The sequence below is a fragment of the Miniopterus schreibersii genome (assembly GCF_964146895.1).
Source record: "Miniopterus schreibersii genome assembly, chromosome: 13".
Taxonomy (NCBI): domain Eukaryota; kingdom Metazoa; phylum Chordata; class Mammalia; order Chiroptera; family Miniopteridae; genus Miniopterus; species Miniopterus schreibersii.
The window spans coordinates 28,863,650-29,152,007 of record NC_138113.1 but is presented as its reverse complement, the minus strand read 5'-3'; the positions used below and the strand labels follow the sequence as shown (position 1 = coordinate 29,152,007).

At 41.3% G+C, this 288,358-nt stretch overlaps 2 protein-coding genes across 8 annotated transcripts; one reads left to right on the top strand and one right to left on the bottom strand.

The window, feature by feature from the left end:
• The first annotated feature begins 46,266 nt into the window (after positions 1 to 46,266).
• RTN4 (reticulon 4) lies at positions 46,267 to 102,616 on the top strand. Of its 5 annotated transcripts, none has more exons than XM_081156752.1 (9): positions 46,267 to 47,091; positions 57,140 to 57,196; positions 57,856 to 60,252; positions 89,135 to 89,342; positions 92,767 to 92,905; positions 100,355 to 100,424; positions 100,937 to 100,983; positions 101,183 to 101,241; positions 101,625 to 102,616. In XM_081156752.1, exons 1-9 carry the CDS (start codon positions 46,542 to 46,544, stop codon positions 101,665 to 101,667), a joined length of 3,570 nt encoding a protein of 1,189 aa, XP_081012878.1. In that variant the 5' UTR covers positions 46,267 to 46,541; the 3' UTR covers positions 101,668 to 102,616. The 5 variants fall into 5 exon arrangements, with proteins under 5 accessions (XP_081012878.1, XP_081012881.1, XP_081012880.1 ...); XM_081156753.1 differs by lacking the exon at positions 46,267 to 47,091 and adding an exon at positions 47,781 to 47,982; XM_081156754.1 differs by lacking the exon at positions 57,856 to 60,252 and having other exon boundaries at positions 46,452 to 47,091.
• A 131-nt stretch (positions 102,617 to 102,747) lies between these two features.
• Positions 102,748 to 281,815, bottom strand: EML6 (EMAP like 6; the record flags this gene model as incomplete). Of its 3 annotated transcripts, none has more annotated exons than XM_081156748.1 (41): positions 102,748 to 104,652; positions 106,308 to 106,408; positions 106,822 to 106,975; positions 107,896 to 107,999; positions 109,595 to 109,757; positions 110,168 to 110,340; positions 111,868 to 112,056; positions 112,610 to 112,724; positions 113,366 to 113,523; positions 114,256 to 114,464; positions 117,069 to 117,242; positions 118,226 to 118,324; positions 120,190 to 120,319; positions 123,080 to 123,158; positions 140,778 to 140,919; positions 141,014 to 141,215; positions 148,810 to 148,986; positions 153,420 to 153,508; positions 160,178 to 160,309; positions 160,477 to 160,629; positions 163,328 to 163,469; positions 167,558 to 167,685; positions 167,928 to 168,039; positions 171,009 to 171,211; positions 172,479 to 172,579; positions 179,762 to 179,855; positions 187,033 to 187,138; positions 187,593 to 187,779; positions 188,774 to 188,892; positions 192,111 to 192,217; positions 193,378 to 193,545; positions 198,529 to 198,741; positions 200,875 to 201,131; positions 203,412 to 203,549; positions 206,113 to 206,314; positions 215,504 to 215,639; positions 217,166 to 217,351; positions 221,450 to 221,518; positions 223,910 to 224,008; positions 226,555 to 226,714; positions 281,604 to 281,815. In XM_081156748.1, the coding sequence occupies 41 exons, from the start codon at positions 281,798 to 281,800 to the stop codon at positions 104,628 to 104,630; spliced, it is 5,892 nt and encodes a 1,963-aa protein (XP_081012874.1). In that variant the 3' UTR covers positions 102,748 to 104,627. The 3 variants fall into 3 exon arrangements, with proteins under 3 accessions (XP_081012874.1, XP_081012875.1, XP_081012876.1); XM_081156749.1 differs by having other exon boundaries at positions 140,793 to 140,919; positions 281,604 to 281,800; XM_081156750.1 differs by having other exon boundaries at positions 104,341 to 104,652; positions 106,334 to 106,408; positions 140,793 to 140,919; positions 281,604 to 281,800.
• Between the last annotated feature and the right edge of the window lie 6,543 nt (positions 281,816 to 288,358).

Sequence of the window (288,358 nt, the reverse complement as noted above, 5' to 3'; positions counted from 1 at the left end):
GTCCCGATCCTTTGATGGATGCTCTATGATTATAATTATTTATTCCCGGAGCTCTATGTTTAACAGACTGGTAATGAAATAGAACAGGTGCTAGATAGGTAGATATTAACTAAAAGTTTGATTAACTGAAAAAAAGAGAGAAAACAGTGACAGTCTTAGGCTGACATCTCTTGAGACCCTAATAGTTTGAACTTGACAGTATTTCTGAGTGGCAGTTTCCCTAGCAAGGCAATTCTTGGTGGTCAGTTTAGATTTCCCCTACTATCATGCTCATGGCTCCTAGACCTTCCTCTATTAAAACACTTATCACATAATTACCAGTTTAATAACAGGTGATTAAAGAATCCAGACTGTCAACTCTAGAAGAGCAGGGATTGGGATGGTCTCCTTCACTGCTCTGTTCCTAGTCCCACCCACAGTATCTGCCAGAGAAGATGAACAGTAAGTGTGTGGTGAATGAATGAAAAACTGTCTTAGGACACGGAGCTATTGTGTGGGATTTGCAGCTGGTTCTGGGGTCTTGCACTTATTCTGTTGGGGAAAGTGTTGTTCGATGCACTTTTCTACTGGGACTGTTTGGTTGGGAATTTTCCCAGCTGTCCCTGTGGCCTCCTGGGTTCCCTTGTTGGTTGAATCACCCCCGAGTGGAGACCCTGGGGACCCCTGCAGTTGGGCGCAATGTCTGGAGCAGGCGGCCTGCAGCTGTGTGGGTGTGACCTGGAGGCCAAGCTTGTCTTAATCTCTGTGTCAGGCTGCTGACAATAAACAAGCTTTCCTCCAGCAGCTGTTGACAGTCGCCTCCCACACAGCCCACCCGAGCCTTGCCCCGAGATGGCATGACTCCCTCCCAGTTGCTCTAATAATAACAACACTGTATTCTTAGCCAGAGCTTGAAGGCCTTACTCACATAGGCATTTTTCAATTGCTTTAGAATGGGAGTCAGAGGAGCATAGAAACACAGAAAACTCATTGGACATTTACTTAACCATCTCCAAGTTAATTTATTCAGGTTCAAGTTCTCTAATTTCTCCTGCTTGTCTTCTGGCTAATGGGCAGTGGAAAGGGGACAAGCAGAGGGAATGGACAGTGAGAGGCCTGGGTGTGAGGTCCAGGCTTGAGGGAGGCCCGTGAGGAGGCCTGGGCAGAAGGCTCGCCAGGCAGGCCCAGAGCCTGGACTCTAGTTTCTCTAGGCCTGCCAAGGCTCCAGCGCAGTTTTTTCCTGCGTGTGCACAGGCCGCTGAACCAGGGTATGGGGAGAGAAGTCAGCCTGCTGGGAGCGGCAGCCTCAGAAAGCTGAAATAAGAAGCACAGGAAGGGTTGCCTTCCTTCTAAGAACCTTCTGTTTCCTTCTGCCTGGGCCTCTGCCCTGCAGAGGTGTGGGTGTGCAGCTCCGCCATCCCAGGAGCTGCGAGCCCAGGCCCCCAGAGCAGGTATGGGAACGTCCGTCACCCGCCTCTGCCAGTCGAGGCCGCACGCAGCCCACACCCAGGCTGGGTTTGCATTGCGTGCACTGCACTTTTTCCCAGCTCGAGGGAAGCAAACGGAGAGGCACTTTTAGGAACCTGTCCACATCCTCCCACATCCGAGGCTGCTGAGCAGCTGGGAGAAGGTGACTGACCACTCAATGGCCCGATTCCTACACCCCTGTGTAACTTTGGGTTGGCCACACTACCCAGCTCATTTTCTCAGCAGCCTTGCCACATGAGGAGGCGAGGCAGCTGTTGAAACCACATGCTCTGGATCTTAGCGGGGCCCCACCTGCCTAGGAGCAAGGCTGCCTGGCAGACCCAAGGGAAGTATTTACCTCTCACCCGAGGCCCCCTTCCCCCCAGCACTGCCATAATTTTCATTATGTAAGATTTCAAGTTGACCTGGCCACTCTGCCCAGAGAATACAGGATTACACTATACCTAGGGATGCCTGAGGTTCTATGAAGAACAGTGCTCCATAAATCCAAGGCATTATTATATCTACTTCTACTTTAAGGCTTTTATACTCATATCTAGTAAGGCTTTCCCTTGGCTGAGGGGTGAAGCCACCAGCTATCACACTGAGCTCTCTTCTTAAATAGACTCAAAGCTTTGCTCACAGCTTTTCAGATAGATTCTTTGAAGACTGCGGCCTGCCTGCTGCTCCAAGAAATTCATCATATCTATCACAGCCTGTTGATTACATTACTGCTATGCATGGAGACACAGACAATGGCCCCCAGCGTAGAAACAAAACTAAAACTTTATGTTGAATAATCGCATAAAACTTTATTGTAATTCACTAGGAATGTATTTTGATGAGGAAGGAAACAACATTTCAAAAAGTAGGTCAGGGTGCTTTTAGGGAACCAAAAAAAACCAACACAACCACCCACAAGGATCTCTGCAGGTGTAATAATGAGGCGGCCCATCGGCCCCCTGCCTCCAGCCCCCTTCCCTTGTGTTTCTCTTCCATGCTGCTTCCTGTGACAGTTCAGGAAGGGGCCCCAGGCAGCTCTCCTGTGAGCCCTGCCCTGTGACATCTCCTCTCTGCCTTCTCCCCACACACACCAGCCTCACAGCACCTCAGCTTCTAACTTTAGCCTCTGTTTTGCATTTTGTGTGGCATACAAGGAAATATCGTGCAGAATTTAGACAGGAAAGAAGTCAGCCTGTTTTTGTCCTGATAAATCGACAGGGACTCATACCTGATGGCTAAAGGCTGATAGCCAGCAGAACAGGGAACAGCAGAACGGCTGCGCCTCATCTGTGTTAGACAGCAGTCTCTTCAGAAGACCATGAGCTACAACCTTTCTGTCTTTTTCCCTTTTGTATGACTTTAGAAACCCCTGAGCTTACCTCCTAGCTTTGGAGAGGTCCAAATTGACACAGGAAATGGATGTATTTGGGGAGCAGGGAAGAATATATCACATAAGAATACCAATTCAATTCAATAATCTGTTAAGACTAGGAGCTGGAAAGATCTGCTTTGTCAAATAGGCAGAGGACCATATCCTACATCCTGCCGTGTGGGCTATCTCCTTGGGTGTCTTAAAGGGTGAGCAAAACGTTGGTAGCAGACTAGATCAGTGCTTCTCAAAGTGTGGTGGCATCAGCAGCATCTGGGAGCTCGTTAGGAACTCAGAATCTTGGGCCCCAGACTCCGGTCCTAATGAATCCCAGTCTCTGGGGAGTGGGACCCAGGAGTCTGTCTTTTAACATGTTCTCTAGGTAACTCTTATTTATGCTAAGGTTTAAAAACTACTGAGCTAGATGATCACACAAGGTCTCAACAGTCCCACTAATAGTTGCTTAGTTCCTATAGCTTCTTCTATGTCTTCTCAGGTAGGGTTGCTACAAACTTCATTAGAGAAAAAAACAAACCAACCTTTGTTATGAAATATAACACAGAGAAAAGTGCAGAGATGAAATATATGAAGGGAACCCTGTAAAACTAAACAAATTATAATGGAAAACACCTGTGTCATTTCCACTCAGGTCAAGTACTAGAGCCTTGCCAGCACCCTAGAGCCCCTTTCCAATGGAATTCCAACCCCCTTCACCACCCCGAGGCTAGCCACTCTCCTGACTTCTGTGGTAATTGCTTTCCTTCCTTTATATTAGCATCTAAAGCTGCATCCCTAAAGAGCACAGGGCAGTCTTGCCTGTTTTTGACCTTCAGCTAAATGGAATCACAAAATACACACTCCTTGGTGTCTAATTTCTTTTGCTCAACATTTTGTCTGTGAGATTTCATTAAGTTTTCAGCACAGCAATTCTTGCCCTTTGTATAGCTGCCATGCCCTCTCATTGTTTGGATCCACACCTAAGAGAAGCACAGATTTACAGCAAATTAAAATTAATTTGGTTAATGAGAAGCTCGTGGTACTCCTTGAACCAACTGATTCCCCAGGACGTTGCGGAATGAATGAGGACTGGGAATTACTGCTCTGGGGCTCCATCTGTGTCTTCTCTATGCCAGGAAAGGTACCAAGGAGATGGTCAGGAGACTCTTCAGGAGGTGGTGCCTTGCTAACAGAAATGCTCAGAGCTGTGAGCTCTCAAGGGCCTCAAAATCCAACATTCAACCAATGTTAGTATTGGATCAGGTACGGGATGGCCCAGAGCTATTTCAAGGCAACATGTGTCTGTCTTCATGTTAGTTTCATTCAGGTCTTCTGATCCATCACACAAGCACCAACTGTGCAGGAGGTACATGCTAGAAACTATAGAAGAGATGGGACATCTGAAGCACGGTCACGGTCAGTCTTTCCCAGGAGACTTTTGCTCCTTACAGAGGTTAAGAGCATGGTCTGTTGAGTCAGACCAACATGGGTTCTGGTCCTGGCTCTGCTACTTGACCTTAAGGTTATATCCACTTAAAACATGGAGATTACAAGACATCATGGGGCTATTTTGATTTAAGAAATGCTTGAAAAGTGTTTAGCACAGCATCTGGCTAATAATGCCAGCTAATGGTGAATGATTCCAAAGTGCCAGGTTCTGCAATCCTATATGACTAGTTCTATTGTTACCCTCAATTTCAGATGAGGAAACTGAGGCACAGAGAGGTTAAGAAACTTGCCCAGAATTCCATGGCTACCACGCGCTGGAGGCAATCTAACACTGCAGTCTTTGCTCTCAACCACTCCGTTTGGCTCAGTAACTGTTAGCTATTTTTGTCACTTTAATGCCTGGGTTGTGGTATTCTTGACGTGTTTCTTTCATCATCTGTTTCAAACCTCTTGCATGGCCTCTAGCATAGCTGGGGTTTAATCAGCTGCCTGCCCCGGATCAGCCTGATGAAATAAATGAGACTGGCTTTGGAACTGGAGAATAATGCCATCTTCTTGTTATATGATCCTCGTTTTTGGTTGTCCCTCACAACAGAAGCTGGTGACAACAGTGGCAGCCATGTTAGATACATGCCAGAGGGTCTTAGCTGTCGCTTTATAAAGCACTAGTTTGCCCCGAAGCCTCATGCCTCAGTAAATTAGGACTCTGCAGCCATGAGCAGTTAAAATGGTTTCAAAGTTGGAAACTGTTCCTGAAAGGAACTCGCAGTAATTTGGTAGTGGCATATTATGACTCTAACTTTCAACGAGATATGAAAATTGACAGTTTCCCCTGCCTACTTGTGGTGAGAGCAGAAGCAATGTACAGAGAGGAATGAGCTTGAGAAAATGTTTTTCTTCTATTGACGACAAAGGGTTAGTGCCCTGGAGTAGAACGTGGAGAGGCTATTGGGGACACTGTGCTTTCCTGGGCAGTAGCATTGGCAGCTTGAGAGAGGGGGTGGACCTCCTCCCTTTTGCCCCCCAACTTTGTGATAAGGGTATTATATCTTTATTCTCACATTTCTGTAGGTTTTTCACAGTATGATTGTCAGAGTCGTGGCCTCCCAAAGATATCCACATCCCAAGCCCTGGAACCTGTTTATGCAGATGGAACCCACAAGGGTTCTAAGAGAAGAGGGAGGCGGGGGAGTCGGTTTCAGAGAGAGAGGCTGTGAGGAAGACTCAGTCAGCCATTGCTGACTTTGAAGATGAAGGGAGAGGACCAGGAGTTAAGAAACGCATGTGCCTCTAGAAGTTGGAAAAGGCAGGGAAATGGATTGTCTGCACTTCCAGAAAGAAACGCAGGCCTGCTGACACCTTGATTTTAGCCCAGCGAGATCCGTGCCAGACTTTTTTTTTTTTTAAGCAATTAAAAAAAATTTATATCTTTATTGATTTCAGAGAGGTGAAGGGAGAGGGAGAAACATCAATGATGAGAGACCGCCATTGATGGGCTGCCTCCTGCATGTCCCCTATTGGGGAACGAGCCCACAACCCGGGCATGTGCCCTGACTGGAATCGAACCGCAGTCTCCTGGATCATAGGTCGATGCTCCACCACTGAGCTAAGCTGGCCAGGCCATGTCAGACTTTTGACCTACAGAGCTATAAGATAAATTATGTTGTTCACAGTCGCTTAAGTTTGTGGTAATGTGTTACAGAAGCCACAGACAACTAATAACACCTAGTTTAACCTGTATGGCAAGAATATAATTTGGAAAATCAAACAGATTGAGGGGAGAATTTTAATTTTTTTCTCCAAGCCCTGGCTTCTATATTTCAAGTTCATGAGACTTGTAAGCCCAGACGTAGGTGTTGGTGTGGCATGAATGGTGCTAACAGTGAGGTATCTCTGTTTCTTAAGTCATCTTTAATGCTGCCTGTCAGTTGATGTAACCTCTGGTATCCCCTGTTCAACAGGAGGTGAACGGGGACCACTTCTGTTCATGCTGTTGACACCCCTGAGCCTCTGCAGCCAGAGAAGCTTCCAAGGAAAGCCTAATAAGACCACTTTTCCAGGGCAGCTTGAGTGGGTATGCTAACGTCCCATGGTTCTCTTGCGTTATCTTAATCAATCCTGGCATCAAATCCTGGCCTGGACCATGGAGCCTGCTTGCCCCCTCCCAGCTCCAGCCCCTGCTTGGAGAGGTGAGTTTGCTCCCCATGCTGAGTCACCTCTGAGACTGCAGAGTGGAGCTGCGGGATGGAGGCAGAACAGGCTGGTATCGTCATTTGCAAAGGATGCACCAAGTCCCAGAATGAAGAAGTGACATCACAAACTATTCTAAGTACAGGCAGATAATTCCAAATCCCTGATTGCAAAAAATAAATCTAGCTATATATTTTTATAAATTTATATTTAGCATTTTAAAAGGAAAATGACAAAACTTTCAGCAAGTACAAAGAAAATCAAGTTTTAAATAAAATAAGGTTTCCCAAAGCAAGTTTGTGCGGCCATTTCAGGGGCCCATAGGCCGAGCATAGCAGAGTTAGTTTCATAGCCTGCCTTAGTTGCTCAGGGCCCAGGGTCAGAAGTAGGTGATTTTCTGTTTTTGGCCAGGGAACAGTGACTAAGAACATTCCCAGGAGCAGAGAAGATTCTATATTTGACACCAGACTGTTAGACTAGAGGATCCTTGGGCTGCTCATCCTAGACTCTTCAGCTGTGTTTCCCAATCACTTTGTGACTGGAGGTCACATCTCCTGCACCTTCCTACAAGGGTACTAAGTGCTCCTGCAGCTCTCAGATAGGGTGCAGGGCAGTGTGAGTGATGAAACCAGGCTGATGAACCCGTTTACCTATGTTGGGGCCCATGGATCCTACAGGTTGGGGTGAGAGGCCACCTGCAGAAGGAAGATCTCTGCCCCACTGCAACAAGGGCCACTGCAGCTTGTCTCCTCTGAGCAGCTGCCACCAAGACCCAGTCTCCTCTTCCTGCTGTAGACAGACTGGCAGGCGCTTCCCAGGAGAGGGCTGAGCAGGCAGGGGTGCGAATGAGCAGAAAGGTAGCCACGGCCTTGCCTGAGATCCTAGTCTGTGGTCTGTATCAATGAGGATTGAGTTCAGTTCTGCACTGGCCTGAGTGTGCCCCAGACTGTAGGAGCCACAGTACTAGAACCCTGAGGAATCCACATCCCCAGGTAAGCAAGGCTCCCACCGACAAAGAAGAGAAGAGAGTACCTTTCCCCATCCCAGGGTGCCTCAGCCCAGGCCACTTCCCTTCCTCCCAGAAGAAGGGAAGGAACTCTCTTGGTGGGAGCCTTTTCATTTATCTAGGGACAGCACAGGACAGTCATGTGGCTGCCTTCCTCCTTCTCATGCCAGTCCCAGTCCTTCCGCTGGGCCCCGGAATCACAGTGCGGCCAGACCTGGCTTCTATGCACCATCTGCTGAACTCCTGGCTGTCCACCTTGTTTTGGTCACAATTTTTCATTCTGCAGTTAGTTCTCAAAAAACTAATTTCCCCATTTTTATAAGTGCCAGACTCTTGCCAATTCCCCTTTTTGCTTTTAACTATTTCATTGGTCTGCAAACTCCAATTGAAATCGAACAAGGAATCCAGAGTAGTGAGCAGCTCTGATGAATTCTCTGGCAGAGCAGAACTTTGACTCTAGTGTTAGATGAGAGTGAGGGATTACCTGTTGTAATTACCCTCACCATTTCTACCACCATTCACTCAGTTACAGAAGTTCAGGCCTATGCCTGAACCTCCAGGGTTTATCCATTTGGAAATGTTTTTATAAGACAGCAAAGCTGGGCCCAGAGCCAACGGCAGTGTGGATGCAGGGAACTGCAGGGTCAGGTTCTGAAAGAGCTTCTGAGGGCTGCTGCAGACCCAGCTGGGACAGCCTGGCTCTGAGTTCACTGGAGGGGCCGTGCCTGGGGAGATGCTACCCTATAAAAAGCTCAGAGGTTAATTTGGGGCTTCCCCTTCCTTCCCCTGGCCATTCTTAGATTTAGAACCACACTGGTGTGGACAATGCAGCTTTTCTAAAACCAGTAGTGTTGAAGTGGTTGGGGGCCTGGACTCCTAACCCCTCAGTCTGGGCTCAAATCCTGCTTAATCATCACATGACTTTAGGCTCTATGATTCCCCCCCCCCCCCGGCCCTCCCCCCCCACTGGATTCCTCATCTCCAAACGGAGGATTTTACTGTCTACCTTCCAGGATAGCTATGGGGTGTAAGTGAGGCAACTATGCCAAGCATTTAGCAAATAATGTGTTCAGTCAGTAGTGCTTTATTGTAGTATTTTTTGTCATCACCACCATCATCGTCATCACAGCCCAGCACTGTAAGCTGGTACAGCCCTAAGGCACCACAGGGAGCCTCTCCAAGCTGCCTCCCAGCGCTTTCCAAGGCAGAGGCGCACTCCCTCTTGCTTTCAGTAGCTCTTAATTGGAAGGTACTGTCCGAGTTCACTTCCTGCTGTGATCACTGGAGCAGGGTCCCAGGAGGCCCACTGCGATCAGCTGATTCTGATTCTGGTAGTTAAGGCAGTTGTGAGTTGTTCATGCCCACAAAGGCAGACTTCAGCATGCTGAGTCACACTGCAGGGTCCGCCTGCCCAGCCAGCCACCAACACAGACGGCATGCAGGGGATTTCAGTGACTGTCTCTGTTTAATGTGTCTGGATGAAGGAAGTGTTGGATGGGTGTTAACATTTATTATTAAACAGTTGATCACCCACCTGGCCCCTACAACTGGGCTTTGATTTTGTTGAGCCCCACCCAAATTGCCTGGTGGGGACTCTCCCTTGTTTCAAAGGGCCCCAGACACCCTTCTTAGTGGGTCCTTGGGGACAGTCTCTGACACCCAGCGGACAGTGGGAAGTGGCTGTGAAGGGAAAACCGCTGGTGTGGTTCTGGGTGGGGAACAATTCTCCCTTCCCTTCCCCTCTCCCACTCTGCATACACATTCAAGGTGGGGTTGTGGGAACAAGAATAGAAAGCACTTATTTCTGCCTGAGGTTGAGTGAGGCGGCACAAAAGGAAGTGACTTGCAATGGGACTATGCCATGAGATCTGTTTTCCACAGTTGCTATGGATATTTAGTTGTTTCTGTTAATACCACTGTCTATTTGGGCCCAGGATATGAGGACGCTTCTAAAAAATGCTGCGTCATTGCCCCTGTACTTACTCCCTGTTTTAAAATCTTGAAAAAGTGAGGTTAAAGTGAAGTGGTCTCACTAGTGGCCTTTTTCATGCCAGTATTCCAATGTTCCTTCTGAAATCATTAGAAAATAAAAAGCAACTTTGCAACTATCAAAGTTCCCGAGGTTAGCAGGCAAGTGAGTAAAAAGAGATATTTAAAAAAAATAATCTGTAGTTTTCCTGAGTTGAGGTTAGCTTTTGATTTTATTTCCTGAGTGAACACATTTCTCATTTATTTAAATAATGAGTCAAATAATAAAAAAGGATCCAAATGGACATACTCATTTCTTCAGAAAGACTGACATTGGTCTGCATTATTGTTAAGTAATCAGGAAATGCTGTTTGGGAACATTTGTTTTCCTCACTAGCAAGAATTTTCTAAGCCTTTATTGGCTCTGATATGTCACAAGGTATTCCTGATTGTTCTGCTTCTTTTAATGATGTCACCTTGGGTATATATCTATCCTGACAGAAGAAAGGTGAGGAGAGATTCTGAGGAGTGATCTAGCCTAGCCCCCTGCTTCACTCGTTGCCACAACTGTACTTTCTATTGATGAGCCAGACCATGTGAAACTGAGATGCCAAAAGTTTTTGATAATTTGTTCCACTATTTAACATCCTTAAAAAAAAAATCTTTATTGATTTCAGAGAGAGGAAGGGAAAGGGAGAGAGAGAGATAGAAACATCAATAATGAGAGAGTCATTGATCAGCTGCCTCCTGCAGGCCCCCAACTGGGGATCAAGCCCGCAGCCCAGGCATGTGCCCTGACCAGGAATCGAACCCCGATCGCCTGGATCCTAGGTCGACGCTCAACCACTGAGCCACACCCGGCTGGGCTAACATTCCTTCTTTACCAAAGTTTTCCGTTACTGCTTATGAGTGTAAGCCAAATATCTCACTCTTTAGTGAAAGGCAAATAGTTGTTCCCCAGGGACTAAGTAATTTCCCGAAGCAGGCCCAAGAGTTTATGTGGGTCCTCTTGCTGTCTCCTCTTTCCTTGACTGATTCTCATTTTCAAACACTTAGAGGTACTTACTTGCTTTCTACCTGGAGATCCTGTGCAGTGCAGAGCCCCCAGGCCATCCAGTGCTCTGAGCACAGTACCCCTAATATAGTACCCACATAACACCCTCTTGCTCCAGAGCATACCAGCAAAATATCCATCCTGCTCGAGCTCTTCCGTTTCTAGAAGGTGTTTCAGCAGGATGGTTGATGAACGGTAAGGAAACATTTGTAATAAATAATTTCAGAGGGCAGAAGTTCTAGGAACACTTTTAACAAAGCTGAGTTATCCCTTTTCTGTGCGAGGCCCACCTAGGCCCGTGACATTGCACCAGTTGGTCCTTCTATAGCGTGGAAGAAATGTGAGGAATTTCTTCTGTAAGCACAGTTAATACCAGAAGTGATCAGTGGAGTAGAAGCTGTGTTTGAGTCACCCTGAGAAATTTATTCTCAGTGTTGACATTTCCCTAGCTTTGCACCTATTATAGAAGGGCTCAAGCTGCTCTGGGACTTTTCCCATGCAGTCATCCATTCATTGGACTTTGCATTATGGCTTGTGATTTGGGATGTTTACTGCATTTTTAAAAGGACTTTAGCACCCTTTTTGTATATAACCTTTTTTAAAATTTTGAGATTTCAGAAGTGTATAGTTTATCAATCTTTTTTATTTTTATTTTTAATCTTCACCCAAGGATATTTTTTCCATTGCTTTTCAGAGAGAGTGGAAGGGAGAAAGGGAGAGAGAGAGAGAGAAAAACATCAATTGGTTGCCTCCCCCCCTGCCACCAACTGAGCTGGGGATCAAGCCTGCTACCGAGGTATGTGCCCTTGGCTGGAATCGAACCCAGGAACCTTTGGTCTGAGGACTGACGCTCTAACTACTGAGCCAAACCAGCTAGGGCAATTTATCAATCTTTTTTTTTTTTTTTTTTAAATATATCTTTATTGATTTCAGAGAGAGGAAAGGGGAGGGAGAGAGATAGAAACATCAATGATGAGTCATTGATCGGCTGCCTCCTGCACGGCCCCAACTGGGGATCGAGCCCGAAAACCCGGGCATGTGCCCCGACTGGGAATTGAACCCCTATCACCTGTATCCTAGGTGGAAACTCAACCGCTGAGCCATGCCCAGCTGCAAAATATTTTAAAAATTGTGACTGAAACATATCACGAAGTGGGTATATTTAAAAATAATAGTTCGCTTAAAACAACTTCACTTCTCATAATTGAGAAATGGTACTTGGAGTGGTAGCCAGCTGCACCTGCTGTCACTAGAAAATGCTATGGACTTGAAAAGGCTTCTGGCCTTGACCTTCTCTGAGCTGCTTTCCTAGAAGAGTGTTTAGCACAGAGCCCCTGAACTTATTCTCTCATATAACTGTTGAAAATTTCTGTAGATCCTCCATTCTTGCTGTTTTCTGGGATATTAGTCATAGAAGTTGGTCCATTATTTATTTCTTTTGGGAGTCAGAGTCATAAGAGAGGAGAAGTCAGTAAGGGTAAACACAGGACTAGTGTTTTTTATTTCCAAATCTAGCATGGCCAGCTTTTATTAGTACCCCTTCCCCAATTTCTTCACAGAGGCCATCTGGCTGACTCTTCCCCTCAAAATACGGTAAAAACAAACAAAAACAATACCCCTCCCCCCCTCCGGCTATCAAGGGACTCTTGCCCTTAATAAATCCCCGGTTCTCAATATCACACACACACACACACACACACACACACACGCACACACACACACACACTCTCCCTGGAGATGTCTAGGTATGTGACTGAATGTAACACGGTAGGAAAAGCGGGATCGGCAGTTGGAGCCGGCGTCTGCGGCGGGGAGGGCGCGAGGCTGCCCAGGGCCCGTCCGCACTTGCCCCCGTGGCCTCTGCTTCTGTAACTGCTGCTGGCCGGGGGTGAGAAGCCGCGTCTGTCCCAGGAGCGCCGTGGCCATTCCCGGGGTTCAGGACACGAGCGCCCTTCGTCCGCCCGGAGCCCGGCTGACCTCTGTGCTCAGGCCCGTGCGCGACGTCGCCATAAAGACCCGCTTTGTTGGAGCCGGAGCTGCCGGGGCTGGCGGCCCCCGCGAAGCCTCCAGCTGCGCCCGGGGGGCCTGTGGGCTCCCTCCCCCCAGGGGACGGGGGCTGGGGGCCCAGGGCGGCCGTGGCTCGCTCTTTCTTTCCACAAATGTGTGAGGCCCCGGGTGAGGGTTTGGGGGGTGCAAAGATGAATGCAACTCAAGGAGCTTACAGCGCGGTGCAAGAGCCGAGACAGGCTCAGGTGCTTGCAACACAGAAAGAGAGAACCGCGCGGGAGGCGCGGGAGCCGGGAGCGCTCTTCCTGGGGGGGGGGGGGCGCGCAGGCGCAGGAGCGCTGCTGAGCTCAGACGGATCAGGCAGGATTTGAACACAGGAGAAGAGGCGAGCTGTTTAGAAAAATATTACTTGGAAATAAGGCAGTCGGAGAAAGACAAATACCATATGATTTCACTTATGTGGAATCTAAAGAACAATATAAAGGGACAAACAAAACAGAGACAGACTCACAGAGACAGAGAACAGACTGGCCGTTGCCAGAGAGGAGGGGGTTGGAGCGCTGGGTAAAAAGAAGTGAAGGGACTGAAAAGTAGGGACTGGTAGTTACAGAATGGTCGCAGGAATGTAAAGCAGAGCAGGGGAAATATAGTCAATAACATTGTAATGACTATGTAGAGTGCCAGGTGGGGACTGGAAGTATCAGGGGGAGCACTTTGTAAAGTATATAACTGCACACCTGAAACTAATACAAAATAATATTGAACGTAAACTATAATTGAAAAACAAAATAAAATAAAGTGTTAGTTTGGATCCCTAGCTTATACACCAAACTAAATTCCAAATTCCAACAGTTTACCATTAAAAAAATATATACAACTCCCCAAATAGTAGAAAAATAATTGAATGTTTATGTAATCTTGAAATGGGGAAGTTGTTTTTTTTTTCAAGTGTAAGAGAAAAGAAATAAAATGTAAAAGAAAAGACTGCTTTTGACGAGCTATAAGAAACATCCCACACAAAATAAAAGAGTGAGGGAAACTGGGGAAATACTTGTTACTTATAATAGCAGATAAAAGGTTAATATCAATATAGAGAGCTCACATACAATAACTCAGAAAAAGAAATATCCTAATAGAAAAGTGGACAAAAAGCAATGAGCAACTCACATAAAAAGAAATATAAGTGGCTTATGAAAAAATCCCATATGGTAATAATCAAAGACATGTCAGTAAAACAACAAGGTCAGTAAAAAACCTAGTAATCAGAGCAAAGTCTGATTTTCTTTTTTGATGCTTAATCCCCAATGTCTAGGAAGGAAAATAGGGACGAATGGACAGCTCTTTCATTCAGAGCTGCCTTTTAGAACTTACTGTTTCTTTAAATATTTTATAAACTTGGTTTAAAAATATACTTCAATAACTTCTTGGGTTACTAAAGAGGCTTAAATTTATTTTTAGTTAAGTAACACTGTGAAGTTTTGTTTCACAAATCTCTTGGACTCCCCACCCCTCAATTCCAGGACAAAAGAGAAGCGGCAGATCTTTCCATCAGACTCTGGCCTAGAGCAGGGACCAGCCGCCTGCAGCCTTGGCTCAGGCCTGTCTACCACCAGAGTTTTGCAAGGCCTGCCAGCTAAGAGCAAACTTTACGTTTTTAAGTGATTAAAAAAAAATCAAAGGAAGAATAAAATTTCATGGCATGTGAGAAATATATAGCATTTAAGTCTTAGTGTCCATAAAGAACGTTTTATTGGAATATGGCACACCCTTTGTTCATGTCTAGACTGTGGCTGTCTCTGTGCTTCAACAGCGGGGTTGAGCCCTTTCAAAGGTAGGGGAGGGAACTGTGTTCCTTGACCCTCTTAGTGTCCCTGGCTAGGTCTGGAAATTAAACGGGCAAAGACAGGCTAACGGCAGAAAAACACATTTTATTGAATTTTTACACGTGCCACAGAGCCTTCACAAGAGAATGAAGACCTGAAGCGTCCAGAGCAGGAAGCTTTTATAACCTTTAGGCAAAGAAACAATACATTTATGAAGAATTGACAAGACAGAGAGGTTTGGGCTAGCAGCAGTAAATGGTGACGAAGTACCAGGGCAGATAAGGGTTAGTTTAATAAGGTTTGTTTTATACAGCATTCCTGGCCCTAAATTTCCTGCCAGAAAAGAATAATATCTGCTTTCCTCCTGGTACAGGGAGGGCACCTTTCACATGGGAGGGTTATGGTCTCTTTCAGGAAAGATGGACAAGTGGGGGAAAGTCCAAGTGATCTTCCTCCTTTTGGTACTTTTAAAAATTCTTTCAGCTGAAGATAGTTAATATGCCAGGTGCTGTATTTTGGGGTAGCATGTCCTGAACCCCTTTACAATAGGGACCGCATGACCCACAAAGCCCCAAACACTTACTGTCTGGCCCTTTATAGCAAAAGTTTGCTGACCTCTGGCCTGGAATAATAGATATGATGTCTTCAAGGAATTTCAGTTCTACAAATACAAATTCAAATCTTTTTCATTTGACATTTTGATCCTTTCTTCCCTTTTCCCCTAAATTGTCATCTGTTCCAAAGAAAGCACTAAAAAATGTGGCATGAGTTGGACTGGAGGTTATGAAATAAGAATACCTCATCTTTAAGGAAGTTGTGTTAACAATTTTGAAATATCTACTTGTTAACTTTATAATTTGAAATAAGACAAGAGACTTTTCTTATGTCTTTAGAATTCAGATATTACATCTAAAACTGAAATGCCAGCAGGAAAGACAATAAGCTTTTTATCTATTTATGTTCTTTTAATGTTATATTTGATTCAGAAGTATCAAAATATATGCTGTATCCTATAGTGAGTGATAATTTTGTGAAATTTGAATATGCTGATGACATATAAATTTTTAGACACTTAGACCTTATTAAAGGAAAAATTCAGTTTAGGAATAAAAATTGGAGCAGAAGTACGATTAATTTACATGCTTATTATTACTCACACACAGTAATCCTTCTAGTTCCAGTTGTTGATATGCTCCAGGATATACACAGAGTTGGTTCATACGGGAAGATGATGACAGGACTGGGTTTATCTTCCTCACAACTGCATAGCTAGTGCTTACACACCTAGCACACTGCCTGGCTCAGACTGTTGATGGAAATACATGTTTAATGAACGAATGTGGCTTGTTCATTGTTCTGAGGATATCAAAATTTTAAATTCCATTTCTTTTTGTATACTAAATTACTTTGGATTCAATGAAAGCTAGGTATACTGTTTTTCAATATATCAGTATTTTATTAATAATAACTTCCATTTTCACAGAAGCTCATTAATATTATACCACTAAACTGAGAAGCTACCATGAGAATTCTCTCTGATATTATTACAATTGATAATATTATTTTGCTGTTCTGAACAAATTATAACAACATTGATTTTCAAAAAGTACATGTTATTTCTGATTGAAAAAATAATACTTATTCACAAATAAGTATTCATGGGCTATAGAAATAGATATGAAAGTCAATTATGATTTCACCCCCGGAGATAACCTCTATTAACAGCTTCGGCTTTCTTCAGATTCTTTTCTATGTATATGTCAAAGTGTATAACAGTTATTCTTTTACTAAATATGAGTATATTACACATACTGTTTTGAAATTTGTTTTTGTTTTCTCAAAAACATGTTTCCATGTTAATACTTAAAGATCTACTTAATTGCTTTTTGTGACTGAATACCTTCCATTACATGAATCCACCATCATTTATGCACAGCCACTTTCCTGTTGGCAAACATTTGGATTACAATTAGTATTATTTTTAAAGTGCTTTAAGTGTCATGTCATCTTAATAACAAACAGCTGCTTAAAAAAAAGTCCTGAGAGTACTATCGAGACACACACACACACACACACACACACACACACACACACACACAGAGAAAGCAGAGTAAGCCAGGTGAGTATATTTTTGTTTAAGCAATGCTAGACGTTGGTGCATCCTGGGATTTTCTGGCCAGAGGCCCGTGGACAACTTGGCATAGCTGATGTAATGACAGTGCAATTATATGTCAGTGATTCAAGTATGTAAAATTGCAAACAAAAGCCTTTGTTTTAATGGCATAACCACTTTAGAGACTGATCGTATGAGAGCTCTGTAGGGTTTTCAGGTTTAGAGAGGGACCTGGAAGCTTTGTTGGGATCTAAATTACCACCAAAGAAACAGTTCCCTGGGCTGCTGCCTCCCTTTTACTGTCTTTGTTCTGAACCCTTCAGTGGTGGTAGCCCTGAAGTCTTCGAGCGTCTCAAACCTGAAGAAAGAGTTGTATTGCAAATGGCGGAATGGATCAAGATTTGATCATTTAGATGGGATTCCAGACAGGACCAGTGCTAGGATTTACTGGATTCGGGACATGTCTTGGAACTCTGCCAATTTGATTAGAAAGGGAGCTGGAGGGTTCCTTTGGGAATGCCACCCCTAATAGCTCCCTGTGCTCAACTAGGAGATTAGACAAATGTGGTTGGCAATGACCCAGTGCAAAGTAAGACCTTAACTCCCCAGTTGGGCCAGTCCCAGCCAGGCTTCTGCCAATCTATCCCTTTCCAGACAAGTATAAAAAGCAGGAAGTGTGCTTGGTGCTTGGGGACCTTATGAATGCCATTAGCGTTGTTGAGTTTGGATTCCTTTATTGGAAATGTTCTAATGTGTGAGTGTTGCATCATTTAGAGCTGCATAGTAGTGGGATGAATGTTGCAGATGAAACTTTTAGAATTGTTTAAAAAAATACATCAGTGTGGTTTTGTTCTCCAAGAAAATACCAAATGGTGATTACACTGGTGCTGCTGGGGTCCCTGAGGTCCCGGAGGCTTCCACAGTGGTTCTGAGGATTGGGGTGGAAGCAGGGGAGCTTCCCAGGCAAGGCTGAGGACAAACACTGGATCCCTGTCATCAAGCTGGGCCACCTGGTCAAAGATGTGAATATCAAGCCCTTGGAGGAGATCTATCTCTTCTCTCTGCCCATCAAGGAATCTGAGATCATAGATTTTTATTTTTTCTTGGAGTCCTCCTTCAACGATGAGATTCTGGAGATTATGCCTGTGCAAACTCAGGCCATCACTGGCCAGTAGACTGGGTTGGAGGCAGTTGTCACCATTGAATATTACAATGGACATGTCGATCTGGGTGTTAAGCGCTTCAAGAAGATAACCACTGCCATGTGTGGGACCATTATCCTGGCCAAGCTCTCCATCATCCCCACGCAGTGAGGCAGCTGGGGGAACAAGACCCACAAGCCTCCCACTGTCCCTTGTATTAGTACGGACTTACAATCCTAGTGTTTAAATTGTAAATGAATCTACATAAACAGTAGCTATCAAACTATTATAAATTATTGCTGATGATATTTCTTGACACATTACCATCTGGCTTTTGTCTATTTCTAACCTAAAGTTCTCACACTTTATTTTATTATTTTATTGTATTTTTATTATTATTTTTTAACCCTCACCCAAGGATATTTTTTCCATTGCTTTTCAGAGAGAGTGGAAGGGGGAGAGAGAGAGAGAAACACTCATGTGAAAGAGACACATTGACTGGTTGCCTCCTGCATGAGCCCCAACTGGGTCCAGGGATCGAGCCTGCAACTGGATATGTGCCTTTGGTCAGAATCAAACCCGGGACCCTTCAGTTCGCAGGCTGATGCGCTAACCACTGAGCCAAACCGGCCAGGGCCTCACATTTTATTTTAACAAGAGCTACTAAAATTTATCTTTTCACACACAGAAATCTGTTTTTAACAAGAGCCTTGAATTAGTATTGTCAGGTAGGTTCGAGAAATACTGCTTGAAGACATATCCCTGCTACATTTCCTTGCAAGATCTCTGTAGAGCAGTGTTTTCAAAACCTTATTTAAAGGTGATTTCCACTAAGAAACATAGTTTACCTTTAAAACCAGGACATAACAATATTTATGTGTGCAGTAACAGAAAAAAAATGTTCACAAAACTATTTTTTCCCCCTCTATTCTATTTCACCTTTAAATAAGGATAGTCAGGGGCTCATTAAATTGATTTCAAGACCCACAGCTTGAAAACACTGTCCTGTGGGTTTAAATCCAAGGAGTTTTTTTAAAGCTTATTTTTTCACAATCTAGCTCTTATTTGTGTTTTGCAAGTACTTCCATGGAAACTGCTTAATGATCATGGCTACTTAGTTGCCTAAACCTTCTTTTGGCCTCTTGTCTACTTGGTGAACTTTTTTCTTTCTCCAAGTCTTTGCCCAGATATCACTTCCTTTGTGTTATTTCCACTAAGTACTGGAGCCACCATGAGGAGCTTTGGCTTAGAAGTTCCCTTTGCAATTTGCACACACCCAAATTAATACCTAGCATCTACCGCTCAAACCTGAAATGATCTGTTGACAATGCTTGTCACTCTAATGATATCACACTCCTTGAGTGTAAGGAACCCTTTCTCACCAATTTTTTATATTCCAGGACCTAGAAAGATGACTGTCACAGAATAGAAGCTTGCTAAATGCTAACCCACGTGCCATATATGAAGGAAGGGTACCCCACTGTCATGCATGAAGGTGTGGTGGAAGGGGAGTTAGTGCAGTACCCAGAGCTCAGGACACGAGAGGCAATGGGAAAGTAGCTTATAGCCCAGTTGAGAAAAAGGCTGAAAAGCAATGCTGGAAAACTGGGACTTTATCTTCCAACTAAAAAAAAGGTTTTGTTCCTAAATGGGATTATTTGACCAGAGAAAGGAGATAGTTAGAGCTTCATTATAGAAAGCCAGCTCTGACAGCGTGGTGCAGGAGGCTGAAAAGGGACTGGGAGCTTAGACCTGAAGCTGTAGGTTTAGTGCTAACGAGGGGTGGGGTCTGGGGCCTATATTATGTAAGACCTGGTGACTGGTAGGATGCCAGGGATGAGAGAGAGTGAAGAATTGAATATGACTTGGAACCTCAGCCAAGGGATTAAAGTGAATATCAACAGTGATAAGTCAGTTGATATGGTGTGATAAATAAGGCACTTTACCTCTGTGTTCTTTCCTCTAATGACCTATAACTTAAGTCTAATCATGAGAAAAACATCAGATAAATCCCAATTGAGAGACATTTCTGCAAAATAACTGGCCAGTACTCCTCAAAACCGTCAAGGTCATCAAAAACAAGGAATGGCTAAGAAACTGTAATAGCCAAGAGGAGTCTAAGGAAACACGATTAAATGCAATGTGGTATCCTGGATTGTATCCTAGAACAACAACAACAACAAAAGGACATTAAAAGTCTAAGTAAAGTATTGACTTCAGTTAATAGCATGTCAACACGGCTTGTTAATTGTAACAAATGTACCTCACTGACCTAATAAAACTGACTTGGAGGTGGGTGATGCTGTGATTAACGTCATGATGTTGTATGAATGTTACATGCTATACGGATGGTGGAAGCTGATGATGTAGAAATTCTGAGAGGACTTGTATAGAGTAGGAGGTCATCCTCAGACCATTGCTATTTCATTGGTATTCAAAATCTGAAGCTTCTTCTATGAATTTGTTTTTGCTACATATCTCTTACTTCCACTTCTGGATACTAATACTCAGCGTCTATCTCAAGTCTGTTTATTCTTTGCCTGCCCTAACTCCGAGGCACCTTGGCTAACACCTTCGTTCCCTGTGCCTGGAACAGTTTCTCATCAGGTTATCTCCTAGTTGGCTCTTCCTTGTCATTCAGCTCAAATGTTCCCTCCCCAGAAAGGCTCCTTTGACTGCTACCCAAGTAGCCCCTCCCCAGCCACTCTGCATTGCATAGTCTGTTGTGTTTTCTTTGAAGCTTTTACCACTATCTAATATTTACTTGTTTGTTTACTGGTCTGTGGCAGATCTCCCCACTGGAATCCAAGTCCCACCCTGAAGGCAGATCCTCATCTGCTTTATCACTGAGTCGCTCAGGAAATATTTGCTGCATGAATTCACTTAAAACACTGCCTTACCTCAGGTTGCCATAACAAAATACCATAAACTGAATGGCTTAAGCAACAGATCTTTATTTTTCACAGTTCTGAAGTCTGGGAGGTCCAAGATCAAGGTGCTGGCTGATTGGGTTCCTGGTGAAATCTCTCTTCCGAGCTTGCAGATGGCTTTCTTCTTGCTGTGTCCTCACAAGGCAGAGCGAGAGAGAGAAAGATTGTAGCTCCATCCATTATGGCTCCATCCCCTTGGCCACCCAGATACATTCATGTAGAATATTAATGATTGCAGGAAAATTGACTCTTTTATGGAAGTATTTTTATGTCCCTCTTATATTCCCTTTATAAAAAAAAGAATAAAAGTAAGACATTTTAAAAAACATAATTCTTTCCTCAACCCCTTTTGTCCTTAGACAAAGCAAACCATACAGACAACAGAGCATACCTGAATGCAATGCATCTTTTCCTTGGCAGATCTTAAAGGGGAGTTAATTGATGGGCCTTCAGACTGCCTCTCTCTGCTGGAATCAGGGGAGGGAAGAATTGGCCACATGCACCCTATTACCCTTTTCTCTTACCCATTTTTCTTTTCCTCCTTCCCTCCTTTGTCTTTGATTCTTCTAAGTCTCCTGGTCTGGTGGAGGTTGGGGTGTATGTGGAGAGCTGGGGCGCACTTGCATACCCCAGATCTTAGGGAGATGTAAGACATGCCTTGAGGCTTGCTCTGGGAGAAACGTCACTCTAAGATGACCTGGGGATCACTTAGGGGTTATGGGAGCCAGGACCTCCCTCAACCACAATAAGCGCATTTCTGGCATAAGACAAGAATGAAGAACACTCTCTTGGGGCCCAGGGAGGTTACTGCTGTATATACATGAACACACACACACGGTTATTTCTGTCAGTTATTCAGACTCAGTAAGCAACACTGAATTAATAAGTGACAAAGTAAATTTTTTTAGTCATTAACTGTAGTTAGTGACTAAAAGTCAAACAAAAATGTTTTACCCTTTGGGAAAAGGTCTGAAGAGAAAAGAAAATGACAAGAGCAGAAAACTTCAATAAGGTTATACAAAGGGACAGAACTGGATTCTTGGAAAGAATGAAACTACCCTCATGTGTGAATTTTCCTAGGGCCTCTGCTAGCTGTAGGGAGGCCTCTGCTTTTCCCATGGGAGCCCCCAGGGCATCTGCATGTGCAAGTGGTCGATTCTGCCTGACTTAGGGGAAACCATTAAATGACAAAACTCTAAGGAGGGAGGCTTTACCAACTACCACAGTTTGGGGTAGCCTTTGGTCCAGGGAAAGCAGGAAACAAGTGAAGCTCAGATGCATTCATTCCACACATTTTTACTGAGCAGTATTCTGTGCCAGGTACTATTCTAGGAGCTGGAGATAAAAATCTCTTCCTTCATGAACTTACATTCTAATGGGAAGAGAAAGATGAAAAATATGTAATCAAACAACAAGGAAGTGTTATTAGGAAGTAGAACAAAGTAAAGGGTGGGGAGTGACTAAGGGCCAGAGGTTTGGTGGTTGTGGTAGTTATGCAGAAATTCAGGGGAAAAGCGTTTTAGGCAGAAGAATAGCAAGTACAAAGGCTCTGATGCTCTAAGAAGCATCGTGCATGTGCGTGTGTATAGAGAGGGGCCAGGGTGCTGATGGCCCATGAACGGAGGAAGAGTGGAAGGAAATGAGGTCAGAGATGTGAGCATGGCCAGGTCACATGCGGCTCTATTGGTCACGAGGAGGAGTTTGAATTGCAATGGGAAGCCATGAAGATTTTATTTATTTTTATTTTTTAAAATATATCTTTAGCCCAGCTGGGCGTGGCTCAGCGGTTGAGCGTCGACCTAGGATCCAGGCGATCGGGGTTCGATTCCCGGTCAGGGCACATGCCCGGGTTGCGGGCTGCAGCCGATCAATGACTCTCTCATCATTGATGTTTCTATCTCTCTCTCCCTTCCTCTCTCTGAAATCAATAAAGATATATTAAAAAAATAAAAATAAAATAAAATAAAATATATCTTTATTGATTTCAGAGAGAGGAAGGGAGAAGGAGAGAGGGATAGAAACATCAATGATGAGAATCATTGATCGGCTGCCTCCTGCACGCCCCCTACTGGGGATTGAGCCCACAACCCGGGCATGTGCCCTGACCGGGAATCGAACCTCAATCTCCTGGATCCTAGGTCGATGCTCAACCGCTGAGCCACTCCTGGCTGGGCAGTCATGAAGATTTTAAAGGGTGAAGTAATATGTTCTGATTTAGACAACCCTCCTGCCCCCCACAATCTGGCTGGCAACTGCTATATAGAAAAAAGTTTGTTGGGGACCAGAGTAGAGGCAGGATGACTAGTCAGGAGGTTATTGCACTAGTTCACATGTAGAATGGTGGCTGATACTTGGTTGGTTGGGATTAGTGGAAATTTACGGAGAAGGTGAGAAATGTCCAGACTTGGTTTATGCCTTGGGGTGGGGCTGATGGAGCCTGCTGATGGTGAAGCTATGGAGGTTGAGAGAAAGAGGAATCCAGGACGACATATAGTTTGGGGCTTGAGCAGCTGGATGGATATAGGGCTGTTAACTGAGATGAGGAAGACACACTTAATTTCTCACTAGCATAGCACTGGTATAACTTTTTGCTTTTGTAAAGACAGATTGGTTTGGGTTTCCCCATCATCTCCTCAGGCACTGAGATTTGAAGCCTTGGTGACCTTTTGGATTCTTCCCTTATCTTTGCCTGAAAGATGGATCAACTGCCAAATCTTAGGTTCCACCACCAAAACTCTCATGCTCACAAACTCCCCTATATTCACCACACCCACCAGATACCAGGCTCCCTCTCCCCCGCCGCCGTTTTAATTTGCGACCTCTTCCCAGGTCTACTGGTTCCAGTTTATATTTTTTTACTTTATTTTCCATTTTCCAGCTCTCATCCTTACCCCAGTGCTCAGATAACCTCAACCTCTCTTTTTTTCCAGTATCTGTTGTGGTAGTATTTTTTTGTTTTTACTTCTGTGATCATTTCATTCTTTCAATCTAAAATTCCTTTCCTCTCCTTTCATCTATTCCTATTTTGCCTCTCTTTCAGTATCCTTAAATTTCACTTTCTCCTTGAATCTTTCCATGATCCCAATGGGAAGTAATCACTCCCTCCTATAAATTCCCACAGCACTTTACATGTAACCCCCTTTTAAAGCACTTACCACTTTCAATGTGTTTACAAATATTGAGCCTACTTGATAGTGAATCTTTTGAAAGTAGAGTTCATTTTCTAATCATTTTGAATAGCTATTTTGTATGCCCACAACTCCCAGAATGGTATCTTACAAATACTTTTAGCAGGTTTTCAATATTTATCAAAGGAAAGAACAAAGGAAGATAACGTTTCTTACAAAGCAAAAAAAAATTAGTAATAGAAAATTGTTTATTTTTTGTTACTGTTTTCTGATCTCTATAAGATAGAAGAAGTGAAATACTTCTAAATTTATACCATTCAGCTTAAAAATAATATAGTAAAACTGTTCTTTCTACCTTGATGTTTTCTTCTTTTATGATGTTCATCTATGAGCTAGCTTTAGAATCGACTTCCACAACATCCTGCAAAGCAAATGAATTACTGAAGCACATCACCTTCGCGATGTGTCTGAGAGAGAAGACTTGAAACTTTTGCCGAGGGTGGATTATGCTTACCAGTTGCCTTTCATCGATTGGGTTAGACATGTGAATTCCTTTTGGGATATGCTGTGGCTTTGGCTTAATCTTACAATGAATGTCACCCTGGTGATGTGACTGGGGCAGGTGCCCCAAAGGGTATGGCGATGTGGGTGATGCTTCAGAGCTCACGTCAGAGCCAGAGGCTCAGGTTCTGGCACTGCCACTGCCCAGTGAGTAACCTGGACAACTTTATGAGTCTCTTTGCCTCTAAGTGAGGAAAATTTTGCTTTATCTCAAAAGTTCTTTTCAGTTCTCAGTACCCATGAATCATGCTCTTTGATTCTAATATTCAATACATAGAATCAGCAAATATTCCCAGAAAGCCACTGATGTAAGCAGACTGAAGATGAATGGGAGCTCTAGAGATTGTATTTTAAAGTAACACCTAATAGATCCCTAACATTTTTGCATATTGACACAGTGACAGAGCATCATGCAGATGTCACGTATCAGCATTCTGTTGTAACTCCCAGAATTCTTCCCAGAAGATCCTGGGGCAGTCATTAGCCATTCCCCTAAGTACACCAGTTCGCTGCCAAAATTCCCCCTTCGCTTCTCCTCTTACCCCCATGGGCAACACGTGAGAGTGGATCTACTGCTACTGTTTTCTAATAGTCACAACCAAATGTTATGCTACCGCATATTTCTGTTCTCTATAAAGTTATTTGTAGACATAACTGTAAATACTTAAATATTATGAGATGCACATTGGACGACAAAATTAATACTCTTGGTTGTTTGATATTTATGGAGAAAAGAAATATTGAGATTGAGCTAAAGATCATCCCCAGCAGGAAAGAAAACGTCATCTAAGTTTATGGGCTGCAATAACCTCCGTTTAAAAATGCTTTCTATGGGAACATAACTTTAGAAATTTGTTGGTTTTTCTTGTGTAGTATGTACAGTAGACTTTTCTTTAGAATTTATTTTAAAATATGTCAAGTTCAGCCTAGCTTCTTAATAGAATTACCTAATAAAATTGCAAAAATAAAAAATTGTTTTGGGGGATGGAAACTGGATGAGGCAATTGAAGAAGACGAAAAACTGATGAAGCACAGCATCTGAAGCAGCTTGTTTTCAGGGGTAGAGTTACAGGAAGAACACTTTATCAGTTTCTCTTTTGATCGTTTGAAATAAATGTGGCATACTTAACGAAGCATAAAGCACAAACAGTAGTCCTGAAAAAGTAGACAAAGGACAGTTATGTGTGATTTTTATATTTAGAGATTTTTATGAGTTTGAAGATCATGTAAACATTCCTCTGGACAATTTCAAAATTAGAAGCTGTATCAAGTATCACCAGGCATGTGCGCAAGTGCTAAGTGGTTCAGATATATCTAGAACAGCAAGATGGCACCACGATCATTAAAGAGAGAAAATTCCTCAAAAAGTTCACTATCAAAAATGAGAGTTTTAAAAATGTGTATGTCCCTTGATCCAGAAACTTCACAGCCAAGAATGTATCCTAAGGAAATATAGCTATACATAACAATTTCCTCTGATGGTGTTTACTCAGTTTTATTTATAATTAGAGAAGAAAGAAAAAGAAAGAAACTCACATTTCCATTAGTATGGAATTGCTTACATAAACTGTGCACACCCATAGAAAGGAAGAATATTTGGATAATAGGAGAGTGATGGGGGCCATTTAGTGCAAGAAGCTGGGGGAGAAAGATGGTGAACATTTCTATTTTCTTGTATTCTGGGAAATTCTCAAGTAAATGAAGTTTATCTTAACAGTCTTCCAACTCCACTTTCTGCTCTTCTCAAATCCTCACACTAACTCAGTTACTACAACACCTGTATCACAAAGTTATTTGGATTCATCTCTCCTAAACTGTTTATGACTTTTACAACTTCTCTCCCCAAACTAATAAATCTAAGGAACCTATAAAAAGATTCTGGTTTTGTTTGCTTGGTTTTCTTTCATTACAACCACAGCCATGGCAACGGTGTTGGGACTACTTGAAGGGTTTGGGCTACTGTTTGCTAAACGATCATCTACAAATTAAGCGGCTGAAGTCAGTGATTTCCTGTAATATTTTTCATAGAATCAGGTCACATTCATTTTCTGCACTAGGAGTAGTAAATGACTAGTATTTTTAGTGGCAAATGGTCCCACTCCAACCCTGGCAAGGCAAATCATATGTAGTTAAAGGTAGAAAAGGGCATCGGACACTTTAAGGTCGTTTCTTAATGAGGTTCCATTTTTGCAAAGGCCATAAGGACTTACTTATGTCTGATTATATTTTCTCTTAACTTTTCAAAGCACTTTTACATTTCCTTTCATTGTATTCTTATGATCACAGAAGGTAGTTGAGGTATTATTGCACCCATTTGAGAAATGGCAAAACAGAGACACAAGGAATTAATTGTCGAGTAGTAGTAATAGGACCCAGGATGTCTGACTCTGAGCTGGACATTTTATCTTGTAGATCACAAGCAGGAGCCCCCCGGTAGCCAGTGAAGTATTACTGTAGAAGCTAGACAGAATTTGAAACCATTCTCAGGAACTCGGCCCAGCCTATAGTTTTGAAGTTCTATTAAAAAAACACCTCAGCCTGGCTAGTGTAGCTCAGTGGATTGAGCGTAGACCCGTGAACCAGGCAGGAGGTGACAGTTCCACTCCGTTTGATTACAGGTCAGGGCACATGCCTGGGTTGCGGCCTCGATCCCCAGTAGGGGGCCTGCAGGAGGCAGCCAATCGATAATTCTCTCTCATCATTGATGTTTCTTTCTCCCTCTCCCTTCTTCTCTCTCTCTCTGAAATCAAGAAAACATATTTCTTAAAAATTAAAAAAAAAATCAGAGCAACTGCTTGTCCTTGAAAGGACCTATATCTGTATCTATATCAATATATCACACATATATAGCTATATAGAGATATCTCTCTCTCTATATATATTACTCTCTATATTACTTTTATATATATATTACTCTCCCCATCACCCATCTCTCTGAGAAATACATCTAAACCAGTAGTTTTTAACCTGGGGCAATTTTGCCCCCTCACCTCACCTCTCTTCCCAAGGATATCCGGCAATTAGACATCTAGAGACATTTTTGGTTGTCCCAACTGGGAAGGAGTATTACTGGCATCTTGTGGATAGCAGCTAGAGGTCCTGCTAAAAGTCCTACAATGCACAGGACAGCCCCTATAACAAAGAATTATCCAACTCTATTTGCTTAATGTTAATAAACCATGCATATAGGTAGCCTGTGGCTATGCAGATATTTTCAGCTTGCTCTTAGACAATGGCAGAATTGAACACGTGAATTAAGAGGAGCTCTTAGAGTGTTGGAAGAACTTTTTGATTTTTTTGTGGGGAAGGAGGTACAGAGTACCAAGTAATTGTGACATTTTATATTCCCACAAGAATGCAGGCATGAATGAGAAGTATTATTTGCATCTCACTAATAAAGATTAGAACTACATAGCTTAAATAATTGAGTTCTTGAAACATGATTGTGCTAACCATGACTATTTTTAATCAGTCTCACTAGGGTTGGCTCTGAGCTAGTCAAAATGTGTCAATCATCTTCAGTTGAATGATCATTTAGCCCAGCCATTCTCAAAGTGTGGCCTCCAGACCCCTGGGTGCTCCTGAGATTCTTTCAGAGTCTGAAAGGCCCCATTTTTTTTTTTTTTTAGAATAATGTAAAGATGTTATTTGCCTTTCTCTTTTTCTGTGTCATTCTGCTCACTCATTTTGCAATGATGGTGCAACGGTACTGGTAATGAGAACTGCTGGTGCCCTGGAACAGATAAAAGCGGTGGCTCTAAAGTGTGCTAGTTGTCACTGTGTTCTTAGCCTCTGTGCACTCACAATAAACAGAACATCCAGTGTCACTTAAGAAGGACCTGTTGAAGCAGTAAAAATTATGAGTTTTGTTAAATTTTGAACCTTGGATACCCACATTTTGAATATTTTTGATGACAAAGTGGGAGGTACACATAGAGCGCTGTGGCTGCAGGCTGAAGAACAAAAGTGCTGTGTTTGTCTTGAGGGAGAGCACTACGTAATTGCTTGCGTTACAAGCTGAACTAGCCAGTTTTTTCCATGGAACATCATGTTTACTTGAAAGAACCACTGACATACAAATTATGGTTGTTCAAACTTAGGCATTTGGCAGGACTTTTTGGAAAAATAAATGAACTTGTCATTTCAAGGTGAAAAAAATTACAGTATTTTCTAAAGTTAAATTTTGAGTTTTTAAGCAAAAACCAGATTTTTGGAAAACTTGTATCTCCACTGTGAGTTGGACAATTTCCCAGGACTAAAAGACTTTTTTGATGAGATGAGTGGTGACATTAATTAAAGTGATTTTTTTAGTATTGTACAAGGAAATGTGTCAACATTGGAAAGACCCGAAATAAGTCTATGCTTTGATATTTTCAATATGACAAACAAATAATGTTACCAAGTCATGGATGGGTAAACAATCCATTCAGAGTACAAGATAGACCAATGGTTTAATGTAGCAGAGTAGAAGTTCATTGATATGAATTTTTTGTTCACAAAAAGTAATGAACCAAGTTCATTGGTTTTAGATTCAGATTGCAAATAAACTATAAGGATTACATTGGGTTTTGATATAGTATCAAATACTTATAACAACATAATCTGAAAAGGCTATTAGACTACCCCTGCCTTTTCCAAATACCTAGCTGTAAGTCCAAGTTTTCTTTATATACTTCAACCATATCTGTTGCAACAGATGGAATGCAATAGATATGAGACTCTAACTGTCATTAAGCTAGACTTTGAAGAACTTTGCAAAAATGTAAAATAATGTCTCTTTTCACTAATTTTTTTTGTTTTAGAAAAAAATAGGTATGTCTCATAAAAGTTATTTATTTTAGCATGTAATAGATTTATTACTCTTATTTTGAAACAAATATTTTTAAAAAATTTTAAATTTATGTTACAGTAAATATTAATAACTAAAGTCCACACCACAAAGAGTGTCCTGAGATCAGAGAGTTGAAAACCACTAATCTAGAATAACGTAAATTGCAATATGGATACTGCAAACTTGATCTCTTTAAAGTAAATATAGGCTATTCCCTTTCCTCATTTAAAACAATAATGCTTACAGTTGGATAAAGCTTTGTACTTTCCAAAGTGCTTTTACATACATCAATAAATTAACCCTGTGAGCAATCCTATAGGCCAGGCATTGCTTTCTCCATGTTATACTAAAGAAAATTGAAGCCCTTATCCTTGGTCAGAGAGCCAGTGGCAAAAACTGAGATCTGGCCCCAGATTATCTAGTTTCAAATTCATCTTATTTCTGTAAACTGCTAATAGGATTTGGAACTATTAGAAATGATTAGTATGTGGACAGTTCAAATTATAATCAATTGGAAAAAAAGGTAATTAAGTTATTTTCAGGTAACAAATATTAAACACAAATATATAATCAAATTATATTGGTTTTAAATTATGTTAACATGAAAATTATTTTAAATTCTGAATTAGGAATGTCTAAATGAATGTTTTTATATAACATCTTTATATCTATTTATTGTACTAGATTGATTTATGTGAAACTCTGTATTCTCTCATTTTTTGACTTACAAAAGTGACAATTTTATATGACTCAACCTAATGCATTTAAAAATGCATTGATGGAGCCTTTTAAATTAGGTTAACAATTTTATGAAAAGTATGAAAAAGTATAAACTGAAAAGAAACTAGCCTATATAAAAATACTAACTCTTAGTCCCACACCCCAGTTGTCTGAGGTATCTTCTATCAATTTTCTGTGTATCCTTCCAGAAATTGTCCATGCATATACAATCAAAGATATATCTATTAAAACACACTCACAAGTGAAATCATACTAAACAAACTTCTCTGCAAATTGTTTTCAAAATACTTTAAAATTAATTTTAGTGGGGTGACATTGGTTAATAAAATGATATGTTTCAAGTGTACAATTCTATGATACATCATCATCTGTATATTGCATTGTGTGCCCACAGTATACTTGATCCCCAAAGTATACTTTTAAAATTTATCTTTATTGTTGAAAGTATTACAGATGTAATCACCACCTCAGATCAAAGTATAGAACATTTCCAGCATCCCAGAAGGCTCCACCAAGTTACTTCCTAGCCAATAACACTTCCCAACCCAGTTACCATTTCTCTGATTTTTATCAGGAGAGGTTACTTTTGCTTGTCCTTAAACTTCATATAAATGGAATCATACTTTAAGTGTTTGGTTTGTGTGTGTGTCTGGTTTCTTATGCTCAACATTAGTTCTCTGAGATAGAACCATATTATTATGTGTAGCAGCAGTTTGTTCTTTTTTGAGGCTGTATAGTATTCCATTGCATGAATTTGCCCATTCTACTGTTGCTGGACATTTGGATTTTTTTTTTAAATTTTAGATATCATGAATGAAGCCTCCATGAACATTCTTTACATGTTCTGGTGGACATACACATTTGCTTTTTTGGTATATTCTTACCAGATTTCATTTCGGTTTAAGTGTGTGAATATGCTTATAAAGGCAGCCCTGTACAGAAGAAGTAAACACACTCATCACACAGGCAGATAGTGGTAGGAAGCAGATGGATGAAATTCAGAAAGTGTAAGTGAGATTTAAGAAAACCTTTATGTTGTAGAAATGTAAATGAAAAATAAAAATAAAAATAAATGTACAAGTAAAATGACGCTGTGTGAGCTGGATGTTTGATGGCATGAAGAAACTCTGCCAACAGAATGCTAGATAAAGAAGTCATTCTATAAGAGCAGAATATACAAGCTAAACTTATCTCTATGATTTCATTTGCATTCTTTCTGTCATACTTACCGGCTTATTTTTGAGTACACTATTTAAAAACCCATATAACAGTGTGGTGATGGGGGGTGGGAGGTGGAAGAGGGCATAGAGGGAATGAATAGTGATGAAAAAAATAAAATAAATAAATAAAAATAAAATAAAATAAAAATTTAAAAAACAGCCCCATATAATATAACACAATTATTCTAAATGAAAAAATTAAAGTTGTTGATCTATAATATTAATCTAATTTTATATCAAATCACTATCATATAAATAATTCTGCCTAAAAAATGAAAATTATATTAGGAAATAATTTATATGTTTAGTTAAACATATAATTTAAAAGTCTCATTTAACTGGAATTTTACCTTATAATTAATTTGATTTCTGGTTAACTAAAGATTAACCAGAAAACTATTTTCATTTCTCACTGATGAACTTTTCTTAAATAAATTATTGTACTTTCTCAGGCTTAATATTTTTGTATAGGAATCCAATTTCTTCTTTGATGACTAAGTACTTTTGTGTCATCATTTTTAATATTAATAATTGTTACAAAAGTGCTATGGATGTTCTAAATCTGGGATAACTCTGGAAGTTTCTTTTAAAAAGAAATTTTTGCTATCATGAGTTTTCTTTCCATTTGAGAGTTCTAAATAATGGTTTATCTTTAATCAGATCTTCTAAATCACACATTAATTAATAGCTTATATAGTGTGTCATATAAAAATTGAAAGTACTATATCACTTTATTTTACCAAAATGGCAATAGTAATTATTAACAAATTATTATTTTGGTTTACTTTTTAAACAAACTACAATAGAACAAGTTCTTAACATTTAGAACATTCTAATATTATCCCTTGTTTCTAAACATAAATATGGTTCTGTTCATTCATTGTAAAAACATTATTATTAATAAGTTTAATATTAGTGGAAAGAGGTTTATTAGTGTGGTTTCTTTCTTTTGATTAAGTACCAAGCAACCAAAGCATATATATTTTTTTAATATATATTTATTGATTTCAGAGAGAGGAAAGGAGAGGGAGAGAGTTGAAACATCAGTGATGAAAGAGCCCTCATTGGTCAGCTGCCTCCTGCAGGCCCCTGACTGGGGATGGAGCCCGCACCCCGGGCCTGTGCCCGGACGGGGAACTGAACCTCAATCTCCCGGATCCTAGGCCGACGCTCAACTGCTGAGCCATGCCCTGCAGGGCCAAAGCATATTTTAAAAATAAAGTATCAAGTGTGGTAATTTATGGATGGGGGATTTTTTAAAACACTAGAACCCATGCATTACTCTTACGCTCTAGGTGTTTCTATCAAATTGCCTACTTGACACCCCTCCCCCCCATCACTTCAACATCTTGAACTGGACCTGTCTGAAAGGGAACCCCGACTCCCCACCTGATTCAGCTGCGCTCCTCTTCTGTCCCCATCCCCACCCCTTCCTCTCCCAGTCTCCCCACTTCAGAAAAAGGGACATCCACCTACGCAGTTGCTTAAGCCAGAATCCCAAGCTTTATTTTGGATTCCTCCCTCTTCCTACAGCCCACCCATCAGCAAGTTAGGTCACTTCTCCCTCATAACCATCCCTCATTTGTCCCCTCCCCAGCACAACCATGGTAGCCCAAGCCACCACCTTCCCTTGGCCAGACTTCCACAAAGGCCTCCTTTCTGGTGACAGAACTTTCACTTTTGACCCCCTCTATCTGTTTCCCACACAGCAGAATAATTTTTAACAACATAAATCAATGTTATGCTCCTGCTTACATTTCTTACCATTACACTTTAAAAAAAATATTCAACTCATTCCCATGGCCCACTAACGCTGAATGATGTGGGATCTGCTAACCTGCCCTGCCCCACTGGTGCCAGTGAGCTTCAGCTGCATGGCCTCCTTTTAATTCCTTGAACATACCAGATTGAGAAACTGGGACATCCTATAAGAAAACTGTCCCTGTCTCTGTCTCCATAGTTTGAGATAAATCTGGTGCCAGAACCTATGTTTTCTGACTCTTTGTCCCAAGTTCTTTACACATTACTCCACCTTCTGAAAACCAAAGCTTAAACCAATATTACATTTTTGACTCTACAATGTACCAAGGACAACTAACTAACTGAGCTACTCTATGATTGACTGAAGTACCTGGATTGTAGAGATAATTTCTAAAACTTCCTGTCATTTCTCCCCATTTCTCTTAGCAACCATGAAACGTCACTTTATTCTCCCTCTTCTCTTTGCTGAGCTCCAACAGCAGCAGACCCAATGTGATCATTGGGGGAGAAAGAAAACTTCCAACTATCATGAATCGTGCTTCACAGGATAAGACGTCTTGGATTCTACTACGAGAACTTCATCTAAAATTTCATCTACACAGCAGAAGCCGTGAACAGCATAGGCTAGGCTGGAAGTGGCTGGCAGCTGGCATGTACACCATGGAAATTCCTAACGAGTGAACAAGAACCCGTGGCTTTGTGTAGTGTAGTCAACATTAGCACCACCTACACGTTCGGTTGAAAGCTGTTGGTGCCTGAGAGGAAGCCCCGATTCCCTCCTCCGTCGCACCTCGGCCTAGTTTGGGTGTGAGCTGTGGGCGGCCCCATCGAGGGTTTGTAGCCTTTTTCCAGAACAAACATTCCAGTACTGCAACACTTGTAGAACCTATGAAATAAAAGATTAATTTAGTAATATTTAATAATTAATAATAATACGATAAATTTAAAAATATTTTCTATAACTTTTCTCTCTCCTTCATCCCCTGTATACCAACTCATACTTTTAGATCTAGCCTCCTACCATAAATATTATATATATATATAATATTATATATATACACATATATACCACCAATACTGATTCTCCATTGTAAAATTCTTCTAAGGTTTTGATTCTCCATTCTGATTCTTATTCTGATTCTCCACTGTAAAAACTTCTAAGTTTCATGTGCCAGAGTTTTAAAATTCTGATTTGTTGTTTTTTCTCTGTATTAAATGAGGTGTCCTAGATTTCTATGTGGAAAACATAATCACTATATGCAGAACTTATTTCAACAATATTTTTTAAAATATCTTTTGAATAAGTAATACAGTTACATGATTTGAAGGTCAAAACTACATGAAAAGGTTAACTAGAGAAATCTCACTACAACCTGCCTTTTATAGATAACTATCAGCAAAAAAGTTTTTAATACCATAGGTAATACAATGACTGTAGCTTCATTAGTTAAGGCTCTTTCGGTTGCAAGTAGCAGAAATTTATTTCTAACAAGTGTAAGCAAGAAAATAAGTTTGTTTAAAGAATGGAATATCCTAAGGAAGGCAGAAATTGCAGCCAGGTTTCAGGAAGGATTGGAACTGAGACTTGGAAATCCATCAAGAACACAAGCTGCTAATTTTTGTCTGACTTAACTCTGCTCTTTGGCTTCAATTCTCTCTTTCTCTCTCTTTCTCCCTTCCTCTCTCTCTCCAGACTGACTTTGTTGCTTTGGTGTGCAAAAGGCCAGACACAGCTGTACCCTTGCTCCTGAATATACTTAATCCTCAGTTCAAGTAACCAGCCCAGCTTCTTATCTCTCTGACAATTCTCACACAGAGAGACGGACGGGGAGATTGAGGCGCTTTAACTTTCTGACCTGACTATTGTCATGTGTTCATCTTTGGATGCTCAGCTCTGGACAGGGGAGCAGAGAAACAGTGCAAACATGGATTCCAGGAATTCAGCACTGTCTAGGGAAGATCTTAAAGCAGAGGGGTGTGGACCAGCCTAATATCCCCCAAGGTGCCTACTAAAGTGGTCTGGCTGACCACAGTCAACTTGCTTTTAATTTGCATGGGCCTGAGGCCACCTTTGGCCCAGAGAGATGCCCAGTGCTGATTATCTCTTTTCCTATTGGCAGGAAATGACTCAAAAAGCCAGGGCTTTTCTTGAGCAGCATAATCTCCTGGGACCTGGAGAACTATTTATGCCCCGCCCCTTTTTTATGTTTTTAAAAGTTTCCCTTGGCCAAGTCATGTGGGCTGCTATGTGCTATTCTCGCACTAGCTGATGCTTATATTATCACCTCTGGTTATCTCCCGGCTATTGCCTGGTCAGAAACAAGGACTATTGCCTAATCACCAAGAATAACAGAGCAGGGTGTTATATGGCTCATACCAGGTCCTTCCTTTCAACTCTGTTTTTAAGAAGATGGGGGTGAATGCTGCTAACTAAGAAAAACAAGTATGCTTAGGTAATAATATCTAATTTTAGCACATAAAAATATGGCTGTAATGTATTTGTGTGTCATGATGGTGCTAAATGAACTTCATGGATGTTATAGCTTATCAATACTTTTTAAAAATTTTGTGTACCGAGGATAGCGTTAGTAGAAGCTATTTGAGAAAAGCATCATGCATTATTATAACTACTCAAGTTCACACCTCATATTTGATGGTGGTTTTTTTAAGATTTTTAGAACTTCAGTAATTTGACTAAAATGAGGGTTGTCTTTCCGTGTGTGCGTGCATAACATTTGGCTATATATTTATATTAATTCCCTATGGCAGCCACAACAAAGTACCACAAACGGGATGGTTTAAAACAACAGAAATTTATTCTCTCACACTTTTGGAGTCTAGACATAGAAAATGAAGGTGTCGACAGAACCATGTTCCCTCCAAAGCCTCTGGGCCCTTCCTGCCTCTCCAGCTTCTGGAAGTCCCCGGTGAGCCTGGGCTTGTGGCAATATTACTCCAGTTTCCGCCTCTCTTCACATGGCCGTCTTTCCTACACGTTTCTGTCTTCTACTCTTAGAGGGACACCAGTCATATTGGATTAGGACCCACCCTACTCCAGTGTGACCTTATCTTAACTACATCTGCAAATGATCCTATTTTCAAATAAAGTCATTCTGAGGGACTGGAGGTTAGAACTTCAACATACATTTTGGGGGATGCAATTCAACTTAGAATGATACCTAATACTTACTATGAGATCTCATGGAAGCTTTTTAGGAATATAGGTATAGTCACTTAAAAATGTAACTTTGACTCTGTTATTTGAACTAGAGAAAAGAAACAAATGGAGTAATATACTATTAAAATCTGCAGTGGTAAAATTTTGCATGTCAACCAGGCCTTCATGGGAACTCTTCATTTTTTACTTCAACAACAGCCCTGCAGGAAATTTTAAAAAATACTTTGATTAAGCTCTTTGGCTAAATCTAGTTTTCTTGACTATATTTCAAAGTCTATTCAGCTTTCTGCAGTTTTCATATTTGCTTTTAGAAAGGAGAAAGGTGAAGTTAGAGAAGAGAAGCTCTTCTAAGTTAAACACACTATGTGACTACCCTCTTTCTCTTTATTTTCTTACTTTGAAATGCATAAAAGGAACCTCTTCTTTCAAGAAAGGTTCCAAGGAATCTTGCTACATTTATAAAGCCTTCCAAGTGCTATAATAAGATTGCCAGCACCATCTTTAATTCAGATCATTGTCGCAACTGTCCTACTGTAAAATCCACCTTTCTGAACTGCTTATCCTAATATTTGATGTTGGCATTAAAGAAAAATAAAAGTTAAAAATAAACAACATTAAAAAATAATCTTGAAGGTAGACCAGAGCTCGGCCAGTCATTTAGTGTAACATCTTGATTACAGGTGAGGATATGGAGGTCCAGAGTGTCCTGAAAGTCACCAAGCTGAGGCATGGCAAAGCTGGATCTCATCTCACTGTGATGAATCACATTATGTTTTCTTCCATCTTATTCAAAACTTGTAAAAAAGGTGAAGAATGGCTGGCACTGAATCGCACATTTTAAGTGTATGAATTATATGGTAAATGAATTGTATCTCAATAAAGCTGTGTTTTTTGTTTTGTTTTGTAAAAGATGAATGGCTGGGTTTCAGAGAGACAGCAATGGAAGGAATGCTTAAGAAACATTCATTTTCAATAATAATTTCTGTTTTAAAAATTACACAGTACATAGTCATCTAAAAATTGCAACTAACCCCAATTCTAAGATCTAAATAACAACTTAAGCCTGACTTAATTTTATTTACAGCACTAACAATGTCATAGAAATAGAGGGTAATTTAGAGAAGTAAAATTGTTTAAGAAATAATCTTAAAATATTTCTTGATACCCAAAATATCTGCACACATTTATAAGGTTAAGTTAAACTGTAAACTCTTAAGTAATGCTCTGTCATGCAGCATTACACACCACACTGCAAGTTCACCTTTCTAGAGGACAAGTGAGATTAATAGGAAACAGAGTTTTTTCCATTCTTTCGTTCTGGATCCCTTATTAGTGTTTCATAGTCTCCCAAATTGATCTGTCTTATCTTTTGTCTTCTGTATTATATCTCTTTGTCTTTGAAAACAATCAGCTTTCCTGAGATATAATTTTTATTCAATAAAGTTCACTCATTTTAATTGCACAGTTCAATGAATTGTCGCAATGTATACGGTCATGTAACCATCAACACTGTCATTGCAAGGAGTTCCCTCATGCCCTCTGCAGTCCCCCCTCCCCTGCCCTTGGCAGATTTGCCCGTTTTAGAAAGTCACATAAACAGAATCACATGGCATGCAGGCTTTTGTGTCTTGCTTCTTTCCCTTACTGCAATCCTTTTGAGTTTCTTTCATGCTCTGTGTATCGTTTGTTCCTTTTTATTGCTGAGTAGCATTCCAAAGCCAGGGGATGTTTATCTATTCATGAGTTGATGGACATTTGGGTTGTTTCCAGTTTTCATTTCTCTTGGATAAATATCTAGGCGTGAAATTGCTGGGTCATATGATTAGGTATGCTCAACTTTATAAGAAGTTACCCAATGATTTTTCAGAGTGGTTGAATCGTTTTATATTTGCAACAGCATTCATTATATATCCTTGCCAAGAATTTATTCTAAGTTTTAATCAAGATATTTTATAGTTTTGGCTATTATATTTGTGCCCATGGTTCATTTTGAGTTAATTTTTTTGAATAGCTGTGTGAAAAGGATCAGAGTTCTTTTGTTGTTGTTTGCATATGGATGTCCAATTGTTCCAGCACAATTTGTTGAAAGAACTATCTTGTCCCTATTGAAATACTTTGGAATCTTTTTCAAAAATTCATTGACTATATAATGTATATATGTATATGTATATATGTCTATTAGTCTATTTCTGGATTCTTTATTCTGTTTCACTGATATATTTGTCTGTCTTTATGCCAACACTACACTGTCTTAATTATTATAGCTTTATCATAAATCTTGAGATCAAGTTGAAGTCCTTCTAGTTTCCTTAATTTCTCTCAACAATGTTTGCAGTATAATGGTCTTGGGCATATTTTGTTAAATCCATCCTTAAGTATTTCATGTTTTCTGATGGTATCGTAAATTGTATTGCTTTTTTAAAAGAAAAACACATCAATTTCCATTTGTTTGTTGCTAATACATCTTTTTGGCTTTTTTTCCTGTTTCCTGGGAAGTTTTTCAAATCTGTCTTCCAACATGTTTATTAATTTTTTAAAACTGTAATTAACAATTTTTAGTGTGGTAAAAAATACACAAAATGAAATTTACCATTTTAACAATTTTTAAGTGCACAGCTTAGTGCACTTAAGTGCATTCACATTGTTTTGCAAACATCACCACTATGCATCTCCCTAACTTCATCATTAATACCCATTAAATACTAATTTCTTATTCCCACCTCACTCTAGCCCCCGTTACCCACTGTTCTACTTTCTGTCTCTTATCTGTTTGCCTATTCTAGGGAACTCATACGATATTTGTCCATTTGTGTCTGGCTTACTTCACAATATAACATCTTCAAAGCTTAACCATGCTGTAGCATGTATCAGAATTGCATTCCTTTTTAAAGGCTGAATAATATTCCATTGTGTGTATAGACCACATTTTGTTTTTCCATTCATCCATTGATAGACATTTGGGGGTGTTTCTACCTTTTGGTGGTTGTGAATAATGCTGCTATGAGTGCAATTAGTTTTAATTTATGAACTCTTTCATGTTCTCTGATAATTTCATTTTTATTGTTTCCATTTTTGGCTTTATGGAATGATATCTTCTAGCTCCCTCTAAATATACTTTCTTTGATGTTTTCTTCTTTCCTCTGCATGTCTCTGTTTCCTCAAGTTTCTTTTTCTGTTTGTTTTTCATTTTTTGCTTTCATTCAAGGCTTTTGTCAAATGCCTGGTGATTCTTGTGTTTTGTTTTATGTTTAAGAGTAAAGCATTTAATAAGCCGACTGGAAGCTCTGTGGGGAGAAGAGAGCAGGAGGGACTGATCAGGCCTTTTTACTGGAGTACTCCAAATGCCCAGGCTTTGAGGAGTTTTCACTGGCACCACCCTTTTTGGTTCTCCACAAAAAGATCCTCCAATTCCCTGGCTGGCGGAGAATGAGGTGTTGGGATGGCAGGGGCTGGGGGAGCAGTAATGGTGGGACAGCAGGGATATGCTTAAGCCTTGTTACGGGCTTTCTGGGAGCAGGGAGTGGACATAAAGGCCAAGGATTTCACTATTATTTAACCCACTTGTTTTCAATCCTGGCACCTCCAAGGGCCGAGCCTCTCAAGTGCTCTGTGGCACAAAATGATTTGTTATTGTCCCTTGAGAGGTATCTGGGCTGTAACTCAGAGAGTCTGCTAAGTCAGTTAAACTGCTCCTCCATCTGCGTTTTATCTTCCAAAAATACGTTGAAATATTTTATCCACTGTTGTCTCCTCTCTTACTCTGTTTGTCCTTGTTGGTTAACACCATTTTTATTGCTTTACTGACATTTTAATAAAGTTTTGAAATGGAGAGGAAATGAACACATAATATGCCATATTTAACTCATTAGAGTAAATAGTATTTATCATTCATATATGATTTACATTTATTTTACCACCTGACAGGGAAAATTTGCACTCCGGACAGTAAGTAACATACCAGATGGGAATGCCAGATCACAATAAGTCGGGAGTAATAAAAGGTAAATGAGCTTTTTAAAAGGCCAAGGCAGGGCAGCATTCTATAGCATTTTGGGTAATGAATGTGCTCCCGAGTTCTTTGGAAAGGAGAAAACAAGTTGAATATGAACACTATTGATCTGTTGATTTTAAAAATTCCTATACCTGATAAATATAAGTAGTATATACAAGACTCATTCTAGTTAACTTTGTAATTTAATGGAGCTTGCGTTTCTTCCAGCCGTTTCCTTCTCTTTAGCATCTTCATTAACAGATGGTGAGTTACAGGAAGAGGCGAACGTCCACCAGGCAGTCCTGCTTGTTCTCGGCTAAGAGACTGGAGCTCCCCGCTTACTGAGAATTTAAGGATGATCTGTGGCTTAAATCATTGGTGCTGCCCCTATTACTATCGGTTACTTAGTGCTTAATATAATTATATTGAGCATCTACTGGAATACTATTTTGAATTCTGAGTTTAATATTTAAGGTGGATGGAAAAGATAAAATGAGCACCTATTTAAAAGCTAAAGAACTGGACTTATGAAGAAAAGCTAAAGGGAGTTGTTTCGTTTTGGTTTTGGTTTATTTTTAAAAGTAAGGGTTAAGTGGAAATAACATTATTCAAGTATGTCCAGAGATGTTTCATGTTGATGTTTCCCAGGACTCCATGCTCGGCCTTTTTCTCTCATGGGTAGCAGACAGCATCCATCAACCTGCTGTCCATCCCTTCCCCGCATTTCACCATTTTCCTCAAAACTTTACCCATGAAACCTAACCAACAGATTTAGGTGCCTGCTCTCCAGACTAGACCTAAGCTCCAACCCTAGTTTTCCACCGGCCTCATTATTTCTACTGCAATATTCCGCAGGCAACTCAAGTTCAATGTATCTAAAAACTTAGGTCAAATTATTCTCCCCAGCATCACTCACCAATTCTGTGCTCCTCTCCTGACTTGTCTTGATAATGATAACACTAACTTACCTTGTCACCTAAGCTTAAACCTTAGAATAAGCTTTTCTTTCTTGTTTTCCATCAGCTCCTCCACCCTGTTAGCCACCAAATTCTATGAATTCAACTTAAAAGTTTTAAATTTATCTTTTCCTATGCTATTAGTTTAGGTTCTTATCATCTTTTGCCTGAACTACAAGCAGTAATTGTTTCACTTAAACCACAGTAGCTATAAGAAAGTTATTGGGAAAAGATTACCCAAGATATAGTAATTGCATCTTAAATATTCTTAATTTTCCTGATTCTACCACCCATAATCCTCTACCAGCGTATTTTTGTAAGTTAGCAATCAGGTCACCTCACCATCCTGCTTACAGACCTTTAATAACTCTTTACTTAGAGAATAACACCTCCGCTCTTTAGCATGGCCTTTGAGACCCTTCACAGTCTACACTTAGCTTATTTTTCTGGTTTTACCCTCAGTTGCCTCCCTAGCTTTACCAGATGTCTCTATGCCTTGAATCTGTGTTGCAGTTTCACTCCTCCCTGCCTCTGCAGATGCTATTCCCCTTTCCTTAGATGCCTTTCCTTCTTTCTCTACCTTAAAAGATTAAGTATTAAATCATTTTATAAAGAGTTGCCCAAATCCCGTTGGAATCTCTCTCTCTCTCTCTCTCTCTCTCTCTCTCTCCAATGTACACATATAATATATTCATACAATACACATATACATATATCTACAACATATATATGAATATATGCACACATGAATTCCTATGTATTCTTTTGTAAACTGGACTATATGTTCCTTGCTGTCAGGTAGTGTGCTTTATTTACTCTTTATCACCAGAGCCTAGGTGCTTAATAAGTTTTAGTTGAATAAATTAATGTTTATTCTAAAGATAGTGACCACTTAGCTTCTATTTCCACTGACGATAAAAAAACCAAAACGTAGACTTAAATCTTTAAGTATGAGGAAGAGTGGTTATATACTGGAATGAATTATTTATAACTCAGATAATTTTGTGAACTCTTTTTTGTGGTTCTTTTTTCTCATGCGCAGAGATTTTTTATTTGTCTAAGATGGTTTAAGAAGCTCCTTGCTTGCGTTTATACTGCTAGACCAAAATTAATTTTTTGCTGGATTGAAAATAGTTTTTCCGATGGATCTAAATAAATTTCATCAGGGAAATGATGCATCTTGAACTAGCCTAAGGAAATGCAGTATTAATGCAGAGGTCCCAGTAGGTTAAAGGAGAAGTGTTAGGTTCAATTTTAATTATGACTGTCACTTGCCCATAATGTGATTTCTGTTTGAAACTTAAATTTTAATTTTAGACTCAACAATAATTGTCAATGCATAACTAGCACAACTGAAGGCATTGATTTTATAATATTTCTATTTCTATTTTTATTACAGAAGTTTAGAATATGTCAAGATGTAAACCAGAACCATGAACTGCATTTCACAAAAAGGTACATTTCGTAAAATCTAAAATCCCAGTGAAATGGTAGGGACGATGGAGCAGCAAGTTGTTAATTTTCCCTTAAGGGTGCTAACATGATGTTTCAGTCTTTTTTGAATCGAAAGATTAAATTGAGCGGTGCTCTTTTACACAAGCAAGTCATTTTCAGTAGGCAAAACAACTGTGGTGCACAGCTCTTAAGAAGATTCGTCAGGAACTTGCCTCTCGTCTTCCCCCAGGGTTGCTGAGCCACTCTGGCGCCCGCACCCTGCCGCGTGTGGACTGGAGTGCACCACCCCACGCGTGTCCGACGCACACCCGATGAGGGCTCAGCTCGGCGTTCTGCAAGAAGCCAGAACACCATGCGCGTGGAATGGACTATTTTCCTCCCTTTACCGAAAATGCTCGTGCACATTTGTGCCTGATTTTCCCAAGTCCTGAACAGCGCTTGCTGCAAAGCAGCCAATAAATATTTTATGTATAAATGAGTAAGGCACAAAATAGAAGCACCAAATGGATGATGTTTTGATTAGCTTTTGCTGCGTAACGAATCATCCCGAAGTTAGTAGTTTAAGATAACAGTGATTCGTTATTTTTCATGATTCGGTGGGTTGGCCGGACAGTCTGAGATTGTCTCATGTCTGGGACATCAGCTCTAGGCTAGGACAGCTAGGCGTCTCTCTCTGGGTCTATCATTTCAGTCCTTAGCGTTCCAAGGGGGTGGGAGCTGAACTGTCTCTGCCGGGTAGGCTTGGAACTCATTTCCAGGGCATTCTGTTGGTCAAAACCATTATGAGCCTGGCTTAGAAGAGGAGGGGAAATCGATCCAACCTCTTGATGGGAGTTGTTGCAAAGAGCTTGTGGCCATTTTTAATCTACTACAGATGACCGAGTTTAACAAACCTTCTGTAGGATATTCTTACAATGGGAGGGAGACTGGTCAGGCTGACCTTCTAGAATCCTTCCAGCTCTGAAAGTCTATGATTCTACCAGGCTGAATGGGTCTCTTATAGGGTTCTAAGAGTTCTAGCGCAGTTATTACCACGGTACTGGAAACTTTAATCTTCTACATCTCGTAAGAAAATTTCCAAGATAATTCATTGAATAATTATTATCTAACTATTGATATGGTCTAGAATTTATATTCTTTTACCATTTCGAATACCCACCAGAATTTTCTTATTAGTGAGAGCTCTGTTTACATCTAGTTACACTAGTGTGTAACTAACTCTACTTTTAATTTTGGTACAATAGCAACATTCTTCTTTCCTTATGCTTTGTTGGCCATTCTATGAACCCTGGATAAACTCTTTACTCTTACTCATTTATCAAACACTTAATTTTTTAGTGACATCTAAAAAATTACAATAATAAAAAATTCTTGTATTTCTTCTACATCAGAGGAGAGTGCTTATATTACTGCCTCAATATTTATTTCTACTTACAATTAAAGTTGCAAATCTACCATTTTTCTGTAATTATTCTCTCATGACACTTTTAATAAAGATATTTCCTTCTATTTCAGTAAGAGCAGGTATGCAGATACCGTATATGAATGCAGAAATATCATATAAGCAACTTGCAAATAATATATGAAAATCCTGTGAAACTTTCCATCAAGAAGTTTCAGATCATAGTGAGAAAAACAGTATGGGGAAGGCTGAACTGCTAATAGTTAAATTGTGACTTATTAGAAAAAGTTCATACCATAAAATTTTGGCTAGTATATTTTTTATGTGCGAGCACTTACACTTGACAATCATGTATTTTTTTAATATAATTTTGACAAATATTTGACAAATACTTGAAACAATTTAGTTATCATGTGGTAATCTGTTTAGTTTAAAATTTTTAGTTTGGTATTAAATCTCCTGCCCTAAAATTCTACACTAATACTCCTCTCTTTTTATACTTTTCCCAAACTCTCAAGCAAACCACAAACAAAAACTGAAAGCAATTCATAACCATTTTGTAGAAATAAAGCAAGTTCATCTCTGTGCGAATGATATGCCAGGTTGAATGCATTGTTGATAATTAGCCTGATAAGGTTACATTGCAGGAAATCTTGTTACGCCTTTCCTTTTCAAAAAAATTAATAAACTTAATTTCTTAGAGTAGTGTGACATTTACAGAAAAATTAAACAGAATAGAGTTCTCACACACTCCCATGTCAATCCCCCAACCACAGTTTCCCCTGTCATTAACATCTTGCATTGGTGTAGGACATTTGTTACAACCTGTGAACCAAATTGATACTTTATTTGCTAAAGCCCACAGTTTACATCAGGGTTCGCACTTTGTGTTGTACAGTTCTATGAGTTTGCCAAACGCATGTCATGTATCCTTCATCACAGTATCGTACAGAATAGTTTCACTGCCCTAAAAATCTCCTGTGTTCCACCTATTCATCCCTCCTCCCTCGCCCGCAACCCCAGACTTTCCTTTGTAATACTCTAATTAAGTGTAGGGTAATATTAATTAGTTGGAGCTAAGAATTTGCTTAAATAACCAGTGATTCCCCATGGCGATAAAAGTTTCTTAATCATTAATTTAGACTAGCACTGTCCAATAGAAATATGTGAGTCATATATGTATTTAAAATTTTCTAGAAGCTGCATTAAAAAAGTAAAAAGAAATAAGTGAAATTAATGTAATAATATACTTATCTCAATGTATCCAAAATATTATCATTTCCAATATGTAACTAATATAAAAATTGAGATAGTTAAAACTTATTTGGGTACTAACTCAAAACCTAATGTGCATTTTAAACTTACAACACACCTCATTTCAGACTAGTCACATTTCAAGTGCTCAACAGCCACGAGTAGCCAGTGACTAAGGCACAGAACAGTGCAGGCCTAGACTGTGAGCAACTCGAAAATAAGGTTTTCCCTCCGTCTCAGGGCCTCCAGCTTAGGCATGCAGCAAAGACTTTTGAAAGGTGTATCACAAAGAAAAAAGGGCTCCCCAAACCTCTGGATGCCTACACTTAAATATTCTGTAACCACTTTCTTTAAACTCTCTCCAGTTTTGGAAAAAGTGGAATGGGAATTCATGGTCATGCTGGCATATCTAGGAAATGAGTACTGGGCTTCCTGACTCCCAGAAAGCCTGAATCATCTGAAATGTTGACTCATGAGCCTAAGGTGACCGAAACGTAATGTGAATCAAAATTGCCTTCCCAGGCGTCGTTCTGTTTCCACTTCTCTCTTCCTTCCCTCTCTGGGTGACTGACTCATCCTCCCACCACGTGTGAGTCGAGCATCCAGCAGATCTCAAGCCTCCTGGAAGGAGATGAGCGGACTTCCACGCGGTCCGCCCGGCCCCAGATGGTCAGCCCAGCTCTGTTTTGCCCCCCTAACCCAGGGTCTGCAATTTGGACTACCAGTGATCTTACCCCTGTCAGAAATTTATTTTTTTATTTTTAGGTGGTGATGGTAGTGGTGATAACGTGGCCTGGGAATTTAAGTCTAGAACTATATAATCTTTTATTTCAAAATCTTTTAAGATGTAATGTATATTTCGATCCTTAGGGACTACTCCACAGTCCCGTTAGTACCTTTGTTCACCCTGGGATTTTTTCCTTTCCTGAAGGAAAGTTTCCACCCCTAGTCCCCGGGATAACGCCCTTCCGGTGGCGCGCCGGGAACCTCCCTACCCCTCAGGGTAGGCGGCCCGCTCGCTTTCGCAATCCTCTAACTGCAGCCCGGCCTTCCGCGGCGCGCAAGGCCCAGACCCCAGCCCCTACCCTGAACTGCCCGTGGTGGAGGGTGGGGTGGCCAGTTTCAAGCCCCACCCACCGAACCCAACCCAGCCAGTAAGAGAGAGGAAGCGCAAAGAGCCACACCCACTTTCCCCTCTTTTCCTTTCCGTTGGGCCGGCTGGTTGTCCTTCATGTCTATTCCGTAGCCGATTGGCTCCCTCCCTCCCGCGCCAGCCCATGCCAGCAGGGGAGGGTGAATCACGCCAAACTGGGCGGGGAGTCTGCCGGCCTCTCCGCTTCGCTGGCCTGGGCGGCGGCGGCAACTGGGGACGGGGCGGGTGGCGCATCACGGGTGCGGAGGCAGGAGGAGCAGTCTCATTGTTCCGGGAGCCGTCGCCTCGGCAGGTCCCTCGTCTCGTTCGGCCCTGCCCCTTGCAGCCCTTCCCAACCCCCACCGCAGCCCGCGGCTCTGAGGAAAGCGTCCGGCGGCGGCAGCAGCTGCAGCATCCTCTCCGACCCGCCAGCCATGGAAGACACGGACCAGTCGTCTCTGGTCTCCTCGTCCTCGGACAACCCGCCCCGGCCTCAGCCCACGTTCAAGTACCAGTTCGTGACGGAACCGGAGGACGAGGAGGAAGAGGAGGACGAAGAGGAGGAGGAAGAGGACGAGGACCTGGAGGAGCTGGAGGTGCTGGAGAGGAAGCCCGCTGCCGCGCTGTCGGCAGCCCCAGTGCCCGCCGCCCCCGCCGCCGCCGCGCCCCTGCTGGACTTCGACAATGACTTCGTGCCCCCGGCGCCCCGGGGACCCCTGCCGGCCGCGCCCCCTGCCGCCCTGGAGAGGCATCAGTCTTGGGACCCGAGTCCCGCCTCGTCCGCGCCATCCCTACCCTCCGCTGCCGCAGTCTCGTCCTCCAAGCTTCCCGAGGACGACGAGCCTCCGGCCCGGCCCCCCCCTCCGCCCCCGGCTAGCGTGAGCCCCCAGGCCGAGCCCGCGTGGACGCCGCCAGCCCCGGCCCCCGCTGCGCCCCCCTCCACGCCGGCCGCGCCCAAGCGCAGGGGCTCCTCAGGCTCCGTGGGTGAGTGCCCGGCCCTCCCGCCTCGCGCCGCCCCTCGCGCCCCTCCCTCTTTTGTGTGCAGCCCCGGCAGCTGCGGCGGAGCCCCCCTCTCCGCCCCGAGGGGCTTTGTCTGCAGACCTCCGGGCGAAGGCGTCCCCCCCTCCCCCGGTGGGAGCTGCCAGGGGCTGGGTGGGGCGGCGGGGGAAGCCCGGGCTGGTTCTTTATTGTCTGTCCCGGCCGCGGGTAACACGTGCGCCCCGCGCGCTCCCAGGCTCTCCCCTCTGGTCCCCATTCCACTGCGTCCCGGAAGTGAGGCACCCGCCCACCTCTCGCAGGAGCTGGGTGTGTGTCGAGGAAGTAGGGCTGTGGATTCACTGGGCTGGCCTGGTTGTGGGGTGAGGATGGGAAGGCTTTGGCGCCCTAATCTTTTGTCTCCCCGTCTGGGTTTCTCCCAGGGAAAAGGCGCGGTGTCGCTGCTAGTTTGCTTGCCAGCATTCAGCCCTGGCCCCCCTCCTCGCCCCTTCCCTGGCCGGGGTGGCCCCCATGCGCTTCACCTCGCTTCCCCTCCTCCTGCGCTGGTGGGGAGCTGACCATTGGAAAGCGCCCACATTGACCCAGCTGCAGCGAAGGGAGAGCGCCTCCAGCGGCGTGGCGTGTGGAGAGCTGGGTGGGAGAGTTCTGGCCAAGTCCTGCCACCGCCCAGTTTACCCGCGTCTTGATGTGGCAACTCCGCACCGGCGAAACCGAGCCGGGAAATGGGATGTGGGCGTTGGGTTCCAAGGGGGCTCAGGTTTGCCAGGGTTCTCAGCTGCCGAATAAGAGGAATTGCTGTTTGTGTGGACAGGTTTAGCCTCGTACTGCATCATAATTGAATCCTAGAGAACAAAAGGGCAAAATGATTGTATTCTTACGGTAGGGAAACCTTTGGATTCCTTTCCGGGACTAGGCCAATTAAACTTGTGGCAGATTTACCATGAAATTTAAAGATTTTGAGACAGGTTTTCATGCATTGGTTAGATATACTATTTCTTGGAAGTTATGTTTTAGGTCTACAGAGACAAATCTGCATAGTCTGTAAATCGTTTTGAAATCCTTTCATTCACGAGTACCTGATTGTACATTAATAATTAATTTCTTTTTAAGGAAATTATTTTAGAAAATAAAAAAATCAGGTTTGTTAGAGATTGAGAGTTCATCTTACTAGAAAAATCTATTAACTTATTAACAAGTAGCTTTTTACTTCTGGTTTACTGCTTTGGGCATTGGGAAGCCATTGGAGATGACTGAACTGCGGCATGGGTGGCATCATGAAAGCAGTGTTAGAAAAGGAGTTGGTGACCATATTCTAGATAGGTTGGAAAGGAAAGCATGGCAACTAATTTAGAAAGCTTTTGCAATAGTTCTGAGACAGATGAGTAGAACCTGAACTCGTTCACTACTAGTTAAGTGAAAATGGAGTAGAAGGGAAGTGTGGTTTCTTTGGTTGGTTGTGAATCTGTATTTTTATAGTTAGGTTACAAAGAGGTTTTATGAAAGAAGAATTGATAGGACTTTGAGGCTATGAATGAAAATACAAAGAAAAGAATGTTGGTGCTTATTAAATCAATTTCAGAGACTGTCCATAGTTGTTAATTGCAATGGAAGTTTGAATTGAATATTGCTTTAAGTATAGGGTCATATCTTGGAGATGAAAAACTATTAGTTTTTTTTTTTTATAAAGCCATTTATTATATTATCATTTATATTGGTTTAGGAGCACATATTAGAAATGTTAAAAGATTTTAAGTGATATGTAGTTTAAATCTTAGTATAAGATGCCTGTATAGAAGGAGATGTCATGCACTATTCAGTCCCCATCTTCCTTCCATGTTTATCTAACAAATGATAACAAGGAATAGAACTGATGAATTTAGAGATTCTGAATAATTTCTAATTTCCTGACTAGGAACAAGTGGTATGCTCCTTATGGATAGGATGAATTATGTTTCAGATTGGTTCCTGTGAAGCAATGTAAATTTATAGTGCTTTTTTAGTAACTAGCAAGCTACCTCAAATCCTTTTTAGAACGATGTAATGAATATATATCGAGTCTTTGATAAATATTTATGTGGAACAGTGTTTAGAAAACATGCTGTTTTATACTATATCCCTGTGAACTTGGAAAATTTGCTATATTATATGAAACATTTTTTAAAAGGGGCATATTATCTATTGTCCAATAATTAGCTTTGTTTTATGTGTAGTTATTTCATAATATACCTAAAAGCAATTTATTTGAAACCCTACTGATGCAAGGCCCCAATTTAAATGGCACATTGTAAAGGTACTTTGCTAGCCCAGGATGCAAGTGCGAACCAAATGGGTATATTTCTCGATTCTTTGGAAACTGATTTAGTAGAAGTAAATGTTGCAGATACACTATTCTTATAGTACAGTCCTTGAGATGTTTTGTTCCTGTTTCTAAATATAGATACTAGAAGTCTCCCTGAGAGTGACAGCACCAGAGATGTGGGAACTGTAAGGGCAGAATCATAGTTCATCAGCAGTGTTTAAATGGTGAATGTGACCTTTGTGGACACAGGCATGCAAGATGGCAAGACCCAGCTTTACTGATGCTAAGGTCTCAGACTGATGGCTTTATCATTCTTTTCACCTCTAAGGGAGAAGTTGATAACTTCACATTTAAGCTTCTGAGTTTTTGTTTCTTGACATGGTGATTATTAATTTTTAAGTTACTTTCTTCATGTGTTCCCATAACATTCTGTTCTTACTTCATCATTTATATCATACCATATATATGATCATGGTGTGTTTACTCATCTCTAGTCTCTACCAGACTGTATGCTCCTTGAGTAAAGGGGCTGTATTACCTTTTTTCCTTGAGGAAAAGGACTATATTACATTATGTCTGCATTGCTGAGCACAGAGATGTGGTGTAGACACTCAGATATTTTTGTTGCATGAATAAAAATTAACAGATGAATGCTGATCTTCACATTCTGTATAGAGCCAGAATTACTACAATATTTTCTCTCAATAAAAATCCCAAGTGTTATGAATTAAAGCGTATATTTACTTATATATACAAGGTATATGAATGTACCGTATTTTATTTAATTAGCCTTTTGTTGATGATTAGGTTTTCTTAGCCTTTTCTGTTATAATGTTGCTGTAAACACCCTTATATAAACTTCTTTGGTAATACATGCTGCTCTCTGTGTGTTGTAAGATAAATTCATGCTAGTAGAATCACTGGTTCAAAGGCTATATGCATTTAAAATGTTGATAGATAATGCCAAATTGTTCTACAAAGAGTTGTTCCAACCTATATTCTCACCAATGTGTTAAAGTACCTTTTTTCTTTTGCCATACCAATACAGTAGATTGATAAACTAGTAAATGGTTTAGCAAATTATTTTTTAAATTCATATTTCCCAGTATTTGTTAAAATTGGCTCAGGTGCCATATTTTTTAGGCTTAGGTGCCAGTACATTTTTCTGGTCACAGCTTTGACTTTTTTGTTGTTGTTTTTATAGATGTAGGAGTACCTGATCTTTGTTTTATATATATGTCTTATAAAAATTTCTCTCATGTTTTCTCCTGGTATTTTTATGATTTCATCTTAATATTTAAAATGTAGTTTATTTTGTTCTAGAGAGTGAAGTAGTGATATAATTTTATTTTTGAATATGATTGTCCATTTGTCTCAACACCATTTTCTCTACTATTTTGAAATGTCACTTTTGTCATATACCTATAGTATGAGTGAAATATTTTCTGTTCCAGTTTTTTGTTTTAATTGCTATAACTGTTATTTATTTTAATTACTTTATAAAATGTTTTCAGTTACAGTTGACATTCAATATTATATTAGTTTCAGGTGTACATCATAGTGGTAGTGGTTAAACATTTATGTAACTTAGGAGGTGATCCCCCAGTAAGTCCAGTACCTATCTGACACACATACATAGGCTATAACTTTTTAAAAAAATCCTCACCTGAGGATATGATTTTTTTACTGATTTTTAGAGAGAGAGGAGAGGAAGAGAGAGAGAGAGAAAGATCAATGTGAGAGAGAAACATTGATTGGTTGCCTACTGTACCCACCCCGACCTGGGATCAAACTGAAACCTAGGTATGTGCCCTGACTGGGAATCAAACCCGCAGCCTTTTGGTGTATAGGACAGCCTCCAATCATCTGGCCAGGGCCATAGGCTATAACTTTTAAATAAAATACTAGTTGATAGGACTTTTCCACAATTATTTTTCCTTGCTCTATGCATGTATAATTTTCTATCTGATCTTTAAAGTTTATCTAGTCTCCTCTCCCTATGTTGGAATTATAGTGGGTTACATTACATTTATGGATTAAATTAGGAAAGAAGTCACATATTTTTAGTATTGATATTACATATTTTTTCTACCAACCCATGGTTTTTATTTTATTTTTTAATTTAGCTTATAATTTTGTGAAATGTAAGATTTAAAACATAAACATTAGGTATTCTAGGCTGCTTTATAGGAAACACTTGAAATACTGAGTTATATAGATTTTGCCCCCCTCTTTTCAATTGATTATAGACTGTTAAAGGTAACTTCCAGCTTTTTTCTTTCTAAAAAATTTTTTGTTGTAAGAGGGAAGTAAGATGCCTTTTTATAGATGCCTTTGGCATCTATTGAGACAATCATATGACTTTTCTTTTTTAGTCTGTTAATGTGATAAATTTCATTATTTAATTTTGAATGTTGAACTCATCTTGTATTCCTGGGTTTAAACCCTTTTGGTAATAAATATACTTCTTATGAATCACTGGATTCAGTTTGCTAATATATTGGTAAAGATTTTTGCCTGTATGTGTAAGGGGTATTTTTCTGTAAATTTATTTTCTTGTAATATCCTTGTCTGGTTTTGCTATGTGTAAGTTTATAAAACATTTTGGGAGATGTTTACTCTTTATTTGTTAAAAGAGTTTGTGTAAGCATCCTTAGACTTTATAGACTTTATTAGTGAAGCCAGCTGGGCTTAGTGGTTTCTTTGTGGAGATGATTTTAAGTTATACGTATACTTTCTTTAAGTAATTTAGGGCTATTCATATTTTCTGTTCTTTCTCTGCCAGTTTTGGAAATGTATGCCTTTCAAGGTATTTGTCTATTTCATCTTGATGAGTAGACATCAAGTTGTCTAGTTTATTGGCATGAACTTGTTCATAATTATATTGCTCTCTTTGAAGATTAACAAAGGTGATAGAATTTTCTGACACTTATAAACTCTTCAAAGTCACAATTTTAAATAACTCCAAACATCTTTAGTCCCCTTTTTGGAAATATGATTCTCAGGAAGTTAATGAAAAATGTCCCTCTCATCAGCAGTTGTACTTTGCTAAGATTAAAAAGGCATCCAAATAGGAGAATGACCAAGATCCTAGTGAAAATAGAGGATCACCTCTTCAGCATAAACATGGGTCCAGTGTTAAAGCATCTGACACCTGTTCATACCTAGCACCACTCCAGAGTGCCATTAATTCAAGTATATGACACATCCCTTCATTAACAAGAAAAATCAGTGAAGGATGAAACAGGAAGGCTACAGTCTACCTTGATTTGGCAAAAAGTGTATGAACATATGAAGATTTAGACTTGCCAGGAATCCTCAATAGCACGCTGCCCTTGAGAGTGATCATGGAACTCACCTGCACACAGAGAAGGTCACAAGCAATGAGGCTTTAGAACAGTTTCAAAAGACCCCCTTCCTGCCCTAAATAAGTCTCCCCCAACCCCATCTCTTCTGGAGACAGAAGATCTGGCCACTAGAGACACTCTTTTTTGTCTTGTTTATTTTTCACAACTATCTCCAAAAAACTTTGTTTCTCCATTTTACAGGGGAGGGAATGAAGGCTAAGAGATCTCAGCGGGCAGTGGAGTGGGCAGTGGAGCTGGCAGTTGAGCCCAGATAGTCTTACTCTAGAGCCTTTCTTCTCACACACTTACATTACAACAGAACTATTAATTGGGAAAAACAACAGGTGATACACAAGAGCAAAGATGAAATCTAATAATCTAAAAGCAAAGGTTAGAGTTTGGAACCATGTGTGGGAGGAGGGGGTTGGGGGTAGCCAGGGAGCTGGATGCGTACATAATTTTGTTGAATAAATGTATTATTATCTCAGGGTCTAGCAGAGCACAGCAATAAATAAGAAAGGCATTTGTATGAATAACTATGCCAGCAAATTGGGACAGCCTAGAAGGAATGGATAGATTCCTTACGTTTTTAAGATCTAAAGTGATAGTTCCTTTTTTATTTCCATTACCAGTTTTTTTATCTTTTCTTTTTCTTGATAGTTTTACGGATTATCAGTTCTATTGATTTCTTCACTTTTGGTTTCATTGATTTTTCTCTCTTGTTTGCTGACTTTCTATAATTGGTTTCTTCTCTGATTTTTGTTATTCTACTTATTTGGGTTTAACTTGCTCTTTTTTTCTTCTTCTAGTTTTATAAGGTGGAAGCTCTTTGAATTTAATCCTTCTAAAAGCATTTAGAGCTATAAATTCCTCTCAGTCTGCTTTACCTGTATCCCACAAATTTCCATTTTCATGTCATTTAAAATATGCTTTAATTCTCCCTGTGATATATTCTGTGACCCATGGGTTATTTAAAATTGTGTAGTTTAATTTCAAACATTTGAGAGGTTTCCAGATATGTTTGTCTTATTGTGGTCAAAGAACATACACTGATGTCAGTCTTTTTAAGTTTATTGAGACTTGTTTTATAGACCAGGAAATGGTTTATCTTGGTGAATGTTCCATGTGTACTTGAGAAGAATGAGTATTCTGTTGTTGTTTGTAGTGCTCTATAAGTCAGGTTACTTCATTAATAGTATTATCTAAATCATCTATATCCTTGTTGATTATATGCATGTGTGTGTAGTCAATTAATTGAGAGTTGAGTATTAAAATTTTTAAATAAAAGTTGTAGATTTGTCTCCCTTTAGTTGTTGCTTCATGTATTTCCTATATACCTTTACCGTACACCTTTAGTGATGTTATATAGCTATTTAGTGTTGTGTCTGTTTATTCCTTTATCATTACCAAATGCCCCTCTTTATCTCTGATAATCTCAAGATAATACCCCTTGTCTTTGAGTCTACTTTAGTCCTTGAATGATACGTCCTTTTAGATTCTTTCACTTTTAACCTACCTATGTTCTTATATATAAGGTGTATATCCTGTAAATGGCACATAGTGTGGTTTTTATCTATTCTGAAAACTGCCTTTTAATTGGGGCCATTTACAGTCACTGTAATTATTAGTATGGTTCATTTAAGTCTTTGTTTTCTCTTTGTCCCATCTGGTTTTTGTTCTTTTATCGCTTCCTTCATCCTTTGTGCTTTTATTGTCATACATTTTGCTTCTACAGATATTATCGTATATTGTAATTATTTGAGCTTCAAAAATCAATTATTCTTTAAAGAAATTAAGAAATGAGAATATTTTGTATCTACTCATATATTTACCTTGCTGTCATTCTTTGTTCCTTCATGAAGATACAGATTTCTATCTGGTGTCATTTTCCTTCAGTCTGAAGAACTTTAAAGTTTCTTGTAGTGCAGGTCTCTTGGTGATAATTTCTTTCAGCTTTTGTTTTCATATTTCATCTGATAATACTTTTATTGTATGTTTTTTTAAGAATATTGTTTATGAGTATAGTCAATCTTGCTATATACAGAAGTTAATGTTTTATAAAGTCACAGAAAACACTGAATTAGCAAATACTGAATCATTGCCCCTAGGCGAAATACAGGGTTAGGTCCCTGAGAACCTCTAGTCATAGCATTTTTGTTAACCAGTCTCTATATAACTTTGTTTTATGTGTGTTTGTATTTAGACACATTATTTACTAGACATTGTTGATTCATTAATATTGAACTCGTGGCCAATAGCACTATAACTCATACCTAGATGAAGTTTATCTAACACATGTACCTCTGTAAGGTACATAACAACCTTCTTGTGGTTAAGAACACTAGACAGCACTTAAGCACTGTACTTAGGAAACAATTAAAACAGTAAAATCACGAACAAAAGCCACAAAAATGTGAAAAAAATGTGGCACTAAATATGCTGGATAAAGAACACTTGTTTACAGTCTGAGAGTGAAACAGGGAGACAAATGGTTTCCTTGTTTGACCTCACCTGGGAACATGTGTTGGGTGACTGGAATGTTTTGCTGCTCTGTACATGTCTGCTGCTGTAAGTATTGATTTTGGGATTACCAGTTTAGCCAGAAAACAAATTTGCAAATAGGGAATCAGTGAATAATAATGGTTGAGTGTATATAATTTTAGGTTATCAGTTTTTTTCCATCATTTTAAGGATGTCCATTATCTTTTGGATTAAATTATTTCCAGTGAGAGGTCAGGTCATTTTTATACCTGTTCCCTTGCCTTTTTCCTGTTGTAAAGATATTCTCTATTTTTGGTTTTCAACAATTTGACCTTTACAATTTATTTCTTTGCAGTTCGTATTTATTCTGCTTCTTGGATTTGTAGGTTGGCATTTTCCATCACAATTGTCAAATGGTAGTCCATTTTATTTATATATATATATATATATATATATATATATATATATATATATATATATATATGTATTTTTTATTTTTTCATTTTTTTCTGTGTCAGTCACTATTGCCTTGCAGGGAGGGAGGTTCCAATTACATATACTTTTAATGCTTGATTATCTCACAGGTCACTGAGGTTCTGTTCATTCTTTTTCCCCCCCCAGCCCGTTTTTCCCCCTTGATGTGATTCAGTTTGGATAGTTTCTTTCTGTTGCTTTCTTTAAGCTTATTCATCTTCTCTTTTGCACTGTCCAAGAAGTCTAAGATCAAGGTGCCAGCTAGGTAGGTTTCATTCAGAGACCTCTTCTCGGCTTGTAGTAGGTGGCTGCCATCTCACTGTATGCTCACATGACATGTGTGTGCAGAAAAAGAATGGGGAGACAGGGAAGGGGAATGGGAAGGGTAACCAGCAAGGCCTCTGGTATCTCTTATAAGGGCACTGATCTTATCTTACCATGGCCCTACCATCATGACCTCATGTAACCCTAATTACGTTTCAAAGGCCCTGATTCCAGATACCATCACGTTGGACATTAGGGCTTCAACTTAAGAATTGCGGGGGGGGGGGCACATATTTAGTCCATAACATACTGCATATAGTGTGGTTAAAAAAATGGGCTCTGGAATTGAATTGCTTGAGACTCACAAGTTGTTTTGAGTGAATTCCTTAACTTCTCTCACTCTGTTGTTGCTTTTTTTAACCTGTTAAATGGGGGATATTAACAACAATGCTTGTAGCAAGAGGGCTCCAAGGAGTAAAATGAGTTCTTGCATGTAAAGAACTTAGAGTAACAAGTACCTCAATGTTAATTTTAAAACAAGACTGGTGATAATAATGACCTTCCCAATGACAATTAGAATTTTCTTTGTAATTTGGACAATGGTAATGGGACTCATGACGTCTTCAAAGAATAGTGTGCAGTGACTCTTAGAATCTTTTTCTTTAAAGGTAGACAACCTGGAATAAGAAAATGCATGATTCTCTGAAAGTTCTTCTGAACTGAGCATATGCCAATAAGAAAGATTAATCAAGTGTCGTAATTTTTTTAAAATGCCTCTTAAATTTTGGCTTGATTAGGATAAGATAATTTCATTATCTGAAAATGGGAGTAAAGGCTTTCGATGTGGCATATTAAGTGAGAAGAATAGTATCTTAAAGCCATCAAAATGGTTCATGATGTTTCTTTAACATAAACATGTTGTTATTGCCTCTTGAAAACCAATAGGTTCTATGGGTACCATTTAATCAACTTTATAGTATATATGGTAATTTAATCTGAATTAATGGTACTACTAATGGTACTACTTTTTCTTTTCTATCTTGGCTTTTTCTCTGTAGGTGAAGTTTTGTGTTAATTCATTATAAACTGAACCCTTGCTTGCTCCTCTTGTCTTGTCTCCTTTCAAATCTGTCTTTATTTCTGCTGAGGTTATATTCTATTTGTTTTTCAGATGAGACACTTTTTGCTCTTCCTGCTGCATCTGAGCCTGTGATACACTCCTCTGCAGGCAAGTTCTTTCTGCGAGCCTTTTATCCTCTGTGTATTCTAACTTTAACTCTTTAGTTTTGTTAACTCTGTATAGATTAGTTTGACTACTAAAAATTAGCATGATTCAGATAATGTCTACTGAAAAAGTTGAAATTGCACTTTATATGCTATGTCCAAAGGAGAAATGGACAGAACCTGATTAATAATTGGAAATATGTAAGGAATTCTTGGACCCTTGATTTATATTTACATATTGGCTATTCCATTTCTCCAAATAAAATGTACTTGTTCTATAGCTGAAAGGCTTTCATGTGAATGAATGTCACTCTGTGGCATTTAATTACTCAGTATCCTTTCTTTTCTACACTGTCAGTCAAACTCTCTTCTCAGATTCTCTTTTTTTCCTTTAAATCTAGTTAAAATTAGCTTTTTTAGTGATTATACTTGACTAGACTGATTTATGTTTTTGCATAGCATATAAATTACCTCTGTAGCCATACACAGGTTTTATTGACAGTAGCTTTAATTTTTTAAAGCTACTTGTTATTTGTTAATTGTTACAGTTAATTTTAGTTAATAGTAGGTTTTTACTAACACTATTTTGAATCTGTAATAAAACTTAGATTAACTCTAAGAACACTGGCATTCTCTAACTTTCCTTTCTGTCCATGGTCACAGAAAAAATTATGGACTTGAAGGAGCAGCCAGGTAACACTGTTTCCGCTGGTCAAGAGGATTTCCCATCTTTCCTGCTTGAAACTGCTGCTTCTCTTCCTTCTCTGTCTCCTCTCTCAGCTACTTCTTTTAAAGAGCATGAATACTTTGGTAATTTACCAGCAGTATTACCCACCAAAGGAACAATTCAAGAAACTTCAAAGGAAGCTTCTAAAGGGTTTCCAGATAAGGCAAAAAATCCATTTGTAGACAAAGATTTAACCGAGTTTTCAGAATTGGAATACTCAGAAATGGGATCATCGTTCAGTGTCTCTCCAAAGGCAGAATGTGCCTTCACAGGAGCAAACTCTGGGAAGGAAATAATTGTGAAGAATAAAGATGAAGAGGAGGATCTAGTTAGTAACAACATCCTCCGTAATCAACAAGAGTCACCTGTAGCCCTTGCTAACTTGATTAAAGAAGAGAACAAAATTATATCTCCAGAAAAAGCAAGGGACAGTTTTAATGAAAAGAGAGTTACAGCAGGAGTTCCTGTGAGGGAGGAATACGCAGACTTCAAACCATTTGAACGAGGATGGGAAGTGAAAGGTACTAATAAGCAAGACAGTGATGTGTCGGCTCCTGCAAGTAATAGAGAGAGGAAGTTGGAGAGTGGTTTTGCCGATAGCGTTGACCAAACAAATCATGAAAAAGAGAGTGAAAGCAGTAATGATGATACTTCTTTTCCCAGTACACCAGAAGCTGTAAAAGATGGTTCAGGGGCATATATCACATGTACTCCCTTTAGCCCAACAGCAGCTGGAAGCATTTCAACAAACATTTTTCCTGTGTTGGAAGATCATACTTCAGAAAACAAGACAGATGAAAAAAAAATAGAAGAAAAAAAGGCCCAAATTGTAACAGAGAAGAATACGAGCACCAAATCATCAAACCCTTTCCTTATAGCAACACAGGGTTCTGAGACAGATTATGTCACAACAGATGGTTTATCAAAGGTGACTGGGGAAGTAGTGGCAAACATGCCTGAAGGTCTAACCCCAGATTTAGTACAGGAAGCATGCGAAAGTGAGTTGAATGAAGCTACAGGTACAAAGATTGCTTTTGAAACAAAAATGGACTTGGTTCAAACATCAGAAGCTATGCAGGAGTCACTGTACCCTGTAGCACAACTTTGCCCATCATTTGAAGAATCTGAAGCTACTCCTTCACCAGTTTTGCCTGACATTGTTATGGAAGCACCATTAAGTTCTATAGTTCCTAGTGCTGGTGCTTCTGTATTGCAGCCCAGTTCATCACCATTAGAAGCTCCTCTTTCAGTTAATTATGAAAGCATAAAACTTGAGCCTGAAAATCCACCACCGTATGAAGAGGCCATGAATGTATCACTTAAAAAAATATCTGGAACAAAGGAAGGAGTTAAAGAGCCTGAAAGTATCAGTGTAGCTGTTCAAGAAACAGAAGCTCCTTATATATCGATTGCTTGTGATTTAATTAAAGAAACAAAGGTCTCTACTGAACCAATTCTAGATTTCTCTAGTTATTCAGAAATAGCAAAAGCTGCACAGCCAGTGTCTGACCATTCTGAGCTAGTTGAAGATTCCTCACCTGATTCTGAACCAGTTGACTTATTTAGCGATGATTCAATACCTGAAGTTCCACAAAAGCAAGATGAAGCTGTGATACTTGGGAAAGAAAATCTCATTGAAACTTCATCTGAGTTCGTGACAGAACATGAAAATAAGGAAAAAGTGAGAGCTTCACCACCAGCTAAGGGGGGAAAGCCATATTTGGAATCTTTTCAGCCCAATTTAGACACCACAAAAGATACCTTATCACCTGGTGAAGTTCCAACATTGACCCAAAAGGAGAAAACTCCTTTGCAGATGGAGGAGCTCAATACTACAGTTTATTCAAACGATGGCTTATTTATTGCTAAGGAAGCAAAAATGAGAGAGAGTGAAACATTTTCAGATTCATCTCCAATTGAGATTATAGATGAGTTCCCTACATTTGTCAGTTCTAGAACTGATTCTTCTAAATTAGCCAGGGAATACACTGACCTAGACGTATCCCACAAAAGTGAAATTGCTAATGTTGAGGATGGAGCTGGGTCATTGCCTCGCTCAGAATTACCCCATGACCTTTATTTCAAGAATGTACAACGTAAAGGTGAAGATAAAGTCCATGTCCCAGATGAAGTCTCCAAAGATAGGTCTGATATTTCAAAGGTGCCCTTACTGTCTCCAGATGTATCTGCTTTGACCACTCAAACAGAGATAGGCAATATAGTTAAACCCAAAGTTCTTGTGAAAGAAGCTGAGAAAAAACTTCCTCCTGGTACAGAGAAAGAAAACAGATCACCATCTGCTATATTTTCAGCAGAGCTGAGTAAAACTTCAGGTAATGAGTCCATACATTGTTTTGTGCTTTCTTGCCACCTTTTGACTTATCATGGAACATTCCACTACATTTTTTGTAGTATACTACATTTGTAGTATCTAATATATCACATTGATAGACTTATTTTCTACTGTCTCAGTTAAAAGCTTTAGTGCTTTTTCTACCCCTCTTGCACTCATCACTCACCCTTGCTCTTAACTTTTCCACATAATTATTCATTGATCATTTGTAGGTTGCCAGGGAACTAGAAAAAAATTTTGTTAGAATTGGCTCCAGTGTCTATTTCTTTTCATTTGCTTCAGTGTTTCCTGATAGCATGAAGAGCAAGAGCTATTAAAACATTTTCAGATGCACTTACTTTTGTTTTCCAAGAAATCAATTCTTTTTAAATTTTTAATGAAAGAACATTTCTGTAATGTTTCTAATATTTCAATGTAATGCAGTATTTTCCAGTAATAGGTATAAAGTTATGCCTACTGCAAGGTGAACATTTTGTTGAAAAGTGTAAATTGAGGTATGCTATTATGAATTTTTCTGAAAAATACTTATTCTCATTTATTCCTTTGACTTTACAGTTCCCATTATCTGATTTGTAATGTGTTTTGCACACGTTTTTTTATTTAGCATTCTAATTTAGCTTTGTATTCTATAAAAATATGTAGCGATTATGTGTATTCTACTGAATATACTTACGTATTAGAGATGGGTAGCACTATTAGCAGAGAGACCAGCATAGAGATTGTTGTTATACTCTTAAGAAAGAGGAAGTTATGAATATTAATGCAATGGGATGAGTATAGCAACATAGGACTTGAGGTTTGATCGGATATGAACATGAAGGATAAGGGGAGGCGTTAAAGATGACTCCATATATGCAGATATGTGGGTGGCAGTATGAGAAACTGAGTTAGGGAAGTTGAAAGAGTGAAGTGGGTTTTAGGGAGAGAAGATAAATAAGTTTTAAATATATTGGTATTAAGGTATCTAGGGGACATCCAAGAAGTGATGGATATTATACCTAGGAAGTTCTTGAGAGAGATTGCTTGTATGTGTATATTTGCCATGGGCCCCAGGATAGTAACAGATCAACCAGGGAGTACCAAGAGAAGAGGAAGATTTAAAGGTAGAAAGATTGGTCAGCATTACCAAATACTAGCTCACTTAAGATCAGGATTGAGAATTTATTGAAAAGGAGGGAAGATGTTGGCCTGATAGTGGCAGGTAGTGTGAGTGGGCAGGGCTGGGCCTGAGGACTGAATGAGATTTTAGAAAATAGATAGTAAATGTTGATAATTTTTTAATAAGTTTGAGAATATGGAGAGTGTTGGCAATGCGAGGGAGAGTATAGGGTTGAGGAAGGGCCCCCCCCCACTTTTTTTAAAGATTTGGAGTAAAGGTGTAATTAAAGGGGTTTGTAGAGAGTTGGGAGGGAAAGGGATGAGATCCAGAACTCAGGTGGAGGAATTAGCTTATAGAGGAGGAAGAATTTTGAAGGACTTTGATTATAGTAAAAAAAAGGGAAATTATTGGTGTTGATACTGCTAGGGTTTTGTGGCTGGAAGTTGAGGGGTTGTTTATGTTTATTCTTTAAAGCAATATGTTATGTCATTTGCTGAGAATGAACTGGAACATGTTTGGGTGGAAGTGGTCTGAAATACCCTCTGAGTAGGGAAACAAAAGTATTGCATTAAGAGCCCAGTCAAGGTTGAAGGATAGGCTGAGTGGTAAGGTGACTTTTAACTATGCCCAACAGCCCTGGTTCAGAGAAGGCAAATGGTTTTATTGATTCAAGGTTGTGTTTGGGCCCAATGGAAAGACAGTGAGTGAAAGGAGTTGAGTATAATAGCAAGAGAGTATTTTGAAGTGATGGATTTTATCTAAGTTGAAGAATGTAAAGAGGAGAAGAGAGGGAGTTCGTAGATAAGAGAATAGACTGAAGAACTTGAGGTCCGGATTAGATCTAAGAACCAAGAGAAGTAGGAATAAATATGAATATGTGGTTGATAGGAGGTTGTAGTCAAAGTAGAATCATGTGTGTTAGGTTAAATTTATAATTTCAGGTTGTTAATAGCCAGGGCTTGGCCTTGAGGCAAGGGCTAAACTTGAATGGTGTGAAAGTTGCTAGAAGTCAAGTCAAGTACGCCAGGAGGCCAAGATGTTGGATTGCCCTTACACATGAAATCACCCAGGATGATGGCAGGACTTGGGGTAGATAGGAGGATTAGGAGCTAGGGGCAAGACTTTGGTAAAGGGGCTGTGACGCAACTGGCAGGATGATAGATGGAAGCAGTAAGGAAAGATAATGAATGATGTAGCTGAATAGCTAAGACTTTTGCCCAAGGCCTCTGAAACAGTTGTCTAGATAGTAGTATTCATGAGCAAGGTTACTGACTTCCCTTTCTCTACTTCAGATATGTAGGGTACAGAATAAACAGCGTTTATTTGAGAGTTCACAGGGAAAGCAGTATCCTCAAGGAGGAGCTAGGTTTTAGTGAAGGGAGTTAATGGAAGGAGTCTTGAGTAAAGTTGAAGATTAGGGGAGATGGTTCACAGTGCAATGTAGATTCCAAACAGCACAGTGAAATGCTTTAGAAGAAAACAGTAAAGAAGAATCTGAGAAGCCCAGAGCAGTGTGGTGGTGATAGTGTGTAGGTGAAGACCAAGGATCAAAAGATGGAGACTAAGACAGTCTTGCTCTCATGCAACGTTCAGTTCATATAACATGTCAAAATATATATTGATATTTTTGGATAAAATTTGTCATGAAAAAATATCAATACAGGATCAAATTCTGCATCATAGTATCTTGCCCATCTCTTACAAAATCAGTCTTTCTACCCAAAATTAAAATTGCAAAAATAAAAACAGTACAAAGAGTATCCTGTAGTTTTCATCTAAATTCACCCTTTAACATTTTCCCCATTTGCTTTATCATTTATGATCTCTCTTTCTATAGGTAACTAGGTAGGGATACATAAAATACATTCTTGTTTTTCTGAACCATTTGAGAGGAAGTTATATACATTCTGTTTTACTGTAAATATATCAAAAGGGGATGATATTCTCTTACATAAAGCTCAGTCCAGCTATTAACTTCATAAGTTTATATTGATACAATGCATTTTTAAAATCTTACCATTCATATTCCAGTATGTTAGATGACCTCATAATGTCCTTTAGAGTGTTCCCCACTACACAATCCAGTCTACAGTTTTGCATTTAGCAGTCATGTTGCCTTTGGCTCCTTTAATCTTAAACAAGTGTAGGTTTTATCTCTTATGACATTAACATTTTGAAGAACACAGGCCCTTCTCCCTCTCAACTTTTTAATAGAACATTCCTGATTTTGCATTTGTCAGATGTTTCTTAGTGATTATATTGAAGTTATGGATTCATGGCCAAAACGAAGATGTGTAGTGCCCCTCTCATGGTATTATATCTGGAGGTACCCACTATCCATCAGTCCCTCATTGATGAGGTTGATTTTGACATCTGGTCAAGGTGTCCCTGTTTCCAAGGTGGTCCCTTGTATAGTCTTTCTTCCTCCCTACAGCTAATAAGCAGTCTGAGGGGCAACACTTTCAGATCATGCAAATATCCTGCTCTTCATCAAAATTTCCTCCCTAGATTTAGTATCCCTTGATGATTTTTGCCTGAGTCAGTCTTTACCAGTAAGGTTGCAAAATGATGATTTTTCATTTCCAACACTCCTACATTTGTCAACCAACCCTTGGCATTCTACTGTTAACAAGAGTCCTCTTTTTCCACAAGTTAATTAGTTAATTATCAGTATGGATCCATGGATTTGTTTTCCTCCCAATGGTTTATAATTCATTATTGTACTAACTTATGTTGGTTGTAAATTGTCTCAGATTTGGAGGATCCCTTTCAGGTTGGCTCAAGGACATGCAGCTGTCTTTTTTGTGGGGTAGAGGAAAGCACTTCTTACTTTGTAACATAGCAAAATGTAGGCGCATCTTATGCCTATTGTGCTCCCAGACCTGGAATCAGGCATTTCTTCAAGGATCCCTGATTCCACTTAGTGGGGAATGGTATTAGAGATCAAGAGCTGGACCTAGTTATGCTCCTTACTACTAGTTATGCTCCTTTCCATTTTAGCCCTTTCAGTGGACAGAGCTAGGAAACGCTTATATAGGTACATACATACAAATAAACATAAGCACATACACATATTTGTGAAATTATGAGTTCACGCAGATACCTCCAATTTCAGTCCATTCCCAGAGGATTATTTCTTTCTATTTCATATATATATGTTCCTTCTATAGTGAAAACCCTTGTTCCTAAAACCACCATTCTACTTACTCATTAGCTTAATCCTTTTATATATCTAAAACAGTTTAGAATGCCTTCTAATGTCATTATAATAAACATAATAAAATAATTGAGGATCATTTTGCAAATCTTTCCCAACCTTGCCCAAGACTGAACGTTATGTTGTCAAATACAAGTTACTTGGATTAGTCCGGCCTTCCTTCTCCCTTGTTCCCACCTTTAGTGTGGGTATAATACTCATTTGAAATACAGTTAGATTAATTTGTTTCAGTTTGCTTTCTCTCTGGGAGGTTTTTAAATTGAAAATTTTGAAAGTATGAGAAAATGACCTGAATTCTCATTTTACCTGGAAAAGGGAGGTTGCCATTTATGGCAAATCTAAGCACCAAGCACTTTCACATTATTCATCACCATAATCTGAAAGAAGGAACCATTTTATAGATAACAGAACTTAAGTCTAGGGATATTAAGTAGCTTTCCCAGGGTTACATAGTACATATAGTAAGCACAATACTTTGAGCTTCTACAATGTTCCAGACATTGGGCTTTCTTATTTATATTACCTCTTATACAATTCCACAAAGACCTTTTTAACAACAGATGGAGAACTGGGATTCCAGCCTAGGTTTTGTCCCCTTCTCAGTTTCCCCATTTTGGAATAGGCAGTTATAGTCCTAAATTTAGCAGGTAACTAAGCTGCTTTTATTACATACCTGTTGTATTGGGGGCATTAATTAATGCAAGACTTTTTTTAAAGTCAAGAAAGTTGGTTACCACATACTTTTTCTCACATGGTCTTCCACATGTAGGGGTATCAGAATGAGGGTCACATTCTGTTGCTCCCTGTGGAGACTGAGTAACCCTATTGTGATGGACAACTGCTATGTTGGTTCACTGATAAAGAAAGGTGCTAATGTCTCCTGGTCTCTATCTAGACCACCGAGAGCTTGACTTCATGATAGTGATTGCTTAATATATGTTTGTTGGTTGCTTAGTTTGCCACTAATGCACAAAATAGTTTCATTTCATAATCTGAATATAGATTGTGTTTTGCTGACCTGTTGGAACTGTTGGTGAGTGAAGTGTAAACCAACTACAAGTTTATTATTTATTATACTTAAACTATGTGATGTCAAGGAATAACCAAGTAGTATTGCCATAATGAAGAACTCACTTAAAAAGGTCCCGTTTATCTAGGTAAAGAATTAAAAATTACCCTTTGCAAATTTATATATATTTTAAATGTGTTCATGAATAAGAGCTTTTTTTGATGGTGGTCATGACTTAAAACATTTTTCTTTTAAAAAAAATATTTTTATTGATTTTAGAGAGAGGAAGGGAGAGGGAGAGAGAGAGATACAAACATCAATGATGAGAGTTGGCTGCCTTCTGCACGCCCCCTACTGGGGACAGAGCTCACAACCCAGTTATGTGCCCTGACAGGGAATGAACCATGATCCTGGAGCATAGATTGATGCTCAACAGCTGAGCCACGCTGGCTGGGCAAACATTTTTCTTATAGTAAAAAAAAGTTATAGCCTTTGAGCTTTCACACTAAAGAACTGTAGATATTAAGGTTTAGTATTTTGATTAAAAATATTTTTATGAGCATATTTAAGACACTTAAAATAATTATTAGTTGGACTTTATGACAATGAGCAGTTAATCTGATAAAAGGAAGAAATTTAAGTATTCAGAAAAAAATTAAATGTTTAATAAATTGAGTAGAAATAACCTTCAACTGGAAGGCACTTAGTAAATGAACAGTGTAGCTAGAAACTAACTATTGTTAATAAAATAATGTATTATATTTACTAAAACATATATGGCATGTTAGTGACTCATTTAGTGCTTACTGTGTGCTTAATACATATTGAAAATAAATATGAACTATTTATTATTTTATCTACCATAAAAGATAGATACTGCTAAATATAGTGTGGTTAAAAGAACTATATCTTGGGCATTTTCAGACCTGAGTTCTAATCCTGGCTTTATCAATTATTAGCTGTGTGACCTTGGGCAAATATGTTAATCTTTTTGAATTTCAGTAATTTTAGTTGGAATTTCTCTCAAGGATCTGCTATCAGTGAAGTCAGGGCAACAGTATATGAAGCAATCTGAAGTAATATATGCTCATTGTAGAATCTGAGAAATAGAAAAAATTAAAATGAAAATAATTTGTAATCGTACTGTCCAGACAAAATTATTGTTAATATTTTAGAAATGCCAGCATTTCCGTCTCTTTATTTTTCTGCCACATGATTTTTTAATGCTTAGTGTTTCTTGGATTGGGTATATAATTTAACCAGTTTGCTATTGCTGGACTCTTAGATTGTTTTCAACTTTTTTATTTTTAAATACTCTTATAAACCTTTCAATATTTAAATATGTTTTACATATCTCTGAATTATTCTTTCCTATAAATAACTAGAGATAAAACCCTAGGTACATTGGTATCAGCATTTTTAATGAAAACACCTATTGACATATATATATATATATAATATATATATATATGTATGTTTTGGATAGATACTACTTTCACGTTATACAAAATTCAAAAAGTACGGTGATAATAGGTCTTCCTTTCTCAAGTGGACACTTAGTGCTCCTTCCTAGAGTCACTTACTATGACTTATTTCTTACGTATTCTTTCAAACATTCTGTACTTGCCATTTTATAAGAACAACCGTTAAGAATTTGATAGATTAAAGTGGTGTGTGAAGGTGAACATGTTCTATATATTTATTGGCTATTTGTACTTTTTGTGTGAATTGCCTGTTCATAACCTTTGCCCATTTTTAAATTTAGATGTTCATCTCTAATTTTGAGAGTTCTTTATACACAAAGGTTGCAAACTCTTGTCATGTTACACTTTCCCTCAGTTTTCTAAAAATTTTTATTTTGCTTTACATTTCAGTGGACGTTTTAAGTTTTCATATAGGAAAATCTAATTTTATTTACCTGTTTATAGATTCATTTTTACATTTATTTCTGATCTATTTAAAATTGATTTTGAATTCTGGTCAGAGATCATTTTATCCCACATGCTTTTTTGGTGGTGAAGTTGTTTTCCTATTCCCAACAGACTCTGATCTAATTCCCTAGTACCAGGAAACAATCCTAGGGAACACAGGAACACCAGGGAACACAGAAAATTAACACTGCCAGATTGCGTGCCCTGGGTTGGACAATCAACTGTCCTGTGGGTGTTGGTGCCATCTAGTGTTGTAGATAGAAAATGAGATCTATGGAATACTCTATAATTGACCATGTGGAATATATTCAGTTGGGCAGAGAAATTTAGTGAGGTGTGGATATTTGCTTCACACTAAAAATCACTTTATAAAAGAATTTTGAATCTTGACATATTGCACTCAAACAAATGCTTAAATCATGCTATTATAAACATTACGAAATGACTTTAAGGATTCCCCCAAACCTGTGTACTTTAATGAAAACTTAAAGGTTTTTAAGGTTTCAGAGCCTAATGACTATTAATTTTTTAACTCCAAATTGAAAAATGCTTTGGCTCTTGGAATATCTGTATATTTATTTTAGATTATAATACAAATTCGTTCTCATTTAATAGTATCACTTTCAGTTTCTTTCTGTGGATTTTAGTATTCATGTTTTAGCAACTTATGCAGAATTGTTTATAGATTCTAAAATGCTCATTTTTGGGGGGGGCATTTTAACTTGTATTGTCATTCATTTTCTAAACTAAAGTATTTCTCCATGTCTTAAGGTTCAATTCAGTAGTTAATGTTGAAGTGCTATAATTTAGTCCATAGAGGGCATTATATTACAGCGTATTAAACCGTGCTGTGTAATACCTTTCAGTAGTGAGACATATGTTTAATTTCATAGCTCAGAAGAATTAAATTTTGAAATAAGTTCAAAACTACCCTGTAGCTATAGTTGTTTATTTAAAAAAAAAAAATGCTGTTTTCTATTGCTGGAAGTGGAAATAACTATTTTAGCTATCAAGAATTGTATACAAGCAATCCCCAGGTTGGAGTAGTACTTTCAATCCAAATGACTGCCTTTTCCTACTTTATTTCTTTTTATCTCTAAACATTGTAAAGAAAACAAAGCAAAACAAAACCTGAGTCAGTCTGGGGTTCAGAAGAAGAGTAAAGAAAGAAATGGAAAAGGAAGAATCTTAGGAGAACTGGCAAGGGCAGACCTACAGCTTACATATTTCTGCCTGTTCCAAAATACAGCCTTCTAATGTCTGAAATCCTGCCACTTCGATACAAACCAAACACACACAATATTTATGAGAGGGTGATAGAGAAAGGAGTTTTTTTATTCTTTAGTAGGAATTGATATAGTCATGTAATTTTTACTAATGAGGTAAGTGCACTAAGAAAATAGTTATAATTTGAGATATGAGAGAAAGAATGGAGGAAATTTAAGAGCATGGTTAGGAGTTAGGGATATACTTGGGGATGTTTTCCTCATTGGTTTTTGTCACTTTTGGAGGAGGTACTTGGGATACGGACATTGAGGAGTTGCCAAACGTGAACTTTGAACAGTTTATTTCACAAGTTTTGTGTAATGGCTGATTTTGATTTCAGGAAAAGGAGACTATCTCCTCCCCTCCCCCTTCCCAGCAATGTGCAGTAGGACTTAGAATTAGACAACATTTTTATTTACCTGCATTATAAATAAAGCACTCTACTGTTTTCCCCTCCTTAGGAATCCTCTCTTTTAACAGGAGATAGGTTCCTGTCCCAGATAATCAAACTGCTGTTTGACAAGTGGGGAATGTATCTGATCTATTTGAAAATTGTAATTGAAAAACTTTTTGTTAAATATTTGAAGGCAAACAAATAATGTCTTGGGGTTTTGGGGTTTTTCAAACAACAGATTATGTCCTTTATTTGCCTGTGAGGTTGGGATTTAATGTGGAATAGGACCTATAAACTATCCATATATAAGGTTTCCTCAGCTAGAGAATAATACAGCTATACTGCAAAGAACAGTGATTAGTGTGTGTATAGGCACTTCTGATTTTAAATTAAAGGTATTGGGTTATTGCCTAGAATTAGATGGCTTAATATATATCATTTCTTAGATGTGTTGTAAGGGTCTTGTCCCTTGTAGTTTGTCTATTATTTTTAGCATAATAAGGGTAAATAACACTTACATAGGGCCTACTTTTGGTCATGCACTGTCCTAAGGCATTTTGCATACACCAATTCATTTGATCCTCACAATAAGCATAGCCCATATAGCTTTATATTTTTAACAAATTTGTCTCATCAAAATTTCAAATTTAAGCATTTTTTTGCTTAGCTTACCAAACAGAACCCTAGTTTTAAAACTTTTCTAAGAAAGAAATGGGCAGAATTTCAGTTGATTTATATGAGCTAGTTTTTGCTGCAAGCTTAATAGCCTAAATTGCAAAGCCTAAATAAACTGAAGAATTAGATGTCACTATGTAAAGTTGAACTTCCAGGGCTCCTGTTTTGCCTTTTTAATCTGCCAGGGGAGCTATTAAGTATATTTAATGTTTAGATGAATGGATATTATTACACATTCTTGCCCTCTCAGACTATTTTTTTAAATTGTTGAACAAGTGCCAGAAGATGTAAATAGTTTAAATAGTAAATACCCGTATCTCAAGAAATCTTTCTTCCCCCCTCTCCTGTTAGTGTAGTAATCTCTGACTTGAAACTCTTTGGGTGCTGTTTTTGAATGCTTTATTCTAATGCTAACCTATTTATTGGCCTTCAGTTTTACGGGATTCATTATTAGGAAATATTTTGTACTTACTGAATAGTTTGGGATTTCAACTGTTCATGGAGAGGCCAGATATTTTCAGCTATGGTATGACTTGGTGACAGGGTTCTCAAATATCACATTATGCAAGGGTCCATTGAATAAAGTTTAAAGTTAAATATTCACTCTTGAGCTGAGAATACTGGATTCTCTTTAAAAGTAGCTTTGCTTTATTTATGTTTACAGTAAGAGAGGTAGATAAGGAAAGAACTGAGTTATCGATATTCAGGCCAGTTCTGATATTGAGGATTTTGTAGGGTTTTCAGCCCACATGTTTCACAGCAAGTTTCAGGATATATATTATACCTATCTTAGTGTAGCTGTGTAGTGTTGAGCAGTATGTACTTTTGTACATAGGATGCATATCTTATACTTCGTCATATCACACATTTAAAAATATTTTAGGTGATTTGTCATTATATGTTGCTTCATATGCCTAGCCAGATAGTAGCATCCATTAAACCAGTTGTGGAACATTAGTAAAGATTAATATTCTGTACTGGAATTAATGCCGGTTTTATAAAGTTGAACAAAAATTTTAGAAATTCTGTACATAGATTTGTTTTTTGTGTATTTATCAGTAAAATTTTAGTTTGATCTTGAATCATTTTCCCAAGACAAATTGATATAATTAGCACATAAATATTTCTCCTCAAGCTAAGTCTATTATAGTTCCTGCAGTGGTGTCTAATAGATATTTATTGAAAGGTTGAGTTGGATAATTCAGAATAAGTGTATATTTGTAACTCTCTGAATTGTCATAATTGGAGAAGGAAAAATAGCATTGTATTAGAAAGATGAGATGGTTGAAATTGAATAAAAGCTTTTTTTCTATTGAAGTAGCATGTATTATTAAATAAACATAAATAACTTGACTTTGTGATTCTCTGCTTATACCCTCAAAAGGGTGCAAAATGCTGAATGCTTTAAGGAGAAAGTAAAAAGAGACTGAGCATTTCCCAGGCTTGAAATACAAGCTAAAAAGCTATTCCAACTTTGCTGTTGGTATGCATAATTGATAATTGTGTCTGGAGGGCAGATGAAATATTTGAAAGACTAGGGTATATCTGCTTTTCAATCTTCTGAATAGAAATTTTATTGAGCCTTTAAAATTATTATGTGGTGAGTAATGTGTTTCTATGAATAAGCTTTGCAATCAGTCCATTTTTTCCTTAACAGGTAACCACTGATTTTAGAGTTTTAAATGAAACTGAAAACCAGCGGTATAATTTACCAATCTCTCAAAGCAAAGCCAAAAACCGTACATGGCCTCAAGTGTACTTCAAATACATTCTTTGGTTAACTGCCAAAAGAACAACCCTCTTTTCTTTCTTTTGGTAGGCTGCCCCTCCCCCTTGCAAAAGTAGCTCCTTTTGGTGTGAGCAACTAGCAAAAGACAAGAACAATAAACAGAAGGAAGGCAATAGTGCCTGAGTATTAGTAGCCTAGTTACAGATTGCACTGCGTCAGACTGCTCCACACCCAGAAGACGTCAGGTGACTTCAGCCCTGCTGCAGTTGTGCAGCAGAGGAGACTGCAGACTTCGGTAGAGGAAACGGATATTTCATGTCTCAGGGGGTAGATTTTTGCAGTTACAGCTTTTCTATTGGTATGCATAATTGATAATTGCATCTGGAGGGCAGATCGTGACAAGAGATGGACGGTCAGAAGAAAAATTGGAAGGACAAGGGTATATGTGCTTTTTAATCTTCTATTCAGTTTTTTTATGTGACCAGTAATATATTTCTATGAATAAGCTTTGCAGTTTAGATATATTCTGGATTGAAAGTGAAACCTATGAAAGCTTTAAGAGTAAAGGATTAAAACAGCTCTTTCAAATGTGTTTTTACATTTGGTTATATATGAGAAAATGTCATGCTGTTCTGTTTCACTGGCATTTGATTTAGGCTTCGCAGTCCTATATTTGATTAGGTTCTATTTAATCTTGCACATTTTAAACAGTACAGTTTTAACATATTTCATCTGTTGGTCACTTCGGTGTGATAAATCTACATAGCTATTTTTGTATTCCATAATGACGTATTTTCTGTGACTAAGTATTTTTTTAAAAGGCTGAGTTGGTATAGTTGAAATCCTATCCAAAGGTTTATAGGTAGCAAGGTACTGCGTTTGCAAAAGCCTGTTTTCTTTTGAGAATCTTATTGAGCCTTTAAAATTATTACCAGCCTCCTTTTAATTAGATTACATTTTCATATATCTTGAAATTATTAAAGTATATACACAATAATTTGTAATGCGTGTCTATATTTAAGGCACTAACCTTTGTCCTTGTAATAACCAATCATTGATCTTGGTCGTCTTTCCTCCCCCTTGAAAGCCTAGATCCTTTCAAATCTCAGTGGATCGTTGTGTAAGAATTTAAGCCTGTAAGTGGTAAAATGTTGACTGTAATGGATATTTTAAAAGTATTATGTAGATGTGCCATTAAAAAAAAACTGGTAGGCTATGTATATCTGGCCACATAATAAATTATCTTAAAAATTATTAGAGCTGTTAAGCAATCCAAATAGACACTCCACACAAGCAATTCTTTTCTGGCCACATTCAAGTTTTATAATTTTTTAAAAAGATACCCTTCTACAAAAATATTGCTAGCAAGATTCGTAATAATGTTTCTAAAAGCAGTGTATGGAGCTAATTATAGTAACCTTCATAATATCTTTTAAAAAAATTGTTCAATAAGGAAATGTGGGGAAAAGGTGAGTTTAAGATTGAGTTCATATTGAGATATAGCTTAAAGATTAGAAAACAATACAGCTTTGGATTTTTACCTTTATGGTTTCTTTACATGTGAATTTAATAAAGAGAAGAATTTTTTTTCATCCTTCTGACCATTAGCATTATATATAAATGAAAGGTGAATTGATACACTCTTTTGATAAGTAAAAATAGTAGTGATAATACAATAAATACAGCTTTTAAAAATGAGTGAAAAGTTATGTCAGGGCCTACTCTGCAACTATTAAGGCTCTATATTAATAATTTAAATCTTAGACCATTTAATAACATCATAAGTATTTATTTGCTGAACTAATTTAGGGATATTTGGTGACAAGAAAAATTAAGATCCAATATAAATCCATATTGTACTAGAAATTTGTTTTTAGGTACTAACTGTAAAGTCAGATTTAGTCAGATGTCTCTGGGGAGCCTTCCTTTGTATGTAAGTATAGTGGTCTAATAATTTTACTCCTTGTCTGGGGCTTTTTTACTTGGTAAGACTAACTGTCTATTTCAGATTCATTGATGAAGTTATATTTTAGTATCTTATTTATCAGCAGCTAATTTTAATGTAGATTATAGGTTATAACTTAAATGGAAATCAGTGAGAAGCTGAAGCTGACATGGAATGAGTTTTTCCTCATTTTATGAAAAGCGTGTGACCGTAGAGGAAAGAATCCAATCTAGGCTCTAGGTATATTTTTTAAAATATATTTAGATCCATATTTTTTTCTACTGCCCACCCTACCCCCACCTCATTAAGTGCCATGATTGCTACACATCCAATCATCCAATGGTGGTGAAGTATAGTGGTACGACGGAAGTGAGAGATAACTGATTTCAGGGTTTAAAATAATTTGACTTGTTTTGTTTTGTTGTTTTTTTCGCTGATTAACTAGTTTTTATCTTTCAGGCTAAAACCTATGTTAATAATTTGTATTTTTTACATATTTTCCATCTTGGATATTCTGTTGTTCTTAGCAGGATACTTAAAAAAAAATGAAATCTACGTAATACTTGATTATTGGGGTTTTATGGAAAGCATTGATTAAGCCAGCCAAAAGATTTTGAAACACTTAAAATAGGAAAGAATGGGTAGGTTTGGGGATTTGGGTGGGGTGGAAGAATGATGTAACCACTAAACATAGTATTACCTGAGGTACTGTATAGAGCTTTCTGGGTAGGACAGAATGTTTATAGGACAGTAGTTGAAAGATAAGATTGGTGTAGTTAAAATATATAGATGATTTGCAAGATCTAGGTCAGTCAGGTTTCCTCAAACTTCCCTGAAGATGAGAATCACCTAGTGCTTCTTAAAAAACACAGATTCCTGTGATCATACCCAGACCTACCAAATCAGAATTTATAGGTGAAGGGTCTGGCAGTCTGTATATTATGCATCCTGGTGCAATTCATGTTATAATCAGGCAAATTTAGGAAATATTGATCTAGGTTTTTATGTTTACGTTCTGGTACATTTTGATTTTAGCCAGAGTAAGACACCCTTTTGAGTCTTAGTTTCCTTAGATGCATGATTTCAAGGCTTCCAGTTTTGATGTTCTGTGGTCCTATAAATGTACTGTGGACCAGATTGCAGAAGACATAGGGTTTTGTACTTTATCATAAAGGGAATAAAGAGCCTTTGGAAATTTTAAAGTAGAGAGTAATAAAATGATGGTAGGTTTGAAAGACTGGATGGGGTGCTGTGTGAAATAACTTGGAGAAGGACCAGAACAGGTAGCATGACTGTGCCCAGGCTTAAAGCACAGAGTGCCTGAGCTTGGCCTGAAATAGGAATGAAAAGGAAGTGACAGATTTGAGAAAGAAGGAATACTTGACATTTGACATAGATTTGTGGGACTAGGCTGAGGGAGGGACTCAAAGGATAACATGAAATTTCAGTCCCAGCAAAACATTGGCAATGCCAGTGCATTACTATTTGTAGAAATAGAGCTAAAGTAGGTAGAAGTGGTCCCAAGTTTGGTTTTATAAACTTCAAATATGAAGTAGTGATAGAATATCTCTCACTCAGAGAAATTATAGATTTAATGATAAAGAATTGGGAATTGAATGCAAAGTGAGACAAATGAATACTGTGAGGATACAGCTGTCCCTATTTATCTGTGGGAATCCATTCCCAAGATCCCAGTGGATGCCTGAAACCGAGGGTAGTACCAAACCTATATAGTACTGTGTTTTTTCCTATACATACCTATGATAAAGTTTTATTTAAAAAAGTTAGGCACAGTAGGAGATTAACAGCAATATCTAATAATAAAATAGAACAATTATAACAATATACAGTAATAAAAGTTATATAAATGTGGTCACTCGTTTTAGGGAATCTCTCTCTCGCTGAAGTCTTTGTATAGGCTCCGTACTTTCTGGCACAACACATTGCTGTCAGTCGGAACATGTTTTCTGTTCATGTCTTCCACACACAAATTTAATGCCTTTTCTGCCTTAAACTGAGCACTTATCACACACTGTGGCCCTAACTTTTGCAGTTTGAGGTGTCACAATAAAACCAGCACAAATTTATTTTTCCTTCACAATTTCACAGATGGAAGATTTGGTCTTACCATAGATCTTAGCAACCTCAGCACGTGATATTTTCTCTTATTGAGAATTTTTTACTTTTTCATTTAAAGGAAGCGTTTTACTTAAGCATTTTACATTTATTAAGATGTGCTTCTCTTTGGCACATCTTAATTGGCAGTGCCATATGCAGCGTGGATACTCTGGGCAAAGGGATGATTCGTGTTCTGGGCAGGATGGAGTGGGATGGCATGAGATTCTATCATGCTACCCAGAATGGTGTTCAATTTTAAATTTATTAATTGTTTATGCTTGGAATTTTCCATTTAATATTTTTAGACCACAGTTTACTGTAGGTAACTGAAACCATAGATAAGACCCTACTACTGTGTTTGAATAGAAAGAACTGAAGATTAATGAAGGAAAGCCTAAAACCAAGATTGTGGGGATGTGAAGTACCAGGAAAGATCAGAAAGTTATAGTTCGGGACAGTAAAAGAAGCAGGACAGTATAAGGGGGAGAGAATTTTCAAGAAGGAATGAGTGGTTAAATACAGAGAAGCTGTTAAATACGAAGACTGAGAAATTGTTATGGACCCTGTTGAATTTTCGGAATATGTGCAACACTGTCCATTATTACTAGTACTTTTTAAATTAATTTGGCAGTTAACATGCTATAGGTGTGACCTTTGAGAGAAGTTTCTGTAGGATGGGTATAGAAATGTTTCTAGAATTAGAATTCAGTTGGACTATACCTTAAGACATAGTAGCTTTGGACCATTTCTGAAACATACTTCCTTGCAAAAGGTGTTGTCAGGCTCCCTGATCTTTGCTTTTGATAAGCCAGTTTCCATTTCTTTGAAAGTTTAAGGTGACTGAGTTTATGGGTATGGGTGTACAAATACACTGACATTCAGATAGAGAGGAGCCAGGGGCCTTGCTGCTTGAAATAAATGCCTCCTTAACTCCCAGGATGCCAAAAAATGCCCGAGAAGGGAACTTTGGCATTAACCAATTGAGAGACCTATTGGTTAGAAAAAGACCTCTGCTTTCAGTTCTAAACTTAGTTGAAGCCCCTTGTTTAGGCATTCATCACTTCACACCGTGGTTTTGGTGTTTATTTTTCACAGTGTTATGTGTTGGGGGGTAATATGGTATATTTTGTTCTTAATCATTTTTCTCCCACTAAATGGGGAAATACCTTTCATTTAAAAAATATTCCACATTGTTTTAATGGTTATAGTATTCTAAGTATGGACTACTAATTCCATACAATTAAATGTTCAAGTTATTCCTGAAGTTTTTGCAAATATGAACAATACTAAAATGAATATAATTGAACATAAATCTTTGTTTTTATCCATGATTATTTCTAAGTTGCTGGGTTATAGTGTTTAGGCATTTGTTGCAAAACTACCCTCCAGGGAGATTGTACAATTATTTTGAGCAATCAGGAGTGTCTGTCCTGAAACCTTGGCCAAGATTAAATATTATGTATGCATTTCTGATTATTTTAACTCTTTCTGAGAGAGCTGTTTTATCAGTTTTTAAGTAAATTACTTGATGGAGAACTAGGTTTAAATTTAAAAAGTAAATTTGCAAGTATTTTTTTCTACATATAGTTTAAAGTCTTGTATGGATAAGGAGAGTAATGGTGGAAATATCTTCTCGGTTTTATTTACCCAAGACTGTGTACTCCTATTTCCTCACCAGTACTCCCAACTGGTTTTTCCTCTAAATCTTGTGTCATAACCAAATCAGTCTTCTCAGAGTGTTCCTCTAATTATAGCACTTAAGGGGTTTTTCTTTACTTTTCAATTAAAGTTTGTCTGTCTATCCTGGACTTTAAAAGGCATTCCCAGCCTTTATAATCCTGTCTCCCATTACTTTGTCTCCAGTCACATTGAAGATCTTGTTCCCTAAACATGCCTGTTCTTTGCATTTGCTTGTGTTTTTTTCTTTGTCTAGAATGCTCTTTCACCCATTTCATTTTGTCCAAGTTGTACTTATCACAAAGGCCCAGTCCTCCCTGAGGTGTTCACTAATCCTCTCAGGTGGAGGTAACCCAGTATTCCTCAGAACTCCCATCTCTTAGTTTTCATTTTGTGGCTTCTGTTACAGTTATTTATATGTATATCTTGGTTCTTTTTCTAGCTTGTAAATTCTTTGAAGGCAGGAACAGTGACTTCAACACTAGGTCTCCTCATTGACTGCACAGCTTCTCAATAAAGAGGCTGAGATCTCTGATGTTCAGCCAGGTTTACTCCTGTATACACATTCTTGGAAATTTTTTAAAATGTTTTTTTCAAGTGGGAGAAATAAGAAAAAGGATTCCCTACCCTACCCCTTCTTAAAGGAGCAGTTAAGTAACTTAAGCAACTTTTGTAAATCCAGAATTTTTAGATTATACCTGCAGACAAGGAACTTTATTAGTTTTTTTTTTTACTAACTTTCTCATTGTATGGATAAGGAACCCAAGAAAACTAAAGAGATGATTTGTTCAGGACCATATAGCTGGTGGCATAGGGCCTTTGTTTTTATTTTACAATTTCTATACTTGAACAACGGAAGATAAAAGCTAATGACCCATGTTTTGATATTTTATTCATTAATAGTCTAACTGTGGCATATGCTATTGAACATGGTATAATATTTCTTTTGTATGGTCTTCGCTCTACGATAAAAGAGTCAGTAATATGTTTCACTAGCCACGAAAGAAGGTAGGTGTTAGTTGTTCAGTATTGCCAAAAGGTTAAGCCTGGTGGGAACCCTGTGGCCAGGAGTATAGTTTCTCTTTGTCCTTAGGGATTGGATTACATGCTTGAATGTAGGAAAAATATTTAAGCGGTGAATAGAATTCTCATTTTGGTCTTTAGGTATCCCTTAGGTTACCTTTTTATTTACTCAGTTAATTCTATCTCTTGCTAGAATTTAGGCTAAAGGATATTACTAAACTTAACTTACCAGTGCTTCTCTTTGCATCTCTGGCGCAATATTCTGGGACCCCATTCTGTTTGTTTCCTTACTTTATCATTGATAATGCTGACTTGTGTTATTTGGTGTGTGTTTCTGTGTGTGTGTGGAGGGGGATTGGGTATTTATAAAATGTGTAAATATGTCTTTTTAAATCTGCTTCTTGGATTTCACATTTTAATCCAATCACCTCTTTGGCATTTATATAAGATTTGATAGATACTGAAATATTATTGTCTCTCCTTAAATACTCTATTACTACTATCTTATACTATGTAGCATTTACTTAATGAGTTCAGAGTAACTTAAAGATTAAAAAATGTCAAATATTAATGATATCCCTGCATATCTTTTGTTGAGTTTGGCATTGAGATTTAGGAATTTCTACTCTCAGACTATAGATTTGCTAAAATTCTGACTTTCCCTAAAAATGTGAGGAATTATAGCTGTTCTTTGTTGTTCACTCATTTGTGTATTTTTTCCACCTAAATAATCTCAAATAATTTAGATAATTCTGGTCAATGATATGAATACTTTACCTTGTTTCTTTATCTGTACTATTAGCCATTTATTCAGTGAGCATTTATATTGAGTGTGTACAAAAGGTGTATAAGGTTATAGAAGTCTTAATATAACTAATTTACCTACTAGTGAAATTCATTCTTTCTTGTACTAGTAATTTGCTTTGAGTTTTCTCCCATTCCAGTTTATTAAAGCTTTTCAATTTTCTAGAGTTACAGTGTTTTCTATTTAGTTTTTATTAGTAGAAAATAGGATTTTGAGCAGCAGTTTCCTATTTTTAAGGTTTGGTACCTATTTCTTGTAATGCTTGGATGCCAACAAGAAGTAAAATTTAAACCATAGTATATTACACATTGAACTAATGTATACTCTAATTTTAGGCTTTCATTTGTGTAATTCTTGACTCAATGCTAGTAATTTAAAATAAATAACCACATGCTTACCAAAATTTATCAGTAATTTAAAATAAATAACTACATGCTTACCAAAATTTATTAACAGACTTTTTATAGGAAGAGTCCTTACTTTGACATCCTTCACAACTGAAGATTGTTAAAGTTTGTGCAGGTAGAGACAACCATTGCTTGTGATATGTACATCTAATGTGCTTAGAGAGAACATACTTATTTAGCTTTACCTTAAAATGAAATTAACTGCATATATGAACTTTCCTGTGCAGGGAAAATTATGGTTTGAGATTGGAATTTTCTTTGCTGTATTTTTTGTCCTCTTGTAATAAAGCTGGAAATAGAATTAGTAGGATTAAAGAAAGTATTAAAAATTATGTGAACTAATTTACTCTATTGGTGAATTTAATTAATTTATTAATGAGGCATATGTCGTGGTTACCGAACCTCATCATTCTCTATCTCAGAGAAATTTGAATTATCCTTAGAAGTAACTAACAACCACAGGTAGTTTTTACCTTTCTGCAATATATTAAAACATTTTCTACTTAAAGATATTTAATATAGGAAAAAAAGACTACTTGAAGGGAACTCAAATTTCATAGCTAATAAAGGATTTGATAAAAGACTTTATTTTGAAACAAAACCAACAGTTATGAAAACAAATTTTAGTTTATTTTTAATGAAACTTACGGTGTAATCACAACTATATATAAGTTCTGACAATGAACTGAGGATGAATCAAGTTTTGGGGCTTTTAGAGTGTAATTTTTATCACAGAATTATTTGGTGCCACAGAATAAAATGGCATCTTTTACTTAATTTCACAGTGGATCATATATGATGTCTCTTTACAAAAAAGGTTCAAGGGTTTTACTAACTTTCCTAGTGGCTTCTCAATCTTTTGATTAGATCTGGTTGAAGTGCCTATTGGATTTTTTTTGGAGTAATTCTTCAATATCACCCATAATGTTAAACTCATAAAATCCTGCATTATTAGGAAGATTTGCAATTTTGCATCATCATTGATTTGTGTTGTTTTATCTGGATATATCTATATCTAGTTATAGTTTTCAATATTTATTTTCAGAGTGAGACAATTGAAATAGCTTCTAGGAAATAATTTGCAATTTAAACAGAGCATGATTTATTCCTATCATTGAATCTATATTACTGGAATTGTTGGTGTATGTATATAATTCTGCTCATGGTGTTAGTAAATTGCTACTCTCTTCTCAATTATTGAAATTGAGATTGAGCCCAGCGGATGTGGCTCAGCGGTTGAGCATCGACCTAGAATCCAGAAGATCGCTGTTCAGTTCCTGGTCAGGGCACAACCCGGGCTCGTATCCCCAGTCAGGGGTGTGCAGGAGGCAGCTGATCAATGACCACTCTCTCATCATTGATGTTTCTATCTCTCTCTCTCTCCCCCCCCTTCCTTTCTCCGAAATCAATAAAAATATATTAAAAAAAAAAAGAACTTTAAAAAATAAGTTGAGATTGAAATACTATTTGGGATCCTCAAGTAAGATAAAAAGCAAACTTGAATACTACCGACATATTCCTATAAATACAAAATTTTGTATGATGGAAAGAATGAGACCCTCATGGTCAGAACTGAATTTCAGTCTGTAACCCTGCACAATTTATTTAATAATACTTCTAAGCCTCAGTTGCCTCATGTATAGCAGATAAAAATATTTTATAGGGTTGGTATGATTAGCGGTAATGTATACAAACTACTTGCACAGTTCCTTGCTCAGAATAGGGGATTAATAAATTATTATAGAAAAGTCAGGTATAGAATTTATGCTAGTTTTACATAAAATGTTTTCCTCTTAGATGTGTGGTGGTTGAATTTGACCAACCCACTGTAATGTCAGAAGTAAGGGAAGAAAGCTTTAATGATGAAGAGACAAGGATCTGAAATTGTGTGTATCTTTCAAAAACTCTAGTTACAGGAAGAGGATATGACCAGGAGAGATGCTGGTTCGCCAGGTATTTGAGAGACTTTGTAGCAGTGCTAGGTATCCGTCAATCTGAAACTTGCTAACTGAAACCAAGTTAGCTGTGCTTTCAGAGAAAGTTGAATTCACGTTAAAAATCAGAGGGTTAAGCATTGCATTTAATATTAGATTGCCCTGCTTCACTTTATCTCTTGATATAGTATCTTCATTTCCACATGTGACAACATCTCCTTTCATTTAAACTAACTTGTTAGGTGGTTATCATTTTCCTAATTTTACATACAGGAAAACTAAGTTCAGTGATCTACTCAGGGGCATGCTGATGGGAATAGAAGGAAGAAATGGACTTGAGCTCTTCTTGTCTTTGCAGAAGGAGTCAAGCTTCCACTCTGCACAGATCTTTTTCTGGATCATCGCCTGTCATTTATTAGCCAAGTGAATGCTTACTATGTGGCAGTAAAAGCTTACTATGTATTGCTATAAATGATCAACTCTGAATTCTCATCTTTCTTGGCAATTGAGAAGAATTTGACTTAAGCATTGCGATTCCTAATAAATACATAATTATTTTTTAATATAAAGATTATGATTGTGAAAAACAACTAAATTTTTATTCTAATTTATATATATTTGTTTGTTTATTAATTTTCCTACTTAACTGCCTTAATCATTGTTCACCTGACTTTGTTAAAGAGAGCTTAATACTTGCTTTTCCTGCAGCCATTCCTTCCCAGTATTTTTAAGGACCAACTAGTTCAACTTTTTTTCCCCTGCTAGACAAAATATTTTTTTTTTAAAAAATATGCCTTTATTGATTTCAGAGAGAGGAAGGGAGAGGGAGGGAGGGAAGGAGAGAGAGAGAGAAAGAGAGAAACATCAGTGATGAGAGAGAGTCATTGGGATCAAGCCCTCAACCCAGGCATGTGCCTTGACTGAGAATCCAACCTCCATCTCCTGGATCATAGATTGATGCTCAACCGCTGAGCCACACTGGCCAGGCTAGACAAAAGATTTTAAAGTTGAAACTTGACTTCAGGATATTCAAGGAAGAAATTCAATAAGAATTTGATTTGAGGCAAAATGTAATTGGATGACTTCTGTGTGTACTAGCACACAGAAGTATTTTTAGCTGTGGCAGATGACAGTTTATGATTACCAGATGTAGGCAACTTTTCTTACTCTTCCCTGGGCCAGAAGTTTTTATTTTGAAGGAAAGTTTGTAGTGTACTGAATTATTTTAAATTAAAATTTTAGTTGATAAAGATACTACAGCTCTGTGCATGGCACATCACAAAACAAAAATTTTCCACATTTTTATTTTGAAAACAAAAGTGGGCAATCACTGTTTTCTAAAAGGCAAAAATTTAATTGGTCAGCATTTTAGTAATCTGTAAGCATTGCCCACAGCTGTTAAGAGGAAAGACCACTGTTAATCTTAGATCTTTAAAAGGATTTTTCATGAGCATTTTATATAATAGTGAAGTTGAGGCCACAGTAGATTACCGTGCACGATTAATGCTTATTCTGCAGTATAGAAGGAGACCTGAGGAACCATGAAAGATTAAGCTTTCCTTTTACAAGCCCTATATCTTAATTTTGGTTTCTTGAGAATAAAGAGGCCATTAAACTCTTCACTCATAAACAGAACTGATGAGTGATTACAGAAGACTCCAAAATTAGCATTTTAGTGACCCAACAGTTTATTTAAAGATGTTCTTTATGTTAATTTGAAAATATTATAGTCTTTAATTAAAATGTTTTTATCCCTAAGAATAATCTGGCCACTATTTACACATTATTCTGACAGCAAATATTGAAACAGATAATGAGAATATAAAGATGAAAGGCACGTATAAATCCTTAAAAATCTGCAAGGAGATACAAACCTGTAAAACAGTATTTGCTGCAAATTATCTGAAAGCATTGTTATTTGTTATTTAATAAGTGTAGATATCTGAAAATAGTTTAAATAAAACAAATGTTAAATCCAAAGCATAGAAGCATTTTTGAATAAATTAATTAGAATTAGTGTATGCCTTAAATTGGCATAAAGTATGCATTCATTCTAATCAGTAATATCATTGAAAGTTTAGTTGGTTCAGGCTTTGTGCTCAGCTCTCTGGATATGGTAGGTAAGACAATATGCTCTCTTATGGAGTAGAGAACAGATGTTAAAATAAGTACTTTTAAAAAAATTTTTTTTTTGTTAAGTGTATAATTCATTGATTTTTAGGATGGTCACAAATTGTGCAGCCATCATCATTATCTAATTTCAGAACATTCTCATCACCCTCCGTTAGGAGTCATTCTCCATCATCACACCTTCCAGCCTCTGGCAACCGCTAATCTACTTTCTATCTCTATAGAATTGCCAATTCTAGATGTTTCATATAAACAGAATCATACCGGCTGTGTTACCTTTGGTGTCTGGCTTCTTTCACTTAGCAAAATGTTTTCAAGGTTCATCCATGTTGTAGCATGTATCAGTACTTTATTTCTTTTTCTGGCTTAATTATATTCCATTGTGTGTATATACCATATATAGATAGACTTAGATACAGATATAGTTATATAGATACAGATATATAGCCCAGTTATATTCTATTGTGTGGACATTATATATTCCTCACCAGAGGATATGTGTGTTTTTTCCTTGTTTTTATTATTTTTTTAAAAATTGATTTCAGATAGAGAGGAAGGGATATGAAGAGAGAGAAACATCAGTGTTAGATAGAAACATTGATTGGTTGCCTCCTCTGTGTACCCTGACCAGGGATTGAACCCACAGCTTGGGTATGTGCTCTAAAGTCTGCAGCTCCACCAGGACACCCCTGAGGCTTCTGTCAACAAGGCTCTCAGGGTATTTGCTTTGATTACTCTCATAGAGCTATTTACGTATTTTCACACAATATTTTGGGCTTGCATGTATGTTTTTCAGAGCTCTTTCACTTATTGAAAGGACCTTATTTCTAGGGAACCATGTGATAGGTGGAAAGGAAGTAGTAGGTTAGGGTTTGCTGTACTTTAATGCAGTTAAATTCATTTTAGGCTTTAATCACTGAATAATGCTAGACTATATACGTGACTATTTCCGCATCAGCAACTTTGGGGAAATTTACCTGATTCAACCCAAAGGCACCAGAATTATGAACTTAGTTATATACTGTTAGAATTTTAACTGTCAGCTAGATCTAAATATTTTTTAAACTAGCAGACAGTGTACTGTCTTCCCAGTAGGAAAGCCTACTGGGAAAACCACAGTCATGTTATCAGATTCCTGAGGAATAGAAGGGGTGAATTTTTCTAAGTACTGCAGTAGTAATTCATTGGAGGGGAACAACTTAAGATGGCATAGAAGGGAGTAAAGAATCAAGTTAAACTCATCCATAACCTTGCTTACTATTCAAAGATAAAAACTCCATTTACTAGATTGCCTTTCATATTTCATAGTTATACATGTTTAATTTTTAAGTGGGATTATACTATATGAATCTTTTTGTAACATTGTTTTCATGTAGTTTGGGCATGTTTCTATGGTAACAGAGCTACATCACTGTCTTTAATGGCTAGGTAACATTCTTTTGCATAGATATATCCTAATTTTACTTGAGCAGAGTGACAGGGCTTTTAAGAGATGTTTTCAACAACTTGATTAATTATAGTTTTCTACTTTGGGAAAAATACCTATGAGGTATATTGGAATAGAGCTCTTCTTTTTGGGTTTTAACTGTAGGTGAAATATTCACATTAAAATTTTTATGTCCTTTATTAATTAACCTTCCTGTTAATTTACTTAGAGCGAGTTTCTTCTGGGCTTTGTGATTCATCTCACATGTAGTAATTATCTGCCTGCACTCTGCCTATTCATTATGCATGCAAATATGTGACATTTTGAAGAATTTTAATGTGAAGAATTTCAATTTGGCACCATACATAGAGAGTATGAGTTTTATCAATAGGAAGCCTGTTAAAACCCATGTTCTGTCATTTATTAATTAAGATTAATTGATTCCATTGGATTAAGAGCTGGGTCTCACTGTTTTGTCTGAAAGCCTGCCTCATAGGGCTTTGATAATTGAAAGAGATAATGTATAGTCTACAAACAGTGTTTGGCATAATGTCAGAGCCCAGTAAATACTCAGGAAGTAAAGGGAGGTGTGAAGAATGTAGATGAACCACCTGGAAAACATTTCTGAAACATCAGGCTTAAGAAGTGTGTAGCTTTTCAATCCTTTTTATTTTTTAGCTTCTCTCACACTGTTGCCATAATGATATAGTTTATAAGTGCTTTAAAAAATTATAGGAATATGAATTTATTTTCCTAAAGTTTTAATAATGTTTGACACAGTGTTTCTAGGAAGGTTAATTTTAAAAGACTGGTATTAATAAAAAGTATTTAAGCCTCCCTTAAAAACCTAAATCTAGAAAAGGAGATATTTTTAAAATTATATTTGGCACAGATAATACAGCAATAAAATCTCATTGATTTGGACCCACTGATTGGGAATTTGAATGCAGGACTGATGTGTATCTTCCTACTAACTGTGAATCCTGTTATTTTCTGAAGGGAAAAGAAAAATCATTTATCTAATGCTCTATTAACTGATGATAAAATTGAGGTCCAGAGAAATTGGAGACTTATCCAAAGTTATACAATTGCAGAGTCAGTCCTAAGATGTAGATCTCTTGAATCCCAGGTCACTGATATTTCCTTTCACCACATCTATCTATATAGAAATAATCAACTAATTATAAATAATTCTTTATCTAGGCATTGAAACTGTTGGGACAGTAATTCTATTATATTAGGCAATTTGATTAGACATTAATATATGTTGTGCATACCTCGCAAGTTTAAAGTCATTTCATCTCCTAATCAGGTTTTACTGAGTAGTTTTTAATGATGGTAAGGAATAGTGAGGAAATCTGCATTTATTTTAACTTGTCACCAAAAGTAGGGATGTTGAAGGTTAATAAATGTTTTGGAGCACTTTGATAAAGACATTTTAATAAAGGGGCATTTGTTTATATAAAAATAGATTTGAAGTGTACCTTACTTGCTGATTCTTATAGTTCTTCTCAACTTTTATTTGCCGTATAATAGTGAAAGCTCAGATAACTTTTAAAATTCTTTTCCATGTGGCTTATAAAGTAACATGTTTATTATATAACGCAGCAATATGATTAACTTACAAGTAAGTCGTAAGGTTGAAATTTTCTTTTTTTTCTTCTTTATATATTTACTATTTAAATACATGGATAAGAAATACCTGATAGTGATTGTGGTGGCATTCATAATAATAGTAATAATAAAATAACAACAAGTGATAACCCTGATGTTTACTAAGAATTTATTACATGCTGTGTACTACATTAAGCACATTATGTTCATTATTTCATTAATGAAAAATTTTGTTAACTCATCTCACTTCATCCTCACAACACCTTCATAAGATCATTCCTATTTGCATACACATTTTATAGATCAAGAAACTGAAGTGTAGATGGATTTAATGGCTTGCCTGAGGTCACATAGCTAGTAAATTTATAGAGCCAATGTTTGAGTATAAGTGATTGAGCTCCAGAACCTAGACGCCTTGTCTCTCTTATATAAGCCACTCTTGTGAGGCACAGAGGGAGCCTCCTGGGAAAGAATTATGTTACTGAGGACTATCTTTATAATTGCTTTTCCTACTCTCTCACTGTACCCTGTACCCTGTATAAAAACACACACACACACAAAAACTACATTAACTGTTAGAACCATTGCTTTCAGAGACTTATAATTAGGCCTGCACCTTTAGGTTTTCTAGAGCCTACCCATCCATTCTTCAAAATCCAGCTCAATTTCTCTTTCACAAAGTTTTTAAAAATTTCCTCCAGTTTTTTTCCTTTTCTGAATTCTCACAACAGTGCAGTATTTCTTTTATAATTTTTAACATTGTTTTTATCTGTCTTACCATCTTCCTAGAATTTTAGTGTTTTAGAGTTGGATAGGGCTTAAAGAAAAGTTTGCCTATTTTGAGGTTTTCTGATTCATTCTCCTAGGTTGAGTTTCTTGAAAAGTATTAGTTCAGTGTTTGCTGAATGTCAGAAAACTATTAGCATTGCTGTTATCTCTTTATTCAATATGACATTATTCACGATGCCATTTTAACAGCATGGATGCTCTGTTTCAAGTTCTGGTCAGTTCACAGTTGTGCTAGTATATTGGTCAATGGTAGAAACTAGTTGAATAGAACAAAACTGATGTAGATGTCTTAGGCAAGGTTGTAATGAACTTGGAATGGGAAAAACTTAAATAGTAGAAATCAGAGTTTGAAAATAAAGCTTTAAATCATATATAGAATGTTAAATTAGTATTCAAATCAAGTCATATATAGGAGAGTGGAATAAAATGCTCTGGAAACATAATAAATGTTGTTGAGCCCCTGCTATGTGCCAGACATTGTGATATGCATTTAAAATATCTTATTTAGTACTCACATGATCTATACCAACAGGAATCGATCATGGCTTCATAAGAATATCTAACATTTTACAGCTCACATACATAATTTCCCCTACAGAAGTACCCCTAACAGTAAAGGAAAGTCAGATACCTTAGATGACCTGGGGATCAAGACCAGAGCAGCCCCTAGAAACGTGATTCCTGTCACCTTCTTTATCTTAAAAATTAACAGGTATTTAAAATTATACTCAAGATTATATCCGTATTTATTTTACTATAAGAGTGTTCCTCCTCCCCAATTGTTTGCAATACAGAGAGAGATGAAGTATGTTTTGCTTGTGAATTCAGGAGCCCTTGGCACACTACAGAATTCTTCCTGGCTTGTGCATAACCCAATCTTGAGACCACAGGTCTATGGTTATTTGATCCCCATAGTGGCCCTGTGACCATAAGCCAAGAGCAAAATTGCTAAGTTAGGCTTTGTCTGACTCCGAACTATTAATAAACATTATATAACAGTGGAACACATTTAGTTTTCTTTTTTTTGACATCTAAATTTTTATGGCATTATATTTATCTACTCCTAGAAGGAAGTAGCTTTTCAGGTAATCTGAAGGCCATTTTTTTTTCTTTTGCTTTGTAGGAAATTTTTGTTTTAACATTAGCCAGGTTATGTTACAGTTTTTGTTAAGTTTCTTAAAGAGCGATCTTTTAAAAGCAGAGCTGTGAAACTTGTGTATTTTTTAGTAGTTTTAATTTCTCAACATTTTTGACTTAGTGATTTCTCTGCAGATAAATATATTTTTGTGTTACTGAAGTATCATGCTAAAACTTTTTTCTATTTGAATAGATAATTGTGTGAAGATGAAAACCTCAAGATGATTTTTAAGAAAAATTGTTTTGGATTAGAAGTCTGCTATGCTGGGCTTGAGAGATTTGATAAACTTTTATAACCAGAATGATTTGGACATGTAGGACATAGATTTGCATGAAAAACATTTTATAGTAAATAGAAATACATATTCTAATATACAACTCAGAGTGGGTTTAAAATGTAATGTTAACTTTTAACATTTTAGGTTTGGGCTTTACCTATAGACCTTTCGTGTATGGGGGTGGGTGGAGCAAATATAAATGTGCCAAATTCAAATGATTAATGTTCTAATTTCAGATTTCTTCTTTTTTAATTTTTAGTTGTCGACCTCCTCTACTGGAGAGACATTAAGAAGACTGGAGTGGTATTTGGTGCCAGCTTATTCCTACTGCTTTCCTTGACAGTATTCAGCATTGTGAGTGTAACGGCCTACATTGCCTTGGCCCTGCTCTCTGTGACTATCAGCTTTAGGATATATAAGGGTGTGATCCAAGCTATCCAGAAATCAGATGAAGGCCACCCATTCAGGTGAGATGTCTGGAAAACAAGGCGAACTTTGGCAACACTATAAACAAAATTTGTATTGAGACTTCATTCTACTATCTGTAGAGTTACAGGCATGGATTTTTTACTACATAAAGATAATTGCAAATTTTTGCTAAAAACCTATACCAAAAGCATGTGCTTTTGAGATTTCTTAAAGGTCATTTTATAGGCTCAGGATGGAAAAGACCAGCTTTATATATATCATTAGTCTAACTCTACTACTTAGTAGCAATATTTATTAGAAGTGGGTGTTGGTTTTCTAATTTTACTATATGAAAGCAATACCCTTTTAACATGGTTAGGATTGGTGACAGTTATATTGCTTTCATTTTATGCTATTTAATACTAGAAATACCTTTCTTTCCAATAGTATGTTCATATTTTTTTGTTATGCTTTCTCGTCATGCCTGTGTCTTTTCTTACCATTCCTCCTCTGTCTAGTTTTTTCTTCTCATTCCTTAAGGCATGAGTTTTGTATTATCCTTTGGATAGCTCCTTTATTTCAGCATCTCCTTGTCTCTAAACCATCATCTGCTTCCCTTACTTTTACAAGTACACACACCAGCATTATGTATCTAATTGCTAAATGGTACAAACCTTAGCTTGGGTCTTCTGCCTCACTGCATGCCTAGCATGTTTTTCCACTCCTTCTTAAAAACTGGGATATAATTCACATAAAATTCAGTAATTTTTTTTTTTAGTATATTCACAGAATTGTACAAGTGTCACCATCTAATTCCAGACATTTTCATCACACCAAAAAGACATTTCATACGCATTAGCAGTCAGTACCCACCCAGCCCCTGACAGCCACTAAGTCATCATGTTTTTAAATGAGTATGTAACTACCTAGAACATTATCCAGTTGATGTTAATCACAAGCTTAAATTGGTTTTCACAATTTACAGGAAGAGACTTACTAAATTATTTTACTTATTATAAAGACTGGTAATTTGTTTCTCTCTAGCTCTCTCTTCATATTGAAGTAATACTGCTACATACGTTTGGGTGAGAATCCCACATTTACTTAATGGCTCTTGTGTGTCTGGCCTTTTACGTACAGGCAACTCTATGAGATAGGTGGTATTACTCTGTTTCACAGAGCAGGAAGCAACTTGGAGTTCAGTAACTTGAAATTGCAGCTTCAACATGGCATTTTACAAATCATAAAGGAATATACTTTTTAATTAGTTATATTGGAATATATAAAAACATTGTCATGCCAAAACTTCCAGATTATCTACAGTATAACTTATATTCATCGTTGAATTTTAAAGACAAATTTTGGGGGGAAAAACTAGTAATTTATATGTTTTTTTATTTCCTTAGAAACACTTTATTCTTAGCTAAAGGCTAAGTCATTATAAAGTAAATTCAGCCAACATGCCAGTTTAAGCCTGTTGGACAGGTTTTCCAACTTTTTTAGTCGCACTAATGAAGGTGACATCATGCAGTTTGTATGTAATACCTGTGGTCACTGGAAAAGAGTGGTGACAGTGCTAGCAGTGCATTAATATCACATAAATGCCCGTTGAACGAATTTAAGTATCAATAAGATGTCATTGATGGAGAGTGCTACCTTTGTGCCTCTGGCCCAGGCAGCCAGGACAAAATCAGTGGTACAAAGAAGCAGAATACCAACCAAAGTTGTATCCGCCACTTTTCTGTATTTCTCAAGACTGCATAATAAATTATTGTTTATTTAAGGGAGATGTGAATCTCAGACTATTTTTAACTCAATAATTTAATATTTGTTCGTTAATAACAAACTGTGTGCTAGACTGTTGTGCTAGTAAAGATATATTCCTGGTCTTATCAGTTTATACTCTAGTGGGAAAAATATACAGGTATACACATGTCCATATTTTAGGGCTGGATATGGTAAATACTATAAGAATAGTACAAAAGAAAGCATTGTTAGAGTTACATAATAGGGTTGTGGGAAAGAGTGAGCAGAAGAGGCTTCATGTATGGGTGGGGTTTGAGATGGGGCCAGCTGATTGGATATGATATCACCAGGTGAGAGAAGCATTGTGAATTGGGAAAGCTATGACCAACAAAGGCATTAAGATTAAAAAATGTTTGATCAGTGGTTCATTTTTGGCTGCAATATAGTGAGTAGTGGGAAATAAGGTTGAAAAGATTTAGGAGGGCTCTGGTTGAAAAGTCGGAGCCATGGAATCACAGAATGTTTGAGCCTGAAGGGATTTAGGAATGTCTGTTTCTCTAATTTTATACAGAGTTGGAACTATGACCCAGAGAAGTTAAAAAGCTTTTGCAAGGTTACATAGCTAGGCAATAACAGATGTCCTAACTCCCACCTGTGTACAGCCTTAATAGCACTATTAAGAAACTCAAATAAACTAATCTGCCATTGGCTGAAGGGACTGGATTAATATAATGACAGATCAGGGACTTGTTTGGAGACTGATAGAATATTCCAGTTTGTAAATAATGAGCACTTAAACTCCGTCATGGCGTAGTGAATATAGAAATGAGGAGACGTATTTGGGGTATATTGCAGAGGTAAACTATGGAGAAAAGGAGCTATCAAAGAGGAATGTTATTTTTAGTATAACTAATGTCCACTGACATGGGCAAGTGCCTGAATAAGGAACTACTTCCAATAGATTCAGAGAATGCCTAGCACTTATGATTTCGTTCTACTTTGCCAAGATAAAATGGCTTCTTTTGAAATAACTAACGAAGCAATTCCTTGCATTTTGCAGACTTGACTTTTTCCCCCCAATTAGCATTGTTTTCTTAAAGTTAACCATTCCAGCAGTCTCAGTATAGATTAAGGCATCTAAATGGACAGTAACTGCTGTGTTTTGCTGGGGTTGCCACTATACTTTTGACAGCCTTTCACAGTCTGGGGATTGACATATTGGGCAGTTTCCCCTAAAGATTAGGCTGAGAGAGTGTAGTATTTGGAAATGAATAGGATCTTTGTTAGGAAAACTTGATGACACAACATGATGTCAACTTGAAGAAAAAAAACAAATCCATGATAATGACTACCATTTATTGAGTACTGTGTTGTGTCTGATTGTGTTAAGAATCCTCATGATAATCTCCATTTTATAAATGAGGAAACAGGTTTAGAGGGAAGACTAAATAATTTTCCAAAGTTGCACTGCCAAGTAAGTGGCAGACCTTAAGATTCAAGGTCAGATCAGTCTGGCTTCAGAACATATCCTTTTTTCTGTGCTCATCAGCTGACAGCATATGTCAATGAAATATCCCTTGCTTGGCGAATTTTAACATTGTGCTTATTGGAAACAGAATGCTTTTATAGTAAAATATTTTATTAATGTCTTCTTTTACAGATATGTAATCACTGAATGCAGACATCCAGGGAAAATCACTCCAGTCAGTGACAGTTATGGTGTGTTTTGTTTCTTAGGGCATATTTGGAATCTGATGTCGCTATTTCTGAGGAGCTGGTTCAGAAGTACAGCAATTCTGCTCTTGGTCATGTGAACTGCACAATAAAAGAACTCAGACGCCTCTTCCTAGTTGATGATTTAGTTGATTCTCTGAAGGTAAGTTTATTTGCTTTGCATTTTTTACATACCCAGAATTTAATCAAAAGAGTTAGCGGGGTCATTCTATTTTTCTGTATTGAGGTAAATGATACAGACGTAAAGAAATCATGTTACAGTAAACTTGGGTCTCAAAATTCAGAATCCAATCAGATATTTGAGATGGAGGAAAAGTACTTTTCCTTTTTCAAGGAAAATAAGTTATAAATTCATACTTTTGGAAATCATAAAAATTAAAAGTGAGAAAATTAAAGGGAATTTTGACGATAAGAATAAAGAGTAATAGATTTAATACCAGATGTGATTTAATCAGTTTGACTTTGTTTTAGAATCTGTTGCTTAGTTTCTTACCTTGTGTGTGATACATATACACACATAAGCTATTTCATATCTTGGGCTCTTTCTTGGCATGTTTATTCTGGAGGAGCTTTAATATTCTGAAACACCTCAACTAATCTTCAGTTGGTAATTGTTGGGGGTTTTTCTTTAGATTTTGGATCTTACTACATAGCAGCTGTTAGAGTCTCACCTTGCAAATGAACTCTCCCAAAGTTCAACAGACTCAAACCACTAAACAGTCATGTAACATGAGCCCCAAGCACTGGGGCTTTAGGGAAATTAGTGCTTTTTCTTTACGTAGAACTTGCCGTTTGTGTTTTGTGTGTTGTTGCCTGTGACTGCTTAAGACAGACTTGTTTCCAAGCTAAGCCTGTGTAGAAATGTACTATAGTAGTAATTATCATGGATATCATAGCAATAGGATGATTGGGCCTTTAGACCCAGTGAAACAATTTCTGGGCTGGTCAGAATAGGTTTAAATGCCCAAATTGCTTTTAACAAACATCTTAGCCTTAATAAGTAAGCCAATAGATGGACTTTATTTTCAGCTGTGTGCCTCTCTTAGTTTAAGACTTGGAACCCCAGTTACTAATAACATTAGTAGTAATAATTTTGTTTCCCTTTCTTATCATCTCTTTTGTATAAAGTGCTTGCATTTGGTGACTTATTGGGAGTAGTGCTTTGATGTCAGTCTGTAAATAAAAAGGTCATGGTTATGTTATTTGGGATGTTTGATCAGTTAGTTTCAAAAGGAAACAAACCAGTTTTGGAGTGCATAGAATCTTGTACACATGAGTCCTAGAAGTAACCAGTCCCTGTTCATTGCAGTGATCGCTATATATATTTTGAGTGTTGGGGTAAAACAATTATGAAAAATTATTAAGGAGAAGGTGCTAGTACAGTTTAAGATGAAGGGTTTGTGGGTGGAAATTGATTGGGAAGAAACACTATAAATAGTGGTACAGAGCTTCAAACAGCAAAGGGCCATCTCTGAACTTAACAGTGGTAGGGGTGACTTCAAATAAAGGCATCAGGACGCTTAGGGGAGAGAGTCACTGTTTTTGTATAGACTTAATAACAATTGCAGCAGATATAAACCAAAAGTCACCCTTCATGTTTGCGTAGTATAGCTATGAAGACATCTATATATGTTATAATTTAACATTTTTCTTGAGAGAAGAGTCATTCTTGAAAAAATGTTTAGAAACAAAACAAGTTGATTTGAGAATGATTATTTTCCAGTTTTTACAGGTTTGAGTTTAAAGTTTCCACTTATCTTTAATCAAAAGAACACTTACTTATTCTTTCAGTTTACTGTCATCCATCACAGTCGTATGTGTAGACAGTGATATAGGTGTGGAAATTATTTGTAAAGGCTAGAGGAGGCCTGATTAAATTCTTTAAAAAAACTTTTAAAATCTGTTTTGCACAGATATTTGGAAGTAGGATATGAGGAATTTTATGAATAAATTTTATGAGATAAAGAAATTTATTTTGCTGTTAAATCTCATTTTAAAATTTCTTTTGAAAATTAGGTTTTTTTTAAAGCAATTATGTTATTCATGAGGAAGGTAGCATAAATGGGAGAAAGTGAACTTGATAAATACTTGCCTTGAGTGACTTTGCTAGTTTGGAAGTAACAGCTAGTTACACATAATGAGATAGATTTACTTCCTGGAACATTTTACTTTTATGACTTTTCCTTACATTTTTAAGACATTCTTTGTTTCTTAATTTTGGGGAAAAAAGACTTGCATTAAAATTATAGTTTACTATGTTTTCTCCTTAAGGATTAGCAATACTTTTGAAAAGAAAAAGAAGAAAATTTACATGAATGGTTATCCTGAGTAGTATTTTTTGGCAAGTCCAGAGCCCAAGGAAAGCTGCTTTGGTGACTTCCCCAGAAGGTGCCAAATAAGTAATAGCTGTTTCAGTATATAAGCACATAGAATGAACTTTGCATTAAAAAAAATTTTATTGAATTTATTGGGGTGACATTAGTTAATAAAAGTATATAGGTTTCTGATGTACAATTCTATAATACACCATCTCTATATCGAGTTGTGTGTTCACCACCCCAAGCCAAGTCTCCTTCCCTCACCATTTACCCTCCTGTACTCTCTTCTACCTCCCCCACCCCCTTCCCTCTGGTGATCTCCATGCTGTTGAACTTTTCAGTTAGGTCTCAAAACCTACTGAACAGAAGAATAAGGCAGGATCTGTCTTTTTCTCCAGATGCACAGGTGATGAGTACATTCTGATAATACGCATGAAGGGTCTTCCTTGATCAACCTTGTGGTTCCTGCTACATGGACGACTTTAGTTAACCTTTCCTTAATGTCACTGTGTGTGAGCAGTGCAGATTCCATCTGTCTGCTTCCGCTGAATAAGGCGACTGTAGAACCACAGGATACTTGCTCAAAATGTCTCTTACTGAAAAAAGCTGGTAAAAAACTTAATGCTCTTGGACTCTTCATAAAAATGACTTAACAGTATTCCCTTTCTAAAGAGAATTCCTTCAGGATTGTCACGCTTAGCCCTCACTTTTTGTCTATATAGAGAGCATTTTTTAAAAGAAGGTAGTTTTTTTTGTTGTTTTTTTTTTTTACTTTATTACTATTTGTCTTTTAGCCACAGCTGCTGGTAGGAGAGTCATATTCTCTCTCCCTAAAGCAAGCAAAAAATGGTTTTTAAAATTCTCATTCTTATTTTACCTTTTCAACGTAAGGAAAAATGGATTTGCCCTGATTTACTTATTCCCTTATATTCAGCTTTTAAATCTGTGGAAAGTTTACTAATAAATAGCCCCAGTCTCTTCAGTTACCAGATGAATTTGTGGAACACTGAGTTTCTTTAATTTTTTAGGAACTAGCTTTTGATTGGAATTACGTTGATTTTATATGATTCATAGCTGGGAAAATGGAAACTACCCTAATTTCAAGAAAATGCAGTGGGAATTAGTCTCATTTATAATTTTTTTTTTTTTTTTTTAGAAGATAGACATTGTATCAATCTCTGTGGCTCATTTCAAATAATAGCTTTTAAACAAAAATTTAAAAGATGTATCCCTCTGACTCACTGTCTTCATAAAGGTTTAGTGTCCTCAAATTTATATAATCTACATTTCTTGATTCTGGGTCACAGTTACCTCTACTTCTATTTGAAACCTTCTTTCTCAAAAATTGAAAATTTTAGAGCCACTGTTGTTAGCATGTGACTTAATTTTTCTGCAGATACTGCCTGGAGGATTACTGCTTTTAAAAGTTGTGGCATTAAGCTGTAAACCCTTGGTTTTCATTTCTCCCCACTCCCAACCTGCTCTCTACTATAAAAAAAAAGCTCATGACCATTCCTGCTGAGCTCAGCTTTGGGGCTTCTTGCATAAGGCTTTGAGCTTTATTAAGTTCCTGACTTGAAACCTCACATCTCAAGAAAAAGTAGTAATTTTATTTACCAGATACTAAGAGCAGGTGTTTTAAGCAAAGGTTCTTATTTTTCTGTCACATGGCTTTGAATGATAAAGACTAGATTCTCTCTGATAGCAGTGCTGTGACTTTAAGTGAAAATACGTTAAAACTGTAAGAAAATTTCTAGCTATAGTTGCGTGAACATCAGCCAACCATAATGTTCCAGAATACAATCTTAAATCTGAAAGTGAGCAAAAAAGGCCTGAACTACAGAAATAGCTGACCCAAAAGAACATTAAAATCTAGCCCTCAGGCTCTTAAGAAGTTATTAACATACACATTTTGACAGTTTCCTTCCTGGTTTCTTTGGCTCACAGAAAAATTAGAAGGGAAATGGGCTAGAGAAAATGTAGAGACAGTCAAAATGATATTAATGAATGAAGCTGAAGGTGTCAAAAAAGGTCAAATATTTTTTCAGTGTTTAAAAATGCGGAAAAAGTTTGAAAATGTCAGAATTGCCAAAGTCATTTCTGAAGTTCTGTTAAGCACCCTCCCTTCATTTTCTTTAAAAATGCTCCCTCTGCCTGGCTGGGCATGGCTCAGCGGTTGGGCGTCGACCTAGGATCCAGGGGATCGGGGTTCGATTCCCGGTCAGGGCACATGCCTGGGTTGCAGGCTCGATCAATGACTCTCTCATCATTGGTGTTTCTATCTCTCTCTCTCCCTCTCCTTCCCTCTCTCTGAAATCAATAAAGATAAATAAATAAATAAATTAATTAATTAATTAAAAAAATAAAAATGCTCCCTCTACGACCCCATTCAGACATCATCTAATAAAAATCTGTAGAGCTTTGTAGTAAGGTAAGTGATACACAGTCAAATTTAATTCCCCTGGACAAAAGACAAGACATGGCCCTTGCCCTCTTTCAGTGTTTGTTTTACCTTCATTGAACTTTGTCCCTCTTCCCTCCAGTTTCATTACTGCACAGAGATGAGCTTTGACTTCCACAGTTAATTTTCATTGGCTGTAATGTTGCAAAGTATTTGCCATGGAATAGCATAGAATTTGTAGGTCTAAAATAAGAGCGGCTTTTGTGTTTTTTTAAACTGTTTATTGACCTTTTCTGCCTCTTTATGATAGCGTGCATATTCATGACAAATTCCCATTTGTAATGCTTATAGTATAGCAGAGCAGATAGATTCTGGAGTCAGATAAACCCGAGATCACTGACCTCTGGTCTGGCAACTTGCTTAATCTTTCTGCATCTTGGTTTCCTCTACTATAGGCAAAATGGTAGTTGCCGTTTCATTATCAGTTACAGTAATTGTGCAATTGCTAGATGCTAGTTCTTACCACCATTCTTTTCTGTCAGAGTGTTCTCTGGAAACCCTTACCCAGTATTTTTGATTTGGGCGTCTGAAGTGTTACATTTTCTACAAATTTAGCTGCAACATTTAAAAATTCTGTGATAGCATGTAAAAATGTGAATTTCTGGTTTTACTCTTAAAATGGGAAAATTTGGCAGCATTGGCCTGCAATAATTCCATGGCAACAATCCGTGGAGCTGGGCTATGGGGTCCCCCCTTGAGAGGGAGAATGCATGTTTGTTTGCCTAGTCTTCACCCAGGCTTCCTCGTGCATTTATGTCACCTGCCTGGCCCCACAGACATTTGAGGCTTTCCTTTGTTCCTCTGTCTGCCTCTGGAGAGCCTGGCTTTTAGGAAGTGTCCTCCAAAAGGCAACTACAGTGACACGGGAGCCCCTTAGATAGGCTACATGTAAAGTTGGGCTTCTCTCCTTGTGGATTTGGAGTAGGACCTTGTCAGTGACTGAATGACCAAATTAGGACTTATTTTTAGTTTATGTGTGTTAGTGTCTGAATTCTGTCATACGGGGTGTCTTTATTGCTAAAGCAATTTCTTCTAAAATGTGGCAAGTGGACTCTTTCTCCCTTAGACTTGTAGGTGGTGATGGATGAAAATAGCTCTGTTGCTCTATAGTAAACTTGTTCAAGTGCAGAAATTATATTTAGCTTCTGCAATAGGAGTCTGCAAACTATGGGAGAAGGAAAAGGCTTGCTAACTAGAGTCATGCCTCAAACCTTTACCAGTGGTTCCACAGCAGTTGCTAAGACAAGGGCAGCATTTAATTTTTGATTTTCAATTGACAGGTGTTAAGAATGCTTGAATTTGTTTGCTTGAACATTAATTAAATTCAGTTGTAGGGGTAGCCAGAGTATTGCTATTTGTAGAACTGACGGTTGGAGGAATTCAGAGTGTCTTCCTAACTGTTAGTAGATAATCTTCCTAGAGTTTGAGCACCGTAATTACTGCTCAGTACTCAGCTCATAGGAGCCAGTCAGTCATAGTCTGTCGAATAAGAGAAGATGAAAAGGGTGCGCAGACTGGCCCATGGCCTGTTTTGTGCAGCCTGGGAACGAAGAATGGTTTTTATATTTTTAAAGGATAATATTCAAAGAATACATGATAGAGAGGCCTGTCTTAACTTTACAGAAAAAGTTCACCAATCCCTGCTTTAGATGATGGAGGTGCTAACTGCCCTCTCCTTTTCATTTGCACCGTGTTCTATGTACCTGGATAATCCCCGTAGATGGTGGCGTTGTGGTGATATGTTTGTTACCTACTAAATAGTGCAGAGTGATTGCCAGACACATGAAGGCTTTTAATAAGAAGCAAAGGAATTGCAGATACGAATATTTATAAAATCCAGACTGGTTGTGTTTATAAATCTTCGAGAACTGCTTTGAATTGTCACTGAGTCTTGTCCTATACAGGGTCAACAACTTTTAGAACTGGAGGAAAATGTCAAAATTCTCTTGTCCAGCCATTCATGAATAAGCTAAAGTATGGAGAGGAAATAGAGGACTTCTCAAAATGAAATCTCTTTAGAAGCAAAGCCTTTCCCAAACTGCCTTATTTGATGACTAGGGGACAGTGAACTCTTTCCTCGGGAGAGTTATTAACCTCTCTTTCCTTTAGTGTCAGCATCTGCTGTGGTTGTGATACTAGTGTCTCCTCATAAGGTTGTCAAGAGGAATAAATGAGTTTCTGTTTGTAAGACATTTAAGACAGTGCCTGGCACTAATGCATAAGAACTATATTAATGTTTGTTAAATAAGGAAGGCAATGGCTAAGGAATAATGGTCAATCTAATTAATAAGTATAAAATTGTGAGCCCTCATTCCCCAGGGTTAACTATGGCTGTTAAAACATGTATCGGTGGGCAGACGGGGCCTCTGATCCTTAATAAAATGCTAGAGGTGATACTTATTTTGATGTCTGAGTTTTTCAGCTCATGTAGATCTTCAAGCATGTAATTTGTTAGTACTTTAAAATCAGTTTTACAGTGAATTCTCACAGTGCCTTTTCAGTCTTCCCATTTAAAAGCTAAATGCTGTGTTAGAACTGGAGTTGTTATGCTGTACCTTTGGCATGTTTTCTGGTCTCAGAGAAAACAGAATCAACTTCTTAGTAGTGTAGTACAGAGAAAATGAATCAGATCTATTGTTTTAATTAGGATTCAGAAAGACTGAATTGAGAGTGATGACTTACTACTTACCAAGTCTCCAAGGAGTATGCCTCTACTAGGTTGGCATGTAGGTGGGGTGCTTTTATTTGAAAGCTTGATTAAGAAACTTTGTTTGAATTTTGTATTTAATAGGCTAATGTTATTTTCTTATAGTTTGCAGTGTTGATGTGGGTATTTACCTATGTTGGTGCCTTGTTCAATGGTCTGACGCTACTGATTTTGGGTAAGTCTAAAAGAGCATTGGAATGAAGAATTGCAGGAAAAAAAATTGTGTGAAAGGAGCTTAGAGATTTTATTGGAGAATATTCTTATATTATAGGAAAAATAGAGGAGGTATGTTTGAGGTTGTGATCTCTTTAAATAAATTGCCGATACTGTTTATTGAAATGCTACTTTAGTAGTTCCTGGACTTCTCCAACTCACGGTGATAAACCAGAACAAGGGTGGCTTATCCAAAGTTACAATCATAAATCTACCTAACCAGGGGTTACCTGTATTTTATAAAGTCTGTGTGACGTGATTTGAAGCCAGGAGTGGTTCTTTGCAGCCTCCTTGGGTAATTCGTTGCTCTGGCATGGCCCCCACCAGCAGGTGCACCCAGGAGAGTCTGTGGATGAGCCATTCATTAGCAACTCTGCCGGGCCAGTTTAGCAGTGCTGCCAGTGTGATGACTTTTCAGTGTTTGTTCCCTGAACCATACCAGTCTGTTTTAAAGGTTGTGTATTCCTTTTTCAGCTCTGATTTCGCTCTTCAGCGTTCCTGTTATTTATGAACGGCATCAGGTAATTTCTTAATTGCACATTTCAGAATACAGAGCTCACTTTATTATGGGGAACTTAGAAATGTATCTGTGCCAGTTCCAAAGTCCTATGAAAGTGAGAAATGTGGTGGTTGCCTTTAATTTGTTGGATCATAGTAATGGTTAATCAGATTCTTTAGCAAGGGTAATTTTCTGATAACTCCTTTATACTTCTCTTTCAGGCGCAGATAGATCATTATATAGGACTTGCAAATAAGAATGTCAAAGATGCTATGGCTAAGTAAGTATTCAAAATCTGCAACTTTTTTTTTTTAACCAAGAATAAGGTGTACTGGACTTTGAGAACAGTGTAGTATTTTCATATTTCATGCATAGTGACCATAGCAAGTCTAAGTCAGACCTACAGTGTGACACAGTTGTCAAAAGATTTTTTCTAACATTTGGGTAATTTCTTTTTACATTTACTATGTGTATTTAAGGCTTTGTTTAAAACTAATTCGTGAAGCCATGGTTGCAGAATTATAGCCTGATAGCCTTAGGATTTCATTTCTTGTATAAGCTAAGCTACTACACAAGTAGTTCTTGAAGGGTAGTATTTTAAGAAGCAGAAAACAAAATTCTTAAAATTTTTACATTAACCTGATCCCTCCTTTTCATTTGTAGAATCCAAGCAAAAATCCCTGGATTGAAGCGCAAAGCTGAATGAAAAAAACCTGAAATAGTTCACAGTAGGAGTTTATCTGTAAAGGGGATATACATTTGATTCCGTGGGGGAGGGTCAGGGAAGAACGACGCCTTGACATTGCAGTTTCACAGATCTTTATTTTCAGCAATGCAGTGTCTGAGGAAAAATTACCTTCTTGACTGCCATGTGTTCATCATCTTAAGTATTGTAAGCTGCTATGTATGGATTTAAACTGTAATCATATTTGTTTTTCCTGTATGAGGCACTGGTGAATAAAAAAAAGATCTGAGAAAGCTGTACATTATACTTTGTTGCCAGGTAGTCTTTCTGTATTTGGGGAATTGCAGAGAACGTGAAGCTGAAAAAAATAACCCTTTTCACAGTTTGTGCACTGTGTATGGTCTGTGTAGATTGATGCAGATTTTCTGAAATGAAATGTTTAGACGAGATCATACCACTAAAGCAGGAGTGAAAAAGCTTGCCTTTCTGGTATGTTCTAGGTGTATTGTGAATTTTACTGTTATATTAATTGCCAATATAAGTAAATATAGATTATATATATATCTATATATAGTGTTTCACAAAGCTTAGACCTTCCAGCTTCCCCACAGTGCTTGATATTTCAGAGTCCTTGGTTATATGTGTGTAGTTTCAAATACTTAAGCAGGAAAAAAAATATTTCTAGGAGCACTACCATCTGTTTTCAACATGAAATGATGCCATGCACATAGAACTCACCATATAAACTTCATCGCACAGACTTACCGTAGTTAATTTTGTCACAAACTCTGAATCTATGGACTGAATCTAATGCTTCCAAAAATGTTGTTTGCAAATATCAAACATTGTTATGCAAGAAATTATAAAATGAAGATTTATACAATTGTGGTTTAAGCTGTACTGAACTAAATCTGTGGAATGCATTGTGAACTGTAAAAGCGAAGTATCAATAAAGCTTATAGACTTAAAATACGTTTGGTATTTTGGTTTCACCAAACTGCAGCAAATTACAAGTATACACAGAGGGGGGCTTTGCTTCAGCCAGTGAGGCTTTCAGCTCATCGTGCAGCTATGTTAATTTGAAAACAAAAGAATATGTTTACATAATTAAATTTATTTGACACATACCAAAGTGTCTTTAAATTATGTATTTTTTTATACTTTGATAATTGAAAATAAATTCATGCACCAATATTTTAACATAGAATACAGTGCAGGATTTATGAACATACGTAAAATTATACCATATAAATGTTTACTAATAAGATTTAAGAAGTTTTCTTGACACACAGACACTATTGCTCTGTAAATATAGTTGTACATATCATCATTGATCAGTTTATTCCACATGGTTATTTCAATGCAAGATTCAATCAGTATGAAAAGTCAGTGGTACAATATAGGCAGACATGGTTATCACTCAGCATCACCAGTCACATGGTTACAGAAAACAATTAGGACTGCATGGGGACTCATAACTGTGGGCCCAGCAACCTATCAGTGGATTAATGTAAGGCATTAATAAATTGACATATAAAAATAGCTTAATGAATGATCTAACCCATTTAGAATGCTGAAGCACTTCTGTGGTAAATGTTAATCTATTTAATTGAAAATGCTTCATTTCACCTTTTCTTTAAACTGACAACTGCAACTAGCCAGTAACTCAAGGTTGAAAATTTAGTTTGCTGACTGGAGGGACTCATTGGTATATATGTGCTCAGAATCACCAGCACCTGCCTCCAATGTGTGCCATCGGTCCCCCCGTCAGTGGTTGGCCAAGTGTAAAGTACGACTGAGGTGGTTTGGAGCTGTCTCCTGGTAAATATTGTCCACGGCACATTCTGTCATCCAGCCAACTCTGAGGAACTCTAAGCTAGATTACTTTGTTTTATAATCTTGATTTATCAAATATTGCTTGGGCTTAGGAATTTGTTCAGAGATTTTTTTTTTTAAATCTGGACTTGACCTGTATATAGGTCAGGAAGCAAATTAGTGGTGTCCAGTCAACCCACCCTCAAGGTTACTGTATTTATTACCATTTTAGGTTTAACAAGATAAATCAGCTCATCCTCCTAAAACTGGTTGTTGAGCTTTTTGCTTTTTTGTGTGGCTCCTATTTTGGATTTTATGGGTTTGGCACTAAACACAGTGAAAACACATTCTACTCCGTCCCTCCTGAATTCATTTCTTTGTTGCTCACCTTCCTATAGCCACTGTTTCCCAAGCAGGCAACTGATGTCCTTCCTTTGGGAAGGAAGCCTTGACATAAACACATGACATGGGTGACAGACCAGGAAACTAAGCGTAGCCCTCCTCAGTTTGGAAGTTTTAGCACCTTATGTAGAAAGGAGATAATTTGTGGGAGGTGAGACAGCAGCCCACGCAACTGGAAACTTTCAAAGGCACTTAATGGATATAAAACTCTGCAAACAAAACGTTAAAAAATTAAGTTTCTCAACTCGGTTATACATGGCTCATTTGGTTTTGAAAGCTAAATGTGCAGAACAGAATAGTTCTAGGACTTCATCTAACTTAAGCTGTCTTGTTCAACTTACTTATTTGTAAAAATGAACATTTTTAAAGTATATAGAAACATAATAGCAAAACATCTTTTGTAAAAGTTTTGATGCAAATTAAAAGCTACATATTGGTTAGGGTAACTGAGGCTTTAACTTCTGTCAGTGGGCTACATTGTCAGATAGGATTTTTTTTGTCAGTGTTGTTAGTAGATATAATTTTTAGTCTCAGGAACAGAGGCGAGCAGTCTTAACATTTTAGAACTGACCTTCCTTCTTGGCACCTCAGTTTTGGAGACTCCCGAGTAGGGGAGCAGCCTTGCCACATCCCCAGCGCGGAGCTTGTGTGGCCTGCAGCCTTGGAGGCGATTCCCAGCAGCTGGTGGCGAGACGGCGCCTTGTCACGGCCTCTGCAGTTGCTGGGTGGGAGCAGCAGCAGCAATAAAGTAGGAGGTTTCTGCATTACAGACATCGCCACACGAATACACTGAAACAGCAGGTGGAACAGTCGTTTTACACGGTGGACATCATACTTTATCAAGGGACAAAAACCAATCTTGCCGAGTGCTCAGGTGATGTGAACATGCCGACGTCAGTTTCAAAAAGGGGGAGGGCAAACCTGGGGTCTTGGCACCAATTAAAGATGTTACTTTTTTATTTTTAAGGATTTTTTTTTGGCTCTTTCAGCAGCCAGAGTGTCTGTGCTGAATGTGAGGCCTTTTGGCCATTTGATTTCACACTATCTCTCTTGTTACCATTCAAAAGGTCTTATCAACTCCACTTGAGTAGGAGAGCCCTTTCTAGTGTTCAGCACCGAGCCAGGACCACAGTGTGCTCCCATGGCTATAAAGGCCTATGGGCCCGGCATTTTAAAGGTTACCTTCATGCCTTTCATAGCCATCAAAAGTCACCTCCCACCTCTTGCACTGGGGTGACCGATTCACTTAAGTCTCCTCTTGCTGGCTTGTTTACAGATTGGCTGGTGCTGCTCTGGATGGGTGTTTACACTCCACAGGGAGCTGCTCTCAGTACTATCTCAAGGGCTCTAAGTGCCAGCAGCAGTTGGCGCAGCGGACTGGAGGCTGGTGTCCCAGGCAGGCCCTCAGAAAGCACCCTTTGGGGCCATTTTCTATACAGTGCTTTTCGGTAGGAAGTGGGTTGAAATTCTCTGCGGTGCCTTTTCCATAGCCTCACTCAGACCACTTAATATCTGGAATGCATACATTTCTTCATTCCCCACCCCCAAGAGTTTTGCTTGGGCTGAACGGAAACCAGTATTCCTGTTGCGGTCAAGTCCGTCAGCTACATTAGATGTGGAGACGCTGAGTGACTTAGGCTGAGCTCGCCCTGTTCCTCCACGCTCCACCTAGGGACTGCCCTTGGAGGGACAGAAGAAGGCTGCCTCAGAAATGCCGAACAGGCTGATGCCATCTCTAGAGCAGGCTGGTGGGGGTGCTCCCGAAAACGCGGGAAGACCAGTCACACCTCACAGAACAAGGTGCCCATTTTACAGTGAGCAGCGGTTAAGGTCAAAAGTAGCCCTGGCTATTTAGTCCAAATAGCTGGTTGGGGTTCTACTAACTAGCACCGAGCCTAATGGCTTCACCCCTCACTTGATCTCTTGTGTAAAATCGGGTAATACTTGCCCTGCTTGTTTCTTGGGTGGCTGAGGCTCAGTATTAATATTTTTAAACCTCTCTCGGTTATGGTTAATCATCGATCTTAAGAAGTCTGGTGACCAATTAGAAGTTATGAGTTAAAGGACCTGTGGATCAAGGTCATTCTAACTGGATTATATGTCATGATGCCATATGCTGTACAAGAGCTCCTGCTGGAATCAGTCACCCACCTGTCCCTCCATCCAGCAATGCTCAGAGTAGCTATCGCATGCCCTCGGCCTCTCACCAATCCCTGGACAGGTCTGGTGCAGACATAGTCCTGTCAAGATTTGGGCTGGGAATCTCCCGACAGTACCTTATACTTGGGAAGTCCCTGTGTCTTCATGAGGACTCACTGAATGTCCTATTTCCTGTCCCCCTCCGCAGGCCCCTAGGAGGCCTGACCCACAGGACGCCTGAGGTAGGGAGGGTGGGGAGTAAAGACTGGGCAGGGGTGTCGCAGCCTGGTTCACCAGGTCGGTACCTGCAGTCGTCTCCTCCAGTGCTGACCACATACTTGTCGTCATGGGAGAAACGGATGTTCGTCACGTGAGCTGAATGACCAAAGTAACGCTTATGTTTGGCCTGTGAGCAAAAGTGAGTGGAGACAGCTGAGAGACCCTACTGCTCCTGGGAACCACGGGCCAATTCCCCCAAAGGACTCAAATCCCCTCTTCCCAGAACCTTCCTTTGCTTATGAGAGCCCCATCTGGTGTGGATACCTGTTAGCCAGCCTTTCACTGGCTTTCCTGTCTCGTTCTTGCCCCATTTATGGCCATTTTGTCCCCCGCCCCAACTTCCTTTGTCCCAGCTTCCAGGACTTTCCCTCCAGAGGGAGAGGAAAAGGTCAGGGGTTGCCACATTTCCACAGGGCTGGAACAAGACGCCTCCCGTTCTAGATCCCAGATGGCCACCTAGACGTGGCCGCTGTCTCCTGCGCAGTGCAGAGAAACAAGAGCATGGGGCAGTGCGGGGAGGTGACTCTAAGGCAGACTCACAAATTTTTCTGTGCATGGAAAATCAAAGAGCTTCACCAGCCCAAAGTCATCTCCTGTGACAATGTTCAGGCCCGCATGGGTCACGCACGCGCAGTTCACATCAGCCTTGTCTGCGTTCCGCGGCCAGATGCCAATGACCTCGTCTCCCAGAATGCTGTTCCGACAGGGAGGGGTGTTAGCAGGGTAGTGAGGAGGCTCCTTGAGTCGGGCATCCTCTCAGGGACAAGGGGAGGGAGGGAGTTGACATCATTCAGTGTGGTCGTGTGGCTCTTCTGGCACCTGTCACCTCCCCCCCTACATCTTCCCCAACTCTTACTGTTCTCTGCCAGGGTCCCTTTCACCCCAAAAAGAAAAGTTACCCCCATCTCTGGTTCTCTCCCTCTTTCCTACAGCCCTCCTGAGGATGGGTATGTTTGAGAGGAGAGTGGGGACCAAGCTCACAGGTCGGGGGCTCCTTTCCCTCGCTCTGGCAGGGCATTCCCACCGAGCTAGCGAGCTAGCGGCAGTCCCTGCCCTCCCACTTCCTCCTGTGGTCACCAGGGGCTGGTCAAGAGCCGGGAGGTTGGCCCCGGCCCGTGTGGCTCGGTTGGCTGGGGCATACACTAAAAGGTCTCAGGTTCGATTCCTGGGCAGGGCACATACCCAGGTTTTGGGTTTGATCCCCAGTCAAGGCACATGCGGGAGGCAACTGATTGATGTTTCACTTTCATATCGATGTTTTTCTCTCCCTCCCCCTCACTTTCCTCTCTCTCAAAAATCAATAAAAGCATGTCCTCGGGTAAGGATTAGGGGGGAAAAGGGGCTAGGAAGTGGTTTCCCTTTGCTTGCTGGATGGGATTGGGGATTTGTAGAACGGATTCCACAAAAAGGGAGACTTTGCATTCAAGGCCCAGGTCATATCAAACCCAGTGGCTCAAACTGGTACTAAGAAACCTCCTGCCCCAACTCCCAAAGAAAAGACAGCTCTATCTCTGAGCTTCTTCAGATCCCAGCTACACACAAACTTGGAGGCTGAGCTGGGGACAAGAGACTCCCGTGTGACCTTTTCCTCCAGGAGTGTTTTCCTCCAGTCACCTTGTCCAGGAGGCCCAGGTGATCTTCTCAATGACCATGGCTTCCGTTACCTGCTTCCCCAGGGGGACCTCGTGCACCTGGCGCTTGTAGGCTCCTGTTGATACCTGCAAAGTGGAAGGAAGCCACGTCCATCAACTTCTTTTCCGGTCCAAAGGACACACTCCCCTCTTGGTGTGCTGCTTCCTAGAATACTGGACCAGCTTCTGCATCCCCAGGACTCTTCACTAAACCCAGGTTCAGCTGCAGGCTACAACGCCTGTGGTCAGCCCATGGCAAAGTTCACATGAGCAGGGCATTTTTCCATCCATTTTCTCACTATTTCCCAAAGACCTGAGGCAGTGGTTCAAGGGTGGTTCCTGACCAGCAGCATCAGAATCATCTTTAAACTTGTTAGAAATGCACATGCTTGGGACCCCAGACTTGCCAATCAGACGCTCTGAGAGTGGGCCTGGCAATTTGTTTTCATTGGAGCCTCCAGGTCATTCCGATGCTCACTCAAGTTTGGGAATCTCCATTCTCGGAGAACCAAGGTCCTTCGGTACAGAAATAAGGCTAGTTTTCCCACAGAGAGCAGCTGTGTAATATGCCTGTTGAAGCATCTAGGACCTGACCCTTGCTTCTCTGGGAATCTTGTAGGGGAAACCAATTTCCAGAAAGCGGCTGCTGCCTACATCTCAGCCCCCTCTCCCCCTGCGGGTGCCTCTAGCCCAGCCTCCCCATATTTTCCTGCTGTTCATGAGTGAACTGAGATCTGCCTCAACTCAGGGCCTGCCCACAGATGGAACAATGTTCCCGGCCCTCTTTCTTGGCTGACGCCTACACCTCCTACAGACCTCTGCTTAAATATGACTACACAGAAAGGAAGTGAATCTAAATTCGGCCCCTGTTAAACGTTCCCACTGCACCTTGCACTGTTCCTTCTCAGCACATATTCACAATTTGTAATTACATTCTGTGATTATCTGGTTAATGCTTGTCTTCTCCGTTACAAGGCAAGCTCCAGGAGAGCAGGGGCCAGGACCATTCTGTCCATACAAAAGCCTCCCACAGTGCCTGGTTTATTAAAGATTTGATGGTGAACGTGTCCTCTCTCTTTTCACAATGAATATCCGACTCCAGGTCCGCTCACAAATGCACTGTATTTGTTCAGAGTGCCGGAGAAATGGTTTTGTCTTCAGCTGTAAGTTTTAAGGGTGGGACCCCTTTCTAGCCCATCCCCCTTGTCAGTTCCCCCCAGTGCAGAGCTCTCACCCCAGGCCCACTATCTGTAGTCCAGGTCCCAGTGCGGAGGGGCCACACTACCCAGTAGAGTTTGGAATTAAAATGAGTAAGTATAAGAAGTGACACTGGCTTAGTAAGCATAAGAAATAACAATGTGGCCCCTGAAAACCAGAAAATAGAAAGCTTTGAAGGCGAGGTGGTGAGAGGAGGATTACAGATGATTAGGGCTTGTGTTTCCTGCTTTTCTTACTGAAGAAAAACTCTGCTGTTTAAATTATATTTCTTCAACCTGCTTAAATTCTCTAAGCCTCTGTTTCTCCATTTACAAAATGGGGGAAAAGCAACAGTACCTAAAGGGGTTCCTGTGAAGGGTAAATTAGCACATTGGTGGAACACAGGAAGCACTTGTTAAATATGAGGCACTGTTATTATTACTATTATTATTGGCTGCCCATATATCAGTAAAGCAGGCGCATACCTGAATGTATTTGCCATCTGCAGAAAAGTCCATCTGGATGACAAAGCTTGGGATATCTTTGCAGTAGCCAATGCGATTCAGGCTTGTGCCCTGAGTGAGGTCATAGAAGTCGACTGTATGTTCAGAAGAGCCAATGGCCAAGAATCTACTATCTGGGCTGATCCTAGAAAAAAGCAATCGAAGCGCATGGTCACCGCGGGGCTGGGGAGGTGTGAGCTCTGCTCTGGGACCAGCCTCCCAGACTCAGTGGCAGTGGGTCTCACTTCATAACTCACACGTGGTTAGCTTCTCCTACACTCTGTGGAATTCGACAGTTTCTCTGCATCAAAACCCAAGGGAGTAAGGAAATGCACGTCTGCAACCTTTTATAGAGGTTTTCACCACACTTGGGGCAATCAGTAAAGGCGTGGCTGAGAATTCATGTGTGAGAGGGTCTCCTTTCACAGTTGGCTCATCGACAGGGACCTTCTTATAACCGGGTTCTTCACTCAGGCCATGCCCTTCTGGAACGGGAACCCCCTTGGAAGGAGAATGCCTGCCTTCCCCTCCCTGCCCAGGCCGCCTGCTATGTACCTGATATCTTGGATAGCAGATTTCCGATCTCGTTTTTTCCCCCAAACTTTCAGGCTGTTCACCAGCAGGATGACAAACTCTCCATTCTTCATGCCAATGGCCACCATCTCCCCGTCAGGGCTGTAGGCTGCGCACCTGGCCGCGTGGCCCAGCTTCACCTTGTTTAGCAGCTTCTACATTGATACAAAGTAACAGCACCTGAGCCCTTGGCTGCCTCGCTGGTCTCCAGGGGAAACCTGCCCGAGGCCAGGGCAGCCGGCTGCCTCTGCTGCCACCGTCGGCCTCCAGGGCGCCTGCTTCGAGGCACTGTCCCTTGGCAGCCAGGTGGGCAGGTTTTGGTTACAGCAGCTTGAGAGACGACTTGTCTTAGGGTAGGGGGTGGCAAACTTTTTCTATAAATGGTTTGGAAGTAAATATTTTGGGCTTTGAAGTCCATATGGTCTCTTGTAACCATAGCGCATGACTTAATTTGTAGAAACAGGCAGCAGGCCGACCTTGACCTTCCTGCCATAGACCTTGACCCTCCTGCCATAGACCCTCCTGCTGACCTATTATTATTCAGGGGAAAGAGTCTGCGCTTCAGCATCTGTTAGTTCAGATCCTGAATGCTGGCTCTCACGAGCTGGGTGTGTTTGGGTAAGTTGCTTCTCAACTTTCCCGTTTGAAAAACAAGTGCTGTTAATTTTGGTCTTGCAAGGTTGTAAGCATTAATAACAGTGTACGTGAAGCATCTGGTATGGAATAAGTATTCAATAAATGATAGCTGCTGTTAACAATCAACATCATAATCATTATGAACTGACAGGTATAATGACCGCGCTTAGGCTTTTGCAGGTCTGTTCTTTGGTCTGTGCACTGAAAACAGGACTCAAACATTTACTGGCCATTTTGTAATGAAACCAAGTATTTTACTTATTATTATTTTTTAAAACAATATCTTTAAATCAATATCTTTATTGATTTCAGAGAGAGGAAGGAAGAGGGAGAGAGAGAGAAACATCAATGATGAGAGAGTCGTCATTAATCGGCTGCCTCCTGCACGCCCCCGACTGAGGATCTAGCCGAGCATGTGCCCTGACCAGGAATCGAACCACGATCTCCTGGATCCAACCGCTGAGCCATGCCCGGCTGGTCTATTTTAATTAGAAAACTTGAGTACTTGTTTTAATATTAGACAAGACTTGGTAACATTAATCTTTTTCCCCCTAGACTATTCTTTGCTATTTTAGATTTTTACTCCAGATCAATTTTTAAAAATTATTTTCGGATATTTTAAATTGTTTTTTCCAAACTCTAAGTGAAGCTTTGTGGGGATTTCAATTGAAATGTTCCATTTGGGAACATTTGACATTTTAAATCATTTTTAGTCTTTCTGTGCAGGGAAGACGATTTATCTCCGGTTTTTTTGTTTGTTTGTTTTTAGGTTTTGTGGGTTCTTTCATGACAAGAGAATAATCATTCGCACTTAGATTATTCCTGCTATAAATAAATATTTGTAGACAGATATACAGCTAAAAGATAGACTGGATGTGTGTGACTGGGCCTTCTTTTATTAGGCTAACTCAGTTACTGACCTGTGGCTGAATGAGATTCAGCCCTCAGCTCTCACCCCCCCCCCCACCCCTGGGCCTGACCTCTCTCCTCATTGCTTTGCGAGGCCCACATGTGGGCGCTGGAGCCTGGCAGAGTGGGCCCCTCACCTTGTCAGCCAGGTCCCAGATGCGGGCTGTGCCGTCATTGCTGGCAGAGATGAAGATGTCCTTGGAGGGGTGTGTGGCCAGGCCCCAGATCTCCCCTTCCATGTGTCCATCAATCAGGATGTTGGAAGCAGCGTTTTTTTCACCAACTTCAATTATTTCTCCATCTTTGGTCCCCACTAAAATTTTTCCCTGTTGTAATCAAAACACTATTAGAAAAAGGACAGATTCTGTTACATCCCACTCATATAACCACCTAGAGAAGTCAAATTCATCGAGCCAGCAGAATGGTGGTGATGGAGCTAGACCTTGGGGCTGGACTAAAACCAACACTGTTTACAAACAACTGTTTGTGAGGCCAGCAGGAAAGTGGACATTCTCACCACAAGGACCGTGATGATGGACTTTCCATCTGAAGACAGAATCAGTAACCCACCATGCGCAGCCAAGAGTGGCGCAGCTGTTAGTTACCACCAACAGGAATTCTTTCTTCTTTTCGTGTAATTATTCCTTTGTCTTTTCTCATAAAAACCCCTTGCTTTCACCCAGTAATCGGGACACTATATGGGTTTCTGCCTAAGTGTGTGCCCCCCAAATTGTAGTTTTTCGATCCCAAAGAAACGCAGGTAGCTTCTCATTTCGACTTTTTAACTTCAGGTTATTCTTGGAAGGTGCTGAGCTGACTCCCACTTGCAGCCTCCCCCTTCCCGGCCCAGCCCCCAGGGCAGGCCGCAGCTGGGCTCACTTTGCCGCGGCACACGGAGCGCACGCACTCCACCAGCTGCCCCGTCTCCAGCTGGAAGGCTCGGCAGCGCTTCATCTCCTGGTCCCACAGTTTTACAGCGCCTCCTTCTTTGGTCCTAAAAAAGATCAAGAGGAACTTAGCATGTCAGTCGTTGTCCTCAGACCTCCCACGACCCTCGCTGCCCTCTCTCCCTGGAATCTCATTAGGGCCACAGCCACCCGGAGCCCAGTGGGACTGACCCTGCAGGGTGGCCCTCCCTTAGGCCCTGCTGATGGGCCAGCACAACCCCCTAAACTTGCAGATTTCCCAAAATGCCTTGGAAGGAAAGAGAATCGTAATCTAGGAAATCAAACTTTTCATTAGGTCAAACACAAAGAGAAATGACTCTTCTGTTTTTCTGTTTCATTTTCACCACTTCCCAGTCCACACTGGAACCTCTCTCTGTTCTCACTTCTCCTTCATCTCCTCTCCCAGAGCTCCTGAGAGGAATACTTTATGAACAGCGAAGCCAGGCAGATCTAGGCGAAAACACTGCTCAGGTTTTAAACCACAATAGCCTCTCTCTCCTCTGAATCCTACTTCTGAAGGTTTTGACCCTTGGATAGAGGGCAGGTTGATCTCCCTGATGCAGAAAAGATAGGAGCGCGAAAATTTCCATTTTCTCCAAGTTGTAGATGCTTCTGTCAGTCTCTCCCAAAACAAAACAGAACAAAATAAAACAAAAACACTGCTTGTTTCCAGGGTGCTCGGGCTTACGGCCGCTCTTTGCCGCCGGTCACTATGAGCCCATCCCGAAGGGTCGTGTACATGGTGAAGACGGGGCCCGTGTGAGCCTTGGCCACCAGCCGGATGAGGAAGTGGTCCTTCCACACGTAGACGTCTCCATTGATGGCCCCCGTGAACGTGAGGTTGTTCTGCAAACAAAGGGACACCTTCCACACCCGGACACCCAAAAGGGTCCCTTCCCAGACACCTGCTCCTCTGTTAGGGACCAGAGCTGGAGAAATGGAAACGGGCCCTCAAGCTGACCTGCGCTGAGGAGAGGCAAAAGAATTTGCAGACAACCATAAATAGCACATAATAAATCACCTGGTTCTGAATTCAGTCTGTTGAGTTACTGTGGGCATTTGCCTTCCCCAGTGAACATGGCTCTGCGTGAAGTGAACTTCCGTTCTGTGAGCAAGGCCCAGGGTCAGGAAGGGAAGGCGGGGCTCCGCCTGAGAGGATGCTCTCCGGGGCTCATCTGAGAGGTGGGAGCATCCACAGCTGGAGGGCCCAGAATGTCCCCAGGGGATCGTGCCACTTGGCTGAGGTCACCCCACAGCCCAACCAAGGAGGTCAGTTGGGGGCATTTGTGGTGCACAGGGCTGTAAAAAGAAGGGATGCTACCCAGTAGTAGAAACAGTCCCCACCTCCTTGCAGCTGTCTAACCCAGGCCTGCTAGGCCCTCAAGTCAGGCTGCCTCTGGAATAATGAAGCTTCTGCCCACCCATCGGTGCTAAGGGAACAGTGATTGCAGATAAGCCAATAAAGTTGATAATGTGGAAATGGCTTTCTGGTTGGCAGGTTCTTGGCCACATTCCCTCTCTGCCCCCCATACCCAGGGGCTCAGGGTCCCTGCTCAGGAAGCCTCTGCTGGGACTCACAGCACCGAAGGCCACGGAGAGCATCGTCTGCATCTTGGCAGCCTCCATGGACCCGATGACCCCTTTCTTGTAGAGGAGGGCACTGCCTGCCAGGGCCCAGAACTTCATGTGTTTGACCCCAACAGACACAAACTGTGTGTCCGAATCAGGGCGAAATTCCACCACAAATATGCGCTCCAGGTGGCCCCCTCGGCTGGCAATCTTGGCACCTGTGTGGATGAGAGAGACCAGTGAGGTGGCCCTCCTGGGCCCCCGGGCCAGGCTCGGCGCTGCAGCCCAGGGGGCTCTCCATCCCGGCGAGCCCAGGCACTGCCAGTGTCCCTTCCTCTCTAACAGCACCCTGCCCCCTCAGGCACTACTCCCACGGTGGGAAAGAGGCTGTCGTGGAAATTTCCAGAACAGCAGGTGCTGCTAACATAATCCCTGGCTCTTAACTCCAGGGCCACATCCAGGCACCTGTGAACACAGCAGGAAAGGGTAGCCTGGGAGATGGAAGCTTCCAGATAAGAAAAAAGGGCAACATGGCTTAAGGGCATCTCCTGTCTCAACATTCCCACAAGATTAGTCCCCATGGGAAGGGGAACCCTCCCCTAGAGTGTCGCTGAGACTCACATTCTCTCAGACGGTCTTTATTTCTCTCCAAGATTCTCTGCTTTTATTTTCTTTTTCTTTTCTTTTCTTTTTTTTTTTTAAAATATATCTTTATTGATTTCAGAGAGGAAAGGAGAGGGAGAGAGAGAGACAGAAACACCAATGATGAGAGAGTCATTGATCGAGCCCGCAACCCGGGCATGTGCCCTGACCAGGAATCGAACCCCGATCGCCTGGATCCCAGGTCGACGCTCAACCGCTGAGCCATGCCCGGCCGGGCTTATTTTCTTTTTAAATAAAGGTCCTCGTATTCCCTTTTCTTTTATGGTTTTTAGGTTTACATTCTCTACCTTTTACATTTAATTTACTAGTTTTTTCTTGGGCCCCATTTATTTATGTTTTTGACTTGTCTTGAGTTTTTCTTTTTTCCTCTTGAGTTTTACTTAAACTTTGACTTGATTACATCCCGGTGCCACCATTTATTTGTAGGACAACTTTGGATGAGTTATTTAACCTCTCTGTGCCTTAGTTTCCTCTCCTGTCAACGGAGGGTAGCAATAGTGCCCATGATTGAGAGCGTTGTGAGGACGGAAGGAACTGATACACGCGAAGCCCCTCCCAACAGTCGTGGTGCAGTGAGTGGTCTGCCAGCGACAACTATTCCTATCGCCACTCTTCTGGCTCCTTTTGAAATCTCTTGGCTTCTACTCTTTTTGCCCTTATTTAAAATAAAAAAAAATTAGCCCTTATTTTAAACCTCACCTATTTCTGTCTCATCAGCCCTCGAGTTTTTAATTTTTACTTTAAACTTCTATTACCTTTTATTTCTTTTAACTTACTCTTAATGTTTTAGTTCCGATTTTCTCTCATCTCCTCTCTCCATATTATTCACTCCCACATGTTTCTTCCCCTGTCCCTTGTCACCTATTGGTTTTTAGGATGGCCACTGCAGAGGGCAGTCAGTCCCGCAGAAGCAAGGCATCATGAAGCAACACACGGCCGAGCGGAGGACAGGGCTTTCTAAGAGCTTTCCGAGAGCGAGGGGGCTGCCTTGGGAGGTGATAAGGGCCACATCCTTGAAAGTATTCAAGGAGAGGATGGAAGACGGCCTGTCCCAACTGCACACGGAGCAATTTCTCCATGTGATGGATGCTGAACGGGCAGGAAGAATGATCTAGTGGTCCTTTCAACTCACGGATGCTATGAGGCCATCATTTAAGACGCTCAGTTTCTCAGCTGGGGTTGAGTCTATTTAATCAGCTGGCCGTGACATTTTGAGGAAAGAACCTGCATCCCCAAGATACAGATTATAGGGCCGTTTGGACACAGTATACTGTGATTCTCACATGGGGGCTCAGGAGGGACTGGAGCTTTCCTCCCACTGTGCTCGTCTCTTCACAGCCCCCTCTCAACCCCCTCCCGTGGGAAGATGTTGAGATAATGGGACTTGAGAGGCCCTGGACTGGAGACCTGCCACCCCTGTGCGTGCCTGGCTTAGCGTGCCCCAGTTACGGCTGCCCGGCTGGAGAGAGACCTCATTACTGTCCTCACTAATTGGATCTGCTTTTGCCAGCCTGAGAATATGCTTGGAAGATTGTGCATCTTTGAGTCGAAGACGACCATAAATTTAGTAGCAGCCTCTCTCTTTCTGTGTGTGTGTGGGGGGGGGAGTGGGGGAAGGGCAAGAAACAAAGGAAACAACCCTGCTAAATTAAATGTGAACCTTGATTATAAGATGAATCCCCATTTCAAAAAAGGTAAAATGTAAAAAAAAAAAAATGTTTCTGAATACGGAGGTAACACCCTGTCCCCAGTTCCTGTAAAGACACCACCACGGTGACGGGGCTGCAGCAGAATCTAGGAGTCCCCAGAAGGAACACTGAAGATGAGGGAGTTTGGGTCAGAAGGTTGTTGGGATGGAAATGGAGGAGGCTGCGGCCTTCTGTGGGAGAAGGAAGGCTGCCAGTATTGGGGGGCCTTCCAAAAGTGCCCAAAGACCTTTCACTGACCAGCACAGCACTGCTCCAAGCAGCCCCATCTTGACCATGGGGTCCAGGATGCACCTTCCAATGAGCAGTGTCTGCAGGATCCCAAGAGCCCTGACATCTGCTGACCCGGGAGCAGTGCCTCGGTGGGCGTGGCAGGGACGCCGACCTAGGGAGGAGCCCAGCCCACGCCGCGAGCACGCCTCCCCGATCGACAGGCAGCCCGGCTTCGTCTACCTTCCTGCCAGCGCCAGACGGTGATGGTGTGCTCGGGGTCCACGCCCACCGACACCAGCAGCTTCCCGGTTGCACTGAAGTTGACGTAGTTCACGCCCTTTGAGTGGAAGCACCGCAGCATGGACAGGGTGTGCTTGGTCATGGCGTCCCAGACGTGGATTGAGGGCGTGGTTCCTGAGTGCGGGAGGTGTGACAGAGCTCAGGCTGGAGAACGGCGGGGCCAAGGCAACGCTTACGTTCATCTGAAAGTCTTTTTAAGACAAGTGCTCGGGGGCCTTACAGTTACCGGGCCTGAGGGACCTACATCCTGACCTGGCCAGAGGTGCAAGACAACAGCGAGCATCTGCTGTGCTTTTAGAGAGTCGAAGGGCACTTCTGCCCGACACGCACACTCGTGGAGGGGTTCAGACACAGGAGCCGGATGAGGCCAACGATTTGTATCTGCGAGTCAGCCAGATACAATCTGCAAGCATGACACAGCGACATGATTTTGCTGTGCGGGTGCAAACTACTCACGATGGAACAGCCTTACCTGGGGCCTCCGCAACATCACCTGCGTTAGGTGGGCAATGGCAATGAGGAAGCGGCAAGGGAAAACAACAGCTAAAGTAAGTCATGTTTCGAATAGTGAAGCACTCGACACCAGCATCAGAAAGTTTCAAATTAAATTTAAAAATGGACATGGGGTCAATGAAAACAAGCAGGAAGATATGTTGGTAAAAACTGCCTTTGAGATGACAAAGTTAAAAAAACAACACGCTTTTCACAAACGTGAATCAGCTCACATTTGTCACTGGCAGTTTCCCAGGGCACAGGAGACCTGGGCACACGTATTGTAATCTACCCTGGCCAAGCACGACCACCAGGCTTCAGACATGGGGCTCTCCATGTGGTAGCTGGGGTCTGAAAAAATATTCTCACAAGTCCACAGGGATATTTGGAATATCATGCTATGGTCCGACTTTATGGTTCCTCAGAATCGCCAGTCACCGGATGCATCAACCCAAGCAACACAGATACATTCAGGGCTCAAAAAGTCAACAGCAACGTCAACAAGGAAGGGTGGATGCCAGTGACTCCCCCTCCCTCTCCCAATAACTGCTAGTCACTATTCCTGCTCGGCTGGGAGGAGCTCGGCTACAGCAGGACCCTCCTACCTATCTGGCTGGTGGCCACCACGTTTCTGTACTTGGGGTGCTGGTTCACCGTGAGGCAGAGGATGTCGTCCGTGTGCTCCAGGTAGAAGCTCTGGCTCCCTGAGAGAGAGACGTGGAGGGTGAGTGGGGAACCTGAAGACCTCAGGACAACCCCACAGCTTCGTGCAGAGTCTTTGGGAATGTCCTGTAAAACGAGAGCTTACACTCCAAATTCTCACTTCAGAATTATCCCTGGGGAGACTGGAGATCACTTTTTACATTTACATAGTCTGCTTTAGGTCTGAGAGAAGAGCTGGTGCCTTATCTAATACACATCAGCTCCACTCAATCCTTCCCGCTGTCCCGTGTGGGTCCAGAGCACGGTCCAAGGGCAGAGGCTTCCAGAGTCTGAAACGAGGAGCTTTAGCGTCCCCTCCTCCCCTTGGCCCAGGACCGACAGCTTCTCAGTGCCTACCTCTGAGCAGGGCGGGCGGGCGCCTGGAGGTAACGCTTTACTGAGCGAAGTGGAAAGGGAAGACAGGGAAACGAGAAAATACAGACAGCCCGACTCGCGGTGGTTCAGCTACGGAAACCCACAGGCATTCAGTAGAAACCGTACTTTGATTTTAAACTTTGGCAGTTTCCCGGGCTAGCCACCTGCGGTACCATTCTCTGCTGTCGCTGGGCAGCGGCGGCACAGAGCCGCAAGCCAGGCTCGCAGCCAGGCCGCGATCGGGGCGAACAGTGGGCACTGCAGTGTATCCCGTGTCCACCGTTAGGTGATTTCGTGCAACTGAAGGTTGGCAAAATACAAGTGTTCTGAGCACGTTTAAGGTAGGCTAGGCTAAGCTATGATGTTCAGTGGGTTAGGGGTATTAAATTAATTTTCAACTTAGAGTGTTTTCAACTTATGATGAGTTTGTCAGGACATAACCCCATAAAAAATCAAGGAGCATCTATACTCAGGGAATCCCTTTTATCAAGTTTATTTATCAAAGTGCCAATCCATTTGGGTGCCTGGATGGCATGCACAGATGATGGTTCACCCCTAAAGCCCCAACCTGACACGGGTCACAGGAAATGGAAGAAAAGATAAGAAATACTTGATCACGTATTGGGGCAAGTGGATTTGCTGATGGTCATAGTGGCCTCTGTAAACTCACCCAAAACGATGGCATTGATATACAAGGAAATAGCACATTGTTATTAAAATGAGACTATGTCACTAGAAAATGGAGAAAATACGTAGATAATATCAAGGCCCTCTTCCCAAAAAAGACAAGTCACTATGTGCCCAGTGATTTAACTGTCTAAAAAAAAAATCTATGCATGAGCAACTACATAAATTGGGAAGGAAATAAAAATTTGAAAAGAAAAAAAGGTTTTTAAAATATGAAGCAAATAAAGCAAAATTAACATTTAAATCTGGTCGCAAAGATATGGGTGTCTGTTGAATTAATTTCTGGATGCTTCCTTTGGCTTGCGATGTATCTCTTAAAACTATTTTTTAACTTAAGAGTCATCATGTAGTTAAGGGACATTTTGGGTATTTTTGCTTAGTGTTCGAGTGCTCTCATGCTCATTGTAAATGTAGCTAAATAGTCAAAACAAGCAAAACTTGAAAACCTGAGCTGCTAAAAAACTGGTCACTGTTAATAACGAGTGAGAAAAGCTCCCCTAGGCCTTGTTCTGGGCCACCGCTTGTAAGGACTTCCCCACACCCTCTTTCTGGCTTCTCTCCATCCCTCTCAGCCTCCTGGGAGCTGGAGGGACATGGACACCTCTCCCCACCTTGACACCTTTGACTCTCCAAGCATGGGCCTGAGCATTTTCTAGGACCAAAGGATGCCCGTCTGAAAGAGAGAGGAGTGGCTTTAAAGGGAAGGGAATGCTTAAGCTTTGGGGCATCTAGAGAGTTGGAAAGTGCATAAAAAGGCTAAAATAAAAGCCTGCATTCAGACGGTGGGTCCTCCGGGCGCAGTCACCTGTGGAGAGGTTCTGAACGACGCCAGCCGCCGCCGTGTGAAAGATGATGTCGGCACCGTCGTTCAGGTAGTGCAGGTTATTGCGACAGTCAAATCCTCGGTAGCCAAACACGTGGTCGAGAGCCAGCTCCTACATTCCCACACAGAGATGAAAGTGGCCCTTAGAGGAGCAAACCCGCACGGCAGGAACAGCCACGGGTCTCGTGGGAACGGCCTGGCCCAGGAAACAGCCAGCCATTCACTAAAAACATTTTGCTTCTTGACAAGCTGAGCACACAATGCGACCCCTTTTACTTAGCTGCCTTGAATGCCAGGGGGACAGGCTACCACATAGGGTCATAGTGAGTTTCTTAAACACTCTAGATTTGCTTCCCAGCTCCTCAGGTGAGCCCACGTCTAGGGATTTGGTGCTCGATGAAGGTCACCTAGAAGCGTGTGTCTGCGCCTTGGCAGGCACTCTTAGGGGAGCTGAATGGTGGCTCCGACATTTGCTCAAAACGCAGCTGGGCCTGGCAGTCCGAATGTGGAGGCAAATGCCACGCTCATTCTGTAGCTGGGTGGGTGCCCTACAAACTTTCTACACAATTTGCATTCCCCTCCCACCCCCAACAACTAGATATTATTCTGGGTTTATAGCCTTTCTCTCCTTCCTGTCTTGTCTCCCATGACAAAGAGCAGTGGCTGATTTGGATCAGATGAGCTCTTAATTCAACTTGACACACAGATATTGTTGGCGGCACTTCTGTGCCAGGTGCTATGCTGGTTGGTGGGATACGAGATTAAGAAGATGTGGGTTCCTTTACTCCAGGTCCTCTGAGTCTGGCCTTTTCTTTCTCCAAAGCTCACCAACTGCAGACATCAGATTAAGTCTCCTAAAATACCACACCACCTCCTTACTCAATAGCATTTGCTGGCTCTCACTGCCTATAGGAAAAGCCCAAATTCCTTAAGTTGGCAACAATAACCCCTATGCACATCTCCTGTACTCCTGGGTCAGGCTGACTTGTCTATTTAGCTCATGTTTGATAAGCTTTTCTGTCTTTACGATTCTGCTTTTTAAAATATCTCTCACTGGGAAAGCCATTCTCCTCCTCAGTCTCCTCACACCCTCAGCCTTCAGTCTCCCTGCACTCCCGTCACTCAGTATCCCTGAACCCCTGTGCCTCAGTCTCCCTGAACCCCCATCCCTCATTTCCATGTGTTTCCCAGAAACTGTGTGTGTAATTATGTGACCACCCAGTCCTGGTTGACAATTGACTCAAGCTGGGCCAATCACAGGTTTTCTCCCAGGAATTTAGAATTGGGGACACTGGTAGGCCTGGCTGTTTAATTGAGGAGATGTAAACTCAGGTGCTGGGTAGCACCCACAGTTTACCGAAGTAGCTTAAAAAGTCTGCAAAAAAAGAGTAGACTGCGTAAGACACACACAAGGCCCTGGTGGGTAGAAAAAGGGCACCATCTTGGCTTATGATGGCTTCCAGCTCCTGGCCTTGTCTCTCCTGAGGCTCAGCTGCATTTCCTGACCTGTGTTTTGTTTCATGATAAATTCCCCCAACAAGCCCCACTTTTCCAGTAAAAAATTTGAAGGTAGATTTTTCTGTCCTCAGCAAGTTCAGTCTAGTGGGGGAGACGGATGAGCAGCAAATGACGGAGCAGAGCGTGTGGCAGGGCTGTGGGGTGGGTGCAGGGGCTTAGGGTGCAGAGCATCAGGAAAGACTGCACAGAGAAGAGGCCAGGAAAGGGCGTGAGGTGTCCCCGGGGAGGAAGGAGGGGGAGCTTCCAATTGGAATGGAGCTTAAGAAGGTCTCCCCCTAGCCAGATTGCTCAGTGGTTAGAGCGTTGGCCCACGGACTGAAGGGTCCCAGGTTCCATCTTGGCCAAGGGCACCTACCTCCGTTGCAGGCTCAATCCTCGGACCTGGTCAAGGCGAGTGAGGGAGGTAACCAATGGATGTGTCTCATTCACATCAATGTTTCTCTCCCCCACCCCCACCCCCACCCCCACCACCTTCCATTCTCTCTGAAAGGCAATGGAACAAAAGCCCTCAGGAGAAGATTAAAAAAAAAAAAAGAGTGGAGCTTGAGAAGGTCTAACCAGGGGCTGGAAAACCCAAGGCCGCCCAGGTCCACTAAGCAGGGTTTGGGGTTGGAGATCTGAGTTAAGGTGGAGAATCTCAGGAGATAAGCTTGAAAGGTAGCTCCTGGGTAAAGTTCTGAAACCATTTCTTTGGATCCCAGTTAGAGCTGTGGGAATCTCCTGGGTCTCAATGCCGGGGTGAATCGTGAGAAGCTGCATTTCAAAGAGCTGGCTCTGTGGGCACAAGGCATGAGAGGGAGGGGGTCTGAGGGCAGAAAGAACAGTGAGGAGGCCTCTCTCCAAAAAGAGCAGGTTCACCAGAGCCGCAATCCTCAAGCCTCAACAACCGAGTTCACATCCCTCACCCCTCACTGGCTTGGTGACCTAGGGCAGGGGACCTAACAAGTCACTGAGCTTCCCTGAGCTGGTGCCCTCATTTGCAAAATGAAAACAATAAAAGTACCTACCTCCTAGGTGTGAGGAATGTATAAAACACTTCACAGGAAGTATGTAGCATCGTGCCTGGCACAGGGTATACCAGGTACAGGAAAAAGGAGCCAGGTTTGAAGGACATGGGACATTTTGGAGTTAGTACTGGTAGGACCCAGTGGCAGGGCTGAAGGAATGTGACCCAGTGGGTAGGATTCTGGTCACTGGGATGCGGGACACGATGCTGCATAGAAGTGAGAGGGAACGAGAGACATTGACTGCATTCAGGTGCCCTTTAAGGTTTATCTACGGGACATGCAGGTAGCGATGTCCACCAATAGGACATCAATATCAGATTAAAAGAAAAATAGTTGTACCTCCTCACCTCAACCAGTTTCTTTTTTTTGGTGATATTGTTCTTCTGGAGTTTCTCAGGCTGGGGAGCTGCTCTGCTAACTGGTGGCCTGGAACAGAGAGTGGCCAGAAGAAACAGTGTTGAACCACAGGCAGCAGGCTTGCTTGTCCAGCGTGGCCCGCTGAGGCCGGGCCAGGCTCCTCTCTCCTCCCCCACTCAGAGGACCCTCACCTAGGTTTGTTCTGTCCCACCCCCTTGCCTGCCTTCACCCCACCCCTCTGAAAAGTAGCTTCTGACATTAAGAGTCCTGCATGATGGGGCGTCGATTCACAGGCACCGAGGTGGGCTTCCCCACACTTACAACATGGTAGTCAGGGGTCAGTCCCTCCGTCCTGGGGGGCAGGAAAAACACATGAGCCAGAGGGCTGATTTTAAAACCAAAGAGGAGCCTAACTAAGCATGAGAAGGTAGACGCATTGCTTCTTTAACCCACTGGCCATTTTTCAGACAGGGATGTGTCAAAATTGTTCAGAATTAGGTAGTGAGAAATCACAGCATGGTGGGACTCACAAGCCAGGCTTGGGAATGTCCCTGGTTGCCACGTGCTTGGGTCATTCTCACTACACAAAAGGGCCAGAAGGAAGCAAGGAGTGAAAAAACAGAGAACTCCTACTCTGCCCTGTCCCTCAGCGTTCTGGTCTACGTTCAACTGCTACCATCGTAGCATAAGGTGTTTTTCCCTTAGCAGTTTTGGAGATCTGGGCCTTTCAATTTAATTAGGAGATTTTATCATGGGTAAGCCCCCATGGATTCTCATGAGTCGGTCAATCTTGGGTAACCAGATGTTCCCTTAAATCAACTTGTTGGAGTTTAGGAAACCAGGGATGGGTAGGGGAGACCTACAGCAGCCCCCATGCATGTTCTGAATCCATTAGTTATTGCTCTTGGGCTAGGTGAAGAGGAAGGATTACCTTGATCCCCTTGTAAGCAGCAAACAAAACCAAGTGAGAAACTTAGTACAGTTTAGAGCCCCATGAGCAAGCACCTCATTCATGCACAAGCATTCTCCAAGTGAGCAGACATTCCTTTGTGGCACAAACCATGCTTCCCGAGCATGCCAGCAAAGAACTAAAACAGAAAGGAAAGAGTGCACCAGTCTACAAATTCAGAAAGCTCATACCCTGGCGTCTCTGGGCAAACTCTGCACTAAAGCGCCTACAGAATGGGGAGAGAAAAGGAAGCCTTGTCAATGCTTCCCACGCGCTCCGGGGATTTTGCGAATGCGCCTGCGGACTCTGCTTATTTTAGAGTGTGCTGGGGACAAGCTTGTTGTCAGAAAAACAATCACATCCTCCTGGATGTCGCTGGGTGTTGTGCACAATGGGTGCTCTGTTTTCGAATCAAGTTCAACTCATAATTTAGCCTAATAATTCCCAGTGTTTCTTGGTAGGGCAGCTCGCCTGCTGGAACGGCTTGCATTTTTGTGCTGGGGGAAAACAAGCTACCTTTATTTTCTCAGAAACTCTTCAATCAAAACATGTTATGTAATCATAAGTGATCACTGGACCCAACGGTATTATCCTCAACACCGAAGAACCAGTAGGGAGCACAGCTCTGCAAAATGACACCCCCGGCTGACGTCACCGCTGCCAAATCAGGCGAAACCGGGAGGCGGGGGCCTGCTAGTTCTCGCAATTAGACACTTCCTCCACATTAATTATCACTTCCCAGGACATCTGCTCTTTCTTCTGTTTTAGTGGGACTTTCAAATGAAATCCGTAGGCTTCTTCTTTCACCTAAGAACGGGTCAGTGAATGACAAAAGCAAGCCAGGGTCTGAGATGGGCGCAGGGGGACACTAGGACCGCAGCATGGTTCATAAGGCAGAATCTGAGATTAAACGCAGGGCTCGTCTTCAGGGTACACACAGGTTGTATAATATGTCGCATATTATACAGGATATAGAGAGTATGCAACAAGCACAGACACTGTGTATTAATATATACACAAGGCTGTATATATATATACACGCAGACGCAATCTGATGCTTTTTTCACCTTGATTTTCAGTTAAAAACTGAAAAGTAAAGCAGTCTCAGAATGTTTCTTTTGTATCTCACAAGCATATGTTTGCAGCTGCATTGCTTCAAAACTGAAGATGAGGGGAGCAAAAGGGAGAAACCTGCGTAGTGGCAAATGCAGCGGATTGTGAGTGTACACCCTTCGGGGCTGTGGACTCTGCGTGAACGTTTGGTACTGGATGCTCACCGAACACCTGGGCTTTTGCAGAGTGCTGTGAATACTTACTTGACAATTCCCTGCCTCCAAAGGAAAGCAAGTTAAAACACAACACAAGCATTAAAGGCTTCTTTCTGGGCATCTATAAACAGTGTTTGTAACAGCAGACATGGGAGGGCCTGCCAAAAATTTCAAACACGGCCAAACGCTGGAGGTTTAGCATTTTTCAGAGGATCTAAATCCTTCCAGACTCAGAGTCCATTGGAAATGTGACTCTGCAAAGCTCTGCTGAGGTGGGAAAGAGCAGAGTGCACGAGAACATTCACTCACTGTTCAGTCTAATGAAGTCTTTATAGTCGACTGTTTCCAGCTGGCACACAGGACGAGGGAGCGAGGAAGGTGATGAGTGCCATTGGTAATCAGCAGGGAGACTCAGAAAGGTTAAGAGGTGGACGGTGAGGGGGTGGGGACTGGAGGTGGAAAGAACAGAGACACAAAGGGGGCCTCCTGGGGGCAAGTGGGGCTTTGAAGACATCCAGGGAAATAAAGGAGCAAGAGAGCTTTCATTGGGCAAGAAATTTGAGAAGGGAGCCTGGCAAGAGAGCAAATAAATTGGATAATTAGCAGAGAGGACGATGGACAGGCTTGAGCTTGGACAGCAGGACAGAAGCTTTGCCAAGGAAGAGAGGATAGGGACAAGGAACCCAAAGAGGGGCTGTGAACTCAAGCACATGACTGGGTGTTAAGTAAGGAGGCGGCCCCATTTTTGCCCATGATGGGGGTGTGAGCTGCTGAAGACCCTCCCCACACCTGTGGGTAGTCACTACCTTGTGTCCTTACGTCCCCCATGGAAACGGCACATTCTGTGGGCAGGGAAGGTCAATCCCTGCTCTAACTTCATTGTCCAGCAGCTGGACTGGAGAAGAGAAAGCTTAGACTCACTTGAAGATGTGTGGAGTGTTCTCCTATAGACTCTCACCCCAAGAAAGGCCCCCAAGGGTGGCCAGTGCCTGGGTATCTGCTCCTTCTTGCTTCCTCCCTGGGTGCTGGGCTGGCAAAGCATGTGATGACCTGTGTTGTGCAAGGAGGGTTCAGAGCCAAGGGTCTGAGGGAAGCTTCTGAAATGACCGAAGAGGAGATGAAAACCAGTTGCAGCCTGACAGCCGACTGAAGACTCAGGCTCAGAAATCAAGTGAGAAATAAAGTGGTTCCAAGCAGCTTCTATAAAGAGGGGTGTGGGTGTGGAGGAACTCAGCTACATTTAGCCAAGAAATGCAAGTTTGAAATTGTTTTTAGTGTTGTCAGGCAGAAAATGTTCAAAGTGTCATTGGGGGAAATGTAGCTATATTCCAAAATGTTCTATAAAATGCTCCAAGACAATGTCTTGGGAAGCCAAGCTACTCTTGATCCTGGTTTTTGGTGGAAACCAGTAGATGATTGGGAGACTGTTTAGAATTGTCCACAGACCATATCTGTCACCCCATGGATGACCTTCAAGGGCTCCGTGCACCCCCTGGCACTCATGCCAAATTGTGTCTGCACATGTGCATTTTTCTGGGGGAAAAGGGGCATGCTTTAATCAGATTGTCAAAGATGTCTGTCGGGGGGAGAATGAGAACCAATGCTCTAAGGTATGTCCAGATTTAGGAAGTCTCCAAAGTCATGGGGGGCTCTCTATCATTAAAACAAAAGGAATTGGCTAAGCCAAATAAGCCAGTCAGAGAAAGACAAGGATCACATGATCCCACTCATATGTAGAACTTAAAGAACAAAATAAACTGATGAACAAGATAGACCCAGAGACACAGAAAATGAACAGACTGACGAATCTCAGAGGGAAGGCAGGGGTGGGTGGATGGGTGGGAAGAGATAACCGAAGAACTTATATGCATATATGTATAACCCAAGGACACAGACAATAGTGTGGTGAAGGCCTGAGGCGGGTGGTGGGTGCTGGGGTAGAAAGGGTCAATGGTGGGAAAAAAACAACATTTGTAATACGTTCAACAATAAAGATAATTTTTTTTAAAAAAGACCAAAAGGAATTGGATTCTGTTAAATGTATTTTTTTTAAAAAATATATCTTTATTGATTTCAGAGAGAGGAAAGGAGAGGGAGAGAGAGAGATAGAAACATCAATGATGAGACAGTCATTGATTGAGCCCACAACAAGGGCATGTGCCCTGATTGGGAACAGAACCCCGATCGCCTGGATCCTAGGTCGACGCTCAACCGCTGAGCCACGCCCAGCCGGGCTGTTAAATGTATTCTTATGTCTTCCAGAACCATCTGTAGAACTGCTCGGTGATGAAGAGAAGTGGAAGAGAGTCAGGCAGGAGAACTATGGGTGACCTGAGAGCCTGCCATCTTAAAATTGCTCTTGACTGAAGCCTATAACATAGCCTTTAAAAATGGGGATACAGTCCCAGACATGGCCATTTTAGGCAAATATCAATTTATTTGGTTGAAAAATTGAGGGCATAAAAGATGGAGTCTCGGAGGGAACCGCGAGTAAGGTGGGCAGACTATTGAAGCGGCTGCTGCAATAACCCAAGGGAGGGATGATGGAGATCTTGAGTGGTGCAGGGACTGTGGAGAAGGGAACAAGTGCATATTCAAAGAAATACTGGTTGAAGCTGCCTTCGAGGACTTTGCAAACTGATTAGCTCTAGTGGACAAAGGAGGAAGAGCAGTTCAACTGGAAAACCAGTTTTCTGCTTAGGTGTCTGGGTAGACATGGCACCGCTGACTGAAACAGGAGACGATTTATGAGGAAAGACGGTGAGTTCAATTGTGCTGTGTGAAGTTTCAGACATCTGTGGATTGGCCAAACTAGTTGGAAGTTCAACTGAGAGGCGGGACTCAAAGAGATTTAAGACCTTGGGAATCCTCCCCCAGTGAGTGGAAAGTATGAGTTTAATCAGGGAGAGGGTGCAGGGTACAAAGAGAGGACGACCAAAGGGGACATCCTGAGGACAACAGCATGTGAGGGGCTGGAAGACGAAGCAGAGAAGAGACACTGAGAAGCAATGGCTGGAGGGGCAGGTGGAGGGCCAGGCGACACTGCTTCCAAAAGGTAAGTGAGAGAAGAATGTCTGTAACTTTACTGGCCACATATGGCTACTGAGCACTTGATGGTGGCCGGCTCTAAGCTACAACTGGAAAATACACACAACATTTTGAAGGCCTAGTAACAATAATTTAAAAAATAATATAAATAACTCGTTAGTAATTTTTATATTGATTCCATGTTTAAATAGCTTTTAATGTATTGGATTAAATAAAAATATATTATTAAAATTAATTTCATCATCTCAAACTTTTTTAACATGGCTACTCAAAAAATCACGCACACGGCTTCCACTGTATTTCCAGTGGGCAACGCTACTGTAGAAGAAACAGTTCCTCCTTTTAACAAGACAAAGATAGAGGAGAGTGGATTGGATCTGGGAATTAAGAAGTCACCATGTCAGCAGAATGACGGACAGAAGACAGATGGAATGGGCTAGAGAGTGAAGGAGAGACTTGGTGAAGCCTGGATGAGAAGGGAAAAGGGAGGGAAGATAAAGGTGGGAATATATGTGTAAGGGTATAAAATAAGTCAAAGGATTTGTGTGTTTTTTTCCTTGAAGAGAGCTGGGTGGGGATGGGAGAAACTGGAATGTGTTTCTTGGCTGAGGACATGGATCTAGCTAAGGGAGAGACATAGGAAAGATGAGGAGGGAGCTCGGACGATGCGGAGCTGAGGTCCCAGCACCAGCTGAGGGACCAGCCTTGACAGGAGGAGGGACTCGCTTCCTCTAGGGGAAAGGAGGTGAAGGGTTTATGTGGGGTGGAGAATGGGAAGCAAGATAGAGGAGAGAGAAACCAGTACCAAGTACAGCTCATGCCCGTTGGCTTCTGTTTTCTCAGGGAAGGAGGTTAGAAAAGCCATCTGCCAGGAGTGGAGAGGGTAGGGTTTGGGCAGAAGGTTGAAGAGGGAGCAAAAATCTGTCTGCTGAGAGGGTGGCAAAGGGAGCCAGCCAAAGACAAGAATGAAAATGAATGAGCAGCGAAGGGGGCCTAAGCACCCCTGGCAACCCTGATTCCGGTGAGGGCAAGCCGCACCCATGTCACTTTCTAGTCAGGAGAGTGCAGAGGCGGTGTGTAGGCGCAACAGGGAGCTGAAGAGCCAAGAGGCCTAGAAGACTGATGGTCAGGCAGGCGAAAAAGTGAGACCAGCAGGGAGCTGATGAACCTAGGAAAAATGGAGGCACTGGATGTCACGGTGAGGGTGAAGACAGGGTGTACTGGGAGTGAGAAATCTAAAGGAGAGAGGGCTAAGTCACCGAGGAAGAGGGGCCTGTGGGAACAGTGTGACCTATGAGTTGGCAGGAATTGAGGTCGACCAGTTGACTCTTAGCTGCACTCTTCAGGGACAGAAAGTTGGTAAGTGACAGGAAGGGAGGGTGGAAGATGGCAGAATATAACATGAACTTTAAAGAAATGGGTGGGGCTGGTTCAAAAGCATGCCAATATACTCTAAATACACCTATAAAAAACACACCCTGACCTGCCACACCTTACACCCAGTAACATCATTTCAAGGGGCACAAATCGTGCACCCTAACAATTGCTTCTGCAAATACCTCCTCAGTTACCACATCACGACCACGTAACAGTAGAAAGAGGCAGGACAGACGACCCCGGTAGCATCCATTTCCTCCTACTGGAGATCTGAGAGATGTTTGGAGACTGGATTAAAACAATCGGACTGACTCTGCCACTGTCGTCTAAGAGATGTTCTTTTCCTATAGAAAAGCGCTTACCTATTTGTCATGTGATCTCCATGAGTGAGTGCGTTTGGGTCAACTGATTACACTGTAAGAGTATGATTTCCTAGGTATATTAATCTTTCTTAGAAAGCATTTTATAGCACTTTACCTCTGGATTTTTATGGCCTGCAACATTCTTTGTGATAAAAAGCAAGCGAACTATTCTCTAATGAATAGCAGGCTTAATTATCCATTATATAAACATTGTTACTTTGCTTCAAACAATACAGAAAATCAAGATTTTCTGTAATAAAATCATTTATGATGGTAGCATTAAATTCCCTTAAAAAATCAACTATCCAACTTTTGGTGGAGTTACATAGCTAAACAATGGGCCTTAAAAATGATTAATTTCAGCATTTCAGGTTTTAATAGATACTGTAGCTTCAGTTCTTCCACCTTGTTAAAGAACAGGAAACTTGCTCTCTTCCACCTGCTCAGAGCAACTGAATGTAGAACTCTCACCAAACCAAGGGGCGAAGGGAAGAATTTAGCTGAGCAAGAAACGCTCTGGAGCAGAGACACTCCTTGTCCTGTTTGCCCTATGGAGTGAGGTTTGAGTGTCGCTTACACACAACATATATGCAACTGTACGTCTCTGTCCTAACTCATAGGCTATTTAACGTCACTTTGTCATCACAAATGGGGTAAAATGCAGAGTTAGAGGGTCCTCCCATTTATTGAACCAAGAGTCAATATAAGACGTAGTGGTTTTGACAGATCTCAGTCTAGTAAATTCAGTAGCACCTGCTAGCAAGGTTGTCAGTTATTAGCAACTCTAACAGTACAAGTTCACAAAGCAGCTATTGATCAACTGCGACAAAGGGCCTCTGTCAGTCCTGCAGAGCCAGTGGAGGCAAGTGGCAGGGGAGCTGGGCTGTTTACTCCTTGATATCACCCTGGAGGAAAACACGCTTTCGTATGCTCATTTCACCTCAGGCAAACTTGAAATGTGAATTTACTGATTAAATAAAGCATGTTTTAAAAATGGGGGCAGGTTCTCCCAGTGGATTTCTGTCCCTAAATGTAGCATAAATGTTTCAGGAAAAAAACTGGGATTACCTATAGATGGTGGTTTGTTTCAATTCAGGGACAGCTACCTAAACCTTTCCCATATTTTTCTAAACTTTGCCACCCACGAGAACGTTCTTTGTTTCATTGTAAATCTGCCAACGAAGAAGCTTTGTATATAAAAATAGGTGTGATGGCAACAATAATACAGAATTTTCTTTTCAGTTCTTCTGACCTTGGGTTAATTAAATAGATTTAAACCAAATAAACATTTTAATTTCTAATGGACAGATGATATGAAGATTGAAAAATCATTTAAACAAGAGCAGTCCCACGGCCACTTAGGACATCACTGGGTTCTACACGGGGTCAGACAATTCCCCACAAAGAGAGGACCACCTAAAGATGCTAACAACATGAAGGTAAAAGTTGTTGACAAAAGAATAGATTTCTAGACCATTTTGAGGACAGATTAATTTATTGCAGTATTAAGAGAAGCAGGCTAAGGATAGTCACCCATTCATCTACTCATTCAAGAAATATCTGTTTACTAAGTATTTTGTGTAAGACACTGTGTTAGGCATGTGGTGGTAACCATGATAGTGCCAACCCTCGAGGAATTGAATTTCATAGGCAAGTTTACAATCCAGTGGAGCTTTAAATACCCTGATGCTATGGACCCATAGATTAAGGAACCAATATTAAACCTTTCCCATATTTTTAATGGGAACAGTGTAAAGACTAAATCTTAAGGAGTAAAGAAGGTTATTAATTTTTAGGGGTTGAAACAAAAACAAAACAAAACTCCCATAACATTTCTTTATAAACCCATGGTGTACAGCTTTCTTTATAGGACTTTCTTTTTGCTTAAGTTCATAGATCTGAACAAATCGATTGGTAAAGGATATGAGATAGTGGGAGATAAATTTTAGGGCCTTTCTGATTCAGCTATAAACACAGTTTAAGAAAAAGTTTGGAAAACTCTAGTGTTGGAGTAGAATTTTGAGGTCATTTAGCGAGAGAACCTGTGAATTCGCCCATGGGGGGGACTGTCATTGTCTGTTTCGTTGGGGCACTTTGGGGATTTGGGAAATCAACACTGCCTGAGGAAATGCTGTCAGCTCCTGGCTCATGTAACTCTATCTGAGCTTTCCATGTATGCTACAATTAAAGAAACATCACACTTTTATGTCACTTTTAACATGACATCTAACTTTTGTATTGTCATCTTTCCATTATTTACATCACCATCCTATTGTGATGACCAAGCAGATTGGTGTCAGAAGTGAGATTAATGCCAAGGACTCCCTCAGGCCCTTGCCGGATGCAGCCACCCATTTTCCAGGGAAATACTGGACATCTCCTGAGATTCTAGATATAAAAGGAAATCCAAGAGAGCTGAGTTTTGCTTTGACTCTCACTGGAGCTAGTACTTTTTGTAAACATCAGAGACTCAGAACTGAAAATCAAGAAGATTAAAGATGTCAAAGGTTTCAAATAGTGGAAAGGTAATGGTAATAATAACAAAGTTGATATACAACTCTGTCACTAACTAGCCTTTGCTTTAAAAAATGGCCAAGATGGAGACGGATTTAAAAAAAAAAATTGTGAGAATTTCTATTTTAAAATATGAGCACTAAATATTCCCCCTTACAGTCAGCTGGACCTTTTAACTTTGTCATTTGGGAGGGGGGGAAAGATATTCAGAGGACAAAAATTAAAAAATGATTTTCTAATTGAATGAGGGACCCCCTTTCTGGAAAGCAAATAGTACTTAAGACAAAACTTGATTGATACAAGTGTATAAAAATAATCATTTCTTGAAACTTCTTCCTAGAAACTGTATATGTTACATAGCTGGGTAAAACAGCTGAATGTCTGGAGAAAATATATTCAATAAATTGATGACTACAGCTATAAATACAATTTTAAGGCAAACTACATTAAACTTGTGCTAAGACAATATAATTTAAGGGTTAAACAATAACTTTTCTACTTTAGACATTTTTTTTTTTTTTTTTAATGAGATGACCTTCTCTATCTGAGATAAGCAGGAGAGGCTAGCAGCAAGCCAAGGCCTTTCCGAGACAGGAAAAACATACGCATGTGCTCAGTTTGGACGGCTGAGTTGTGGCCATAAGTTATGCAGCTTCTGTAGTGAGAAGGGGGGCAGAGGGGTGGGGGTTGGGGTTTGAAACTCTCCTTTCAGTGCAGGTGGAAAATGCTATCATAAGTAAGATAACGTTTTAAAGATGGTGTAGGAACAGAAAGGGTTAAATGCTACACTCTTTTGTTCCTCTCTGGATAGACAGCCAAAGGCTGTAAGTGTGAGCACTTGTTCCTCACAGGCCTTGAAGAAATACAGAGGGCTGACTCGGTGCACTGAGGAGACAGTCTCTGGGCTAACTACTGCCCCACGCAGAAGGGGAAAGCAGTGAATGCTCATCCGTCAACTCCCATAGAAATAGTTGCATTTGTATTAATTTTGTCATTATAAACTTAGGTTTTTCTCCTGAACACAAGCTCCAGGTTTCAACTGAATACAGCAAATAAGAATCTCGGTTATTACCATTCCCCATGTAGGAGGCTGGTATGAGCAGTTTGGCGAGGGGGAGATGGGGACCATGTGCCATGAAAATATGTGACAATGCATCCAGTTACAAAGACTAAGGGCAGTCGGCGCATCTGGATTGTAACAAAAGACCACACTCCACACTTGGAGATATTATTAGATCCTGTCTATGAATTACTTTTCAAATGCCTTGTGATTCGCCTCTGTGGTGATCGTGCGGCTACACAGAATGCAAAGTTGGGCTTGCATGACAATTTGATCCTTTAAAAAAAAATCAGGTATTTGCACCAAGTATGTCTTCGGTTGTAAATTTCTAATTTCTGTTTTTGTTTTTTCTACTTAATGTGAAAATAAAAACCTCTGAAGATGGGCCAAAGATGTTTAAACATTATTTTAAAAAATACTTGGGCCTACCAACATGTAATGTGAACACAAAATTTCATTTTAAGAAGTCAGACTTGTCAGTGCGCTAGGGTCTTTTATAGAGCGATGCGTGTGGCATCCCCTACAGTGGTGTAAAGCTGTGGCTAATCAGAGCTGCTCCGCTGAAAGCGGGCGCAGTTTCGAACATCGCGGCTGCCCCCGGTACTGATGTGGCCGTGTCGCCCGCAGCTTTCCCTGACCGTGTGTACACCGTGCTCACACTAGGTAACAAGTACCTGTGGATGCTCAAAGGCGTGTACAAATTATAGTAATTGCTGTTCAACACTGAAATGGCCGAGGTTCTTTTCTGTGATAACGACACCAGTTTCTATTAGAAAAAAAGTTCAAGGAGCATGAGCTGCCCGTTTCCCACGGCCCTGGCACATCTGCCCTCCCCGCTCTCCAAGGCCGCCCGCGCGGACGGCATCGCCCGGGGACGCGGCAGAGGAGCGGCGCCCGCTCTCCTGGTGCTCCTGGGGGGGGACTCAGCTGCTCCCCCCCCCCCAGGCCTCAGCCTCATAAGGTGGTCTGCTCCTGCGCTCCATTCTCCCCTTGCCCCTTCATGCCCGGCTTGGGAATGGCCTTCAGCTGTTGCCGTCCCCAAGGCGCCGCCCCATCCCTGCTGTTTCCCGTCATCTTGCTCAAACCTCCGTCTGTTCCTTCGTTAAGCTCTCCCCGAACTACTTTCTCCGAGCACCTCTGTTTTTTGCTGGGGCCACACTGACAAGGAGAGTTCAGGCCAAACTTCAAACACTTACGGTCATTCCTTTCACTGTCTATTAATTTTATGAAATTCTATCTAAGATACTAGGTGCCCTATATGTTTGTATTCCTTGAAGCCAATGTTAGGGAACTTCAGCCAAGAATCACAATCAGAAAAGTGAAGTTTTAAACACCATCCAACAATATAATCATCAGAAATACAACATATAACACGGTGCATCAAAGACCACGAAAAACAAAACACAAAAACAAAAACACGAAAAACAAAACACAAAAGCTCCTATTAAAACAAGGCCAAAAAAAAAAAAAAAGAGTTAAATTTAAAAATCAACATAACCTCATGAGTATTTTTCTTTCTCTTTTAGGTCTATAATAATTTTAGCGATCTCTAGTGATTATGGGGTTAACAAAGCAATGTGCACTCAGTGGAGGCCAGATGCCATGCTTAGGACAGGAAAGCCAAAGTGTGGGGCTCTTGTCAAAAAACAGACAATTTCAGAAACGTATGGTGGTATTATAACAAAGCCACACAGTCCAACCCAAGGAAAGGTCGGTCAAAAACTCAGTAGTGACAATTTAAATATGAGACATTCATTATAATCAGTTGAACCTAAAAAATGTTATCCTATTACTTCAAGAAACAAATAATATAAACTCTGCTTTAAAAAAAGAATATATACCAATAGGAATCAACTAACTCATGCTCAGTATATGATCAAAAAATGAAGTTAGAAGGAGTGAAAATGACTTCTTGATTTTTAAAAATAAAATTCTATTTTTTAAAAATTGATATGCCTTCCCCTTCTTAAGGATTCAAGTGGTTATCAGTCAGAGATATAAAAACTATTTTTCCTCCTAAGTTGATGCTATGAAATGCTAAATCTTAGGCCAGAGGATAAATCATAAACATGGGCTTTAGATGACCTGAAGCATGGGCTTCCTGGGGGAGCTGTCCCTAAAGGTCAACCTTCCCCTCCCCGTCTTACTATGTGCGCTGGTCATGGTCATCTGGGCAGTAGCCAAGCTCAGGGCCAGAGTATCTCTAAGAGCCCAGGAGGAATTCACAGGAGGGCAAGAGGACAGAAAGTCTCTCCTGAGAATGACCCAAAGTGTCTGGTGCCTGGCAGAATCCTTACTTCAGAATCCTTAAGGGGCATCACTTACACCCCAGTAGGAATCTGGAAGACTCAGGAGGCTAGTCCTCTAAGAGGACATGTATGTTTTCATTTCCATTTGTGTCTGTACCTTGTGTCATAATAAACAAAACCTTTACATCTTCTAACTGCTGGCATCTACCAACATTCAAATCACTATCTAGTTATGAAAAAGACACACGAGGACAAGAATCCTTGATAGTCCTGTGCAGCTGAGGACAATATGGGCATAGACAGTGACCACTGCACATTGTCTCACTCTCCCTTCTTCTGGTGGCGGTTTGAAACAACTATCCTTGTCAGTCCTCCCTCCCCACTGTCCACTGGGCACGTTTGGTGGTTAACACTATCATTAGCCACTGGACTATGAGGAGCTTTATGTGGACCTGGATGAGAAGACTTGACCCATCCCCTAGGTCCTGGAGGTGGGGCTGGAGGCAGTAGCTGGGTGAGACTTTGAGATGTCTCTCTTTGGGGAGAGGATAACTGCAATGTCAATCATATGTGGGACAGTTTAATTTGGGGCATTTTAAATGTGTGTATGTGACAAGAAAAGGGTGGAGTATAGTGGATATTTGGTCTTTTGGGTCCATCCAGAAACCAACTTAATTTTGATAACAGCCCTGGATTTTTACTTCTGGTGGAGGTGACTGTACTGTTATTCTATGGGTGGCATGTGACTATTTTAGAATTGCCAAAGGTTCATATTTTCCAGGTCACGGTGATTGATTCAAAGGGTGGTCATGTGACCCACCAGAGCCAATAGCACATCATAAGGCATTTGTGGGGATTTGTGAATCAGAGGCAGTTTTTCCCGCTGGTTTTGAACCACAGAGACTGTAAGGTCCAGGTCCTGCAGCCATTTTCCTACTTGAAAAACTGCAATAACCCAGAGGAAGCAGAACTGCGATATGGAGAGAGAACAGAGTCCTGGCACATGATCTGAGTTCCCATATCAAGTGACACCTGAAGTCACCCTAACCCTGGATTTTCATGTGTGTGAGCCAATGGGTTCCTTTTGCTCAGACCAGTTTGGGTTGAGTGGCCCCTTTGAAACTAAATGCCTACTTTATAAATTAAAAAATGATATATAAACAAGGTGTGACTTTGATAATGTATTTGAAAAAACTATAATTTTATAGGTAACTCTAGTAATTCGGTACTGAGCAAACTTTAGGGATTTATCCCGATGAGTTTGAGAGAACTGCTTTTACCAGAGTCAGAAGACGGGATTTCGGACCATTCCTTGTGCCGTGATGATGGTGAGATTTTGCACTTCAAATCGCTCTGAAAAACTATGCTTTCCCCCTTCCTGGTTTTTTTGTTTGTTTCTTTTCTCAAAAGGAACTTCCTGACATTTAAATATTTATTAAATAATAAATTTAAGTTTGCAGATGGACAAAACAGCTATTACAGAATGAGAAAATACGGTAAAGCAGGAGGTGAGGTCAAACGCTGAGAGTGAGGGGAGGGTCAGTTGAAGCTGGGGACGGCTGCTCTAGGCCCCGGTTATGGGTCAGCTGAGGAAGGAGAGCCCTGTGGGATAGCCCTGAGTGTCTAGATGAAGTCTGAAAGCACAGATTCTCAAAACTGGAAAGATTTCAGTGACTTTCCTCAGCACGTGCAACACACAGCAGCTCAGCACCTGGGATGCCCCAGGGCTCACTCAGGGCTGGGGTAGGCTGGGCAAGCGTGCCCCGTCAGGGAGGCAAGGCCCCCAGCATGTTAGTGCAAAGTTGAAGTGGGTGCCCAGGATACTCGATAAACACCTAGAAGGGGTTACAGGTTGGTGGGATTAGCCCAGCATTCTTTGGAGAGCAATTAAAAACATTTCTCTCAGCTTCCCGACTTCCCAAAAAGATTGGAACCGGAGGAGAGTGGATGACTTCTGAAGGGAAAGAACTCACAACGTGTCAGAAATTGTAGGAGGAAGCACAATCTCAAGCCTCACAGCTATTCTGAAATCAAATAATGAAGTCAAATTTAAACAATCTATGACTGTCTTAAATTTTTGGAATTAAGAATGGAGTTGCTTAGAAAAATGACTGATGCATACTGTGCAACTGGCTTCAAAGCAGTTTTCAGTGTGGCAGATGCCACACTCATCTCACGGTTTCTGAAGTGACACAGAGGGATTTAAACCAGAGGCAGAGCGGCCTGAACACTGGCCAGAGGTTGGCAAAGGAGCTCCTGGCCCTGAATGGGTGCTCCAAGCTCGTGTCTCTTGTGGTTCTTGGGTCTTTGTCTCCCATTAGTCTTATGGGTACATGTCTTGGCCTGGCTGTTTAGAAAAGGCACCCAGGTATCTGCAGCATATACAGAAAGGAACAATACAGGGAAGGTCAAAAAGAGCCTCTGCCCCTCGAATCAGCTGGGCTTGAAGTAGTCAAAGGGATCAGCATCACAGCTGACAGTCCTGGATGTTCCCGGGGAGAACCTGGGTGCCACCTGGCCCCACGCTCCTGCTGTCGGAGGCCCCCAGCATTTCTCTGTCACTGCCCCTCATTCCTCGGATGCTGCAGTCCGTGGAACCCATTCCGTACCCTAGGTGAGGACCCGGGTGAGCTGCTGCTGGCTTATGGTCAGGAGTCTCCCCTGACCCAGGGCCCCGGCCCCACCTTCCCTTCCCCATTCTCCTTGCTCACAAATTCTCCGAAGGCCCTGCCTTGCACCCATTCATCCCTTCTGCAGCTCAGAGCTGCCTACGGTCCTGTCTCTGAGGTTTAAGCTCCCCTAAGATTACTGACAACTGGCAGAGACCGCTGGTTCTGGGTTCTGATAGGGATTTGCCCCTGGAGGCTGCTCACTCAGGCACCATTTACTGCCCCTTCCCCGCACCCCCTCCTTGCCCTGCCCCGCATTGCTCCCAGCACTCTGTGCAGCTTGCACCCTGGGTTTCAGCCCCTGTAGGAAATGATACTGTTTTAAGTTATCTAAGACATTGCTACGTACAGAGAAGGCTTCATTATTCCTCCAAACCCCATATTTATCTTAAAATTGTGTTCTTCACTGCACATTCTCTTCACTACACCCTGGTGTGAATTATTTTTTAAAATGCCAGTAAAGTACTAAAATAACTCCCCCTATAGCTCATAATCCTATGGTTGTTGTTTTTTTCTTTTGTATTAAAGAAAACAACATAGCATACAGTCCTGTGTATGCTATGAACAAGCTCCCAATCTAGTGCGTTGAAGAAAATGAGGTGGCTTCAAAATTCTGGATTTTAAGATAGAAAATTCTCCTTAAGGCTGTCTCTACCTTCACCTCGAGTAGGTATGAGAATTTTACAGGCCTGCCCAAAGAGACACCAAGGCCAAGAGAGGTTCAGGTTAGAAATCAGCTGTAGTGTTTGGAATTAGGAATTTGGTTAGATTTCTACATCTTAGTGGCCACAAACAACCTTGGAATAAGAGCCGAGTCAACTTATTACACAATGTTATGTGAAATTGGAAAGGTTGGGTAATTTTCTTTCAAAAGAGTGTTTGATTTATGCCAATTTTTTTTAGAGTAGATTATTTAAGTGGAAGGCTTATTCATGAACATATGTGCATATGGTTCTTTTGTCCCTTGATTCTTAGAATTAGGTCCTTTACATTTATTTCTTCTTTGTGGGCACTAAAAAACCACTTTGCAAGCAACATAAACTATAATTTACAGACTATTGTAGAAAAAAAAAATCTCTATAATTTAAAAAAAAAAATCAAAAGAGAACTCTGAGCCTTGAGTAGCATCTAGCAAAGATGCTAAGGAAGAATTAGGGTTTTTCCACATCAGATTCAATCTTCTTGCCTGCAGCACACCCATCCTTTCTCAAGCTTATTTTAACTTTTGGCACCAAACTGAAGCAGGGGGGCGGGGGGTGACATTTTATTTCTTTGTATTGAAAGTCCCACCTTATAGTAAAAGATGCTGGATCAACTTGGTTAAATAGTTATTATTAGGCAGAAAGCCATGCTGAATGCAAAAAACAACTTGTGTCTCATCAGCTATACACATCACAGACCCAGGGTACTGTGAGCCCTGAACCCGTCGGTGTGAAGTGTTCACAGAGAACCTTGAACATCTTCAAGATCCACGAAATTCTCTTTAAAAGTCATTATTCAATATCTCTCCTCCCTACTATGAATATGGTAAATTAAGTAATAGCAGTAATTATGAGCTTTTTTAAACAAATGCTAGAATATTTCACAATTTCTCTTATCGATTACAATTATAATTTACAACAGCACGTCAAAAAGGCCTAAAATAATACCAACACCTTTCCTTCTACACAGAGGATCTAAGAAAACAAAATCAAATAGGCCCGGAATCACCAAACACACGTGAACAAATGTGGGCAGGTGAAGACACAGTGAGACGAGGTACACAAAGTGGGACAGAGTAAAGCACAGAGTCTGGTTAGAATGGAGGACTATCTGTCACACCCACAAATAGTCCCTCCTGACCTCAGAAGCCCGCCCTCCCTCCTACGGGTCTGGTCAGCATGCTGTCCTGGCAGCCACCACATTCGGGACACTTTTTGGCTGTCCTGACATCCTCCTGGGCAAGGGAAGCTAGTCCAATCAAATCTCATGTCTCTTCAAGTCACTCCATAAACCACTTTGGCAAAGTGGAACCCACCCTTTGCCATATTTTGGGGGCTGTGGGCAACTCCCCCCAAATTAAGCCTGTGTGCAGGTTAAGACTCTGCGCATACACATGACAGACTAGCTCAAGTCAGAACTTTGCTGGCAAAGAAAATGCGCTGCGGTTTAAGTGCGTTTCTTGTCCTCGGGTGGAACAGGTGCAAAGGAACCCGGCGACACCATACCTTTCTTCCGCGGAGGCTTCCTTCATCTGCTGGTGCGGTTTGGTGCCCTCCATTTCCCTGATGCTCACAGCATAGATCTTGGTGGTGTAATCAATGGCCTTTTCTCTGGCGACGTCACTGTCATAGCCTCAAACAACAGAAGGAGGTGGGGGTGGAGCTGGTTTGCTGTGGCCCAGGAGGGGCTGGGGAGGAGGGCGGCTGGCGCGGGGGCCGGGACTCACCTCCATCCTCCTCTGCGTCGGTGTCCGACTCCTCGCTGTCCACCAGCTTGCTCTCCTGGGTCCCCACAAACTCCCTGGTCCAGATCATTAGGGCTGTGTCGGCGCCCCCTACCGTGAGCAGCACCGAGTCGCTGTGCAGCCATCTCACGTTGGTGACGTGCGCGCTGTGGCCCACGTACTTCTTGAATCTCGAGTGCTGGCCCTGTAAAGGCAGAAACTGGCCATGACCCCATCTGGAGTCTCGCTGCTCCTGTCTCTGGATTATTCCAGCCACGTGGCTTCTACTGGATGCGAAGGACACATTTAAGCAGCAGTGTCCTTTCGTTTCTCTAGAATGTAAGCTCCACGAAGGCAGGGAACAAGTCTCTTTTTCCCCTGAAACATTGCCTGGCTCATCACAGGTCCTCAATAAATAGTTTGTGAGGGAACAAGTTGAATGTTAGGCTACAGAAGCTATTTCTGGGAGTGTAGGGAAGTATAAAAAGGTTGTTTTTGTTTCTCTCAAATATCCAATGTGCATTCTCCCCAGGTCTCTGGTGTAAACGCCTGATTGTGATTCTGGCTGACATTTGATATCAGAAGTGTCTTCCCAGTCATTCCCCACAGTGGTTTTTGTACCAAAGCCCAGACCGAGACAGAGCAGCAAGGGACTTCTTATAATCCTGGGGCCTCAAGGAAGACTTGAAACACACACACCAGTTTCTGCCATGGACACTGGAAATATTCTCTAACCCTAGGGACACTCAACTAATTGATTTAAAAACAAAGTAAGCTGCTTTTCAACAAACACAATCGAATAAACAGAACCCAGTTTATTAGTAATTTCCGAGAGCTCTTTAGAGTGGCAAACTCAGGCCATGCCACCCTTATCCCCTGGAGGGGAAGGACAAGTGAATGTGAGTCAGCGGCTCGCTCCGGGGCAGCCCTGACAAGTGGTGGGGATTTGCAGCTGGCACCAGATGCCAGCTTCCATTTCTGGCTCATGAGCCATAGTCTGGCTGGCAAAAACAGCTCCGGCGGGAGCCATTTAAAAAGGGAGAGTTTTCCCATCCTCTGGGTGACTCCCAGGGAATACCCCACGCCGTGTGGGAAGCTGCATGTACTCTCTGAAGTCATGAGAGGGCCATCCGTGTCCCAGATGAACACTTTACCCAATAATTGATGAGAGGCTCCCAGAGGATTTGGGACTGGCATGCGGGGAAACCTGAAACCGCCACAACCACGCGGCAGGAGACAGGTGCAGGAGCGTGCATGACCTGAAAATCCTCCTGGTCGGATCTCTCTGGATTTGCCCAGCCCCGACCCGGCAGCAGAGTGCCACTGCCCACTCCTCAGCGGGGTACCGAGTCCAGAGAGGTGAGGGAAGCAAACACTCAGGCGGCGGCCCCGGGAAGCCCTCCCGAGCCCCTAGTTGGCTAAGCAAATAGGCAGAGCCAAATCAGGCTTTCCGCTGGAAGCCACTGTGTGACCATGTGAGATCCAGAAGGCACGGACACAAAGAGGACAGTCCCGGCGGCCGCAGCCGTGTGTCCTGCCCGTCTTCCTGCTGGAAGCAGAACCAGCCCATTATGCAAGCTGCGTTCTTGAGAGGAGAAACTGAAAGGCTTGAGAGATGCCTCTCCTTACTCTCTCTCGTATGAAGGAGCACAGGGTTTCTAGACAGGATGGGGAAAAGGATCCCCAAAGAAAGGCCGGGGGGGGGGTATGCTAAGGTGATCAGAATCTTCGAAGAGGGAAAGACAGTGACCCAAAGAATACAAAGAGGAAAAATCTGAGTCAATTCCAGCAAAGGGTGATTCAAGATTCTCAGAACAGGAAGCAAGCTCACGGCTCCCCGAACCAGTAAAAGGAATTCACAGTTAGCAAAGGTTCCGGGAAACCAGCGGCTCCCCCAAGAGGAAGGGGCGGGCAGGGGTGTTTGCTGGTTCTCTAAGGTCTATGGACGGAGCCTCCCGAAGATCTGCTGCAGCCAGTCAGACGCGCCGTCCTGGGTCACCACGGCAAGTCCTGCATTTCTGTTACAGCCCTCAGGGCTCACTGCCACAACTCTCCTCTTCCACTGAGTGCTGAGAGAGTGGAGGCCCTGCCCTGGCTGGTGTGGCTCAGTGGGCTGAGCGTTGATCTGTGTACCCAAAGGTCACCAGTTGGATTCCTGGTCAGGGCACATACCCAGGTTGTGGGTGTGCAGGAGGTAACAGATCAATGTTTCTCTCCCTCTCCTTTGCTCTCTAAGAAACAAATAAGTATATATATATATATATTTTTTTTTTAAAAAAAGGAGAATCTGAAGCACTGGTTGTTAACTATTTGTAGGTGAGAAATTCCTGAGAATCTAATGAAAGCTACGTACCTGCTCCCCACATTCACAGCATTTCATACAGTTTGTCCGTATGAAAAATTTTATGGACAAAGTTCCACTTTGAAGAACCACTCTCTCTCTCTCTTTTTTAATTCTCTTGAGACTTTGATGTTCTGAGAAAGAAACTTTAGAACCTAAGGGTGGGTTTTAAAAATGTAAATGACATGGTGATATATATTTTTTTATCCTTAAGTTTGCTTCATTACATTTTTCTAATGGAGGACATGAAGTCACTCAATTACTGACAATTTTACAATTTTACATGAGATAAAAGAAATATACAAATGAAAAAAATTCAACAAAGGGCCATCACTATACAAGTTCTAGATATTATACACTAAATCATAGCTAATTTCTAGATGAACTAGAGGATAGGTAGCCTCTTCAGGAGTCACAGCGTCCACAGTAGCTTTAAAGAAAGGTGAGAATTTAAAAAATGCTATAATAATAATTATAGTAAAAACTAAAAGTTTGGGATACTTCCTATATGGTAAGCATTATTCTAAATGTTTTTTATAAGTATTAACTCATATAATGACATAGCGTCCAATTAGAGAAAGATTTGTTCCTACTTTACAGAGGACCCAACTCTGTCACAGAGATTCTAAGAAGCTCCCCTTAGGTCAGACACCAGAGTCAGCACCTGAACCAGGTGGTTTGGCTTTAGAATGGAGGACACGGTGATATTTTTACCTCTCCCGTCTAGTGGAAGGGCATAACTCTGGAAAAGAAGGAGGGATATGGGAACGATCAGCTAGCTACAGAGACAGTGTCAAAGGATAGAACTGCATGTGGTTTAACTGGAAAAATGGGTGGGCTCTGGTAAAGGAGAGTCTATCTCTTGGAGGCTGGAAACAATGTGATTGTCAGGGGACTAATGACCTCATAGCAAAGATGTTAAACTATGAAACTGAATGTATAAGGACTCATGATTGTCATGGAAAGAAAAATGCCTGGAAGAGATGCCTAGCAACTCCTAGGAAGGGAGAACAAGGAGAGGGGCCAAGACGAGGGCACGATCTTAGAGTCTAACAAACAGAACTTGACTTTTAGACACGGAGAGAGCTGTGTGGTGATAAGATCTCATAGGTATCCCCAAGACTTGATGACATGGAGCTCAATGCTAGAATACGGTAATGGGGTGATGTCTTAGTCCGGTTGGGCTGCTGTAACAAAATATGACATGCCATGTGGCTTAAACAACAGACATTTAGTTTTCATAGTTCTGGAGGCTGGAATGTCAAGATCAAGGTGCCAGCCAATTTGGTTCCTGATGAGAACTCTCTTCCTGGCTTATGGACACCACCTCCTCAACTGTAAGCTCCATGCCCTTTCTGAGGATGTTTGTGCATGGAGAGAATGTACTCTTTGGTGTCTCTTATAAGGGGCCTATTGGATCAGAGCCCCACCCTTATGACTTCATTTAGCTTTAATTATTTTCATAATGGCCCTGTTTCCAAATACAGCCACATTTGGGGTTAGGGCTTCAACATATGAATTTTGATGGGACACATTCAGTCCGTAACAGGTGGTAAACTTTGTCTGACACATCCAGAGCAGTGGAGGAGTGTAACTAGACAGCTGGAAATATTCATCAGGTTGGGTCCATGTATTTGGAAGGAAAAGTGTGCCAAAAAATCAGATTTTAAAAAAGAGGAGGAAAAGAAGTGATACTATTGAAGGAGTTTATATTGGCCAGTGGTTTTCGAAAGCTTTAAAATTATGAAATGATTTCTTCAACCAAATCTTGCAAAGTAGAACCCAAGAATAGAAAGATTAAAAATCTAATTTAAAACAGTGGACAAAAGATTCCTACAAACACTTCACAATGGCCAATAATCGAATGCAAAGCCCTCAAAATCATTAGTCATCAGAGAAATGTAAATTACAAGCACAATGAGTTCACACTACCTACTCCCCGGGACAGCTCAGTTTTCCAAGTCTGACAACACTGAATGTTGGCAGCTAGAACTCTGTCACATTTTTGGTGGGAATGGAAAATGGAAAAAGGTCTGGCAGTTTCTTAAAAAGTTAAACATACATTGTCTCCTATGACCCAGAAATTCTACTCCTATGTATTTACTTAAGAGAAAAAAAACATGCCCACAAAGATTTGTCCATAAATGTTCGTAAGCAGCTTTATTATAACCAAACAGTGGAAAAAAACATGTCCATTGATAGCCATGTGGATAAACAAACTGTTATATCCATATAATGGAATTCCACTCAGCTATAAAAAAGTAACAGACTGTTCTTACCCACAACACACAGAGATCTCAGAAACATCATCTGAGTGAAAGAAGCCAGACATAAAACAGCACCTATCTGACTATTCCATTTATATCAAGTTCTGGGACAGGTAAAACTAATCTGTGATGAAAAACAGTGGAATTTTTTTTTCATCTGAGGGTAGAGTGGGGGTAGAGACTGACCCGGAAGGAGCATGAGGAAACTTTCTGGGATGATGATAATGTTTTATATTTTGATAGGTGTTTGGATTATGTAGGTGTGTTTGTCAAAGTTTGTCAAAGTTTATCAGAAGGAACCTTAACACTTGTGCATTTCAACCGTATATAAATTTTACTTAAAAAATACCATAAATAAATGTTGAACTCTAGGTAATGTTATGCATATTGACTCTTTTAGGGGTAAGTATCCTGATGTCTACAATTTACTTTGAATTGTGGGCTCCAGGTGGTGGGGTTCTAGGAGTTCACTGTATCATTCTTTCACCTTACCTGTATGCTTGAAATTTTATTCTAACAAACTGTTGTAACAAAATCTTACACAGAAGACCAATGTATAAAATACAAAACATAGAGTGACTCTAGTTGAAGCAAAGGTGGCGGGGGGCAGGCCTCTCTCGTTGCCCCCTACTTTGTTTCCGGAGGTGGTCCCTGAGGACCCTCTCTGGAACTCTGGGAGTCTGAGGAACACAGGGTGACATTACTATAGACAGCACACTTAGTCAGGCTGGGGATGTGGGTGATAAATTCCAGGACCAAGGATAAATCTAGCATAGGCGCATGATGCAATGGCACTGTGGGGATGTCAGCTATCTGAATATAGATAGGGTCAAGCACCCTAGTCTACTAATACCATCCCTAACTTGTCCTGCTGGCGTCTCTTTCCAGAAAATGTAGAAGTAGCAAGGAAAACTGCTACGTGGACCTGAATTCTGATCAAATAGGAAGAACTGGTAAGTGACAGTGAAGTGACGATCACTGGGAGAAGGCCACCAGGTGGCTTTGAAATTTGGGATGAACAATGAAGGGAATGATAAACATTATCAGAAGTGAATCTTAGAAAAGGCTACCAAAAGTTATTCTCTAACCAGGTATTAACAACTGAAAGAGGAGAGAGGAAGGCATCTAAAGACACCAAAAGGGCTGGGGAGGAAACCTGCGTGTTGGGGTAAAAGTACAAACGACGGGAGGAAGAGTGAATAACCAAGGATGTATACAAAAGTCTTGCACAGACAACTTTGACATAGTTTCAGAATGTTGAAGTAAAAGGCTAAGAGAACTGAAAAGGATTTTCTATATATAGGGCTAAAAGAAAAACAGAAAACGTTAGGAACATTTCTTAGATCAGGTGGCTTAAGATAAACAGAAAGCAGACTGACTGCCTCTATTAAAGGGAATGCTCTGCAAATCAGAAAAGGGCAGAACAGAGCCAGCGTACTTGAGCACGGTGCCTTCTAACGTGACCGCGGAAACAAAATCAGTAATACCCGAGGAGCTCAGAAGCCAGGAGAGGCGACATCAAACATAAAAAGGCTCCTGTATCTGAAAGGGAAAACAAGTAGACTCTGGCAAATATTGATTCATGAGTTGATGCAATCCCTGGAAAATTCTAGGGTGAATTATTACACAGGCCGTCCATAAGCACCTGGGAAAGGAAGTAATGATTACCTGGCAGCAACAGGGTTCACTGTGAACTAAACCCATGTTTTTCATTGGTTGGTTTGTTGGAAGGGGAGGTTAGGGACACCAGAGACACAGTCAATGTGGCTTTTACCAAGATATGTGCCAAGTCTGTAATGGTGTCTTGTTGGCACTAGAGGGAAAGGCGAGGACCATGAGGCATAATCAGATGGCCCTAAACGTCTGTTTCTGCCTGAAGAACTGTAATGAAATGTGCGCATCAGTAACGAATGTCAGATTGAATGGGGGCTGCTGCTGCTGGTGCTTGGTTGTTCTAGTCTATGTTCTTTCTTTCCATGGCTTAGATCTCACACTTGTGAAAACAGAGGATGACATGATGCTGGAAGGGCAAGAACATACTTTGGAAAAGTACTTAAAAGATGCTGGCATGCCCTGGCCGGTTTGTCTCAGTGGCTAGAGTGTCAGCCCAGGGACTGAAGGGTCCCGGGTTTGATTCTGGCCAAGGGCACGCACCTCGGTTGCAACCTTGATCCCAGGCCCCAGTCAGGGCGTGTGTGGGAGGCAACTAATCAATGTGTCTCTCTCACATCGATGTTTCTCTCTCTCTCTCCCTTCCACTCTCTCTGAAAAGCAACGGAAAAAAAAGATGGTGACAAGAACAAAGAGATAAAATAAACAAGATGAGTCTCATTTGGTACAAATATAAAGTTCTGTCCTCAGAGTTTAGAAAGTCAGTTGTATATGAGAGGGGATATAACCTGATCACTTTTGGCAATGACATCTATGATTCAATTGTGTTGTGTGGCAGCCAAGAGCTGATGCCATTTTAGTTTAATTTAAAACAAATATAAAATCAAGACAAGATAAAAGTCCCACTGGCCTCAGCTGGTCAGATTACATCCAAAGCACCGAATTCAGTCTTAAATGGGACGGTTCGAAATGGAATAAAATGGAATGCGCTTACGGGGAGGGGCAGCTGGAAACCATGTCAAATGGGGAATGGCCGAAGGCCTGGAGATGGTTGGGCTGGAGAGAATGAGACTTCAGGGAGTCAAATATGACTCTTCTATGTACGAGGCTGTTAGAGGATTAAAGGTAATCAATGATGGTCTTGAAGGCAGAACTTTGACTAAAGAGAAAAAATTTCAGCTTGATATAGAACAAAAACATTTTAACAATTGGAGCTGTTTAGAAATGAATCGGGCTGCTTTGTGAGGTAGTGAATTCTTCATCTAGGGAAGTATGCTGGTACATGTTAGAAAGAAATGGGTCCAAGACATTCTAAAGAAAATTCTGACTCTGCATTTTGTGAGAAGTTGGATCTGATGACCAGTGAAGGCCTTTCAAGGAGAAATTCTATGCCACAGACTCTTACTCAAATTAGTAAACATAACCTCATGAAGATTTTTATACAGCAAAAATAATGATGGCACTATACATAACACTGAATGCTTATGCCTTCTATATTTGAAAATCCACTTAAATACGATAGATGGATTTTGGGTATTAATGAAACTGAGGAAGTATATATAATAAATATGCAACATTACCTTGACAGGATATGAAAAAAGCTTGACGAAACCAAAATCATCTCCAGTGGCCAAGAGGGAGCAGTCTTTGGTGAGACTGGCAGCATTTACGTCGGTCACATCGCTGTGTGCGGGCCAAATCCCTTCGCAGGTGGGCCCCAGGACGCAGGTCCACGTGTCCCACTCTATCTTCTCAATCTTGGAAGAAGGAAATTAATAGATCTTTTGCACAATCTAGAGAACTTTTGTTTTATTTTAAAGGAACAATTGAGGCTGAGTTAGTGCTAAATGATAACTTTGCCAACATCAGGCACCTGATTTGGGTGCTGAGGTGTAAGGTTCTAAATTGCATTTAAAAGTGGTAGATGCGTTGTCTTAATAAACCAACACTGCAGTCAAATATCTACATTGTCTTCTCTACATAAGATGAACATTTTGGAATTGTGGAAATGACAACATGTTTTTTAGTTCTTACCGAGATATTTATCACTGTATAAGCCATAAGCTAGATCAAGGTTTCTCAGGGTCAGTACCATTGACACTGTGGGCTGCACAATTCTTTGTCGTCAGGGGCGGCCCTGTGCACGGTACATGTTTAGCAGCATCCGTGCCCTCCACCCACGGATGCCAGTAGCACCCCTTCCCCAAGTTGTTCCCAAATATCCCCAGTGACCCTGGGGCACTTGCTCCTAATTGATCAATGAGATTGATCATTTAGCAAACTATTTAAAAAAGTTACAACACATAACTGTTGTTTTTTTAAGGAATGCTTCTTTGGAGAAAAGAACAGTAAGATTCTGCAGCTAGCTTAATATTTTTTATGCCCTCGAGAAACTATCTTAAAAATCTGAAGAGCTGTTCATATTGATGTGAATTTACATTTCATCCTTAGAACTGTTTTGTCTGAAATTCATAGACAGGAGATTTGCAATTTGTATAGGTTAAATCCTGATAAAATTGAGGGTTTTCTTTCCTTTTAAAATAAAAACAATAATAAACAATAACAACAACACTGGGTATTACACTTTCCTAGGGGATTTCATCTCATTTACTCTTTCAAATTATGTTATAACAGAATGAAGTAGAGAGACAATTAAACTCTGCATTTATTTTTTATTATAGTTTCTTTAGATAAGCACTTTAAGTGACTGTTTAGAAGAGTATAAAAATCATTACAGAATTGTAGCTGAAATTAAAGGCCAGACCACTCCCTTTGGATCTGGAAACTGTTTTGCGTGTTCTTAACGTGCCTGGCTTCCAGTTCTGTTGTTTTCTGCTCGCTGTCACTGCTTAGAAAAGAAATGACAAAAAAGAGCGGCAGCCAGTATTTTAGTCATGAGGGGAGGTGCTATTCATATTTTAATCACTCAAATTTGTCCTAACTTAATGTTTTGTGTTTCTTCTGGATACACACAGACCTGGAACCAAAAACCTGCACTGGCGCCCCAGACTGAGGGGACTGGAGGTGGTGCCCCCACAATTACCCCAGTTTTCTGAGGGGCAGTGGAGTTTCCTCTGCTCTTATGATGCTCTAACCTGACCTTCGCAGGAGGAGAAACAGGGAACCACCCCTGGACTCGGACTCCCTTCTGGGTTTCTGGTTCTATTTCTGAGATCCTCCCTGTTCGCCTGCAGTGCCACGCCCTGGGTGGCGCTTTTCTTGGCCCCGTTATCTGGGCAGAAGAAGGGGGTGAGCTGGTATTGCTCACCAGGCAGTCACCCCACTGAACACCCTTGGTCACATCCGGACGCTGTGCTCTCAGGGGAAGCAAATGTTTAGTTTGTTGGAACCCGCGAAACCCAAAAGGGGCAAATAAACTTGTTAAAACTCTGGAACTTAGATGGAAGGAGAGTCCTCAATGGGTCTCTCCCTCAGCACCTGGCCTCAGGCAGACATGTCATTACTTTCCCCATCATCGTTTTCCAGGGGAGGCACCGCTGGAAGCCCACCGGGAGGTTAGTCACTTAAGTCACTCTACGCTCAGGAAGCAGAGGGAAGTCGAGGCCCAGGGACTTGGTCTCCTAGTACAGAGCTGCTTTCACTGCACCATGCTGCATCAGGTGGCTTTAAATGGACATTTTAATACTTATATAGGAAAAAATTTGCCGGGTAAGCTTTGTATGAATTTCAGTGTGGCTGTTTCTTTAAAATTTTTTTTTTCTTTTCAAGAAAATGTTCTGAATCCTTCGTACTCCGTTGAAGGGCCTGACAATATTGGTGATGCAAATGGTGCTCTTAGCAACAGCAATACCAGGGAGGCCAGGCTGAGCAAGCACCGCCGGAGGGGCTCTCCAACCAAGAGCCCCAGAGGTCAGCCTCTGCAATAACAGATGTGCTCAAGAGTGACAATGAACGCCCTGCCAGTGCGGCTCAGTTGGTTGGAGTACCAACCCGTACACCGTAAAGGTCATGGGTTCAATGTTCAGGTTCGATCCCCAGGAAGCAACCGATGGATCTCTTTCTCACATTGATGTTTCTCTTCCTCTCTCTCTTCCTTTCCCTTCCTCTCTCTCTAAAGTCAATAAAAACATATCTTCGGGTGAGGATTTAAAAAGATGATAAAAAGAGTGAGCCAGAGCCTGGCATTTCCAGAAGCCTTATAATACGAATTTCCCTCTTAAGCGTATTCTTTTACATAATAGTTGCTCATCTATCTCAAGTTGCCCCCTCCCCCATCATTTGGTTAAACTAAACTTTATTTTAGTGCACTAATTTGCAGACACTAGAACAGGATGGGAAAATACAGGTGAAGTGGTGTAAAAATGATGCTTAAATACACAGAAGAAATCCAGGTAGAGTCACACACAGAGCCCTCTAGATTGGGATCACAGCTCCACAGTCTTCTGATTCTCTTGGAATATTTATTTCCCTATATGTAAAATGAGATTGACAACTATCACACAAGACTGTTGTGAAAATTAACATACAGGCATATGCAGTGCCTGGCGTATTCAACAGATGTTCAGTGAATGAGTGACATAATTAAAAATATCGCTTACTCAAGGCTATAAATGTTTCTCCATATGGGACAACACAAACGGATCTTGAGAATATCGTGCTAAGTGAGATAAGTCAGACAGAAAAGGACAAGAGCCATATGATTTCACTCATACCCGGGATATAAAACAAAAAGCAACAAACGAACAAAACAAACTCATGGACACGGACAACAGTAAGGTGGTTACCAGACGGGAAGGGGGGTGGGGGAAGGTGACGAGTAGGTTAAGGGGGTCAAATATATGCTGACGGAGGGAGACTAGACTTTGGGTGGTGAGCACACAACGAAACATACAGATGATGTATCACAGAATTGTACACCTGAAACTTATGTAATGTTGTTAACCAACGGTGCCTCCCAAAATTTATTTTTTTAAGTTAAAATGAGGACTGATCAGGGAGAAATAAATTGGAATTAGGGGTGTGAGACCCACTGATGAGTAAACAATTTCCATTAATACAATGCTATCATGTACAACAACTTGTGTTTCCTAAGCACCGCACATATATTTCCTTCAGAAATGAGAACATTATGAATGCGCAGGTGTCCAAATATCTCCAGGGGTACTTTACACTGCTGGGGTAGTTTACATTACTGGCAGACTATAGAGAGAGGCAGCCACTTACCCCTCAGTAGTGTACTTTTACCCACTTTTCCTCAAAGGAAGCAGTATTTCCCTTTCTTTCATCAAAATTTACATTGCAAGGAAATGGGTCATATTGTCCCCTGGGACTAACAGGACCCCTGTTCTTAGAGCTCAATTGGGCAATGACTTTTTGGCTGTCAGGGTCATTATATGGTAGCTCTGTGCAGCTGAGTTTTCAGGAAGGAGGCAGGTTGTGGATTCAAAAATTTTATCTAGGCTTTGATTTCAACAATTAAAACATCATGGCCCTGGCAAGTGTGGCTCATTTGGTTGGAGCATCATCCCGTACACCAAAAGGTGGCGGGTTCCATTCCCAGTCAAGGCACATGCAAGAGTCAAATGATCGACGTTTCTCTCTCACATCAATTTTTCTCTCTCACATCGAAGTTTCTCTCTCCCTTTGTCTCTCTCTGTTTCTCTCTAAAATCAATTTAAAAAAATTTTAAGTTATGTATGTGGCTAGGGACATGAGAAAAACAAGGAAAAAAGAAAGTCTGATAAATTAGGATGGTCAGGTCATGGATAGTTTTTGCTTCCAAAGATCATTTGTCTTATTGTTGCAGAAAATATTGATTATTACTAATAGCAAACATTGAGAAAGTATGTTTCAAAAATTTGTTTATAAGAAGCTTTACACAAAACAACATGTTGAGTGGAATAAAAGGATATGTAGCATCTAAACTGCTAGTTTAGTTATTGTCGTCAGGCACAGAAAAATTAAGCAGACAGCAAGCTGCTGCTAATCAGTGGTATAGTAAATCCATAAATCCTCACAAAGCAGAAAACCGGATTCAGCAGCCAGATTTAAGAAATGATCAAGCTTAAAGGTACACTAAATGTAACCCATATTAGCAGATAACAACTGATAGGTTTTATTAAAAATATAACCCATGTATTAGTGGATACGGATTGATTGGTTTTCAAAAAAATGCACATATTAAATCTTTATGAAACATATTTTTTAAAGCTTTGTGTACAACTGTTACCTCTGAAGGTCTTATTATATGCCGTTTGCCTCTTGGAGCTTCAAAAAAGAGCTGTTCTTTGGCACCCGAATTAACTTGCAACAATTTTCCTGTTATGATAGAATGAAGCAGAGAAACAATTAAACTCTGCATTTATTTTTTTATTATAAAGTGGTAAGCATGGCTACAACTATTTTGATTCACTCTAGTCAAAGTTTCATAAATTGAGTAAATACATGGTCAGTTATCCAGAAATACATGTAAAGGCAAGTACATGGCATGATGCAAACCCTAAAGCTATGATCTTTTTGGACATGGACCTCATGGAACCTGACCTTGAACATCCTTCAAGAATAGAAGAATCGCGTTTGCTACGCTTTCCTCCGTTACACCGAAAGGAGCTATTTTTCCAAAGCCTGACAACATCTATTTTTCGCTCTTTTTCCCTGTTGCCTCCTAGCACAGAGATGCAGTAAAAGCAACTGCTTTGGCAAGAATTATGGCATCGGAAGTGAGAACCTTGTCGCAAACATTCACATTTACTCAGGTCTAAACTCTACATTTGCCCTTTGACGTTTAGAAACAGGAAGGACACATGAAACAAACTGTCCATGCTCGTTTCCCTCCCCTCTCCCCCTTGTTCGAAAATCTGTAGAGAGATCCAGGACTTTCCCCAAACAAAATGTTGACCAAAAATAGTCTTTCAGTGTGAAGTGAAACTATAATCTTGGGTTCATTCTGATTACTGCTGAAGTGGATAAGATTTCATAATTCTCCAGCCACATCAATAATCCTTTATGGCTTGAAATTTAAATGACCCAAAAGATACACTTTCTAGCATTTTTTCAGCATTTTTAAAATTATGAAAAATTGCAACCATACATGTAAGTAAGTTAGTATTAAGAGCCCTTATGTGCCTAATGTCCAGCTTCAACAGTCATTAGCACACGACCCACCCTATCCCCTGAACCTCCACTCAGTCCCTCATCACATAATATTTCCCCCCTCTGTTTTTTCCCTGTTTACATCTAGTAGTCTTGAAATGTCCATCTTAGAAAAATAATACCAAAATAAGAACTCTGTGGGGTTTATATCACGTTCTTTAATGGTTAAGTAGACATCACCGAGGTCTGAAATCTAGCTTGGCTAACCTTCAGAGTTGTAGGTCTATTTCTAAGTGACTAATTAAAAACAAGGTTCTCACCCTGGCTCAGCTGGTTGGTGCGTTGTCCTGTACACCAAAAGGTGGCACGACTGACTCCTGGTCAGGGCACATACCTGGGTTGCGGGTTTGATCCCCAGTCAGCACGTGCAGAAGGCAACTGATCAACTTTTCTCTCACATTGATATTTCTCTCTCTCCCTCCCTCTCTCTCTCCCCCCCCTTCCTCTGTATAAAAATCAGTTAAAATTTTTTTAAATGGTAAAAATAATAAAAACAAGGTTCTCTTATACCATAACTGAAAACCTTAATTGTTTGTAATTTGCTGAGTTATAACAGGGTGGTGAGGGGGTTTTCCTTTGGAGCAAGGGAATTTGAACACATTTCCGCTGAAATGGGCATAGTCCTGACTTTTGGGTGAACATGCACACGCAAATGAGAAAAGAAAAGGGAATTTAATTAGCTCTGGCTATTTAACATTATAAGAAAATGAGTAATATTTTTTCAATGAACTAAATATATCTGCAAAATGTATTTTAGGATTCTCAAGAGTGAGTGCAAATAACAAAGGGTGCGGAGAAGTATTAAAGGATTCAATAAAAACATTCTTTGAATATGGCTAATTTTAGAAGATTTTTGGCCACAAGACAGTAACAGAACTCAAAGGATTTTAATTCTCGGATAATCCTAACGACTCAGTTTACACCACAGTTGCAAAGATCATACATCGAAAAACAAACCAAAGACTTTTAAAATAGCTCAGTGTACTTTATGATGGCGAAAATATTAGAGAATCTAAACACAAGACAGCAGTCCGAACAGTGCCTCGCAGAACCCTAGACCCCCGTGGGGGCCAACCTAGCCCACGTCCCTGCCCTGAGAACTGCCCTCCACATGGCCCAGACGCTGGGCTGGACAGTCCAGTTCTCTCTCCAGGAAAACTGGGATCTGGGAGGCTGAATCGGCGGGTGCCCTGCTGAGGTTAGCTATGAACTCTGGGATTGAGGGTGGCATTTGGGGGCAACAGAGAGTGGGCCACGTGGAAATGAATTAGGGAAAGGCTGCCTGTGCAGAGAGAGGGGCCAACAGCAGCGCCAGAGAGCAGGGAACACTGGACCGAGCCGGGGAAAGGAGGGGAGAGGAACTCCGGCTCGGTTCCTGGGCATTTCCCACTTCGTTCCTAAAGCCAGTTCCTAGGCGGATGCTGCTTCCTGCTATTGGAATCTATGCGACATCCCTATGTCTTTCCACAAACTCAGCCTTTATTATTAATTTTAATTTTAAGCTGGATCGAGTAGGTTTCTCTTCCTTGCAACCAAGGATGTGAACAATTTTTTTTTAAATCAACGGTTCTTGTGTTAGGAAGGTGGAGTTATGAGCGTGGGTGTGTTTTCCCCTCAATTTTCTTTACTGCTGTTATTACATTGTCTTTTTTATTTTAGGCAAAGAGGAAATATTTAGGTCACCACTTTTTTCCCACTGCCTGATGCCGTGTAATATATAACTACTGAAATATTCTGAGGACAGGAGCAGAAACAAAGAGCAAGATATCTGTATAATCCATGCATGTATAATTCACCCCTGAATAATGGAAACCCTATTTTTCCAGAATCCTCACATTTTTATTCACTAGAAATGTCTACTCACACTGAATGAGGAAATTGAAAGAGACAGATGTCCTCATTTCTAAGTAGGTACAGTAAATCACACATCTTGCAGGTGCACAGAGCTCTATAGTCCACAAAACCATTCCCACACATCAGCCCAGCTGCTATACCATTTACAAGTTAGAACAATCTTAAAATTGTTACTAAATGTACCAAACATATCAGGCCATTGGCAATGAAAATGGGAATGAGACCTCCGACTATGGCTCAAACTGTTCATTGTTCAAAGATCTTATAGTTCTGATATTTCTAGAAATGAACTAATAGCAGCCAGAAAACATCCTTCCATGATTTCCTCTCTCCATATATATTTTTCTTTCTCAAGCATTCTGTGCAGAAGCTTTCGTTCAGGGGTAGCTGTTGTTTCTGCAAAGGCCCGATGCACTTTTCGGTTTTCGTGGGGCCTGTGGTTGCCATGGACACAAAAGGCCGCTGAGGCTGCAGGCTGTGCCATTCCCTGCCCCCGAGGAGCCAGCTGGCTCGGCAAATGCGTTTGCTATTTTGACAAGATCAAAGGAACGAAACAGACCCCTGCTCCTAAATTCTGCTGTCTACCCTTTGCAGACCCTCAAGGCTCCGCTGTGAAAAGCTAGGCTGGTCCTGAGACAGCTTAGCACATTCTCAAGGTCAGGCATTTGCAGAACTCGGAGATCAGAAACATAGAAATATCAACATAACACATCTCATGGCAACGAAACTGAGATAAGCCAGGGAAGAGTCACAGGCACAGCTGCTGTTATCCTCCGGATGGTATACCTCCTCCCCAAATCAAACGGATTCTCTTTTCCTTTGTCCTAGAAACCACTTGGTCGAATCCTCTCATCTGACTGAAGGATGAGAGGTGAGATGGCTCTTTGAAGACCTTGGCATCCTAAATCCCAGTGCCTTTTGCATCATCCCAAACGCTAGCAGGACCACAGACACTGGCTTTGGGCAGAAGTTTGGAAATCATGAGGTTTGCCTCTTACGCTGCAGAAGTGATGGCTCCATGTTGAGGGCTTTACACAGACCTTCGCCCAGGTCCCTCCACTGATCTTGGCCAAGATCTTGCTCTTTCCATCTGGGATCTATTCTTCTTTATATCCCTAGCATCCAACACAGGGCTTACATGTTTACAGAATTTTAAAAATCCCTTCAAAATATGAGTCAAACTGCGATGAGATACCACCTCACACCCATGAGGATGGCCGCTGTCAAAAACAAAGCAAAAAAACTCCAGAAAATAACCAAGCGGTGGTTGGCAGGGATGTGAAGTTGGAACCCTTGTGCGCTGCTGGTGGGAATGTAAAATGGTGCAGCTACTGTGGGAGACAGTAGAGTGGTTCCTCAAAAGCTTAAAAATGGACTTATCATTTGATTCAGAAACCCCACTGCTGGGTACATACTAAGAACTGCACACCCGTGTTCATAGCAGCGCTATTCACAACAGCCGAGAGGTGGAAGCGACCCAGTGTCCACCGGTGGATGAATGGACAAACTGAATGTGGTAGGTACGTACAACAGAACACTGTTCAGCCTTAAAAAGAAAGGAAATTCTGACATGTTACAACACGGATGAACCCTGAGGATATTATGCAAAATGAAATAAGCAGGCTACAAAAAAGACAGATAGATACTGTATGATTCCGCTTATATGAAGTACCTAGAGTAATCCGATTCTGAGGGACAGAAAGTGGAATGGTGGTTGCCAGAGGCTAGGGGAGGGAGAAAGAGAAGCTATTGTTTAATGGGTCGAGAGTTTCAGTTTTACAAGATGAAAAGAGTTCTAGAGATGGATGGTGGTGTTGGCTGCACAGTGTGAATTTATTCAGTGCCACTGACCTGTATGCTTAAAAATGATATGAGGGGAGGGGGCTTGGGGCTGGGTAAAAATCACTAAGATGCATGTACAAATTAATAGTTGCAGAATAGTCATGGGGTTGTAAAGCGCAGCACAGGGAATAGAGTCAATAATACTGTAATAAATAACCAGGTATAGTGCCAGGTGGGTGCTGGAAATACTGGGGAAATCACTTTGTAAAGTATGTAATTGTCTGACACTGTGCTGTACACCTGAAACTAAAACAAAATAATGTTGACTATAAACGGTAACAAAAATAAAATTTAAAAAATAAATGAAAAAATGGTTAAGATGGTAAATTTTATGTGACCCATATTTTATCACAATTAAAAGTCATTTTAAAGAAATCTTCCTGATCAAAACGTATTCCCCCTATGTTCCATTTTCTCATGGCTCTTCACTCCCTACTGTGTAAATAATAAATTGGTTTTAATCCCCCAGTGGTCATTGGGGCGGTGGGATTTCACATATCGTGTCAGGTATTGCGTGTGTGTGTGGTGAATTTTAAATAAAACTCACCGTACTCTAGTTTACATACGCATAGGCTGGCCCCGGCTGTTCTAAACCATTCTCATGAGAAGGCCTATCTAGGCACGTTAGCCAGAGAGTGAATAGGAAGACGTCACTGCTTCCGTCCCGCCAAACACAAAAGCAAAGCATATCACAGAAGCGGGGTGAGAAGTGGCTGCTTCCATCTACTCCCTCGGCCTCACCGGTTCTTAGATGACTGCCAGGCAGCCGGTGTCCTCAGGCGGCCAGTGTCCTGCCCAGTCACAAATGCCAGCCTAAGCCCTCGGCACTGTGCCCAGCACGGCCCTGACATGTAAGTGAGAGGGACTTATCTGATCTCCTTTTGCCCTTGTTGGGACCTGCGCCTCTTACAACAAATGGCACTCTTCCTTCCTATCTGCTGCACTGTATAAAAATGCCTGCAGGTTGTAAAGCTTAAATAAAGTCCAAATTCCAGTGCAGCAAATAGAGTTACAACTAAATACCTGTGTAAGCAGAAATTTATGGTTTTACTTCAAAAAATACTTGAAATAAAAATATCCTGGCATCTCTGAAACAACCTCTTTTTGGTTGAGGCCCTCATCACCCCGGTTTATTTTAGATGCTTTCCAACTCCGGGCTCACTCACCCTCCGAGAGAGGGCAGAAAGTGCCCCATCCACGTGTCTCAGTTACCTAACTCTATAGGATGAAGTTCGGTGTTCAACTTCCCTGCGTGACGTCAAGGTCCCCTTACATCCTGGCTCAGTCTGTCTCTCTACACTCACCCCCCTCCACGCCCTCAGCCGCTCGGCATTGCTCACTGCTTCCCAATCACCCCGCTTTCCCCAGCTCCACGGCTGGGGCACCAGGTCCTTCTGAGCCTGGGACGCTCGCCCTAGACTCTGCGGACTCGCCCGTTCCCAGGCCCTGCACCACCTTCTCGGTGACTCAGCGCCTCTCACGCCCAGGCCTCGCCCAGGCCGTGCCCGGGTATTATTCAGGGACCAGGGCAACTCCCTCACCAACCCATAAACTCTGCGGAGAGCAGGAACCACATCTCTCACTTGTAGACCCTCCACATTTTCTGTCTTAAGATTCTGCTCAGGGCAGAAGTTAGATTTGTTAGGTAAGTAAGTAGACATGTCCCCTTGGTGTTTGTGGGCATGACCCGGAGGAGGCAGTCGGGGAGTTTGGAGAGCAGAGAAACTTGAGGAAAGCTGAATGGAACTTTCCACCTCTGCAGGAGGGTGAGAACTGCTTGAGACTCCTTGGGCAGCTCTCGGGGAGGCGGGGGGCTGGCAGGGAAAGGGACCCCTGTTAGGAGACCAAGGCAAGGACTCAAAGGGGAGCTGGTGGCTGCCTCGGGTAGCAGACGGCATCAGATATCTTCAGCTGTCTTAAAGCTCAACGGCTGGAATGAATAACGCTACTACTAATGAAAAATACTCAAAATGTTAACAGCGGCTGCCTCTGGGTTGTAAAATTAGAGTCATTTATATGGTGGGGTCCCCTCTCTGTTTTTCTCTAAAACTCGGCTGCCGTCCTCTCTAGAAACAATATCTGGATGAACATCGACCTTTTTTAAACAAAGATTATAGTTTAAAAGCCACATATTTTTACCTCTAGAGTCCCAGTCGATGTGGGTAATGTAACTAGAAGCACCTTTACAGATGCCAACCCTTTTGCTTGTAAGTACGTTGTAAATATCCACGAAGTTATCATGGGATGCCACGGCAAGGTATTTTCCTGTATCTACGAAGAAAAACGTACAGTTAGCATGAAAACATTTTATAGAAGACTTGGCTTCCAGGAACTTTGTGTTTTAAAAAGGGGGAAAGGTCAAGGAAATAATGAATGCAGTCCACTCTTGTAACTCTTTGTCCCGATACATTTTTAAAAGTTTTTGCTGTCATCTTTACCTTTTGAAAATTTAATATCAGAGATCATTTCTTTTCTGTGATGGAAGGAGACCATGTCTTCAACAGTGTCAGCATTTACAACTAGGAAACTGCCATCGTTCAAGCCGACCGCTAAGGCTTTCCCATCAGGGGAGAAGGCACAGCATCTTCCACCTACAAAATAATTCACAAAACCGCACTCACTGTGCCTGACTTTCTACCAAACAAGCCCGGTGAAGCGCTGGAGAGATTCATGTATGTGCTTATGCGCGGACATGTGGCCGTGTCCTTAACACAGCTTGCGCGAAGTACTAAAACGTCATAATTTCAATGATCTTTTCCCTCCAAACCCAAGGACAATGACCATAATGTTAAAAACACATTTTAAACTTCTTTGAGGCTATTTATTTCTTGGTATCTGCGTACCTGGTAGGTTTTCAAAGGATTAATATAACCAGTATCTTTGCTCCCAAGAAAAGAGGTGATACTTAAGATCAGATGTTCTATAATAAAGTTTCTAGAAACTATTTTTAAAAACCACGCCTTACATGTAAAACTTCCTTCAGAGAACCTTGTCATTCAGTTCTCTGCTCCATGGATCACGCTGCCTAATTCTAGAGGCGAAGGATTTTGTCCCTGCCTCTGTCAGGAGAATGGGGCACAGACAACATTCTCTCCAGAGATGTCTGCAAAACGAATCACGGGCTGATGCTGCTACATGACCAACGTTTTCTACTGCTTTGTAGGGCCACAGGGAGATACTTCTGAGGAGTATGGGGTCTATGGGGCTATGCTTAATAGGGATCCTAAGAATATGCCCCCCATTCTTAATTTGAAGACTCTGGTAAGCACAGCCCCAGGGCTGGGGCAGGCACGCGGCCTCGGGCTAAGGCATTCCCCACGAGCTCCGTGCACACCCCTCCGTCAGCTCCTGGGACGCTGAAAGCAATGTTCATACCAATAACTTCACATCGGCTCCCCTAATTCCATCTTCCTCCCTTCACTGAGCAAACGGTTATTCACCTATGATGACTCAAGTGCTGAAAGAATGACAAGCTAGCCTGCCCTTGAGGAGATCCTCAAGATTAGGATAACCATCTAGTTTATTGTACAAACCAGGGCACTTCTGAGAGAGAAGGGAGAGCTATTAATAATTACACCAGGACAGCAGCTGTAAACTGGGTTGAACAGTCATCTTATCTAACATAATTTAGTAGTTGTTCTTTTGAACTGATTTCTAACTAGTGAATAAAGTCCACTGTCTAACACTCAAGTCACTCACAACGAAACTCGGTCCGTCATGTCCCTGATATTGAGCCAGATGACTCAGTCCTGTGGTGGTGAAGAGCATGAGCTTTGTGGTCAGACCTGGGTTTGCGTCCTGGCTCCAGGTACAAAGGCCCAGAGGTCCAGTGTAAAGAGGGGAACGAGGCAGAAGGAGGCAGGGTCATGCAGCAGCCACAGGGGAAGCCACGCTGCCTGGGTTTGAATTCCGTTTCACCACTTACAAGCTGTGAAACTTTCACTTACAAGCAAATGACTTAAGTTCTCTGTGCCTCGGTGTCCTAATTTGTAAGCGGTAACAAAGATGGCCTTACTCACTGGGTTCCCATGAAGACCAAATGCAAAGTGCTGCTGGCTCAGCAACAGTAGCCTTCGTTATTGTGACCACTCTCCTGACACCGTTATTTTAATCCTAGAATACACTCCCCTGTCTCTCTGCTTATAAAACTGCCCAATACAAATGTCTGAGTGCCAAACCCCGATGCCATCCTTTCCTGTCTTAAGGACTTTCCCAAATCCTTCGGGCCTCAGCTCTCATGTTTCATCCACGACGAGGCCGACCCTGGCAGCAGGCCCTTCTCCTGGCCTCCTGGTACCTTGTTTGTGCCAGGCATCTTGGGTTTGTCTCTCCACATCCACGCTCCTCCCTGTTCGGTGCCTGGAGCTGGCCTGTATGGACCATCAATGGGGGAGCACCGACAGGAGACTGAAGAGGGAGGCAGGGAGGAAGGGTTCCTCTGGCTGCCTCCCCACTGCATGTGGGGGAAACTCTGGGCTGATGGTCACAGCTGCTGTCCGCTGTCACCCCACATAGCTCTCACTTTCAAAGTTCCGGCAACCACGCCCTTCTCCTGCCCCTTCAGGGCTGGTAATGGTACCCAGCTGCTAATAGCTGCATAGTGCTGCACTATCCCTGGTCACTTCTCAACTCCCTCCCCACCCCTTTACAAGCAGTCCTGTTTTTAGACTCTTCTCAAATTACCCAATTTGAATGGACCATCTGTTGCTGGGACTCTGTTCAAATCTTGTCTATCTCTGACACTAGAGATGGGACCGTTCACCTTGGGATCTCCAGTGCCTGACACATAGCAGGTACTCAGCAAATGTTTGCTGAATTTGTACTTGGTAAACCTCTCAGTTCTAATGCATATAGATGGTTCAATACATATTTACTCATTTCTTGATATTAAGTATTATTTTTTGTGCAGTGGATTTTTGTTTTTCAGAACTGGGGACTGTGAGACATGCAGTCAAACAGCATTCTTTACAACCCTATGTATTTCAACCAATGCACACAGCTCTCAATGCGAAGAGGAAGGACATATTGCCCCCAGGTGGCAAGTGTCTGTGAAGTGCAAGGAAAAGCAATGAACCAGAGCTGGGCATGGACAGGTCAGGCCCGCCTCCTGCAAGACTTCGACATGTGCAGAGGTATGACCGGAGGAACAGACACTGAATTCCCACTGCCTACCGCATTTTGGGGCATACAGCAGGTGCTGTCAGTAAATATCAGTTGAATGAACGAATGGATCCAACCCACCCTGCTGCTCATAAATACTTCACAGATGCATAAGGCGATGTCATGTACCTTTTTTGAGCTTCCGTACCGCCAGCATCCGGTGCTGGGAGGATAACTCCCAGATGCGGAGCGTTTTATCGTCGCTCACAGTTGCACAGATGGGCAGCAGAGGGTGAGCTGCCAACCCCCACACTTCTCCCTCCATGTGCCCCTGTGGAGAGAGGGAACGGGACAACTGGGTCTGTGCTTCCCGGCTCGCTCTCGCTCTTCGGCAGCCCTGTGCTGCATATTCAGCCGAGAGTGTTCCAAACAGGCTCAGATGTGAGTGAACAGTCAGAGCTCCCGGAGCCAACACGATCCCGTGAAGAAGGTTTCCATTTGAACTCGAATCGGAAGCTGCACTGCCACGATGCTAACGCATTCATTTGGGAAGCAAAATGCAGTCTTGCCGCTTATAAATTTTATTTTGTATGATGTCAAACATCTTCTCATTTAGAAACATTTTCATTTAGAAATAATGAAGTGCCTTATTTTATCCTGTTGTTTGACATCAGATAAACACAGTATATATGTACCTCCTTGTAAAGCAGCTTGATCACAATGACACAAACCATATTCTAAAAGATGCAGCTATCACCTATCAGAGGAGTTAGATAGCAATACTCCTGTTCATTTATTTCAATTTTAGTCCTTTGAATGAATAGCATTTGGCAGAACAGAAATAAAGAGAGCTAAATTTTCATTTCAAGTGTCCTGGTGTCAGCATTTGTTCACAAATTGGTCTCTCCAATGAACTTTGGAAAATTGAAAGGTGCTTCATGCACTGGACCAGTTCCACACATCTATATACTTAACTGGCTTAGAATAATAACTGAGATGAAACGGTATTTTAAAATGAACAATTACGGAGAAAACAAATCTGACTCCTATAATTTATCACTCAGTAATACATTAGAGAACAGAGAATAGATTAGTGTACAGGGCAATAAGACAGACCAGATTGTTTACTGAATTCTGCTTTTAGGGGATAATTATAAAAAGTCTTCTCTTAGTAAAGAGAAAAGGAAGACCATATACAGGCATCTGAAAAGCGTCAGTAGTTGGAATGCTTTGGGGAACAGGTGGCTTTCCAAAGAGAAATTGGATGATTCCGGTTTAACTGGGAAGCTGTTTGAGCAAAACAGTAATTTCGCAGAAGACATAGAGTTCCAGATACAGGTGACATTCAAATATCTGAGGAGGGATAAAGGATGTAAATGTCATTTTTTAATTTATTGGATTTGAAGGATCTTAGGTCCCTAGTTTTCTTCCTTCAGAAGCCCCCACCCCCAAGATCACAGAGCTTAGAAGTCTCTTACAGGCTTAGAGGTCTCTTTGTTCACTCTTCTTGAGGACGGGGTTGTGGTGCTCTGAGACCTGTTCAAACCACTGCCTCATATATATTGATTTTAAAATTCTATTTCCTCAACCTAATCTGATTGTATAAACAGGAGTAAGCAAGGCAGACTAGAGTGGCATAAGGAAATGAGCTTAGGATCTTACTTTCCTATTCTATCTCCCAGAAAGCTGATACTAAACAGCTGCACAACTGAGTTGATTATATTCAAAGTGTACACAATGGAAATTGTCAGGAATCAACTCATGTCACGTCGCTCTTCCCCCAACCTAGCTTTCCTTCTCTTAAAAATAGGCACTATATTCCAGGTGATATTGGGTTGCCATGCTATTGAACCTGGAAAAGTAGACCTGATATCTCCCCACAGCCAGATAGCTGATGGTCTTAATCACTCTGCCTCTACTGTCCCTCAGCTTCTCCTCAGTGTCCATCCTCTGAGTACAGGACTGTGAGCCTAGCGACAGGAGGCCCTGTCCACTGGGCACAGCACAGCACAGGGCACATCTCGGCAGGAGCCCAACAAACATTGATTGCATTTGACTGCTGAGTTCCGCCTAGGAGGAAATGGCAAATGCATGATAGACCAGAAGAGGAAAGAGATGCTGCGAATAAAGGAAACGGATGGTACATGCAGGGGAGAAGATGGTTCCACCAGCTCCACAGCTCAGGGGCCACGACTTCTGCACTGCTTTCCGCAGTCTCCATGCTGAGACACTGAGAGGACAGCCTGGTGCCGTGAAAAAGAAAGGGCTCTGGTGTCTGACAAACTTTGGTCTGAATCCCAGCTCTGTAGTTCTTAGCATGTGGCTGTGGGCAATTTACTGGGCTTTGGGTCCCTCATCAATAAAACAATTTCAACGGAACCAATCTGTTGTGGAGGTGAGAAAGAGATTTTGTACAACAGTACTGCCTGACACATAATAGGTGCTCAATAAATGGAACTGGTGGGTATCTGTATTATTAGAACAATAAAAATGAGTACAAAAAAGAGTAGAATTGTAGGGAACAAAAAAGTGAAAAGTCTTTATTGTCAAGTTTAAAATGTTTAAACACCTATAACATAATACTTAAGAGTGTAAAGTTAGAAAACTTAGAATTTAAATCTTAAAACATTGTTTAAATCATAGTATGGTATCAATCTTGCAAAAATATTTAGCAGTACAGTATGTATGAAAATAATTTAAAGTCTCAAACTTGGGCATTAAAAAAATCAATAATGAACTAAAAAGACTTTAAGTTGAAAGAAACACTTTTCAATAAAACTAAATAAGTCATGGCCATGAGTTTGGCAGGAAATGACAAAAGCACGAGTAGTAGCCGGAGAACAAGACAGTCATGCCCAATGATGCATCTCAATCCTGCAGCCTGGCACAGTCAGCTATAGAGTTTTTGAGATTTGTTTTTAACAAAAAATTTTTTTAAAAACACAGATTCTTATTCAGGATTCCCAGAGAAGGACATGAGCACCTGCATGTCTGAAATTTCACAGTGTTTGTTCTAAGCCATGACCTACGTGCAGACAGATCTGTTCCTAGAGTTCAGTCCATCAGAGGGCCCCTCTCAGTGGGATCTTGGGACTCATCCCTAATAAAGCAAACCCACAGGCATGAGTCAAGTCAGGGAAAGGAGGGGAAGCTCCTTTACTGGACCCACAGAAGAGCTGAAGCTTATATGGTCCATGCTCACTCCTCTACTCCAACTTCTGAACACACCCCTCACCCTCCCACACCTCTTCCATCTATAAATCAAGTCTATCTCTCACCAAATTGGGCAGGACTACCTACCTGCTCACCTCCACAAACTATCAACCCCTCAGGTGAGATTGTATCATTTTTTTGATCTTTCAGGATTCATTGATATTTATTTTATTCTAATTTTACCTGAATATAATTCTTGAGGGCAGTGGGAGGGTAAAGAGTCTGTAGTGTGTTTCTGTGAATCAAGGCTGAGGCAGAAGTGAGGCACAAAATCCAAACAGGCACCTGTATGTTTGGTGTGTGTGGAGCAAAGAGTGTCTTGTTAGTTTTACGGGTTGATAGACTGAGAAAAAATACACCTGTGGAGCCTTATGCACACCTGGACTTGATTTAGATGACGAGATTATGGACTTTGAGCTGATACTGTAATGGGATAAGGCTCTTGGAGTCTTCGGAGCAAGGAATGAATTTTGAATGGGTAGGAACATGAACAACTGGTGGCCAGAGGGTAGCTGTGAAGGGAACACTCTTGAGGTGACCTTCATGAGCCTCCTGATTTCAAACTCGTATGTAATCACCTCCCTTTGAATATGGCATGATCTGTAGCTTGTTTTCAATTAAAAAATATGGCAAAAATGATGGATGTTTATGCTTATGTATGTGATATGATTATGTTACATAAGACTTCAGTGCCTGTTTTTCCTCTCTCCCTTGCTGGCTTTGAGGAAGTAATGGGCCATGTTAGGGAGCCCCACACGTGGAAAGGAACTGTAGGCAGCATGTAAAAGCTGAAGGTGGCCTCTGGCCAAGAGCCAACAAGGAATGGAAGCCATCAGTCTTACAACCACGAGGAACGGAACTGTGCCAACAACCGGAGTGACCTTGGAAGATCCTTCCTCAGTTGAGCCTCAGATGGGACTGCAGTCCTGACTCTCACTGCAGCCTCAAGGAGCCTTTAGTAGAGGACCCAGTTAAGCCATGCTCAAACTCCTGACCCCCAGAAACTATAAGATAATAAATGTGTGCTGTTTTAAAACTCACTGTTTGTGGCAATTAATACACAGTAATAGGTAGTTAATACTTGCACCACCCTGAGAATGAAAGCTTCCTTAAATTCTGCAGATTAAGTGTCCCCCGCCCACCTCACCTCAGTCCTGACTCTGATGTGAACTGTACAGGAATATGTACAAGCACAAGAATATGTACCTGAACAAGCAGGGTCATTGGGCCGCTTTTGTCAATTTCCAGGATCTCTCCATTTTTGGTTCCCACCAGGATATGTCCATGTCCCAAAGTGATGGCACGAATTGAAGGGTTATCTTCCAAAAGCAACCCTGAGGGGGGAAAAACGTATTTAATAGAGCAAAAAAATAAAAAGACTATTACATAAATTCTGTTTTTATACTTCCAAAATACTAGGTACTAGGCAATCATCCTTGACATTTCTACCAGGGGCCTAGAGCTCTGAACGTGGAAGAAGGAGAATTGACTTGATCGTGTTTTTCCAAGAACATTAGTACTGTCTTCTCCATCCCCATGAAAAGAAGGGTTTCTACTGGATGTTTGGGAGTGGCACCTTTAGAGCTAGTCGACAATGCTGCTCTTTTAATGGCATAAGTCTTCAAGCATCTTTCAAACATATCATCCCAGAGCTCCACGATGCCATCCTTTCCACCCGTCACAAAGCCCTGTGAAGGCAGACATGGGAGGAAGAATTACATACACGTTGAAATGACCAGTTACCACCCAGCCCTCACAGGAGTCCCCACAGGTAAAGCAGCTTTGTGTGTTTTCTTCCTAAGTGTAGGGGACTGAAAAATCTGACAAGATATAATCATAATATGGAATTTTCTAGAAGCATCTCTCCTACTTCTCTAGCAGGATCAAGTGCATCCTCATTGTGTGTCCACTGCACTTTCTTCAGGCTCTAGGTCCACAGGATCGTGGCCGTTTCTGTGCCCAGCCCCCTGACTAGAGAGTGGGTTCCTACAGAACAGGACCAGCCTCGAAGTCTGGCAGTTCCTGGTATCTGACATACTCCTCCTGAATGAATCAGCATTAACATCACTACGAAAATGATTGTTAAATATATTTAAATTAAATAATTACTTCTAGAAAAAAACATCATTATTTCTTATTAAGAGTAAATTAGGCACTTCATAGAACAAAACCATCCTGCTAATGTGTTCGACAGACATCAATTTCCACAATAATTAAAATCCAGATTAATTTTTACGAAACCTGGAAAGTAAAAAGCTTAACATATTGGATATATTTTACTGAACAGTGATCTTTATTCTTGTTCTAAATTTATGATTTCTTGGCTTTATTACTTTTCCTTTCTGGCATCTTATATATACCAACTGTTCTTAGAAAAGTCTTTTTAAAAAACAACAACTGAGTAATTCATTCGGTTTTCTCAGAAACTTTTAATTTGCTGCATTTTAATGATGTTTACAAGGAAATAATATTTTGGAGTTTATTACATTAAACATTCTTATTCTTACTATAGATTTTGCACCCAGGGAGACTGAATCCCTAAATTAAATTTAAATGCAGTATATTATACTGTGATATCATCTTTTCCCATGATTTGTCAGCTTAAATTACCAAGCAATAAAAAAGTTTAAACACGTTATATCACATCAATTTCTAGCCCAGAATTCTGCTTTAATCTTTTCTAACATATGCAGTTTGCAGTTTAACCAAAAACAAGTTTGCTACAAAAAAAAAAAAAAAAAAAGCTTAATGACTAAAACAGCTATATAGCTGCACATATAACAAAAACCAGCTTCTGTAGGGGGATCAGCATGTTGACCCGGGAACAGGTAAGTGCAAAATGAGGCTTGGCTGAGGTGTGCTGGGGGCTCGAACTGTTTGGGGGTCAAAGGGTACAGATGAATTGGCACCCCCAGCAAGCCGGCAGTGAATGAAAAATTAATGTTTTCTGACAAATTGCCTGAAGAAAGTGTTTTAACAGCACTGAAGGTAAGTGTGACCTTTATACTAAAAAGCCTGTAAGGCAGGTGGGTAGCTGGACACGAGAACAAGATGCGCGTGCGTGGGGGTGCGGCCCAGCGATGGCCAACTTTACGCGTCAACTCGACGGCCACAGGTGCTCGGTCACATTATTTCTGCGTCTGTGGGGCTTCCAGGTGCGGCACCTGGACTGGCGGACTCAGCGCATGGATGCCCGCGCCAGCTCGAGAGCCCGAAAGCACGGCCCAGGAAGGAGGAGTTTGCCCTTTGTCCCGTCTCAGCGCCCGGGGACATCTCCTTTCCTTCCCGCCCCAGCGCGGGCTTCACACGCCAGCGTTGGGCTGCGCGCCCTTGGGCCTTGGCCGCCGCGGGCTCTCCGGGCTCTCCAGCTGCGGGCGGCGCCCGGGCTCCTGGGGCTCCTCGGCCCCCGGAACCTCATGAGCCCCTCACGAGAAATTGCCTCTCTGTACAGCCACTGTGCTGCTAAATGACAGGCTGTCCGACAACAAGCGGCGTGTACAACAGTGGTCCCGCAGGATTATAAGGGAGCTGAAAAAGTCCCATCAGCTGGTTAACGTACATGGCTGTGTGCAACGTATATGCACATTCTTCTAACGACTCACGGTCCATGGCCGTGTGCACGCGTGTATGCACATTCTTCTCACGACTCACGGTCCATGGCCGTGTGCACGCGTGTATGCACATTCTTCTCACGACTCACGGTCCATGGCCGTGTGCACGCGTGTATGCACATTCTTCTCACAACTCACGGTCCATGGCCGTGTGCACGTGTGTATGCACATTCTTCTCACGACTCACGGTCCATGGCTGTGTGCACACGTGTATGCACATTCTTCTCACAACTCACGGTCCATGGCTGTGTGCACACGTGTATGTACATTCTTCTAACAACTCACTGTCCATGGCTGTGTGCACATGTGTATGTACATTCTTCTAATGACTCATGGTCCATGCCTGTGTGCACATGTGTATGTACATTCTTCTCACGACTCACGGTCCATGGCTGTGTGCACACGTGTATGTACATTCTTCTAATGACTCACGTACATGACTGTGTGCACACGTATATGTACATTCTTCTAATGACTCATGGTCCATGGCTGTGTGCACACGTGTATGTACATTCTTCTGGTTCTGTTTCTACGGAGAACCCTAAAGCAGGTGTGAAAAGGCTTCGCTCCAACACTCTTGTTAAAGCTGCGCCTGTCTATGTGGGAACAAACTGCTTCTCAGCATAACTGGCGGTCAAGCTGGTGGCTGGACCGATGATCTAACCTCTTGGTACTTCCAGGTCTCTACTCACTGTGCCACCGAGAAAGAAGATAACGCTGAGCTGTTCCTCAGGTCTCTTCTGCTACTGCGTGTCTACATCTATGCCAACACTAACTCTTAAGGAGCTCCTAGGAGTGAGAGCCAGGAAGGACAAGTGTGAAAAAAGTGGGGAGAAACTGTATATAAAGAAATAATTATAAATGAAAGAGAAAATTTAAAATGTTTGTACTCCCCGTCTTCTCTTGAATGGGGGTTCATTACGACAGCTTTCTAATTCAGAGTACTGTGTTTAGCCACAGGATTCCCTTGGTGTGGACGTTCCTAAGACTAACTTACAATTTTAGAAAGCTGGTGGGGAAAATAAATTCTGAAAAATGTACTATACCTTATCCAACGCATACATAGCAAACACGGGCCCATCATGAGCCTTCACCGTCTTCAGCAGTAGAATATCTTTCCAAATAAAAATGTCTCCAGTAGCTGCTCCCGAGAACACTAGATCTTCCATTCGCCCATAAGAAACACACATCATTGTTTCCAATTTTCCGACACTTCCAAAAACTCCTCTTTTAGAGGTGAAGCCCCCACCTGCAGTGGACCAATAGTACTTAGTACATTTTTGAAAATGTGACACCTTCTATGAGCAGGTAGAATGTCTACCTTCAATGAAAAACCCAATGTGTCGATATTATGTGTATACACAGAGTATGTGTGAGCAGCAGAAAATATAAACAAAAATATAAGGGGGCTTCTCATTCACTCGTGCATTAAACCAGTGTTTATTGAGTCCTTACTTTGTGGCGTGGTGGTCAATGTTGGGGTATAAAGATGGAAAGAGGTCCTGCCTTCAAGGACGTTAGGGTCTGGCTGGGGAGGGGACTCAATATGCATCTCAGCTGCATATGTCTAGCCAAGGTTCAGCGTGAGTTCTGCGACAGCCAGAGGAAGGAGTGACTAAGTGTCTGGGGGAGCTAGGACCATCTTCATGAATGCTGAGCTAAAAGTGCAGAAACAGCACCGGCTGTGAATGTGAAATGTAAACATGTTATATATGTTTTGCCTCAATTTTTATCACAGCAGCTTTGGGGTGAGAAAAATGAATCACTGTGGAGGAGGAGGTGGATCAGATCCGTCCCTCGGATGTTCTCATTTCCCTGCATTTCCTGACGAGCACTGAGGAACGCGAACTCACTCGGGGCAATGCCACTCGGGCTGGCCCTCCAGACGTGCCGGTGCCATGGCCCTTTCTCGAAAAGCAGAAACCATGGGAACAGTAGCTTATTTATGTTTTGAACAGAATAATATTGGGCTTGGTGTTAAAGCTGATGCTGAGAGTTCAAAAACAATTTTAATAACAGGAATGGCTTATTAGTGAGACAAATAAGAGACTGGTCCACGTTTTGTCATGCTTAGTTACTCACCATTATTACCAACATTATAATCCACAGACATTTATTTTAACCACCTCCTGGGTGTAGTGTCAGGATTTAATTCATTTTCTGAGTTCAGCGATGAATAAAGGAACCCTCCCTGCAAACCGTATTCACCCACCCAATGCGATTCTTTTCCTTCCTGCTCAGTAGACCAACACAATCACTGCTTTCAGAGCAGAGGGCTAAAGGTAATTATTTTCACAGCAGAACATTTTCCAAAGCTTTCTAGATATTGACGGATATGCACAGCACCATATAGAGTGTTCCAAGTTTCACAGCTTAGACATCAAGCAGTCCAAAGTGAATCCGGAGAGAACATTTCCTAGGAGCATTTTAATTTTAGATCGCAGAGACAGGCTAGGTAGCAGTCATGGTTTTCCTCAGCTCTCAACCACATAAATGATAAACCCAAACAACAGTACCTGCTTGTTGCCAGAATTTGATGTGTTTTATCCCAACTGTAACCAGTTTGTCAACATGGTGCGGGTTACACTTTACCACAAATATCTTGTCTTTATGTCCTCTGTAAGAGACAAATAAAAAAAAAAAATCTAGTTTTGATGGGAGCAATGATATAGTCTTAATAAAAGCATGCATTTGGTCTAACTGTCATTAAGCACATGGAACAGGACAACTAAATTAGAAGATCACTTAAATTACACATAGAGTCTACATTAAAATAATAAGCATTGGCTTTTCTTTACATGTTTGAGGCCTTTCTTCTTACCCTAAAACTGCTACCAAAGTCTAGTTAATTATGCTTTAAACAAATTAATGAAATACCTAAAATGAGTCAGAATGTCTCTGTAAGATAAAATTAATGTCACTGCCACATGATTGTGAATAACTTTTGGGATACAGGAGGAGGGAGAAGACACTGCAGGAGCATTAGGAGGAGCTTCAAATGTAATATTCTTACTGTGGAAGTCATAACTTTGGGTTAAACAGAGTTTTAGCTAGGAATATATTCACTAGAAATCGAAGCCCCTGGCTCACGTCTGTGGAGAGAGAGAAAGAATGTTACCTATTGACTCTAGGAACTTTCAGATGCTACGCATTCAGAAATGTAGGTTCATAACCCAAGAGGCAGAATATAAAAGTAAGGACTGATCCTAGACCTGGAGCTACAGACCTGGCCTTCCACAGTGCCTTGGAAATTTCTGCTTTAGAGTCATCACATTAGAATCTAAGGATTTATTGGTCTTAATGGACTACTTGACGGTCTCCTCTGGGATATTAGGACATATATTTCATTATGTAAACAAAAAGCAATTAACAAAAAGAGCATGATTGACTAATCTCTCTTATGAATAGATACAGAAATCTTAACTAAAATATCAGCAAAGAGAATCCAATAACATATTAAAAATAATTCATTTAACCAAATACAAGGGTGGTTCATTATTAAGGAAACAAATAGTATGATTCATTATATTAACATATATAAGAAGAACATTTATGTTATAGTCAGATGCTGAAAAAGGTATTTGACAAAAACCTAACAGTCATTTGCGATTTAAAACACTCATCACTCAATGAAGTAGGAAGTAACGGGTGCTTCAGACTTTTCTATTTCCCTGCACTCCTTGACTCTCACCGAGGAACTCAGATTTATTCAAGACCAACTGTACACAGGCTGACTCTCCAGCAGTGCCCTTACCTTACCCTTTTTAAAAACAGAAAATGCTAAAACAGTAGCTTATTTGTGGTATATGTCTGTGTGTGTGTATGTGTGTGAGCACACAGGTGCACTCAAAAGTCAGATCCTTACTCAATGTCATTCCCAGTAAAGTCAGGAATAAGACTCTTACCGCCACCATTTAACATCATATTGAATATATTAACTAATGCAGTTAGACAAGATTTTAAAAATTAAAGGCACAAGAGCTGGAATGGAAAAGGTAAAACTTTTTTATTAGCAGAGGCTATAATTGTTAGTCTAGGAAAATTCAAAAGAAAATAATGTAAAACAACTACAAACAAGATAATTTAGTAAAGTTGCAGTATATAAAATTAAATACACAGTCAATAAGCTTAATACATACAATAACCAAAAGAGCACTGGATGTCTGTATTTATTTTAAAGTTATTAGGGGAGAATCGACTAGCATGAGTAACCAGGTAAAGCAGGAAAAAGAAGAGCAGAGTAGGAAGCGGAACTTAGATATTAAAACAGTCTGCAAAGCCCTCGTAACTGAAACAGTGCGGCACTGCTGCAGGAGTTGACTGACATACCACTGGCAAAGTAGGAAATCTAGAAGGAGACTCAAATGAACATTAAAATGTGGTGTGTAATAAATGTGGTCTCAAATCAATGAGGGAAAAGATGAATTTTTAAAATAAATGGTGTTTGTCACCAAATGCTAGTGAGGATATGGAGCAATAGGAATTCTGATACATCGCTGAGGGAAATGCAAAATTGTACAGCCACTTTGGAAGACAGTTTAGTGGCGTCTCACAAAACTGAACACACTCTTAACATAAGTGCCAGCAATCATGTTCCTGGGTATCTACCCAAAGGAGTGAAGAACTTACATCCACACAAAAATCTGCAGGAGGGTTGAATAGGCAGAACACGGAGGATTTTTAAAGAATATATATTTATTGGTTTCAGAGAGAGGAAGGGAGAGGGAGAGAGAGAGATAAAACATCAATGATGAGAGTCATTGATGGAGCCCGCAACCCGGGCATGTGCCCTGACCGGGAATCAAACCCCGATCGCCTGGCTCCTAGGTGGATGCTCAACCGCTGAGCCACGCCAGCTGGGCACAAAGGATTTTTATTTTTTCACAAAGGCTTTTTAGAGCACTGAAACTATTCTATATGATACTATAATGGTGGATCCATGTCATTATACATTTATTAAACCTCACAGAATGTACAACACCAAGAGTGAATCCTAATGCAAACTAGGCGACGGTGTGTCAATGTATTGTACCAAATGTCCTACTCTGGTGGTGGGACAGGGAGGAGGCTTGGGTGTGGGGGAGTGAGGGGCATATAGGAACTCCACTTTCTGCTCCATTTTCCTGTGAACTTAAAATTGTTCTATAAAATAAAGTCTACTTAAAAGGGAAAAAAAAATGATATTTGGGACACTGTGACAGCCATATGGTAGAAGGATAAAACTGGATCTGCTCTTCCTAACAGATACTGAGATAAATTCCAAATGGTTTAGGGATCTAAATGTCAAGAAGCCACAGCAATCAGAAGAAATTGTGAGTGATTTCCTTTTAACCTGAGAATGGGGAATATATTCCTAAGTGTGACTCAAAATCTTGAAGCATTCAAAAAAAGATTGAAAAATTTGACCACATTAAAATAAAAACCTTCTGCATGACAAAAGCACCACAGCAAAATCAAGAGACAGATGGTGAACCAGGAAAAATACCTGCAAATTATAGACAAAGGAGAAGTAACTCTAATTTATAAAGGATTAGTTTCTGTGTGAATATTATTTTAGAGAAACCAAATGGTTCATGAGGGAAAATTCTTATTTATAGAAGAATTCTAGCTAATATGAAGATTGATAGAATTAGAAAATTGTCATTTTTAGCCCCTAATTAAGTAATTGATTCGGTTCACAGTTGTGAGTGAGTGCTGCAACCACAGGATAATACGTTGCTGTGAAGCTTGATAATGAAAGGATCAGGCTGATGCTACTAGAACCCACAACTGAGCTGAATGTTACTCAGAGTAGGACAACCAGACATTTCACACAGTGGTTACCACAGGGGTGTGCTGGAGGAGGGATCTGCCTTTGGGGGAGGAATTCCCTCTCTGACATTGTTTAGAATTGCTGGTTCATGGGAATAATAAAATGCATACTGGCTTTTAGTTGGTTTTATTATTATTAATATTATTTTAAATATATTTATTGATTTCAGAGAGAAGAAAGGAGAGGGAGAGAGAAATAGAAACATCAGTGATGAGAAAGTCATCATTGATCGGATGCTTCCTGCATACCCCCAACGGGGATCAAGCCCACAACCCGGGCTTGACCAGGAATCTAACCACGATTTCCTGGATCCTAGGCCATCGCTCAACTGCTGAGCCATACCTGGCCGGGTGGTTTCATTATTCTTTTAAAGTCTTTCTACAGATAATACAGCCCTATTGCTTACACTTGGGAAGTCCCACTCCCAATGCCTCCACCATCTACTATGCCACTGATGATGTTTCTTCCAATGTGATGAAAAATGAAGTACATATCTAGTATTCTTGTCTAAAAAAATGAACGAAGGAGAAAATATTTGCCAATCATATATCTGATAAGGAACTTGTATCAGAATATATTAAAAAACTCCTACAACTCAATAATGAAAAACAGAACCTATTAAAATGGGCAACAAATCCAAATAGACATTTTTACAAAGAAGATATACAAATGGCCAGTAGGCACATGAAAAGATGCTCAACATCATTAGCCATTAGAAAATGAAAATCAAAGGCATAATCAGATACCACTTCATACCCACTAGAATGGCTATAATAAAATGACAGACAATAATAAGTGTTGGCATGTATGTGAAGAAATTGGAACCTTCATTCATTGCTGGTGGAAATGTAAAATGGTGTGGCCGCTTTGAAAAATATCTTGGTGGTACCTTAAAATGTTAAATATAAAGTTGCCAAATAACCCAGCAATTCCACCTCTAGGTATATACTCAAGAGAAATTAAACATATGTCTACTCAAAATCTTGTACACAAATGTTCATGGCAGCATTACAGCCAAAAGGTGGAAACAATCCCACTATCTACCATCTGACGAATGGATAAATAAACTGTGTTAGATCCACAGAATGAAATATTATTCAGCAATAAAAAGGAATGAAGTACTGATATAGGCCATGACACAGGTGAACCTCATATTGTATGATTCCATTTATATGCAATGCCCAGAATACAAAATCCATAGAGACAGAAAACAGATTAGTGCTAATGGGTATGGGGCTTCTTTCTGGAGTGGTGAAAGTGTTCTGAAATTTGAGAGTGGTGATGATTGCACAACTCTGTAAATATGCTGAGAACCACTGAATTGTACACTTTAAATGGGTGAATTGCATGATATCTGACTTATCAATAAAACTATTGGGGGGAAAACCTGAATGTGAATCTAATCAAGCCTACAGGTCTAACTACCATTTATAGGAAATGCAGGGAATGCCTGAAATGCTTCCACAAAGATCAGTCCAGCTTAGAATGTGAAACATTCTATAGGTGAAATGACCAGTTCCTCAGATGTACGTATTCATGGCATGAAAAGGTGGGAGGTGGGCTGCTATAAAATAAAAATCTGAAAGAGACCTAAGAGATAACCTAATGCAATGCCTGGGCCTAGTGTGGATGCAGATTTGAATAAACCAATTCTCAACTTTGAAACAATCAGAAATGTTTGATTGTGAATTTGGTAACAGATGAAAGAAATTACTGTTGCTTTAGTTGTGATAACGAAATGGTGATTTTTAAAAGTGTATTTTCAGGTAGAAATGCCTAATGAAATATACACAGGTCAAAGGGCATGGTGTCTTAAATTTTCTTTAAAATACTATAGCATTAAAAGTAAAAGAAAGAAATGAGGGGGAAGAGATTTGTACCATTAGTAGGATGTTGCAGTTGGGTGATGGTGCAGGGATGTTCATTATGCTGTTTCTTCCACTTCTGTCTCACCATGCTAAAAAGTTAAAAGAACAGATCAGAGCACCCCCACATCCATTATGTGGGCCCTTCTACAGTGAGAGCCAGGAAAGAAGGAACTGATTTTTGAACTTTCTCTTTGTTTCTTTGAAAGTCAAAAGTGAAGCATGAACACTAGGAACGTGATATGTCACTGGATGTATCAGGAACAATTAGGACAGAGAGAAAAAAGCTTAGATAACAGAGAAGAGAAAATGTGCTTAGCACAAAGTGGAGAAATGAACCAGATCACCTTAAAGGACATTAAGCATCCAAAGATCTCTTGGTTGGAGGAAAATCCACACAGATCTAAATCATGAGTATACATTTTAGAGAGAAGATGCTAGAGAAAACCAAAATAAAAATTGAGAACAGATATAAAAAAAATTACAGATATTAAAAAAAGAAAAGAGCATTGTTTTGTTTGCTTATGTCCATAGAATGTCAAACATTTAGATAGTTAGGGGGGAAAAAAGTTTGAAAGCACTTTTTTGTTTCCATCCAGTTTCTTGGTATACAAAAAACAGCAATGTTGTTTCCATTGTGGTTAAAGTTCTAAACTAACCACTGATGGCATGTAAATATTTAATATCCACATTTAAATAAAGAACATTCATTGGGTACCTCTGTAATTTTTCCTTTAGACACTTGTTAAATTTGTAAGGAAGTTGCCTACAACTGTGTGTGTAAGAAAAACAAAGTGAAAAAATGTATATACTTTTTTATATTAATAAATATAGCTTTCTTCCATTTCTATTAATAGTTCTGGCTTATAACTGGTGAGCCACCCACTGCTGCAGAGGGTTTTCTAGCAGGAAAGTTGCATTTGTTTTGAATGCAGACATGTGCTTTGCCTGAGATTAACTACTAATGCAGATGGGATGTTACCGGAAATATTAAACTAAAATTCAGTTTCTTTTTCTAGAAGGAAAGCAGAGTTCTGAGTGGGACCTACATCTGAGTACCAGAGGGGTGACAGAGCAGTGAGGAATGGTATGACGAGAGACCAAGGGACAAACCACGTGGGCAGGCAGATTTATGAGCTGCCACTTGCTGCCAAGAACCCAATCTCAATAGCAGTCATCAGAAAAGCTTCTCTTTTTCTCCCAAGACAGTCAGCTGGAGTCCTCAAGGCTCCATCCGCTCCTCCCCTCAATTTCCAGCAATTTATAGATCTTCATTCATTAAATCAAATTGTCAAAAAAACCTCTGTCCCCCACTTACTATTGTGGAGGGAAATATTCATTTAAAAAGGGGTTCAAAGCTATTAAAGATGATTTTATATAGCAAAATAGAAGTAAGTTGGTTAATGTAGGGAAGAGCTAGTAGAGAGGTAAACGGATAACATGCCTTGGGCACCAAATTGTACTGCTGGGCCTTGGCTGCCAGCTACACTGACTCCTCACCGTGGTTGGCAAAGGGCTGCGCCCATGCTAGTGGCAGTGGAAAGTGATGCCCCGGCATCGGGCTGATTCAGCAGGGAGGGAGGCTGGGCAGGGAGGACAGGTGGTCTATAAACAGCAGTCAGTCCTGAAGAGTCTATTTATAAGATGAGGAGATTAGGGAAACAATTTGCCTGCTTTGAGGGTGAGTGGCAGATGCACAGTTTGGGGCCTCCTTTCCCGCACGCCACGGCCTCATGACAAATGGGACTTCTGACTCCAGTGACATTGACAATCCTTCGCCAGATGCTAAGACGGTGGAAAAACAAGGGGCAAGGCACAAGCCTGAGAAAAGCCGCTTTTCTGCTGCTCATAAAAAGCTCTGCTACAGAGAATGCAAAGTGCTGAGTAACTAACTCTTCGGGAAGGATTCCAAAATTTTCCAGTTCCCAGAAACAAACATTAACTGCTCTAGGTCAAGCTTGGCACCATGAAATATGGCGATGTGTTTTCACTTGGGTGTTAAGCTTTCTATGAGAATTTCATCTGAGTTTGGAGATGAAATCTTAGCAAAAAATGAAAACTATTGACCGATACTGAAGCGGGGTCATCAGCAGGATGCCGTCCCACCTCGGCAGCTTCTTACCTTGTCGTGGCTATCTTTTCTCCCTTCTTCCAGTCCCAAAATACAATACTGTGAAAATCATCTAAGCCAACTGACACCAGACATTTTCCATCGGCTGCAGGAAAACAACACAAACGTAAAATGACTCATTTCTTCAATGAAAAACAGAAACATTTTATATCCGATAAAGACCAATGAGAAATTGACCTTAAGCATATTATTAGGCTCAAACACACTAGAAGTGTCATGTACTGAAGGGACCTCGCTAAATGAAATGCGTAACTAGTAACAGTTGATCTTAAGGCACAGTAACCGGTTGCTGAACGCAGTCGCTGACCCAGCATTCCAGTGTTAGACGCAGGGCTGGGGGAGTCTCTCAGGTAAGTCACGACAACCCTGTCGATTTTGTGACAGACAAATCTATGGCATTTACTGGAAGAGCCATTTGGCTTTGTGACTCAGTCTATTTTCAGCTCTAAAAAACCGGGTTCTGTTTAACCCTCCAAGATAAGATCATTTGGGAACTAAATTTAACTTCAAAAATTCTTTCAAAAGATGATTTTATAATGAAAAAATTCTTCATTTCTTAGTTTCCCTATTTCAAATGTCGTATACTTGCTATATACTTGTTATAGGACATTTAGAAAATATGGAAAGAAGAAATTTTAAAATCATTCAAAGTTCTAGGCATATATTTGATTTTTTTGTCTACATAAACGTGCTTTAAAAAAAAAACAAAATCAGGCCCAGATGGTGTGGCTCAGCAGTTGATCACCAACCTATGATCCAGGAGATCGAGATTTGATTCCCGGTCAGGGCACATGCCCAGGTTTTGGACTTGATCCCCAGCAGGGGGCACACAGGAGGCAGCCGATCCATGACTCTCATCATTGATGTTTCTCTCTCTCCCTCCCTCTCCCTTCTTCTCTCTCTGGAATCTATATATCTATATCTATATCTATATCTATATCTATATCTATATCTATATCTATATCTATATCATCTATATCTATATCTATATCATCTATATCTATATCTGTATCTATACACACACAAAAAAAAACAAACAAAAAACCACAAAATCAGGATCATACTGAACATACTATTACCTAATTTTTTTTCATGTTACATGATGAACATTTTCCTTTATTATTAAATATTACTTATAATATCAATGGTTACTATACTTTGGTTATTGAGGTTGTTTTCTAAAATTTAAAAAAAATATATGGAAAATTAAATTTAAAATAAAAATAGCTAATTTGCTTTTTCCCTGCAAGGCAGGAGAGTTGTACGGTCAGTCAGTCTTTCCTTTGCTGCCTCCTCACAAAGCTGGATTCAAGGACAAGGTCTCTCGGTCAGCTGTGCGTGCACGAGGCTGGGAGACAGGTAACCAAGCTCACTGGGCATCAGGAACAGGTGTCTTCTCTGACTACAGAGGACCAATGACATTAGGGCAAAGCACACAAGAATGTGGTAAACTGCTTCTCCCCGGTCCACTCAGGGTCTCATCTGGCACCATTTCAAAGGCAGGCCTGGGGTAGATGCAAAATTCGGTTGCCAGGAAAAATGAGGGAAGCCCAGTTAAACTGGAATTTCAAATAAGCAAGGAATAATTTCTCAGTGTATGTCCCCTACAATATTTACATTTACATTGCATATTTATGCTGCATGGGGCTTACTTGTACTAAACAAAGTGTTTATATGAAATTCAAATTTACTTAGACCTCTTGTTCTTTTCTTAGCTGAATCTGGCAACCCTCCTGCAAAGGCTGACCACTGCCCAACCCGTGAGCGCCCTTCCCTGTGCCACAGGCCCTCCCCTGCAGCCACCTGGGAACAGTGGTCCGCGTCTCTTCTGGAGGAAGAAGGAGAGTCAACGAAAGCAAGAGCCTGGTTTGACAAACCACACCCTCCCCAGTCCTCGACGACTACTAAGCACGAGGCAAGGATCTGAAAGTTACCTTAATCCTTTCAAGCTACGAGGTTACAGCGTATTAGATGAAGACACGAACACTTTCTTTCTAAGAATACAAGCACCCACACACTTACGATGATAGTTTTTAAAGTTTTCTCTCTTCTGAAGAACGCCTCAGGGTAAGTTGATTTTCGCGGCTTTTTTAAATTAAAATTTCTGCAAGTCCCCACCATCTTGTCCTCACAGTTTTACCACCTTCCTGCCCCTAGAAGAGTTTCGTGACTATGAGTAGCAACGGAAGAAGCAGTCCAAACCCAGAGGTGCTTCAACCCTGCACCTCTTCCTTAGGATAGTGACTTTTCCTTTCTGTAAAATTTGTTTCTATTACAGTTTCCGTTTCACATGATTTTGTTTTAGTTTCAGGTGGTTAGACAATCATACACTTTACAAAGTGCCCCCCTGGTATTTCCAGGACCCACTTGGCCCCATACATAGTTATTGCAACATTATTGACTGTATTTCTTACGCGGCACTTTACATCCCCATGCATAGTGACTTTTCCTGAGTTCTGAAGGGCTAGGCTATTTCTGCACACCACACAGTTTGGAAATATAACTTGGCTACCTTTCAGGTTCTCCCAGTTTTCATTCTCACCCACAGCGCCTGACCTTAGCTTTGAAAATCCATTGTTCCTTGACCAGTTAGTTTGGGGTTTCTTTATTTTCAGCCATATTTTTAGAGTATAGATAATGTTCTTTCAAATCTTTCCAGTTGCAGTATGTATTCATTACGGATATTTTGTGACAAAGTCCAGAAATAATTCTAAGGCACTTATGTCCACAGTAAAGGGCAAATCAGAAAGAGAAAATTTTTATTCAGACAAATTACAAGTTGGTCCCTGTATTCGAGGCTCATAAAAAATGCATAGGTTTTTTTTTTTTCCCCTCCAGAATTGAACACAATGACATCACATTAGTCTTAGAGGTGCCCTTGTGGAAATCAGCCTTATTCAATGAAGGTTTTAAAAAATATGAGGATGATATTTAGGTTGAGAAATACTCATGCGACTGAAGCTTTCTCTTTCGCGTGCGCCTTCCTGTTCACGTGGAAGCCCTTCCTCACCTCGGGCACAGAAACAGAGGCGGCCGCTTTCCCTCGGGGGCCATGACGAATTCACAGAGTTAAAGGGGTCTCAGGTGAGACAATCTTTCCTGTTTACATAATTTAGAGTTATGGGTTATGTTGCAGGAAATGTTTTTGATTAAAAACATCTTCTTTTTGTTGGCTTTGGAACAGCGGCAAGAACAGATTCATCTAAACCCTTCCGTGTAACTGCTCATTTTTTGTCCAGTTTTCGCATCATTTCCCTGCTTTGAACTTCCAGGACAATTTTTCCTCTAATAAGAGACAAATGCACGATGAGTGTTTCCACAGCACCTCCAAGGAGAGCTGACTTGTAAGATGGGGGGGGGCACTGAGGCACACAGATGGGGCCGCCAGCTGGGTGCAGCCAACGCGGGGCCCTGCTCACGTGGTCCTACAGGAGAATCCACTCTCCTCTCTTGGGATTTGGACTTTTCTCCATCAGTTTTCAAAAGGAAGGTATGGTTGCTCCTTTTGAGGTAAGTGTGTGACTCAGGGCTGTTCCAGGACGGGGCCTCTTCTCATGGGGGTTGGGGCGTCCCCCATGGCAGCATCTATACACCCTCTGCCCACTCAGTTATACTGGAGAATGGGGGCGGGGCAGCTGGAGGCACTTGCTGGGCAGAGGGAGCAGGGAAGTAGGTGAGCTCATGGAGTGCTCCAGGCATGACACTCGGGCCAGAAGTTCACACCCGCCCTGGGGGAGGGCAGGGCGGGAAAAGGCAAGACTGCCCACCCCGCTGACCCCCCAGCCAGGAGACCTGGGTTCTCGTCCTGGATCTGCCACTGTTTGACCTTTCCCTGGGTCTCCCTTCTTGGCCTGTAAAGTGGTGCGGGGGTCTGCTGAACACTGAAGTTGTATTGTTACATAAAGTACTAGCAATAAAATTAAGCCAAGAGGCCCCAGCTCACACCTTCAGGGGCGCCATAGAGACTACAAAGGTCAACCACCCCCGCAATTCATCTGCATGTAACTGCTCAAGGTGATAGATTAAATGTAAGAGATACTAGTGAACATTCTTCCTGACTAGTCCTTAATATCAGTGCTTTCTAAACTGGTTTCCTTAAACTCCAAGACAAGAATCTAATTTTCCACAATCAAAAAATAACACAATTGCTGAATAAATGGGCTCTTTTCCCAGGTAACTGATTGTTACCTGGGAAAATAGAGACTGTATTGTTAAAACGGAAACTATAATTTTAATGCAGAATATATTTCGTATCTAGGGACTTCTTTATTTGCCCAAGATGAGAATTAGAAGCAGGGACAAAATCAGCTCCTCAACCGTTTCCCAGAGTATCTAGTTTCTCACCCCGGCAATGACCTGCAGGGCGGCCTCATGAGGGAAAGATTTCCAAGTTCACTTCATTTCTTGACCTTTCTTCTATAAAACTACTAAGCCCAGAAGAGATGTGAGCTCTCAGAAATTCAGAGAACAAGTTGCTGGGTACCAGCTTACTAACTCCTTTCATAATTCATTAACGCCTTTCATCAACATGTCTCTAATTCCTTTTTCTAAAGGAAGGAATTTAAGTAACAAGCGCTAGTTCTTTTGATTCTTCTAAATTAAAAAGATCAATCAATTCTATGGAAAAAAATCTAATGATTATTAAGTTCTATTTATATTATTCTAAATTTCTTGCTACCCTGTTTATATGCTAATACACATGCATACATTTTCAGATGAAATCACTGAATAGTTGCTATTTTGAGTTCTAATTTTCTTTTACTGAATTTGGTGCATAGAAATGTGTATGAAATACACATAGTCTACATACTTGTCATTTTGAATTCTAGCTTTTATTATATGGTGCCAAATTGTTTGCTAGAATTATTGAGTTAATTTTCAATGCTGCCAAAAATATGAATATATTAGATTCTTTATAATCTAGTACATATTTAGGTTTTACTATTTGTATTTATTTTTGCTACTTTAATGGGTATCTTGCCACTCTTCTAGAGCATAATTAATATTACTTTATATTAAGTATACACATACGCATCTGCTAGCAAGTTTAATGTTAGGAAAAGAGTCATTGAGGAGGGGAACCATGAAAAAAATGCAGAAGAAATTCATTTACATATTTGGAGTAGAACCATATTTGAACTCAAATGAGGGCTTCCATTTAGATTTTACTGCTTTGTCAAGGACACACGGCACACCTAACGTAAACCTGCACGTCCATCGAACCTGTGGAAGTTTAGGACTTTGTATTCACTGTTTATCGGGTGTGTTATCTGGACTTTCAACTGGCACGCAGCATGCCGAGTAGTTCTCTTTTCCTCGACACTTGTGCCTTTTCCACTTCCCATGCCCACCAGGGTAGAGTGTAAACTGCTTAGCTTTGATTTTTACTAATCTAATAACCACAGAAAGTATAATTGTAATAATGATTTAACTCAGACTTGTACAGTAGTTTACAGTATGTGAGAATGCGCATGTCATCAAAAACAAACACACACAAGTTGCACCGTGTTACTGGTTAGAGAACAAAGATAACTTTCACCCCAACATGGTGAAAATGTGAAGTTCTAATAGTAGTAGTGAAAATCAAGAAAAAGTACAGTAAGCAAAATATTATTTGTTCATTCATTCACTTTTGTGTGCACAACGCTCCACGTGCAGTGGCAAACGAGATGAGCTGTGCTGCCCGAGAAGCTCACTATCTGTGACGGGCCTAGGAGGTGTCCACACAAACAACTACTGCACCACAGGGACTCTAGGAGGTACCACAGAGCGATGACAGCAATGGGTTAAGGGATGCAGAAGAAGGGACACATCATTTCTCCCTGGAAAAATGGGGGAGAAAACTTTCAGCTCGGTCTTAAAGGATGGACACATGAGCAAAGGAACACAGGCCGAAAAGGACAAGAGAGTGTTTAGTTCTATAGCTCGCTAGATGTAAAGGAGCATGAATGGGGTAGTGGGTGAAACTGCAAAGGAAGGTGAGCAGGTCATGGATGGCCATGAATGTCCCGCCGAGCGATCAGCCCTGAGTCAGACAACCAAGGGGAGTCCATGTAGTACCTGTGCTTCTGGAAGACTCCAGGAGTGTGTGGGATGGACTGGAGGGAGTGCAGATGGAATCAGAGACCAGCACAACTACCATGGCCCAGAAGAGAGAGGTGAGGGTTTGAACCAGGAGGGCAGAGAGTGAGGGACACATGAGAGAGACTCGGGTTGTGCAGTCACAGAACGTAATGGCTAATATTATACATGTTGCACATTGTAAACATGTCGTGGAGCTTAGGAGAAAGAAATTATAGAGTCAGTTTTCTGTAGAAAAGTTAAGAATTTTTTCTACTGATCTAATTTCTACTATTGGGGTTATTAAATTTTCTACATAAAAACACATTTTCTGCTAGGCCCTCAGACCCCAATTCTAGTTTAAGGAAACGGTCTCACCCTAAAGAAAATTATATCCATCAGTTAGTATTTTTATAGTACTGTGTCCAAATTTTAAATTAAAAAGATGGAAGCTTCAGCCCTGGCCAGCTTTGCCCAATGGTTAGAGCACCGGCCCTGGGACCAATGGGCTTCTGGCTCGATTCCCGGTCAAGGGCACATATCTCAGTTGCAGGTTCCCCACCCCAGTCCAGGCGGGTGCGGGAGGCAACCAACCAGCGTGTCTCTCTCACATTGCTGTTTCTCGTTCTCCCCCTCCCTCCCTCCCTCCCTTCCACTCTCTCTAAAAATTGATGGAGAAAATGACCTCGGGGGGGAATTAAAAAAAGAAAAAACGGAAGCTTCAGTTCTATTTTTCAATATGAAATTTATTTCCAAAACACCAATGTTGTAAAGTGGCCATTTGCAGAGAATTTGCAGCCCTCGCTCTAGTTCTTTATAGTTTAAATTGCAAGTGCTGGGCTCCCCCTTATTTGGAGAGTTAAAATTGATGGTCTGCGTCACTGCCAGATATTTGCAACTAAGTCTTTCAACAGCAACAGCTGCTCTGGATTTCAAATCACTCAAGCAAATGCAGAACACAGTGTGAGCTCAGGGTAATGACTTGGGAGAGAGGAAATGAGGCAGACGGGGAAAGGAGGAGAGGACATATGATCTAAGAGCCACATTTCTTCATGAGGTATCAACATATCTGATTTCCAGTCTAAGACTGGGGAGCTGAGACACAAACAGACCTTGACTAAGTAGGAGGATGCTAGAAAAAGAAAAAAAATCTCAAGTAAATGCAGACCCCTTCGTCAAGGGACAACGGAAGGTGGGCTCACCTGAAAAATCAAGTGCACACACTCCTCTCTGGTGCTGTCCCCTCAACAGTGACAGACATTTCAGAGTCTGCGTGTCCCACACGTGAACGGCAGCATCTCTTCCAACCTTAAAGAGCGGGATGAGTGTGTTAATTACTTATAAATCAGAATGATTCTGCTCTTTAGAGTCAAGTGCTGCTCAGAAATCAAACACACACAATTGGAGAATAGAAGGACCCCCAGAAATCATCTGGCCCAACTCCCTGATTTTCCACATGAGGAAACCGAGGCATGAAGAGTGAGAAGACTGCTCTGGCCTCAAGGATATTTTAAGCACTGTGACGAGGAAAGTAAATTAGGACTATGCACTCACAGAACTTACATTATTTGTTTCCCTTAATCCTGTTCACAGATCATCCACGTCAGGGTGCGAATCCCTCAGAGGCTTCCCGGCAGTGTCAGGAGGCACTGGGTGGTCCCCCCCCGCGCCTCAGGGTCATTTCTGCCAAGTCTCTCTTGACTTTCTAACTCAGCATGAGGGCCCCCTCCGGCTAGGCCCCGTCTCGGGGAGAGGCGCGTACCTGCCCGGTGGCCACGTAGTCCTTCGCGGGGTGCATGGCGAGGCTGAGGATGTCGTCGTCGTGGCCCAGGTACAGCCTCTGCGAGTGGTGCTGCCGGCTGTACACCACGGCGGCCGCGGCCACGTGGTAGACCACCTCCCCAGCCTGCGTGTAGAACAGGTTGTTCCTACAGTCATAGCCCCTGTAACTGAAGCACAGGCCCGGAGGGCGCAGCGTTGGGACGCGGGGAGGGACAGGGCAGGCGCTGGCGGGGCAGAGCTAGCGTGTGGACGTGCCCGGCACAAACCCGGGCGTCTTCACAGCTGCTCGGCCTCCACGTCCGGGGCACGAGGACTTGCGAGGGCACGGGGTGGCCTCTGAGGGGAAAACGGGCACCGATCGTTCTAACGGAACCTGTTCCCAGGCGCCCAGAGACAGCACGTGCAGTTTCTGGAAACCGAGCAGGGTGAGAACACGCCTGCGGCCAGGCGCAGGTTTTCCTCCCGCGTCCCCTTCCCAGCTGCGTCCTCCCCCTTCAGGAGGCCGTTCCTCCGGCCCGTCTGGGCTCTCACTGTGGTGTATCAACCCGGAGCGTCAGACCTTCCAGGGACGCCAGAGCAGAGGGACCATTCACAATACAAGTGCGGATGACAGACGGGAACAACTCCAGCGGCTGGGCGGGAAGCCCTTTGGCAAGTCAAGTGACTTCCAATTTTTTTACTTTTACCAAAATTAAAGTGAGATTTAATCAGATCATTAAAAGACACTTTGGGTGATATATCAAAACCACAATATATATTTTTGGCCTATAAGTCAAGAGGAGCTTAAAGAATTGAGTAACGTAGCTATGATAAAACTGCTTCCATTCTCACCGACTTATTTATGTGAATAAGCTTTCTCAGTGCTTACACATATTAAAAAATGAAAAATAGGAACAGACTTGATGCTGTAAGTATGCATATGTGACTATATATCCGAACTCATTGAAAAATTCTATCTTATTAAAGTAATTTTTTTACAATATAATTTTCTGTTTAATAACTTTACCAAAGTCTGTACTATATTTAGATTTATTTGGTCAGCCTTGCACTAGTAATAGTTGTAGTAATAATTCAATCTAGAAAAATTTGTTAACATTTAGAGCAGCACCGTGCAACAGAAATATTATGCGAGTGACATAAGGCTGGGGACAGGCCACCCACCCGTGTATGAACTGGAGTTTCAAGCTGTCCTCAGGAGCCTTTTCTCGTTTGAGGAAGGGCACTGCATGGTTTTTCTCTTTACTTTGTTGCTTTAGCTGAGGTAGATCTTCTTTGTAAACCTTAGAGCATAACAAATACATTCAATTGAGACTCTTTTCTTCAGGTTTCAAAAACAGTATCCTGACATTCTCAGGAAATCTTTAATTGTAGGAATCACGTTTTTGAGAACATGAGGCTAAAAATGGTTACAAGAGACAAAGAAGGTCATTATATAATGATAAAGAGATCAATTCTACAAGATATAACAACTGTAAATATTCATGCACCGAACATCAGAGCACCTGAATATATAAAGCACATTCTAAGAGAATTAAAAGAAAAAATAAACGTCAACACAATAATAGTGGGGCTGTAATACCCCACTGTAAACAATGGGGAGATCAGCCAGACAGAGAATCGATAATGAAACAGGAGGGGTGAACACCACAAATCGAACAATCCAACAGACATATAGAACATTCCATACAAAACAGCAGTAAAATACACATTCTTCTCAAGTGCACGTGAAACATTTTCCAGGATAGATCGTATGTTAGGGAACAAAAGCAGTCTCAATGAATTCAAGAAGAAAGAAATTATATCAAGTATCTTTTCTGACCACTATGGTATAAAACTACTAATCAATAACAGGAGGAAAGCTGGAAAATGCATAAATATGTGGAAATTAAACAACACATTTGAACAACCAATGGATTGGAGAAGAAATCAAAAGGGAAACCAAAAAATATCTTGAGACAAATAAAAATTGAAACAACACTCCAGAACTTATGGGATGTCGCAAAATCAGTTCAAAGAAGAAAGAAAGTTTGTGGATATAAATGCACACATCTCAAGCAACCTAACATTATACCTTAAGAAACTAGAAAAAGAAGAACAAACCAAGCCCAAAGTTAATAGAGGGAAGGGAATAATAAAGACCAGAGCAGAAATAAATGAAAGAGAGACTAGGAAAACAATAGAAAAGATGAGAAAGACTAAAAGATGGTTCTTTGAAAATATAAACAAAATTGAGAATGTAAGAACTGAGATCAAATGTTATTCTCTCCTAATGAACAAAACTAACATAGCTTTTAAAATATTGGGGCTTAAAATAATTATTTTGTTCTTAATTTGCTATTATGTTTCTTAAGTAATTTATATCCAGAAAATGTGGTATTAATTTTCTAGTAAATAAGAAAGGAAATTATTAAAGGTATCAATAAAATATAAATAAAATTATAATTTCATCTAAAGCAAAAAAATCTCTTGATGATTCTGACATTTGCAAAATGTGGGCCTCAAGAGTCATGGTGATCACTCTTTGGAATTATTTTCTTTTCATGGCCTCATCCATCCTGACGGATCAGACTCTGAGCCAGCTCCTGGTCTAAACTAGGACCTAAAATGACCTAAAGTTAGAGAGCATTTCCTATAATTTAATTTAAAGGTACATAAAAATCAATCTTTTATCTACCATGTATTTAGGCCCTACTACCAAGAGATATCAATGTAACACATTGAAAATTAAATACACTCTGTTAATAATTTCTCATCTTCATAATGGAAAGTTTTCATTTGTTGAAACTACATTACTAAAAAAACTTACAAAATATTACAATAAAGTCCCTGTTTAGGATTTAACCAAAAACCTTTTTCAAAAAAGGAAGTCAGAAGGTATCTCATTACTGTTCTATTACAGGTGCAACAAACTAATCTTTTAAAAATCTAAGGACAGCTATTCATCTGAACTCACGATGCTCTCATCTCACCAATGACTTTAAAGCACTGAGTTCTAGCCTTGGGATCTCTACTGCTTATCTGAATAGTCTCATAACCTCTGTGGGCCTCAAATTCCCACCTGTTGAACAGAAATAAAAATCCCTGCTAAGGAATAACTCGGAAATATTGTGAACATAAATCAAACAAGATAGGTGAAAATTTTGGAAAGTAAGATGTCAGGGAGAATATATAAATCCTAGGCACAGATTTCAGTAAAATTATGACTTTTTATTCTTTTACTAGCATCATTTTATTAAATAAAGACTTCCCAATGGAAAAAAAAATGTTTTTTCCCCTCCTATATTTCATGTTCCTTTTGCTTAAATTCCATTTCCCCTTGATATCAGATCATAATATTGTTTAGTGTTTGCATGATATTTCCACATTCGTAATTTCCTTTCAAAGCCTTATCTTTAGCTGTTTTATTGCATAATGCACTGCACCGATACACAAACTGATTTAGTCATGAAGTTAAAACAAGCCATCAGTTGAATGACATTTTTACTGATAAAATTTTTCAAACACTGAATCAATGAGTGATGATTATGGGCTGAAAAAATATCATCTGAAAATCAGTAAGTTCAATGCTTATACAGAGGGAAAGCCAAGTAGTACACGGAATGTATGCTTTGGAGAGGAGCCCAGAGCTGCATTCTCACCCTGATCCTCAGGCGATGTGGACATGGGCAAATTACTCAACCTCTCGGGGCTATCGTGGGGCTGAATGTGCTGTATGCAAGGCACAGGCTATGGCCCCACAGAGCCACCCAACACCCGGCAGCTGTCCTAGGCCTATGCGGTAGGTCTGACAGCTGCTGGGCTGAAACCTTCTTAACTCAGTGTTCACGTACACAATCGGCTTCACGTACCTCTGTTAAACGACAGGAGGGTGGAACCCCTAGAGTCACTGCCAGAACAGGGTGAAGGATGGCTGTTTAATACTCGCTGCTTAATGCTAAAATAAAATGCCTACTTTCATAATATTAGGACTCAGTTTGGATGTAATTGCCCAACTTTTATACTAGAGATGATTTCTGAGATAATGTGCATTGTATTTGGGCTTTTACTTATATAATTATATGGATAATGGTCTCCACAAGTTAAGAAAGAAACCAGGATAGCAGTTCCCTTGCAAACCACCGAGGCTTCAAGACTACCTATTCTGTAAAGAAAACGCATGCTTTAATGGTCTGCTAGGAGAATAAAAAATCTGGTACCTTACTTACACTTCTTTTTCCTCCAAAAAATATTTTAAAGTTTTAGGTGCTAGGGAGGCAGAAAACCCCAAACGTCATTCAGTTTTGAAACTTTGCTACTCCCTTCCACTTAAAAATATTTTTTCAGGATACGATTAGGTAAGTGCCTTATTTTCAACCTGTATTTAAAGACAGGAAGTGCACGGTTTTCCTTATTCTCGTCTTGATTCTCTCCTGCCTAAGTGCCAGCCGTTGTTAGCCAGCGTCCCAATGCAGGGGGCCTCTGGGCTCTAAGGCACCTGTCTAAGGCCGCGCTTACTCACCTGGCGGTCGTAATTGATTTGCGTTTCCTGCTCAATGTCCGAGTCCAACTCGGGCACGTCGGATAAATCCGAGTCCGATTCTTCACTGTAGGAATCAGTGCCGCCTTCTGGAGAAACACAGCCCATGAGAACTGAGCAAAAACTGACTTTTCTAAAGAGCTAAATATTTTATTTAAAAATTTTTCTTTCTTCTATCAAAGTAAATAAAAATAACTACACGTTTTCATTTAAGGTACTTTTTTTTTTTTTTTAATATATCTTTATTGATTTCAGAGAGAGGAAAGGAGAGGGAGAGAGAGAGACAGAAACATCAATGATGAGCGAGTCATTGATCGAGCCCACAACCTGGGCATGTGCCCTGACCGGGAATCGAACCCCGATCGCCTGGATCCTAGGTCGATGCTCAACCGCTGAGCCACGCCCAGCCGGGCAAGGTAAATTCTTAAAACATCTTTTTTTTTCTTCTTTTATCTTTTGGTTAAGCTCAGTATACCCCTCACCCCTTTCAGGAGCATTAACAGACTAGGGCAAGGCCTCCCACTCCATTTCCACATTTTTATTAGATAACAGATCTTTGAGTTTTTAATCTTGCCTTGAAAGGGGCAAAAAAAGGAAGGGGAAAGTTTTACCAAGAAGAGGGCTGGTACAAAAGGAAATCCAACCACTTGTTTCAGTCAAGATCCTCTATAGCCTCTTAACATGCCCACCAAGTGTCAGTAATTGCCATGGTCAAGGTCACTGCAGAATCCCTCCCAATAAAAATCTTTCCCCACAGTGTTTTTCCTTTTATTACCTGATCATTCCTGCTGACATCACAATAAATAAAAAGGCTACACATCCATTAAACTGGAACACACTGGCCCGGATTGTGGACCATTCTTTCAAACCCATTCTGGAGGCAACTTCTATTCCAAAGGTTACCCTGTCACCCCACAGCCTGACCGAGCAGACCCACCGCCCACTGCAATCGTCCTAAGGAGGCAGAAATGTATACATTCATGTTATCTTCACAGGTTCATTCTTTATGTAGACCTTAGACCTTCAACTTGCATTTGGTATAAGCAAAATCCTTTGAAGGAAATGAACCAACTGACCCATATTTGTCTCTAACATCTTTTTCTGTGTTTTTTTTAACTTTAAAATTTTTTATAGGAATGAATTTTTCAAAATTGCCTTAACTCTTTACCTCCAGAAGAGATGTTAGAACATGCTTTGCAATTTTTATTGAAAAATAAACAGATGTTGAAAAAATTATTACTGGTTTTACCCTGGGGTGCAGTTTCCAGCAGGCCGTTGCTGACACCTTCTGGAATAAATCTCCACTGGAAAACCGAGTGGTCAGCCCCTCCTGTGCTTAATACCCACTGAAAGTCGTGAGACCAGCGGACGTTTGTGACATGTGCAGAGTGGCCCACATACTTTCTAAACTTGGCTCCTGAAGATATTTTTGAGAAGATTAGTTACGCAAAAAGTAGAATTTATTGGTTATAAAATTACATCCGTATTCACGTTGAAGAATAAAAATCTTTAAATATATTACAAAGTAATTTTCAGCATTACATGTCATAACAAATAAGCAACTACTTCAAAAGATATTTCAGTTATCCCAGTATGGATTAAGCTAAAAATGAATCTTAAGCCCTGTTCCAAATAATTCTGGCTGCTTCACTGATTCTGAAAGTGAATGCTAAAGAATGAATACCTTACACATTCTTGGAACACTAGATAAAATGGACAGTCGTCACAATTGGGAAACCAAAAATAATTCTGTGGGAAACGTCAAATTATTGTTTGAGGTCATTTAGATGTACATTTGGGAGAATCAGATTTTCGTCTCTTAAAAGGATTGCTTTTCTCAGTAAACATCATCATCAGGTAGTGAATTTAATAGAAAAACTATCTGAACTAATTCATACCTGTGGTTGAACTACTGTGGCAGTGAAGTCATAGAAACAAGCTGGGCCTACCTCATCATGTGGGCCAGATACTCCAAAGACTATGGAAGATTTTGGGGGCCAACAAGCACCCTATCTCTCCTTCAGAAATACTTCTACCTTTTATAGTCCCTCCAAATGAAATCTCTTTGGGGGAAGAGGCCATCTGTTCCACTATCACTTTTAAATATTAACTACCCACTAGAGACGTAATGATTTAGATTTATGTGAAAGTGAAAATGACTGTGACATATCCCTTTCCTGAGAGGTCCAATTACATTAAAGCCTCAAAAAAAGTCCAGGGGGACACTGCCATAGAGGGGAAAGGAAGGCCTGTGTCTTAAAAGCAACCTTGCCTATTTCAAAGAGTTGCCTAAATCAGTTTTGATGATTTAATAACATGAAACAGATTCCAGCTAAGGTCAGTTGGAAATGCTGGCTGGTGATAATTCAATAATTGGGAAGCAAAGTATATTCTTTCCTTATCTCTATAGATCTGATTGGACTACTCTTTCCTGCCCTCACCTTTTACCCTCATCAGAGATCACTTAACCTAGCTCTTTTCAATGGTTTAAAAATATGCCCACAAATAAAAAAATGTTAAACTCGTAGAAACAGACAGTAAGTTTGTGGTTACTAGGGGCTTGGGGGTGAGAGAAATGGGGAGATGTTGGTCAAAGGGTACCCTTTCAGTTATAAGATAGATAAGTTTGGGGAATTTAATGTACAGCATGGTTACTGTAGTTATCAATACTGTACTGTATACTTGAAAGTTGCTAAGAGAGTAGATCTTAAATGTCCTTGCCATACACACACACAAAAGGTAACTAAGTAAGGTGACAGATGGGTCAACCAACTTTAAAGTAGTAATTACTTCACAATATATTCGTATATGAAATCACTATACACCTTAAACTTAATGTTATTTGTCAATTATATCTCAAAAAATCTAGAAAAATAATTAAAAATATGTCCACAAATTCTTTAATACAAATCAAAATGAATAGAATACGATAAAAGTGAAGATGTATGACATTCAAAAGGAGGTTCTAAAAGGCACTGCAGATTTCTCCTTGCTCTTTCTTGGATCTCTAGACACCATGCGTTAAGGACATTCAATCACCACACAGAGAGGCTCACGTGGCAAGGAACTGAGGCCTCCAGCCAACGACCATGTGAGTGAGCCATCTCGGAAGTGGACCCCGGCCTCAGTCTAGCCTTCAGATGACTGCAACCTCATGAGAGGCCTTCAGCTGGAATCATCCAGCTAAGCTTCTCCTGAATCCCTGACCTCCAGAAACTGTGAGTTAATAATGTTTGTTGATTTAAGCTGCTGAATTTGGCTGGGAGAGGAATTTGTTCTGCAGAAACAGATAATAGACTCTTGATAGGTAAGAACTAAAACCGGCAAAGGCATTGGTGTCATTAATATTTAGGTCTCTCTTGACCTTCTTCCCTTTTCTTTCTCTTTCTCTCTTTCTCTTTCTCTCTCCCTCTCTCTCCTTCCTGCCCCCCTCCCCTCTCCAGGCACACTGGCCTCTTTGCCATTTCTTAGGCATGCCAGGCACTCTTCTGCCTCTAAGCCTTTGCACTTGCTGTTCCTCTCTGGGATGCTCTGAATACCTGAATGGCTGGTTCCCTCACCTCCTGCAGGTTTCTTGTCAGATGAAGCCATATCAGTGACCCTTGTCTGACTAACCTAGCAACATGACGTGACCCCAGCTGAGAGCTCTACTCTCATTGCTTGCTTTATTTTCCTTCATAGCTCTTCTCACCATCAGACATGTTCATATTTTCTTATTTATTAGTAATAGTTCCATGAGGGCATGGATTTGTGCTGGTTTTACTCACTGATGGATCTCCAGCCTCTAAAACAGCACTTAAATATTTATTGAACAAATAAAGGCCACATCCATCTCTTCCAAGGCTTTTCTTGGGACACTGAGTGACTTTACAAGGCCTCTCTTCTTCCTCTGAACCACCAGGAGGGCTCAGACCTCAGCCCTCATCTCCTCTCTACTGACCTTTCTCCCATGGTTTTAAATACTGTCAATATGCTCACAACTGTCCAATGTTCATCTCCAGCCCTGAACTCCCCTGGCCCGCTGACAGCCAATGGGTCATATCTACTTGGGCGTCTAATACCTGCCTCACACTTATCACGGACAAAACAGACTGATGAGTTCCCCTTTCCCTTCCTCGCCTGCTCTTATTCCCCCATAAGACACACACAGAGACTAAACCTTTCCCTTTTCATTTTCCCATCTCTAGAAATGGTGCCACCATCCACCCCATTGCTGAAGCCCAAAACTTAGGAATCATGCTCAATTCCTCTCTTTCCGTCTATCCCCACATCCAATGCATCAGCAAGACCTTCAACTCTACCTTGAAACTATTTCCTAATCTCTATTACCTCTCTTGGTGTCTGTTTGTAAGAACTTGTCCAAGCTACATCACCTCTCACCTGGACACTTGCAATAATCTCTCTGCTTGAAGCCTCCCCTACCCTAATCCATCCCACTCAATATCAAAGGGGTCTTTCAAAAACTTAAATTGGTCATGTCATGCTTCCATTTTAAACCCTCAATAGATTTCCATTGCACTTAGACTAACTTCTAACAGAGGCTACAAGGCCCTTCCTGACATGGTCCCCACTGCCCTCTCCAGCCTCGCAGTACACAACTCTCCCCTCATTCGTCATGCCCTAGCCACACAGCCCGCCTGCCCCTGCACTGCACAACAGAAAACAATCCTGCTTGCTCAGTCTGCACGCGCTCTCATGGTCAACAGCCTCTGCTCGTATTTGGCTGTTTACAGGTTCAAAAGTGAGGGGAACGTTGTCATTGGTACCGTGTGACAGGGAGACAAGTTCCACCAACTGCTATTATTTCCATCGACAAGTCTTGTATAAGCTTGTCTGCCAGTAGTTCTGGCATAAAAAGGCTACAAAAGCCTGAACGTCCCTGCAGCAAACTGCAAGATTTATAAACCATGAGTCATGAAAAGTAGAACAAGTAAATTTGCTATGTGGACATGGAAACTTCTGTAGATTATGAGACAGATTCTATTACTCTCACCATATTGTCACTGGCTGTTTACCTCTCCTCATTCGTTCAGACATCCCGTGTGCCATCACCCCCAGGGCTGTTTTACATATAAAGTGTCTCATTTTGACAGACAGGGCTACCCACAACCTCCTCCCACCTTGCCTGACCCTCCCATTCTAAGAACCTAACCCAACATCTACCTTTTCATTGCTATTTTCCAGACCCAAGTTCCCCCTACAAGGGGAGGTGATACAAAGGAGTTAACTCTTACTGAGTTGTGACCTGATAGTTGTGACCAATAGTGTTGCTTCTGACCCCACTGATGTTTCTCCTGAATCCCCAGATACCTTCTGGTTGCCTAACTTACCTTCTGCAAGTACACTACTCAATCTAACAAGATACGAGCCATTACTCAAAAGACCCATTAGGGAGAGAGAGAAGAGTTTGAATTCGGCACATTTGAGGTAATTTTGTGCAAGTATTTTAAAACTGATGTCCGTTTTGTCAAGTGTAAGGGATGGTGGTTTTGCTACATATTTTATGTTCAATTTTGTACTGTAATTGCCACTGCTTCAAAACTGCCGGTTAGCTCAAAATGACTTTCTGATTACATTTTCAATCCCTTTTCCTTGCTTAATCTAAAAGTTGCTCAAGTGAGAGAGTTTTCAGGCAGCAGCATGTCCCTGCAGATTACTTTCCTAAAATCAGATTTTCAGGGCGCAATCAGGGAGTCTCAGAAGAGCCTCTGTATGGGCTTTGCCTAAACTTGCAAAGGAAGAAGAGGGGGAGGTCATAACATGGTTAATTCAGTCACGTCCTACAAAGCCCGAAAGTGCCACAAAAACTGATGTAACAAGACTTTGACAATAAGAGAAACAAAACAACAAAACGTGAAGGCAGAGATGGTTGTTTTGAATCAATTGTCTCTCTCAAAAATGTCACCACTTGTGTAAATCTGGTTTGCAGAATCAGTGCTATGACAAGGGGTCCATAAACCCTATTATCTGAAAGAGCAATCACTTTCAGATTTTATTTTAAATATGTCTACAAGGATTTGCTTTGCTTTGCCATGTATAATCACAATTTGCTATGAAGCATAAAAAATTAATTACAATACTGTCATGTAACATATAATTAAGTTGTATTTTCATAAATATAAATAAAATAGGACTTACCTAAAACATGAAACATGAGGCTCATGAATCAGAAAACAGTGAGTAAAAACTCTCTCAACAAACTCTGACTTATATTTACAAAACCCCATATTTTAGAAGGTCAAAAGTATACATCAACAATATATTCTATTTAAAAGTGTTCAAGAGTAATACTAATACAAAGATAAAATTGAGAGTCTGCAAGAACAGACAAGAAAACAAGCCTTAGCCTACCATGTGTGTGCCAGGTGAAGTCTAAATGAAACATCTCCTCTGGCCTTACCTTTCTTCAGACAAGGAAACTTAAACAATTTGACCAGCCCAAAATCATCTCCAGACACCAGCACGGAGCTGTTGTAATTCGCGTCCACTGAGTTGATGTCAGTGACGTCCGTGTATTTCGGCCAAATTCCACTCACTTCAGGGCCTTTCACACAGGTCCAGGAGGCCCAGGGGACCCCTTTGATTTCTTCTTTATTTGTTAAAGGCTTCCCAGCTGGAAAGAACCAATAAATATTAATATAATTTTACATTTAAATAAAAAGCATATTCTGATTTGCTGTCTTTATTTTTCTTTTCTTATAAAGGTCTAAAATCTTTTTTAAAGGCAAGGTATAGATTCTCATCTCTTTACCTAACTGGTGATTTTTTTTTTCTCCCCAGCAAGATTTAAAGGAAGCACATGCTCAAAACTCAGACACAAGAGAAAAAAAAGAAAATGATCATTGTACTAAGTGGATTAACTAAAATACAAATTTTCGCTTCACCTTAATTAGATACATACAATGTATGCTTCATATTATTGCGGAAATGATTTTTATTAAACTATACATTATCATATTTAGTCACCATTTTGCCAGATTTTTTTGAGTTTATTCTTAACTTATACTTTTCATAATTTAAGGAACTATAGAAGTGATTTTTTTAAAAAAATTCAGGCTCAATAAATTAGTGGAAAAAATTAATAGATTTTATTATTTAAACTAAAAAGTGCTAGACAATGAAAATTCACCAAATGTTCATGAAATAAATGTGACTGGTTGGGAAAATAGTACTGATGTGAGGGATGTTCTTTAATGTTGCATGAACCCAGTTTCTACCAGCAACTGGTGATGGGTGTCTCCAGGGAACACACAAAGGAGAATCATACATAATAAGAAATGCTTGGGGAAATGTTTAAGTTATACACAATTTTAAAATTCAAAATGAAGACAATTAAGTGTATTGCCACACACTTTCCCCCTAGAAATAAGTGAGTATTTTCAAATAAAGAACCTGTGAGAATGACGCTCTCATATATTACTATGGTGCCTTATCCATCGGCACCCGGATGTCCTGGACTCTACCACAGGGTTACATAAGATTCATTATAGAGAACACAGAACCAGACAGTTTATGCTTGGATCATAGTCTTGGATGGAGTGTTCCTGCTTTGGAGAATATAGTTCAAGGAAGTAACTCAGAGTCGCAAGTCCCACCTGTACAAAGACATTTGGAGAGGCACTGTCTGTACCGGCAGAGAAAGCAGAAATACGCCCAAATGTTCAATAATCAGAAAATGAGAAAGCAAAGGATAATATTATCACTGAGCAGGATGTTGTTTTGTTATTGTAAATGGCAAACATGTGTTCTGTATTTTTTCACATATGGGAAATATGTATGAAATAATATCAATCAAAGAGAGTAGACACAAAGAAATATACTTAGTAATGGAGTGATAAACTTGATAGGGCAGAGACTTTAAAAAGTTGAAGTTATATTATGTTACACATTATTTTATGTTAAGATTAATTTTTCAATTAATTTCAAAAAATTTAAGATAAGCCTGGCCAGTGTGGCTCAGCGGTTGAGCATCAACCTAGGATCCAGGAGATCGAGGTTTGATTTCCTGTCAGGGCACATGCCCGGGTTGCGGGCTCGATCCCCAGCAGCGGGCGTGCAGGAGGCAGCCGATCAATGACTCTCTCTCATCACTGATGTTTCTCTCTCTCTCCCTCTCCCTTCCTCTTTCTGAAATCAATAAAGACATACATATTTTTAAAATTCAATATAAAATATTATTTGAGGTCAAGATTTATGTTAAATATTAAATTTTTCCTCTTACATTAAAAAAGCATAAAGATAACACAGAAATTTGTCTTTTATTTATGACATTTTATGAGGTTAGATAAGTCAAATGACTCTTAAAATTCAAATAGTACAATTCACCAAATAATCAAATAATATGGGCTTCCACTTATAAATAACACAGATTTGAGACTAAGGCAATCACAGTAAATAAAAATGTGATCCTCAAAGCTTTCATACTTTTAGTATTTTTTCTAGACATCTTTTTCTTTTTCTTATCTTTAAGCATTCTTTGTGTATCTCCTTTGTTCATTATAACAATTGCAAGTACTTATGCCCAGTTGATGTCTTGTGTTTTCATTGCACTCAAGGTCTCTATTGTGGTGCAGTAATTTTCTTATTTTAATGTGTTCCAATTTATTAATCTCATCTTTCAGAGCCTGTGACTTGAGGGTCTTGTTTCTGAAAACATTCCTTGCCCTGAGGTCCTAACAACATTCTCGTATTTCCTTCACGTGGTTCGAAGCTCTGCTCGCAAACGCGTGACACCTGCGGGACTCACCGGGCATTCTGTAGAACAGCCGCTCTCCCGCGCCGTCATTGGTTTGCAGGTATTTACTGTCCAAAGACCAGTCAATGTGCGTAATGAAACTGAGGGACTTGCTGCATTCCCCAATTTTCTTGTACCGCTGGGCAACCGCGTAGACGTCCACTGGCCCATCGTTGGATCCCACTGCGAGATAAGAACCGTCTGGAGAAAATTTCATCTCATGAATGACTTCTTTTCGATCTTTGATATGAACCACTTCTGTCATATCTCTATAAGAATAAAAAGCAAAGCGATAAGCAGGAAATCTAGAAATAGGAACCTCAAGTTGTGTATTAAAGTATATGTGCCAGAGAAAAAATTGTTTTAAAAGGGAGAAAATGCCTATAGGAATTAGAGAATTAACTTTCGAGGAAAGATATAAAATATTATTTAAAGTTTACAGCTAATTTAGTTAAAATTAATAATATTTAAAATAATATTTGGGGTTTCCAAAGTAAAAACCAAAGAAATTTTAATTAAATGCCTATTTGCTTTCATGTTTAATTATATATTATTTTTCTCTAAATTTTTTTTGTTAAAAAATTGGGGTTTGTAAAATTGTTTTAAAATGTGTCATGGAAAATAGTAGCTATATCAAGGTTAACATAAAAATAAAACATGCTTGCCCCGCCTGTGTGGCTCAGCGGTTGAGCATCGACCTAGGATCCAGGAGGTCACGGTTTGATTCCTGGTCAGGGCACATGCCCGGGTTGCAGACTCCCCAGTAGGGGGCATGCAGGAGGTAGCCGATCAATTACTTTCCTCATTGATGTTTCTCTCTCTCTCTCTCTCCCCCTTCCTCTCTCTAAAATCAATTAAAAAAATATTTTAAAAATAATAATAAAAGAAAAAATAAAACATGCTTTTTTAATATTTATATTTTAAGGACAAGAAAGCTGCTTAATGCTTATTGCTGCAAGAAGAGCAAGTCCAAAAAGCGAAAGAGGAAAATTACTTTTCTTTATGACAAGTAGTTATGGAATTATTTAACTTTCATTATGAAAGGTCAACAATGCATACATTGAATCACCGGAATATCTTATATCCTTTCTGATCAGATTCTGGTAGGAATTTCTGCCCTCATTTGAAAGCTCACTGAGAGTTTTTCTGCAGCTGTGAGACAGGATTATGATTGGCGGGTCCCCTGAGCCAATAATGATGCCTTCATCAACTCCAAACAAATTGGATGCATAAACAATGCCAAATATTTGCTCCACATAATTCCTCACACCTGCTATCATTTAATAATAGCACTACAATTTACTATAATGTTATAAAATAGGTGTGGGGGGCTTTTGGGGTGGGGGGCTTGGAAAATCTATTAAAAAGAAAAGGAAATCTGGTCATTAGCCATCTTTTCACACATCACTAAGCACAGAAAGAAAATGCTGCCCACCAATTTGGTCGTAAGTTACGTGTGGCTGGTAATGAGAATTTAGTGTAATACACCGTGCCAAGAACATTTTTCAAAGCTATATAGAATTTGCTCCTTGCAAAACATGCCGTGTCTAATTTCTGGCTGCATCTCCTTTCTGTAATCAGAAAATGGGTGAGCCAAAAGAACCACCAATGTGTTCAGAGGAATTATATAGGATGTCAATAGGTATGAAATATTCTATCTTACTGTCAATGTGGGTGGAAGAAGTCTTTTACTCGAGCTTACCGCTAACAGTCTAGCACTGTTGGAGGCTGCTTTGTTCTTTCTTTCTCTTTTCTTGACTTACCACAAGCACGTAATCCCTTATCTGAAACCCTTGGGACCAGATGAGCTTGGGAATTCTCTGTTCATTAGATTTTTAAAAGGTTCACATATAATATACTATGTAACATCACCAGTAGGGGCTGGGCCAGCACCCTGTATTAAACACATTCATGTTTTTGCAGCAAATCACTTGATACATGTTTATTCCTGCTAAGAGACTGACAGACTATATACAGTCTCACATCAGTCCACCGGCGCAGGCTCTGCTGCCACATAAGTCACCGTAGAAGTTGGTATTTTCAGAGTATAGATTTCGTCGTTACAGACCGGGGACTGTGAATCTGTACTGTTCCTATCTGAAAGAGCAAGTGCGTTTTTCCTAAGGTCCCGGCATCCACTATGACCAGGAGAATCTTAATTCTAACAAAAGAGCATCTTTTTTTTCTTTAAGTTTTATTTTTCAATCACAGTTTACATGCAATATTATTTTGTATTAGTTTCAGATGTATAGTGTAGTGGTTAGGCAATCATATACTTTCCAAAGTGTTCCCTGATATTTCCAGTACCCACCTGGCACATACATAGTTATTCCAATGTTACTGACTATATTCCCTGTGCTGTACTTTACCTTCCTGTTTCTATTTTGTAACTGCCAATTTGTACTTGATCCCTTCACCTTTTTCACCCAGCCCCCAACCTTTCTCATCTGGCCACGTCAGTCTGATCTCTCTGTATCTATGAGTCTGATTCTGTTTTGTTTATTTTACGGAAGAGCATCTTTAATAGCATTTGCAGTCCCAGTACGTGCCTGACTCGGAGAACGATGAAAGAGCCATCCTTCATGCCCAGGGCCAGCTGGGACCCGTCGGGGCTGAAAGCCACGCTCCGAACTGCCTCCTCCATGTTGCAGCGGGCGATCAAGGCGTGGTCGGCCAGGCTCCAGAGCCTAAGCGCAGAGCAAAGACAGACACAAACCAAACCAACTGTCATGGTCATCAGGCCGCCGGGGGCCTGCTCACCACACTGACAGCAAGAAAGGAGGCGGCGACTTCACACACTGCCCTTCCTCACAGCATGTCTGGGAACCCGGGGTGGGGCTGAGTCTACCTCTGGGTCATTTCCCCCATGAGAAATACCCGGCAAGAAATATAAAATGAGATGACATTTCCAAAGATTTTGATATTCATAGAAAAAAGAAATTTTAAACACTACCTTCACATGAAATCTTACTTTTCTCTTTGGAAATGAAAAGAAGTTCTTTACTCATACCCATGGTTATTAATAACTCTTACAGGATAAGAAACACTACCAGATGCTATTATAGTTTGGTTTGTTTTTTTTAAAATATGAGTACCCATCTAGTAACTGCATTATTTAAGCATATATGGTTTGAAATATACATCCCATTTACTGGCCTCCCTAGAAAGAAAACACAGCTGAGATGGAGAAAAGCCAGTGACACCCCTGCCCAAGACGGTTCCAGCGTCAGCCGTACACAGTCACAGGCTGTCTTTTGTCACAATCTCCCTGGGCGCCCCACTGCTGACAGGTCCCCTCATGGTCGGGGCAGACACTCCCCACAGTGCCCCAGGCTGATAAGCTTGCTTCCACTGGAGAAACAGGGGTCAAGGGTCAAGTGCAGCCAACACAGTTTCCAGCCCCTCTGGGGACACCTATTCCAAGCACCTCAAACTGAGTAAACATGAACTCAATTTCTGAAGCTCTGAGTGGGGGTTTACGTGAGAGCTGCAGTTGTGGTGTCTGACTTCACCCCGTTAGTGCTTTTAAGAGTCTTCTCTTAACACACGAACAACATCTGGTAGACAGACCGACAATGTGAAGTTCTGCCATAGAGGCAAGAGTAAGGGACAGGGCAGGAGCTTCTCCCTGCGTCCCGCCATCGGGCGATGGGGCCAGCTCCCTACAGTGCGGAGCTGCTCCGCGAGTGGTTCACTGAGCCCTGTTCAGTCCACAGCTCACGGCGTCCCTCGGCACCTTGTCCCCTAGTCACAGCCTCTCGCTGGTTTAGCCCTGTACTATCTTTACGTCGCCCCTCCGTAAACTGTACTGTCCCTATAAAGTCACTCGGCTCATCTTTCTCAAGAAATTATGACTTATGCCCTTTCTAAATGTCCATACTCCGTGTAAATTTCCATTTAAAATCTTAGCCAAATTCACGTTCAAGGAAAATCAGACAAATCTGGGCCACTGGGGCTCCTGGGGGAAGTTTGAGATTCTGAGACTCAACACAGTCATCCAAAGACGAAAGCCAAAGACGTTCTTGGAACCATTTCCATCTGGATGGGAACGAATCGCGTTTCTCAGGCGTTAGAATAACTTGGTGCCTTGTTTCGGCTGCTGGGGGAAAGCTCAGCGGAATGGAAGGAAAGGAGGGGAGGGGAGGGGAGGGGGGGGAGGGGAGGGGAGGGCAGGGGAGGGGAGGGGAGGGCAGGGGAGGGGAGGGCAGGGGAGGGGAGGGGGCGAAGCCCGGTGTAAGCGGGGTACCCTTTCCTGTCACACGAGGAGACAACTGGAGTTGCCTTCACTGCTTTTTAGATTGATGAGGCTTAGCGCTTAGCAGAGACTAGAAAATGGATTTATTTTTAGATTATACATTACTGATGAATGTACCGATTATATTTTGATTAGATTCACAGACGTACAGAACAAGGGCAGGGGGGGAGCAGGAACCTTTAGTTTACAATGTTCTATTTTAACACTAAAATCCAGAGGCAGCAATCAACCAATCGATCAATCAGTCTCTTCCTCTCATCGTCGCTCAGTCTTTCTCTGACCTGTTCGTTGTGAAGCACATTTAAAGCTTAATGAGAAACAAAAAATACTGAAACCAGTGTAATAGTCTTCACCTCACACTTTTAAATCATACGTTCGGTCCTTCAACAGGCACATGGATGCTGGAAGCAGATGCATTTTGCTCTTTTCATGGGGTATCAGGCTCTCAAAGAGCAACACGTGACCCACAGCAAGAACCCCCGAGGCCCTAATAAAACCGCCTGTTTCCTCAGGAACCGGCACTTCCCTTTGATTTGAGGACAGTGTTCAAAATGTCACCTGAGAATTTACAAAGAAATAATTATTTACTCGAGTGCCGAAGACAACTTTGCAAATTGGGATGGACGTTCCCACGGTGACGAGTGTCTGTGACTAAACTGCGAGGTTGCTGGGCGGCCCCTGCAGAGGCCCGGAGGCGGGAGGGGAAACATGCCACCAACACAGGGGTGCGCGCAGCTCTCGGACCCGAAGCCAGGCTCACCAATAGCATCTTCACTCATAAGAACAATTTCACAACTTAAGATGGAACCAAAGAGAGAGAATGAAATGCCAAGAGGTCAACTGCTGTTGAGCGAAAGTCTGCACATTCCACGTGGAAACTGCGTGGTTCTGCCCTGCGGTTTAGCCTTCTCTTAAGGAACAAGCAAATTTGACCAAAATAAATTTGCCATCCCAAGGAAGTCGGCGAGGTGACGAGGGCCACCGCGGGGCCTCACCTGACAGAGCGGTCGTCGCTGCCAGTCACGGCCAGCGGCTTCTTGGGGTGCAGGGCCAGGGCCCAGAGCTCGCCCTCGCAGTGGCCTTGCAGGATCAGCATGGGCTTGTCTCGCTCTCGCACGATCACCTCGAATATCTCGCTGTCCTGGGTCCCTGCCAGAAGGCGGTCTGCTTTCCAGCACACGCTCCGGATAGAGAGGCCTGACAAAAACGGGGATGTCAAATAAAAGATATCTTCACATCACTTACGAATGAAAGAAAACACCTGAAGTAGATACCCTCTCATTGGGTAGCATCTAATGCAGCACATCTTAAAAACCCGGGGGGTGGAGTACCAAACCCACATAATTCCGTGTGACTCACTATTTCCTTACATGTGCTGGTCACTTGCCCCACCCCTCGTAATCTATTTTGCAAAACATCAATCCTTCCTGTCTGACTTTGGGATAATTATCTGTTTTTACAGCCGGATATAGGTCTGTTGTTTTTAAAATTTATCTTTATTGTTGAAAGTATTACAGATGTCCTGTTTCCCCCCCACACTGATCCCAAGCCCAATATAGTTTTAAAACTACATCTTAAAATGAATATAAGGGGGGAAATTGGTCTTTATGAAAACCTAACCCTTTTTCAAATTATTTTCTTCTGACTTGCTATGGAAAAGTTAATAATCACTTCAATCTTCAGGATGTTAACATTACAGTAAAATGATATGTGGCGGATACTACAGAATAGTTCATTATCCTATTAGGCAAGTTTAATGTGTGTTTGATCAGAGCCCAGACTCATTCTGTGGGATAACAGATGCTCCGTGTCCCAGAAATATGCAAATGAAACTCTAATTTCAGTCTCAGAATACCATCGAACATCCAACTATTGATGGAATGTTCTCTAAAAACATGGTGCTCTAAAACCCGAACTTCCGCTTCTGTTGTATTTCGCCTTCTCTAGGTAGGTTTTCTTGCCCTGCCTGAGTTGTGATCTCCAGACTTGCAGTCTGTCTGTCCCTTACTGGGTTATTTATTTACTTACACGGTGAATTTTCTCACGTCTGAATTAGAAATACAGAAGCCACCCCACTTAGCCAGGGAAGGATGTGATGAGCTTTGAGATCTGAGCTGCCTGGCCAGTGAACTTCGAGGCTTTGGTGTGGAAAGTACAGAAGTCAGGGCACCTGGGCTTGAACTCTGCTCGGCACCTGATCAGGAGTCACCTTCTCTCTGGGGACCAGGCTTTCTCCCCATAAAATGTATAGTATAATTATAGAGACCATGTAATGTATCACCGAAATTGGGACCCACTGAAAGTAAAAGGAAGTTCTAAAAATAATTAAATTTACATAATTTTTTGAAATATTTTTAACTAAGAAAGCAGTTTCGCGATGTTGCAAGATTTACGTATTAACTAGTTCTACCAAAAATATTTTTAATATAAAATTCTGATAACAATTACAAAATAAAAAAGTCTAAGACAGAGGGATGAGGCAAAGCACAGAGGATTTTTAGGGCCCTAAAACTATTCCGTAGGAATAATGATGGACACATGTCATCATACATGTATCAAAACCCATAGAACATACACCAGCAAGAGTGAGCCCTAACGTGAGGCTTTGGGGGATCATGACGCGTCCCTGCAGGCTCACCCATCGTAACAAACGCACCACTCTGCTGGGAGACGCTGACAGTCAGGGACGCTGTGAGTGTGTGGGACAACGGCTGTATGAGGAATCTCTATAAATCCCACTCAATTTTGCTGTGAACCTAACTCTTCTATAAAAATTAAGCCTATTAAAAAAAAATCCAGGGCAATGCTAAAGCAGATGGGATGCTGAGGCGACAGAAGGGCTCACTGGGGGTATGCGGATACTCCAACTCGAATCCGCACCTTAACTCACTGTGGTCTTGAAAGGATCCAATGAGGTAATTCATTTATTTATGAAAAAGTAGTTTTTAAGGCACAAGGCTATTTTCACGCGATATAAGTCTCTTTGTTCCTGGCTCTGAATTCACTGTCATGAGTCTTGAAAGGGAAAGGGACAGCACCCAGGCAGACTTATCATTCCTGCTGTGAGTAGGAAGGAGGACTATCTTGGCAACAGCTAGTTCAGGGTCAGTCACTCAAAATCGCACGCGGTGAACGTGGCAATGGGCTTCAAGGCTGGGAAGGGCAGCTGGGTGGGAAAAGCAGTCAGGGTAAGACGGCAGGTGCCAGAGCAGCTGCCTTAGAGCAACAATCCTCCTGCCACCGTCCCTTTCTTGTCCTTCCCTCTTTCCTACCCTCCTCAGAGGACTAGTGACTGTTCACTAATTAACCTATTCCTGTTTCCTCCCAGAGGGGTGGTGAATTTGTTGTCTCCCCAGCAGGCCTCGTGTCATCTATAATTTTATTACAGAAAAAATATAACACTTTGTTCTTCAGAAACAGGAATTAAAGGAGGATATTAATTGTATTGCAACATCAGCAAAAACATCAAATAATTTACCTGTTTATTATTGCCCATTTTCTCTCTCTAATGTTTGTGAAGACAAGTTTTCTCAGTTTTATATACGGCTAAATCCCCAGTGGCCGGCATGGAACAGATGCTCAATAAGAATTATTGAATGAATAAAATAAAACACCAAAAAAACAAACATTTCTTGAGTCCGTGGAGATACCAATAAATAAAAGACAATATCCTCATTCTTGGTGAGAACATTCAAAGATGGAGGGATATATTCATCTATTTACAACATACGAAAACTTATGGAACACAGCAAAAGAAGTTTAAAGGGGAAGTTCATAGCAATAAAAATCTACATTACCAAAGAAGAAAGATCTCAAACAAACAACCTAAGTTCATACCTCAAAGAACTAGAAAAAGAACAAACTAAGCCCGACGTCAGCAGAAGGAAATAACAAAGATCAAAGCCAAAATAAGTGAAAACGAGACTAAAGAGACAATAGAAAAGATTAATGGAACTAAGAGCTGTTTAACAACAACAACAAAAATTAGCAAAATAGCAAATCTTTAGCTAGACTTGCACAGAAAAGGAGAGGACTCAAATAACATCAGAAATAAAAAAGATATTACAACTGATCCCAAAGAAGTACGAAAGATTATAAAGACTGCTATGAACAATTATATGCCCACAAATTGGACAACCTAGAAAAAATGGATGCATTCCTAGAAACATACAAGACTTCCAAGACTTAATTATGAAGAAATAGAAAATAAGAACGGACCAATAACAAGTAAAGAAATTGAGCCAGCAATCAAAAACCTCCCAACAAAGCAAAATCCCACACCCGATGACTTCACAGGTCAATTCTACCGAGCATTTAAAGAAGAAACAGTCAATCCTTCTGAAGAACCTCTTCCAAAAATTACCAGAGGAGGGAACACTTCTAAACTCCTTTTAGGAGGCCAGCATTACCTCCTAAAACCAGACAAAGACACTACAAGAAAAGAAAATAATAGACCAATATCCTTGATGAACATAAACGCAAAAATCCTCAACTAAATATTAGCAAACCAAATTCAACAATACGTCAAAAGAAACTTACACCGTGATCAAGCGGCATTAATTCCAGGGATACAAGGATAGTTGAACATTTGCAAATTAATCAATGTGATACACCACATTAACCAAATGAAAGATAAAAATCATATAATCTCAATAGATGCAGAAAGAGCATTTACCCATGAGAAGCATGAATAATGCCGCTTCTCCCCATGGCCTCCCGCAGCGTGTCCAGTAACTAGGCTAAATGGCTTGAAAACCAAAATTTCTCCCAAAGATCTGGCATTGTATTTGCTCCAGAGTACGAACATTTAATCCCCCATCACCCTCACTATTTTTTACCACCTTGTTTGGGGGAACAAATTCAGAAAGGTATAAGAATATTGTAACAAACAACCATCTGGAACTGACAAATGTTAACATTTTTAAAACATCTGCTTTGTCTTTTTTTAAAAAGAGGTTTAGGAGGAAAGAAGAACCTTCCAACTCAGCCAAGACTGAGGAGCCGGCCACGTTACGCAGGGTTTCCAGGCTGCGTCCAGGGAGCTCCGGGATTCCTCGGAGGAGCCCCGGGGCCGGGCCAGGACAGGGCCCGGACATGAGAACTCAGGACGCAGAGCTTGAGCATCCCACCCTTGCTTTCCCCTCCGCACCTCGTGATCTGTTTTACAGGAGATCTCGTTTGAAAAAAGGGTTCTGCTGAAGCAGCCAACGTGAGGCAGAAAAGCTTTACACAAGGCAAAGGCAGTGAAGTTAAATCAACATGGATTATTTCTGGCTAAATATGGGGAGGAGAGGAGGAGAGACAATGAGAGGAGTTGTTCCATTTTCATTGTTTACAACATAAACTTAATGAGCTGTGAACACTTTCTCTCAGAAACCAGCTCAGGCTCTTCACAAACACTCAGTTCTCCAAACAGATAAACTGCATTTTGTCGTATCAGCCGAGTCAACCCCAGGGGGCCACCTAGGAAGACAGACAGCACACAGCCATTCTCACTTTCGAAATAACCGTTTCCAGTAGAAATTGCTTCCTGAAGACACCTCTGTGGGTACAGAATTGTATTCAGGTTTCCTAATAATGTTCTGTTTTCACCATTTCTGAACCCAACTGCTGTTCTGCACGCAAGAGTGACAAAGAGAACAGCACAGTCTCCTCTGGGCACGTCCTGGAGAGGCCCGGGGAGTGGCGCGTGCATGTGTCAGAGATCTTTGTCAGTATGAACTGAAGGCGTTGCGCTGAATTTGTAAGGTGTCCGCATCTTGGATACCACGGTTTCTGCCACTGGGTGAGAAACGCGGGGCTCTGGCCTGTGCTGGGTGCAGGCAGCCAGCAGATGGCGGGAGACAGCAACCCCCCACTTAACCCTCAGCAAATTCTCACCAGCCCTCGGCCGCTTTTACATCCGGAGGGTGGGAAAGCACCCTTCTGACCCTCTCTGCAACACCTGAAACCCGGGCATGGGGACATCTAGTCTTTGAAAATCATGAATATTAACACACACCTAAAGGACACTGTTTATTTTCCACTAGTTCAGACTGGATCTCTATCCCAAACCCAGCCCCTCCCAGCTGTGTGACGCGGAAAGCTATTTGACCTTTCAAATCTTCAGTTTCCTAATCTGTAAAGTGGAGAGAATATTAGCCCTCACACTTCCTAGCATTGCTTAAGGATTCAATACAATAATATATTAAAAACTTCACCCAGTATCTGGCACATAGTAAATTAACCAGTAACCGCAAGTTGTTATTTTAACCAGGAGGTTTGGGTGCTTTGTGTGGTCCTTTTATTAAATTCATATCTCAATGGAGAACAACTTGCTTTACATGTGGTCTGATTCTGGCCCTGAGAAGGGTTGGAACCCGGAGCTATGAAGAAATTGCTGCAGCCCTGGCCAGTGTGGCTCAGTGGTTGGAGTGTCGGCCCAAGCACTGACGGGTCGGGGGTTCGATTCTGGTCAAGGGCACATACCTGAGTTTCAGGTTCAATCCCCGGCCCTGGTCGGGGCATGTGCGGGAGGCAACCAATTTGTGTCTCTCTCGCATTGATCTTTCTCTCTCTTTCTCTCTCTCTCTCTCTCTCTCTCTCTCTCTCTCCCCTCCTCTCTCCCTCCCCTCCCTTCCACTCTCTTTAAAAAATATCCTCAGGTGAGGATTAATAAACCAAAAAAAAAAAGGAAAGAAATTGCTGTATATGCCCCCTTGTGTTATAACTTATTTGTTATCACTCTGATGTGCTAGCACTGCAGACTCTCAGAAGGAAAGGCTGTGGTTCAACACACAAAGAGAGAACAAACTATTCTGGGAATAAGAGGGCCTTTCCCCCCAATTATTTGGCCCAAGAAGGGAAGTCTGGCAGCAGGGAGGGAGTTGGTACTTATTAGTGATCTTAAATCTGGTGTTCCCAGGCCTGACATATGGTAAAAGACCAAGAGCAGCTGCTCCTCCCCTTACTGTGCCTGAGTCTACATGGAAAGTGTTTAAAAAGACAGATGCCTGGACCCCACCCAGCGATTCCTCCCAGTGGGTCTGCAGGAACCTCAGCTCCCCAGGGCTGAGAACCACTTGTTGAGAACCATCACCAAGCTGCTCCCCAGCGAGTGCGTTCTCAGACTTTAGCCAGATTGTTGAAAATTCTGATTTCTGGGCTGAATCCCCAGGTGATTCTAATGCAGTGATCCTTCAGCCACGTGCTGGAAAACTCCACCCTGGCGCATTAGAAAGCCCAAGCCCTCAGGAAAAGAGGGCGACTCATGAAACCACCCAAGGGACCAGAAAAACAATCGAGGTGCTTGCTCTGTCTCTGTCGGGAACAAGGCTGCTCTCCGATTGGAGAGGTGCTCTCTGAATGTTCTGTACCAGGGGTTCTCAGCCACGGAGAGAGGTGGCGCTCTGATCAGGACACTTCCCTGGTACTTTCTACGAACTCCTGGTCCCTGGGGGCCCAGCTGGAGCACGGCAGGCTGACCCAACAGAGAAGGGGCTGCTAGGCCATCCTGAAAACTTTGACTTTTCTGAGGAAAACGGGAACCCCTGCAGGGTTTTGAGGGGAGGAATAATGTGATCTGGCTCATAAATTTCCAACAGTGCCCCTGGCTGCTGTTCTGAGAGTGACGGCTGAAGCAGGGACAGAAGCAGCCGCAGTAATCTCCTTGCAAGACGGTGGCTCAGCCAGCGCGTGGGCAGCAGGGACGCCGAGAGGTCTGAGGGGCACCTTGCGTCTCTGCGACTTCAGCCTCCTAACTCCTGCTGGGCACAGGGAATGCCGCCTGACCTAGCGCAAGATACCTCGCAGGATCTGGGGCTTATAATCATTACACACAGCGAGGATTCAACAAATAGGTGCTGAAAATTAAAACAAACACACAAAAGACTCCAATACAATGCCTGAAGCATGCTTTTTAGAAGAGCCTATTCGGTTTGTAAGCACCTATCTGACACTTAATAGATGCTTAATACCCGATATTGAATGGGTAAATAAATGAATGATATACTTTATACTATGTGAATAATTACTGTATTCCTCCAGACGTAATCATTTACAGCCATTAATTCAAAGTATTTTATCACCATAGATGTAATTTCTTTTCGTTGACTTGCTTTAAAAGTCATTTTTGGCTTCTCTTGCTACTACTATAAGTCATTTAAGCTTCATTGTTTTACCCAGACTTATAAATTTGTTTTAAAAATGACCAGACTCAGAATGCACTGCTATGAAGTTTGATGTGAGATCTGAGTTAAGTCCCTAATCCTGCATTAGCTTGATGCCAGTGACCCTGAGCCTCTTTCTGCTAATCTATAGGATGAGAGCATTCCACACACTAACACCCAACATCTCTCCCAGCTTGAAAATTCCAGGACTTGACAGTCACTAAAAAATGTATTGGAGGTCCACCAGCCCATATATATATGTAATCTTTTTAAAAAATATATCTTTATTGATTTCAGAGAAAGGAGGGAGAGATAGAAACATCAATGATGAGAGAGTCATTGATTGGCTGCCTCCTGCACACCCCCAACTGGGGATTAAGCCTACAACCTGGGCATGTGTCCTGACCGGGAACTGAACCGTGATCTCCTGGATCCTAGGCAACGCTCAACAGTTGAGCCATGCCTGGTCGGGCCATCCCATATATTTGAAATGCTTTGGGGTCAGGTATGTTTGGGAATTCAGAAAATTTTGAATTTGGGGCTCATGTCATACATCCAATGGAATCTGGGCAGCACCTTTAAAGCAAGTATTTCTGCAATGAATTGTATGAATATTCATACAGATGAAGACAATAAACAGCCTCATATAAGTTCATGTCAGGTTTTTGTGCCAAATAAGTTATAAAAATATTTGGGGGGAAAATTAAGTTGAATCCTTACTTTATACCATATACAAAAATTAACTCAAAATGAATCAAAGACTTAAATATAACAGCTAAAACTATAAAACACTTATAAGAAAATGCAAGGGAAAAGCTTTATGAAATAGTATTTGATAATGATTTCTTGGATATGACACTAAAAGCACAGATAACAAAAGAAAATAGCTATATTGGACTACATCAAAATTAAAAACTGTTGTGCAGCACTGGACACAACAGAGTGAGAGGGCAACCTATAGAATGGGAGAAAATATTTGCAAATCATATACTGATAAGAGGTTAACATCCAGAATATGTAAAAAACTCTTACAACTCAACGACAAATGGTCAAAAAGACAAAATGGATTTTATGGTGGGCAAAGGACTTGAACAGAAATTTCTCCAAAGATAATACAAATGGCCAACAAGCTTATGAAAAATGTTCAACATCACTAATCATTAGGGAAATGCAAATCAAAACCAAAATGAGATGCCACTCCCTACCTATTAGAATAGCTATTATTAAAAACACACACAAAAACAAACCCAGAAAGTAAGTGTTGGCAAAGATGCAGAGAAACTGGAACTCTTGCGTACTGCTCACAGGAACGTAAAACGGCGCAGCTGCTACGGAAAACAGTGCGGCAGTTCCTCAAAAAGGGAAATACCACATGATTCAATAGTTCCACTTCTGGATATACAGCCAAAGGAATTGAAATCATTCTCAAAGAGATATTCGAACACTCATATTCATTGAAGTATTATTCACAATAACTAAAAGGTGGAAGCAACCCAAACGTAAATCAACAGGTGAACAAACAAAATGTGATATATACACTGGAACATTAATCATAAAAACAATGGAAATTCTGACACATGCTACGACATGGGTAAACCTTGAAGACATTATGCTAAGGGAAATAAGCCAGTCACAAAGGAGCAAATAGTGTATAACTTACTTACATCAGGTCCCTGAACTAGGCAAATTCAGAGACAGAAAGTAGAATGGTGGCTGCCTACCAGAAACCCATGCTCTTAACTTCCACTAACATGGTAGCTATTACTTTAAAGCTATTTTTTAAAATGATTTCTTTGTCTTGTTTTTCTATCACTTATTTATTTGTTTACTTATTTTCAGACAAGATCGGGCTTATTCAAGGTGGTATGGCTGTAGACTTGTTTATTTACTTTCAGAGGCTGGGTGCGGTCACATTTAGGGTCACCAACTTGTCCAGAACTTCCCCATTTTTACCAATGCAGGTCCCATTCCCCAGAACACCACTCAGTAGTTTTAGCATTATGTTTATCCTTGCACCAGGACCACTGCCAGTACATACAGATACCTTTGTGTAGATTTTAAAAAAGGGGGCATCCATTTATTTTTAACATACTTTTAATCTTGTATTTGCCATATTTATGTAAACTGTGTCAAGTCCTTTGTGGAATAAGATGGGTACAGAAAAACAAATACAAATACAGAACTTCACGCTGAGTTCAACACTCTTAGAGTTATGGGTAGGTATTAATACATGTATTACCTTTATATCCTTGTTCTGTCTCCCTGAGATCAATTTTGGTTATTGGCTTGAAATCAGTATCCCATAATCGTATACACCCGTCACGTCCACCGGTGGCAAAGCCTTCGTCACAGGCATACATGCTAAAGATCCCAGCCTGTTAATTAAGGCACATAATACTCAATGCTGCCATCATTCTAAATGCCATCGTGGCTGGGTCTTGATGATTAAAAATAAAAACAAAAATAAAAACAAATCCCTTGTTCTCTATTAAAATCCAGACAATAAAACAAGCAGCCATTTATAGTATCCTTTATTTTAGCTAGATTAAAAATTAATCATAGGAACCACCAGAGCAAACTAGTTCAAGAGCTCCTTTGCCATTACTAAACTGGTGACAGGTTGTAAAAAAACTGTTCAGAATTCCTTGGTTAAAGCAAACAAGTGATCGTTACAAAGAAAAGATGCAACAGTGGAGGGGTTTAACATAAATTGCTGCCCAAATAATCAAGTAAAGATACGCGGCCTGGGAACATAAACATTTCTACAGGTATGAACGCATCTCAATGAGCTCGAGAAGGCACCACCTGAGCCTAACTGAAAACATAAATTACAGTGGTATTAGCTTAAACGTCACTGAAGATGCTTTTTCACATCTGAAATAGTTTCATAATTTAAAGATGTTTCTCTACAGGAAAATATTTTATTTGCTCTGTTTGAAAGTGTTACAGGTAAGGAATGTTGACGTCAGATCCAGAGTAAAGAGAAATTAGGTTACTAAGGCGGCTCTTTTATGAATGAGGACAACTACTGACCTCTCCATTGTTTAAAAAGCTGTTTCACAATAATCAAAGCCAAGAAAATTGGTCTTGACCATATAAAACAATAAAAGATCTAACATTTCATAGCTCTTTGCTAAGAGTTGTTTAGACTTTTCTTCCTATTATAAGTAATAGGGGATCAATTTGGAGGCCATACGGAAAGGGCCATCAAGTCTCTATAACATTTTACCGCATTTCCACTTACTACAATAGGCCTTACCATTGGCATCATCTCCATTTTATTATCTGTAGACACAGCAATGCAACGATTTTAATATGTGTCAAAATCGAGCAGAATGGTTGGAAGCAATCTGCCCTGTTCCTGCAGAGCAGACCATCAACACAGAGTGTGTCAGTGGTTGTCGTGTGCATTTTAAGAGCTTGTGATGTGGAACTGGATGCGAGGGAAATCTACCCTACTAATCAATGGAAAAACAGTTGTCTCCACCGTTGCTAATCAAGGTGCGGGCCACAGGTCAGCAGCAGCGACATCATCCCAGACCCACCGAGTCAGGATCTGCACGTCAGCACGACCTCCAGGAGATCTGCAGGCGCAGTAAAGTCTGACCAGTGCTGGTGGGTAAGAAACTGATGATGAAATGGTTCTAGTCTTCTGTGGAGCTACTGTCGCTGACTAACGACACTGCTCAGCCAACCAGTGACTGAGGTGAAGGCTAATTAAACTATGATGCTTTTGAAATATTTCTTTTAGGAAAACAAAAAAAATTGGGAAATCTTTCAGGCATGTTTAGAAAGTGTTCAGCAGAGGTGGCCGATCCTAAAGCAATGGGGGGAAAAATAGAGATTTGGGACCTTAACTTATTAAATAAATCACACGAAATTTCCACATGGGGGTACTTACACTATGTGCTCCTTGGATGGTGCGGACTAAATTGAGCCCTTTCCAGACATAGATGTCCCCATTTAGAGCACCAGAGTAGGTGATGTCTTCTTTGGCACACGCAAGGCAAAGGATGGTCTGAAGATCCCCTGTTTTGCCAAATATCCCTCTTTTTGCAGTCAGGGCATTTCCACATAGTGTCCAAAACTAGAAAGTAAGTGATAAAATAAATAGATCCCAAAATAGAATATTCCAGTGTATCTCATTATTAGTGTTTATTTGCTTATGTTTCAATACAAGTTACATAATTTGCTGTGGATGAACTAGGGACACACAATTTGTTTTGCTGTGGCAGCAGAGAATTGCAAAGCATTTCAGCCAACTAGCAGCATGAAAAAAACTCAGAATGTTCAAAGTTCCAAAATTCCAAGACTTTGCTAACTATTAAATGGTAATTTAATACAAAATGTCACTGTTCCCAGAGTTGGAATAAAGTGGGTGAATCATCATGTTTTTGTTTGATGTCTTGTCAAATTACACAACTAGTACAGGTTCATTGTAGAGAAGTTTAGAAATACAGAAAAGATAGAGAGGAAAACTGAAAATATCCACAACCTCCTGCTAACACACGGAAATATCTTCTAGGCATTTTTTTGGTATGTATAAATATATTTGGAAACAAGTTCTTTCTAACTAAAAATGTTATAAATCTTCACTGTAAAAATGTTACTTAGAAATATGTTTTTAAATATAAGCTGTATTTCCATAGAGCCAAATAAATGACTAGGCATTTCAGTTTTAGTGGTATAATTTATCATGTGGAAACCATAAGCACAAAGCTTGAGCTACTTTATAGAAGGCAGCAGGGAGAGCCCCATGGTTATATAGAAATTAAATATTTTGCTTTGACATAGTTTTTAAAAAATATATGAAATGGTATAACTTTAGTGCCATATATATAGTCCCTTGCAGCTTATAGTGGCTCTTTACATATGTCTAGTTATTTAATCTTCCTAATACCCTTGAGAAGAGACTAAGACATATATTATTATCCCAAAAATAAGGGTTCAAGGGGGGTTATACATGACAAAATATTGAAATCCTGATCTTTGCCTTGAGAACTTTAAATCTAATGAAGATACATATAAAACAAGAGATCATTTTAAGACAGCATATTCAGAATACATACAAGTGGCAAGAGATTTCAGAGAGAGAGCAAGTTGAATTAATTGGGATGAGCAGGAGTAGGATATGGATGGGTGGTGAGGAAGGCATTGCACTGGGGTTCAGGAGAGCAGAATTAGGCAAATCTAGGTGACAGGAAATGTGTGAGGAAAAACCAGTGACAAACCTAATATTTTTGTGCCTGCAGGAGAGGAAACAATGGTGATCCTCTCAGAGCAGTTGGGCGTCAAAAGAAGCAGTTCTGGGATGGTTGTGCCACCAGGAAGGCTGGGACTCAGCCAGCTGTGGAGGAGGTGGCCCTCGGGGAGGAAGAGAGACAGGTGTGCAACCCTTTGGGACAATACACGATTCTTCTCTCATTAAAGAGGAAAGTGTCAACTCGGGTGATTCATTTCTTTGGGTATTGTTTTTATGAAAAGGCACGAAAGTACACATGGAAGGAATAAAAGGATCTGGGAGGAGATAGGTATAAGCTTTGATACAATATTTAACATTTAAGTATTAACTTTGAACCTGAACAACCTATTAGACATAACTACGTACCACATGTGAAAGAACTTGCTGTTCGTGGCAGACACTTTTTTCCCCTCACTATGTCTCCCCAGGCGTGAAGATGAAAAGGAGAATATTTATTTTGTAATTATTGTCCCTGTAACTTGGGGTGTGTACCTCTGGTCTGAGTTACTGAAATATTTCTAGATGGACAACTACAAAAAATAGAGACCATTATCCTCAGACACAAAGGGTTTCTGATAAAAATTACCCAGTCAGATGGTATCATGTAGACATAAAACATTCCAAATAGTCAAATGATTCTCTAAAGAGGCACAGATAAATGTAATGCCAGGACAGGTATGAGATTTACTCCGGAAAATGGCAAATCTTTGACACGATCTCTGCTTGAGAATATTTTCCTGTTTGGAAAATAGTGACAGTTTCGGGTAGCAACACATCATTAAATCCACATCAGAGGAAGAGTCGTTGTCTCTCTTCTCCAGTCTCCACTCACTGACTGAAAAGCAAATTTCTTTGGAACTGGAAGTCACCTTGGAGTTCACCTGGCCCAGGTAATCTCCAAGGTCCTTCCGCCTGTGGCTAGAGGCTGGAGGAGCAGCGATGCCCACAAACCCGACAAGCTCATGTGCTGTGAAACCAGCCAAGCAGACAGTGCTCAACTGTCACTGTTTTTCCAGCGCGCATTTCAGATCACTGTAATTTGCCTGTTTGGAAAACCAGAAAGAGTTTCATCCTGGCTACAAACATTTCACATAAAAATACTTTCGTGGAGTGCATAAAGATTTTGCGTTCACCTTGTGGCTGGAATCATTCATTTGCTATTGGGCGGCTGTGGGGGAAGGAGTGGGGATCCTAGAATTAGGTGGAGAAAATACAGGTAGTGAAAATAATTTGTGGAAGCCTGTTGAAATGTGATGTGAATTTCTTCCTAAACAAATTAATAAAGAATGGCTGAGTGGGCATTTGCAAATTCTTCCATTTGAGGTAAAAAAAAAAAAAATGCTTGTTTTTGCTTAGGAAAAAAACGCCTAAATCTGATGAAACACAATTAACAAATCTAACGGGATAAGCAGCTCTGTGTTTTCAAATGAGGTTCCAGAGTTTTACCCTTCTCTGCTTTTAGATTTAACTGATTAAAAGTTACAGTTAACCAAGGGTACAAAGAAATGGAGAAGCTAGAGAATTCAATCAATTAAGCAGCTAATCTATTATTTTTAATAGTCTGGTTTGGGGCGGGACAGGAGGTTAAGCCAAGTACGATCATTAAAGAAATAATTTCTCAGTGGAAAGAGCTCTACACAGGGAGCCAGGGACCGGGTTTAAATCTTATCTGTGCCACCACTTTTGTGAGCCCAGGAAATGGGAAAAGAGGTTAACATTACTGCGCCCCCACTGGTTCCGTACACTGTTTAATGCACCAATAAATTCCGGAGGTAGCTGTCCCCTCCCTTTTCCTCCCTAGAAGAATAAACTCAGCCTCAGAGAGATTAAATAGCTTTCCCAGAGTCAAGCAGAGGGAAATAAAACCGACATTCACTGCAACCTCCTAGGCCTTGGCTTCCTCACTGTAGAGTATGCAGGTTGGATGACGGCTCCCGGATCAGGCTCTCAGACTCCCAGGCAGCTCCTCTTGGAATCAGGCTCAGCCTGAGCTCACGTATTTCTGTCCTTGTGGCTCAAAGAACAACTCAGTGCCTTTGCCATATTTTAGACTGATCAGAAACTCATATTGGCAGATCCATATCTTTGACTAATAAAAACTGTTAAGGTAATAAATATTTAATGGCTACAGTGTATTCTGTGGCCCAAATCTTTCCAAATATTGGTTCTCGTGGAAACAAAGTTTTAAAAAGAGGTTCTTAAAAAATTAATAAATAAATAAAAAGAAGTTCTTTGGTGATGAAAAACATTGATAATCTTTGAACATGTTATGGGCCAAGGACCTTCCTGCTCCCAGGTCCCATAATTCCATGGGTGACCAATGCCTCCTATTAACTCCTGACTGAGCCCTCCCCTGGGTCCTGCTGCCTTCCAAGCCCTTCCTACCAAACTCCCTACCCACCAAGGCTCAGCTCAAATAGCATCACCTTCCAGAAACACCATTCCTCTAACCACTTGGATCTCTCCTTTATCCCACAGGATTTCAGTTTTGCCTCTCAGACAGAATGTTCTGTTTTAATCTTTTAATTGCTCAACTTCAAACACATTGAAAATAGGGTCAGTTTTTATTCCTTCACATGGTACAAACTGAACTGTTTATCAAATTTAACGAGTTTTCTGGACTTCCAGGTGGGCTGTGTAAAAACATAAGGAAGGATCCTCCAACTGCTGCTGGAGCAAAAAGTGCCTGTATTTCAGCAAACATATTCTCAGGTTAAAATCAGGTCTTTGCACAAGGATTACAAAATGTTTATGAAGCCCTAAGGTGTCAGTAGGACACCCGATGTTAGCTTCCTTCAAGATCAGAGAAGCAGGAAGGAAGGCTCTAAATTTAAAGGAAAGCAATGCAAAGTCGAGCAGTTTCTCAACACCAAATTATATATAAACACCTAAAATTTCTTTTCATACAAGGTACCAAAAATTTGAAAAAGATAACTACTTTACCTTTATATGTTTTACTCCACAGCTAACCACTCTGTTTGGCTGATATGGATCCCAGGAAATATCAAAAATCTGTTTAGAAAATATTAAAAGTTGCTATGTTGGTCATTTACGGGTTTGCCTTCTTTCAGATACCACCAGTCCCACTGCCAACACCCTACCCTGGCACTTAGGAAGCACTGTTACCTGCACAGACGGGAAAGTGGGGGATGGCTCCAGGGGTGAGTGGGGAATCGCTAACACGTCTCATCACCTCATGTCTACTTACCTCAGGCCTGACTAGAGAGGTAAGAACAAAACGCTGTCAGGTTTAACTTTGTGCAGAGTAAACAAATGGTGATGATGTAGAGTAATTTTTTAATCAAATTTCCTCTAGCTTTCCACAATGCTAATAAAACACTTTTGAGATAGTTTTACAAAATAAAAAGAATTATAAAATGCTTCACTTTAAGTAGGAAAATGTTAAATGGTCAACTACCACTCAGTGTGGCCAACGGTTTCTAGTGACCATGGAAGTTCATATTCCTGAACATACGGGAGAGACATCTATCCAGCACTCACTCGGTCCACCGAAAACAGCTCTTCAGACCACCATTTTAATCTGATCCGAAATACTATTGTATTTTCAGTTTTCCAAGGAACTGAAAACATATTCGCTAATATTATTCCTCGCTCTTTAAGAACAGCTAGCAGGCAGCTTCCAGGCAGTTCTGTTTCTATTTGGGGGACAGGGAAGACTGTCACCCTGTAGGGTCAAGTCACCCATGGCAATTGGAGAATCTGATTTAGTGGGTCTGAAGTTGGGTCTGGGCACCTGCATTTTTAAATAGACCCCAGGAGATTCTGATGCAGGTGGTCCATGGACCATGTTCTGTGAAGCTCTAATAGAAAGAAGAACCAACTGCCAGGGCCAGAGTCTAGACCAGAAAGCACTTAGGCTGCTAACTTCTCATCACATAGGAAGGAGGAGGGACTATCACCTGCAGTCAGGTAGAAAGGAACACTTATGGAGCACAGAAAGAGCACTGAAGAAAGAGTACTTGGTCCAAGTACTGATTAGGTCCAAGTTCCCATTTTAGCTATGCAAGCTCAGGCAAGTCTTAGCACCTCTAACCTTAACCTCATCTTCTCTAAAAGGAATGACACCTCAGTTTTGCTATGAGGTCAATTAAGATAAGGTATGTATGATCATTTTGCAGGCTACAAAGCACTCATTATACCAATGAGCTCTGGGGATTAAGTATTTTGGCCACTAAAATAATCTTGAAGATATGTGTTTGCCCATAAGCAGTCAATATTGTCATTCATGTTAGCATCAGTAATAAAGAACAAAACTGGGTTTGATACAAATTCTGGGGTCTGGGAGGACAATGTTCTAAAAGAACAGTGTTTCATTAAAACATTCTAGGCTGTTAAAACTACAGAGTTCTCACTAGAGTAGCATTGCACTTCTTACAATCTATTCCTAACTGGAAAGTGTACAATACAGTAACAAAGCAACAGGAAATTCATGTATTGACACAATCCAATTCAATTTACTTTATAAGATACAATGGGATCACAGCATAAACAGAAGCAGTAACATCCAAAATGTAAGTATCGCAAATATTTTCAACCTGTTCATTAAGTTAATACCAATTAAATACCAATAAGTTAATACCAACACCTGGGGGTACAAGCATCACTATGTTGTAACATCACCTTAAGAGTATTTTAATGTGTCACCAGGGCTGGGAACCACTAGGCCAAGGGATGCCATGCTTCTTCCAACACTCAAGTTCCATGCTGGTCACTGCTGGACCTTCTGAGAACTTAATCCTTGAATACAATTTGCCCAAATGTGTGACAATAACTATTGGGTTCCCTTAATACCACAATTCTCCATAGATGACTATACTATTCATATAAATAATATTTTTAGAGTTCACACAAAGCAAGAGACAGCGAATTTAATATTTAATTAAGGCCTCATTCTGCATGGGCACATAATTGGGCAGAAATACAAAACAACTAGGAATCAACGTAAGACAATCATGCAAATTCATTAATTTTTTTTCAAATTCATTATTTTTTAGTTAGAAAATCAAGACAGTAAAGCAGCCAAATTATTTTAATTATGCAAGTGAATTATTTTGTGAATAATTTCTAACAACTATTTCCATTTCTAAATGAATACATCTAAACTTTGCATATAATTTCAAATTCAATTCTATATTAATTTTATGAGGAAACTATGAAAAGCAGTAACAACTTAAATAAAGCATCTGATCATCAAAAGAGATGCCAACATAGCTATTAACCCTAAATTAATTTTTAAAAACAGTAAGTTTTTAAGGTGAATATGTAGGGAAAATATACACGAGGAAAATTTACTTTAAAAGTATTACAAACTTTGAGACGCTCTAGCACAACTCCCCCACAGTTATGCAACCTACATGGCTTGATCCAAAACGGTCTTCTTACCCGGTCGGAGTGGCCCGTGGCTGAGGCCAGAAGTTTTCCCTTCCTCCAGTCCCAAATGCAGACCGTGTTTTTGGCATCCAACCCCACAGAGGCTAAACGCTGAGAATCAGAACAATAATTTAGTACCTAAAAATGATGGCAAGATTTCCCATCATCCATGCCTTCTTTCAACAAATGGCTACTAATTACCTACTTTGGAGTCAAGCTTTGAGCTTCTTAGGGGAAAAAAATCATTTCTCAAGATCCATCTTAAATCCAAAGCATATACTGAAATTTCAAAAACCTATCAGTTGCAACCCATTTGTCATTCTTAAACATAGGAAATACATGTGCACAAATCTCATGAATCGCTGATTAATCAGTGGAGATCATAGGAACAGAACTTGAAGGCAGGGTTTAAATCTAATTTTTAAATTTAAGATCTTAATGTGAGATTTAAGAGAGCCTAGGATTTTATAGTCTGAAAGCCTCAATAAACTGCTAGAATTAAACGGTTTGGCAAACACATGGAGGAGAAATCCCAGAAATAAATATTATTTTCATTCTTCTTAATTTCCATGATTTCACAAACATCTCAAGTGACTAAAAAAAGCATAGTTTTAGTAAAAGTAAACTGGCACTCCATCACCCAGTCCAGATTCTTTGGGTTCATAACAGAATTTGTCCTCAAAGGGAAAGGAAAATTTAACATGTATATACACAGCTTCAAAAGTATCCAAACACATATTAGGAACACCAAAATCAGAGGTCCTAGCAGGGACAACTGCTAAGGAAAACAGCACTTGTGTAACAGATGGAGGTCTGGACTGGAAGTAAGTAGATTTGGCTTCTCTTTTGACTTTGTGGGTAGCTAGACATAAGACCACAACAAATTAATTAACCTCCTTAAATCTCAGCTTTCCCATCTGTACAATGAATGTAAAATATTTGTTCTATTTACATAGTAGGACTTTCGTGTCGATCAGGGAAATAATTGTAAGTCAAAGGGTTTTAAAAATATAGTATTACCCAAGTATAAGAGTACCTGAGCTTATGTATTTCATCAAGTATGTTTGTGTGTGTAAGTGTGCATGTGGATGGAATGACAGACAGCCACATACGACTAAATGTACACCTGTTATTATGTGGAGATTATTCAGGTTTCTTCACTACAGATAGCTTCCATTAGGAATATTTAGAATTAAAAATACATAGTTGGAGGTTTTAAAGTGTGCCCTTCAGAAAGGAGGCCTTTGCTGTAATTTTTAATTAAGTGTTCCAGCAACGGAAATGATTTTAAGACATCGTTGTATTTTTATCCATATAAGAAAATTCAAAGTGGGTGAATTCCATTCAGCTTATTCTTTTTCATTTTTTTTTTAAATAGAAAAAGCAGTTAATATAAAGAGAGACACTAAAGCAAAGCCCACATTTCTTGGTGGAGAAAAAGCCAGAAGGCATCTATTTTGTTCATTTGTAGTGACAGACCCCACAGCTACCTGAGGAGCATTTATATTGCCTTTTGTGGCTTGAGAGGCGATGGCCATTTGTCATTTTCGAAATGTCACTCAGTTTGGGTGGACTCTGTCCAGGGGGTGGGGCGGGCCTGAGGCCTGGCGGGCGGCGGGCTCACTCTGCCCGCTGACAGCGAGTGGGCCCAGCGCCCCTGCAGCGGGAGCCACGGCTGCCGGTGACCCCCGGGCCCGGACATTCCCTCGGGACGCTTCAGAACAGCGGCTTTCGCCAGGTGGGCCCAAGAAGGTTTAAGACGAGCAACACCTGGCTGTTTAGTCAGGGGCACTGGCCTCTTCCCCTTCGACTGTCAAGTAAAAACACAGGACAGCCGTCCAGCGCGAATGAATCAAAATGACCCTTTTATTGCTAGATCGGCCAAACAATCCATTTGTTGGCGCGCTGCAGAATTTCAGTAATTAGTTTCTGTGTGCCTGAGATGAAACAGGCTGGAATCACTGCGTTAGAGCAGATTTTGACGAAGGGTGTTTGCTGGAAAACCAAAAGCAAAAGCCAATGGGAGAAGGTGCGGGAGGCCAGGTCGGGCGCACTCTGCACCCGCCGGGGCCTGCGGGAGCCGCTCGCCAGCTCCCTTCCCTTGGACGCGGGCGCGCAGAGGGGCACAGGCCTGTCCCCGCCACGCCGAGGACATTACAGAGCAGTGAAATCACTAAGAAATACGATGGCCCAGGGACTGCTTGAATTGAGGGCAAGTGGGTAGGAAGAAGTCGTCAGAAGTGACCTCAGGGGAAAGAGTCGAGGGGAATCTTCTCAGTGAATTATCAGGAGATGAGTGGCCTGACAGCAAGGGGAACCAAGGCGATGCTCAGGGTTTGTGGTGGAAGCTAACGATGGAAGACAAAGTGGAAGTGCTGAGTCAGGACGGGCCGGCCTGAGCAGCCTGAGCCCATGGCTTCCTTTATGGAGGCTTTTCAACCAGATGGTGAGACTGGGGAACCAAAATGGGCTTCTTCAGAGCTGGGTGTCAGGGCCACAAGCTTGGAAAAGGGTCAGACAGACGAAGACTCTAAGAGGCCGCCGAGGGAGACAGCAAGGGCTGGTAGACTTTCTAAGCCTATAGGCTACACGTGTTATAATTCTAAGTGACTTCTAAGCAAATATTAAAGGAAATGAAAATAGAAAAAGATCCATACCTGTCCATCTGAGTCGAAAGCCAGGCAGGCAACTCCATGTGTATGGACATCTTTAAGAATAGACACTGTCTGGACATTATAGGAATCCCATATACACACATATGGCTCCTTCCCAACTTGGCCAGTTGCAACAAGAGTTTTATCTGGGTGTAAGGCAAGGCTGAAAAAGAAAAAGGTCTCTTTTCACAGCCTCCTACTGAACACAGTTAAGAAAACAACTGATCATCTTTTATCCACATTTGTTCTCATTTTCACCATCTAACAAGAAAAAGCTGAACTGCTCCCCTCCCCCAAGTAATTAATTACCCAATTGGTCTAAATATAAATGTTCAACTTTGGCAAAGAGGGGCTTAGCACAATTTAACAATAATTTCATCTGATTTTACCCACTTGATTACCTTGAAAATGAGACACTATTATAATTCTATGATTAGAAAATCTTCTACTTGTCTTTCTCTGACTGGCTTATTTCACTTAGCATAATGTTCTCCAAGACAAGCACCATATGATTTCACTCATATGTGGAATCTAATGAACAAAATGAACTAACAAGCAAAATAGAGACAGAGCGCAGGCTGACAGCTGTCAGGACGGGGTGGCTGGGTTGGGGGAGTGGAGGGATTGAGCAAAAAAGAAAAAAGAAAAAACTCATGGACAATAAATAAGTAAATAAAATTTTGGGGGGGAAAATCTTCTATATGTTTCTAAAACTGTTCTATGTCATGATATTTACTTACTGATTTTTGAAGATATTATTCAGCTTTCCGATTAGCTTTTGACTTTAATTTAGGGGAAATGCTGTTGCTAGGAGAAAGTGCACTTCTCAGAATTAATGAAACCTGCTTGCAGAAGCCGGCTACCATACTCATTAGGATTTCAAAGCATGGAGGAGTCCAGAGTCAAGAGCTGTTTCTGTTGCCATAGATTAGGTATTTTAAATGAAACTGCCTAGTTTACATTGATTACTGTGACACCAAGAGTCCTAACTACTAATTACTATGCTTGTGGCTTGTGTGGCATTTTCCCTCTGCAGTCCAATCAAAATAAAACTTAGTCAAATGCCAACTAGAATTTCTAGGAGTATGTAGCAGTCAAGAGAGAGAAATGGTATCGTTATAATTCCTAGCTGAGAACTCACTCTAATGTTTTAAATTCACTGTGTAAAGAAGTTGTGCCTTTCTAAAATTAGGTATTGGGAATTAAAACAAAACAAAAAGGAGCACCTTACCTATGTGAAAAAAACTAGCAGATGACTGTTTACACAGTAACAAAAGTAGGGGTTTTTTTTCTTTTCAATTTCAGCATGATTTTAATAAAAGTATATGCTCTGGAATCAGGCCCCTGGATCTGCACATTGGCCGCCCCTTACTACCTCTGGTTCTTTGAACATATTGCTTGATTTCTTTTGCCTCTGGTTCCTCATCTATAAAATGAAGATACTATATACAAATAGGTAATGCAATGAATATAGAGCGTTTAGCACAAGACCTGGCACAAAGCACTTGACAGAAGTTTCTTTATCACCATCACTTGTGTAACTGGCATCAGGTAGATACAACCCACACACGCCTGCCTCTGTGCGTGCAGCACATCTTTCAAAAACAGGCTATTTCCTGCTTCTCTCGGGGCTCCATGTGTGGTCCCCACAATTCTGCAGCCACCAAGCAGCATAGGGTGTCACGGTGGCCTTCATGCCACTGTGGTCCCTTCCTGGGCATCCCAGCAAACCTAGTGCCACCTCTTGCAGAGGATCCAAGCACCACGCCCTTCCTCACCAACGGGCCCACCCCGGCCTGTACCCCGGAGCTGAGTGCAGCTGGTCTTCCAGGAGTCCCCAGCACCCCACGCCAGGCCCGTGGCCCAAGCACGGCCTTAGCCGAGGTTTGCTCCCCTTGCACTCTGGCCTAGGCTGGGCGACCCCTACTGCCGTCCTCCCTCACTGACCCTCAGGACCACTTCCCTGTCCCCCAGTTAAATGGATGACCAGAGACCTTTCTTACGCCAGAAGAAAAAACAAGCAACAGCAACAATCAAAAATATATTCAGAGACATGGAAGCATGCAACAGACAGGATTCTCAGAGGGAAGGGGTGGGTGGAAAGAAATTAGCCAAAGAACTTGCATGCATATGTGCACAACCCACGGACACAGACAGTAGTGCAGTGAAGGCCTGGGGGGGGGGGGGAGTGGGGAGGAGGGGTCAACGGGGGGGGAAGGGAGCATTTGTAATACTTTCAACAATAAAGATAAATTTAAAAATATAAGTAAATAGATAAAAATAAAAATGCTTGAGATACTTGGTAGATCCCTGAGGTTCAGAAGCACCCAGAATTTTAAAAAATCTTAATTCATCATTCTTTCTATGATTTCATGATTCTTGACTTTTCTCAGTTCCTTGAATGAAAGGCAAATGAAAAAAGTTTTCAACTAAAGAGGCCTTCAAAATATCAGTCTAAGTTATTCACTTAGCAGAGTGACCTAAAAACACCTCATTGTGGATTTGAAATATTTTTACTCTGATTATTGTTATTCTTGTAATTCATAGTAAAGCCCATAAATTTATCACATTTATGAAAAAGTTCACATTTGAACTGTTTTTTGTTTTGTTTTGTTTTGTTTGTTTGTTTTGGGCGGGGAGGTTGCCAGAAGTTCCTTTACGCTGTTCTTGAAATCATCTCTTCTCAGCCCATGATACCACATTGACCCATGTTCCTCCTTTGTCATTTGACTACATTAAGAAAATTATCGATTTCTCGAATTCTAAGCCAAGAGTCTCTGACCTCACTTCTCTGGCTTGCATGCAACACAATTGCTTAAAATGACTCACAATGTTCCTATTTATTCATGTCCACGTCAAGAAAAGGGAGAACAGAAAACAACCTTTATTCATTTGGCCAACTGTTACTTTCCTATCAGCTTCCCAGAAACTCCGCACCATTCATTTGGGTAACACAATAAAGCATCCATGTACCTTCTACAGCACAGCCAAAGGGCATTTACGTTAATTATAAATTTGTCATATCATTGCAACAGCACTTTTTACACCTCATAAGAGAGGGGCAAATAAAACGTGACCGACTTTAATCACTGGATTTGCAGGAGTATAATGTAAGGGATCAGTGATGGGGCCGTTGCTGAAACATTTATTTAACAAGCAGGTTTGACGCTACCATCAAAGTATCTATTCCCTTTTCCCCACATCTCTTCATTTAGAAATTCAAGAATTTCATAAAATGTCATTTTGAACAGGGTCTGTTTTTGTCTAATCCCAAAACACCTTTTGAAATTTTAGTTCAGAAGCATATTTTCATACCTGTCATTTAGATGTATATAAAACCAAATCCACCCCCTGCTGCATACTTCAAAATTGTTCTTTGCTCCTTCCACAGAGGTGCCCTGAGCCGAAGAAGCTACTCTACGGTAATGCCATCAGAGCAACCAACAGATTAAAAGAGAGGGGGTCCCTTATCAAGGGGCTCTGGTGGGAAGAATCATGACCCCTGAATTCCTTCTGATGAGATTTCATGAGAAATGACCAATTATTGTGTCCTTCCTTGGAGAAAATTACAGAAATGGAAAGTACCGCGATTGCACAAAATATCTGTTCTACTCTGGGCTTCCCTTCATCTCCTTTACCACATCATAACATGTGAGTCTTTCTGTGCCTGGAAGTATTGACACTACTTATTTATAGTTTAAGTCTACCTTCCATTTGAAAGTCCATAAATCCAAATCTCTGCTTTTCTAAGAAAACCTGCATTATAGTCACAACAGCAACGTCTTAATATTAAAACTTTCAAAATCAACTCCCTTTCACTGAGGGTCTCAGTACAATGGAGGTCTCATTCCACAGCTACATGAGGTTTGGTGTAATTCTAGATCCCTGTGGTACTCGGTTTATTGCAGTGATTGTATTGTACACATGGCTACAAACAAGGGATCAAGCTTTTGAAGAGCCACTTTTCTCCGTGAATATATAAATCTAGTTCCATTGGGAAATCCCATCTTCTGTTACCATAGCAATAGAAAGCACTGCAGAGAAGGATTTTCATCACCCTGCTAGGAGAAGGAATTGATTTGTTTCTCCAGGATGCCAGGAGGGCAAAAACATGTCTTTCTGATGTCGGATGCAATCATGAAGATTTCCAAATATGTTGTGTGGGGAGATGAGAATTAATAGGCTCGTGGAAAGAGACAGCCTTGCTTATGACTTTATGAGGTTAAACAAAAAACACTAATCAACACTAATCATGCTTGATTCCTGAAGGCAAAAAATTATATGTGAGTTACTTGTTCTGAATGCAGCATTTAAAAATGTTCATGATTCGCCCTGGCCAGTTGCTCAGTGATTAGAGCATCGGCCCTCAGATTGAAGGGTCCCGGGTTCGATCTGGTCTAGGACATGTACCTCGGCTGCAGGCTCCGCCCCAGTCAGGGCTCTAGTGGGAGGCAACCAATTGATGTGTGTCTCTCACATCGATGTTTCTCTCACTCTCCCCCTTCCACTCTCTCTGAAAAGTAATGGAAAAAATATCCTCATGTGAGAATTAAAAAAAAATGTTCATGCTTCTCACTTCACCTTTAAAAGCCTCATTTCATTTTTGCCGAGGTTACTTCAGTGATTCTTTCAGTAATAACTTTGTATGTTAGTTTTCTGGTTTTTTAATAGTCTCACCAGGAAAGTATGAGAAAGTCTTCTCCCTCCTTTCCCTGAAGATAACCCTGAGAGAACCTTCCCACTGTGGGAGGTTTAAGTACATCAAGGCGATGAGGCTGGACTTTCTGAGGACAGCGGGGAAGGCCGTTGCTTTCCTGGTGAAAAGGCACGGGAACGCTTTATTTGAACAAGGTGGCCTGGAGGTAGTGAGGCCTCGGGTGGGGATGCCAGCGTTCTGGTCCTGCCTGGTCCCTAGACCTACAGCTGGCCCTGGGGTACCACCACTGAGAGAGATCTCATCTGATGCCACAGAGAGCACCCCACCTTCCTGGTGGACTGAATGGGAATGAATACAAGTGAGAGCAATGTGGACGGGCCACCAGGGTCCACTGCCATGTTGCTGACCTGTGCAAGGCCCTGTAAATCCATGGTTGAGTAGTGGTCCCTCATCAACAACTTTGATGAGTGGTGCATCTAATGAGAATGAATGTGATTTCTAAAAATAAAGAAATGCAATGTATCTTGCATGCTGAGTGTTTCCACACCGGTACTGGTATAAAGCTATATTCTAGCAATACCTTAATATCACATAAAAGACTGGTTAAGGGCACAGTGGTCCGGCTGCTTGGGATCAAACCATGCAGTGGCATGCTGGAGCCAGCTTGGACTAACCAGCAAGAACTGCTCAGTTTTTTTATGTTATTCACAATGTCACGGCTACAGAGAAGACACACTTTTAAGTTTATACTGAATTATTAACCTTTTATCCTTCTACATCTTAAGTCTAGACAATCAACAAAACAATGAACCAAGCCCTGATTCATTGCATTTGTTGATTTCTATGATGTAAATACTCCCACCATGGCTGATTCCAAATCACTGATATGTCACTAATATCCTGGTCATCCAAAGTTCAGAGCCAAGAGATACTGTTTATAGTTGACGACCCAAAAAAATAAAGGTATAAAAATATAACTTAAAGCTACGAAGACAAAATGTTAAAGGAATTTAAAAAAATAATAAATAAATAAATATATAAATATATAATAATAATAAAATAACCCTTTGGGAAGGAGAACGGAAGCAATGTAAGGATGGTATCTATAAGCTACATCCTCATGTATATTAAAAGGAAAGTTAAACATGTCTGAAATGAATGTCAAGAAATACCAATTAGCCCTGCCGGATGGCTCAATTGGTTGAAGTGTCATCCTGTACACCAAAAGGTTGTGGGTTCTACCTTTTGGTGTATGCACCCAGTGGGATGCATATGGGAGGCAACCAATTGATGTTTTTCTCTCTCTCCCCCTTCCTCTCTAAAATTAGTGAAAATGTATCCTCAGGTGAGAATTAAAAAAAAGAAATACTAATTAATCGCATTGTTTTGAGATATGGTGGTAACCACCAGAAGGAACAGTCATAAGAATTAAGTGTTTCTTTGGGAAATGGATTAAGGGTGGGAAAGGATGGGGCAGGGGAAGTTTTTCATTATAAGGCCTATAATTTTTTATTTGTGTGTCAATATTGCTTTGATACAAATATAAAAGTTAAAATAAATTAAAAATTAACTTATGCAAAAAAGTGGTTTGAAATCTTCCACAGGCAGGATAAAGGGAGGGATGTCTGATGACTATACGTATCCGATTCCTCAACCCCCAGATGTTCTCATCAAGTACAATTGTTACTGATAATGTGAATGTGATCAGCACTACTAGTCTTACAATTCATTCTTTGAAAAAGGAGGAATACTGCCTTAAGACTAACACAACAATTTTGTAATGAGAAGGTTCACTAATGAAAAAGATCTATGTGAAACCAGCTTTCTGGGGCTATTCATGCCTTTTCTCCTCTTTAAGCAAGGAGCATGACTCAAGCACTGAGGTTTATATTTGGCAGAAGTCCTATTAATTTAGGATAATTAAATATGCCAGTCATGTGCTTCAGAAAGGTCTGACTAAATACTTTAGAGAAGTCATTAGTGAATCCATCTGGTCTAGTGGCTTTGCCAGATGGCAAAACGTCACTACCTCTATTCCTTCTGCTCCTGGAATATTCTACCTCTATTGCAGAATCGCATGTGGTTATTTTCAGGGTAAGTCTTAATTTGCTAGTTTACATTACCAAGGGATCTGGGGAGTGGAAGGCAAGCCTAGCAATTGTGTTACACCATGCCAACTGAGGCACATGATTTCAAGGCCTGTTGTTCTACTGTTGAATTCAAAGTATCATTTCCACTTCCTCAGAATGTTCTACATCAAACATTTTCGATAGTGCCCCATTTGTGACTAGACAGTCAAAAGCACGAGGAGAGGTAACCAGCTATACTTCCCACCCGTGAGATTATAATACTCCAAGATGAGGAGAACCCTGGGCGTACTTCCTCCATCTGGTCATCTAAATGGAAAAGCAGCCAGTTCTGATTTTTTTAAATTACAGAGATGCATAGCTTTGTGAGAGTGCCTTAAATTCATGATCTTAAAATTGTTTTGGTTCTTTAGCCATGCAGAGTTCACCTTTGGCACCTACCAAATCCCTAACCAGTTGAGCCAAAATCCAAAGCATTGATGACGGCAACTTTAATACAGTCACTTCACCAACTGGTGTCGAAGCTAAATGCTTAAACCCAAGCGGTGGCAGGGGTTTGGAGCTGCTGGAGGCAGGTCTGGGATGGCTGGATGAAGGTATGAGGCAAAGACAGAGCCCAACATTTTACTGCCACTCTTAACCTCCAACCCCTCAAATATATTCTAGGGCTATGCATTAGGTTGAGCTGAAGCCCCACTCTTTCCTAAGAAAGGCCAGGTTTGCATATATAGTTGGCTGACTTGCTGGCTGATCAGCCAGAATGTACAGCGACGGGACTGCGGCACCTGGGAACCAGGCTACCGCGCTACAGCAACTCTCGCTCTTGGAGCTTTGGGTTTGTATTTTGCTCTTGATGACTACTAGCACCTCCTCTTCTTCCTTTTGTTTGTTTTATTTCTCTTCCTTCCCCTCCCACCTTCCCTTCCAATGTTTCTCTGTCCTTACGTGGTCTTTATGAAGCCTGCACCCTCCTTTGCAATCCCACTGCTACTGCTGTGGCGTAGGCTCCCTCCCAGCCTTTAGAAATCACTTCGTAATCCTCTGCACTTGTCACAGTCTACCTAGGTTCACAGCGAGGCCTGCTCTGAACACACCTCTCGGGCTGTGAGCCCTACATGACAAAGAATCTGATTTATTGATTATTTCACAGCGCCACCATCCACCACATGCACAAGCACACGCGCACATATACTTACGCATGAACCCTCACCGGCACTCACCCACCTGCCCACGCACAGAGGCGTACACGCTCTCACCCAGACACTGCACCGCACTGCGCCTTGTACAGGAAACACTCGTTTTCATCTCTCTTACTTCTGATGCCCAATGTATCTCGATCATTGTTTTTGCACACTCTGAGATCTCTAGATTTGGCCATATGTGGCATCTAGTTCGAATACATGTTGTAATTTCATTGTTTTCTGCTCTTGATCCTGTGGTTAGAGAGAGTGTGAGCAATAGATAAGAATTCTGACTTTGGAGTCATATAGACGTGCATTTGATTCGAATTTATCTCCACCATTTACTGACTGTAGGAAGGTCAAAAACTACGTTATGTCTCTGGGCCTCAGTTTCTCATCTGCCAAATGGGGTACATGTAAACACTTAGCACATGTGGACTCAGTGAGTGCTCAATAAATAGTAGCTGTAAGTGACAAGGCTCTTCAGCATGGCAACTAAAATTATTTATTACCAAGTGAACTCAATTTAAAACCTTAAATACCAGATAAGTTATTTATTTTTATTTTTGGATGTAGAAAATAACTGAAATTATTGTCTTTTTTTTTTCATTCCTTCTCTTCTTGGCATCATTAGTTCTAATTCTGAGTATTTTTAAAGGATGTTAGCTACAAGAGGGCAGGGACTTGAGTCTGTTTTTCTCCATCAGTGTCATTGGAACAGCACGGTGCCTGATTATCTAATGGAAGCTTTACACATACTTCTTGGATGAGCAAATAAGTAAACACACATATATCTAAATAAGATGGATGAAAGGACACATCAAAGGACATAGGAGCCCTTCAAGCATGTAATTCCTGTCACAAACTCTACAGACAAGAAAGACCATGAATAATTCTTTTTGTACTTAATATTAATAAGTTCCCCAAAAATATTTATTTAAAATTACCCAGAAGTTCAAAATCCAATTTTTAAGAGTGGCATTCTGAGAATGATGGCATAACATGTTAATCCGCAGGGTTTCACATCTTTCTAACTAAATTAGTACATGAAAATATAGCCATGTTGGTTTTGAAAAACTGCATAATTGATTCCTTACAATAGTTTGTACAGCAAAATCATTAAATAGGAATGAAGAGTCTCTGAAAGCCATGAAGACTGCAAACACGTGTAATTCAAGGCCACTGACTTCCCTGTGTATTTTAGTTCAGCACGAATGGTTTCGGGGGGGGGGGCGAGCTTTATCTAGATTCTATTATTCCACAAAAAGGGACAAGCCTGGCCTCCTTCGAGCAGGGGCATGGAGTCCGGTCCTCTTCAACCCTGGCACGACGCTTAATAAAGTCCCTCTACAGCCAGTCTTCCTCCAGGGATGGGGACTCACGTGAGCAGCACCGCAGGGCCCACTCGCATCATTGCATGTTCTCAGACAGGTCACAGAAAATGATTTCCAGCTCCAACAGAAACTTCTAAAGAGCAGAAGTCCAGGGCTAAGTACATGGAAGGAAACAGGGAACGTGACGGAAAACTGTTCCAGCTCCTCAGCTCCTCACGCAGAGAGTCCCCGCCCGCCAGTTCCTGTTCCAGGGGCTCTGAGGTGGGGTCACGTTCAGTCCCCGGGAGGGCGAGCTGCGCTGAGGCTGAGGCTGCCACAAGCCACCAAGCGGAGGAAGCACCCTCTTCCTCCCCTCTCATCCCCGTTTTCATCTACTAAAGCTTCAAAAACACAACAAATTGCACTCTGTCCAGAATGGGGGTTCATCCACCCCCCCATCCAAGTGTCTACATGCAGGGGTTGCAATGAGAGCGCGAGCAACTCACTTGCTGTCTCTTTCTTCCCAGATCCAACCCGTCGGAACTAATAACGGCAGCCAAGCGCGTGTACATTTTGGGGACGCCCTGTATATACCCGCACATACATACAATGTGTGTGTTGGACATAAAGCAACATCAAACGGGCCACCATAAGCTCATCCTGGGCTGAAGAAACACTTTACCAGCGGTGCCCCTGCACGCCCCCGGCCACCTCCCCCCGCCCGTGGCAATGCCGATGTCCCTGGGAGTTTTAATATCTAGTTTTATTATGCGCGTATGGAGGTTTGTGTTTGAACTTTATTTAAATGATGTATTTATACGTATTCTTCTAGAACTTGCTTTCTTTCATGCAACATTATATTGTAAGACTGCATCCACATTTGGTGCAGCTGTGCAGGGGGGGGAATGGGGGAGTGGGAAAGAGAGGAAGAGAGAGGGGGGAGAGAGAGGGGGAGAGAGGGGGAGAGAGGGAGGGAGAGAGAGGGGGAGAGAGAGGGGGAGAGGGAGCGGGAGGGGTGGGGGGGAGAAAAAGCCAGCAGTACGCCTATCTGAAGGGGAACGGCTCTATGGTACAGTCTATTAAATGCTATATAGGAGTGGACTTAAATGAAATAAAGACAATATATTTCTAACTATAAACATAGTTGGATTTCTAATAAAGAATCTATTAATGTTCAAAAGTAAATGCTCAAGTCCTTTAACAAAGACATATCTTCTGGGAAGTTATCAATAACAGATATGATCTGTATATACAGGGGTCATTAACTCGGGGGGGGCATGTTTCCACTCCCTAAAAGTATTTCCTCTTCTGGAAAAACAGACTTACAGAGCTATGCCGCAGAGGCCCAAGTCCAGCTGCTCGGAAGGTGCATTAGTGAATCATAGATATGACTGATTGAGAAAGTCAAGTGCTATAGCACCATTACTCTTCTTTTCAAGTCAGTGAAATAAACAGTTCTATTAGTGCTATTGAAACTGTACACTTATCTAATTAGAATGACTCAGGTCCTTTGCTTTTCCTTATTAAAAAAATTACCCCTATAAATTAATGTCAAAACAGACATCTCACTAATAAATCTGGAAAAATGGATTAGTACAACAGTGCGGCATTAATTTATACTAATAACTTAAAAATTCACTGCAAATCACTGATTGACTTATAAATGAAAAATGTACTTAGAAATAAAAAGCATGAGAACATAATATGATATGTATCTCTTATAACTTAATGAAAAATATGCTGGGATAACGGTAAAGTTTCCAGTGTCTCTCCAGAACTTGTTTGCCAATGTCAAAAAGCACAAAGTCAACATTTCCCAGTGACACTGCCAGTGAGGTGACATGATTCCATGGCAGTCAGCCTATCCCTATGGCTGCACCCTGGAGCTCTTCCTCTCTTCCCCAAGTTTCTTTCCATCTAAGGTTCTAAAATAGGATATTTACTCCCACATGCATTATGTAGTCTATCTAAAATATTATCCACTCCTCACTCCCTCCAAATCAATCTTTCTCCAGTGTTCCAGGGAGAGAAATCTAGATGGCCCTATTTATACTAAATTAACTTCATAATCAAAACCTTACAAAGAAAACTCTAAGCCCAGATGGTTTCATCGGTGAACTGTAACCAACATTGACCAATTCAATGCAACCCCAATCAAAATTCCAAGATGCTATTTTATAAAATTAACAAGCTGATTCAAACTTTTATATGGAAATGTAAAGATTCCAGAATAGCCAAAACAATCTTGAAATAATGCCAGTCTTACACAAACTCTTGTGGAAAATAAAGGAGGCAATGCTTCCCGACTTATTTTATGAGGTCAGCACAGCTGACACCAGAACTTGACAAACAAAACCTAAGACCATAAAATTATAAACAAATATCCCTCATGAACATAGATGCAAAATTTTCCTTTAAAAATTAGCAAATTGAATCCAGAAATGTATAACCAAGTAGGGTTTGTCCAAAAATACAAGGTCGACTTAACAGTAAAAAAAAAATCAATGTAAATCTTCATATTAACAGAATAAAGCAGAAAAACTGTATGATCATCACAACAGATGCAGAAAAAGAATTTAACAAAATTGAACACCCCCTCATGATTAAAAAAACAAAAAAACAAACAAACAAAAACTCTCAGCAAGTTAAGGATGGAATGGAAATTCCCAACCTGATCAAAGCCTATGAAACACCTGTAGACAAAATATTTAATGTTGAAATACTGAATGAACTCCTTTAGGATGTGTTTCATCACTTCTATTCATCTTTGGACTGGAGGTCCTACCAGCTCTATAAGGAAGAATAAATAAAGATTAGAAAAGAAGTAAAACTATCTCCATCCATGGAAGATATTTTTGTTAATGTAGAAAATCCTACCGATTCTTAGTCTGTAGGGATATATATATATATTAAGGTTATATATATAACCTTAATGTGTGTGTGTGTGCGTGTGTGTGTGTATCCTAAGCATAAAAATTAAGACATGACTATTCGTATCACTGAAGGTGAAAGAGGGTGAGAGAGAAGTCTCCATACTGACTATATTAATTCTCCCTTCTGTGAACCCCTGTGGTGGTTCTACACCCACCCCCTGCTATTCACAGTGTGGTCCTCAGGCCAGGAGTATTCACAACAGGTGAGACTTATTATAAATGCAGAGCCTCAGGCCCCACCTCAGACCTCTAAGACCAGAGCTTACCTTTTACAAAGATTCCCCCTGTAATGCAATAAACAAACAAACAAGCTAATTAGCTAATTGAAATAAAAACATTCTCCCTGTGACTCGAGCTTCAGGGTGAGAAGTATTACAGGCAGGAAACGCTGGTCTGAATCACCCCACGTTTAGTCGTATATGGCCTGGCAGAGCTCTAAAATGGTTTGTTCTACGATTTCACTTCATGTCACCACAACTAGGGCCTGTGTTGATCCCCAAAACCTTTACTGGACGCCTAGTGTGTTTAAATCCGTTACACTAAGTCTTTTGGTTCTGAGCCAATGATAGCCACTTAAATATGTGTGTATATATGTGCATGTTTAATATATTCAAGTTGTATTATAAAAGGATTAAGGCTTCCTTTAAAACAGTGAACACTCCAAGCATATTTAAAGTAGGACTGGTTTACCCCAAAAATCCAATAAAATCAAAACAAAACCCTCAACTTACTCAATGCTCTTCAAAATGACACAAATTATATAAATGTGAATTACACCTGAAGTGAGACTATTTTATTTCTTCTTTAAGAAATAGATTCTCTAAAGAAATAGGTCATTTAATTTCCTTATGCTCTCACTGTATTATTTTGAGTGTAATAAGTAAAGACTGAATAGAACAGGGAAATTCAAGAGGAGATATTTTCTCTCTCATCAGTCATTTTTAGGACCCATTAATCAGACTGGTTCCCAAGGGGATTTCTTTAAGTCAAAATTAGATAGAGATACAGAGATACAGTAATGTCATATATGATACACTAGCGGTTTTAGTCATATACTAGATGGGTTTCGTATTATCCTTGCCTTTTCTTTTTCCGAATCATTTGAAATCCTTATCTCCTTAAACTTCCTCACATAGAAAGATTATAGTTTCATTTACTTACATAATTTTATCTAGAACTCAATGTTTTTAATAAATTCACATAATGAGAGCATCTCATCTGGATTTGGGGGCTGGCTTTTTAATGCTAACAATTGTAACCTGCTGATAAGTATGTTAATGAAATAAAAATTATGCAAATTCCACAGAAGCAGCTTCTTCTGAAGCCAAATGAGTAACATTCATCTACCTATTCCCAAGCTCTCTCTCCCGCCCCAAGAAACACGAGGGAAACATGTGTTCGATGAAACGCATTATGCTAATCCTGTACCTGCAAGAGGCTTACATCCTAGTTAGAGAAGGGAATCCAACCTGAAGAAATAATTGGCAAACAATGCCACATGGCAGAATGGCATGGGAAAATCCCGGGGTAAGGGCCGTAAGTGAGATAGGGGTTAGGGCAGTGGGAGCTGGCGTGGTCCAAGAATTAACTAACGAATCGGCCCCTTGAAATGTTTAGTTGCTGTCTCACCGACAAGGCCAGTCCTGGTACCAGAACCTGCAAATTCACCTCCAATGACCCTCCTCCAGGCATTTACTAAACATGGCAAATATGGCACCTGTCATATAAGAATGCTTAGAACTTTTTTACTATCAAAGTTAACCCCTAAAGAAAGCAGCTCACTAAACATGTATAGCGGACCCGGACTTTGCCCCACTGAAAGGAGAAGGGCATTAGGCAGATAGATCCTTCAAGGGGCATGTGGACCAGTCAGTTTAAGAGCCCAGAGGGATGCGGCGGGAGGGGCCTGAAGCCAGGGAACTGAGTTGACCTGGCCCTCCTCGCCTTCCTCAAGCACACGCTCCGGAGGTTTCTGCCAGGGAAGAGGGCTGAGAACTGATGTCTCAGTAATGAAATCACGTGGTTGGCACGTGGTCAAGTTAAGACTTTCGCCAAGGGAATTTTGTGTGATATGGGCACTGATATTCAGGAACAGAGGAAGGTGACAGTAGGACTCCGTGATGCTGAGCTGGTGTCTTTAACGTATGTGAGCGATCCGCAGTAACAAGGGCTGCAGTGGAGGTGGGTGGGCAGCAGCCTGGAGCCCAGAGGCCTCAGCTGGAACCCCAGCCCCCCCCCCGCAGGCAGCGGTGCCGGCCACGTAACCTGTCCCAGCCTTTGCATTTCTTCATCTGTGAAATGTGGGCACTGGCAGGACTTACTCCCTAGGGACGCTAGGCTTATAGGAGATACTGGAGTGTACTTAGAGCGCTGCTGGGAACGTGGAAAATGCTCGGCGAGGATCAGCTTCTTTCACGTTTGCTGGACCGGGCTAATTGAAGGGGCGCACCAAAGAGCACCTAGGGGAGCCCAGTGATGAGGACTGCTCCAGTGGCCGTCGGCAAAGGCTTTCTCCCGGGGGAGAGGAGAACGGTGTCCCGGGGCCGGACTGAGGGGACAGAACCAGACCTAGGCCCGCTTTGCAGCCACCGAGTCTGTTTTCCAGACAGCAGAGGCTGGGGGGGGACGGAGGTGCCCCGGCCCCCACCACCGTCGCTGAGCCAGCTCCCTGAAGTGCCCCCCTAGATGTCCACACAGCACTGAAGCAGTCCCCAGCCACAGCTGACTCCAGTGAAGGCTGGGAAATGTCTTTTTCAGGGACACACTGCTTCCCTGAAAAAAAAAAGTGGGTTCTGTTGCTAAGGAAGGGGAAAGGGGTACCTGGTAGACAACGGGCAGCCTCTCCTCTGCCCTGGACATGATCACTGCCTGTGGCGGGTGCGAGAGGAAGCGCACAGGATTCAGGAGTCACAGGCACCGCGGCCTCGCCTGAATTGCACAGGCTAATTACAGTTCCTTAGCTATGCTTTCATAATGGAAACGTTCCTTGAAATGAGGATCGTCAAAAGCAGTTTTTATTTTACGCTGAGAACAAAAATCAACTCATAAATATTTACTATGTAGCTTTTCAGGAAAACAAGGTTGATCTGTGTTTTGTTATTAGTTTTGTGACTTGGTTCTCCTCTCCTACTCCAAAATGTTGAAAGATAAAAAATTTTAAACCAACATTTTAAAAAACCCAGATGCCACACTTTAAAATTGTTTCTATTCTGAGTGGGTTTGTTTGTTTTTTTCTGTTTACAACTCCTATATTTACTGCAGTTGTCTGGCAACAAAAGAAATGACTGTTTCCAATAATCTTTGTGTCCTAATAACATGTCTTGTAAAAAATCTTAAATTTTGAGCTCCTTAAAGTATAAATTCCTTGTGAACAAAATGTCTATTTCTATAACGCCTATATTTCTATTGTATCCCAAAGTGCCCAACAGAGTACTAGGTATAATAAATATTTTGATAAATATTTGAAATATTTTTTCTTTCCAGATACTTTTTTTTTTTCATTTTTTTAAAGAACTGAACTATAGCGCGGCCAGCACAGTTCAGTGGTTGAGCATCAACCCACGAACCAGGAGGTCACAGTTCGACTCCGGGTCAGGGCACATGCCTGGGCTGTGGGCTCGATCCCCAGCAGGGGGCGTGCAGGAGGCAGCTGGTCAATGACTCTCTCATCATTGATGTTTCTCTCTCTCTCCTTCTCCCTTCCTCTCCTTGAAATCAATAAAAACATTTTTTTTAAAGTTAAGAAAAAAAAGAATTGAACTATAATTTACACAAAGAAAAATTCATCCTTCTTAGAGTCCAGTTCTGTGAGTTCTGACGGTCACCTGTGGTCATGTAACCACCATCAGTGCGATGAAGGTGTACAGCACCTCTATCGCCCCCCACAGTTCCACCTGTGCCCCCTTTTAGCCTCTCCCCTTACACTTGGCAATTACAAATATAGCTGCTATCAACATTTGTGTGGGGTTTTTTTTTGTGAATGTAAGTTTTTATTCCACCTGCATAAATATCTCGTAGTAGTATTGCTGGGTCACCGGATACTTACTCAAAGCCCCAAATCAAGAGTTAGCTTAGATATCAAGTTTTTATTAAGCATTTTAACAGTCATCCCCAAAGATCTGCATAATAACTTACTAAAAAGAGAAACTGGCACCAATACTCTGAGAGACAGCCCAGGGGCATTAATAAAGTAGGCTAGAAATGGAGGGACAAAACGGATCAAGATCCATTTGTCATTGTGCCCAACACAACAGAAATAAGAGGAAATACTAGATGTTGGAAGGGAACAGGAAATACATGGTTTTCAGATTAATGTTTTCCCACTGCTGCTGTAACTTATACTTCCTTCTATTACTCCTCTTACAAATCACATTTCTGAACTTTAGAAAGATTGTGAAGAGAATGGGGATGACCTTGGGAGGCGCTGGTGCATTCTGATGTCTGCTTATGGGGAAGCCTCAAAGGAGAAAACACTGGAATAAATGCTACGATGAACCTTAAAGACATCTGTCGGGATTTTCTGAGACAAACAAGACATATTACTCCACAGAATCAGAGCTAAAAGGAAACTCAAATATAATCTTACCCCACCTTCTCCACTCATAGATTTGAAGAAAACCAAAACTAGACAGGAGAAAAGACTCGCCCAAGAGCAGAAACTAGAGTCAGGGCTGGACTTCACCAAGACAAAGCCAAAAGCGGGGTGGGCATTACGGAATTTCTGACATAATCCTGTTACACAATTCTTCGGTTCTTAATGGCTCTCACACACAGGCTAACGTCACAGGCATGATGTTTGCTTCACCCAGGTTCGTAACGAGAGGAACAAAAGGGGGACCTGTGTTGCTTTTTGTTTGTTTAGGTCAATATTTTATTACAGTACCTCAGCAATTATTCCATCTAATTATAGAAAGCACTGCCTGGAACTGGAAGTAGGGACAAACTGACCAACTGCAGGGTTTATACTGTTAGAGAACTCTACCAATGACGGGTAATCGGGTACCGCAGGTACAAAAGGGGGGATACTGCTGGATTTGTTCAATTTTGAAGGGGCACAGATTTCCATTAAAAAAAAATTAGGACTTGTTCTCATCTTAGCAAACCACTGATGAAACCCTTACCTGGACAGAATGGGGGCACCTCCCCCACAAACTATCTTGACAGGAGATGAGAAAAGGCCCAGTGAATGAGCAAGCTGGTGGGACTACAGGTGAGACTATAACTTCTTGTCTTAGTCTGTTCAGGCTGCTGGAACAGAGCACCGTAGACTGGGGAGCTCATCAACAACAATAACTTATTTCCCACAGTTCTGGAAGCTGGAGGGTCAAGACCAGGCACCAACAAATTCAGTGTCTAAACAGGGCCATTTCCTGGCCCATGGATAGCTCTCTCACGGCTTCACACGGAGGGGACAGGAGCTGTGGGCACTCTTACAGAAGCACACACCCCATTCATGCTGTCTGGGCAAAAATAGCCTAATCACATCCCAGAGGCCTGCCCCCTAACACCGAAACATTGGGGCTTAGGTTTCAATACATGGTTTTTCAGGGAATCAACCATTCATTCTAGCACTTCCTATGAGTCTCCTCATCTGCAAAATGAGGACATAAGAATTCTTAGCTCGCAGGGCTGCTGCTGAGCATTAGCACAATGCCTGGCACACGGCAAAGGAGCCAGGAGATGGCAGCTCTGACGGTAACGGTGCTGCTCAATGAACAATTCACCCAAGGAGAGGGCAGAAAACTAAAAGAGTTTGTATTTCCTATCGACAAAATTAGAGTATCTTTAAGTGCCATTTTACACTCCTGTGTCGCAAAAAATATGTAACACCCAATGTTGGAAAAGAGGGGTTATGCATATTCACTATTGGTGATACAGTAAAACACTCCAACACTCTTAGAAATATGGTGATAGGTAGCAAAGCTTTATTAGTATTTATACTCTTTTACCTGGTAATTCTACTCATAAATATTTAGTCTAATTCAACATAAAAGAGATAAACACAAAAGAATAGATTCCTTGCTAATTGATTTAAAAGTTTATAACTACATAAAGATGAAATGTTAAGGAAACAGTTTAGTAAATTATGAAACATGAACACGATATGCTAGAATGCAGATATATAAAATAATAATTATGGTGCAGGGTATATTTACTTATAGTAACATTAAGTGAAAATAGCACAATACAAAATGGCATGAACAGTCTCATTACAACTACATGCTGACACATACCAATACAGAGTATTATGCAAAAAGAAAATCAGTTAATTTTCTTAAGGTAGTGAAAAAATGAGTGATTTTAATCTAGTTATTTAAAAGCCTTGTCTTCCCCAAATTTATTTTTAAAAATATCAAGCCTCAACATTTTTCAGTGTATATAGTCTGTCACAGTTGGGTCAAGCGAGCCGCAATTTATTATAACCTGCAGCTAACTTTATGGGTATCTTTTCCCTGCAACACCGGATATCCACGTGCAACTAAGTTTTAAAAATTAGCTTGAGAAGAGGTGTGCATCTCTATTTCACTTCCTTAACTAGTTAGATAGGCTCTTACAATCAAATGTAATTTTGTTCCAGATGTGGAAAAGGATTTTATACGCTGGGTACAAACTGACCATCTGGTAACACCAAAAACTATTTGTGATGGTCTGAGGATTATTTAAAATATTAACTAGTTACAGAGAAGATTTTAAAGTACAAATTAAAAAAAAAAAAAAGACTTAAGCTTGGTCTCTGTTTGCACCATGTTTTATTACATGTAATATCCATAACAATAAAAAAGAAATATGCATCTACACCCATTGCCATGAATAGGAATAATTTCTTGTTTCATGAGACAAAATATGAGGTCAGAGAGTGACATTTCCCAGGCACTGTAATAAAAGTTTTTTCCATGTAGGATGTGATATAGTATAACATGACTTTTATTACTTGCTATTTGCTGAACAACATAACGTATGCATGCATGCATACATAAATTCACTTCCCGATCCTGCAGAATAATCCAGAAGGACAAAGCTAATGGTCACTGACTGCAGTAAAACATCTGTAATTTACTGAGCTTTTCCTAGCACTGGCAGAACGCTGAGCCCTTTACACGGAATATTTCATTAGCCCTCCCAGCGGCCCTCAGTCCGGTGCTGCCCTCATCGCCTCCTTCCTGTGAGGCGCGGGGCTCCCACGGGGGTCACAGGACAGGAGGCGTGGGCACAGCCCGAGTACAGGGCTGCCCGGCCGCACAGGTATTAGCCTTTATCCTGATGGTCATTCCACAGACCTCCTGGGAGGAATGTGAAATGCACTGTAGAACAGCTTCACACCCGGGTTGCGGTGAGATTATTTTTTTTATTAACTAAAAAGTCCAATTAATCAGAACGCCTTAATATCCCCAGAAAACATTCTCGATAGTGGAGGTTATGGCCTTTACTCGAGAAGCGAGGGGGTTGCAAAATGAAGACAGTGGGGGGTGAACAATGAACGAAGGTAGGCCTGCTGGAGCAGCTTGGAAAAGACAGGACGACAGAGCTTAGCAAAAAAATCCAAGTTGAGCCCGGCCGGGCGTGGCTCAGCGGTTGAGCGTCGACCTGGGATCCAGGCGATCGGGGTTCGATTCCCGGGCAGAGCACATGCCCGGGTTGCAGGCTCGATCAATGACTCTCTCATCATTGATGTTTCTCTCTCTCCCTCTCCCTCTCCTTTCCTCTCTCTGAAATCAATAAAGACATATTTTTTTAAAAAAAATTCAAGTCGATCCAGTTGAGTTATTTATAACTCTTTATAATTTGATTAGACGCATCATAAACTTGTTACAAAAAGAGTTGAGGCGTCAAAAGAGTATCCAGAAGACCAAAGTAATTAACAGAGATAATCACTGACTATAGCCTACTTGAACTCCAGAAACAAGAGAGGGGCCTTTGCAATTAAAAGCAAGGCTTGAATTTGATCAAGAAAAATAAAATAATCCCAATTTAGGAAAATCATGTCTTTTTCAATTTCCCTAAGAAAATCTTCCTAGTATTTCAAAATATTATGCCAATTACTCTAAAATCTAGTTTTTATCACGCTTCCCAATATATAAATTTGACTTTGAAAACACAAAATAACATTTCATAAGAAATAGAATGAAATTTTGTAAATATTTGTGGTTTTATTTACTGCGAGAGAAATACCAAGAGAAAGGAACTAACCACCAAGTAGGATTAGCAATGAAGGAAAATTTAATATTTGAGGTAAAATTTAACATAAGAACAAAAAGATAACTTATTAGGTGGTACAGAAATTTAGAATATAACTTGGTGAAAGCACAGTCTTATTTAAAATGTTTTATTTTATGCCTAATTTCCATACAATATAAATGCAATTTGGTTGACATAAAATACATAAACCTTTTTGTTACATAAAGGGTGGAGCAAAAGTAGTTTTATAGTTGTGAGTATGCAAATCAGAGTTTATTCTTGTATTATTATTTATTATTTGTATTATTTTCCAAATGAACAACTGTAAACCTTACTTTTGCTCCACCCTGTATACTATAATTAAAAGTAGCAAAGATAACTCAATATTAACCAATTTTTAAAATTTAAAACTGTATTTTAAGTTTATGCACATACCTCACTCTAACACTTGTATGCTTTTTAGTATCAGATATAAGCTTTAAAACATAGTTAGGATTCTCTAGCTTAAATAATTTATCAGTACTGTCTAGATATAATTATATTTCAAATTTTCCACCAGTGGAGGAAAACTGCCATAATTTGGGCAAATCTCAGACATTCAGTTTAAACATGGTGGTAATTTTTAAATTTCTACGTGAGCCAATTATATGAAAATGAAAACATTTCCCATCCCACAGCCACAAGCTGCATCTTCTTACCTAAGGCACGTCTTTCAAAATCTCCTGCCTTTCATTGGCCACAGAAGGGTCCTGTTGAGAATGTGAATGAACGGCTGGCTCAATGCAAATCTGTCTTCACCACCAAAATCTCAACGCCTAGGCCAGCCGTTCCACTCCCCAGCTGTGTCCTAGAGCATGGCGCTCCCCCTTTCTATGTCTCACGTGTCTAGTAGGGTTACTGGGATCACTCAATGTTTAAATCCTCAGAGAAGTGCAGGCACATAGCAAGCATTCCATAAAGGTAAACTATTATTTTTAGTATTCAGTAGTATATCCTCATGTACAGAAAACCATATAATAGTATTACCTTCTAAAATTTTACATGATACCAGAGCTAATAATTCCTTTCCTACTGTCCAAGGAAAAAGTATAAATAAGTGTAGAGTTTCGACCTTTTTAATTAAGCAGCATATCAGATGCTTAGTGGCAAGAATGGGCCATCTATCACGCTCCTGCATTCACAAAATGGAAATTATTATTCAAGTGACACAAGTGTAATGCAGTTAAGCACTATCCTTCAACCATGTTTCTACAAAAATACCTTGTTCAGTTCGCTGTTCCATGTTTATGGCCAGGCTGCAATTATTCCATTGGAAAACGTGTAGTATATTTAAGGTATTGCCCTAAAGAATTATAATTATTATGCCTTATCTTAGAGAATGACATAAGCTCTGTGTATTTGTTTTTTTAACCTTAAATTCCCCTCCAGATCTCCAATATTATAGTTTCCTTTATTATTGGGAAAAATAAATAGAGAAAACAGGGAGAAATAAAAGCCTTTTTAAAGCATTCACCCCAGTGCAGCCCTTTTTGGAAAACAAACACACAGAAGATCTCAGCACTGAAAGTCAAATATTTTCCTGGACAGCCAGCCATCTACCTGTGCAAGTCTAAATGTCATTTTTGCCAATGCATTCTAAATGCTAAGAAATATTAAATCACTCTGGTTTTGGAACTTTTTAAATAGTTTTAGTTTCTGAACTACCAATTTAAACAGCCCAGTCTAGTAAATTGTTTAGATTTATGGAAGAGTACAGACTTAAATCATTTTTAACATATCTAATTAGTCATTTCCAGTTGCATTTCAATAGATATTACACTATTTGGGTTAAAAGGCACTTAGTTGTATAAGTTGAAATAGTGAAAACTGTAGATAACTAAATGTCTCTCAGTTGGCTAAATGCATATATGTTGGTATCTACGTAGATAAATGTCTGTAAGAATATACACCCAACTGTAAATACCAGTGGCCTTTGGAAAGCAGGCTTAGGAGTGGAGGGTGTGGAGACATATCATTTCTGTATTATTTGAAGGTTTTGCAACCATCTCGCTTCACTTTTTCAACTTTCGTAAAGATTTATTTTTTAAAGCGTACTCTAAAAGAACAAGTCACTGCATGTCAGATAGGGTTGAGGGAAACAGACGTCAAAAATCTTGGATTTTCTTCTCCGGTTCTACCACTGACAAGTTCATGAGACTGTGACCAAAATGGTTTTCCCCTCTGGCTGGCTCTGTCATTCAAAATACCTACTCGGATCACATTAAAACTGTACTTAAAGAAATCAAATTCAGAAGCTCTGTCATTTCTCAGGTGAAAGGATAAGATATTAATCCATTCTTGCTATCACAATTATAAAGAGTATAAAGTAGGATCTTATACATATTTAATATATATTAACATGTTCATTACAATGCACTTCTAATTACATTTCAGCTCTTTCTCTTCTGTTTTACCATAATAAAAAGGTAGATGGGACACCTGACCTAGTGCACAGCCTCAGCATCTCAAGCAGAATTCTAAAATGGGCAGTGATCATAATCAGTATTTGAATTATAGCACTTGTAGGGGATCAGAATTGTGATTCACCCCCAGTGTGGGAGACAGTACAGAATTTTTCATCATCCAAGGCAGAAAACCCTTCTCTCAGCCCTCTTCCTCCTTCTCTTGCTCTCTCCCTCTCTCTATATTTAGCACACAGTCCAGAGCTTCCTTTGGCAATAAATTTTAGCAATTAATAAGATTTACTGGGATATAACAGAAATCCTTCACCTGTCATCTTAAACTGATATCACCTCATTTTCTTTTGAGAATTAAGTCTGGATTTATACACTAACATAATCCCAAATCAAACATTTAGAGATTCACAGGTACGTATAAATATAAAAGAACTCTCACCCCCAACATATCTAAAGATCCCACACAGTGGGGGAAAAACAGATAGTCTAGTCAAGCTGACATTTCCTATCTTTGAGTGTTTAGGTGATAAACATCTAGAATATCTTTTGATTTAAACATTTTTTCTTTATCTTTTCTTCTCTCTATAAGCTTAGATTTGAAGACAGAACCAATAGTATTTATTCACATGTAAATATTTCCCAATAATTTTATTAAATTCACTTTAGAAAGTCTACTTTGAAGGCAATAGTCTACTTTGAAAATCTACTTTTAAATCTGCTGTAAATAAGTCGTATTATAAAATAATTTACTTATTCAGTTTTAGGATCATTTCTTTACCAAACTTTCATTAATGTGACATTTTATGCCAATTTCAAATGCCCCAGCCTGGGAAAGGCTCCTCCTGTCACCGGAATCACTGTGCTGAGGTGGACGGCCACTCTCAGGGTGAGGAAAGGACTGTGTTGGATGGAACGAATGGCTCTGTCTCTCCCAAGTGGGTAATCACAACATGCAGAAGTTAAATAAGGCCCCTTAAGTACACAACAATCATTATGTTTCCGGCCTCCAGAGCTTTTCCTGCACTGTCAGGATGACATTAGAGTCTTGTTTTGCTAAAAAGTAAATACTGAAAAAATGTGGTAATAGCAGACTAAAACTTTTAATATATGTCTGAAATACAGAAAGAGGCTCAAATTTATATGGAACCCAAAGCAAAAAATCTACAACCTAAAATTGGGCACAGGAGTCCAAGCTCAGAGTCAAACAAATATAAGAAACAGTAGTGGTCTTGAGTCATCAGGATACTCAATTAAATGAACCCCTACAGAACAGCTGGACCAATTAAAGGCTCCTCCCCATCACCCACCATCACAACTGCCCCCACCCCAAGCCCCAAATAACTAGCTGACAGTAAAAAGGCCTTTGGCTGTATGCAAAACCTTAGAGAGGTACACCAAAGGAAGTACGTTCAGGGCTGGGGGACTTCCCTCTGCAAATGTTGAGGTCACAGGGAAGCAGGTTAGGTTTGTGGTAACTCCAGGTCCCCACTGGGTGGGGATGAAGTTGGGCAATAAAGCTGTGTCCAGGAGTACAGCTGTTCTTACTTTGACAATTGTGGTAGAATAAAAAGAAACTCTAATGAAATAGAGAATAAAACTACAACAATAATAATTAGACTTAATAAAATAAAGGTGGTTTTTGAAATAACAATAAAGTCGATAAAACTTTGTCAAACTTGATTAAGCACTTTCTACAATTCCACTTTGGTGAAAACCAAAGTCAAAAGCAATGTCAATACTATCTTTTCTAATGCAACTCAGTAGTCAAGGCCTAAACATCAACCTACATGGAGTAGAAATTAAAGATTTTGCAACACAATTTTTGTTTTCTAAATTTGATCATTAGACTAGGGGTTGGTGCTCTGAAAGAAAAATATCCCCATTAAAATAACTTTGGTAAATACTAATATCAGAGCTAAGACCGACTGGGTATTTACCATAAGTCAGGCGCTCTGCAAAAGCGCTCTGCATTTTATTTTTGTTGAGCCTCACACACACTCTGTGATGTCGTGTGGCAGACGTGCTAGCTCTCCCCTTCGCCCTGCGATGGACACCGAAGTGAGTCACCTGGAATCCCCTTCCAATTGCTCGTAGTGCTGTCTACAGATAGCCGCCAGCTGTCAATCTCTTCAGGGGTCACCTCAACGGCCAAGAGCTGTCTCGCCCAAGGTCACACCTATTTCCCGGCCAGCCCATACCTAATGCCTGAGCAATACAGAAATATAAAGGCCTGGCCACCTCGGCTCCAGAGCAACCTGTAGGGGCTGCCGAGGCTGTCACTGGGCTGCACGCAGCTTGGCTTTTCCTCTGTTCTCCCTCCCACCACTTTTGATCCACAGAGCACTGCTTAATAAGCACCCAGCAAGCTAAACTGTCTCAGAGTCTGCTTCCTGGGGGATTCATCCTACAATACTCCCCTTCCTTCTCGGAAATAGAACACCCAAATGTCAGCAGGGCACGTGAAAAATGCCAAGAATAAAGACTGCATTTCCTGCCTTCCCTTACAGCCAGGTGTAGCCATGCAACCAACCTCTAGCTGGTGAGATGAAAATGGAAATCGTGCAATTTCCAGAAAGTGTTCTTAGTGGGCAGAGAGGGGCCCTTCCCTGCGCCTCCTTTCTCCTTCTCGCTGGCAGATACGCAGACAAAAAGGCTGGAGTGAGAACAGCCACCTTCTTGGGGACAGCTAAGCAACAAGATACAAGGGGCTGTCAGTCATCAGCGGAGGGTGGGGGCATTTTATACTTAGTCCGGTGAGAGAGGTCTTATTGCCCCACATGACAAACGAAGACAAGACTCAGAATGAAACTGTGTCCCCAAAGGCAAACTGATGGTACACAGCAGAACTCGGTTCCAACCCAGATCCGACTCCGAAGTTTATGCTCTTGGACAACACTGAGCTGCCTCTGGCAGAAAATTCAGTGATGATTTTGCTTTGGAGAAGTGAAAATTTCGATGATCCATCTCTTCTGAGCACAGAATAAAGACATATGGATGTTCAAATAAAAACTTTAAGTTAGCTGCAAGAAAGCAGCTCCCAGCTGTAAATATTGTAGGAGATTAAAGAAGAGACGACGGAGAGATATGGCTCCTGTGGAGACGGGAGATTAGACAATGTAAATGGGAAGTAATTATCTGGTGATGCTTTGCCTGGAGATATACATGTCAGCCCATAAATCTCCTTCTAGGCCTGCACTTCCTTTCTAAATATGAGCAGGGCCCTTTTCTGTCTTGAGAAATGAGGGGTGGAAGAAAGCTAGCCCTCCAGGCATAACCTGCTGGGCTGCGGGGAGGAGTAGGGTCATCCCCAGCTGTACTGGTGGATATGGGCCCAGGAGAGGAGCACCAGGCTCAGTTGCAGGTCTGAGTGATGTGGCAGCCTGCCGAGGACCCACAGAGAGAGGTGGGCACACGGGAAGCACCAGGGAGAGCAGTTCTGAAGCTCGTCTGAAAGGTCTGTCCTCCCAGCGTTGGGCTACACACTGGGCCTCATTGCTAGTGGTGTCTTCTGATCCTCAGGACTAAGGATGCTTACTGTAGCTCTGGTTCCTCTTGAGAGAACAGATTTCTCTTAGCACAGCCAAAGGCCTGCAGCCTCAGACCTCAGGGGAGTGCACCACCTCCAGCTGGACAGTTAGCTCACGAAGGGCACCCACGTGCAGACCCTCCTGAGGCAGCGGGGCCGAGATCATTCAGGGTCTTTACTCTCTTGAGCATTCGGGCCTTGCCCTCCGTGAGTCAGCTACCCTCTGACAACGGGACAGTGGAACAGGCTGGTGTTGTCCTATCCTGGGCCTAACCGTTAGTACCTGAGCTCTCCGGCACTAAGTCAGCAAAATGTTGAAAAGCACCTGGTTCCAAGACTTGCTCAAATGTAGTATTTGGTTAAATTAATCCAGACTAAGGCATGGATTTTGCCAATGCCATCACCATCATCAACCAGTAGCCACAGTTGTAACAGCGGAAGAGACAGTATTTGGGATGGGAGTGGGGTGAAGGGTGGGAGGCGAGGTCTCTAAAGTGAAACGCACCTGAGTGTGAGCCCCGCTCTCCCATTTCCAGCTATGAGCCCATGGACCAGTCCCTGAGCCTCTCCCATCCGACTTACACGGACACCACCACCTGCACTGCAGAGCTGCTGCTGAGCCGCGTCAGGGCATATGCACAACGCGCCCGGCACGTGGTGGGCAGGCAGTAAACGTCTGCCATTCTTATGAACAAAGAGGTAGCCTTGGTCCTAGGAAAATTTTATCCTGGAAAGAAGTTATCAAGTATCCTTTTAAAAGTAAACAACATAGTTAAAATTAAAATTGCACTGGTCCCATAGTATTTAACTTTACAAACCCCTCTCCCTGGTGAAATCCATCCAAGCCCACATCCATTCTCACATATTTCCTTTTTGTCCGAACCAACCAGTTGGGATCATTCCCCTCCCCATCCACATCTCCGCAGGACATCTCTCACTTCACTAACCAAGACACTTGAAGCTCGGTTTATGTACAGCTGTTTCTCCTGTTAGATTGGAAGCCCTTTGATGACAAGAATTACAAGCTATTCACCCTTAATCCTAATCGCCTAGCACAGGGCCTGGCACAGAGTAGGAATTCCATAAATACTTGGCAAAAACTGCACTGAATTTAATAAATGCTGTGGATTCTCCGGGCTTCATGAACACTGGTGTCAGTTCCACAATCCTGATGGCAGCTGTGATCTTGGAGCATAAAGCATTTTACAGCCTACTTAGTGCCAGTACATTTCACGGGAGAAAATATCGTTTTAATGAGAGACTGTCAATTTTGCTTGTATAGCCCACAGGGTCCTAGTTAACACTGAGTAGGAGAGATCCCATTTTTCATTACAAACCTGAAATTAATTCAATTTTCAGCTTTGCTGGCCTAGTGAATTTGATTCCTACTCTCGCCTTGCAGAGGTACCGCGGCTGAAGCTATGAGAGTAGAGAAAGGGGCTGAGGCTCTGCTGCCCGGAGCGCAGTCAGCCAGGAAACTGCAGACACTGGTCAGCCAACAGGCCGCTGGACAGCTGTGAAGAACAGCCTCAACCCAACTACATATGTGCCTCTGTGTGTAAACAAGCACACATGTGCGTGTGCATGCATACAAACTTACACGCGTGCATGTGATAGCCACCATATGACAGAAGGCGTTTTGTAGCTGCGAGTCTGAAATGTGTCATTAACAGACTCCATTTTCACAGAAGGCATCCTGAATCCAGAACGACCCGAGTTTGCATTTGTCTAGGTGATTAGCAATAGAAATGCAGCTGATGACCAGTCAACGAAGATTAGGGGAGACAGAAACACTATATAATTTAAAGGCTGGCTTTTGAATAACTGCAGAGGGGGTATGCAATATCTATAATTAATGTATGTGCTCTGGAATGAATAAGAAATGGTTGCCTGGGGCACTGCAGGTGACGTGGTGACTCAGAGAATGGCAGAAAATGAGCATGAGGAGAAAGACAGAATTGAGCACAGAATACAGAAGGACACCGAAGCCAGCCGGTCCAGGCGAAAGGCTTTAGGGGGGGTCTGCTGAGAGGTGGTGAACCCAGACTGTGATCATAAAGGCACAGGTTTGCAGGTTTGCAGCATTACCGTGAAGATGAACTGCACAGTGAACTACATAGGGCTCAGTTTTTCTTGACTAAATCTGTCATCGTCTCCATAAAGCACTGAGTTACTGGAATCTCTTTGGGAATAGATAAGGGGAGTTAAGGTACCAAAGTTCAAAGTGCCTGCTTGGGTGCGTAGATTAGTTTACACCAGCAAACAGCACAGGATAGTGCCCACGGAGAGTAAGAGTTTGAGTGGATGGGGTAAGAACTCTTACTTTCCATTTTATACACTTTAGTCATCTTCAGTGTTTTATTTTTACAGTGAATGTATATTACTTTTGTAATTCAAATTTCTTAAAGTTATTTAAACTGACACCTAACTATTTCTCAAAAATAAGATTCCATGGTAGATCAGGTGCACGGTATTAAAATCTCTATCTCCAGGCCCGGTCCCACAGTAGCCAATGCTGTTGGCTTTGACAGATAAACTGAAGTGAAACCAGATGTCTTCTGCAGCATCCTCTAGAACAATATCCAAGCCTAGAGTTGTGGTGAAGTCTCCTGACAACACCACTAACTCATCAAAGCCTCCAGAACCCACCGGGTGCACACTGCATCCAGACTGGCTCAGACACGCCTCTGCCATTTACTAACAGAGTTCCATCAGATTCTGGTGGCCCAAACAGCTCACCTATACACTGCATTTTGATTAATTAAAATAAGTCCATTTCCCAGCTTCCTGGCCAGAGTGATTCCTAGCTGCACAGCTTTGAGCTGAAAGCTAAGAACCATACAGCCAAAATCTTATGCAAAGTCCCTGCAGCTCCCCCTGAAAGGAAGCTTGTCCCAGCCAGCTCCAGGTCTGGAGTGCAGGAGGGAGGAGTCCCAGGGCAGCCATGTGAGCCAATTTACAACAAGAGCCATCCCATATTTTTCCAAGCCATGCTGAAATTCTAAGTTATCACTATCCACATGTGTTGCCATTACGTGGATATAAACATGAAGTATTTCAATGGGAACAAATAAATCATATGTTAGGACTTAGAATTTTGTGTGTGATTTCCATCTGGATAGAACCCAAAATCCCATTCATTTTCTGAAAAAAAGAAACAATTTTGAGTAGAACCAATTACATACAAATACATATTGAACCAGGAAAGTTTTAGGGTTGTTAGAGTCCTTAGAGATTATCTAATCCATCTTTTTTTAATATAAACAGATTCAGAGGAGATAATGGTGTGTCCAAGGTCACACAGAAAGTTAACAGCAGATTTTGGACAAGAATCTGGGCCTCCTGACTCAGCGTCTCTACCAAATTGCTTGCCATGAACAAAGTCAATGCTTATGAACACTCCACAGAGAAGCAATTATGAAAGTTGACGAAGACACAATGATAAAATATAATCCGCTCCGTGTAAATAAACTGTTTGCAAGTGCTCTCACGCCGTGTGGCCTGCCACCCTGGAAGCCGTCCGGAAGAGGCCACCGAGAAAGCCTCTGCTGCGCTGGGAAGACAGCAGCGAGACAAACGGAAAACGTCCCCGAGAGGCAGCCCTTGAGGGGCTGTATCCCTCAGTAGGTTCCAGCATCAAGGAGCCAAACACTGCTAAACGAGTCCGGTTCCTTGACAGTTGCTGAATCCTTATAATTGAAAGGGAAAAAAGGTGCCTAAATGAATGACGTCTCTAAGATCAGCTACAGCTCGGTGACATGACCGTGGCCGGTGGCCCCGTTGGCTGGAGCGTCGTCCTGTGCACAGAAAGGCTGTGGGTTTGGTTCCCGGTCAGGGCACATTCTTAGGTTGTGGGTTGCCTAGAACACATTCCTACAGTCTCTGCAAAGCTTAAGAACCTTTATCCAGACCATGCGAGCTCATGCAGGTGTTTGTAAGCAGAATTTAAAATTTAATCAAAAGTATTTCAGTATTTCTCTGCAAGTTAAAGCTAATACAACTGTGTGTGTGTGTGTTCATTCTTTTCCCCTCACCCAATTGTTCCACAGGCCCAGGCAGGCTACTCAATAAATGTGCATTACACACAACTGAACTGCAATACAAACAACAGAAATAAAATAATCTGCATGTGAAATATCTTCTTAGACTACAGACTAAAAGTATAAGCTAGAGGGTTTTTTTGAGATAATATATGCTTTCCAGTCTTGACATAAAAAAATCTACAAACATTTTATCTATTTTTATCTAGTAGGTTCTACTTGATCACCACATAATAAAACTACAAAACTATCTCTGTGTTGATCCATGAGAACCCAGGTTTCTTTCTAGCTGTGGGCTCTTCATTGACACTGCATCCTGAACAGATGAAGGGCTGTCAAAGTGTCATTTAATACAGGGTTAAACTGTTTATGCTTCACCAGCCCACACTTTGTCCCAACGACAGCATCAGAAGAGAATCCAAGATGCTTCAGAGAAAGAGTGGCAGCGAACGGATGCTCTACGAAACCCTGCCTGGTTGTCTCACTCAGTGAGAGTGACTTTGGCAAAACGATGTGAAAGCAGGCTATTCTGCTAGAGATGGTTAATACATTAGGTGCTACTTTTAGCTGCAATTGCAAAAAAGGGGAACAGATGACCCTACTGCTATCATAAAAGTACTGGTTATGAAGTTATTTATTTGTGGTAAATACCAGGCACAGCTAAACAGAGGATATTTATATTCAAAATAAAAAACAGAATCTAATTAGAAAATCACCATTTGGTGAATAATTAAAGCATGAATCATATTTGATGCTAAAAATCTTGGTTGAAAGTTTGATGAGAAACATATTTACAGAGTCTCAAAGTATTTTCCAGAAGATACTTATTAATTACAAAGGGAAAATAGTAACTTTACAGTAGAGAAATCTGGCAGATGCCACCTAAACCAAGTGACCAAAGTTAACATCACCAGTAACAGTACAAACCACATGATGTATCTCCTGACAATACATGCAAAGAAGAATGCAGCATCACTTCTATGATATTTCTGCCAAAAATGTACAACCCAAATCATGAGGCATATTAAACAAACTCAAATTGAGAGACATTTTACAAACTAACTGCCTAGACTCTTCAAAAACATCAAGGTCGTGGCAAAGAAAGACAGAGCAAAGGCTCCAGATTAAAGGAGACTAAAATTTGATATATAAGCATAACATGTGATCTGGGATTTTCTTTTGTTCTAAAGGACATTATTAGGACAATTGACAAAATATTAATTACATTTGTAGGTCAGATAATAATATTGTTTAAATGTTAATTCACTGGTTTTGAGAATGTACTGTGGTTATGCAAAAGAATGTCCCTGCTTTTAGAAACTACAAATTGTAGTATTCAGGGGAAAGGAGCCATCAATCAGGTCTGTAACTTATTCTAAATGGTTCAAGAAAAAATACATATCTATACACATGTACATGCTTGTATATATGTATATGCATGTATGTGTGTATGTATGTAGGGATGATAGAGGATAGATGATAGATGATGATAGATGATAGATAGATATAGATAGATGATTGATAGATAGATAGATGATAGATAGATAGACAGACAGATAGATAGATAGATAGACAGATGAAGGAAGGAAGGAGAGAGGGAAGGAGGGAGGAAGGGATAAAAGGAGCAAGTGGAAGGGAGAGAGTGAAAGTGAGGATATTAAGTTGAACGTGGCAAAATATTAACATTTCAGGAATCTGGGTGAAGGGTATATGGGTATTCTTTGTATCCTTTTTTAGAAATTTCTTGTAAGTCTGAAATTATTTCAAAATAAAAAGTAAACTAAAAAAGAAAGTAGAATGTATGCACATAAGAAATGGTTGAAGTATTTACTAAGAAAATAATAATTGACTATTAAGTGCCTGTTATGTGATAGAGATAGTGTTAGGTGCTTAGGGACTACAGTAAGAAGAATGTATGAAATGTTTTGCCCTTAACCTTATAGAAGAAAGAGGTTTAATAAACTAAAATAATCAGAGAACAGTTCAGAAGAGTAGATATAGGTGTGCATAATTCATTCACAATCTTTTCAGCCAATGTTTAAGATTTAAAATAATGACAAACCCCACCAAAAATATAAGCTCTATCAGCACTTCTGGGCTTACAAATATGCTTATAAATAATTTATGAAAATATGCTTATGTGTGCATATAATTACACACAAGAATTTAGAAGCTGAATATAATATCTACTGCTTCTAAAACTTCTACAACCACCTGGATTTGAAATGCAGGTAATTTTTACACTCACAGTAAGATATTCAGAAAATGTTTTTATGATAAAGTGAAAAATAGGAAAAATATTCTAATGACGGTAAAAAAAGAAAAAAATTTTTTTAATAAAAACAAGTATACATGGCCAGCATGGACATTAGCTGACTATTCATATGGGTGACTTAACCACTAATCGAATGTCAACAACCCCGGTGAAGAACATCCACTAAAAGCTTTAATGGAAGCGCTCATGGATAAATTTCAGCATAAGCAATTCTGTAAACAGAAGAGGTTAAATAGGAGAATCTGGCCTCTCCTACACTCACACACGGAATGGAAGAAAAGCTGAAAAAAAGCACCTTGACCTTGTGCTCCCCCCATCTCTCCAGCTGGGGTTTGATTCTGCCCCAGGCTGAATATTATTTAACTAGTCATTGCACTGATAAGATAAATGATGTTCTTAAAAAACAAGTTCACCTTTCGGCTCCTCCTTGCATTTACTGATGACGGCACAATTTAATTCTGTCTCTCCCAAAAGTTAAAGCCAGAGGATATCACTTAAGCCACTGAATAACTAAGCATTAATGTGAGCGATGCAAACAAGCCTCATAAGCAACCGGAGGCGAACAAGTGCAGTTTAAGGTTAATGTACCTCAGGTTCCTTATACAGGTGGGTGCCCCAAGGCTTCTTGAGCAATAAAGATAATGAATTTATTTATGATGACTCTGGGGGAATCAGATGTTGAGTTAATTAGCAGTTCAACTTTTTCCCTCTTGGTGTAATCTCATTAATTCCATATTTACTTTACTAGGCTCTCATTTGAATTTTCTGATTTCATAATGCACGACTAATAATATTTCCACCATGTCCACTTTCTGCCAGTTTGTTTTGTGTTGGAAAATTATATGGACTTGACCTTATTTTTCCTGCAGATTATATACACGGCTGCTCTTTACAACATTCCTCAAGAAACAGAGTGAGAAGAATTAGACAGCTTGGGGTTTGAGTTATGACCTTTGCCAGGTTACCTATTAGCCATTTTTGCCAACCTAAGGAAAACAAACCCTTGACTAAAAGGCAAGAAGGTAAGTCCAAGAGGAGAAAACCAGAGGCCTAAGACTATCCCTGTCTCTCAACTTACACCTCATTTCTGGGTCAAAAACCTAAGAGATGACACAGACCCAGCAAGATAGTTTTGGGAGGCCTCCAGGGCTGGGGTTCTTGAACCTCACTTCCCAGCCTCAGGCAACCACAGGAGGCCTGTCGGCGCCTCTGAGCCAATGCGCCCCAAGTGTCATGCAGGGAAAGCACCCCGGCTTTTCAGAGACCTCCCCCTCCCTGGCCTCCCAAGCCTGTTGAGGCTTTTTTCAATGAAATTAATGTTATTCCTAATCTGTACCTTAACCATGCTGAATTACATTCACTCTTTTAGGCTCCTGGTGTTTCACATCTACATTTTTTCTTATACCTTGAAGAACAGACAGCAATATTCTGTACCCACATACCCATCAACAAACAACACAGACACACCCAGCCATGCACTGTTTGATATCAAATTATCAATATTTTTAAAAGCAGATTACTAACTTTAAAAATAAAAGCCGCTCTGAATATATCTTGTTTTGTATAGTTTTGAGTTTTATAATTATGTTAATGTCTTACACATTAAAAAATACTAAATTAAATCAACAAGGATTGGGGGAGGGGGATAGTCCTAAAATTCAACGCAAACTAAAATAAATGAACCCAACTACATTTAAAATTCGTAAGTTCACCACACTGAATTTTTTAAAACAGAACTAACCCAAGTAACTTCTGAACACAGAACTTTGACAACTGTCAACGTAAAGAAAAACTTTTTAAAAACTGCAAACAGTCTTGAACGCCTCTGAGCAGATTTGCTGTGACAGTCGCCGGGCACAGGTGTCTTGAAACTTTCTAATGTGTGCTGCAGGCTGGTCAAATGAGCAAACGGATTACTGGGCTTGCGAGCCAGGCTCCACTGTGCAAGAGGAAGGTGCAAGTCAGGAAAGGGCGAAGGCCAGGGGAAGGCGGGGCAGGGAGCTAGTAAAAGTGAGTATCTGTATAAACTCAGGATTTAAAAAAAATGCCACCATTTTGGCTGAATCTTTGAGTGTGTGCAGGTCTGTGCGTCCCGCAGCTCTGTGTGCTGGAAGGAGAAAAAGCAACGACTTTCAGCACAGCGGTGATCCCAGACCCTGGGTTTTAAACACCGGCCCCCACTACAGGAACCCGGGCCCTGGAGGAACGGTCGATTCCAGGGCTGGAAAAGGAGAAGCGCAAGATAGACCAGGAACAGCTAATTGTGCCAAAAAGTAATAAAGTGCTAAAAAGAAAATTATGAGAGCATGTCAAAAAGATGCAGGAAATAGTTTAAAGGGGTTCTTACCGGCCCTGGGGAAATTTGGAGCATCAAAATAAGTAAGAGCCCTTCATTATGGCAGAATCCTGATTAATAAATCCAGAAGGAATGACAGAGTTCTAAAAATCATAAATTCAGACATCAATTAATAGCAATGGATACTAAATTTGAGGGTGGAAGAAGCTTGAAGAGGAAGGAATAAGGTATTTATCTAACCTTAAGGTGTCCTCCCACAAACTATCACAAAAGGAAAAATAGTAACTATGCAAGAGAGAAAATGGATAACACTTGAATGATCCATTTTAATATGATCAAATTTAACATCACCAATAATGGGCCAACAGGCATTATGCGCCTCCAGACACTGTGCCCTAAGGAGGGTACCCTATCACTCTTGGGGCTCTAGCCAAAAATGCGTACCCTGAATCTATCACAAGGAAACATAAGATAAGCCCCGCGTGAAGGACATTCTGTAAAATAACTGGCCAGGATTCTTCAAAAACATCAATGTCCTAAGAGACAAAAAAAGGCTGAGACACTTTTCCAGAGGAAAGGAGACTAAAGAGACATGACAACTGAGTTCAATGCATGAGCTAGACTGGAACCTGTACCAGAGAAAAACTGCCCTAAAGACAATGATCGGGACAACTGACTAAATTAGAACACACACTAATCTATAGTATTTGAGTAAAGGAAGAATGTATGCAAACTACCTGCAAATTACTCAGAATAAGGAATATTAATATATGTCTATACAGAGGAAGACTGGCAAGGCAAATGTTTCAAAATACTATAAAGATAAATAAAACCTGTGGGCTATTCTTATTTTTCTGTAAATCTGAAATTATTCCAAAATTAAAAATTAAAAAAGAGTTTATATTTTGAGTTTAAAGTATAAGTACCTACAATTAGTTTTTTGAACCATTTCAAATGTTTCCATATTGTAATTCAGACAAATTAAAATCAAGCTATATACAGTTTATGACTTATATTAGTGAAAGAAGCACTTCCAACCAAATTACACGTGATTTCACAATCTACTTTTATGCGTTTGTGATTTTTCAAAATGATTAACCAAATGTTTTATGTTTTAATTACTTATATTTATACATTAAAACCTTTGTTGGACAAAACTGGTAAGCTGCTCAAAAAGTGAAAAATAATGTATTCGGCTTTCTTATTAGTAATTATAACATGGAAGTACCAAAACTTTCAAAATTCCTGACACTTCTCCCAAGGTTAGTGGAAACAGGAACCTTAATTTATGCTTTTTTTTCACTTAAGCATTTATAGAAAACAAAACAAAAACATAACATTATTTACTGTTCTACTCTCCAGTTTGCAAAGTTCAAGTTTATAACACTGAACAAGTCCACTCCACAAACTGGAAATATGAATGGTGTTTGTAATCCATTTATAAGCATATTCTTGGATGAAAAACTATATGGAAAAAAATTTCTCAACAATGATGAGACTCGCTGTCATTCAGCTGTACTACTACTAAGAATAAAGTAGAAATTAAAATCATAAAGCTCAGAAGTTGAAAACCCAGTTTTTAAAATAACTTGGGATTAACTTCAGTAGCATAAACCTCAAAGACACCGATTACCAAGCTCAGAATTTCCCAGCTTAATTAAAACACCACTGGTCACCATTCATCAGGCCAAGCCTCATCCCTTCCGTATTCGGGAAGTTTGTATTTCTAGGCTCCCCCAGACACAGAGGGGAGGGTAACCTCCATTCTTTCCATCTGGCCCAGGTTCTTTTTCTCGTAAATCTATTCCTTTCATTTCAAAGCAGTAGGAGAGGTTGGGCGACAGGGCAACGGGTCTCATGGGCGCCCCCACCATCTTTGAAACCCTCTCAATTCCGGGGCAGGCGCAGCAGTCAGCTGTCAAGGTTTGCTTTTTTCGAGGAAAAGATGGGACATTCACAAACTAGCTTCTTTAGACAGAATCACATTTGGCAAAAAGAATTAAAGCTGATAGTGTAATACGCTGGAAAGGTCGTGGAGAAACAGGCCCTCGTGAAGCCGGCTGCCCCGGGGATGCGTTTCTGAAGCATATGTTACAGCTGAGGCCGGGCCCAGCTAGGCCCACAGCTCGCTCGCCTCTAATATCTTCCCAGAAGGGCAGCCTCCACACCTACAAGTATTTACCAAAACACTGATTGAAAAGCAGGGGAATTTATTTAGGAAGAGAAGAGACACGCACACAAAGAAGACTGTACATTCTTGGGTAGATGTGTGAATACAAAGAACTGAGCGTGGAGCGGAGTGGAAGGCCGTCCCTCCGACTCCTACGCGAGCCTGCAGTGTTCCCACGGCCTGCAGGCTGGTGGCTCCTTCCTCAGACATGCTGCCCATTAGGGGGATTCTGCCTGGGGCTCGAGGTTTCACAGAAACAGCCCCTCCCATTTTCCCTTCCCTGGACATAAAAGAAGCCTGAAGTCTGTACTTCCCTAAAACGGACTTGAAGATTGGAACCCCCATTTTCACAGCTGGCACCTTCTCAATCGGCAAACCTTTCCTTACTCCAAGCTCTGACGTTTTGAGTTTTGGCCTTTCAGAGCATCGGGCACGTGGGCTTTGACCAGGAACAAAAAGACACACATGAGGCTCAGAGCAGGGGCTAACCTCTGGGAGTGTGGAAAGAGGCCAGCAACGGACACTGAAGCTTTACCCAGGAGGTTCTGAAGTTTAAAGGAAAATGTACTCATGCATTATTTAAATAATTAAAAATCAATATTCAAAGTTTTTTTTAAGTGGATAAAGTTAAACAGTAAAACTAAGACAGATCAATTTGACTACAAAATAATGGAAATTGGAAAATACTGATAATTAGGCTAGGTGTGAATTACTAAAATTTTAAATACATCAAAACAATGGCCCAGAATCGGAATCTGAGTCTCGATCTTGCTGCACATACTGCATCCTACTGATTCCTAAAAGGACTTAAGTATCTTATTTCCTCATCTCAAAGTTTTTAAGAAACCCGTTGGAATAACGGAAAGGAGAAAGGGAGGAAAAGAAGGAAGTTCCCCCAAGTATTAAATCTAACGACGATTATTTGTCTGACTTTGAACTTCAATTCTGGATCGCGTATAAGATTTGAGTGGTGGGGAGAGGAACACCGATGGCAAATTCTCTCAAAAGTCTTTGATTTAAAAGAAAACAACAAAACAAGGGGGAGGGAGATATTGTGCTATACAGGTCTTAATGGTGCCAGACTCTAGAGAACTGAAGATATCAACTCCTTTTCAACAGAGGATATGAAAACAATTCCCTAAGTCTAGGGAGATACAGTTAGGGCATGCAGGCGGTTAGTAAGATGAAGGAATCCACTTCTTTTAAAATCATTTCCCCTGAAAGAAGAGGCTACATGAATTTGGGTCCTACTCTGAACCTAGGTTAGTTCCTGAAATACACAGGAGGGCAGCAGCCCTAGGAAGAAACCAGAGGGCCAGCGATGTCGGCACGTTTCAGATCCTCTGCAAGAGGTGTGAGGTCTACTGTTACATCTCTTTCATAGATTAGCTTGTACGTTCTTCTGGTGCTTACCCCAGAAATTACAATTTATACCCTTGACTTCTAAAAGCTCAATCTCAATCCATACCTTTATTGTCTTTCCAGAAAGAACTTGGAGCACTTTAGTCTCTTTCAACTTTAATACTATTGTTGTGTATTTTAAAAATATTACACACATTTTTTAAACTTAACAAGATATTACTATTGTTTTATATAGTCAGTGCTCATTTATCCACTAGTCCTGTTCACCAACAGGTAAAACTTCTCCGTATGAGACGGGTTATCTTCAAGAGGTGATGACGACCAGGAGATGGCAGGTGAGAGGTTCTGGGGTGCAGTGATGTTATATTTCTTGGCCTATGTGGTAGTTCTATGGGTGTATCCACTGTGTTGAATTTCATCAAGCTGAATTTGTGTGCTTTTTTGGTATATGCATATATGTATATGGGGTGCCCCCCCCAAATGTATATACACTTTAACAGCTGATAGCTGTTAAATGAAAATGAAATGTATTTTAACAAACACTGCCTTTATAATTATTCAAAGTGTGTGTGTACATTTTTGGGGGACACCCTGTACTTGAACTTAAAAGTTTACAAAAATGAATAGAGATGTGATATCCATCTCTGGACAATTTTTTTCTTTCTGGTCTTATTTTTAAAACTTTATTTAATGACCATATATACATATTATAGTGAGAAAAAAATCAACTTTTAAAAAATAGCAGAATTGAGATTGTGTGAGGTTCACAACAAATTTAAGTACAGTGTGTAATTTAAACACAGTGTAACTGAAAAACACTGGGTTGCTAGACATGCTGAAAATGATGACCTAGAATGAAGTCACCCTTAAGGTGGGGAAGAAGAAATACATTTTTGGAAGCCTAAGTTACACAGAGAGGATGTTAAACTTTACCTTCAAAACGGTAACCATGTAGAACACAAACTTTTAACACATTTCAGGTATCATAGGAACCCAAAGTTCTACTGCCCTATTTCTTGAAACTTGATGACAAAATTTTCTTCCTTTTTTTGATACTTTCTTACTGCCTCCGTTTTGAGAAAGCAAACTGAAGGCACTTATCAGCCAAAAAGAAACAATAAATGGCATAATATATGCTGCATAACAAACCTTGTATGATCAACCAGAAAAACTTTCAGGCTACTGTGTCAACATGGAATAACATATACTTTCTGAACTGCAAAATAATTTAAATGTAAGCCCACAAAATAACTTGTGATTTTTTTTTTAATGAATCTAACATTTAATAAGGATATGGGGGATGGGGCAGCGGGGTGTTGCCCAGCATTTGTCCTTCCTTTTATAAATTTCTCTCTCTTTAATTGTTTTTTCTTTTTCTAGAAGCAAAGCTCTAACTTAACACTGTTTCCTTGTTTTGCATAAAATAACTAAAGTTCCTTGTGAGGCTTCTACTCAGTATTCTAAAGGGAATCTCCTGTTCGGAAGCTCCCACTTCTTCTGCAGTGCCTTCAGAGACCTCCGGACACGAACAAGATCATGCCCAAGCTCCCGTACACCTTGCATGTTTCTCAGGAATTAAACCGAGGAAGCAATCCCTGTCCTCCACACCAGTAGTAGGTTTCATATTCGCTATTTAACAAGCCTCATATCATTCTGGTCTTGGCCCAAGTAAATTGTCTTTGTCACCATAAAAATGGTTCTGATTCTCAACCTGAAAAGATATTGGGGAGGTGGCCACCCCATTCAAATGGCTAACAAACAGGGATCTATTGCTCCCTGGACTCATCTGTTCTCCGAATGATATACTTCAGGCTCAATGCCCTATCGTTTTCCAGGCTTACTTGTGACTATTTAGGAAGCCCAACATTTCTTTCTCCTCTGGTAATAACACTTATCCCTTGTAGAAATTAACCTTTCCCCCTCCCATGTGGTTCTGGGAGGACTGCCAATCACACACAGTTCCTGGCACAGTGATGATACCCCATTCTTGGCTACAGCAACAGGACCAAAGGATGGGCACAGGGCACATGCAAGGCCAATCAGGATGTGCTTCCTTGTAACTTTATCATCTGGTGCCACAGACGCTTCCCGTTTCCTCTGAGGTCTCCGGCTGAGAGGCTGGGAACCTGAAGCCACCCACGGCCATGGCATCACCATGCTGCCCACCCCGTAGCCTGAAAGAAACCTGTCAGCAAAAGGGTAGAATGAGGTCAATGACCAGAAAGAAACACAGCCAAGAGACAGAGAGAGAGCATCTAAGAGAGTACCCGCAGCGTCACCTGAGTTCCTGTAGACCCCAACGTTGGCCCTGATCGGGAACTTTCCAGGGACATAAGCCAGGGAATTCCTTCGTTCCCTCAGGCCAACTTAAGATGGGTTCTGCTACCTTGAACCAAAAATACTAAAAGACCAAACACCTACCAGAGTTGGCATCACCAGCAACTCTGCTGTCACCAACGCCGTGTGGCTTGCCAGAGGAGCGAGTACCTGAGAGTGGACTGACTGGTGAGTAAGTGGTCGTGGAGCCATTCTGGACGAGAGGATTCCAGGTGGACCATTCCAGGACTAAAAAGTGCATCTAATCCCAGGAGCTGAGGACACACCCTAAGGCTAGACACCAGGCTCTGGGCTGGGCAGCCAGGCCAAGGGGAGGGGGTGAACAGTGGGCCACGGACAGTCCTGGAGCTCACCGCTGAAGCAGTGTTTCTGCCATAACCAAAGTCTTTTCCACGTGAAGTAACAGATCCTGCCTTGTTCAAGAGATAGGCAATGGTAACTGGTGCTTCTGCTTTCAGCAAATCTATCAGCGAAGAAAGTTAATCTGGACCTAGAGCCAAGCAGAAGTTCTTAGGTGAAGAGACCTAATTCGTTCACTGGGGATCACGCTGAGAGCCAAGGATGGATGTGCTTTAACGGGTATTCTTGTTAGGCTCATGTCATTATTTTTCTTTGGAAAATATCCCTGATTCTCACCATCAGATGACAATAATCGAGTGACAAAAGCAGGCCAGGCAATTAAGTGAATGGTAAGTCAGGCAACTGGAGCCCGAGGTGAGAGAGGCCTGGGTGCGAAACCCAGTGTGGCAGTTATTAGCTACTGTCCTTGGGTAAATGACTTCATTTCTCTAGGCCTCAGTTTCTCCTTTAGTAAAGGGGGAATAACAGCATTTACCTTAAGTACTTATTGTGAGGAATACGTATCATTATGTATACAAAATGCTCGGCAAATTACCCAGCACATAATAATATATTATTAAGCAATGAAGTACGCGTACCAAGTGTTCTCATCTTCTCTCTGTATTAACAACATGTATTATGAGTAGAACTAGTCTACAGACAATACAGTAAAATAAATCTTTATACTATGATAGCAACAAAACTATCACATATGAAGTCATCAAGCCAAAGATATTTGAATATAATATGTATTATTGAATATTTTAATCGAATCTATTTCTGTGAGTCTTTACATGTACAGATGTGGGCATCACCATTAACAGGACCAGTCAGAAAAGAAGAAACTTTATGTTGACTTTCATCCAGAAATGCCTCACTTTCTTAAATTATAAAATTTCTATTCTTTCTGACTTTAGAGAAGTTGAAATTCATCTGATCCCAGATCAGCAGAAGCTGTAGAGAAATGTCACTTTCCTACACGTGTACTGGTACATCTTTTTGGGAGGCAGTTTGTCAGTATCTGCCACAACCTAAAATGTGCACATTTTTTTACCCTGGCCATTCTACCAGCAATATCTGCCACAGAAATACTCACACAGACACTCTAGGAGGCATGAACGATAAGAATGTCTGCTCCAGTACTGTCTGTGATAGTGGACCATCCAAGTGCCCATCGACAGGAATGCTGAGACGGAAAACAGAGACGGACGGGCCAGCCCTGAAGTCCAGGGCTTCTTCCCATAGCCGCGTCTAGGTGAACGCTGGCCTCTGACTCAACTCAAGTTGACAAAAATTTATTGAGTGGCTTCCCCGGGCCAGGCCTTGTACTGGGCATGTGAGGACAACAGTGAACAAAAGAGAATCTAGCCCTTTAGCCAGAAGAAGAAAAACCCAAACCCATTTTCTCTATTCTACCAATCCAGGCAGGGCCTTATAAGATTATTTTTAATAGCACCCATGATTTTTAGTTTATAACTTTAACTGAGGATCATTTAAAAATTTTGCTTCCCGAAAGTACGGGGGCAAACGTTTGTATCAAAAGGAAGTGAATCTTTACTGAGTCTTTCTTGGGCACCATATAATCATAGTTTGGAAAATTTCTTATGTCATCTTACTGTTTATTTTTCCTGAGATTTCTGTCAAATAGCTGTAATTTCCTTTTGGTGGCTTGCCAAAAATCAATAAACAATTTCACCCTTACTTTTGGAATAAGCTGCACTGAAAGGAATTGGTTTCCTCCAGAATTACTGGAACACCTTGCACACATTAAAGTAAAATTTTTTTGCCTATAAATTACAAAAAATATAACCAGGCACAAAATTAGGATGAGCAATCATGACTCAGTTCTGTAATCCCAGTATTAAAATAAAGCAGTAATCCTAGATAAATTTATATAATGTAGTTATGAATAAACAAGATTAAAGCAAATATATTCATAGAAATAAACTGTTTAACATTCTTCCACATATACTTCAATTTTTTTCATAATTTCACATACCTCAAGGATAAATAACATGTCATAAAATCAATTATGCTAGTTAACATAGTGTTTTTTGCTTAGGGCCCAAATAAAATAAAACAAAGAGCCTGAAATAAATTCACTAAGTTCTAATACTCCTCACAAGTACAATTGCCACTTTAGTCTTAAGTGAAAATTAAGTTCATTCACCATGTGGGCTTCCGACACACGTGCTAGTTTTCTCAGACCACGGTGACAGCAAGGTTACAGCAGAAATGTGGAGAGAGTTCATTCTGTTTTCTGTCATTTCACAAATATTTGTTTAATTCCCACATCAGGGTTCTTGGAACCCCCAAACAAGGCTAATAATCTAAATTTTAAAAATATAGAGAGTTTTGCCCTGACTGGGTGGCTCAGTTGGTTGGAGCAGCACCACACACACCAGAAGGTTGTGGGTTCAATTCCTGGTCAGGGCACATACCCAGGCTGCAGGTTTGCTCCCCGGTTGGGGCTCATACAGGAGGCAACCGATCAATGTTTCTCTCTCATCTCTCTCTCTCTTTCTCTCATACACACACACAATCAATAAACATATCCTCAGATGAGAATTTAAAAAATAGAGAGTTTTAGGATCTCATTATAAACTTTTAATGTTCTGAATTCCTGTCTTAATACATTTTCTGGCTACTTTCATTTGTTACCAACCAAACACCAACCGAGCAGACCTTTTACCTTACTACCCAGAAAGCACACTTGCTACAAGAGGGTGCGCTTTCTCTGGGTGCCTGGGGACTGTAGACTCGGGGGCCGCTGCACAGGGGTCTAATTATGAAAAAAGTGAAGCATTTCTCCACCAACAGGGTGGATGGCAAAGTTCTAAAACTATTATTTACACTTTACCCATATTTACCAAAAAATGTGGCCTATCTCCTCCAGGTTAAGAAAATTTCTTTGTAAAATCCTATAGGTAAAATCCCTAGGAACGCTTAAGGGAAAGGTGACAGATCTGTGTTCACGTCGCATGAGCGCAGGCTGTGGGAAACGCGCGGTCCCCGACGGGCACACAGAGCCAGCCAGTGACTAACAGCCTGGAGCCGCCCCTAGGACGTCCGCTAGCGACCACATGGCGCCGCGGTGTCCCCTGCTCGCAGCACGCTCAACGCCTTCATCGATTTATTGTTGGAAATATGGTTTCTACTTTTTTGTGGTACCCAGAAGGAAAAAGCTAGCTGCTGAATTAGCTTCTGAGGTTCAAGAGAGACTTAGATGAAGCTGGAACACGTATGGAATTAAATATACCTAGAAACAGAGAATCATTTTCTACCTAGAAAATACAAATATACATATCGAAGAGAAAATCTGCTCTAGCTCAGAAAAAAACTAAGCTCTGAACTGGGGGAAACGTGAGCCTATGATTTAGCCTTTGCAGTGTGTAACGGTCTGTAAGGATTAACAGCAACAACAACAACCTGTTTTCCTTTCTTTTTCTTCTGTTGTTTTCCCTCCCCAGTGCATTTAAACAGAACGCTGTGCAAGTCTTGAAAAGAAATAGTCACTATAAAACCAGCTGAAATCACACGCCTGTCCTTAGGAAAACAATAAAACGGACTTTCAAACCTCTGGTTTGTTGCCCCATTAAAGCAGATCCGCCTCTTGGTTAAGGACAGTTTGGGGAGCAGGAGCCGCAGCTGCCCGGCCTGCACGTCACTCGCCCTCCGCACTGGACCCGATGGCATCTCGGGGCGCGTAACCCCCCGGGGCGGGCGCCGGGAGCAGGCGGCCGCTTACCCTCCCAGGCATCCCGAAGGCCTCTGCCCAACTCTTCTCTGCTGCCTCCGCACTTTGGCTCTTACTCATGCTTCCAGCAACCTGGGTTCTGCCCCTGCGCTGCCTGAATGAAAATGTTCTTCCCTTGACCTCTTTCGACTCCCAAACCTGGTCCATCTCTTTGCTGGACGCCACAGCGGACCCCTCACCACCAGCCCCTCGGAAAACACACACAGACAGGCGTTGACCCCTCCCTCGCCTCCAAGTCCCTGCACTCTCACTGCCTCCGCCCCTCTGCTCCTCAGGGCCCGGGTGCCCCTTTGGCTCTCCTGAGTTAAAGCTAAGGGTGTATTCCAGGCTCCATCTGAAGCCCTCTTCACTCCACCTGCTCTCCTTGGGCCCTCAAATATGGCAATCACCAGGAGTGCCCCTGACCGGCACTCAATCAATACCTGTGAGGTGAGTCTCTCGCTCACCCGCGCGGGGGCCACCCACGGGACAGACTATCTAACCTGGGTCTCCACCCAGCTACCTTCCCCGACCACCACCCCTCCCATGAATGGGGAGAGACTGCGACTCCGGCTTAACATTTTTCACGGGGGTTTCTTATTCAAGGTAATGATGTCTGGCTCTGTGTCTCTCCTTCCTGGGTTATAGTCAGAAAGAGAATGGCCTTGGAGTCAGGTAGAAATGGGTTCAAAGCTGGATCTGTGAATGACTAGCTATGTGACTATGCCTCTGAATTTCTGCATAACTGCAGGGGGGAATGGATATATGTAAAATATTTGTATGTATATATTTCAAAAACTTAGGGTCTAGTGAGGTTCCTTTTTCTTCCTTTCTCTTTAACTCGCTTTGCAAAGCTCCTTACATGCTTTATTTAATTGAATTTTCACAATAACCTACCATAGGTCTGGACTCCAGACTAGAGGGAGAAGCTGGAACTGGCTGGGTAATAACTAATAAGTGGGAAAATCAGATTCTAACCAAGGTCCGCCTGGCTCTGAAGCCCTAGCTCTTTCCACCACCTAAAGTGCCTCCAGGACACAGCGGGGACAACAGGCTGCGTGAGGAGTGGGGACCCACACAAGTGGAGAACTGCGGCCGACGGTGAGGAGTGCTGTGAGAGATGGAGACAGGGCTAGAGGGTTACGAGGGAAGACACAGACTCGGCCTCAAGAAATCAGGGAGCGCTTCGCAGACGGGCGCTGGAGCTGCCTCCTTGGGGACGTGACTCTGCCCCCAGGCTGGGCAGGGGGTTCTAGGCAGGGCATTGCTGCGGCCACTGCGGGGACTGCAGAGCATGGCAGCGAACGCGGGGGAGGGGAAGGGGCACAGTGATGCGGGCGACGGAGGCAAAGAGGCGGGTGGGGCTGGGCGAGGGCTTCCAGCCCGCTCCAGAAGCAGCGCAGGCCGCAGGCCGCAGCCCCCCAGCTCCCGCAGCCCCGGAGCAGGGCGGCCGCAGACCTGCGCTTTCTAAGGCGGAGCTCAGTGCTGGCCACGAGCAGGGATTCGGAACCCAGGGCCACGTGGGGAACATTTTTTAAAACGACTTGGTTTCTCCCATTATTGTGAATGTTGACGTCGATCATTCGGCTCAGGTGGTGTCTGCCAGGTTTCGCTGCCCTAGTTATTGTTTGTGCTTTGTAATTAATAAGTATTTTGTGGCAAAGTCCTACGTCAATATCATGTTCCTCAACCAACTTTCAGGACCAGTTATAATACCCATTGACCCTCAACTCAAGGAGATTTCTCTTCTTCCCGTCAGTAATTTACATCACTGTAGATACACGGATTCTTATTTTATTCAATGGATTATACTTCAAGCTCAAATTATCCCAGATGTGACCAGTGGAAGTCCCCTCAAGCTGGCTCTTACGCCATTTTAATATCTCCCCCTATTCTTTTAGCACTGCTGTACTTTTGAGCACAAGAAGCTACTCCAGACTCATTGTGTGTTCTCCCTGCCCCAAGTCTAGAATATGCTTTTTGGTAAATTCTGATCCTTTTGTGTGGAGAATGGTATTTAGAAGCTATTCTGAAGCTCTGGGTGCTTGGCATGTCATTGCTTGCCAGTCCTCTCAATGTACAGGGAAAGAGAAATGGGGGGGGGGGGGAGGAGAACAAACATTTATATACACCTGCCTATATTTCTATGGGAAATTTCTTTAAAATACAGATTTGGGGGGGGGGGAGTTTATGCCAGACCTACAGAATCAGAATATTTAGGAGTGGGCTCATAAATCTGTACTTGTTTAAAGTTTCGCCAGGTTTTCAAAGAGAAGATTGACCAGGGGAGTGATAGTGGGGGCAGAAAGACTAGTTAGTAGGCTACTATACTAATCCAGACAAAAGTTAATAGGAGTGTGAACCAGGGTGGAAGCAGCAAGACAGACAGGCCGTGACCAACTGTACCTGGGACTGACTGGATGAAGGAGATGAAGAGAGAGGGGGTGGCAGGTGCTCAGTGTCTCCTGCTTGGACAATGGTCACCACTGTGGCCGAAACACTGTCATTTACACAGGAAGCACAGAACATGTTTATTTAATTGAATATATTCTCACTTTCTTCCTACTGATTATATAAAAAGCCAAGTGACATTCTGGGAAGAAAATAATTACAGAGCATTCAAGAATTCATATCTCTTCCTTATATTTTATCATATAGACTAACAACTGAACGTAACTCAGGACAAGAAGTGTGACACGAATTCACTGTCAGCAGGCCAGGCTCTCACACTGACAAATGTGGCCTGGCCGAAGTGACTGTGTTTGTGCACACTGTGCATGCAGAATAATAGACCTGGAAGGCTTTTTACCAAGAAGCAACCTCTGTAACGATGTCTCTTATTGTCCAAAAAAAGGAGAGCTACAGTCGGCTAGAGATAAAATTCATTAAGCTGAGATGACTGCTTACTATCACTGTAGCATAAAACTCACTCACGCATGAGCAAAATGTATAAAGGGGTTGTAAGAAGAAAAGTAAAGCCAAAAGAAAATGACCCTTGGAATTCTAACTGCTATAGCAGAAAGCTTAAAACCCAGATGAAAGTACAACCCAGAGAAAAATAACCATTCCCAGCGTTACTGTAGCAAATGCACTTCATCAATGGCCTTCTCACTGCTAACTCCACAGGGAGCTGTTCCAGACTTACCTGGTTACACCCCCCCCTGGTGCGGCTGAAGTTCCCCTCCACGCCCTCTCTGCTCTTGGCCTCCAGGGCATTCAACTCTTCTGGTTTCCCTCCCACCCCGGGACTCGTCCTGTCTTTCACAAGCACCTATTTCTATGCTGACCTCCTAAAAGTTCTTCCTCAAAATAGTAGCCCTGGCCTCTTCTCTTTCCTTCGAGTGCTACCTGGGTTATCTCGTTTCCCTCCTACACTCTCACTGCGCAAGGAGACCATGTGAAAATGTCTAATCACCTCTTGGATGCCCCACAGACATTCTGACCTAAATACGTTCAAAGCTGAACTCATCACCCTCTGACCCTGAACCTGTTCCCCATTCTGTTTTGGGTGAATGATAACCACCATCCAACCAGAAGCTAGTCTGCCAGGAACCTCACCATTTCCTTACACCCTCCTTCTCCCACCCCACCTCTACCCAAACAATCACCAGGACTCTAGAATCTCCAGAATATTTCCACTGCTTTCTTGGCACGCTGCCATAATGATCTCACACCTGGATTACTTCAAGTGCCTGCAGACTTTCTCTCCAACAATCCATTATCCACCTACAGCCCGAGGGGCCAGCCAGAGCCTAAATCTAACGATGCCCCTTCCTCCAGAAGGCCCGCTCTGACCACCCGCCCCCATGAACGGGTGAGGCGTTGTCCTGAGGCTCTCAGACACCTTGGGCTGACAGTGATGGAGCTGAACCGCACCCAGCCGCTCGCTTATGGATGCTGCCGTTATGATTACACGTTCCTTGAGAGGAGATACCTATTGTTCGCTGCTGCGTCCTCAGTGCCTAGCACCGTGCATGACCCACAGCAGACACTCAAGAAATCTTTGAGGCTTCTTAATGATCCATTTTAAATGAAGGCTCAAAAGATCGACTCAGTTGGTTTTGCAGGACCAAGCTGGATAGTCATGGGTGCTGAGGGCAAAGACAGATTTGTATGCGTGTGTGCGTGTGTGTGTGTGTGTGTGTGTGTGTGTGTGTGAGAGAGAGTGTGGCTATGTGCAAAATGGATCATTAAGCAAAGAAGCTAGTCTGCAGTCAGAAAAAGTCAAAGCATATATTATCCAGAGAGAGGCAGAGATGTGAATCCCTGTGATACACAGGAACACTCACAAGAAAAAGAAACAGGGAAGACTAGCTGCCTATTTACCTTGCAGCGCCTGAGAGGCCGGCCATACTCCTCCCTATAATTGAGTTCCAAAAGATTCTCACCACCTTAGGGTCCTCGTGCCTTAAAATGATTCTCAATAGCCTTAGAATGATTCTCTGACCAGCCTATTTCTATTTCAGCCTAATATCTCTGACCAGTCCAGAGGAAGCTTCCTTCATCAGGGAGGCAGAGGTGGCCTCCGCTCCCCTCCTTCACGTGGATGGGAAAGGGAGTGACAGGGGACTAGGGGACAATCCTGGAACCCTACAGCTTCTGGGTTGAGGCCATCCAGGTGCCTGCCTCCCACTGGGGAAAGAAAAGAATGAACTGACAAAGGAGTAGAGGCCAAGGGACACCCTCTCTGACCACACGCTCTGATTTCCATACCACCTCCACCCTCTCATCTGTCTCTAGCAGCAGGGCTGAATGAAGGCTGTAAATTCATTTTTAAAAAGCAAGAATATTTGGGAGTAAACAAAGGTGTATAGACTGTTGCTGGTCCTTAAAAAGGCAGTTACTAAATACTGCACTGGCTCCTCAGAATATAAATTATTACATTCTTTAAATATATAAAAATCTGTTTATCCTTCATAGGATCTAACAGCATCTTCACAAACATGGAATAAAAACCAAGGCCTCATTTTAGGTTAATCTTTTTAATGATTATTTCCATTCCTAGGTCCCCAAATGTTCAATATCTTCCATGTGAGAGGAATGGGCCCCCCACTGGGGGAATTCAAGGGCTGCAGACATCCAAGACAATTCAATGGGGAAAGAATAGTCTTTTAAACAAATGGTGTTGGGACAACTGGATTTCCACATGCAAAAGAATGAAGTTGGACCCCCTACCTAACACCATATATAAAAATGAATTCAGAATGGATCACCTGCCTAAATGTCAGAGCTAAAACTCTTAGAAGAAAACAGGGATAAATCTTCATGACCTTCAATTAGGCGATGGTTTCTTCAGTATAACAACAAAGGGACAAGCAACAAAAGAAAAATGAACTGGACATCATCAAAATTTAAAACTTTTGTGCTTAAGGACACCATCAAGAAAGTGAAACAAAAATTCACTAAATGGCAGAAAATATTTGCAAATAATCTATCAGATAAGGCACTTACATTGCCAGTATATAAATAGACAAATAAACCAGAAAATAAAATAGAAAATGGGCAAAGGATCTGAATGGAAAATTTCTCCAAAGAAGATATACAAATACATTTATAAAAAGTGACCAATATTATTAGTCATTAGGAAAATGCAAACTAAAACCACATGAGATACCCACTAGGATGGCTATAATCAAAGAGAAAGACAATAAATGCTGGTAAGGATGTGAAGGAATTGAAACTCTCATACAATGCTGGTGTGGCTGTAAAATTGTTTGGCTGTTTTGGAAAACAATCTGGCAGTATTTAAAAATGTTAAACATAGAGTTACCATGTAATTCAACAATTCCACTCCTAGGTATATACTCAAAAGGCTGTCTACACAAAGTCTGTGGGACCCTCTTCCACTGACCACATAGACAGGCTCACCATCTCCTTAACTTGTTCTAACTAGGGCTGCTCAGTTCTTTCTGCAGGAGGAAGAACATCGGGCTAAGTGCCAATTAATAAAAAAACTGATTCTGTTCATTTAAGAATTTAATAAATATAGGGGTCATATATACACATATTATTAAAATTCTATTTCACTTGTGGGCAATATCTTTGGGGTTGGAAAAAAACACCAGCCTGCTGAGCTGTAAAGCTTACCAATGAGGTCCCTAAAAGCCTGCTGTGTAGAGTGGGCAGTGGACCAGCAGCAGCAGCATCCCTTGGGAGCTGGTCAGAAATACAGAATGTCAGGCCTGACGCTTGACTTCTGACTCAGTGCTCAGGTGACTCCTATATACAATGATATTTGAGAACTACCTGCTGTCAAACATTTTAATTACATTTAAGACCAATCCACACATGATGAACTCGAGTTAAATCTACAAGAGGAGCCCGACTGCTGAAGGAGTGTACTCCAGTGGTTAAGGGGGGGTGGTGCAGGAGGCAGCTGACCGATGTTCCACTCTCACATCAATGTCATTGTTTTGTTTTTGGTGTATGTGTCTGTTTTTAAATATATCTTTATTGATTTCAGAGAGAGGGCGAGAGAGAGAGAGAGAGAGAGAGAAACGTCAATGATGAGAGAGTCATTGATCGAGCCCAAACCCTGATCGCCTGGATCCCAGGTCAACGCTCAACCACTGAGCCACGCCCGGCCGGGCTGTATGTGCCTGTTTTTAAATAATCACTACCACTGCCAAGACTAAGAGCATTTAGAGCATCAACTAAGGGCCTGGCTGTACGCTAAACCATTTGCATGCATTCTTTCTAATAGTTACAGTTGTGCAGTTTGGGTATTGTTACCCCCATTGCACAAATACACAAGGCCCTGAGGGATCGAGCCACTCACTCGGATGCCTTCAGTAAGTGGCAGAGGGTCCATACCGAGCGTGTGTGAGGTCCAACCCAGAGCCCTTTCCCCTGAAACAGCACAGCAGAGAAGCCTCCCTTGCTACAGAGCTGAAAGTAAGAGAAGAGCAAATGGGGCCAGGGAACTAGTTGGACGCGATACAGAGCCGCAGCAAGGAGATGAATGTCTCAGCTGAGTCTCTGTGAAACGGAAGGGAGGTGACAGCAAATGCGTTCGTGACCTTTTCTTTCACTTACTCCATTTCTCTGTCGTGATCTGCTCCCTGAAGCAGAAACCAAGTTGCAATTCTTCCATTCACTAGGCTAGGCTGTCCCTGCCTGTGAGCCCTGCTTTGAGTCCTGCTACTCACCCAGCAGCAAGCAACGTTATCAAAGCCACAGTAGGGCACCTTCCCCTAATCTGTTACCTGTATTGAAAAGTAATCATGCGAGAGAATAAAACTAAGCCTCTACATCCAATAAGTCACATTAAGCTTCACATATCAATAACTTATTAAAGACCCGACTTAAACACACAGTCTGTCAAATCAGGACACATATGCTGAGCTCTAATGAGCTCTGCCAAATCCTACATTATTATTAAGGTTCATCCTGATCTCAGAGGCCACACGGTTTTATAAACTAGAATGAAATATCAGTATCTGTTGGGCTGTTTTCTAGTCAATATTCTAGGGAAAGAAGCACAATAAATATAGCAGTAAAAAATGTGTGCATTGTGAATATATATTTCAAACTAAAGCAAAAGCTAACTGCACAATTACTGACATTCTCTCATTTGATGTACTCAAGAGTTAGAAACTTTAATATTCATGTAATGATTTCCACACACACACCCAAAAAACAGTTTTGCACTAATACCTTGGCTATAGCCTTTCTCTTTCAATGACAAATTTCAGTATTTTAAGTGGAAAATCAGCAATATAACTGGAATACACAGAACTGAGCTGAAATTCATAAAGAGTATAATTTTCCTATCCATATACACAGTTAATACATAAATAGTCCCAACATTTTACAATATTAATTTCAAACATCTGTTTCTGAGATTAAAATGATGAAAGAAATGGCACTTGAGTCCCATATACTAAGGATAAAAACAAATATGGTTTGTGCACTGCTTTCGCCTGAAAAAAAGATTTACATATATAAGATAAAGCAAAATAAAAGCATAAGCATTCTAATTTTGAAGCTCTTAATTACATACTGATCCGTGATTTGTGTTTTTTTCATCTGTTGGAGTTCATTTTATTCCTATGTGCAAAGACATACATGGATATTAAAGAATTCTGCTCACCTATACATACTCAGGCCAACCAAATATGGAAAATTTAGCACTAAAGTCCTTTCCCTGAAGGCAAGCTTACTACTATGTCACTATTCAGTGTAAAGATATAACAACCTTAATATATAGGCCAGAAGTTGACTTTCTTTTCATCAAGTGAGGCTCCTGCAAGCCCAGTTATACAAATAACTTCATTCATCTTTTCCTCAAACCTGAGAGTTTCTTTAAGCCAGATATCACATCGCCACTAGACCAGCTGCCAGTCACAACGGCAATTTACTGCAACTCCACCCTTTTCCCACCTTCGGTTTCAATAGTGCATTTAATTTTTTCCCTATTATAGAAAAATTAGGTTAGAAGTTCAAATCCTCAAAGTAGTTAAGTGAACTGTCACATAAATATTATTCAACCCCAGGGAATTTTCTGTTTAATTGCCACTCTCTCCCTTTCCCCAAAGGACTACATCTTATTTTGATGGTGTAATGGAAAGCACTGCATTAAGAAAGAGCAAAAACGTAATGGGCTTAAATTTTTAAACATCTAACCTTTTCACGAGTCTCTGGTAATCATTTGTACCTGTGACTGTAATAATCAGCCTGCCAATTAGAGAAGCAAAATTCCCAGAACAGAACTAGGTAGGGATGCCCCAATCATAGCCATTGCCGGATCAGGGAGAGAAGAAAAGCGCTATTTTGTCATATGTGACATGAACGAAGTTTTATGTTAGTTCCACCAAATCTTGAGAACAGTAGAGCTCCTAGTACTTAAAACCTTCATCTTCTAAAAGTCAAGATCTTTAAAAACCACATCATATTGCACCTTCAAATACTAAGTTTTTACCAAATTTTTCAACTTTGGGTCTCAGGTGGGGGAAAAAAGGCTCTGGAATAAGCACCATACTCAAGGGGCGGGGGGAGGGAGAGAGCTAGTCTTTCAAATCTTTCGTCCCAGAGAGAAACTAAAACTGTTAACATTACACCACTTAACCATTTATTTCATTATGAAAGGCAAACTTGGAACACAAGTGGCAATATTCCAAAAATGTGATGGAAGTTGTTCCACATCAATGAACACACAAGCTCGGAAGGTACAAATCTGGCCTCTGTCAGCCGTGGTCCATCCACAGCAGGTCATTTCCCCTGTGGATTGAGGCTCCATATCGTGGAAATCTTCCTGAACTGCCCAAGGCTGAAAGGGATTCCCTGAGAACGGCATCTGGACCACACCTCTTTGGTCACACAAGAAGCTGACAAGGGCTGGAGGAAAATGCAGCTGGCCCACGGAAGACAGAACAGGGCCAGTAATCAAAATACTCCCTCTACAAATTAAAAGGGAGAGCCCCTAAAACGGCTATTCATCCAGTCCTGTTCTTGTAATCAGTCCTGACCATCCGCTACCAGATGTTGGCCATTCTGTGGGCTGCCTGGTAGGGTTTTGTGGTCCAGCAGCTGCCTGCCTTTTATAACCTCAGCGATGTTGTGGAAGCATCCATTTAGTGTCTACATGGGCTTTCAGGCATGAAAACACTGCCAAGTGAAATATTAGAGAACAAACTCCCCACCCACTGCGGAATAAATTTCCCAGTTTCGAAGCATCTGGGGCGAAGATTCCAAATGACCTGTAGCAACATTTTCTTTTAGATTTTTTTTTTTTTTTTTAAATCCTCTCGCTTGCTGAGGAACCTACTGAGAAGCCTCCCAAAGCTGACACCCACCGTTCAGGTCACTGGTCCTACATTTACCTAGTTAGCGAAGGGAGGGAGAAGCGTCTGACAGTCACCCAGGGTCCCTCCACTTGTAGCGAGGATGAACACCGCAAAAGCATGGGGACGCGCAACTCCTCCGGGACCCAAAGCCTCCCGAGGAGCACGGCGAGCTCTCCCTCCCACCTGCACCCCAACCCTGCTTCCGCCCTGGCTTAGAATCAGCAGCCCTTCTCTTACTCCAGGCGGTTCCCAGGGAGAATCTTTTACTCCATGGGGCTCCGGGGTCTGACCCCAGGAAAGCCCTGTGGGTCACCCTTCCTCCTACCCTTCCACCCCCCACCCCCCACCCCCCACCCCTCGCCACGGCCCAGGCCACCTCCTTACCTGATAATGTCGTCGTTGTGTCCCAAGAAGAATTTCTGGCTGTGCTCGCGGGTGTTGTACACCACCCCGACCCCAGCCACAAAGTAGACCACCTCCTTGCCGGCCGTGTAGTACAGGTTGTTGCGGCACTGGTGGCCCCGGTACCCGTACACCCACTCCAGCCGGAGCTGGCAGCTGGGAGCTGTCCGATCCGCCATGATCAGCCGGCCCCGCGCCCCCCGCCCCGCGCCCCGCGCGCCGGTCCGCGGCCCCCGCGCGCCGGGTCTGTCCCCGCCGAGGGCCGGCCTGCGGAGGACCCGCAGGGGCTCAGAGCGCCGCGCCGGGCGCCGGGCTCCGCGGCGACGCACAGACACAGCCCGGCGCGCCCGGCGCCACCATCATCCGCCGCCGCCGCCGGAGACGAGGCGCGGTGCGCGGCCGCCAGACCCCGCGGGGCGCCCGGGCTGCCTCTCCCCCGGCGACGCGTCCTCGGCGGCGCCGGCCCCGCGCGCGCGCGCCTCACGGCACCTGCGGGCGCCGGCCCCCCGGAGAGGCTCGGGGGGGCGTCGCCCCGCCTCCGACAGCCGGGCGCTGCATAGCCGAGCACCGGTCACCCAGTTCGCTCTCTGAAGTTTGCAGGGCGCAGGCGGCGGGCTCTATTCGGGGGCGGCTTTGATTTGACGGGGCGCCCGGCTAAGCTTTGCCATCGCCATCCTTGGATCCGAAACCGACCGTCTACGTCCAGGGTGCGAGCGCGAGGGAGAAAGAAACAGATTTTTTGCGTAAGTCACCCAGTCCAAGGAAATGACCCCCAAACTACAAGTTGTTTGGTGTTTTTTTTTAATTGTCAACTACTCCTTTCTCCCTCCAGACTCATCTCCTGCTGCTATGAAATACGCCCTACGCGCTGCTGGCTGGTGGCTGCTGGTGCGATTTGGAAGGACCTCTGCTGTTTCCCCGTAAGTCGGAGTGACTATACCAGGGTCATTTTTAGGTGCCCCAGCTAGCTGTGGGGCGTGTTTAAATCACACCCTCCGCGAGCCCTCCCCGGGCCGGGAGCGCCATAAGGAGCTGGGCAGTTCGGGCTGGCCACCAACTCCAATCGCAAGCGTCATGAAAGATGCTTCCGAATCGGAGGGAACGAGACGCTAGTGCAGTTGGAGGCAGGAAAGCTTTACCTAAGAGGCGCGGGGTGAAGAAAAAACTAAATAATTAACAAGTGGCAAAAATCGCGCGCCTCCCCCGCAGGAAGGTCTGCGCCAGCTACAGCTACGGGGTCCCGCGGGCTCAAGGGACCCACCTCCAGCTCGGCGTGGGGCGGGGACCGCGGGGACCGCGAGCCCCCCCACGCACGCGCGCGCCCCGGCATCGCCGCGCGGGTCCCAGGGATGCGGCCCCCGGGCACGCCCCGGCCCGCGCGCCCCGCCGCCCCGGCGCTGGGCGGGGCTCCCACACCCGCGCAGCCTCGCCCGCGGGGCATCCCCTCTCTCTCCGCCTCTAACCTCTGCTCCGAGCCGGGGCCGCCGCGGGCGAGCGAAATCCTCGGCCTGCCCGCCCCGCCCCCTCTCCCGAGGATGGGCTTCGTCCCTGGGCGCCCCGGAGACCGGTTCTTCCTCCAGCCCCGGCTCAGGGGGCGGGGCCCCGGAGCCGCTTTCGGTCCCCCCTGGCGGTGGGTTACTAGGCGCGATCACCGCACTTGGCAACGGCGACGACGCCCCCGGGCTCCGGGGCCGTCCCCTCCTCTCCAGGCTCAGGCGGCCCCCTTCCCCGATGCATCCTGGGAAATGTAGTCCTCTGAACCCCAGCTCGGGCGGGGAGCCGGCGCAGAAGGGCCACAAGTCCCAGGATTCCGCGCGCCCCGAGGGGGCCGCAGAGAGACGGGGACCGGCGCCCGTGACGCCTGCGGTTCCCCGGCCGAGCAGAGGCAGCTTCCTCCAGGGCGGCCGCCGGCCAGCGCCCCGGCTCCGCGGTGACAGAGGCGGCCCGCGTGCGTTTGCATCTATGGAGAAGAGCAGTGGCGCTGGAACAGAGACGCCCTCCACGGCCCCCCTGGAGAGTTTCCTTCTGCAACAGCCCCTGAGGGGTGCTGTGGCCGACTCAAGCCCAAATTCGTTTCCTACTTCAGTTTCCCTTTTTATTCAGATGGGGTTTGAGCTGCTGAAGTGCACGTCAGCCGAGTTTAAGACGACGCTGTGAGGTCCCCTCAGTTAGAGGGCTTGGGTGTGTGAGGATAACTAGATTTTGTGAGTGGGAAGGCGTTAAAACCATGAACAACTCACTGACCTTAGCCCTGGGACGCCGAGACACCAACTTACAGCTCTGAGATCAGCTCGTTCCCAGCTACGGTGAAAGGATGGGCCTGACACTGAACCAGTTTAATAGGAAACAGTCCTCTCCATTCGTCCTTCAGTTTCACTTCTGTATTTTTTTCTTTCTTTTTTTCTTTTTGTTAACTCAAGTAAAATTAGTCGACACCTGTTTTATTTTTAAAAAGCTGGTATAATATGACCCAATTCTCATGAAATTATTTCTATCCCTTCAACCATCTGTCCATGTTCTAACTACCCGCATAGAGATAGTGTCCTGCAGTTTACCAACACTAGCCTGGTTAGCTCTGGAGCAGTGAAATTTAGAACGATTTGTTGCTTTCTTATTTGTATCTTTTCTTTGGTTCATCATGTTTGAAAAGGGCATTTTATTAAAACAATAAGTCATTGCTCTTTAAAAATATGTTGATGATAAATTGCATTTTTATTGAAATTATATTTGGTGTCTTTAGGACATACCCTTTGGTTGGTTCGTCCACACCCTGTTAACTGGCAAGATCAAGAGCTTGTCAGATCATTGAAGAGAGTTAGGAATATGAGTTTAGCTATTAAGCCACTACTTTCTCTATAAAAGCTAACTAATTTATTTAGAACTAGACCCTGTAATCTTGTTCTCATTAGCATCACACCTTAAGTACCATTTAACTACTAAAAATTGACAATACTGTTTCACCAGCGATCAATGGGGTTAGGGTCCATATTTTTAACCAAGTAAAAGACTTACAAATAGTGCATGAAAAGAGGCTTGACATTATTAGGCACCATGGAAATGCAAATTAAAGCGACCTGAGATACCACTTCACACTCGATGGAATGGCTATAATAAAAAAGACAATTACAAGCATTAGAATGCAGGAAATTGGAACCTCATACACTGAGGTAAGGATGTAAAACGCAGCTGCTTTGGAAAACAATCTGGCAGCTCCCTCAAAAAGTTAAACATAGTTACCATGTGACCTAGCAATTCTACTTCTAGATATATACCCAAGAGAAATAACATACATCCACACAAAACTTGCACATAAATGTTCATAGCATTATAATGACTGAAAAGTAAAAACAATCCGAATGTCCATCAACTGATGAATAAATAAAAAATAGATATCTATATAATGGAACATTATTCCTCGATGATAAGAAATAAAGCACTGCTCTGCCTGGTGTGGTTCAGTTGGTTGAAGTGGCATGCAGTGCACCAGAAGGTGGCAGGTTCAATTCATGGTCAGGGCACTTGCCCAGGTTGTGGTTCAATCCCAGGTCAGGGTGCACTGAGGGGCTGGCAGCCTATAGGTGTTTCTCACATCGATGTTTTTTTTCTCTCTCCCTTCTTATCTCTAAAATCAATATACTCTTTTTAAAAAAAGAAATGAAGTATTTACTGATACAAGCTACAACACAGAACCTTGGAAATACTATTCTAGATGAAAGAAGACAGTCACGAAAAAGCACGCATTGTATGCTTGCATTTCCAGCCGGAATGTTCAGAAGCCGATCTGCACAGACAGACAGGAGATTAGCGGCTCTCAGCAGAGGCCGAGTAGATGAGGGAAATGTGAGTGGCTACTAATGGATACAGGATTTGGGGGGGTGAATGATCTAAAATTAGATTGGGATGATGGTTGCACAACTCGGAGTAAACTAGAAACCATTGAGTTATATGCTTTAAAATGGGTGGATTTAATCAGAGGAAAGTTGGGGTGGGGTAGTAAAGAGTAAAGGGAGCTTAATATATGGTGAAATATTCAGCAGAAGATGATTTGACTTCGTGTGGTGGGTACACAATGCAGATCATGTATCATAGAAATGTACACTTGAAACCTATATAACCTAATTAACCAATATCACCCCCAATAAATTTTATAAAAAAAAGAAGAGATCATTAAAATGGGTGAATTTATAGTATGTAAATTATACCTCAATAAAGCTACTAAAAATAAAAATAAAGTTTGACTCATTTTCTTGGCTGCTGCATGTTGATTTCCTGTATATTCTACATACTAATAATTTTTTTTCTATTTGATTCCTTACATGCCAGTCATTTTTAGAGCAGAAGTTGTTTCTTAGTCATAAAAGCAAAGATTAATTTTTTTAAATTGCAGTTCATGGTTTTAGCCTCTCATACAGAAGTTATCCTAAGTTTAATGTTTTTACTGATACAACCCGGGCATGTGCCCTGACAGGGAATCAAACCAGCAACCTCCCAATTCATAGGTCGACGCTCAACCACTGAGCCACACCATCCAGGCGGGAGTCTGTCTTTCAGATATAACTGCTAGGATTCTACATAAAGTCTAGTTTACCTGAAGACCAATGTGCCGTGTACAGACATCAACTTCAGCACTTCATGATATTTCCTAATCCAAACATTAGCCCTAATAATAATTCTTTTTTTCTCTTCCTGATAATAATTCTGTCATGGTGTGGCTTTATGATAAAGCCCCTGTTAAAACTCTTGAATGAGGCCTCTAATCTCAAAGAGGGAATATGAAAAATTAGTCATATAGCTAACAACATGTGCTATACTTTTGATTCATTTTAAATGTTTTAGGTCCATTGCAGTAGGGGAAACATCTAGTAGTTAGATCTGGATCACTGAAATCTAACATCATTACATATTCTTCCTAAGTGGACCCTATAGGCAAATGAATGTGCATTCTCTAAAATTTGTGCAGTGTTTCCTAATAAGAGCAATAGGGGATCCTATAGAAGATGTTAATTTGTGTTTTAAAATATTTAAGATGTGCAGCAATCTCACTGGTAGGTAGGTTCCTGTAATAATTATTATTACCACATATTAATTTTTAGTAGCTTTGTGTCACCTTCAGATACACTTTCTAGAACATTGTTCAGGCTTGGGAAATTGTAATCATGTCCACCTAAGAATCACAGGATTCTAGAGCTGGAAGGTATCTTAGAGATACCTTAATTTTGCTACTAAAGGAGACTCAGGTGATGCCAAGAATGAAGAAAGTCCCTAACAACAACTTTATTGAGTGCTTGTATAGTCAAACAGATCATTCCTGAGTTCTGCTGGAGGTGGGGGGGGGGTTCATAGTCTGCACAGAAAGTATCGTGGGATGGTGTGGTGGGGAAATCCTTTCTGTTCAGAAGACAAGATTCTAGAGCCAGACTGCCCAAATTGTAACCCTCACCCTGCCCCTTAGTAGTCTTTTGGCTTTGGAAAGGTTACTTAATCTCCCTAAGCCTCAGTTTCCTCATCTATCCAATGGTACCTATCTCACAGACTTGTAAAGAATGAATAAGTTAAATACATAGAAAGTAAGCCAGGGCCCCTTATGGATTTTCCTTTTTCTTATATAGAGCAAAGATTTTGCAGGGTCAGGGAGACATGCCCAACCAAAACCCATCCCCCACCCTCCTTTTTGGGCCATACAGGTATCTGAGGCCCTGGAATTACCTGCACAATTTGGCCCTGGCTGTCTTCTGGCTGCTTACTGGAGTGTACTTTCCTAGGTTAGAGAAGGACCCGAAGGGCCAGCTATTCGTGGAGTGGAAGGGCGTGTACTTGGATGTATGGGCTGAATGCTCACAAGCTTGCATGCAAGGCCCCTCATGGTGTGGACATAGTAGGAGGTGGGAGGAAAGGGAAGCAGACAGGGGGTAAGGGGGCCACTTGTCACACTGACATACTCTGTCTGGCATGGAGCTCAAGGGAATCTAAGAATTCTACCTGTGAATCTGTTCTTCCAGGTTGTTAGGAAGGCACATTTGACAAGGTAAGAGGAAAGAACATAGTATATTTTTTAAAATATGTCTTTATTGATTTCAGAGAGAGGAAGGAAGAGGGAGGGGGAGGGGAAGGGGGGAGGGGAAGGGGGGGAGGGGGAGAGGGAGAGGGAGAGGGAGAGGGAGAGGGAGAGGGAGAGGGAGAGGGAGAGGGAGAGGGAGAGGGAGAGGGAGAGGGAGAGGGAGAGGGAGAGGGAGAGGGAGAGAGGGAGAGGAGGGAGAAAGAAACATCAATGATGAGAGAGCCATTGATTGGCTGCCTCTTACCCACCTCCCACTGGGGATTAAGCCTGAAACCCAAGCATGTGTCCTGACCAGGAATCCAACGTGACCTCCTGCTTCATAGGTCAATCCTGAGCCATTGAGCCAAGCTGGCCGGGCAAGAACATAGTATTGAATATGCAGTTTGCTCCATATCTAACCATTAAGCATGCAGGCATGTGGAATGGCCTCCTTTAGTATTCCTGCCCTGCCCCCTTGAGTGTGAGGGGTGAGCCTGGGGCCTTGCACGGTAAGCATTCAACACATGTAACCATGACTATCGTTATTACTCTAAGAAAGTGACTCTGCTCACTAAAGGTAGCAAAATAGACTCTTTCCTTCCCCCCCCTGACCAGAGAGAACACAGCCCGCCAAAAGAATGCTGACGAATGAGCGCGTGGCTTAGAGGCTTCTAAAGGCCCAAGCAGAGGCCAACCCACT

Excerpts from the sequence above, each read along its gene's own strand:
- RTN4 (XM_081156752.1), top strand. The coding sequence starts at position 46,542 with ATGGAAGACACGGACCAGTCGTCTCTGGTCTCCTCGTCCTCGGACAAC. Across the intron at positions 57,197-57,855 it reads TGTGATACACTCCTCTGCAG|AAAAAATTATGGACTTGAAG; the intron begins GCAAGTTCTTTC and ends CCATGGTCACAG. Across the intron at positions 100,425-100,936 it reads TCTGACGCTACTGATTTTGG|CTCTGATTTCGCTCTTCAGC; the intron begins GTAAGTCTAAAA and ends TTCCTTTTTCAG.